This window comes from Macaca fascicularis, chromosome 2 (genome assembly GCF_037993035.2).
Source record: "Macaca fascicularis isolate 582-1 chromosome 2, T2T-MFA8v1.1".
NCBI classification, from domain to species: Eukaryota; Metazoa; Chordata; class Mammalia; order Primates; family Cercopithecidae; genus Macaca; species Macaca fascicularis.
In genome coordinates this window covers 32,453,620-32,697,412 of record NC_088376.1, presented here as the reverse complement: position 1 = coordinate 32,697,412, position 243,793 = coordinate 32,453,620, and the positions used below count along the sequence as shown (strand labels likewise).

Genomic DNA, 243,793 nt, shown 5'->3' with positions numbered 1-243,793 from the left:
GTCAGTCGGGTCAGCTCAGATTGTTTGGTCCAACCCCAGCCCATGGGGGAGGGACACAGAGGTAGGGATTGTATTAAGGATATAGAAACCGCTGGTGTCCTTTGTTCTTTGTGCTCTTGCAATCTTGATTGACTTGAGTGGCACCCTTCTGCAGAAGTAAATTGCCTTGCTGAGAAAACTTTTGCCTGAGTGCTGGTTTTACTTTGCAGCACTGAGCATTTATTCCTAGTGCATTTGTATATCCAACATAGAATATTTTATAAGACAAAAACAAAGACTCAATTTGTAATATGAATTCTCTCCCTCCAGGTCGGAGGCTATCCACTCCCTCCCAACTCATTCATTTGTTTAATGTGTTCAGATTTTCTTAGTCAGTGTTGTGATTATCTATTGCTAAGTACATAAGTCTCACTTCATTTAATTAAGTTCCACTAGCTTAAGTTTCACTAAGTTCCACTTAGTTTAAGTTTCAACTATGAAACTTAATGGCTTGAACATCCATTTTATTTTGCTCATGAATTTGGGAAGGACTCAATTATGCAGCCCACCTCTTTCTGGCTGGAGGGGTAGGGGATGGAGAACCCACTTCCAGGGTAGTTTCTCCACTCAGATCCCTGGCACATTGACAGGGCAGCTGGAAGGCTCCTCTGGGCCTCTCCATGTGGTCTTTCAGCATACTTGTCTGAGGATAGTCAGACTTCTAACGAGCCATCTCAGGTTTCCCAGAGAGGGTATTATAAAAGACAGGAAGAGGAAGCTGCCAATTTCTTAAAGCTGTGGCCAGAAACAGGCACAGTGGCACTTCTGCCATATTCTATCAGTAAAGTTGCTACAGAACCCTCCGAGATTCAAGGAGAGGAAACACAGAGCCCACTCATCAGTGGGAGGAGTGTAAAAGAATTTGTGACTATTTAAAATCTACCTCAAAGTAGGCTGCTGTACTGATGTCAGTTTTTATTTATTGAGTGCTTAGCAGGCATAGTAGCTCCTTTAATCTTTCCAATAACTCTGTAAGATAGATATCTTTATTAACCCTATTTTACAGATGACGAAACTGAGACACAGAGAAGCTGATCAAGCGGCCCAATCCCCCCAGAACGGTATGTGAGCTAGGTTTTGAACATAGGCAGTTTGCACATGGGAAATTAATGAGCTAATTAGGTTATTTATTGTCATAACATCATGTAATTATTACAGCAATGATAAGGCACATTACAAGCACTATGCAAGTAAGTAGCCTTTCCATGTTCCAGGTAAGTACCCTTCTTGGTTGGGGATGGTCCCAGCTGCTTTTTTGCTGTGGGTTCAGAAGATTGTGCCTGTGGGTGAGTAATGGACTGTTCAAGAGCACCTTCCACAGGAATCTTTGTCAGTTTCTCTAGGCATGAATCTTGCAAACAATATAAAAGTCTTCAAGCAACACACACACACACACACACACACACACACACACACACAGAGTACCAGAAACCCAAGATCAACAGGTTGACAAAACAGCTGGAGGGGGCCAGGCGTGGTAGCTCATGCCTGTAATCCCAGCACTTTGGGAGGCTGAGGTGGGCAGATCACCTGAGGTCATGAGTTGGAGACCAGCCTGGCCAACATGACGAAAACCTGTTTCCACTAAAAATACAAAAGTTAGCTGGGCGTGGTGGTGCGCACCTGTAATCCCAGCTCCTCGAGAGGCTGAGGCAGGAGAATCGCTTGAACCGGGGAGGTGGAGATTGCATTGAGCCAAGATTGTGCCACTGCACTCCAGCCTGAGGTGACAGAGTGAGACTCCATCTAAAAAAAAAAAAAAAAAGAAAAAGAAAATGGAGGGAATTTCAGAGAGAGAATACAAGTTACACTGGTGCTCCTGTCCACAGCGTCCTATGAACACGTTACAGATGGCACAGCTAACAAAGCCCTCTTCTGCGTGGAACATGTGTTTCAGCCCCCTGAGGGCTATTACCTGGTTAGTGAGAGGATATCACTTTCCAGCATCTGTTAATTGAGTGACGCCATACTGCACCACAGGAACAATGGAATGTTTGGGTGCCATGGAAATTAGTACCAAGGCAATCTTGCCAGGCACTTGGGTATAGCCTTTGTACATGTAGCCCACTTTTATCTTGCCCAAACTTCAGACTGATTTATTTTTTAAACCAGATATTCAGAGTGAGTCAAACCCCTTTAATCCAAGATCCCCTAACAATACAGAGAGGAAGCTGCCCTGCCCAATAGCAAGGCTGCTTGACACTTTGAGGAACTGAGCTCAGTCCTCCCAGGAAAGGCACACCTTCAATGCTACCTTATCCCTTTAGTTTGCCCTGACTCTTCTGGGAAAATGAACTGCTCTCCAATCTGTATTCAACGCATTCCTCTAGAATAGCTTATTGAGTACTTCCTATGTTACTCTCTTTCTGCAGAATACTTTTGGGAATCAACTCATTTAATTTATACCAGAACCACGGAGTCTTCCCATCCACATCTGACAGAGTTGATGAAAACTCAAGAGGTTATGTAACTTGCCAAAAATCACACAGGTTGTCCTGTCTGCCTCAAAAGTCCACAAATTTGACCACACAGCCCTGCTGCCTCCCACTGAACACAGGGGCCTATATGTATCTGTCCCCATGTCCAGTTCCCCATCAGGTTGTAAACTCCATTAGGGCTGGGGCTGGTGCTGAGTAACGCTCCCAGGACCTAGTACATTCTCAGTAAATGCTTGAATCAAGTTTGCAAAGGTTGAGCATCTCCAGGGTTCCATGGGCCCAAGAATCCTAACTCAAAATTGGTGTATCTCACACACCTTCTACTCTAGGAAGCATAATGACCTAGGGTTTCTGGTGTAGTTTGAAATCCATTGCTGTGCTTGTAATGAAGGTCATGCTTTCACACATGACTTCTCATCCATGACTGAGTGGTTGGGGGGATAACAAGGCAGACCCATGCCTGGGAAGGGGGGTACTCTAGGTCAGTGGCTCACTTTGGTTCAAAGACTCCCAAGTCTTTTGCCAAATGTTCATTAGACACACCTGGCAGGTAGGATGTTCCCACTCAACCTTTGATCTTGATCTCCTTCACTGGGGTTAGACTTGCATTGTTGTTTGACAGCTTCCCAGCCAACCCTGGCTCCATCATCTCTATTTCCTTTTACACAGGCACTTTCTCCAGTAAAATTCTTGCATGTTTAAAACTATCTTGACATCTGCTTTTTGGAGGACCCAGACTAACAGAGTTGATATTTCAATTTTTTATTCATTTCCTTATCATTAACTTTACTTCTATTCACTCTAAGATGACCATGTAGATTAGGGAACCCAATGTCACAGCAGCAAATCCCTCTTTTCTAAGATGCCTTTCAGGAGTGTGTCCCACATACTAGGCAGTGTGCCAGGTCCTTCATATGCAGTCTTCCCTTCACTCTCCAACAGTCCTGTGAGATCAGTAGGATGACTTTCCTATTATCCTATGATAGGTCATCCTACTGATGACTGTCCTATCATTTCATGGATAGGACATCTGAGGCTCAGGGAGGTTAAATTATTTGCCCAAAGGTCACACAGCCAAAAAATGACAGTGTTCAGATTCTAGACTGTTTATTATTTCATTTAATTCTTCCCATAAACCCAGTGGAAAATATAAGCAAGAATAAGAAAAGCTAACACTTACTGGACGCTTAGGTGTCAGGCACTTCCCATATATTTCTTCATTTAATTCCCACCACAACCCCATGAGGGAGGTACTATTGTCCTCATTTCACAGACAAGAAAACTGTGGTGGGGAGAAATTAGGAGATTTGGCCAGGGTCCCCCAGCCAGGAAGTGGCAGAGCCAGAATTCCTGCTGGGACCAACTGGCTCCAAGAGCCCATGTACTCCCTCCTTCTTGCCTCCCACTCATGGCAATACTATCCCAGCCATACGGAAAGGTGCTTTACCTTAGCTGCTGTTCATGTGGTTTTGTCTGCATCCATTGCTACTCATGAAGGGAATTACAACTCAGGAAAACTGACCTTTTCCACGTCGGATTCGACTCCAGACGCAGGTCTAGCCTTGTTTCGGAACCCTCTGCTTTTCATTTCATTTGAATCCATATTAAAACATAATAGCCTGCATATTCAATATCTTACGATTGAACACTAAGAAGCCACCAAGGATCATATTTATTGTGTTTATATTTATACACAATGTGTTGACATAGAAATTTACAGCAAGTAAAAAAGTTACAAACTGGACATATGACTCCATTTAAAAATGACATATTCATAGTTGTAGATTTGGAAAATATAAAACCAACTTCTGTGTTTACGATCTCTTAGTGGTACGTTTACAGGTGGTTTTGTTTAAAGTATCATACAGAGTAACTTTGCTCTTCTAAAAATCCTCTGTTCTTTGCCTATTCCTTTCCTCCCTCATATCCCCTGGCAACCACTGATCTTTTCACTGTCCCCATAGTTTTGCCTTTTCCAGCATGCCGTATTAAATTCCCAGGAGTAGGATTGCTGGATCATATGGTTTAAGTGTGTTTAGTTTTGTAAGAAACTACCAAAATGTTTTCCAAAGTGGCTGAGCCATTTTGCATTCCCACCAGTAATGAATGAGTTCCTCCAAGCGGGCATGGTGGGTCATGTCTGTAATCCCAGCACTTTGGAAGGCTGAGGGGGACAGATCACTTGAGGTCAGGAATTTGAGACCAGCCTGGCCAACATGGTGAAACCCTGTCTCTACTAAAAATACAAAAATTAGCCAGGCGTGGTGGCACACACCTGTAATCCCAGCTACTCAGGAGGCTGAGGCGGGAGAATTGCTTAAACCCAGGAGGTGGAGACTGCAGTGGGATGAGATCATGCCACTGCACTTCAGACTGGGCAACAGAGCCAGACTCTGTCTCAAATAAAAAAAAAAAAAAAGAAAGAAAAAGAAAAAGAAGAGCTCCTCCACATCCACACTAGCATTTGTGTTGTCAGTGTTCTGAATTTCCACCATTCTAATTAGTGTGTTGTGGTATCTCATTTTGTTTCCCTGATGAGATATGTGGAACATTTTTTCATATGCTTGTTTGCCATCTGTATCTTCTTTGGTGAGATGCCTGTTAAGGTTTTTGGTCCAATTTTAAAAGTTGGTTGTGTTCTTATTTGTGAGTTTTAAGGGTTCTTTGTATATTTTGGATAATATTTCTTTTTCCGTCTTTTACAATTTTTTCCTCCCAGTCTATGGCTTGCCTTTTCATTCTGTGACAGTGTCTCACAGAGCAGAAATTTTAAAATTGTAATGAAGTCTAGCTTATCATTTTTTTTTTCCATGGGTGGTGCCTTTGGTGTTATATCTAAAAAGTCATTGCCAAACCCAAGGTCAGGTAGATTTTCTCCTAAGAGTTTTATAGTTTTGCATTTTACATTTAGGTCTGTGATCCATTTTGTTAATTCTTGGGAAGGATGTAAGATCTGTGTCTAGTTTCACTTTTTGCTTGTAGTTGTCTTGTTCCAGCACCATTTGTTGAAAATACTGTCTTCACTCCGTCACATTGCCTTTGCTCCTTTGTCAAAGATCAGTTAACTATATTCATGTGGATCTATTTCTGGGTTCTCTATCTGTTCCACTGATCTGTCCATTCTTTGACCAATACCACACTGTCTTGATTACTGTAGTTTTATAGTATGGGTAGTGTACATTGTGTAGTGTAAGTCCTCCGATTTTATTTGTCTCCTTCAATATCATGTTGGCTATTCTTGGCTTTTGCCTCTCCATTTAAACTTTAAAATCAGTTTGTTGATACCTATAGAATAACTTGCTGGGATTTTAACTGAGATTGCACTGAATCTATAAAGTTGGCAAGAACTGACATCTTAATAATAGAGTCTTTTTATTCATGAATGTACTATCTCTGCATTTATTTTTTCTTTGATTTCTTCCAATAGAGTTTTGGAGTTTTCTTCCTATAGACCTTATACATTTTTACAAGTTTTATACCTATGTAGTTTGTATGTTGGGTACAAATATAAACAGTATTGTGTTTTAAATGTCATTCTCTGTTCACTGCTGGCATATGAGAAAGTAATTGATTTTTGTATATGAACCTTGTATCTTGCAATACTGGTATAATTACTTATTAGTTCCAGCTTTTAAAATTCATTCTGATTTTCTACATAAATGGTCGTGTCATTTGTGAAAACGTTTTACTTCTTCCCTTCTAACCTGCATACTTTTTATTTCCTTTTCTTGTCTTACTGCATTAGCTAAAACTTCCAGTATGATGCTGAAAAGCAGTGGTGAAGGGGGCCATCCATGTTTTGCTCCTTAGAGTGCAGTGGCATGATCATGGCTCATTGTAGCTTGACTGCCTGTGCTCAAGCAATCCTTCCACCTCACCCACCTGAGCAGCTGGAACTACAGTTGTGTGCCACCATGCCTGACTAATTTTTGTATTTTTTGTAGAGACAGGGTTTCATCATATTGCCCAGGTTGGAGCTTTTTTATTATTATTATTATTTTTTTTTTATAGATGCTCTTTATCCAGTTGAGGAAGTTCCCATGTTTTCCTAGTTTACTGAGAATTATTTTCATGATTGTGTTGTATCTTGTTAGTATTTTGATTTGCTGAGAATTACTGCATCTATGTTCATGAGAAATATTGGCTTACAGTTTTTTGTTTTTGTTTTTTTTTTTTTTTGAGACGGAGTTTCACTCTTGTTGTCCACGCTGGAGTGCAATGGTGTGATCTTGGCTCACTGAAACCTCCACCTCCCAGGTTCAAGTGATTCTCATGCCTCAGCCTCCCAAGTAGCTGGATTACAGGCATGCACCGCCATGCCCAGCTAATTTTTATTAGTAGTAAAAACAGGGTTTCTCCATGTTGGTCATGGCCGGTCTCGAACTCCTGACCTCAGGTGATCCGCCTGCCTTGGCTTCCCAAAGTGCTGCAATTACAGGCGTGAGCCACTGCGCCTGGCCTACAGTCTTTTTATAATCTTTGGTTTTGAAATTGAAGTAATGCTGGCCTCCTTGACTGAGTTAGGATATATTCTTTCTGCTTCTATCTCTGGAAAACACTGTAGAGAATTGGTATAATTTCACCCTGCGTGTTCAGTAGAATTCACCAGTGAATCCATCTGGGTCTGGTGCTTTCTGTTTTGGAAGGTTATTATTGATTCAGTTTCCCTAATAGATATAGGTCCATTCAGATATAGGCCTATTTCTTCTTGTGTACGTTTTGGCAAATTGTCTTTTAAGGTCCATCTAGGTTATCAAATTTGTTGGCATGAAGTTGTTCATGATATTCCTTTATTATCCTTTAAACGTCTATGGGCTCTTTATTGAAGTCGCTTCTCATTTCTGATATTAGTTGTGTCCTTTTTTTTCCCCCCTTAGCTTGGCTAGAGTTTTACTGATGTTATTAATCTTAAAAAAAACAAAAAAAAAAAAACAAAAAAAAAAACTTTTGGTTTTGTTGAGTTTCTCTACTGAAATACTTCTTCTTCAATATCATTGATTTCTACTCTTAATTCTTGTCTTCTGCTTGCTTTGGATTTGCTTTTCTTTCTCTAGTTTCCTAAAGTGAACACATACATGATTGATTTTAGAACTTTTTTTTTTTGAGACAGAGTATCACTCTTGTTGCCCAGGCTAGAGTGCAATGGTGCGATCTCAGTTCACTGAAACCTCCGCCTCCCAGGTTCAAGTGATTCTCCTGCTTCAGCCTCCCAAGTAGCTGGGATTACAGGCGCCCGCCACCACACCTGGCTAAGTTTTGTATTTTTAGTAGAGAGGGGGTTTTGCCATGTTGGCCAGGCTGGTCTCAATGTTCACTAGATCCAGCTGGTTGATGGTGTTAAGTACAACAATGTCCTTGTTGATTTTCTGCCTGCTAGTTCTGTCCATTAGTGATAAAGGGGGTGTTGAAGTCTCCAACTATGAGAGTGGATTCATCTATTTCTCATTGCAGTTCTACCGGTTTTTGCCTCACATACTTTGATACTCTGTTGTTAAGTGCATTGGTCAAATAATTGAGAATGAGGTTTTGAAAGAGCTCTAGCTTTGTTTTGTTCCTTCTGGTGGCTGCTAGGCTGCAACAGGAATGTGGGCTGTTAGTTTTCAGGGCTTCTACAGCTGGACAGCGAAAAAGGTGACGAATCCAAGTTAAAACATGACCAAGACTGTTGTCCTTAGGTAGATTTAGTAGTTTTTCTTAAATTAAATGCTCTTGAGGTTGCTGACAGCCTTTGATTTTCAGACTTCTGTAACAGTCAATTCTGAGAAATTTTGCCAGTTTTATCACGGCTCTTATGAAGAAGCTAATTTTCGGAGCTCATTACTCTTGCCATTTTCACTGACATCATTTAGCAAAAGCTTTTCGACCATTTGGGCTTTAAAGATGAAAATTTATGTTGGCTTCCATGAAGGGATTAAAAAAAAAGATGAAAATTTAGTTTTCCTTAAAGAAGGGTAAAGAGATAGAAATATAAGATTAAATTACTATTTTTTTTCAATGAAAACACATGGACACAAAGAGGGGAACAGACACTAGGGCCTACTTGAGGGTGAAAGGTGGCAAGAGTAAGATGTTCAAAAAACTACCTATTACCTGGGTGATGAAATTATCTGTACACTAACCCCCTGCGGCATGCAGTTAACTTATATAACAAACCTGCATGTTCCCTTGATCCTAAAATGTTTTAAAAAATTAGTTTCAAATTACAGAAATATTTCAACCTGTATTTCAATTCTAATTAAGAGAGTAGACAGATAAGAGTCATACGGGAAAGGGGAATGAGACAACCACAAGGAAATGAAAAGTAACACAAAAAGAGGAATGAAGCAGAGAGATGGAGACATTTTTTAAGTGCTGGAGATGGAGAGATGATAGAGAACTGATCTAGAATGGAGAGCACTAGATATCAGCATTTTTTGTCTTAAAAGTAGTCACTAGCCAAACTTTCCTATCTTGTTTCAGATTAGGTTGTACTTTGAAAGGGATGAACACAGCAACACACCAGAGAGGGGCCCGGTGCTACATTCTTCTGGAGACTGAGGTAGGGAAGAGGTCGGTTTTCTACCTTTGGAAAAGAGCAGATCCAACAACCAACCAATCAGCAGCACTGCCAAGCAAGAACTTTCCAACTCAAAACACATGTTTGCTGCCCAGTTTTATATCTGGACTACTCACACTCTAAGGGTACCACAAAAAGGGAAGGAACAGGAATAAAGGAAAGGCTACCAAGCATACCCATGGAAAAGCTGAAAACAGCACAAATCGGTTGACATCATTTTGGCCTGACTGTGGAAATGGAACCCAAACTATCCTCCCCAAAATGGCAGAGAATACTGCCCCATCCCACTGAGGTAGGGGCTGGCCACATGATTTGTTATGGCCAGTGGAGTGCTGGCAGATGTGATGCACGCAGAAGGCACAAACCATACTTGTGTGGTTGGGCTTGCCTTCTTATGCTTCTACCATCAGTGTGGAAACTTCTGTATAACTTTTGTATTTTAGCCCAGGCCCAAGGATGAACATAGATGGAGCAGGTGGAAACACAACTCATAGCAGGTGGTAAAGCCCAGCCAGAGACCCAGCTTGAAGCAGTCACCCACACAAGCTGATGTCAGCCAATCTGCAGAGGCATGAATAAGAATGATTATTTTAAGCAACTGAGATTTGGGGTGGTTAGGTGGCAACAGCATCTGAAATATTAAGTAGACATCATTCTTTTAGGATCCACTCCTGAGGTCAAACTATGTTACCTCCCCCTTTACTGCTGTATGCCAAGAGCCTAGCACAGTTCCTGGCACATAGCAGGTGTTCAATAAACACCTGTTGCAGTCAGATTTACGTGTTTCTTCTAAAAATAGCAATCTAGGAGAATAAAACTGAGAACTTACATAATTAAGTGTTCAGTGTGTGTCGCAACTTCAAAATCAACAATTTCAACAAAGACCAGATTGCATGTCAGCAGTCATTAGGGGGTTAAGAGCACTGACTATAGACATGACTGCCTGGATTTGAATCTAGGCTTCACAAATTACCAGCCAGGTGACCTTGGGCCAACACTACTTCATCTCCCTCTCTTTCCTCATCTGTTAAATGGTGCTATAAATAGTATCTACCACATGGAACAGTTGTGTGGATTAAGAGATAATTTATTTCAAGTACTTACAACCTTGCCCAGTACATGATAAATGCTGCATAGGCATTTTCTATTATTACCTGCATAAAGACCATTTTAAGAAAGGTTATTAAAGCCCTCTTCACCTGTTCCTCTCATCACCTATTTATATCCATTTGTTCTCACTTCTATTATCTAATCTTGTACATGTTTCCAATTAGCTCTTTTGTACATTTTCATCATCTTTCTATGCTCAGGATTGCTAAGTGCCAATATCTACTCTATCCCAAAGCGCCCCTCCGCCAACTCCACCAACTATTTAAAGAACTGCTGATTTTGTTATTTTCACACAGGGTATCATTTGCCCCCTTCTCCATCTGTTCAAATCTGATTCTCAATGTCCGGACCTAGTCTTCCATGATGCCTGTTCTGATCTTCCCTCCCAATGTGATCTTAATCTGTACCTTTTATCAATTCATCTCTACCTCAATTACACTTTTATTACTTTCTACTTATACCTTTCCACAATGAAATTAATTGTAAGCTCCTAAAGGACAAGATCACAATTTCTTGGTTTTCTGCCCATTCCTACTGCCAAGTATACAGCTGGCAAGCAATATTTGTTGAATAAATATATTTGAAAATCCCATATAGATAGGTTCATGTAAAGTCTAAATCAGCTTTGCTAAAAAGTCACTTTTTTTTTTTCTTAAAAAAAGAAAAAAAATTGTCAATTCAATGCTAGACAGTTTAAGGGAAAAGAAGTTTGCCTGTAAAAGAGACAGACACTTGATTTATTGCATTAAAAAACTTTATTTCTTTTAAAAGGTCCAATATAAGCCAAATTAACCCCAAAATTTACAGCTACACTTTGAGATCTCCTGAACTAAATGGCACTGTTTGAGATGAGTGTCTTGTTAAAGGAGGTCATTTGCTATTACCACCATTTCACCCAAAGTAGTTCTAGAGCAGAAGCTGGTATTATAATACACATCAGATATTTCAGGTGTCATCTTTTATGCATAAGTTAAAGAAAGCAAACAGGCTTTTCTACTCTGTGTGAGGATAAGAAACACTACAGAACAGGGCCTGAATGCTTTAGATATACAAGGTGTAACCATAAAGGAAATTTCTACGGCACTGTGTTCATTCATTCAAGTAGTTCATGTACTTATTCCAACAATACCAGTGTAGTTCAAATACCATTTGAGACAGTACTTTGGGGTTTCCCTTCATTGGGTGCAGACCAAAGGAAGTGGTTAAGCTGGGGGGCAGACTCTCACAGATGGATTACAAAAGTAATGAAATAGTTTTCTTAGTGGGGTGGCATTCGCAAGAACTACCTTAATGTTTTTGGTAACAGCATCATTTACATATAAGTGATGCACGATAGAAGTTCTGGTATATGTGATAAATTAAAAACAGCTTGTCACTTTATAGCCACACCTTGGATTTCATTAGATGTGGTAAATCTAATAGTGTGTCAAATGAGTCCTTCTGGAAATCACTTCAGCAGAGAAATCAAACAGCCTGTAAAAGAGAAGACATGGCAGAATGTGCGAGATTCATCCTTCCAACATTCTCAGGGTTCTCTTGGAGGACAGACCCGGGCCCAAAGACAGAAGTTACCGGGAGGGAGGCTTCAACTCCATCTAAGGAAGACCTTTCTAACAGTTAGAGCTGCTCAACAACTGAATGGACTGCTTGGTGAGGTAGAGTCACTTGGAAGTGTTCAAGGTGGAAAGATCACCCTTGTAGAAGGGACTCCTGCATTTGTTAAGAGGTTAGAGAGTGGATGAACCTCAGGTCTCTTTCAATTCTGAGATTCTAGAAAATTCCCTCAGGGAATTCAGAAGAGAATTCCTAAAAGGAAAGAGAAAGCACACATATGTATACTTTTAGAATCTGCTTGAATTTTCTTTTTTCTTTTTTTTTTCAAAAGGTACAATAGAAAATGTAGTCCACTGCCATTAAAATGCATATTCACCTTCCTACTACTAATAATTAGGAAGGGTTCATTATGACTTCTTTATATTATAAAGAAAAGATGGGGGATTAGACTTATAATTTCTGTAAATATTTTAGAAAAAATGCTTAAAATCTAGTAGTCAATGCCCTAGAAACTTTATAGATTTGTAGATAATATGCACAGATACAAATACATTATTCATTAAATACAACTCACATCTGTGTTTTATTATACTCTAAAATATACAGGAATCTTGATGTACTGAAAGAGTGCAAGTAAATACAGTATTCAAGCAGTCACTATTTCTATGTACATGCTCATTAATTCTTCAAAAAACCCACAAAATTATCAAATAGATCAAAATACTGTTCTGTGTTTTCACACTTTATATTCAGAAAAACCAGCTGATAATTTACAATGTCATAAAGTTTCCAGTTTCACAATACAAAAAGGATAAAATGAAATTGGGTATCATTTTGTTGCAATTTATAGAACTTTACCCATACCTGTAAGACCCTCAATGTTTATGAAATCATTTTCACTGGGAAAGTGACAGTTACAGTAAAAGCAGAACCACACAAATATTTATTTAAAGCTGAAATATCAGCCTTCTCTCTCTCTTTTGCTATTTGAAAGTAGTCTTCAATTTGGCAGGCAACTGCTTCTCTCTCCAAATAGTAACAGGTTACAAACATGCTACTTTAAATATGAATAGGACCTAAGGCTTTAGTATTTTAAATCTTGCCCAATACAGAAATGCCTTCCAAGAGACTTAGTGATGTTTAATTTATGAACAACAAGGAAGTATTTTCCTTTTGATTATTTACTTTTTCAAAACTCATAGATCAGAATAAACATAAAAAATCCCCCAACCCAAGGTGGGGACACAAAAGTAACCTAAGCGACTAAGGTGTGCCATTCAAAGTAGAGAGGTTGAAGACTCCATACCCCAGAACCACTTAGCTGCAATAGGGTGAAATAATCTACTTTTCGATTTCATGAATTTTTTTTTTTTGGAAATTCTTTACATTTTTAAACAAAAATAGTACTATTTTAAACCCAAACCATTCAAAACAGGGCAACAGCCTGACCCCAATCCATCTCAATGTCTATGTCACAAGTATTTTCACCCGTATTGCACCCAGTCAGCTGGTTTTAAATTCTAATAGTATAAAAATTGGAAATTTGAAATATTTATGTAAAAGAAAAAAATGTAAAAATACATCTGCTTTCTCTCATGGTTTAATACAGCATTGGAAGGCTTTCAGATATTTTCTTAAAAAAAAAAAAAAAAACTCAACATTTAAAACCAAATCTCAGCTTCATTTCCAGAAATATTGCAGTTTGGTTTAGGTAATGTTTCATTTCATCTACTCCAGTTCCCACAAAATGGCATTTTATTAAAAAAACCTTTCAGTTATTTGGTCCTTTTGCAATTTGCTGTGCACATAATGCCTACTACCAAACTTTTATTGCCTTTAAATTTAGTTGTAATTTTATTGATAAAATTTAAATCTAGTGTCTTTATGTCTTCTGTTACAATAGTGTTGCTTGTGTAAGCAGGTTAGAGTGCACAGTGTCCCCAATTATTCCTGGCACTGCAAAACCAAATTAAACAATTCCACAAAGAACTCTGACATCAACGTGTTTTCCTCAGTCAAGTCTATTTCAAGATTCTAGAAGTTCCTTTTGTAAAACTTGCCTTTAAAACTCTTCCTCCTAATGTCATCACATCTCTTAACACTGGCTCACTGTGCGATCTTTCCTCTTAGGTTGAATTTCTACGTGAATATCAAAGTGCCTTTTTCCTGAAAAAGCACAGTTTGAAGCTTTACTGTGAGAACTCCCTCCTCCTCAGCCTCTCAGTAGGTCTCAGAATCGGAGTCGTTGAGCTCATCCACGTCAGTGTATAAGTACTCCTGTTCCCCGCCAATGTTATTGAAACTGCAATAGGAGCTAGGTTCATTCCTCATGATGGGCAAAGCTTCAAAGCTGACTGTTTTTGAGGTGTTGGTATAACGGTTAATGGCATTGAATGTCAAGGATGATAAAGGACTACTTGATGAGACAGGCATCATGGTGGCCAAAATGAGAGCCAGGCAATCAGCCACATCCTTATTGGGAGCACAGGCCAAAGCTGGGGTATAGCCTAGAATTAAAGATAAAATTTAAAAATTAAGCATCCTGAGACATATTTCAGCAAAGATAAGGAAATAAGCCTAAAGTACTTCAACTTTAGACATATTTTACATTACGTAGCTTATAAGAAATTGCTGTAACCAGCATGATTTACAAGTTTCTATTAAGTAGAAAAAGAATAGCCATAGAAACCTAGGGTGGAAGGAGACGTTAGACTAGACAACAGAATAGGAAACAGGCCCTGAGAAGAACGACTTCCCCAAGATCTCACAACTTATCCGTATCCATCTGAATTCACAGAAGAAACTGGGCTAGAATAAGAAAACCACCACAGATCAGTGAATCTTCTTTCAGGATGGTAAGCAGAGATTTAATGTTAATTTGTAGTTTTATCAGTGTCAAGATAAGAAAAAATAAAAAAATTTAATTTGTAGTTATGTAAGGAAGCTTTTTGACGCTAAGAAATCTAAATGTGTATAACTTCATGGATCCGCCACAGGGCAGGTGCTCAGAAGATAGGTGTTGAACGAATGACACTTGGTTGTCAATTTAACTTTTCTCTTGGGGTCATAGTCTCTTGAAGACAAACTAAACAGATGAACTTTAAAAACTACTAAATCAAAACAAATATTTCCTTTGTAAATATTCTTTTTTAAGCAGAAGACAACTGACCTTAGTCATAAGTTACCACAAAGTGTCAACACAGCAAACCAAGGAGGAAACATTTGGTACCTCAGTTGGTACAACACTCAGTCTTGAGGATGGAGTGGGAGAAAAGTGAGAATAGTGTGATGCCAGGCTTCAATTATACCACATGGAACTTTAATAGTTTATCACAAAACATACATTTGTATAACCACCACACAGGTTAAGAAAGAGAACACTACCAGCATACCAGAGGCCTCCATATATCCTCTACCCAATCATTATACCTTTCTTCTTCCACAATGGTAACTACTATCCTGGCTTATGGGGTAGTAATTTCCTTGCTTTCAACTTGGAGTCATCAACACTATAGCTTTTTTTTTTTGTTTTTTGAGACAGAATCTTACTCGGTCACCCAGGCTGGAGTGCAGTGGTACAAACTTGGCTCACTGCAACCTCTACCTCCCAGGTTCAAGTGATTCACCTGCCTCAGCCTCCAGAGTAGCTGGGATTACAGGTGTGTGCTACCACACCCAGCTAATTTTTTATATTTTTAGTAGAGATGGGGTTTCACTATGTCGGCCAGGCTGGTCTCAAACTTCTGGCCTCAAGTGATCTGCCTGTCTCAGCCTCCCAAATGCTGGGATTACAGATGTGAGCCACCTTACCCAGCCTACAGTTTAGTTTTGAGTTTTTAAAAAACTTAATATAAATGGAATCATATAGTATGTATTATTTCATATCTGGCTTTTTTGTGTTGCATTATGTGAGATTTATCAATATTATATGTAACTGTAGTTGGTTCATTTTCATTGTTATACAGTATTTCACTGTGCGATTATACTATGGTTTAGTTACACATTTCAACTATTGGGCATCTGGTTGCTTCCAGTCTCCCACATATTTTCATCTATGCTATATTAGCCTTGATAAAGAAAGGATTTATTTATTTATTTTTTTTGAGACAGGGTCTTGGTTCTGTCACCCAGGCTGGAGTGCAGTGTGATGATCATGCTCACTGCACCCTCAACCTCTGGGCTCAAGTGATCCTCCCACCTCAGCCTCCTGAGTAGCTGGGACTATAGGCACATGCCATGCCTGGCTAATTTTTAAAATTTTTTTGTAGATACAGGGTCTCGCTTTGTTGCCCAGGCTGGTCTCAAACTGCTGGCTTTAACCGATCTTCCTGCCTCTGCCTCCCAAAATGCTGTGATTACAGTAGTAAGCCACTGTGCCCAGTCACAAAAAGTAATTTTTTCCCCCTTTGTAAAGTTCCCATTTTGTCAAGGGTCAAAGAGAACAACTGATGTCCTTCCAAGTTTGGCAGCAGTGGCTGAAGGCTGTCTGTACTTTTAATTAAATTTTATTTGTCCAAAGTAGCTAGAGGAGTGCTTCACTGCCCACGTTTCCTTCAAGGGTTCTTCTAAAGGTGCCTGCTGCTATTGTTCCTGCTGCTGGCAGGCAGAACAACCCATTACATGGGCCAGGATGCCTTGGATGATAGTGGGGGTGGGGAAAGAAGCATGTTTCATGTGTGTTTTCTAGTCAGAATATGACTAAAAATAGGCTCCTCTCCTCTGCATGGGAGTTATTTTTTGAAACGAAGTCTCGCTCTGTCACCCAGGCTAGAGTACAGTGGCGTGATCTCGGCACACTGCAACCTCTGCCTCCTGGGTTCAAGCGATTCTCCTGCCTCAGCCTCCCAAGTAGCTGGGATTACAGGTACGTGCCACCACACCTGGTTAATTTTTGTAGTTTTAGTAGAGACGGGGTTTCGCCATGTTGGCGGGGCTGGTCTCAAACTCCTGACCTCAGCTGATCCACCCGCCTTGGCCTCCCAAAGTGCTGGGATCACAGGCATGGGCCACTGTGCCCGGCCAGTTATATCTCTTAACATGCCACTTTCTTTGCTTAGAAAGTTCCTTCCCCACTTTCTCCTTATCCTTTGGATTTTGGCTTAGCAGTCACATTTTTTTGGGATGCCTTCTCTGATCCTGCAAGAAAGGATTTGAAGACCCTCTTAAGTACTCTCATAGCATTCTATGCTTATTCCAATTAAACTATTTTAAGTGCATCATTAATAGCCTGTTTACACTCTTATCTCCAAGGGAGTAGACTATGTCTTATTTTACACTGTATCCTCAGAAGTTAGTACGGTGCTTGGCATAATCACTCAGGCAGCAAATATTCACTCATGCAGCAAATATTCACTGAGCCTCCACTTGCTCAGGCACTATTCAGAACACTAAGAATATATCAGTGAATGCAACTGATAAAGATTTCACTGTTCTTGTGGAGCTTACATTCACTTTAGTGGGGAAGACACACAATCAACATAATAAACAATATGTTAAAAGCTTTATGTAAAAAAAGAGGAAAGAGTGAAGCAGGTTAACAAGGACTGAGAATGCCGTGGTAGGAGTATCTAGCAAGTTGTAGTACAGAGTAGTTAGAATATGCTTCATTGAGAAGATGAAAGTGGAGCTAAGATTTGAAACAGGTGACGGATTTAGTCATGGGATGTTTGGGGACAGAGTGTTCAGGCAGAGTAAACAGTCAGAATGAAGATCACAATGCATGTATAACCCTGCTGTGGAGGGGCTGGCATTGCAGAATCAAGTAGAGAAAGGAGAAGACTAGGAAACAGTATCAGAAAGGTGACGAGGTGGAGGACACATCATATAGGGCCTAGTAAAGTCATTTTAAGAACTATGAATGGGGCCAGGTGGAGCACTCTGGGAGGCCGAGGTGGGGGGATTGCTTGAGGCCAGGAGTTCAAGACCAGCCTGGACAATATAGTGAGAGTCTATCACCACAAAAAATAAATTAGCTGGGCATGGTGGTGCATACTTGTAGTGCTAGCTACTTGGGAGGCTGAGGTGAGAGGTTCTCTTGAGCCCAGGAGTTCAAGGTTACAATCAGCTATGATCTACCACTGTACTCCAGTCTGGGCAACAGAGTGAGACCCTGTCTCTTTACAAAACAAAACAATACAAAACCAAACCGAACCGAAATTCAAGAGTAACATGTTCTCATATACTTTAAAAGGATCCAGGACAGGCTGGTAGCAATAAATAAAAAAGTGGGCATATTTTAAATCTACTTTAGAGGTGGAGTCAAGAGTGTATGCTGATGGACTATACACTGGGTATGAGTGAGAGGAATCAAGGATGACTCTAGGGGTTTTGCCCTGAGCAATTGTAAGAATAAGAATTGTCTTCAATGGAGATCATGATGTTGTGGGGAGAGTAGGTCTGGCAAGGGGAGTGGAAAAGGATCAACCATTCAGTTCTGGACTTTCTAGGTTTAAGTTGTTTATCAGATATCCACATGGATATGTCAGTTAGGCACGTGGATATACAGAGACTATGAGAAGTCTGGGTTGGAGATACAAATCTGGGAATTCTCAGCATATAGGTAGTATTTAAAACCAAAGGAATTGATGAGAGCACTAGGGAGTCAATGTAGATAGAGAAAGCAAAAAGAATGAAGGACTGAGTCCCAGAAGGAAAGGAGGGAGAAATTTTGTAAAAGAAATTAAGAAAGAATAACTAGTAATGTGGAAGGAAATCCAAGGAAGTGTGGGGTTCAAAAACCAGAGTAAACAAAATTTATCAAAGGAAACAAGTAATCAGTTATGTCAAAAGCTGATTTATCAAGTAAAATGAGAGCTAAGTAGTAGTAAACATAGTAGAAGTCATAGGTGGTTTTGATGAGAATAGTTTTGTTATGTGTAGGGGTGAGGGGAGAAGGCCTGACTACAGGGAAATTAAAAGAGAATGGAAGAATGAGGCCAGACACTGTGGCTCACACCTGCAATCCCAGCACTTTGGGAAGCTGAGGTGGGCGGATCACCTGAGGTCAGGAGTGTGAGACCAGCCTGGCCAACATGGTGAAACCCCGTCTCTACTAAAAATACAAAATTTAGCCAGGCATAGTGGCAGGTGCCTGTAATCCCAGCTACCTGGGGAGGCTGAGGCTTGAGAATTGCTTGAAACCAGGAGGCAGAGGTTGCAGTAAGCTGAGATCACGCCACCGCACTTCAGCCTGGGCAACAGAGGTAGACTCCATCTCAAAAACAAAAAACAACACAACAACAACAACAACAACAAAAGAATGGAAGAATGAGAGGTGAATACTGGGGACAGCAAGATAATAGTTTCGCTGCAAAGGGGAACACAGAAATATGGCAGCAGCTGGCAAGAGTAGTGAGATTTATAAATTGTTTTTTAAAGATGAGGGAACTAGTGTTTATATACTGAAGAATAATACAGGAAGAGAGTGAAAAATTGTTACCGCAGGACATAAAAGAGAACTGTCAAAGTGACATTATGAAGTAGGCAAAAGGGGACAGGATCTCGTGCATGAGTAGAAGCACTGACTTTAAATAAGAATATAGCACTTAATTAGGATCTTAATAATATTTGCTGAAAGAACAAAATCTTTGGCTACTAAAACAACAGAAAGTGGCAAGTATAAACAGTAAATACTAACTTTGCTATAACAGATGATACAGGAATTCAGAAGTACATCTGTTAGAAAACTTTTCCTATTTCTTTTGCCCTTATTCCTTTGCTGCAAACTACTATTCATTATTCACTTTAGCTCTCCTCTTTGACTAATAAAAAATATCCAAGTTTATTTCTCTTCAAATATGGATCATCAAAAGATAAAAGCTCTAGGTTAAGGGAAGACAATATAGAACCAACTTACCATTTTCATCTACTGCAAGCACACTTGCTCCTTTTCCCAAAAGTTCCTGAACCACCATTGTTAGCCCATTTCGGGCAGCAACATGCAGAGGTCTAGGGGAAAAAACATGATACATGTACACACACACACCTGGCTGCCAAAGAGCATTTTTGTCAACTTGTGAAGACCAAGAGGTACAAACTTGAGGCACCTAGTCCTAATAACAAAGATGGGGGTAGGGAGAGCAGAACCTCTGTGCAATGCACTGTCACACCTTGTCAACGTGTAGCTCAACATCAAGCTCAGCCATAGGTCCCATCGACAGTCCCTACCTTCACCCAATCCTTTTGTTACTTTTCTTCTCAGACTCAATGTTTAAAATAATTTTACCATTGAAATTGCATTCCTCCATTGTTAAGGAATGAGGCTGGTAAAGACATAGACTATATATTAAAAACTGTAAACTGCAGTAGCATAAATTCTAATAGGTTTTGAAAACAGCTTACAAGCATCATGACTAATTTTTGGACTTTCAAGGGATCTGACTAATCCCAGAATGGGCAACAATATTCTAAGATTTTTATCTTTACTAAACCTCAAAATGGAATAGTAAAGGACAATGAGAGACACTGATGTAAGATTTCTGTCAGTCAATCTGGAGGTTGGCTGCTCACATTATTAAAAAGTCTGATTCTTTCAGAAACTTTATTTGCTTACAGACACACATAAAGCTTCTTACCTCATTTATTGTTAGTTTCAAGTAACATATTATTAGTTCATTTCCATAAAATATACAAAATAGTACTACTTTCCTTCAGAAAATTAGGTAGGTGGATTAAGAACAAAATACATTATTGTCAATGTTGTAATGAAGTTTCAGTTCAAAAGCATTTTAAATAATATGCCTTTTAGTTGTGATCATTTTAGAAATGAGTTTTGACAGTTGTAAACTATTAAAATTGCTTCTATGACTAATGAAACCTATTCCAACAGTCATGTTTAAAAAAATCCATTTATCATTTTTATAATTATAGGTCACAAAGTTTATACTAGATACTGACAGTACTCACGTTTGCAAGGCTGCGTTGGTTGCATTGATGAGGTTTCTATCTGTTATCTTTTCCAGTATTAACAAGGCACTAGTTTCATGACCCTACAAAAATTGTGGCAGATAAGTTATAAAAACTTGGGTACCATTCAAGGTACATTTATATACCCAACAATCTGCAACCCTAGTTCATATAATATGTACAACACCATTCATATGCCATGAATTTTCCTGGCTAATATCTTAATATTTGCCCAAACACATCTTGGGAGTGAGGGTAGGAGAAGAGGACAAAATTAAGATTAAGGAAAGAGGATAATTATACTTAGGCTTGTGTTCCAAAACTTATTTGGCTTACTGGACACTTTGATACGCCATGGTGCCTTATAAGTCAATAATTTTGTTCAAGAAATCTAATACCAGTGATCATTAGAGAGGTTTGGTCCTGAGTTCTGTTCATTTTAGTGAAGTCAAAAAACTTTTAATGCCACTGTTAACAATGAAAACATGTTCTTAAAATGTATACATACCTTGCTACAAGCCAAATGGAGGGCAGTATTTTTACTGTTATCTTGTAAAGTCAGTTCTGCACTAGCACTGCTAACCAGCATCTCTGGGAGGAAAAAGTGCATCAATTCTTATGTTTATGAACATGTTTCTTAGATTACCAATAACTCACTGTAGAGAAACGAAGATACAAAGCAAAACAGTCCCTCTCACAAAAACTTAAGTACAAGAAAAATATTGTAATATATAACATATATACTGTATCTTCACATAATTGTATGAGACAATTATATTGTTGTATAAGTCACACACTCTAACAATGGCAATTAACATTTATTTTGTGACTGTGCACTAAATTTTAAATACTGTTTTATATGCTCTGGATTTATAGTAATTTATTTAAACCTCACAACAACCCACCAAGTAGATACTGTTATTTTTCTCATTTTGTAAATGAGAAAACTGAGGGAGGCATCAGGTCATTTAGCTGGAAGATCTAGGACTCATATTGAGGCAATCCAACTCCAGAGTCAGTGTTCTTCACCACTATGTTATAGGGCCATCGTAAAGTAGACTCCTCAATCAGTAAGTGCAAACTAAAACATTGTATCCCTAAATGAAAATGTGGATTGCAAACAGGTAAAAGGTTTTAAGTCTTAGGAGTGGTAAGATAACTAGCTGAAGTCAGAAGTCTTGGGATCTAAGTTATAAATAAGTGATACACATACTTAGGAAAATACAATTTTAAAGTTTATTTACCAACTGTATTTGTTTGTCCATTTTCTGCAGCCATCATAAGAGGTGTTTTCCCTGTAGAGTCCACAGAATTGACTTGAGCATTATGGCTCAGCAGCAGCTGTAAACACTCTACATGGTCTGTGAAGGCAGCTGCATGGAGAGGAGTTCTGTGATAAAGAAAAATGGAAACGTATGACTAAATTTGAATGTTATATATGCTGGAAAAATATTCTTTAATTTGTCACATGCAGTTTTTAAGGGTTTACATATTAGGCTATAAAAGCACTGCCTGTATACAAACAAATAGGCTCAATGGAGCTCACTAATTTCTCCCATAGAAATTTGTACTTTCAATAATATAGAAGGCCTTAATTAAACTAGAACTAGTATGAAGTAAAGATTAATTACAAAATTGCTAAAATAACATTACATCATTAAAGGAAATTTTGAAAGAAATAAATCCTGACCTGAATACCACCACTTCTTACAACTGCTGGACTTTCTTCTAGCCTTTATTCCTATTTAGAAAACTTTTAACTTTGTTAACAATTATCTTTGGGAAACAAACAACTTCTAAAGAAAGGGGAAAAATTTACATTTTAAAATAGTTTAAAGGAGGAAAATTTCCTAAAATCTATAAATAGAAAAACCGTTTATAATGTAAAAATAATTGAGATCTTATAACAATTTATACTTGCAAATAAAAAAATCAACTTTTAAATAATAATGGGTTTTCTGTAAATTCTCTCACACCAGGCCAGTAGTTAAAATTTATTTCTTATTGAAAATAAAACTTTTTTGGGGGCTAGGGCAGAGACAGGATCTCACTCTGTCATCCAGGCTGGAATGCAATAGTGCAATCACAGCTCACTGCTGCCTCAAACTCCTGGGCTCAAGTGATCCTCCTGCCTCAGCCTCCTGAATAGCTGGGATCACAGGCATGCATCATCATGTCTTTTTTTTTTTTTTTTTGGGTGGAGATGCAGGTCTTAGTATGTTGACCAGGCTGGTCTTAAACTCCTGGCTTCAAGTTATCCTCCCACCTCGGCCTCCCAGATTGTTAGGATTATAGGCATGAGCCACTGTGCCTGGCTAAAACTATTTAATACATAGTTGAATTCCTACCTTCCTTTTGAATCTGTGGCGTTCACAATGCTGGCACCTAATGTGTCAATTAACATCTCAGCAGCACCTTCGTTGTCATTTATCCTGTGTAAGGTAACATGGTGATCATTCTCACAGCAATGGTATATTTCTTAAAACACTCAAACCAAGTCTGATTCATTCTGGCTTTACTTACACAGCACAATGCAATGGACTAAAAGCATTTCCTTCCGTTTTCTGGAAAACTTCCTGTTCTAAAAGCAGTTCTACACATGTCTCGTGACCTAAATAGGTGTAAAGAACCAGATATTAAAATTCAAAGGAGATACTGGCAAAAATCAGATACACATAAATGTTTAAAGGAAAAATGTAAAAGTCTCTCCCCCATCCCATCTCCCAGTTCCCCTCTCTGGAATATAACCACTGGTAGCTGTTAAACCACCAGTAGTTCCAGAAAATTTCTAGGCATATACAACTGCATGCGCATACATACATACAGTTGGCTCTCTGTATCCATGGGTTCTGCATCCATCAATTCAACCAAACCCAAATTAAAAATACTTGGGGGGAAAAAAAAACAGAGCAGACTTTTTTTCTTGTCATATACCCTAAATATAGCATAGCAATTATTTACACACCATTTACATTACATTGGCTATTATAAGTAATCCAGAGATGACTTAAAGTATAGCAGAGAATGTGCACAGGTTATATGCAAATACTATCCCATTTTCTATAAGGGACTTGAGCACCTGTTGGTTTTGGTATTCATAAGGGGTCCTGGAAACCAATCCTCAACAGCAAATGAGAGATGACTGTGCTATTTATTTTTTTAATGGCAATGGGATGTTTAATTCCGCAACTTGCTTTTTACTTAGTATTAACTACACATATCCTTCCATAATAGCATATATAGAAGTATTATTATTATTTTAGACGGAGTCTCGCTCTTTCATCCAGTCTGGAGCGCAGGGGCGCGATCTCGGCTCACTGCAACCTCTGCCTCCCAGCTTCAAGTGATTCTCCTGTCACAGCCTCCTGAGTAGCTGGGACTACAGGCGCCCACCACCATGCCCAGCTAACGTTTTTCGTATTTTTAGTAGAGACGGGGTTTCACCATGTTGGTCAGGCTGATCTCGAACTCCTGACCTCAGGTGATCCACCCGCCTCCATCTCCCAAAGTGCCTGGATTACAGGCGTGAGCCACCGTGCCCGGCTAAAATCTTATTCTTTAGTGTTCTGAAGAGCTTCACAGTATCCAAGTGTATGATAAATTATTTAATCTAATTATGGATTTTAAAGTGATTGTTAGTTTAAAAAAATTCTTCATGATATTATCAACAATGCTGTAATGAAACATTCTGGCATTTTTAAATTTTACTAAAACAATTTTTTGAGACAGGGTCCTGCTCTGTTGCCCAAGTTGAAGTGCGGTGGCATGATCATGGCTCACTGCAGCCTCAACCTCCTGGGCTCAAGTGATCCTCCCACCTCAGCCTCCTGAGTGGCTAAGACAACAGGTGCAAGGCTACCACATCTGGCTAATTTTTTGATATTTTGTAGAGATGAAGTTTTGCCATGCTACTTAGGCTGGTCTTGAATCCCTGAGCTCAAGTGATTTGCCTGCCTCAGCCTCCTAAAATGCTGGGATTACAGGCATGAGCCACCATGCCCAACATTTTGTTTTTATTTTAGGAAGTATTTTTGTAGGACAATTTCCTACCAAAGTGATATTGCTGTGGTAAAGGACAAGTATCCAGTCCTTGGTATTCTTGGAGGATGGGGTCCAGGACTCCTCACTGACAGCAAAAATCCATAGTCCCTTATACAGTTCCCTTGTACAAAATGGTTTATTTGTGTATAACCTATGCACATCTTCTCATATACTTGAAGTCATCTCTAGATTACTTACAACTTAATTCCATGTAAATGCTATACAAATAGTTGTTATACTGTATTGTTTAGGGAATAATGACAAAAAAATCTGTACATGTTCAGCCTAACTATATTTCTGATCGACATTCAGCTGAATTCACGGATGGCGAACCCATGGATATGGAGGGCTGACTGTACTGATTATTGATCAATATCTGCTCCATAGTTTTTAACAGTAACTTGAAAAACAGAAAAATCCAAACTTCAAATTTTCTAACCCTAATTCCAGAGCCAGGGTTTTAATTTAATACCTTAATTGCTACAACTAAAATGTTGCTTACTTCATGAGTTATTTGGGATCTACTTTAGGAATAAATTAGATTCTTATGTGGCCTCTTTATATATTTTCATGGTTTAATATTTACCTACCAAAGTCTTGTTATATTTTCCTTTCTTTTTAAATTACTCAAACTTAATCAGCTTAAACTTTATCCTATAATTGTGGAAAAGTAATTTTCAGAAAAACCTGTAATTGTGTTCCATCTTTCGTCAGTTCTTTTCTCTAATCTAGTAGTTTTCAAGTGGATTTTGCCCATCAGGAGATATTGTGCATGGCAATGCCTACAGACAGTTTTGTTTATCACAACTGAAGGTGGGACAGTGCAACTGGCATTTAGTGGCTAAAAACCAATGATGCTGCTAAACATCTTGCAATGCACTGGAGAGTCCCTTGCAACAATCATCTGGCCCAAAACGTCACAGTGCTGAGGTTGAGAAACTGCTTTAATTCCATTGTGCTGAATGTTAACTCATTACTAAGATATAGCAATGGAAAGTTGTCCATTGTTGACTTAAGAGCCTCCCATTCTCCAGGTATATGGGTGCTGAAGGTGTGGCCTGGGGAAAACCCTGGGGTGATGCAAAAAAGATGTGAATAAAAACACAGATGAGAACCCAACTATTCTCTTAAATTAGCTATAAAGAGATGTACTACTCTTCTCACTAAAAAGAAAATACTTTTGGAAAATAGTTTTCATAAAAAAGATTACGTTAACATGTAATAGACATTATTTTTAAATAAATCAATAAGTATTTAAAATTTCCCAGTTCCAATTTCTAATACAGTCAGTATCAATCCATAGTTGCTGAGACCAAAGGGTTTGAGAACCACTCACTCTCTGAGTACAGACTGAGAAAAGGGAACAGTGGGTCCCCTTGGTCACCTCCAGAAATCATTACTGGGTGATATTAAGCAGACAATCTCATAACTTTCTATCACCATTTATGAAAGACAGATAGGATGGTAAACTGGGTCCTCCTGAGTTTCAGAGGCTATTCTGAGGATGTTCAGAGCTTCATAAAAATGAACACATTTTTTAAAGGAATAAATAAGTATTCTTAAGTTCTGTGACTGAATGACTATACAAACTGAAATTGTGAACTTTTAGTATCTACAGCTAGTTTTTTCTAAAACTTGGCCATCATTTCAATTTTGAGAGAAAGGTTGTTTTCTGTTCTGTTGGAGTGCTTCCAATTTTCTTTACAGCTGTACAATAATTACTAAAGTAAAACCATTTTACATATTCTACTTTCAGGATGCCAAATTATAAAATGGGATTTTGGCTATAAATATGGTATTAATTTTAGACTGTCTATATAGTCGCTTACTGCATATAGCCAACACACATTTAATTCCTTCCAGCTCAAATTCAGCATCACCACAATTTTGTTACAGGCTGAAAATCAGACACATTTGTTATGATCTTTAAATGGCAACCACGCATGCAGTTCTTGCAAAATTCTGTCTCTTGTACAAAACGTGCTTAGAGTCTAAATTTAGTAGTGATAGAGTAGGAACTCACTTTAGGGAAACTGTTATACATATAGATCTGATAAGAAACATTGTAATAGAAAGCAACTCTCCAAAGGACAGTTACAGCCATACATTTACAACTAAATGCTCTTCCTGAGGAAAAATACCTCACTGTGATTTTTCCAATGGTTCATCTTCAGGGATATATTTTTTAAAAAACCAAGAAATAAGTCTTTGCTTCTAAACAGTTTTATCTCACTGACTTTTTTACAGAAACACAACTCACATTTGTATATATTTTCCCACTATATTAGTTATTTTGGGTTTTCCTTATACTTGTAAAATGTCAAGTCACATTACAGAAACAAATCAAGTATCAATGCAAAATACTTCTTTGTACTAGTATGAGTACTAGTCTCTGGCCACTTCACTACACTCATTTCTACCTGCCTTAGCAAGTAGAAATGGGAAAAAGAGAAGTTAAACCCCAAAGGTTTTATAGTTTCAAAACTGTTTTGTTCAAGGATTTAAGGTAGTAAAAAACAAAGAGACTAAACTAAGCTTGTTGAATGAGCAATATATTTAACTATTCAAGTTTTTATGATACTATCAGTACTCAGCTGAAGGATAACCAACAGTAATCATAGGACAAACCTCAAGAACCCAACATGTTCTCACAGCAAAAGAATGCAACTCCCAACTATGGCATAAGGACTAATATGAAAATCAAAATATTGTATCTCAGAAATACTTGTGAAAACATTTAATGAAGTTATAATTTTACAAGATTCAGCTTTTTCCTCTTTTGCTTTAACTTGATAACTTTGTCAAAACAGCTCCCAGTGAAAGAACTATGGAACAGCGTATTACAGAAAGATAGCAAATCTCAACTTCCTGGTAAGGCAGTCTGATTTTACAACAGACATTATACTTATTTATTTTAGTAAGTGGATATTTATATAAAGAGGCAATTTATATTTTCTCTTCACTTTGAGGGAAGGTTATCAGAATTGTGAACTACAGCTTTGTAGATCTGCTGTCATAATTAACATTAATCTTGAAGCTACATTGAAATTGAAAACAAAATTTAAAAACCTCTAATTTCTCTGCTAAAGCCTGAAGCTTGAACTTTGACAACACTGATGCTTGCACTATATATAATGTACCTGAGTTTTCTAAGATGATCAAATCTATTGCCCTGCACAAGGAAAAAATATCTCAACATACTTCATTACATAAATTATTTTAATTAGTGGCATTTCATAAGCCAAACTGCATTTTTAACATCTATACCTTCAAAGTAGCTTTATGCTTCCCTAAGTGACCTTTTGTGAGTCTACCTATAAATGCAATGACTATGACTGTGAGCCTGTAGGAGGCCAAAGAAAATCTTTTCTAACCATGTAGCAGAGTTTCTAATTCTCAGACCTGCTAGGGATTTATTCCTTTAAAACACTGAGCATGGATATTAGTGGTAATATATGAATGTTATCTTGCAGTGTGCTCAGAAAACATACATAGATTTCAGTTTAGAATGTGATACATTTCACTGTTTCTCCTACTTTTGGTCATTTTTCCCCTAATACGATTTTATTTAGAAAGTAAAAGAACATGGCTAGGTGCGATGGCTCATGCCTGTAATCCTAGCACTTGGGGAGTCCGATGTGGGAGGATTGCTTAAGCCCAGTTGTTTGAGACCAGCCTGGGCAACATAGTGGGACTCTAAAAAGAAAAAAAGTAAAAGAACACAATCAAAATACAAGCACACTATATAAAAGCAATGGAAACATTGTAAAAACCTCCTAAAAATGTTAAATATTTGTTGAAATAAAGATCTAAGAAAAACTTCAGGCTACATGGTGGCTCATGCCTGTAATCCCAACACTTTGGGAGGCTGAGGTGAGAGGATTACTTGAGGCCAGGAGTTCAGAACCAGCCTGGGCAACACAGCAAGACCCTACCAAAACGGAAAAAAAAAAAAAAAAAAGAAAAAAAACCTCAAAAATACTTCATGGCTTATCTCAGAACATCTTTGACAACTAGTGTCTTGGCTTTAGCATGACAAAGGACAGGAGTGAGCCTACACGGTAATTATTATTAGTAAGTGAGCCTACATAGATTATTCCCAAGGTTTTTGCTAATTTTAAACTTAAAATTTGCCTTATAAATATGTCATTTTCATTAATATCTGAATATATTATACTTATCTCTGTTCAGCACAGAATGATATGCATTTGTGTTTGTATACTTAACCATTGTAGCAAGCCCAGTGAAGTGCCGTATATCCATGATTGTCTGCTATGGCTGGATTTGCATCCATAGATGCTGCTGACTGCAAAAGGGCTCCGAGAACACCAATGTGTCCACAGGCAGCAGACAGGTGTATAGGCGTCCGGCCCCTGCTATCCCGAAGTAAGCACTTAGCACCATGTTGAAGTAATGCATCTACACATTCTTCATGGCCTGTAACTGCCTGAAAGAAAATAATTTACAGGTAGTCAAACATATTATGCTAAACATTACATGCCAATTTCAGCTAATTAAAAACTTTAAAGACCATACTCCAATATCCTTCCATTAATTAAAGCCACTTACCATTTTAGGAGTAATTCTGTATTTTTATTGGAAGTGGTTTAAAAATTCAGTTAAAGCAACAACTCTGTTAAAATGCAAATAGTATGAAAACAGGAAGAGAGAAACTTGGTATTCAGTGAAAATAACGATATTTCAAAGATGAAAAAAGATTAAGGTGTATAAGAAAATAAGTGAGATAATGGAAAGTCAAATTGACATTAATTCTACTCAAAGTTTTAGAGTTTTAAAATTTTGTTCTAATATTGTTCTCTAGATTAAATTGTACTTTGTAATTGTTCAAAATTAGCATTTAAAAACTAAGATACTGAAAGAAATGGTAAAGACTATTTGACGAACATTTAATGAAGAGAAAATAAACATAACCTAGTTCAGTTCTAGGTAATATGAAGTTATAAAGGCTTTTTGAAAGGAAAGAGCATATTTCTGCTTACCCCTCTATGCAACGCTGTCCTTCCCCACTTATCTTTGGCATCTACATTTGCTCCTTTGTTCAGCAGTGAGTAAACACAGTCTGTGTGCCCGTTGAGAACAGATAGCATCAGAGGCGTCCTGAGCAACAACAGGAATAGGTTCAGTGCTATCACTTAAGACTGTACTCTGGTTTTCGAAATACGCCCTTCTGCGATGCAACAATTATTTATCGAAACTTACTGTCCATTTCCATCTTGAATATCTACTGCATTCTGTGGCTCTGCATTTCCTATTAATAGCCGTAAGCATTCTGAATGACCATTTGTTGCTGTAAAGTGAAATTTAAACATTTCAGTAATTACATACAATGATAAAATAGAAAATGTCCATCTTAGAGCACATCTTCCAGAATTTAATTTTGGGATAGTTTCACTGAATTTAATATGCAAGAATGAAAACTATAGGTACAAAGAAGGTTTCTATGGCCTTTGATTGTTAAAGCTGAACAAACATGAATTCCTCACTGTAAAACATGACAGGCAGACTGCCCACCCAGCACCCATCCCCTATCATCTGCCTTTAAAAGAATGCTCATTTTATTTAGCTGTCTGGCAGTGTGGTCAGGAAGAGTGCCCTGCCTCCAGCAAAGGGATGATACCATGATACCAGCAAAGGGATGATACCAAGTTAATCACAACCCCATTCTCCTCTGACAGCGATCAGTTTTAAGGTGAGCAGCACAGGGACCAGGTCTGACTACTGAGATGCTGATAAGTCTAGAGGCTGCTGGGAAACACTTTTATCTCTGATAATGAAAAGCCCCCATTCCTTTCTGATTTTAGATGCAATCCTTAAAAGTAGCAGCAATGATTCCTGCAACATGAATGCAAATGTAAGAGAATAACAGAATTTAATCCAGAGCTCTGACAACCAATCCTGGAACTGAATCTGTCTTTGGATATTGCCTTTTTTTTTTTTTTTTTTTTTTGAGACAGAATCTCGCTCTGTCGCCCAGGCTGGAGTGCAGTGGTGCGATCTTGGCTCACTGCAACCTCTGCCTCCTGAGTTCAAGCAATTGTCTGCCTCAGCCTCCTGAGTAGCTGGGATTACAGGTGCCCGCCACCACACCTGGCGAATTTTTTTGTATTTTTAGGAAAGATGACGTTTCACCATCTTGGCCAGGCTGGTCTTGAACTCCTGACCTCATGATCCACTCGCCTCGGCCTCCCAATGTGCTGGAATTACAGGTGTGAGCCACCATGCCCAGCTTGCCTTTGGACATTGTATGTGAGAGACTAAACCCCTTAAGCTATTTTCAGTAGGGTACTCTGTTATTTCCGGCTGAAATAATTTCAAATGATATATATATAGTACAAGAAAAATTATACATCTAAAGAATGCATGTGTTAAGTCCAAATGCATAAAATGGGCAAGGGTACAACAAGTAGAAGTAGTCCAAAGAAAAGAGCTTTTGAAGTAAGTTAAATCCTCTGCAAAATTCAGGTCCTGTTCATATATATAAAGTCTGAAGTTTAAATAAATACATTAGAAAAATGTATCATGCATATGATACAGAAAAGAACATCTATCGCTATTTCTTCTAATTAAAAGATGACAAAACTAGCAAAAACAAGTTAGGTGCCGAATATTCTACAGTACGCTCCGACAGTTATATTAAATACTAATAGTTATTAAACTTGTGGCTTAAACCACCTCTCCCACCCTAGTCCAATTTGTATGCTGCACTCTGCCAGCAGCTCTCACAGCTTAGCAACAAAAAACAGTGTCATAACACCTGGGGATGTTCAAGAAGATCTTGTTTGGCCCATCATTTTTCAAATCAGTTCTTTCACACCCAGTGCACAGTAGCTATTGATGAATGTTTGTGTCATCTAAATTCAATACCCAAACACCAAGCACAGCATCACTGTGGGAAAGAACTGGTAAACCTCCAGAAAAAAACCCTCAGTGTTCTTTTCATGGCTTATAGACGCTCTCTAAAGATCTCCAAATTTGAAAGGCATCTACAGATACAAGGCTTGCATTTATTGAATAGGTAGGCACTAACAGTAACCTGTGGTTCTTTTTGTGGGTAGGATTTATGCTGAACTGTATGGCATTGGTTAACTACTTCTAAGGGACTGGCTAATGTCTCAGTTCAGTATTTACCTATTAAGAGTGCAACCACTCCATGCAAGCTTTCAATTAGTTCTGCATATGATCTGCAATTATGATATAATTTTTCTAGTGGTAGATTAATATTTTAAAAATGTACTTATTTTTCACAGATCTCATCCAGTGTACCAAATTTATTTTTATTTTATATATTTTTTATTATACTTTAAGTTCTAGGGTACATGTGCACAATATGCAGGTTTGTTACATATGTATACATGTGCCATGTTGGTGTGCTGCACCCATTAACTCGTCATTTACATTAGGTATATCTCCTAATGCTATCCCTCCCCCTACCCCCTCCCCACAATAGGACCCGGTGTGTGATGCTCCCCTTCCTGCGTCCAAGTGATCTCATTGTTCAGTTCCCCCCATGAGTGAGAACACGCGGTATTTGGTTTTCTGTTCTTGTGATAGTTTGCTGAGAATGATGGTTTCCAGCTGCATCCATGTCCCTACAAAGGACGCGAACTCATCCTTTTTTATGGCTGCATAGTATTCCATGGTGTATATGTGCCAAATTTTCTTTATTTTATATTTTAGGAACAGGGTTTCATCATGTTGCCTACAGTGCAATCAAACTGAGCTCAAGTGACCCTCTTGCCTCAGCCTCCCAAGTTAGGTGGGGAATACAGGCATGCGCCACCAAGTTTTGCAAACTGATATATAACTTCACTCTTTTTCAGAATAAGATAACAGCAAGTAATGCATTTTAACCTCTTGTTCAAACCATATAGTAGTGTATATACATTTATTAGCGGTTCTAATCTATTATTAAAATATTTTTCTCAGCCCCACTTGAACATCTGATAGCTTTGAAAGGCGGCTCTGGGAGCAACAGTGGGTGTTATCAACCATCTTCTAAAATGTAAGCTTCCCAAAGGACTAGAAAAAAAAATTCAAATGCATTCTTAAGGATCACGCTATAAAAATAGAGAGTTGTGAATCTGCATCTGCCAGTGATACACAGTGGGTAACAAGTCATTTCACTGACTTGGTTATAGACTTTCATATTTTAACCTATCTGCTACATCATAATATCACAATATGGAATAGTTCTTGCATAAAGTAATTGCTCTGTAAAGCCTGTCTGCATAAATGTTTAATGCAGTACACTGGTAAAGTCAGTCAAAATGTGTATCACTTGTTAAATGAAAGATTATACCAATCCAAAATAACTTCTACCAGAAAGAAATACTGCATTGTTTTGTTGATAAAGTGTTTCAGAAGTTAGATTATTACATAAACCCAACTTCCAAGGCAGAAAATTTTTTAAGTGATGATAATCTTGTTGTTGATATTCCCTGAGAATACAATCATTTTATCACTTAAAGTCAAAATTTCCCCAGACAGTTGTAGTTCCTGGTAATCTCCTTGGGTCTGAAAACTTTTGAAGAGCCAAGTTGACATTTTTCAGCTCTTCACGCCACTGGATTTTAGAGGGAGAAGTCCAGGCTACAGCACAGCCTTCAAAACAACACAGGGGCATCTCTGATCCTGCCCTACCTAAGCTTTGGCGGTAGTGGGGCTTCTGTCTGGAGAAATGCCCTCAAAGGGTAACCAGTAGGTGTGACATAGAATTGGCCAATGTTAGCATCTGCAGCCATCATCAAAAGATGAATCCACTGCCACTGCCCCGTGAGGGGCCCCTAAAATTGCAGAAGGTATCAGCAAGGAGGCTGCCCAGGTTGTTTTCCAAGAGAGGCCACAGGAGGAAGGGAGCTACTTGGGGGCACTTAAATCTTTTGTGCAGAGGAGCTTCTTTTCATGAGAGCAAGGGAGTTTTAATGACTTCTTAAACACTTGTGTGGGACAGGCTTGAGCATGAAGGAGGTTTTAAGCCAGGCACAAAGTTAGTTTCAAATACTAGTTAATAAATCTATTTTTATTTCCTTTTTTCACAGAAGCTGGTAATCTAGGACCTACATGTAAACAACTTTATATGAATATTTTTTGTACTTGGTTTACTTGGATTGGTATAATACATTATATTTAAGTTCCTTGAATACTGTGGATACTCCTAATGTTTATGAATGACTGAGGCTTTGTAAATTAAGGGACATTTGTGTGAATAAAGTTATTTGGTGGGGTCAAAGAATCCATATGATTTGGGGGAAAAAAAAAAGGTCAAAAATTTTAAAGACAATTAACCAGAAATATTATATACCAGAAATTGAAAGAGATTAGACAGGAAGTAATAAATAAATCAAGCATAATATCCGGCATACCTGCTGCATGTATAGGTGTCCTCTTCAAAATGTAATCTTTTACTAAGATTGAGGCTCCCTGATTAATGAGTACATCCACACATTCAACATGGCCCTTAAATGCTGCAAGATCTAGCGGTGTTCTTCCACTACTATTTCTGACATCAAGATCTAACAAAGACTGTACCAACACTTCCAGTGCTTGATGGTGACCATGGTAGGCCTAGAAATAAATAAAAATGTAAATTTTAAAAATATATATTTAGACTGACTTCCTAAATACTTTAAAAAATGTAAATAAGCAAACTTGTCTTCATATTATCATCCTATTTAAGATAATCCAAACTTCTACAGTGAGAATTCAGGAAGTTAACTACAGATTTTTCTAATATTCAACATAGTAGGTTGGCTACTGTGGTAGGGAATAGGCATTCTAAAAATAATAAAAGTTTAAATGACAGGTGATCTTTTCATAAGAGTATACAATGCTTGGCTCATGGCAGACATTCAATGGATGTGTGACAGGGATTTATTCAAACCTTGATTTCAAGTCTGATTCCAAAAAGCCTGTTTTTGTTTTGTTTTGAGGCAAGGTCTTGCTCTGTTGCCGCAGCTGGAGTGCAGTGGTGTGATCATAGCTCACTGCAGCCTTGACCTTCTGGGCTTAAGTGATCCTCCCACCTCAGTCTCCTGAGTAGCAGGGACCAGAGGTACACGTTACCACGCCCAGCTAATTTTTCTTTTAATTTTTGTAGTGATGAGGGTCTTGCTATGCTATCCAGGCTGGTCTCAAAATTCCTGGCCTCAAGTGATCCTCTTACCTTGGTCTCTCAAAGTGCTAGGATTACAGGCAAGAGCCACTGTGCCCAGCCAAGTCTGTGTTCTTAATCACAGTTCAGTGCTCCACGTCAACTCCAAAGACAGCTAGCAACTTGAGTTGAGTCAGTGCTTGAATATTCTGATTTCTTAAATTAAACTGACTATACCTACCCCATAATGTGCCATAGCTAAAAAAAGTAGTAATTCTTTTAGCAAAGAAATATGTAACTGAGCCCTGCTTGAATATCACCACATACCAGGCACTGTCCTAGCTGTACAAGAGTAAGACTGAAGATTTGTCAGACTGAAGTTGCCTTATTTTTGTTTTTGAGACGGAGTCTCGCTCTGTCACCAGGCTGGAGTGCAGTGGCATGATCTCAGCTCACTGTAACCTCTGCCTTCCTGGGTTCAAGCGATTCTCCTGTCTCAGCCTCCCAAGTAGCTGGGATTACAGGCGCACACCACCGCGCCCCAGCTAATTTTTGTATTTTTAGTAGAGACAGGGTTTCATCATGTTGGCCAGGATGGTCTCGATCTCTTGACCTTGTGATCCATCCACCTCAACCTCCCAAAGTGCTGGGATTACAGGCGTGAGACACTGCACCTGGCCCGAAGTTGCCTTCTTCATACAGTCTAATAAAAGGGCTTTCCAGAAAAGTCATTTCAAAATCCAACATGGCAACTGAACATATATTATTTACACTGGACTAAATGCTGAGCAGGACATAAAGAAATAAGTAAACTTCAAAGGACTACAATGCCATTTCTTGTAGAAAATGTCAGAAAGTAGCAGCAAGAGATAACGTCGCTCTGGGCCTTACTGATCTCTTTATAATGAATCTGTGTAGAAACTTGATTACTTAAGCTTGACTATCTCAAAGATTAAAGTGACTATAGGTAGCAGAATTCTGTTTTAGGATATCTAACTTTGTTCCTCAATACCAGGTCAATGAAAATCATGCCACTGAAAGAATGAACTCTGAGGAACCATACGTTATATAGAAGACAGTATACAAAGAAGAGGTTAGCCAGTTGCGGTAGCTAACACCTATAATCCCAGGACTTTGGGGAGGCTGAGGTGGAGGGATCATTTGAACAGGAGTTTGGGACCAGCCTGAGCAACAGAGTGAGATCTCATCTCTGCCAAAAAAAAAAAAAAAATAATAATAATAATAATAATCAGCTGGGCCTGGTGGCATGTGGTCGTAGCTACGCAGGAGGCTGAGGTGGAAGGATCACTTGAGTTTGGGAGGTACAGGCTGCAGTGAGCTGGGAATGTACCACTGCACCCCAGCCTGTGTGACAGAATGAGATTATGTCTCTAAATAAATAAAAATAATAATAAATGAAGTTGGGCATGGTCACTCACACCTATAATCTCAGCACTCTGGCAGGCCAACACAGGAGGATTACTTGAGGCCAGGAGTTTGAGACTAGCCTGGGCAACAGTGAGACCTTATCTCTACAAAAAAATAAAGAATTAGCCAGGAATGGTGGTGTGCGCTTATAGTCCTAGCTACTCAGAAGGCTGAGGGAGGGAGGCTCACTTGAGCTCAGGAGTTCAAGACTGCAGTGAGCCGTGATTGTGCCACTACACTCCAGCCTGGATGACAGAGTGAGACACTGTCTGAAAAACAATAGAATAAATAAAAAATAAAAATGAAAAGACAAGAGAATGAATAGGAGCCATGATGATTTGCCACAGAGCCTCCCCCCATGATATCCTCGTATGGGACTGAGAGAAGCAGCCCAAATGTCCAGTATGAGCAAAATTAGGAATCAAGACCAGTTTCCCTGAGCCTCAGATCAGTATGTTTTTACTGTACCAAGTTGTCCTGAATGGGAGAGTTTCGAATAAGAAATTAAAGTAACTTCTCAAAACCTCCTAGAGATAGATATGAAAAGGAAAAGTGGTGGTATAATCATATTTCATTGCATCTAATTACTAAATTATTTCAATTTTTAGCTTAAAAACACTATTTAGTATACCCATGTCATAGCAGCGCTTATTCATAATAGCTAAGAGATGGAAGCAACCTAGCATCTATTGTCAGATGAACAGATAAAGAAAAATGTGCCATATACATAATAGATTATTATTCAGCTTAAAAATGAAGGAAATTCAGCCACATGCTACAACATGGATAAACTCTGCTAGATGAAATAAGCCAGTCACATAACACAAAAAAATACTGTTATGATTCCACTTAAATGAGGTATTTAGATTAGTCAAATTCATAGGAACAGAAGGTAGGCTGGTATTACCAGGGACTGGGGAAAAGAGAAATAGGGAGATGTTTAATGGGTACAGAGTTTTAGTTTTAATCTTTACAAGATAAATTGATTCTGGAGATTGGTTATATAGTAATGTAAATATACTTAACACTGCTGAACTGTACACTTAGAAATGGTTAAGAAGGTACGTCTTACGTTATGTTTTCTTTTTTCTTCCATTACTACCATCTACACATACAAAATCTCTGACAAAAAAATAGTAATCGTGAGAGGGAGAGAGAGAGAGAGAGAAAGACCAACCCACTGATCAATGTATAGCACATTGTTAATTTGCAAGCACAAAAAGAGAAACTTGCCAAATTGAAGGGTGGTGAGAATACAAATGAGAAATTTCTAAGGAAACAACATCATTAAACTGGTAACTAAGTCCTAAAGACTGCAGAGCTTTTGGGAGTCTTTAACATGCTACTTGTTGAACCTCCGCAAGGGGGAAATAGTCTGGGACCTAGAAAGTGCTCAAGAAATGACAGTGAAATTATTATAATGAGAATGATGCTGCTGCTGCTGATGCTGCTCAGTCTTCATTTCTTTTCATCAATAGTAAAATGGCTATTTTTTCCATGCTGGCTTTGCCTTGTCAGACTTATTTACTATGCATGTCTGGGAGAGGTCATGGTGTTTCCAAGGACTCAAAGGGCAAAGAAGTAGAAAGCTTTAAGAATGCTTTCTTAGTTATTGAGAACATGATAGGAAGTATCATGGGGAGAAACGGCAGAAAATTTAATGTATATATGTCAGTGTTAAAACACACGCAAGGAGAGTATTAAGAGAAAAAATAATAGTACATATGAAAAGAAACATTCAAATGAATCACTGAACTTGTAGTGCTCCACACTGAATTAAGGATACATCCTTATAAGCATTTTACTAAAAATCAGGGATCTCACAAACAGCTGGTGACAGTACCCTGGTCTCCTGATTCTCAAAGTACCCCCCCCTTCCCTACAACTCTAACATGCTTTGTCTCAAAAATAAATTCTTTCAGTACAGAAAGCTAGATTAGGATCTACTTGAAATTTAAGGTAATAAGTTCTCATTTGACTTAAAAAATTGTCACATTCTTCCCTAACCTTCTTCATTTAGTGATTGACACTGGAAAAAAATTTAGAGGAGTCTTAAAGTGGAAGAGACATAACAGACAATGTAGCCAAATCCTATAGTGTGAGCAACTGAAGGACCAGTGAACACACAACCAGTTAGCACCCCAAGATCACAAAGTAAGCAAAACATTGTAGAAATACTACAGAATGTGTGTGTATACCATCTGCTTAGCCAACTTATAAGGCATTCCACTAGGGCAGCACATTTTAAAATTCACCATCACAGGCATATTTTCTGTATTTTCTCCCTTTCTCTCCCCAGAAGGCCCTGGGAAAGATCATTGTCCTTTTTTTTTTTCCCCCAAAGCAAGAAACAGAAAAAACAAAAACCCAGCACATTAAATAATTCTCTGAATTAAAGAAAGTTCTCAAAGTTTTAACTCCATGATAACTATTACATGGACCAAAAGTTTATGGTACTAGTTTGAGTCAACACAAATAGGTATTAGATATTTTCAGTAAATCAGCCATCAAGTTGGCTATGAAGGCAGTACTCACAGCCAAGTGTAAAGGGCTTATTGTTGCTCTATTATCTGAATCACTCAGCATGTCTGTTCCTGAGGTTTCCATTAACTGAAAAAGAAGAGGCATTTTAAATGTCAGAAAGACACACTACAGCAATTATTCTCTCCCACTCCCCCAGTTCAAATCCACTTTAGAGTATTACTTGGCAACTCAGCAAACTTATAAAACATGATTATTATGAAAGTGTAGTAAGGATAAGGAGCACAGACTAAGAGCTTTGAAGACAGGCTACAAACTAAGAGTTTGGGGGAAATGCTACTTAATTGCCACGAAGTAAACATCTTCCTTCCCTCTGTACACAAGATTTCTGTCACTATCTTTGCGCCTAATATGTAAAAACACTTTCAGCTTTAATGACAGCAAATAGATAAACATAACTGGTAGGAGGGAATTGAGTAATACTAATTGGTGGGAGGTAATTGACTAATACTTACAACATCTAGAGGAGTTTCACTTGCAATCTGAAATAAAGGTCAAAACAAAAATATTTAGCTTGGGAAGTATTCATCTATAGTAAGTCTTAACTTACACAGGGCTTTGCTAACTTTTACTCTAAACCTGTGCTTCATTTGGCTCCAAAAAATTAGATGTTTTGAATAAACAATTTCATATCACAATAGACATCAAATCTATATACATAGGTCTAAAATTTTGGTGTGAAGATCCATAATAACGTAGGAAGACAGTTATTTTTGTAGCAGGGCTCTAAGTGCTATAATTGTCAACCTCCCTTTTCTTTTGTATCTACTCTCCTTGAATTTTATTTCCCCTTGAAGGGAAGCAAAGTTTAACGTAATTTAATAAGGTAAGTCTAAATAAGAGAATCTTTAACCTAAAGTATCTGTTACAAACATGAGTATCTTTTCTTTGACTTTCCTTCTGGTTTGGTAAATCTGGGTGAATGGTGGTATTATATTCCAGAATCAGACCACAGTAGAAATAAAAACTTTCTTTGTAGAAGTGGAGTCTCCCTTATTAGGAGGGGTTGTGAAATAAATGCACCTTTTGGAATTCCCTAAATATATGGGGGATATATTCCTTTCACAGGGACTTTTATTTCTCATGTAAGACACAGTTATAGTCTTTTAGAAACTTATGAAAAATATTTATTTAAAGGGGCAGGAGAATACTGTAGACATGAACATGGGGTAATCGGTAGCCCTCTTCAGAGATCTAATTTTCTCCTTTTTTAAAAAGAAAAGAGAATGAGATATATCTTACTAAAACAAGTATGAACTTAAGATGTAAATAAATTCTGAAAATGTTAGAAAACAAAATGGAATTTGTTTCTTGATCCATTTATTCTCATTTTTGTTATATTATTAGACTATAAACTCACATTAGGTCTTTCACAAGCATTCAGGAATCTTACCAGCTGAAGACATAGACGGTGACCATAAGCAGCTGAATAATGAACTGCATTGTATCCTTGCTTATCACGGATCCCTGGATTTGCATCGTTTCTTAATAAGTATTCCAGGCACCTATATATAACAATAACATACTGAAAATTCTAAATCCTGCATATTAACCAATGATAAAAAAGAGTCTGAAATTAAAAACTGACAATTTTTCTTATACTTGAGTAATATAAAAATCGTAAATGTATTACACTATAAAAATCTGTCATTTAAATAACATTGACTAAAGTATCATAAAAATGCAAATGAAACATTCATGAAAATCTTCTTGATTCAAAGTGGATACCTCAAAAGTCTGTCAGACGGCTTTTTTAATACATGAAGGCTCTTTTTTACACAGTCTGTATCTATACCACCACCTAAACAACGTTGGATAGGATTAAACTTTTGGTGGTGGTGAGTACATAATATTGGCAATATTACTATTTATCTATCTAGAACACAGAATGAGTAAATTTTTCATCATGAAGCTCAAGAAAGGATGTTAAACAAAACAAAACCCCAAGAAACCAAGGTCAGAACTCAATGAACCTGAATTAGAGGACTAAGAAGAGGTATATAAACAGAGTAAAATGGTAAGAAGGTATCCATAAGAGATACTTCATTTCATTTCTGTGATATTAAAATAAGAAGAAAATAATTTTAAAAAACACTGTATATAAAACCACTATGGAAAACCGTCCAGAGATTCCTTAACGAATGAAAAGTAACACTACCATTTGATCCAGCAATCCCATTACTGGGTATCTACCCAGAAGAAAAGAAGTCATTATTTGAAAAAGGCACTTGCACATGTATGTTTATAGCATACAATTCGCAATTGCAAAAATATGAAACCAGTCAATTTAGGCTATCTATCAATCAATGAGTGTGTAAAGAAAAATGTGGTATATATACACCATGGAATACTATTCAGACATAGAAAGGAACAAAGTAATAGCATTCAGAGCAATCTGGAGTTGGAGATCATTATTCTAAGTGAAGTAATTCAGGGATGGAAAATGAGTATCGTATGTTCTCATCCATAAGTGGGAGCTATGAGGAGATGCAAAGGCACAAAAATGACAGAATGGACTTTGGGGACTCAGGCGGAAGAGTCCCCAAATTGTACCCAATATGTAGTCTTTTATCCCTCATATTTTACTCCATGTGAGGGATAAAAGACTACACATTGGATACAATGTACATTACTCAGGTGACCGGTGCACCAAAATCTCAGAAATCATCAATAAAGAACTTATCTATGTAACCAAAAACCACCTGTTCCCCAATAACTATCGAAATAAAATAAAAATAAATTTAATCATGTGTTTTTTTGGTCATTCGTTCTGTTTATGTGATGGATTACGTTTATTGATTTGTGTATGCTGAACCAGGTTTGCATCCCAGGTATGAAGCTGACTTGATCGTGGTGGATAAGCTTTTTGATATGCTGCTGGATTCACTTTGCCAGTATTTTATTGAGGATTTTCGCATCGATGTTCATCAGGGATATTGGCCTAAAATTCTCTTTTTTTGTTGTATCTCTGCCAGGCTTTGGTATCAGGATGATGCTGGCCTTATAAAATGAGTTAGGGAGGATTCCCTCTTTTTCTATTGTAGGGAATAGTTTCAGAAGGAATGCTCCAGCTCCTCTTTGTACCTCTGGTAGAATTCGGCTGTGAGTCCATCTGGTCCTGGACTTTTTTTTTGGTTGGTAGGCTATTAATTATTGCCTCAATTTCAGAGCCTGTTATTGGTCTATGCAGAGATTCAACTTCTTCCTGATTTAGTCTTGGGAGGGTGTATGTGTCCAGGAATTTATCCATTTCTTCTAGATTTTCTAGTTTATTTGCGTAGAGGTGTTTATATATTCTCTGATGGTGGTTTGTATTTCTGTGAGATTGGTGGTGATATCCCCTTTATGTGTCTATTGGTGGTTCGTATTTCTGTGAGATCGGTGGTGATATTCCCTTTATGTATCTATTTGAATCTTCTCTCTTTTCTTCTTCATTGGTCTTGCTAGTGGTCTATCTGATTATCTCAATAGATGCAGAAAACGCCTTCGACAAAATTCAACAGCCCTTCATGCTAGAAACTATCAATAAACTAGGTACCAATGGAAAGTATCTCAAAATAGTAAGAGCTATTTATGACAAACTCACAGCCAATATCATACTGAATGGGCAAAAACTGGAAGCATTCCCGGATGCCCTCTCTCACCACTCCTATCCAACATACTGTTGGAAGTTTTGGCCAGGGCAATCAGGCAAGAGAAAGAAAGAAAGGATATTCAATTAGGAAAAGAGGAAGTCAAATTGTCTCTTTTTGCAGATGTCATGATGTATATTTAGAAAATCCCATCGTCTCAGCCCAATATCTCCTTAAGCTGATAAGCAACTTCAGCAAAGTCTCAGGATACAAAATCAATGTGCAAAAATCACAAGCATTCCTATACACAAATAATAGGCAGAGAGCCAAATCATGAGTGAACTCCCATTCACTATTACTACAAAGAGAATAAAACACCTAGGAATCCAACTAACAAGGGAAGTGAAGGACCTCTTCAGGCAGAACTACAAATCACTGCTCAACGAAATAAAAGAGGACATAAATGGAAGAACATTCCAAGATCATGGAGAGGAAGAATCAATATCATGAAAATGGTCATACTGCCCAAGGTAATTTATAGATTCAGTGCTATCCCCATCAAGTTACCACTGATTTTCTTCACAGAATTGGAAAAAACTACTTTAAAATTCATATGGAACCAAAAAAGGGCCTGCATTGCCAAGACAATCCTAAGCCAAAAGAACAAAGCTGGAGGCATCATGCTACCTGACTTCAAACTATACTACAAGGCTACAGTAACCAAAACAGCATGGTACTGGTATCAAAACAGATTATAGAGCAATGGAACAGAACAGAGGCCTCAGAAATAACACCACTACAAGCATCTGATCTTTGACAAACCTGACAAAAACTAGCAATGGGGAAAGGATTCCTTATTTAATAAATGGTGCTGGGAAAACTGGCTAGCCCTTCCTTAGAAAGCTGAAAGAAAGCTGAAACTGGATCCCTTCCTTACACTGTATACAAAAATTAACTCAAGATGGATTAAAGACTTAAATGTAAGACCTAACACCATAAAAACCCTATTAGAAAACCTAGGGAATACCATTCAGGACACAGGCATGGGCAAAGACTTCATGACTACAACACCAAAAGCAATGGCAACAAAAGCCAAAATAGACAAATGGGATCTAATTAAACTAAAGAGCTTCCGCACAGCAAAAGAAACTATCATCAGAGTGAACAGGCAATCTACAGAATGGGAGAAAAGGTTTGCCATCTACCCATGTGACAACGGGTTAATATCCAGATCTACAAAGAACTTAAATTCACAAGAAAAAAATAACCCCATCAAAAAGTGGGCAAAGGATATGAACAGACACTTCTCAAAAGATGACATTTATGCAGTCAAGAGACATACGAAAAAATAGTTATCATCACTGGTCATCAGATAAATGCAAATCAAAACCACAATGAGATACCATCTCACGCCAGTTAGAATGGCAATCATTAAAAAGTCAGGAAACAACAGATGCTGGTGAGGATGTGGAGAAATAGGAACTCTTTTACACTGTCGGTGGGAGTGTAAATTAGTTCAACCATTGTGGAAGACAGTGTGGCGATTCCTCAAGGATCTAGAACTAGAAATACCATTTGACCCAGCAATCCCATTTCTGGGTATATGCCCAAAGGATTATAAAGTATCATGCTACTATAAAGACACATGCACACGTATGGTTACTGCGGCACTATTTGCAATAGCAAAGACTTGGAACCAACCCAAATGTCCATCAATGACAGACTGGATTAAGAAAATGTGGCACATGTACACCATGGAATACTATGCAGCCTTAAAAAAGGATGAGTGCATGTCCTTTGCAGGGACATGGATGAAACTGGAAAGCATTACTTTCAGCAAACTATCACAAGATCAGAAAACCAAACACTGCATGTTCTCATCATACATGGGAGTTGAACAATGAGAACACATGGACACACGGAGGGGAACATCACACACCGGGGCCTGTCAGGGGCTGGGGGAGGGATAGCATTAGGAGAAATACCTAATGCAAATGATGAGTTGATGGGTACAGCAAACCACCATAGCACATGTATACCTATGTAACAAACCTGCACGTTGAGCACATGAAAGTATAATGGCACACAAAAAAATTAATTAAAAAACATTATATAGGGCCGGGCTCAGGGGCTCATGCCTGTAATCCCAGCAGTTTGATAGGCTGAGGTGGGCAGATCACAAGGTCAAGAGATCGAGACCATCCTGGCCAACATGGTGAAATGCTGTCTCTACTGAAAATACAAAAATTAGCTGGACATGGTGGTGTGTGCCTGTAGTCCCGGCTACTCGGGAGGCTGAGGCAGGAGAACTGCTTGAACTTGCGAGGTGGAGGTTGCAGTGAGCCGAGATCACACCACTGCACTCCAGCCTGGTGACAGAGCGAGACTGCATCTCAAAAACAAACAAACAAACAAACAAAAAACAAACCCACCCCTGACCCCCACCCACACACAAAGAAACACAACAGTATATAGGCCATAATTTATAACTTTAATAAATTTTATTACGGCAAGAAAAAAAAAAAGGCACTGAAAGAGAAATGAAAAAATTCTCCCTTAGTTTGGTACCAGTGATCTTGGGCCATAAAGGTGAAATAGCCTCTGTTTATTCATTTGATATATGGAGAAGCCAGCTAAATAATCTAAAGTCTATTCATGTTCAAATTCCAAGTCTATAATTATTCAGTGATAATTTGTTTGCTATTCAAATATGTCTACCCAAATATTAAACTACCTGGGGAAAAAAATTCTTTAAACAAATACTCCTTGTTAAAAGTTTCCAAAATCACACTGAAGTCACATAAAAACAAATGAAAAGAAATTCTAAAGCAATGTAACTAATCTTTCAGTAACTCTAGCTCACAAATATATGAGAGCCATTATTTCAAGGCTAACACTTATTTCCTTAAATGCTGAATTTCTTAAAAAGGTTTAGATCTCTTAGAAATTACTTTCAGAATCTTTATTGTAATATCTTCAGTGGCAGCAAATATTTATCATTAAGTGCAATTTTGACATTTATGTTCAGCTAAAATTCTTTGGAATCAAGCATAATAAAAAAATAAGATTAAGCTGGGTGCAGTGGCTCATGCCTGTAATCCCAGCACTTTGGGAGGCGGAGACAGGCAGATCACCTGAGGTCAGGAGTTCAAGACCAGCCTGACCAACAGGGAGAAACCTGTCTCTACTAAAAATACAAAATTAGCCAGGCGTGATGGCGCATGCCTGTAATCCCAGTTGCTCGGGAGGCTGAGGCAGGAGAATCACTTGAACCCAGGAGGCGGAGGTTGCAGTGAGCCAAGTCTGCACCATTGCACTCCAGCCTGGGCAATAAGATCGAAACTCTGTCTCAAAAAAAAAAGGTTAAAGTGGGTATCACTATGATAAAAACAAAACAAAACAAAACCCAAGTCTGGCTCTAAAGTAACAAGACTGGTGTTTTGTTTTGTTTTGTTTTGTTTTACAAACTAGCTCTGAGGACATGTCAGGAAAAGGAAGCGTTTTAGTCAGTGTGTGAACTCTGTTTGTACATAGCCTTCATTGGTGCCCAATTCAGAGGACAGTGCTCACTGGGATGTAGAAAAAGCCTGCAAGTCTGTAGGAATACTTTACAGGCAAAAACATTTTACCCAAGGGCATTAAAAAAAATTTAATCAAGTTCTCTAGATGTTGGTGATAAAACAGAAATGGTTCTCCCTTACTAAGACCTGAATACAAGACTTATTCTAATATAATTTCTTCTACTGGCATACCTTTCAGATTTTGCTAAACAATATAAATTTTCACAATTACTCTGGGTAAGCATTATCTCTAACAAATGAAAAAGATTACTGACATTAAGTTAAATTTTGACTTTTCCCAAATCCTTTTGGCTAGAATATGGCAAACCAAGGACTAAACCACCTCAGGTCTTCTCTTTATCCATTGTTCTACGTTCCCACAAAGTTTTGGAACAGCGGTTAATCAGTTACTATTATAAGTTAACTAGATGCTTATAAAATACTGAATCACAAAATTACTTGATCTTGAAAATGTGGACTTCATTAGAGGATGGGGGCAGGAGAGTCTGTCTACTCTTTTTTCTGCTTGTACATTAACACATGCTCATTTTATAAAACCCAGACAATTAAGAAATGAAGATTCTCTATAATCTGTCCTCTGAAATAAAATATATACACAAAATCTGAAAAAATACTTAAGGCTAAACAATATTCTGTTATAATTTTTCCTCATTGTTAGGCAAATTAAGTATCTTCATCCCCACTAACCACAAAGGTTAAAATCAGAATGCATTTCAAATTATTTAAATTTATCCTACTCTTACCCTACCACTAATGAACTCTACCACTTTTCTAATGCAAGTTCAGACTGATTCAAGTTCATGTGTCCCATGGCTGGTCAGAGCCCTGGGTAAGGACCACTCAGCCAGGAAAACAGATGTGGTATTGTCACTCCCAGAGGCCCTCCTTCCTCTCTACTCTTCCCATGGCATACAATAGTTCTTACCACCACCCACAACCCCACCCCGGCCCAAAAAATCAGTTTTAAAAAATACAACTAACCTTTATAGGAAGATTAGGATGTGTCAGAACTGCTCCAAGCAATTAATGTATACTAAACCACTTTAAACTCTACATAGTCGTGACTGAGTTTAGACTATTATCTCCATTTCACAGATGAAATAGGCACAGAGAGGTTAAGTAATTTGCGAAGGTACCATAGCAAAAGGCAGAGCTAGTATCAAACATTGCTCTTACATACATATACAAAATAAGCTTAACAAAGTTGTTGAATGTAAGTCACATACAAAAGGCAAATATATCTTCTATATATCAACACAAAAAAAAATTAAAGATTGATTTTGGTAATAAAAAATATCAGAAATATAGGAATAAATCTCAGCATTACAAAACCTCTACACACAAAAAAATGCATGATCCCATTTTTATGAAGTTTGAAAACAGACAAAAATTAATTGCCATTAGAAGTAAAAATATAGCCCCATTTCCTAAGAGTGTTACTGTGGTCTAAATGTTTGTGTCTCCCCACACCCACTCACACCGTGAAATTCCAACCTCAAGGTGATGTTATTAGGAGGTGGGGCCTTTAGGGGGTGATTAGGTCAAGAGGGCAGAGCCTTCCCTCATGAATGGGATTAGTGTCCTTACAAATAAGGCCCAAAAGAGCTCTTTCACTCCTACCATGTGAGGATATGGCAAGAATATGCCCTCAAAGAGGAAGTGGGTCTTCTCCAGACACTGAATCTGCCAGTGCCTTGATATTCTTGACTTCTCAGCTTCCATAACTGCGAGAAATAAAATTTCTGTTGTTTACAAGCCACCCAGTTTTTGGTATTTTGTTATAGCAGTCCAAACAGACTACGAGAATTGTTACTGCGAAGTTACGATGTTGCTGAAACAAATATCTAAAATGTGGAAGAGGTTTTAGAACTGGGTAATGGATAGAGGATGGAAGAGTTACAAGGTGCAGGCTAGAGATAACCCATAAAATATTTTTTAAAACTATATATGATATAGAAAAGACTTTATAACATATACCAGGGCTTCGACTTTGATTAAGGCTGTGAGGAACAAAAAATGATCTACATACACATACAGCAATACAACTGTTGACGGTGATTATCTCAGGAGAGCTGGTATGAGGGGAATTTCTTCCTTATAATCAGGAAAAACAGCCCTCCAGCTTCCCTTCTCTTATATACCTACTACACACAGGTGTGGAGAAGACCCACATGGCATCCTGCTCAAAGACAACCCTATATGTCTTTGCAACAGGCAAATACATTTATTAATATTTCACATATTTAATATGTTTATTGTGATAGTAGCCATGTATTTGTTTGCTGGATTCTTACATGATGTAAAATAAAGACACTTCAGAGGACTTGCTGAATGACTATCTACCAAGAACGCAGGCATCAGGACAATCGGGGTGACTAGCAGAATGACTAGAATGAGTCAGGGAAGATTTCATGTATTTTTCCAATTATTTACTCAAAGTGAGGATGAAGGGATATAAGGCAGAGCAGAATTGTAATTACTGTATGTTGGTCCTAAACAGCAGAAAACCAATGTCAGATTGTTAAAAATTCCAAAGTATAAACAACAACTTTTCCTGGGGAGCTTTAAATTAGAAACTGTGATGCTGACAGGGGATTAGCTAAAAAAAAAAAAAAAACCAAGCATTTAAAAAAACAAGTAAGAAAACGTACATTACTGAACAATAGCAATTAGAAGCTCTGAGAAATCTGTCTCTTCTTTTAGAAAATATTTCATTCTTGCTTTGGCAAAATGAATGAATTATGGCTGATACTCTTATTACTCAAGCTATTCCTGGGAATACAATTACAACTAGGTAAAATTGTACCCAATTTAAGAAAAATATTTCTTACAATTTAAGAAAAAATAAATCCTTTAATGCCACTGTTTAAGCCTCCAAAACAATCACTTATTAAAAGGATGTCTCTGGTATCCCAGAAAAATTACTGTGGCTTATATTTTCCACAAGGCTCCCACAGAACAAATCATTGAATCAATAAATGACGACATTCGACAGGCTCTCTGGGATTTTGATAGTTAATAAACATAGGAAACAGAGGCTCCCATTAACAGTGTTAGATTATGCAGTCTCTTTTAGTTTTCCCAGCAACTCTAACAGGGAGGTTTCATTTTCCTTTTACAAATAAAGAATATTTTGGCTTAGCAATTACTTGCTCATGCTCAAATGGGTACACAGCACGGAGACTCCAAGATTTAAATTGGGTCTTTCTGATCCCAAGGCTCACGTTCTTTCCAGTGTATCACGCTGTTTAGTGTACATACTGAGGATTAAATATTTAAATAATAAAAGTCACTGCCTACTTGCTCAAAACAGTTTATATTCAGTGAGAAAACTAGTGATTTTAGTACTAGTACCCTTCTATAGGAAAAGTAGATTGGCTTACAATGAAACCACAAATCTCCAACACTACGGGTTGAATTATATGTTATTCCTTTGTGGTTTTGTGTGTGTGTGTATCCAGGTTTAGTGCATTTGTCTAAGGGCAGAAGGGTCAAAGTGTAATCTTTTTTTGGGGGAAGGAATGTGGGACACAATCTCTCAGTGGAATCTTGATCATAATGAGCTGCACCCAATATCCAGTCTGTGAAAGTAGTGGTAAAGGACTACAGATGGTGATAAAAGGTATAACTTAATTTAAGCAAATCTATACATCAAACCATGAAATTATAAAACTGATAAATTAGGGATAATCTACTTATCCAAGTTTACCAAAGAATTTTCTAATTTATAGTCTTTATCATAGATTTTATTTAAATAGTTCCTATCTAAAAACATACTTTATATTCTTGCAAATAAAGTACACATTACCATTGCCTTTAAGATTAGAATTTTAGGCTGGGCACAGTGGCTCACTCCTGTAATCCCAGCTTTTTGGAAGGCCAAGGTGGGTGGATCACTTGAGGTCAGAAGTCTGACACCAGCCTGGCCAACATGGTGAATCAGTCTCTACTAAAAATACAAAAATTAGCCAGGCATAGTGGTGGGCACCTGTAGTCCCAGCTAGTTGGGAGGCTGAGGCAGGAGACTTGCTTGAACCTGGAAGGTGGAAGTTGCACTGAGCTGTGATTGCACCACTGCATTCCAGCCCAGGTGACAAAGCGAGATTCCATCTCAACAAACAAACAAACAAAAAACAAACCAAGCAAAAAACAACAAAAAACCCCACAAAAACAAAAAAAATCCCTAGAATTTTAGCCACAATCCAACACAAAAAAAGTTACTTATAAAAACTGTTTTGAAATTAAAGAGTTTATACTAAATTAACATTTGTGAAGAATCGAATTATGCTTCTTATTTTGAGGGTAAAAAGTAAACGTTAAAAACTGAATAATTCTATGTTATATGAACTACATTTTATAACATCTTTCCCCAGAAACCATTACTTATTTTTACTTTTCACTGACCCACACCATGGGGAATTACCAGACACTGAAAATCTTTTCTGTTTTCAACGAGTTTATTTTCTTCCACAAAAAAAAAAAAAAAAATGTATCAAGATATTACAAATAGGTCTGGTAACTTCAGGTGAATATTATACTTATGGAACAGTTTATGCATCTTTTATTCTTGTTTTCACTTATTCATTCTTGGCCAACATTTACTTATTCTGTCATCTAATTTACTTATTTAAGCAACATGTAGTACCTACTACGTGCCAGATTCTGCCAGTTCAATTACTACCTTTTGGACACCAATTTACAAGGGTTCCTTGCAAACCTGAACTGTCTACCTCTGAAGGATACCTGTATTCCAATGTCTACCCAATCTTCTGATGACATTACTCATATACCTCCTCTCTCCCTTTCCCCATGATATATTCATGGCTGTAGCCTCTGAGAAGTCAGGTGGAAAAAAACATAAAAGTGATATTAAGATGCTCTTTTGGCAGGCAGGACAAAAAGGGACCTTTGTCTTTCTTCCACCAGATCAGCTAGTAAGGCTGGTGCTGAGAATAGGTAGTAATAACTATGATTTAGCAATAACTATGAAACCAATTTATTTCCCAAAATAGACTTAGGGCAAAGATAATCAACAAAAAATACAAAGAGGAAATACAAATTTGCAACAAAAACATCCCTGCGGAAGATGCCAGTTTATAGAAATAACTGATCCTCCACTCTCACTCATATGGTACTTACTTGCCATCTGTGTCTGATGTAGCTGCATAGTGCAGGGGTGTGCAGCCTCTTTCATCAAGGTCATTCACACTTGCTCCTGATCCCACAAGAGCAAACAGGCACTGGTAATTACAGTTGGCAGCAGCGTAGTGCAGTGGAGATCTTTTGTGCCCAAGTTAATACAAGGAAGATAAAAGCAAGAGACATAACTAGTAAACAAGAGCATAGCTGACTCTTACTACTCCCAGTTACAAATACTGTATTTACAGTGAGACTTAGACTGCCATATACTAAGTCTTGTGGAGGGCTGGACATAAAGCTAGAAGAAGAAAGCAAGGTGGCAGAGAACCTTTAAGTATATGAAATAAGATGAAAATGCAGTTATTTCATTGCCTCCAGGCAGTAGCAGCAATCCCACCCCCAGTCCTTTGAGTGACTTTCAAATAACCTTCGTATTCTGCTCAGAAATGTGAAAACTTTCATTTTAAGAAAGTTTCCCCTACATTAATAAAAATTTCCCCTCCACAGTACAGAGGTAGCAATTTCTATTCATGTCTAGAAGAGGAACAAAGGGAAAGAGAAAAAATAGAAGAAACATCCCAAAAAACACAATTAACCCTGAATTACTTTCAACCCTCTAAACTCAAAATATTTTTCAGAAGCCTTCTCTGTTATTTGTAGTATAGAATGCCTGAAGTATTAAACATTAATATAAACTGGATTAAAGTATAATTATAAAAGCAAATTAGCTATAAAAATATTGCATTCCAAAGCCAAACAAAGTGATTTTTTAATTTTTGTGGGTCATTAATTCTTTCCATTAGGAGGCTTATGAGAGCAGTCTGTTCTTCAAAGTAATTATGGTGTCAAATAGTTTTTATTTTCTTCTATTCATTTCTGATTTCCTACCATGCATAGTTCTTTTTACTTCTCTTCTGCACTGGTTCTATCACATGCATTGACATACATTCACACATTTTCTTCTGACATACACCCTTCCCTCTCATACACCTTGCTATGTATAATTCTCAAACTGTTGACCCACATAGTTTTGCTTATACTGTCATCTCTTTCAAACCAATTCCAGCTGCCTTCAATTCTTTCCTGTACGGATCTAATGAACTCTGTGTCAATTCCTACTCTAAGTAACTTAACAGTAGTTTGAAATACTGCTACCACAAATTCTTAACAATGAGGCCTGCTGAATGACTACAAAGACTGTCATTTCACAGCTGCCTTCCTGTTGTGAAATACTTAGTGGGATGTGTGGATATACGTGTGTGTGAGATTTATATAGAAAAGGAGAAAGAAAAATTACACGTATATATTTATAACCTATTTCCTCCCTCTTACTACTGCTCTGGAACAAGATATGGGCAGTAGAATCCCTCACAAAGAAACGACTTGAAGAAAGGAGAACTGTATCATTTTCTAGGTATTGTGAGTTTCTTGAAAAAACAAGTTCTATGGGGCTTTACATTTCCATAGCCATAATTATTGGATGGAGAGGAGTGATATCAAGTATAGAGGCATTTATAAGGCCAAGGCTGTGGTTGGTAGGCTAGGTCTGTGGTAGGGACTCAAGAAGAAAACTGTGGGTGAAAACGAGTATTTGGAAGTTATTGACTTTAGCTGGGACTCTCAATGAATCATGATCACAATGTACAAGATGCTAAATTGTTCAGTTTATTTTCAGAAGCCAGTTAGAAGGTCAATCAAGTTATTAAGTAAAAATAGGCTCCATAAAGAAACTATTATCATACCCTACCTCCCAAATTTGTCCTTTTTATTAAAGTCTGCACCAGTATTCAGCAGAAGGTTTAGGCACTCCAAATTCCTATTGAGAGAAAACACAGTTAGAAAACTTAATTGACAGTGATTTTATAATGAAATTGTTAGGTTTAAAGAAGCATGAAAGTATGTTTTTATATGAAGATAAATGTGACAAAAATGTCATGATTTACATTCTATGAAGAATAAAACATTAAAATTCATCTTATCTAGAATTTAGAAAGCTATATACTTACATACTGGCACACTGAGGAAATAACACATGATTCATGTTGTCACTGTTTAAAAGGAAGATCACATTTGCAAAAGAGACTCTGAGGAGGCTTTAGGAAACAATATGCTTATAGGCTTTTTTTTTTTTTTTTTTCCCTTGAGACAGAGCCTCACTCTATAGTTCAGGCTAGAGTCCAGAGGTGCAATCATAGCTAACAGCAGCCTTCAACTCCTGGACATAAGCGATCCTCCAAGCCTCAGCCTCCTGAGTAGTTAAGCTTACAGCTGTGAGCCACTGCATGAGTCCGGTAGGCTTTCCCTGATCTTTTCCTATACTATGACTGCTTACCTATATATATCTTTAGTTAATATTGGAGGAAAAGATATAACTTAAGTATTTCTATAATTTAATTGTATAAACCTCAACATCAAATTACTATGTTACAATGAAAACTGTAACTGCCAAGCAATCAGACACTGAAGTCTGTTGTCCCTCTCTCTCCAGGCAAGTTACAAGGAAGATAGGTTTTAACTGGAAGGTTCTCTGGTGACCTTGGAAGAACAAGGAAACCAGTCACATGCTCACAATCCATCTCTACAACTTAGACTGCGCTGGTGTACTCTCGGTTCAACGTACTTGTCCTCTGAAATCACTGAAAAATTTTAAGGAATTATCACTGAAAATAAAGTTTTTGCAAAATGTCCTTTTGAGAAATCATGAATTAAATGGCTTATCACAGATCTAAATTATCAGAAGCATTAGATAAGAAGAATGTTCCGGAGACCATGAGTTTTAGCTGAAGTTTGTTGCTCATTTGAACCAACTGCCTAATTTTCCCTGGTGGTACTATTTAAAAACTTAGTCCAAAATCTTCCAATCTCAAACTTTCCTCTTCCTAGTAGAGGTAAGACACAGCACAAAATGAACATTTTTTTCCGGAAAAAAAAAAAATTTAAAACAAATCTACTTAAAGAGTACTTGTTTATTCAGAATATTCCCAGTATTTTGATGTTCTCATTTGAGAATATACTTTTTAAAGAAACAATTTTATTAGATTTTTTCACTTATCCAGGAATTATGTTCTTTTATAGAAGGCAGTATTTCTTTTTGTAGGTTTATTCTCTCTCTCACTCATAACCTACAACTTGGCTGGAATAAGATGAAAAAAAGTATTCTGCCACCCTGGACCTTTTTTCACAAACAACTCCTGTTTTGTTTTCTATTTTCTGGTAGCCCAGAATTAATACAAGAGGAACCAAAGATAAGAGAAAACCTGCCAAGATCAGCTATCTTTTTCTTAAAGAAATAAAAATACTATTAACATACCCTCCAGCTGCAGCTGCATGTAGACAAGTCCTGCCAAAATCATCTGGGGTATCTATATCAAATCCTACAAGAATGAATACATCTTATTTATAACAGACATATTATTTTACACTAAAGAATTATGTCATGAAATGTCAAGAATCACATCCTCCCCTCCAATCCCAAACAAAACTATGGGTTCTGAAGTGCTAGGGTGCCTGTTTAAAAGCAATAGGATACAATGGAGTATTATTTAGCAATAAAAAGAAATAAAGTACTGATACTGATACATGAATAACCCTTGAGAACATTATATTAAGTGAAACAAGCCAGTCACAGATCACATGTCAGGTGAGTCAATTTATAGGAACTGTTCAGAACAGGCAAATTTTATAGAGATGGAAAGTAGATTAGTGGTTGCCTAGGGCTGAGGGAAAAAAGAAATGGAGATTAACTGCTAATGGTCTTTCTTTAACAGGGGATGAAGAGGTTTTTTTGTATTTTTTTTGAGACAGAGTCTCACTCTGTCTCGTAGGCTGGTGTGCAGTGGCGCAATCTTGGCTTACTGCAACCTCTGCCTCCTGGGTTCAAGCGACTCCTGCCTCAGCCTCCCAAGTATCTGGGATTACAGGTGCTCGCCACCATGCCCAGCTAATTTTCGTATTTTTTTTTTTTTTAGTAGAGATGGGCTTTCACCATGTTGGCCAGGCTGGTCTTGAACTCCTGACCTCAAGTGATCTACCTGCCTCGGCCTCCCAAAGTGCTGGGATTACAGGCATGAGCCACCACGCCAGGCCTGAACCCAACATCTTCTAAAAGGGGTTATTAAATTATCCATACTGGACCCATCTGCATGTAATTTTTAAAAAGAAGGATAAAGAGACCGTCTTAGAATATTGAGGGGTTTGAGGAGACATACAAAAGTCTGCAAAGGTTGCCCTTACCTGAAGAAAGAAGTTTTCTGCAGCAATCTGAAAAGCCGCTTAAGGCTGCCAAATGGAGGGGGAACATTCCATGTATGCCACGCCTAAAGTTAATAGAACAGGACAGTATCTTCATTTTAATACAAGAAAAATACAAACAGTTAAATACATTACGAAAAGACCACTTAAGTGAAAGGTAACTAAGAGTCAAAATGTCTAACACTATGGAGAGTAATTTGGCTAAAGGCTGACGGTAGGCATAACTTATTACCCAGCTATTTCTCTCCAAAAGTCGGGTTTTCCACCTTCAGCACTACTGTCATTATGGACTTTGCTGCGGAAACGTGAGAAGTCATTCTGTGCATGCAGGCTTATAGGCTGTTCAGCAGCATCCCTGGGCTCTACCCAATGGATGTCATTAACACTAACACCTTCCTCCCCAAATTGTGACAACCAAAAATGTATCTAGACATTTGCTTAGAGAGTAAAATTCACTACCCTGTCACCCCACCATTGAAACATTTCCATAATGCAATATGTTCAAGAATATTTATTGCAGTAATTCTGTAATAGTGAAAAACTGTAAGCAACTTGTATCTACAAATAAAGAGAATGAATATACTGTGAAATCTTTATCTGATAATTCTATTAAAAAAATGAACTAGAGCAACTCGTACAGATGTGGAAAAAGGCCCTAATTTGTATTTAGATGGCTAAATCAACAAGCTCACGTAATTTTTTTGGAAAAAGTTACAAAACAGATAGGTGCAGTACCACACCATTACAGAAAGTAAAAAAGATTTACAATTTGTTAATGAACACATGTAAATGTGATACAAAGAATGATAAACATAAATTTAAGTATGGTGTTTCTTGCAGAGCATTAACAGGAGGACTCATCTTTCAAACAAATTATTACAATGGGTACTTTAATATATAAAATAAATACAAGTAAACTGTTCTGACCAAAATGGGGGTGGAGGTAAGAAATCCTTTGTAGGATTCCAAGGAATCCCTGAACTTGGCACAGCACAGCCTGAAAACTATTATCCACAGATAGTATTTGGATGAAAAAAAAGCATTTGGCACATACAGCTTTCCGGGACTTTTAAGTACGTCTAGCTTAAAAATAAAGAGATCACAAAAATTAACAGCTCTGATCAAAACTGCATTATTACTCAAAGTGAGAAAGAACTGGAGTAAGATACATAAAAATACACTGGCTTACCAAATAAAATTGTATTTAAACATTTTAACCTACCACTTTGTCAATACAAAAGAAAGTTCAAGAAATTAATATAATATTGAGGATAAAATCCACATTTCCACCTAAAATATCCAGAAAACTGCAGTTCACTTCCCTTTATGCTTGCCTGTGTCAGTTATCAACACCTCAGTAAGTACTTACTTTGCCGTGTCAGCACCACTTGTAATAAGAGTGTTGATCAGCAGCTCATGGCCATACCGTGCAGCTATGTGCAGAGGAGTATTTCCATTCTTATCCTCACAGTCGATTACAGCTCCTGCAATACAGGACTTACTGTCAGATACTGGACCATATAAAGATCAAATCAAATCTACTACATGAAAAGTAATAAAAAATGCTGTTCACATACAAACTAATAGACATAGCAATTTTAAATAGATTTCATTCATAGCTCATTTATCGGGCCAGGCAATGGATTTACAGCTTTTATACTTAAAGCAATTGTGTGAATTAAGCGTAAGATTTCAGTAGATTTTTAAATTGACAAGAGGGTTCTAAGGTCCAGTAAGTCTGGAAACTGCTGTATTAAAACAAAATTAAACACGTTTCTTTAGAGCAATACTTCAGAGCTTTAATGTGCATACTCTTTGTCATCAAGACTACATGCAATGCTTCAAAAAGTATTGGATCATGAACCTATTTCAACTTTTCCCCTGCAAAACCATAGCACCTACTATCTTGAGGATAAGTTTCTTGGAATATGCCTTGGAAAACACTGATTTAAAGTAATATAACTAAAAGTTCTTTTGATTTAAAAGTTTAGCTTGCCTGATATTAACTTAAACACAAAAGAATACAACCTCAGGAAATTAAAATCCTGAAAACAGTCACAGATACTGAACAGGGGAAAATGATAAATGTATAATGTATATACAGAGTACACACATTAATATATAATACAAATTACGGTAGAAAGTAATTTTCTATTTAGCAATACTGAAAAAAGCTAATACTAACTGCTGAAGAAATAAAATAATTCAGGGAACCAAAACAAAAAACCAAAAGTACGAAAGATACAGCTACATGGTATTTTATACTCTTTAATATTTTATTTTCATGAGCTCTGAAATCATATATTAAAAATACACAAACTGTGATGACAATTTCTCAATACCATTCATTTGGTGGATGTTTTTACTACATTTAAGAAAAAAAACAAAAAACAAAAAACAAAACAAAACAAAAACCAGAAATACTTTTTACCACTCTGGATAATGGTTTGTGATCGGGAGAATCTACCGTGGAGAGCAGTCATGTGTAGTGGGGTTTTCCCATCTTTACTCTGGGGGAAAAAAAAAAATTACTCACTCTACTATATCCATAATATGTAATCCTTAGTTTTACTTTGCATACTCTCTTGCATCTTTATTTTATAACTATTATACAAGAATTAAGTTTAACTGAGGCCTATGGAGGTAAAACAGCTGTTTAAAATTAGGAATTAATTTTTTTAGCATGTGTATCATAAAACACAAATATACAAAAATTCCATGCTTACAGCTTATAAAAATTGGGAGTGGGACAGTAAGGATGTGTCTCCCAAGTTTCAGATTCAATATTTCACATTGCTCCAACATTTCCATTCTAAGAAATTCTGAATCCCTCCTTGACCAAGTAAAAGTGAGTATCAGAATTAACTTTGTGAATTTTGTGTGGATACATTAAAAAAAATAAATACAAATAATTTCAGCCACTATAATTAAAAAACTTCATATATTTGTTTATAGTTATATGTACTAGATATTTTCTCAAATCACTTAAAATAATAACTCAGACTGACTGCACACATATATATTTCATGTAGAAGTTCTAAAGGAGTTCCAAATATGAAGAAAAACAATCCCTGAGTTAGGTTATCTTTTCTTCTGATTAGGTGGTGTCTTTTCTTTTCTAAAATATTTTAGTTAACCAAAACGTACATGTTACCAATGCAAAAGAAAAACTACTTAGCAGCTTCCTAAACTCACAGCAACATTCAGTATGCCTTCTGTGTAGGTACTAAAATGGAAATGTCACAAGTATCCTAAGTTTATGCTAACACAGTACAATGCAGATATTCTTTAAAAATCCTCATGTCATTATAATAATAATTAGAACATCCTAAGTATCTACTTAAGTGTTTGATTCCATAATATGAATTTTTCAAGTAAACAAGCCATCCGATTGGCAAGCAATTTTAGAGAAGTTCTAATCTTTTGGAGGCAGTATGAGAAAGGAAGGAAAAGAGGAGAGAGGATGCATGCATGCACAGGTTCTGGAGTCAGAATAACCTAAGCGTGAATCCCAGATCTCCTACTTACCACAAGCAAGATTTTGGACAAGTTGCCTAACTTCTTTGTGCCTTCACTTCCTCAACTGAAAATGAGGATAATACCATATACATCTCATTGGTCTACTGTACAGAGTAAATACAATAATCTTTGAAAAACACTCAGAAGCACATCAGTGCTTCTCGGGATATATTTGTTTTATCATTATTTTTTAATGTACTAGTTGTTATTCATTCAACCAGAAAAAAAAAGGGGGGGGCAAAAAAGCATCTTGGCAAAAAGGATTCTGTCTTTCCAAAATGTTCCAGATAGGATATATCCTAATTTTTATTGTTAATATTTTAGCTACAGCCCTTTTTTCTTTTCTTTTCTTTTTTTTTTTTTGAGACTTGCTCTGTTGCCCAGGCTGGAGTGCAGTGGGATGTCAGCTCACTGCAAACTCTGCCTCCTGGGTTCAAGTGATTCTCCTGCCTCAGCCTCCCGAGTAGCTGGGATCACAGGCGTGTGCCACCATGCCCAGCTTATTTCTGTATTTTAGTAGAGATGGGGTTTCACCATGTTGGGCAGGCTTGTCTTGAACTCAAGATCTCAAGTAATCCACCTGCCTTGGCCTCCCAAAGCGCTGGGATTACAGGCGTGAGCCACCGCGCCTGGCCTTTTTTTTTTTTTTCCTTAAAGAGATGGGGGTGTTGGTCTGTCAGCCAGGCTAGAATGCAGTTGTGTAATCATAGTTCACTGCAACCTCGAACTCTAGGGTTCAAGTGATCTTCTAGCAACAGCCTCTGGAGTAGCTGGGACTACTGGCACGTAACATTACACCTGACTAATTTATTTTTTGTAGAGATGGTGTCTAAGTTGCCCCGGCTGGTTTTGAACTCTTGGGCTCATGTGATTCTCTGGCTTTGGCTTCCCAAAGTGCTGGGTTTACAGGTGTGAGCCACCATGCCTGGCCAGCTATAGCCAATTTTTACAGACATAAGAAAAAACATAGATTCCATTGATTAGAAGGATAACAAAAATAAGGGGAAAACAAAACAAAACAGAAACCCCCACGACTCAAAACAAAACAAAAACTTGTAATAAAAATTTGATTAACAAAATGATGAAATCTGGAAGATAAAATTATAATTAACATTTATATATATAGCACGTTTCAGGCACAGTTTTAAGACACTTCACATGGTCAGGTACGGTGGCTCATATCTATAATTCCAGCACTTGGGGAGGCCAAAGCGGGAGGACTGCTTGAACTCGGGAGTTTGACGCTGCAATGAGCTCTGACGGTGCCACTGCACTCTAGGCTGGTCAAGAGTGAGATTGTCTCCCCACCTCCCTTCCTCCTAAAACATCAAAACCAAATCCACTTCATATATGTCATTTAATCCTCACAACCCTATGAGATTGATACCATTAATCTTGTTTTACAGATGAGGAAATACAGGCCCCAGGGTTAAGTGATTTTACTAGGTCTCATAGCTAATAAGTGATGAGTCCTTTATTTATTTTTTTGTTTTAGAGACAAGGCTTGCTATATTGCCCAGACTAGACTTGAACACCTGGCTCAAGCGATTCCCTCACCTCAGCCTTCTGAGGGTAGCTGGGACTAAAGGCACACATAATTGGGCCTGGTTAGAATCCTTTATTATAAGCCTATAGGTGACACTGGATCAACATTTTTACTTTCTACATTCTGTTCATAAAACCTATTCTAAGTATACAAAGGAAAAAGATTCGGATTACCAACTAAAAAGTTTGCCATAAGACATGTTAGGAGGGGAGAAGGCACAGTTATTTCTCTCTGAATTGGAGAAACATCGTAGAGTTTTCTTTTTTTTAATCACCTCAAATCATTTTAGCAGAAAGCTAGGAGTATTAAGAAAAAGAAAGACAGAAAGAAAGAAAAATAACAAAAACCAAAAATTAGATCTACAAAAATCCTAATGATTAATCTCACAGGCATCCAAAAACAGTAACTACAAGCCAAATATTTCACAGTATGTTTTTAGGTTTAAACTTCAAAACAAGCATTTGGTGCATTTTGCTCAGCTGACCAAAATCTATTCTTAAAGAACAACAGTGTGGGTGGGAAAACATGTGCATATAAATAAAACAATCAGTGCAGTAAGGCTCATGTCAAGCAGTTCTAAAAAACACACCTATGCTGCTTTATAAACCTGATTCATTTTACCTCTACTACTTTGTAGGAAAATGAATTTAAAACCTTAGAAACTGAGTTACTACAAACTTAAAGTCACATTCCAATTTCTAGTCATCTATAACTGGATCAAAGTCAGAAACAACAAAATAGAGAATGTAGTGGGAGGAAAAGATTAAGCAGGAAAAAAGAGAGAATGTGGTTAAGAATATGAGGGTTAGCAAATCAAATTTTTATAATAAAGGGCAAGTGTCAAGTGTCCCCACAGTCAATCAATAACTTAGTAACACTGATTTTACAAATATAAAAAATACAGGTGTCAGGAATGAAATATATTCTTGCTGGTTGAAAACTCACAGCTACCAACATATTGTGTGTAAAGGCGGGAAGGGACCTGAGAAATCAACATTGGAAACGTGTTTCAACAGATTGTGGCAATAAAACAATTGGACAATTGCATATAAATGAGATGTCATACACCCTTAGGTGAAGTTAAGACAACTTTTGTGACATCTGTTTTGAAACCAACATCACAGGCTGTTGTTGCCTTCCAATCTACTTAAATATATCTTAATCCCTTTGTTAAAAAATTCACTTGTCATATATGAAATTCACCACTGAGTTTTCTAAATTATTAAGGAGGTAACTTCAAATAGGACCACTGGTTTCAGCATTTTACTCTAAGTGGGCCTGTTACAGGACTGATTCTCAATTCTACATTTCAAAAGAAAATACAGACTTAAAAACAATCACAGGTACTATAGTCACCTATGTAGACACTAACAGAATCAAGTGATTCATTATCATCAAATTCTAATAAATATTCATGCCAAAATGGCAGTGCATAAAGACCAATCTCTACCCTTTAAAGACAGCATCATGTGAACCAAAATATGCATAGTAGCTGATGACACCGGTAAAGTTCCATAATTTCCATAATACTAACATACAAAGATGATTTTACCTACATTCACTATCATAAACAGGTCTCACAGAGACTGAGAAAACTTGGTTGTGACGTTTGCTTTTGAAAATGTTAACATAGGCCGGGCGCGGTGGCTCAAGCCTGTAATCCCAGCACTTTGGGAGGCTGAGACGGGCGGATCACGAGGTCAGAAGATCGAGACCATCCTGGCTAACATGGTGAAACCCCGTCTCTACTAAAAAAATACAAAAAACTAGCCGGGCGAGGTGGTGGGCGCCTGTAGTCCCAACTACTCAGGAGGCTGAGGCAGGAGAATGGCGTGAACCTGGGAGGCGGAGCTTGCAGTGAGCTGAGATCCATCCAGCCACTGCACTCCAGCCTGGGCGACAGAGCGAGACTCCGTCTCAAAAAAAAAAAAAAAAAAAAAAAAGAAAAAGAAAATGTTAACATAATTCCAAATTTTTTATTTTTGAAATAGCCTTTCATTAAAGAAACATTACTGCCCCTTTGAGGAAAAAACTAATTTTTCTCCTCACAAGGGTTTAGATATTTTTCTGGGCCCTAATTATCCAAAGTGCTGGAATTCTTCAAATTAAAATAAGCAGTTCAAACTTGTAATAAATAAACTTTCTAGTAATTACCTAAACTATAAAAAATGTTACTAGGTGATTCAACCGAGACCGAAAAACTTTTAAAAAGATGGTTTCGCTCTAATCATACTGGGGCACTTTATGACATCTCATGCCTTTTCTTACTTGGGTGTAGTATGTAAACATTTTGTCCTGTAGTTGAGAGAGGGCAATTTAAAGCAATGACCTAATTACAGATGGATTTGTTGCTGTTACAGCTGTCAGAATTGACCCGTGGCATCATTAAAGGCTTCACTGAAGTTAGGTAAGAAAATCTGATGTAATTAAAATGCTCTGAAAATCATATAAAATGCTCTGAAAATCTGATGTAATTAAAATGCTCTGAGAAGTATTTTTACTAATCCTAAATGGTTCAATTTTGTGTCTGGTTTTCTTCGTACCACCAGATACAGTTTGGCAAGTGCTCAAAGGATGAATTGATAAAATTAATACAGAAACAACTAAAGAATTCTAGAAAATCTAAGTAAGATGATTATATATTATAAAATAGCAATGCTCAAAATCTGGATTGCATGTGCTCTCTTATAAAATTATACAGTGAAAGCATATTTATTGTGGCTCTAGAATTTTCATTCATTTGAGGCAAGATCTCACCTGTCGCCCAGGCTAGAGTACAGTGGTGTGATCACAGCTCACTGTAACTTTGAACTTCTGGGCTCAAGAGATCCTCCAGCCTCAGCCTCCTGAGTACCTAGGACTACGGGATAATTTTTAATTTTTTTTTGGTAGAGATGGAGGTCTTGCTATGTTGCCCAGGCTGGCCTTGCTCAAGTGATCTTCTCGCCTTGGCCTCCTAAAACACTGGGATTACAAGCGTGAACCAGATTGTATCCGGCCAAAATTTTCATTCATTCCTTTATTTATTTTTTGAAACAGAGTCTCACTCTGTAATCCAGGCTGGAGGGCAGTAGCATGATCTCAGCTCACTGTAGACTTGACCTCCAAGGCTCAAGAGATCCTCCCACTTCAACCTCCCAAGTAGCTGAGACTACAAGCATGAGCCACCATGCCTGGCTCATTTTCTATTTTTTTGTGGAGCCAGGTTATGCTGTCCACGCTAGTCCTGAACTCCTAGGCTCAAGTGATCCTCCTACCCCAGCCTCCCAAAGTGGTGGGATTACAGGGAGGAGCCACTATGCCAGTCCAGATTTTTCACATATTTCTAAAATCTAAATGCCTACTCTTGAAAGTAATTATAACAAAAAAAACAAAAAGCAACTATTCCTTATGTGCAAAACACTGATATTTCTTTTCCCCCTAACACTGTATAAAATTTGAAAAGACCTGTAGAGTGAACACCCAAATACATACCATCTAAATTGTGCCACTAGTATTTTACTCTATGCCTTTTATTGTAGATTCTTCTGCCCTTCCATCCACCCAATTATTTGATGCTTTTTAAAATTATATAGACATCATACATGTCACCTCTAAACACAACATTAATAGCGTCAAACATCTGTTTAGAATTTTCCTTCTAAAAGAAAATTTATATGCTATGAAAGCATACAAATGAACCTTATGAGTTTTGACAAATCTATACAATATAAACCCCTGCCAAAATACAAAACATTACCACCATCACATACAGTCCCTTCATACCCCTTTCCCAGTTGATCCCTCCTCACAATGGCAATAATTGTTCTGATTTTTTTCAATTATAGATTCTGGAACCCCATATAAATGGAATTTTATTGGTTCTAGAACCTTACATAAATGGAAAGAATGTATATACTCTTGAGTAAGCCTTTTACTCAGCATAATATTTTAAAGATTTAGCCATGTTCTTGAGTTTATCAATAGTTCCTTTTTATTGCTGAATGGTATTCACCACTGATGTTGTTTTAACATTGACATATGAAATACTTAAAGTATAGATTATGATTTTGTTCCTTACCTTCATATTGACATCAGCCCCATTGCCAACTAGAAGCTCTAAACACAATGCTCCATGTGTTGATGCAGCAGCAAAGTGCAAAGGAGTAAATCCTTTTTCATTCTTTTGATTTACAATAGCACCACAGTCTATAAGTTCATTCACTACAACATCTTGTCCATTATAGCAGGCTACATGAAGAGGTGTATTTCCATAGGCATTTGGTTCATTCATCTATCAGAAAGATAAAAAATGTGAATGTTAAAGTAGTTTTGCTAATTATTAATGTTGTGAGTTATTTTAGCAACCTGTGGTTGCAATCAAATTACTAAAGTGAGAAACGGAGACAGGATAAATACAGAGATGAGGCTTATAATTCTAAAGTTGGTGTAAAATAATAAACCTTTGACAAGCATTTTGGTATTACATTGATTTTATACATTCAGGGAATGTAATTCACATATACAATGTCTACTTCATGACAAAACTGAATAATACAAAAGAGGCATTTTAGGAAAATGTAAACTAATGTATTTTGAAAGGCGTTCTAGGTAAAGGATTTACTATAGAATTAATTATAATCATAAAAAATGAACACAAACTGAAGATTCTGAGGTATATTCAGTAACATGCATATTTTCAACTTTTTCATTTTGCAGTGACAAAGGCTAACCCTAGTAATAAAGTATAGATCAAGATTTTTAAACAATGAATCGCATGTTCTATTTATTTAATTCACTTTTTGCCACAAACTTGGGCTCTTAATATTTTCCAGTGTCATATACAGGTATTTTATCACAAGTCAAAAGAGTATGCTCAAAAATGAGAAACAATTCATGTAATTAAGGGTTTTGCTTTTCTCTTTTTTTTTTCTGAGACAGGGTCTCTCACTCTGTCGCCCAGATTGGAGTTGAGTGGCACGATCTCAGCTCACCGAAACCTCTGCTTCCCAGGCTCAAGCGATTCTCCTGCCTCAGCCTACTGAGTAGCTGGGATTACAGGCACGCACCATTACCAACCAGCTAATTTTTGTATTTTAGTAGAGACCGGGTGTCATTATGTTGGCCAGGCTGGTCTTGAACTCCTGACCTCAAATGATCACCCACCTTGGCCTCCCAAAGTGCTGGCATAGGCGTGAGCCACCGTGCCCAGCCTTGTTTTTCCATTTCTAATAAATAAGGGAATACTTTACATGATTACTGTGTAGTCAAGAATCTGACCTCTCCCAGAGAGGTCTGTCCTTTGCCCTTGGCTTTAGGGAGGTAATCTATAACATATCTGATAAAAAAGTCTCTATTTAGAGTAGGAGCTTTGGGTCACCAGGTATTATGTATTTGGAGACTGAAATCAACCACATGGACAACCAATCAAGCCATGTAATGGAGCCCCAATAAAAACCAAAAATGAAGCTCAAGTGAGCATTCTTTGTTGGAAATACTTCATTCATATTGCCACACACTGATGCCAGGGAAGGAGAGTAATGGGACCTGACTCTGTGAGGAGGGGCTAAGGGAAACTTTGCCTTTACAATAATCCTGCACTCTACCCTATGTGTCTCTTCCTTTGGCTGATCTCAGTTTGTATCTTGTCCCTGTAGTAACCACAACTGTGAATATAAAGCTTTAATGAATTTTGTGAGACTTTCTGGTGAATTATCAAACCCGAAAGTGGTTTTGAAAGCTCTCTGAACTTATAGCTGGTCGTTAAGTAAAGGGTGGCCTTGTGTGGAGACTCTGGACCCTAATCTTGTAGTTGGCCCCGGTATAATGCAGCTTTAATTAACATTTTCTTTTCTGGGATCACTGGTAATAGAGGAAGAAAAAAAGTTTGAACACTTAATTTTAATCAAAGTATCTAGATTTTTTCACAAGAACACAGACAAGGAAAAGATTCTCCCTCAGAGCCTCCATAAGGAACCAACCTTGCTGACACCTTGATTTAGAACTTCTATACTCTAAAACTTTGAGAAGTTAAATTTCTATTAGCCCTCCAGTTTGTGGTAATCCCCCAGGAAACTAAAAACAAAAACAAAAAAACCCAAAAAACACACAACTGGGGGCCACATGTTACTAAAAGGCTGTAAGTCTGGCCACTTATTTTGATGAACAAATAGTCACCAGAGTTTACAAATGTAACTGACTGTCAATAAAGTCAGTTTTAAAAATTGCACCAGAATGGACTTGAAACAGTAATCAGAAACAAAGTTGCCTCATTTATCCAGGTCAAGGATCTTTTAAGGTATTATTTCACTCTGCGGAAACGGAGATACAGGAATTGAGTTGAGATTTTTGCAAAGTCTTCTTGTGATCCTCACACTTTCAGTATTTATTAGCTTGTTTCAGGCAAAGTGTTTCACATGGTCCATAAGTTAAGAGCGTATCTAGCCCTACAGTTCTGTCATGTATTCTTTGTCCAACCAGGCTATCACCTGCTTTTCTTAGTTTTTTGTAGCTGATCTAAACTGTATGCCTTTAGCAGATCCTTATGCTACACCTTCCAATTTGCTGTTTTAAAGAATCAATGAGTTCTTCAAAATGTGTGTTTTCAAGAATCAGGACATTGTCATAACTCTACCTGAAGTAAGAATAAATACGCTGAGTGGGCTGGGCGCGGTGGCTCACGCCTGTAATCCAAGCACTTTGGGAGACCAAGGCGGGAAGGTCACTTGAGGTCAAGAGTCAGACACCAGCCTGGGTAACAGTGAGACCTCATCTCTACAAAATAAAAAAATTAGCCTGTAGTTCTAGCTATTCAGGAGGCTTAGGTGGGAGGATCACTTGAGCCCAGAGTTCAAGGTTGCAGTGAGCTGTGACTGTGCCATTATACTACAGCCTAGGAGACAGAGACCCTGTTTCAAATAAATAAATAAATACATAAACAAATGAGGGAGTAAAGTACTTATGTTTAAAGGATGGCTTGTGAAAAGCTGTACAGGTATTCTAAGTTACCTCAATTCAGCAATCAAATATATCCAAATAAAGCAGCATCCCCTTTTAACCAAACGGAATTATATAGTAAGGAATACTTATACTTGGTGGGCAAAAAGCCTCTTGTTTTCCTGCCCAGCTCTTGCCAATATTCTGTAATGTAAACTGCTATAATCATTTTAAGAGAATATCAGACTAGGCAAAGAAGACTAACAATAACCCAGCTATCTAATAATACAAGTGTGTCTGATCTGCTGGTTCCCATAAGTGAAATGGAACTATAGGGCCTGGAATGCGATATAGAAGAAAAACTGGCAATAAACCACACACCTTTGAAGTGTATTTTACCTCTTAACATGCTTTGACTATTTACATGCCTTGATCATAAATCAGTGCATTAGGTATTACGTAAAGGACTATAAATACCCAATTAAAACATGAAAACATTGTATAAAATAATTTCTTAAACCTGAAATAACTTCTATCAATACTGTAGTAAGTATAAAATGGGCTCCATAATTTCGTACTGTTCAATTAATATACCTACATCAACTCCAAGATCTAGAAGGTACTTGACTACGCTGATCATTCCACTAGAGGCTGCTGCATGAAGAGGTGTGTAAGACTTTTTATCCTTGCATGTCACTTCAGCTCCATGCGACACAAGTAATTTCACTACTTCAATGTGACCTAAAAATATGTTTTTGAAGAAAAAATAGAGATGAGCATATGAAAACTATTAAATATAATCCCAAATATCTTTAAGCAAATTTAAAAAATGAAAATAGAAGATGCATAAGTCATCAATGAATCATGTTAACTTGAGAAAGAATAGAAGGAAAATTTTAAGACTTCAGGGGTGGGCATAATGGCTCATGCCGATAATCTCAGCACTTTGGGAGGCTGAAGTGGGAGGATCACTTGAGTCTAGGAATTTGAGACCAGCCTAGGCAACACAGTGAGACTCTGTCTCCACCAAAAATAAAAAAAATTAGCCGGGTATGGTGGCATGCACCTATAGTCTCAGTTACTTGGGAGGCTGAGGTAGAAGAATTACTTGGGCCTGGGAGGTTAAGGCTGCAGTGAGCTGTGATCATGCCATTGCACTCCAGGGTGGGCAACAGAGCGAGGCCTTATCTCGAAACAAGACCAAAAAACAATAGAATTCAGGATAATTCTGATAAATGTTGGCAGAGATAATTAGTAATTAAAAAGAATGTTGGCCCTCTGTATACACTGGTTCCATATCTGCAGATTCAACCAACTGCAGATTGAAAATATTTGAAAACATAAAAACAGTAAAAAAAATAATAATTAAAAAAATAAAAATGCAGTGTAACAACTATTCACATTGTATTAGGTATTATAAGAAATCTAGAGATGAATTACAGAACAGGTTATACGTACACACTATGGCATTTTATATAAGGAACTTGAGTATCTTCTGATTTTTGTATGCAAAGGAGTCTGAAACTAATTCTCTAAGGATAACAAGGGACAACTGTAATTAATTTGATTATTTTATTCGGTGATAACCCTGCAGTCTATAATTTTCCTTTTGCCTAGATCTTGTTTTTGGTCTAAGGTTACTTTAATACATTCATAAATTCTACAGTAAGCTTTTCATTTCTAATGCTGGCATACCATATCATATGTACTTTGCTTTATTGGGCTTTGCAAATATTGCACCTTGTTTCTTAAAAATTGAAAGTTTGTGGCAATCCCGTGTCAAGCAAGTCTATTGGCATCATTTTTTCCATCAGCATGTGCTCATTTCATGTGTCTGTGTCACGTTTTGGTTATTCTTGCCAATATTTCAAACTTTTTCAGTATTATTTTATCTGTTATGGTGATCTGTGATCATTGATCTTTGGCATTCCTACTGTAATTGTTTTGGGGCATCACAAACTGAACTCATATAAAGTGGTGAACTGATCAGGCATGGTGGCTCACGCCTGTACTCCCAACACTTTGTGAGGCTGAGGCGGGTAGATCACCTGAGGTCAGGAGTCGAGACCAGCCTGGCCAAAATAGTGAGACCCTGTCTCTACTAAAAATACAAAAATTAGCTGGGCATGCTGGCACACACCTGTATTTCCAGCTACTCGGGAGGCTGAGGCCCGAGAATCGCTTGATCCCCGGAAGTGGAGGTTGCAGTAAGCCGAGATCACGTCACTGCACTCTAGCCTGGATGACAGAGTGAGACTCTGTCTCCAATAAAAGTGGTTAACTTAATAAATGTGTATTCCAACTACTCCATTCCCTCATCTATCTCCTTTTCAGACCTTCCTCTTCACTCAGACACAATAGTATTAAAATTAGGTCAAATAATAACCCTACAGCAGCCACTAAGTGTTCAAGTGAAAGACAGTTGCACATCTCTCACTTTAAATCAAAAGCTAGAAATGATTAAGCTTAGTGAGAAAGGCATGTTGAAAGGTGAGACAGAATGAAATCTAGGCCTCCTGTGACAAAGTTACCAAGTAGTGAATGCAAAAGAAAAATTCTTCAAGAAAATTAAACATGCTACCAGTGAATGGACTAACGAAAAGAAAGCTAAGTAGCCTTACTGCTGATACAGAGAAAGTACTAGTGGTCCGGATAGAAGACCAAACAGCTACAACATTCGCTTAAGCCAAAGCCTAATCCAGAGCAAGGCCTTAACTGTCTTCAATTCTATGAAGGCTGAGAGAGGTGAGGAAGCTACAGAGGAAAACTTTGATGGAGCAAAGGTTGGTTCATGAGGTTTAATGAAAAAAGATGTCCCTATAACATAAAAGTGCAACGTGAAGCAGCAAGTGCTGATGTATTAATAGAAGCTGTAACAAGTTATCTAAAAGATCTAAGATTATTAATGAAGGTGGCTACATTAAACAACAGATTTTCAATGTAGATGAAACAGCCTTCTATTGGAAGATGCCATCAAGGACTTTCATTGCTAGAGAGAAATCTATGCCTGCCATCAAAACTTCAAAGGACAGGCTGACTCTCTTGTTAGAGGCTAACGCAGCTAGTGACTTTAAGTTAAGTCAGTGCTCATTTACCATTCTGAAAATTCCACAGCCCACATGAATTATGCTAAATCCACTTTGCCTATGCTCTAAAATGGAACAAAGCCTGGATGACAACATCTCTGTTTATAACACGGTTTACTGAATATTTTAAGCCCACTGTTGAGACATACTGCTCAGAAAAAAGAAGATGCCTTTCAAAATATTACTGCTTATTCACAATGTACTTGGCCACCCAAGAGCTCTTATAGACAAGGAGATTACTGTTGTTTTTGTGCCTGCTAACACAACAGTCACTCTGTTGTCCCTGAACCAAGAGTAATGTCAACTTGCAAAGTCTTTTTATTTAAGAAATAACATTTGACATGGATATAGCTGCCATAGTGATTCCTCTGATGCATCTGGGCAAAGTAAATTGAAAACCTTCTGGAAAGGATTCATCATTCTAGATGCCATTAAGAACATTCTTGGCCAGGTGTGGTGGCTCACGCCTGTAATCCCAGCACTTTGGGAAGTCAATCACCTGAGGTCAACAGTTCGAGACCAGCCTGGCCAACATGGTGAAACTCTGTCTCTACTAAAAACACAAAAAGTAGCCAGGCGTGGTGGCAGGCACCTGTAATCCCAGCTACTTGGGAGGCTGAGGCAGGAGAATCACTTGAACACAGGAGGTAGAGGCTGCAGTGAGCCAATATCACACCACTGCACTCCAGCCTGGGCAACAAAGCGAAACTCTGTCAAAAAAACCCACAAAAAACAAAAAACAAAAAACATTTCTGATTCATGGGAGGTGGTCAAAGTATTAATATCAACAGGAGTTTGAAAGAAGGTGATTGCAACCCTCATGGATGACTTTGAGGGATTCAAGACTTCAGTGAAGGAAATAACTGCAGATGTGGTAGAAATAGCGAGAGAACTAGAATAAGACGTGGAGCCTGAAGATGTGCCTGAATTGCTATAATCTCATGATAAAATGTGAACAGATAAGGGGTTGCTTCTTATGGATGAGTAAAGACAGTGGTTTTGTGAGATGGAATCTACTTCCGAAGATACTGTGAATGTTGCTGAAATGACAACAAGGTTTTTAGAGAAGTGACTCCAATTTTGAAGGAAATTCTACTGTGGGTAAAATGCTATCAAACAGCTTGCCATGCTACAGAGAAACCTTTTGTGAAAGGAAGAGTCCATCAATGCAGCACATCTTTGTCTCATTTCAAGGAATTGCCACAGCCATCCAAACCTTCAGCAACCATTCACATTGAGGCAAAACTCTCCATTAGCAGAGATTATGACTTGCTAAAGGTTCATATGATAGCTTTTTTTTTTTAAGCAATAACGTATTTTTTAAGACAAGAACACTGAAAATGAATAAAAACGACATGTACATTGTTTTAGATGTACTGCTACTGCACACTTAATATACTATAGTATAGCATAAACATATTTTGTAATGAATTGATTATTTTTAGAAACGGGGTCTTGCTCTGTCACCCCGGCTGAAGTGCAGTGGTGTGATCACATCTCACTGCAACCTAAAACTCCTGGATTCAGGTGATCCTCCCACCTCAGCCTTCTGAGTAGGTAGGACTACAGATGCATGCCACCACACTGGGCTAATTTTTAAATTTTTTTGTAGAGAGAGGGTCTTGCTATGTTGCCCAGGTTGGTCTTGAACTCCTGGCCTGAAGCAGTCCTCCCACGTTGGGCTCCCAAGATGTTAGGATTACAGGTGTGAGCCACTGCAGGCAGACTAAACATATCTTTTATATGCACTGGGAAACCAAAAAATTTTTGTGATTTCCTTATTGAGATACTTGCTTTGTTGTGGTAGTTTAGCACCAACCCCACAATCTCTCTGATCTCTGCCTTACTGGAATTGTTTCAATCTGGGAGTTTCTTGGGCTTGTTTCTTCAGAATGTTAGGTCTTTAGAACATGCACCCAAAAACCTCTTTTTCCTTATAATTTCCACCAGATCTCCTTAACCAATTTAGTTTACTACTCACCAGTGTAACCATGAGGAACCGGTTGGTTATACTGTGTGATGGTTAACAATCAACTCCCAAATCTCAGTGGCTTAAATAATGTTTTTATTTCTCTCTCAACCATAACAGGTTGGCAAGAGGGCTCTGCTCAGTTACTCAAGGACCCAGGCTCATGTAACTGACATCATCTTGAATGTGGCTGGTCACTGTGCCAGAAGGGGAAACAGACTGCAGCGTTTCCTATCAGTAATTAAATGCTCCAGCCCAGACCACTGTTGCTTTCATTCATTAGCCAGAACTAGTCCTAGGCCCCACCCAACCACACAAAAAGGCCAGGAAGGGGGCCATGTATCTGGAAGGTGAGAGAACCACTATTCTCCTTTTGTAACTTGTCACTTATTTGTCAGATTAGATTACACAGTGCTTTCTCCTCCTCCCACAATCCTTCCCACCTCTGTGTCTTTGTTCATGAAACACCTTCTTTATGTGGAACATTCTGCTTGGATGTCTCCTCCCAATCATTGCTATTATACTAATCCTTGAAGAAACATGTCAGACCCAACCTTTCCTGACCAACCCAATCAACTCTCTTCCCTAGAAGCCCTATAAGCCTTGTGATGTTTCTTAAACAGAATCATTACTAACTCTTTAATTACTTTTTGTGCATGAATCCCCAAATATATACTTTCAGAAGACTGTTCTACTTCTTGATATGTTCCATAAGGCCAAGAGCAGCATACAAAACAAGCGCCCAATATATGTTAGTTACATTAAAGAAATTGCTTGTGATGTCATTTTTAAAATCCCCTCATAGAGAATGACTCTATAAAAAGTTAACAAATTATAAAATGAGGCTTTCAAACAGAGGCACCCCTCCCTCAAAAAAATTAACCCAGGATACTGCAAGATACATAAAGAATCAGGCAGATTCAGTTGTTTATATACAAATTATCAATTAAAGTAGATATTTTCAGCCTCTTTCCACCCATTTTAATATGAAAAAGAAATATCTACTATTATGTTTCTAGAAAAGAAATAATGCAATGAGTTGTTAATTTTAAAAAATCAATTAAAAATTTTTTGAGACAGGGTTTTGGCTCTGTCACCTTGGCTGAAATGCAGTGGTACAATCACAGCTCACTGCAGCCTCGACCTCCTGGGCTCAAGTGAGGTGTGTGCCACCACACCCAGCTAATATTAATTTTTTTTTTTTTTTGGTAGAGAGAGGGTCTCGCTATGTTGCCCAGGCTGATCTTCAACTCCTGGCTCAAGGATCTTCCCACCTTGGCCTCCCAAAGTGTTGGGATTACAGGCATAAGCAATTATGCCCAGCCCAAGGTAAAAAATATTTATTCAGTACCTTCTGTGTCAAAGTCATCATAATAAGGTAATCTGAGGCTAAACTTGGTAACTGAGGCTAAACTTCTAAAAGTACTGAAAGCAACAGTAAAAATGAACATGTAAAGGGACCTTGAAAAGTTTGATGGCAGGAGCAAGCACAAGGTGGGAAGAAGAAAATGATCAGTTCATTTGGAGATGAGGTGGGGTGCTACAGAACAATGACAAATAATTCAATAGCATTAAGTATAAGAGGTAGGGCCTAAAAGGAAATTAACGGAGCCTCAACCAGGAAATAGAAGGCCAGGGCTAATAAGGAAAACTGGGATAAATAAATTACAAGACTACACATAATCCCCAATGTCTCTTACACTAACATTGATGAATTCTCTGAATATAACCTAGAGGTGACAATGCTTGTACTTTAGGTTTGTCTGTAACAGCAGTGACCAGCCAATAGCTTCTTACTTTCACATATTTAACTCTTTAATCCTGTATTCCTAAAATGGCTGAACAGTTTTAGAAGCTATATGTCGGTATTCATCTTATTCTGTGCTTAAGGGAAGGAAGAGACACAAAAAGGGTAATTATAAATCTCTGCCTGGTTATGCTCACAAATTAAATGGGCAGTGCTATATGGTACTATGGTTTAAATGTGTCCTCCGAATTTCATATGTTGGAAGTGTAATCCCCAAGGCAACAGTGTTAAGAGGTAGGAACTTTAAGAGGTGATTAGGCAATAAGGGCTCTGTCCTCATGAACAAACAATACTATTTTGGGAGTGAGCGACTTAGAAAAGATGAGTTTGACTCCCCACAATGTGATGCTTCAAGAGGGCCCTCACTAGATGCTAATGCCTTGATCTTGGACTTCCCAGCCTACAGAACTGTGAGGAAATAAATTTCTGTTATTTATAAATTACCCAGTCTAGGACATTTAATTTTAGTAGCATAAAATAAACTAAAACTTGTGGTGAGGTCCAAGAAACACAGAATTTCCTTTTCAACCTCAACTGAGAGGCCTAAAGTGACACTTAGCGGGTGAGAAACAACAAAGCCATTCTGGCCCCCCTGAAATACACACATTCAACTATTCTGGGAGCTCAACTAGAGGTAACCTGCAAAATCCCCCTGACCTTCAGTTGTATGAAAACAGTTGTTTAGCCAAGCTTAATTCTTAGTAGGTAAAAGGCGTGATGCACTCTGCTTAACATGTAAGCCTCTTAACGTAAGATGTACAGTTTTACATCACATAACCTAGTTGTTCCTGTCTTGAAGAGTAAGCCACACCAGAATATTCAGAAAGACCGAGATGAAAATCTACAGGCTGTGAGAAAGGGACCTTAGGATGCAATAGGGAACTTGCTTTTGGCTATATTACCTTCAATTAACACAAGAAAATGGCCCAGTACATAACTAGCAGCGCATATCTTTAGTGTAAACCACCATGCACCAAGCTTTCAGCTTTAAAAATAGGGACATTTGCAGAAGTTCAAGACCAGCCTGGTCAACATGGTGAAACCTCATCTCTACTAAATATACAAAAATTAGCCGGGTGTGATGGCAGGTGCCTGTAGTCCCAGCTACTCAGGAGGCTGAGGCAGGAGAATTGCTTGAACCTGGGAGGCAGAGTTGCAGTGAGCTGAGATCGCGCCATTGCACTCCAGCACTCCAGCCTGGGCAACAAGGGTGAAATTTTGTCTCAAAAAAAAAAAAAAAAAAAGAAAAAGAAAAAAAAAAGGTGGGGTGGACATTTGAAAAGGATGTTCCTTTTTTAATCTTCCTTTACACTCACACTAAAGGTCAGAACTGCAATGCAATATGGATTCTCGGGCTTCTGCCCAGTGCATGGCTACATGGTGTCTACAGTTTCCTAGTCATGCAAATGTGATGGAAGAAAGGCTGTACCTTAGCTGCGCTCAGTTCTCAGTGCTACTCCCGCAGAAAGCGGGACCCCTGTTTAGGGTGATGATCCCACAGTGGGTAGAAAATTCTGAAGTACAGAGGGACTGGGGATGTTGCCCGCTTAGAAAGGAGAGTTTGCCCCAGTGGAGGTCAAAAGCATCACTCCATGGTCTGAAAGGGGAGGGGGAGAATGCACTGTCTTCTAATACCCAGGGAATTAAAATAAATTCACTGCAGAAAACAGTTGGGATGTGTTCACTGAAAGCAGAGGCATACATACACAGGGTGGCAGAACTGCTGCTGGCCAAGGTGAAGACACCAGAGCTCTATGTGGAGAGGTGGAAGATGCTTCATGAGCTAAATCCCAATCCCAGGGGAGCTGGTAAGACCACAGTCAATGACAGACATACTTAACCTTATCTCCTATTTGGTCAGAGCAGGACAAGCAAAAGTCCTGCTTTTGGGGAGAACATATGGTATTGGTCCCTGCAGTCACGGCAGTTAACAGATCCCTCAGCAAAGGGATACCAACTACTAGTACCTCATACTATGCCACAGTAACCCTAGATCAAGTTCGGCACATACTTCATTCTGAAACAGACGTTTCCTCTCATGCCTTTGACAGAAGAGTGGCATTGGATTCTTGATGAATCCAGGAATATTCTGTTGAAAACGTCTGGAGGCACATTTTTTTCACATTTGAGGGGAAAAAAGTTTCTTTTTACAAACAAGCCCAAATCCTTGTAGCAGATATGTGGAAAGTATTAGAAGAAAAAGGAGATGGCTGCTTTAAGACATCTCCAGACCAGGCACAGTGGCTCACACCTGTAATCCCAGCACTTTGGGAGGCAGAGGCAGGCCGATCACCTGAGGTCAGGAGTTTGAGGACCAGCCTGGAGAACATGGTGAAATCGCGTCTCTACTAAAAATACAAAAAAATTAGCCAGGTGTGGTGGCGGGTGCCTATAATTCCAGCTACTTGGGAGGCTGAGGCACAAGAATTGCTTGAACCTGGGAGGTGGACTTTGGAGTGAGCTGAGATCGTGTCACTGCACTCCAGTCTGGGCGACAGAACAAGACTCTTGTCTCAAAAACAAAAACAAAAAAGCAAAAACACATCTGCAGTATTACTTGTTTGCTAACTACAGATTACTTCAGCTTCTTGCTCACCTTGGACCTCTGAAATACTCTTACGAACTACTGAAGAACCTTTCCAAAGGAGAAATACTGTCATATGGGGATAAGCAAGAGTGGGAAATCACCATGCTCACTTTGGTTGTGTTGAGCTGATCTGCGATTGCCCTCTGGGGCTGATTGGAAAAGGAACGAAAAACGACATATCACCGTGTATTCCCAACTTCATCATTTATCTGCTTAATTTTGACTATATTTTTCTTTTCTGTGGACACACTGTTAGAAATAGTGAAGGCATTTTGTTTTAAGTATCATTTCTTAAAATTAATCATGCCTTATGTGACTAATCTTCAGTTATAATATTTCATGTATTCAATTGATATCATTTCTCAAAATGTAATTTTGATACAAAGGAGAGAGATAAGCTACAGTATCTGATGCATGAGTGCTGTTGCTTTTGTAAAAAATCAGTGTTGACACCTTATTTTAAATGTTTTATTGGTAATGAAAGTGGGTTTTGTATATCATGATCTTCAATTTAGCATACCTATGTAGAATTTTTTTTCAGAGTAACTATACTGAAATTGAATAATGATTTTCAAAACTTTTCTTAAAAAAGAAAAAAAAAGAATTCTACTGCTTTTGGTTGTTTTCATTATAGGTATAGGACTTCCTGGGGTCCTGTGGGTATCTATAACTGGTTTGATATATACAGACATATAGGTATAGACTTACCTATCTAGAAAGAATGTATTATAACTGGTTTGTATCTATTTTACATATTATACAGTTGACCCTGGAATAACAAAGGTTTGAACTGTATGGGTCCACTTATACATGGATTTTTTAATACCACATGTGGTTCAAAATACAGTATTCAGGGGATGTGAAATGCTCATACCTGGAAAGCCAACTTTTTGTACACATGAGTTCCCCATGGCTGACTGTGGGACTTCAGTATGCAAGGATTTGGGTATAAGCAGGTGGTCCTGGAACCAATCCTCCACATATATGAGGGATGGACTATATAGCTCTTGAGTTAAAATTCCTCTATTCAATCTTCTGTTAATCTTTTATTTTTTAAATGAGAGTCAAGAAAAGACAAAACTAAGAACAGAAAGTAATGAGGATAAGCTATGGCTCTAAGAAAAGTGGTTAGCTAGATGTCTGTGTAATCAGGTAATGTGACTGGTGAATCAGGGAATGATACAAGTATTACACAGAAAACATGTCAGTTCATATGCGCTTTTTCCCACCCAGGAGTTAAAAGAGCAGAAGCACAGAATTATAACCTCTGGCAGGAAGAAAAAAAGCCCTGAGCTCTATGGCTGCAAAGTGAGTTCTTTCAGCTGTTTTAAGAACCTTGAAAAATGAATGTCTACATCTATGGCTTCTTCCCAGAGGCACAACCCCAGCCTTATATGACTTAAAGGATTTATGGCAAGGTGTACTTCCGCTACACTTAGAGATCTACCTTCCTCTGCAGTTTTAGCAACCAGAAGCGAGCATTTCCATTCTGCTGTTTTTGGGTGCATTTTAAAATATCCTGTGATAGGCTGATTTGCCTCCCGGGCTCTGCAAGAACCAGTTAATGTTTCTGTTAATGCTGTGGTCACAGTTGCATAGGTTTTGGGTGGTCTACCCCAGGCCTATTATTCCCATGTGCTCTATTAGTTTTAGAGTACAATTTTGCAGACTGTAAGATTTTTCAAGAACATATATATTAGGTTACAGCAGAAAAGTCTGTATTCCAAGCCCCAGTTTCTTTCTATAAAGTTACTATTATAGAAATCAAACATGATAACACATATTTAATTCACTGGTTGGCCCAAAATAATAGGCTTCTTAATGTATCTTTGTTACTTTTACCTTAATATTCTCATACAAACAAAAATGGGTATGAGAATGGGCTTTAGTAAACATCAGTCCTAAATTATGTACTCTAGCCTGTGTCTGGGACGTCTCTTCCTTTAAAGGTAAATGGATTTAATTTCAAACAGCTTTTAGATGAACTGGACCCAGTGCACTCCAAACCTCCCCCGTTACCAGGGTTGTTCTACCTGGGCATCAAACTCAGATACTGTGTAGCTTTTCAGTACCCTTAAAGACAAATGTTATATCAACAGCAAGAACTTGAAATGTACAACTTTTCTAAATCTATAATACCAAAAACTAAATTTAAAAAGTACATACCCATATATGCTGCCCAATGGATAGCACGCCTATCTTTCTTGTCAAAAGCATTAATATTGGCACCTCTAGACAAGAGTAGTTTGACCATCTGGAATAAAAGTAAACACGGTGTCATAAAAATTGTGAAGCACAACTGTCTATGAGTGTACATTTGTGACAGTTACTTATCTTAATTTCTCTGGCACTAAATTTCTGCAGTTGCTGAACAGAAGGAGCCAGACTAAATACTGAAGGTCATTTAACATAACAGGACAATATATGAAAAAACGGTTAACTGTGGGTACTACTGAAGTCAGGCATCAGTACGTTCTTAGGATGCCACTTTGCGCCTTGGTATTTTATGAACTAAATACAAATCTGGAAAGTCTAAGGTTGAATATTTAATAAGAGGTTTTGTTCCTATTCATAGTCCAAAATGTTAAAAGTGCATTCTCATTCTAGAAATGTCTTAAACTTAATTCAAACACAAACATAGTGCCTATCATATAATTAGACCTGAAGGTCACTGCATAGTCTGTGTGTACCAAAAATAGTAACTGCAACTAACCATATTTACGATAATTTCTCCACTGGAAGGCTACTGCAGATTTCAAATAGGGATACATCTAAAACCTTAACTGCAGTTAAGGATTCTTTATATTGCAAAATCAGAGAAGTACAGTAGTCTCCCCTTATCTGCAGTTCCGCTTTCTGCATTCAATTACTTGCCATCAACCATAGTCTGAAAATAGGTGACTACACTGCAGTTAGTGGGATATTTTGAGAGACAGACTACATTCATGTAACTTGTATTAAAATTGTTCCACTTTATTATTATTATCTCTTACTGTGCCTAAATTATAAATTAAATTTTATCATTGGTATGTATAGAAAAAAAACATAGTATCTATAGGGTTTGGTACCATCCAATGTTTCAGGGATCCATAGGGGGTCCACGAATATATCCTCTGTAGAGAAGTGGGAACTACTTTGAAAAAGACATGACAGCCACTAGCTCCCAGCCACAGAATCTTGGGAATGTTACTTTACCTATGAGTTCCTATCCCTGCAACAAAAATGAAAGACTAGACAAGTTGGCTTCAAAGGTTCTTCTGTTACCTTCTACAAATCTTCAGCATACACATAAACTCCAACCTTTGCTATGACAACACCTGCCACAGACAACATTTGTTGTGTAAGATAACTAAATAGCAATTTTCTTAAATTGTTTTGATGGTTCTGTCACTAAAGAATTCTCTTGATTAAATGTTAATAAACTACTAAAAAGCATGTTTTCTAAATTCTGCCTTCCTTTGCTATTTACTCTACTTCTGGTACTTCTGGAAGAACAATAACATATCTCTGTCTTCACATATTTTTTCCTCTCACAATAATAGAACATACTTTTCCTGTTGTGTTAGAAGAGTTGGCAGTGTTCTCCTTGGTCACCCCAGGTTGACTGTGCACAAGTAGTATCTACTAAATACATTTCTAAACTTAAGAAAGTTATAAAAGGAGGCAAAATTAGACAAAAATGAGAAAGAAAAATAGTTTTGTATGCTTTTACTATGCAAAAATGCAAGTTCTTTAATAACTGGGGGGTGGGGGGAGGTGGACAGAAGGAGAGAAAAATCACTGAATGCCACCTACCTCACCATGTCCACTGAAAGCTGCATGATGTAAAGCAGTCCTCCCTGCTCGATCAGATACGTTTACATTACTCAGAAGAGGTACCAAAGCTTCAGCACACTTTACAGCTTTATTAGCAGCAGCTATATGTAAAGGGGTTTGCCAATTTTTGTCTCGAGCATTAACATCTGCAGAATGCTTCAAAAGTACCTGAACTGCTTCCTAAAACATATGAAGATAAAAGTTATAAAAGACAAATGAGTAAGAGTTTCAGAAGTTATTTCTATATATAGTGTGCATGTGTTTGTGTATAAATATATATGTGCATAAATCTACATTTTTTGTGTATTGTGTATAAATCTACATATGAAGAAAATAAAAAAGCTCTCATAGAACTCACTATAAACAAGTAGGAATTTACCCAAGGAAACAAAACATTTTGAATGTAAAGGCGATACTCAGAGTACTCAGAGCCATATAAGATGCATCAAGATCAAATATTCCCTTTCCCTACCCTACCATTAAATGCATAAACATTCCTATCAAAATATGCAAGAAGAAATACTAACAACTATTATTCAAAAAAATTCATTTCTTATATCTTATTCTTATAGGTAACAAGATACAATTTATACTTTGAATAAATAGTTTTTTGGTTTTAAGAGACAGGATCTCACTCTGTTGCCCAGGCTGGAGTGCAGTAGAGCAATCATAGCTCACTGTAACTTCAAATTCCTTGGCTTAAGTGATCCTCCCACCTTAGCTTCCTGAGTAGCTAGGACTACAGGTACATGCCACCACGCCTGGCTAATTTTTTATTTTTTTTGTAGAGACAAGGTCTTGCTATGTTGCCCAGGCTGGTCTCAAACTCCTCAAGTGATCCTCCTGCCTGGGCCTCCCGAAATGTTGGGATTACAAACGTGAGCCAGTTGTAGAGCCACGCCTGGCTCTTTGAACAATTTTAAGTAATATATTTATTACTTTACATTGCATATATAAAAATTAAAAACATACTCAATGTATTATACAGGCTATATTTTACAAAATGAAAAATCACTAGGATTGATTTCATGGAGGAAAAAAAAAAAAAGACACAACATATACGAAGTTGTTTTTGCAGTGCTGCTGAGAGAGAAAGTTAAGGCAATTTAAGAGTCTACTGTCCAAAGGATTTATCTCCCAGAAGCGCATGGAAAACCTCACAACACTACCTCTCTAAATTGGACTCATGGCAGAATTCCAAGGAATTCAGTAGGCCTTAACATTAACCAATATAATCAGAACTAAACTCAGCAAAATTTTTCTCCTTTCAGTGATAATCCTACTTTTTGGTAAATGAATGCCAAACTACATATGAAAATGAAAACGACCAAAACCAAAACAGAATATGGGTTCTCATGTCAATTCTATTATTTACAAGGCATACTATTCAAGTCCTATAAAACTAACCCTAAATGTTCTTATCTGCAAAGAAGATGGGGGTGGGGGAAATAACATCTGCTACCACTCTTTTCAAGTATGCTATAAAGCACAATAAACTAATGTACATGAAAAGTGTTAGAAAGTGAAAATAGCTATAAATATACAGAGCATCCAGGAAGACTGAACAAAATACTATTAGCCATGAATCACCCATACCATTTTAGGCCTCTGAAATAAAAAGTAGTCGGAACTGTTTGAAACATGGGAAATCGCACCAGTACTTAATAGGGTTGGCAAAAGACTGAAGAGATGCCCAGTTATCTATCAAATTGCGAAGGAAGTCAGCCAGCTAATCAAAGATATATGGAGGCCTATCACTCTACAATTCCACAACAGTGATTTATCCAAAAGAAAATTTTAAAAAGTCCATCCAAGGATGCTCATAGCAGTTTTATTCCTAACCACCAAAAACCAGATATGCAAATGTTCATGAATAGAAAAATGGATAAACAAATAGTATATCTGTACTATAATATTCCTCAGCAATGAAAATGAACCAATAATGCATGAAACATGGATAAATCTCAAAAACGTTGAACAAGAGAAGTCGTGACACAAGAATACATATTGTATGATTCCATTTTTATAAAGTTCTAGAATTACGGAAATTATGCTGAGAGAAATCAGAACACCAGTTGCCTCTGGGGACAGGGAAGACTGAATGAAAAGGGACATGAGGGGACTTGCCAGGTAACAGAAATCTTCTATATCTTGACTGGGATAAAGGTTACACAAGTGTATACATTTGGCAAAACTTAAGGGTGCATTTTAATTGTAAGTTATATTTCAATTTAAAAAGGAATATGGAAAGAAGAATAGATACAGAACACTCACAAAATTATGGAAAACAAGGTATAAACACTATCAAGATTCCTGATCCTCACCTCTGAGAAGAGTACACTGTGACTTGGGGGATCTAAAACTAACACTATATTGGGAAATGTTAGTAGGCATGTTAGTGGATATAACAAATAATTTAAAATAAAATGAACAATTTGTAATTGGATAAACTGGGCAAACACAGAATACTAGAGATGTCAGCCTTGCCTTATTCACTCCCATTCTGGAATTCACAATACAAACATTAAAGCTTCTGGAAAGTTTGGGAATACTTATGTTCCATTAGTAAAAACAGGAAAATCAATTCTACATTTTTGTTTCATTAAAAAGCAGTAACAAATCTGGTTCATAGTAGGTGAGTGGAGGTAAGTGGGCACCTAAATAAGGCAATAAACATAGCAATTAAGACACTACAGTATCAAGACAGATCAAGGTGTGAACCCTGAGCCCATTATTTCCTACTCAGAGTAATACATGTCAGATCACAATAGCAGTGGTCTTTGAAAAATCAGAGAAAACTGAAGAAAATCCCTAAAGGCTAAAGACATTAAAAAAGAAGAGGTGAATTTCTAGAACTACAAATCAAAGAGCCTGATTTCACACCCTAGGATAATTCTACATCATATTATCAGTGTATCATCATAAGCACATAGAAAATAATATTGGGATAACCAAAGGCACAGATGATTTTATTAACAAAAAATATTATCATAGTAATCTAAATTCTAAATTTTCACAGTATGTGTAAGAAATGCTGCTTGTGTGTCTCGATTTTTTTAAAAGTAAACATTCCATGACATTAATTCAAACGAATTATGAAATACAGGATAATGACTGAAGGTTAAACAACTGTACTCAGAGAGTATTTATTATTACCTTGGGGTCAGTATAAAAGAGGCTTCACAGTACCAGTTTTCCCCTTTGGTTTTATCTTTTTTAGCATTTCTTACCATTGATTTGAAGGAAAGTACAGGAAAAACAAGCGCTTAACATATTTGCAAATAAACACAAAGCTTGGAGAGACCACACAATATCTCATGTGATAATAGAATTTAAACTCAGTTATCTTGATAGACCTAAAATGTAATTCCTGATTAGGTTAAAATGTAAGTTGTATGCTCTCCAGTAGTGTGATTTGGCTTTTTTAACACACACACACGCACACACACACACACACACACCCCCACCCAAAAACAAACAAAAACCCAACTCCTAATACTCGGATATCCATTTATTCAGAAAAATCCGCAGCATTTACACAGAGCTGAACTACATGCTACTCTTAAAGAATGACAGTCAGAAATCATAGTAGTAGAGACACACTGAGACAGCCAGCTAGTAGGAGGTAGTGTGGAAACTATGTCACTGAAGGAGAGTTGGGGTGTCTGGGATATTTAACCTGAAGCAGTCTCTCTTAACATAGGTTCAGTGAGATAATTAAGCCCTTAAGGTAGTACTGTATGTGCTAAATTAAGTTCTCTCCTATGCATCTACCACTGTGCTAGCTATTCTGTCCTTACGAGAATTTAGAAAACAGTCACTCCAATCAGCTTGCACAGGATTTAGTTCTCCCATGGTATCTCAAAAATATAAACCAAAGCCATCAGTGAAAAACCCATCTCTCTGTGGCCATAGCTATATTTTCTGTTAAATGTAATAAACATAGCTACTTTTGCTCTCAGGACTTAAATGAAAATAAGTAACGATAGTGAAAGTGATACTCTTGACACTATTGAATAGGTTTTCTGACAGTTTCACTAGTTAGGAGACTTTATTTTCAAAAGAAAAATGATACTCAGTGTTTAGAGAAGTTGTATCTTTTCGGAATGGCCACATTTTATAGCTGTTTCTCATAATCCTGCAAAAGAGTATCAATACTACATAGCCTTGTAATTTTTAGTTCTCTTTCTTTTTTTTAGATGGAGTTTCACGTTTGTCACCCAGGCTGGAGCACAATGGCGCGATCCTGGCTCACCTCCACGTCTGCCTCCCAGGTTCAAGCGATCCTCCTCAGCCTCCAGAGTAGCTGGAACTACAGGCACGCACCACCAGACCTGGCTTTTTTTTTTTTTTTTTAACCTGTATTTTTCATAGAGATGGGGTTTCACCATGTCGGCCAGGATGGTCTTGAACTCCTGACCTCAGGTGATCTGCCCACCTCAGCCTCCCTAACTGCTGGGATTCCAGGCGTGAGCCATCGTGCCTGGCCAATACCATATTTTCTTTATCAGGTCGTTGATTGATGCGTATTTGGGTTGGTTCCGTATTTTTACAATTGCAAATTGTGCTGCTATAAACATGTGTGTACCAGTATCTTTTTCTTTTTTTTCTTTTTTTTTTTTTTGAGACGGAGTCTCGCTTTGTCGCCCAGGCTGGAGTGCAGTGGCCGGATCTCAGCTCACTGCAAGCTCCGCCTCCCGGGTTTACGCCATTCTCCTGCCTCAGCCTCCCGAGTAGCTGGGACTACAGGCGCCCACCACCTCGCCCGGCTAGTTTTTTGTATTTTTAGTAGAGACGGGGTTTCACCACATTAGCCAGGATGGTCTCGATCTCCTGACCTTGTGATCCGCCCGTCTCGGCCTCCCAAAGTGCTGGGATTACAGGCTTGAGCCACCGCGCCCGGCCTACCAGTATCTTTTTCTTATAATGACTTCTTTTTCTCTGGATAGACACCTAAGTAGTGGGACTGCTGGATCAAATGGTAGATTTAGTTCTTTAAAGAATTTCCACACTGTTTTCCATAGTGGTTGTACTAGTTTACATTTCCACTGACAGTGAAAAAGTGTTCCCTTTTCACTGCATCCACACCAACATCTATTATTTTTTGATTTTTTTTGACTATGGCCATTCTTACAGGAGTAAGGTGGTATCGCTTTGTGGTTTTGATTTACATTTCCCTGATAATTAGTGATGTTATTTTTCCATGTTTGTTGGCACTCTGTACATCTTCTTTTGACAATTGTCTATTCATGTCCTTAGCCCACTTTTTGATGGGATTCTTTATTTTCTTGCTGATTTGTTTGAGTTCCTTGTAGATTCTGGATATTACTCCTTTGTTAGGTGTATAGATTGCAAGGATTTTCTCCTACTCTGTGAGTTGTTAATGCTGCTGATTGTTTTCTTTCTTTTTTATTTTATTTTATTTATTTATTTTTTTGAGATGGAGTCTTGCTCTATCGCCCAGGCTGGAGTGCAGTGGCACAATCTCGGCTCACCACAATCTCCACCTCCCGGATTCAAGTCATTCTCCTGCCTCAGCCTCCCAAGTAGCTGGGATTACAGGCGCGTGCAACCACGCCTGGCTAATTTTTGTATTTTGAGTAGAGATGGGGTTTCACCATGTTGGCCAGGCTGGTCTTGAACTCCTGACTTTAAGTGAAATCTGCCCACCTCCCAAAGTGCTGGGATTACAGGCATGAACCACCACGCCCAGCTTTTGCTGACTGTTTTCTTTTGCTGTGCAGAAGCTTTTCAGTTTAATTAAGTCCCATCTATTTATCTTTGTTCTTGTTGCATTTGCTTTTGAATTCTTGGTCACGAAGTCTTTGCCTAAGCCAATTGTCTAGAAGGGTTTTTCTGATGTTATTTTCTAGAATCTCTATGGTTTCAGATCTTAGACTTAAGTCTTTGATCCTCCTTGAGTTGATTTTTGTATAAGGTGAGAAATGACGATACAGTGTCATTCTTCTACATGTGGCTTGCCAATTATCCCAGCACCATTTGTTGAACAGGGTGTCCTTTCCCCATTGTTTTTGTCTGCTTTGTCAAAGATCAGTTGGTTTTAAGTATCTGGCCTTATTTCTGGGTTCTATTTCTGTTCCATTGCTTTATATGCCTATTTTTATACCAGTACTATGCTGTTTTGGTGACTATGGCCTTGTAGTATAGTTTGAAGTCAGGTAATGTGATGTCTCCAGAATTTTTCTTTTTGCTTAGTCTTGCTTTGGCTCTGCAGGTTCCTTTTTGGTTCCATATAAATTTCAGAATTTTTTTTCTAATTCTGTTAAGAATGATGGCAGTATTTTGATGAGAATTGCACTGAATTTGTAGATTGCTTTTGGCAGTATGGTCATTTTTGCACCATTGATTCTACCCATCCATGAGCATGGGATGTGTTTCTAATTATGTCGTCTATGACTTCTTTCATCTGTGTTTTGTAGCTTTCCTTGTAGAGGTCTTTCACCTCCTTGGTTAGGTACACTCCTAGCTATTTTACTGTTCTTCTGCAGCTATTGTGAAAGGGAATGAGTTCTTGATTTGATGCTCAACTTGGTCGCTGTTAGTGTATAGCAGAACTACTGATTTGTGTACATTAATTTTGTATCCTGAAACTTTGCTAAATCCATTTACCAGTTCTAGGAGCTTTTTGAATGAGTCTTTAGGGTTTTCTAAGCGTGCGATCATATCATCAGCAAACAGTGACAGTCTGACTTCCTCTTTACTGATTTGGATGCCCTTTAATTCTTTCTCATGTCTGATGTCTCAGGCTAGGACTTCCAGTACTATTTTGAATAGAAGTGGTGAAAGTGGGCATCCTTGTCTTGTTCTAGTTCTCAGGGGGAATGCTTTCAAGTTTTCCCATTCAGTAAAATGTTGGATGTGGGTTTGTCATATATAGCTTCTATTACCTTAAGGTATATCCCTTCTATGCTGATGTTGCTGAGAGTTTTAATCATAAAAGGATGCTGGATTTTGTCAAATACTTTTTCTGCATCTATTGAGGTGATCATGTGATATTTGTTTTTAATTCTGTTTATGTGGTGTATTACATTTACTGACTTAGGTATGTTAATAACACCATCCATGCACCCCTGGTATGAAACCCAACTGATCATGGTGGATCATCTCTTTGATATGCTGTTGGATTTGGTTTGCTCATATTTTGTTGAGGACTTTTGCACCTATGCTCATCAGGGATATTGGTCTGTAGTTTTCGTTGTTACGTCCTTCCCTGGTTTTGGTATGAGGGTGACACTGGCTTCAGAAAACGATTTAAGTAGGATTGCCTCTTTTGGAATAGCATTAATAGGACTGGTACCAATTCGTCCTTGAATGTTTGATAGAATTCAGCTGTAAATCTATCATGGACTTTTTATTTGTTGGCAATTTAAAAATTATCATTTTAATCTTGCTGCTTGTTATTGGTCTGTTCAAAGATTCTATATCTTCCTACTTTAATCTAGGCAGGTTGGATATTTCCAGGAACTTATCCATCTCCTCTAGGTTTTCTAGTTTATGCGTGTAAAGGTGTTCGTATTAGCTTTGGATAATCTTTTGTATTTTTGTACTATCATTTGTAATATCTCCCATTTCATTTCTAATTGAGCATATATGGTCTCTTCTTGATGAATCTTGTTAATGGTCTATCAATGTTATTTATTTTTTCAAAGAACCAGTTTTTTGTTTCATTTATCTTTCTAGTTTTTTTTTTTTAATTTTGGTTTCAATTTCATTTAGTTCTGCTCTGATGTTTATGATTTCTTTTCTTCTGCTGGGTTTGGGTTTGGATGGTTCTTGTTTCTCCAGTTCCGTGAGGTATGGCCTTAGATTGTCTATTTGTGCTCTTTCAGACTTTCTGATGTAGACATTTAATGCTATGAACTTTCCTCTTAGCACTACTTTTGCTGTATCTCAGAGGTTTTGATAGGTTGTGCCACTATTATCATTCAGTTCAAAGAATTTTTCAATTTCTATCTTGATTTCCTTGTTGACCCAATGATCATTCAGGAGCAGGTTATTTAATTTCCATGTCTGCATGGTTTTGTGGCTTCCTTTTGGAGTTCATTTCCAATTTTATTCCACTGTGGTCTGAGAGAGTACTTGATATATGTTAGGTTTTATTAAATTTACTGAGACTTGTTGAGCAGCCTATCATATGGTCTATATTGGAGAACATTTCATGTGCTGATGAATAGAATGCATATTCTGCAGTTGTTCGGTAGACTATTCTGTAAATATCTGTCAAGTCCATTTGTTATAGGGTATAGTTTAGGTCCATTGTTTCTTTGTTGACTGTCTGTTTTGATGATCGGTCTAGTGATGTCAGTGGAGTATTAAAGTCCCCCACTATTATTGTGTTGCTATCTCATTTCTTAGGTCTAGTAGTCACTGTTTTACAAATTTGGGAGCTCCAGTGTTAGGAGCATATATATTTAGAACTGTGATATTTTCCTGTTGGACTAGTCCTTTTATCATTATATAATGGCCCTCTTTGTTTTTTCTAACTGCTATTGCTTTAAGGTTTGTTTTGTCTGATATAAAAATAGTGATCCCTGCTCACTTTTGGTGTCCATTTGCATAGAATATCTTTTTCTACTCCTTTACCTAAAGTTTCTGTGAGTCCTTACGTGTTAGGTGAGTCTACTGAAGACAGCAGAAACTTGGTTGGTGAATTCTTATCCATTCTTCCATTCTGTATCCTTTAAGTGGAGCATTTAGGCCATTTACATTTAATGTTAGTATTGAGATGTGAGGCACTATTTTATTCCTCATGCTATTTGTTGCCTGAATACCTTTTTTTTTTTCTTTTTAAACTGTATTATTGTTACACAGGTCTTGTAAGATTTGTGGTTTAAGGAGGTTATATTTTGGAGTATTTCAAGAATTTCTTTCAAGATTTAGAGCTCCTTTTAGCAGTTCTTGTAGTGCTGGCTTGGTGGTGGTGAATTCTCTCAGAATTTATATGTCTGGAAAATACTGTATATCCTCCTTCATTTATGAAGCTTAGTTTCACTGGATACAAAATTCTTGGCTGATAATTGCTTTAAGGAGGCTAAAAATAGAACCCCAATCCCTTCTAGCTTTGTAGGGTTTCACTAAGAAATCTGCTGTTAATCTGATATGTGTTTCCTTTATAGGCTACCTAATGCTTTTGCCTCATAGCTCTGAAGATTCTTTCCTTCATCTTGACTTTAGATAACGTGATGATTATGTGCCTAGGTGATAATCTTTTTGTGATGTGCCAGGTGTTCTTTAAGCTTCTTGTATTTGTATGTCCAGATCTCTTGCAAGGCTGGGAAAGTTTTCCTCAATTATTCCCTCAAATATAGTTTCTAAACTTTAAGATTTCTCTTCTTCCTCAGGAACACCAACTATTCTCAGGTTTGGAAATTTAACACAGTCCCAAACTTCTTGGAGGCTTTGTTCATTTAAAAAGAATTTTTTTTCTTTGTCTTTGATGGATTGGGTTAATTTCAAAAGCCTTGTCTTCAAGCGCTAAAGTTCTTCTGTTTGTTTGATTCTATTGCTGAGACTTTCCAGTGCATTTTGCATTTCTCTAAGTGTGTCCTTGATTTCTAGAAGTTGTGATTGTTTTTACCTATTTCACTAAAGAATTTTCCTTTCATATTCTATCTCACGTTTTTAATTTAAGTTGGACTTCACCTTTCTCTGCTGCCTCCTTAATTAGCTTAACAATCAACCTTCTGACTTCTTTTTCTGGCAATTCATAGATTTCGTCTTGGTTTGCCATCCATTGCTGGTAAGCTGGTATATTTTGGGGGTGTTAAATAACCTTGTTTTGTCATATTACCAGAATTGTTTTTCTGGTTCTTTCTCACTTGGGTGGACTATGTCAGAGGGAAGATCTGGGATTCAAGGACTACTGTTTAAATTACTTTGTCCCACAGGGTGTTCCCTTGATGTGGTGTTAGCCCACTTCCCGTAGGAATGGGGACTGCTGAGAGCCAAACTGTAGTGATTGTTTTTGCTCTTCTGGGTCTAGTCACCCACTGGAGCTACTAGGCTTCGGGCTGGTACTGGGGAATGTCTGTAAAGAGTCCTGTGATGTGATCTGTCTTCAGGTCCCACAGCTGTGGATACTAGCGCCTGCTCCAGTGGAGGTAGCAGGGGAATGAAGTAGACTCTGAGGGTTCTTGGTTGTGTTTCTGTTTAGTGATTTGTCTTGTAATTTTTTGATTGAAGAGTAGAATTAAGAAACTTACTAGGATTATTTGCTTTCTAATCTACAACTTGCCCTTAAATTCAGGCTGAGCACATAGTTTTTAAAAATTAGGAATTAAGTCTCTGGCAGAATTTGCTGTCTTCCTCTAATGTTAATTTTTCTTTAGTAATTTTTGGTCTGTTTTACAATTTCTGCAAATATATAAATTGTATCTTCTTACGACTTAATCTCTTAAAAATCCATTATTTTAATAGCCACAATCCCAAGAGTCTTAATACAAAATGTGTAGGTATGGCTAACATTAATCTTTTCCGATAACAGTAATGTTTATCTTAACTGCTTTTATTTAAAGAAACATCTTTATGGAGGTTTAACCACAAAATTAATAACATTACAATGGAATTTCAGAATTCAAAGTATTTTGGCTAATATATCTTAGTTTTTATAATTCCTAGACTTGTCCAACATCGCGCAGCTGAAAAGTTTCACGTAATAACTGAAGCCAGTGTCTCCAAATCTAAGTTCCATAAGTTCATAAGCTATAGCACATCAAGGACCCAGTTCAGAGTTAGGTTGTGTGTTCAGTTGCACCCACTGTCCCCTCCCTTCTTCTCCTAACTAGGAGGCTACAGCTAATAGATTGTCTCTGTTAACTACAGGGTTTGTAATCCTTCCCATTCACATTTCACCTTTATGTCTCCTCACTTGCCCAGCTCTTGCTCTGGGTTCAAGATGTAGCTCACAATGAGGAATACAGAAAAGGACAAAGAGACAGAAGCTCTGTAGTTTGTCCTCAGGCGCTAGTTACAGTTCCCTTTCCTCCTCCCAAACTACATAGTCCCCAGTAGCTACACTTAGGAGTTCCTTTCTTAACCTCACAATTTGAATAACTAAAGAAATACTAGATGAACATAAACTTATACTATCACATACTTTTGTATTTTAAATTATTTTTTAAGCTTTGCAACAAGCTACAACTACTGTAAAGTATGTAAAAGAGGTGCTTTGGACACAATGCATTTTAGAAAAGCACTGAATACACATTATAAAGTAAAATAACAGAAAAAAAACAAAAACAAAAACAAAGAAGATCTAGGTTTTGTCCCATCTTAACAGCTGAGTAGTTTTTCATGAATCATTAACTATATAGTTTCCTCAAGACATCTATCTCACAAAGATGTCCTCAGGACTAAAAGATATGAAAAATATAAAAATATCTTGCAAATAGTGAACATTTTCTAAAAATGTCAGTTATCTTGACAAGCAAACAATATACAGGGCTGTAAACAAGAAGGAACTGTTCTTCCTTGTAATCCCTCTCAAACATTTTAAAGTTATATATTTATACCTGGTAAAATATGCAATCAAGTAATGGTTTTGAAGTTAATTTCAGTGTTTAGCTAAGTAACATTTCAATTAATTATTATACATTGATGAGATTATTTCTTGATCACAATCAGTGTAACTTTTGTAACAGACTATTGTAAACAGGTAGAGAAAAACCCTGAGGAAGATTATGTAGGACAGAAAAATGATCTCTCTTGTAGAAGAGACAGAGATAGGGTTTTCTATTCTCTGCTATTTCAGACTGCAAGAGGCCCTATCAACAAAAGAAATGAAACAATTAACTTGTTTTGTACAAATTCTAAAGTAAAATGACCAGTTGAGGTATCTCAGTAGCTTTTCTTTCTTTTGAAAACATAGAATTTGCATATGGATTCACAGGTATGCCTATTTAATGTTTTCATATACAATATATTTACTAAGAGAAATTTCATACCTCACTACAAGATGCAACTGCTCTGTGTAAAGGTGTCAACCATTTGCTGTCTTTGGCATTAACTCTAGCTCCTGCAACAAGAAGAAAAAAATAAATTGAAATATTGTACATAAAATATTTTTAATAAATCTCCTGAAATAGTAGTTATATATAATCCAAATTGGATAAATGACAATTGAAAAATAACTTTTTTATACTTTCTGCTGATAAAATTACCCTTAGAATATAAAACAAAATTAGCCTTTTAAATTGATATAATTATCCAATAAAGTCTTAGTTTTTTTGTTTAAAACAAAATAAACATCATTTTATATATACGTTAGAAAAGCCACCTTTATACAGAGCGTATTCAAGGTAAAAATCAGACCCGATTTTAGAATGCATGTTAAAAAAACCAAATAAATAAATGAATATACGAATATACTTAGAGATAAAATGTAGACTATTTTAAAGTATTCATTACATTTCTTTACTAATGAATACACCATGCCATAAGGTAAGATAGTTCAAAATAGTTCTCCAGCCATGATTAAAAACACATTAGTACTGTAAAGTTATTGTATAAGATAGAAACAATGGTTATAGACTTAGAAAAATAATTGAGAAAGAAATGAACCAACTCATGTCTTTCTAGGTTATACCTAAAGTTTAAGAAAGAAATTTTCTTAAACAAATCCATTTTGTACAGTTGTTTAAAAATCATTAAGTCAGTGGACAAAAATTAACCTTAATAGAATGCAAACACATTTTAAGAAAAAAAAAATTTACATTATTTGAGGACAGAATAATTTATCTCCCATATTAAATCCACTGATTTAGTATTCAAATCCTAATCAAATAAAAGCAGCACATGCATGTAGGATAATTCTACTAATATATCTAAGTAGAGAAGAAACAGCCCTGGTTCTTGGAAGTATAGAACTGGCTGATAGATCCTATCCTATAAGCAATCCTAGATTTATATCCCAAATCCTAAATCACTCATTTCTAAATGATGAAATACAGGTACAGAAAACAGCCCAACATCAGAGTCAACTATAACAGAAACAAAGCTTCACACTTCCTAATGCTTACATTATTTCTAGGTTTTGAGTGTGAGGAGTCAGGGAATAATCAAGTGCAGTGACTTCAAGTAACGTCTTCAATTTACTAGCTCCGGGTCCCTAAGTAGTTGTGTGATCCCTCTGAACCCAAGTTTCTTCATCTATATAACAGATTTAATAGTACTTTGTTATAAAAATTAACATATAATAAATGTACCTAGTACATAATAGCAAATATGTTAGAGGTAGACGTTAAAGCTTTGAAAATGAGAGAAAATAAAATGAAAGAGAGGTGTTAAGAAACATCCACAAATGTAGTAGTTGAGATGCTGAGAGTAGCTGAGTTCTTTGTGGGCAGTGACAGTGAGGACACAAAGAATCAAGGGCCAATTAGAGAGCTTTGAACAATGCTCAGAGTTAGGCTATGGGAGAAGGAAAGGAAGACAGTAAATAAAGAACCAGCCAGACAGCATGACATACCCATGTAATAAACATTTGGGTAACTATCTGCCAGATACTGTGGAACCCAAGATGGTTACAACACAAACTGCCTAATCCCAGTAATGCCAACGTTTGTTTTGGGTATAAGACGGAATGTAGAAAGTACACACATTTGAAATGTTTGCCAGCTGGAAGCTGGACCCCTAGAGACAGTGAAGGAGTGACACAGAAGCTAGTGTCCTTGGTTTTCCCACTTATCTGCTTAGGACTTCAACGGTTCTCTTTAAGCACTGTGCCTCTTTCTACAGGTTTATATTTATGTGCATATGCTATCTATACACAGTAGAACGGAAAGCTCTGGCAGTAAGGCCCAGATGGTATCAACCCAGACACCCAGTACAGACGGTATCCTGAATTAACAAAGGCAAAGAAGAAACGAGGTCTCACGAAGGATGTTGAGAAGTCTGATTCAAAGTATTAATTAGCAGGAGATAGAAGAGCATGGGGCTCATGACTGTAATCCTAGCACTTTTGGGAGGCTGAGGTGGGCAGATTCCTTAAAGTCAGGAGTTCAAGACCAGCCTGGCCAACATGGTGAAACCCTGTCTCTATTAAAAATACAAAAATTAGCCAGATGTGGTGGCCCATGCACACCCGTAATCCTAGCTACTTGGGAAGCTGAGGTAGGAATCACTTGAACTTGGGAGGAAGAGGTTGCAGTGAGCTGAGAATGAGCCACGTACTCTAGCGGGCAAGACAGTGAGACACCGTCTCAAAAAACGGAAGGTGGCTGGCACAAAAAACTGAGGAGACTCTATTTGCTAACAAAGCTCTGAAAACAAAAAGTAAAAAAGCAGTAATTGTATGACTAATACACTTTACTTTTATGTAGAAAAAGGAAGAGATAATTATTTTTATCTTATCACACAATGGCCCCCCCTTGTTTCACTTTTCACAGCTTGTTACCCAATCAACCATGGCCTGAAAATATTAAATGGAAAATTCCAGAAATAAATAATTCATAAATTTTAAATTTCTCACTGTTCCGAGTAACATGATGAAATATGGCACCATCCTGCTCCATCCACCCAAGATATGAATCATCCCTTTGTCCATCGTATCTTGCATATGCTATCCACCCATTCCTTATGGGATCCTCTCGATTATCAGATTGACTATCATGGTATCACAATGCTTGGGTTCAAGTAACACTTACATTACTTAATAATGGCCCCAAGGTGCAAGAGTAGTGATGCTGGAAATTTGAGTATGCCAAAAGAAACAGGAAAATACTTCCTTTTTATGAAAAGGTGTAAGTTCTCAATAAAAAACAAATCATGCTGAGGTTGCTAAGATCTACAGTAAGAACAAATCTTCTACCTGAAATTCTGAAGAGGGAAAAAGAAACCTGTGCATAGTATATAGGGTTCAGTACTATCTGAGGTTTCAGGCATCTACTTGGGGGTCTTGGAACATACCTCTTCAAAAGGGGGAATTACTGCATTTACTTAATATGCACAAAGAAACCGTACAGGAATGCTAAGATATTAATAAGAGGGGGTGCTTATATGTTTGTGTTGGTGATGGGGGGCACATTGAAAACTGGGCAAATGGCAGGTACTAGGGTAGTAATGCAACTTTACTCTATATTGTATCTTTAAATATGTATATATTGGCCGGGTACAGTGGCTCATGCCTGTAATCCCAGTACTTTGGGAGGTCGAGGTGGGTGAATCTCTGACCTGAGGTCAGGAGTTCAAGACCAGTCTGGCCAACAGGGTGAAACCCTGTCTCTACTAAAATTACCAAAAAAAATTAGCTCGGCATGGTGGCGGGCAACTGTAATCCAAGCTACTTGGGAGGGTGAGGCAGGAGAATCGTTTGAACCCAGGAGGTGGAGGTTGCAGTGAGCCTAGACGGTGCCATTGCACTCCAGCTTGGTCAAAAAGAGGGAAACTATGTCTCCAAAAAAAAAAAAAAAAAAAAAAAAGAGCATATATTTACTAATTTTTAAGCAAAAAAAGAGCATATATTTACTAATTTTTAAGCAAAAAGAGCATATATTTACTAATTTTTACTAATATTTTACTAATATTACCTATTCAAAAAATTAGATATATTTAAGAGAGAAGAAAAGGAATCATCACAGAAAACATTCCAAGAATTTGGTCGGTTTCAGGTGCAAAGAAAAAAAATAGAAAAGTAATTAGGAATAGGGTGAAGATAGATTTTTCTTTCTTTTGGATATGGGTTATTAAATATACAACTGCATGAAGATTTAATGGTGTATTTGGGAGACTAAAGTAAAAAATGCTGCTGGTCTTATTGTGTCATTTTAAGTTACAATAATTAGTCTTTCTCTTTATTTGTAATAAAATTCATTTATCAAAACACATAATTACAAAAAAGAATCTCCAATGGCTAACTGAGGATTTATCATACTGCTACCTGTTACTGATTAAAAATGTGGCTTCTTTTGATTCCAAAGATATGTTTATCTTCAGAAATACCAGCACAGTGGGATCATACTTTTTCTCAGAAGACAGTTATCTAATCGTTTATTAAATCATGAGGCCGGGTGCAGTGGCTCATGCCTGTAATCCCAGCACTCTGGGAGGCCAAGACGGGAGGATCACCTGAGGTTGGGAGTTCCAGACCAGCCTAACCAACATGGAGAAACCCCGTCTCTACTAAAAATACAAAATTAGCCGGGTGTGGTGATGCACATCTGTAATCCCAACTACTCGGGAGGCTGAGACGAGAATTGCTTGAACCCAGGAGGCAGAGACTGCAGTGAGCCAAGATCGTGCCATTGCACTCCAGCCTGGGCAACAAGAGCAAAACTCCGTCTCAAAAAGAAAAAAACAAAAAAAAATCATGCATTTCTTCTAAGAGCCTAATCAAATGTTTTTAATTCCTTGGAAAATAAAGGTCAACTATGAGAAATCAGGGCCATATCTGAGGGCACCAATGAAACAATATTTCCCCAGCCACATTAGTTAACTAATATGTGGTTTATAATATAAACAGATAAATATGACACAGTAATGCACACTACAAGAGCAGCAGTTGGCTGTGTTCCTGTAAAATGAAAAATAGTATAAAAGCAACAAACATAGCAGCACACTTCAGATAGTTCAGATTCCCAGAGCTCATGTCAGTGGGCTGTATAAAGGTAAACAGTTCTGTTCCACACAGAACACTCCAAAGTTATCTATATATTAATATATACATTAAACGACAAATTCATTATAGAAACGGAAAAGATGTTTTCAGAATATAGTTAACTAGTTCAATAGCTAGTTGGAGTATTAAACACCAGCCACAACAGCTAACGATGTGGATGGAGAGGCAGGGGAAGTAGGGAGAAATCACACCCACTTAAAACAAAAAACAGTCTTTGTAGAGAGAAATAAAACCAAATGTTGTTAACAGCCTCTGGTGGCATAATCACATGCCCTCTACATGGCAGAAGATAGTATTTGTGGTTTATGAGGATGACCTTAGGTAACCAAGAGAAGATTAATTTCTTATTTCCTACTCATTAAGACAAAAAAGAATATAAAATAGCAGTCCCATGTCATTTGTTGAAGTTAGGTTACTGGCAGAGCCTGTGGTGCGAAAAAGCACTGCTAAGAAACAAAAGACAATACACATAGCAATTTAAGAAAGATATCATCAGTGAGTACTATAAACCAGTATTTAGAGAAAACCTGCGTGCCAGAAACACATCTCATTAAATTCAAAATGGTTATGTCCAACTGTATAATCAATATTTTCTTTACAAGTCTTTCCTTGTCCCCCACAAATCCACGTATACCAACTGAACTTTCCCTTAAGATAAATAAGCAGCCAGAGCCTATACTCACACGTATATCTGAATTCAGATTCACCTTTCTAGAGTAGAGATGTGATTGAGTTTCTGATATTATATATGCAATAAATAACACAAACAACTAAAAATCAACTGCAGGATCATACCAGTTACATTATGTGGAAAAACCCAGCTAATCAGTTTCCTCTCACCCAATCTTTTCACGTAATATTTCGCCCATATAAAAGTGCACTCTGAAACAATAGTTTTGTAAAAGAAAAGGTTACCTAAGATAAAACAAATTCAAAAACAAAAACCTGATTTACTTACTTACATTAGTCTAGGGCTCTAGACAGCAATGCAGTTGAAGAGAGGTCTGACCTTGTGAAGACACAGTCAAGGGTTAGTGGAAGGAACACTGGAGCCGGAGAGAGATGTGATCTCATAATGGCTGTGTAAGTTGGCTATGTGACCTGGAACTATTTCTTGGGGCCTGGGTCTTCATTTTGCAAATCATAATCCCTGCCTCCTACGCTGTGTGTCTGGTGAGGTGAGGGGAAGGTGGATATGAATATGTATGGATGGGAGCGGGTGAGGATGGGTCCCAGATTTAAACAACAAAGGGCACTCTTTCTGCAGAGTTCTACAGTCAGCAACTCCATTAGGAGTATCCCATTTGACTCTAAATTTCATCCTGCAAGATAACTGATTGACTTATTTTCTCCTAATCTAACTGGTCACTAAGTTCTTCCAATTCTTTGATTTTTGAACCTCAATTACAGCTGACCCTTAAACAACACTGGTTCGAACTGCATGAGTCCACTTATATGTAGATTTTCTTCAATCTCTGCAACCCAAGACAGCAAACCCTCCACTTCCTCCTCACCTTATTCAATGTGAAGATGACCAGGATGAAGATGTTTATGATGATCTGCTTCCATTCAATACATAGTATGTATTCTCTTTATGATTTCCTTAGTATTTTCATTTTATTGCTTATTTTATTGTAAGAATACAGTATATAACACATATAACATATAAAATATGTGTTAACTGTTTATGTTATTAGTAAGGCTTTTGGTCAACATTAGGCTATTAGTAGTTTTTAGGGAGCCAAAGGTTATATTCAAAGTTCCTATTGTGTTGGGGTTGGGGGAATTAGTGCCCCTAACTTCCACATTGTTCAAGGGTCAACTGTACCTATAAAATAAAGAATTGTGCTAAATCATCCTTATGATCCATTTCCAGTTATAACATTCTATCCTATTTTGGAATATTCAGAATAAATTATTTCTTACTTATTAAACCTTGTCAAATGGTCTGAATGTTTGCATTCCCCTCAAATTTATGTTAAAATCCCAACCCCAATGTCATGGCGTTAGGAGGCGAGGTCCTTTGTGAGGTAATTAAGTCATGAGGGCAGTGGATGGGATTAATGCTCTTATAAAAGCGGCCCAAGAGCGCTCCCTCACCCTTTCCGCCATATGAGGTTATACTAAAAAGACTGCTGGCTATGAATAAGAAGTGGGTCCTCACCAGATACCAAATCTTCTGCCATCACAATCTTCTCCGGCCTCAGAACGGAGAAAAATTTGTAAGTCACTCAGTCTGTGATGTTCTGTTATGGTAGCCCGAAAGGACTAAGACACCTCATTCTACTTTAACATTAACTAGATGAGGTAGTATCTTTATAATCTATGTTAGAGGTCTTCAAACTACCACCCACCGGCTGCAAGCCACCTAATTTGTAAAGTTTTACTGGAACAGAGCCACATCTGTTCAATTCACAGTTGAATAGTTGCGAGAGTCTGTATGGCCTGTAAATAGTATCTCACCCTTTACAGAAAACGTTAGCCAACCTCTGATCTAGGCTAAGAACTTGATAGTAGGTACTATTAAAGTTACTGCTAACTTCATACATGTTTGTAATAATTATAAATAGTCTCACAAATCATTTTCCAAAACTTCTATTTGCAGAGAATTGTTTTCTTCTCTGCTCCTAAACCACAGAGGAGATAGTCCATAACCAGTGAGCTGGGCCAGAAGCCAAGTACTTTTATCCCTCCTCTTCCCAAAGTGGAAATAATGCTTTTCTTTGGCTGCCTAACAGTGCAGTGGCAAAAGGTTCAGATTCTGTTTTCAGGCTCAGAGTAGAATGAGCAAAAACCAATGACATTTCCACTTTTCCAACTATAATGCTGAAAAAGATAGCTGCTACACTGTATTTTTTAAGAGTGTTGTGGATACCAGCTATTGTGGGTTTGTTCAACTCCTAACCCCTGGCAACTCAGAATATGACTTTAATTGGAGACAGAATCTTTACAGAGGTAATTAAAATGAGATCATTAGGGTGGGCCCTAATACAGTATGACTGGAGTCCTTACAAGAAGAAATCTGGAAACAGACATGGACAGAGGGAAAATAAAGGGAGAAAACAGCCATTTTACAAGCCAGAGAGAGATACCCTGAAGAGATCCTTCCCTCATAGCCTTCCAAAGGAACCAATCCTGACAGCACCTTGATCTCAGACTTGTAGCCTCCAGAACTTTGAGTGAATAAATTTCTGCTGTTTAAGCCACCCAGTTTGGAGTACTTTATTACAGCAGCCTCAGCAAACTAATGCACCAGCACTGAAGTAAAAAGAAGAGACACATACTTCAGGTTTCATTCTTAATGCCAGAAACATCAGAATGGTGTTTTCCATTAAGGAGAGTATTTTTTATAAAAGGCCAATCGAATGAATTTTTGACAAATGCCTTCCACAATGCAGTCATTTAAGGACTTAACACGTACTGCAGGCAGTCTGAGGTCTGAGGTACTGCTAACCATATAGTGTTGAATGCAGGCATTAAGTGAATAAGCTCCCAAACAAAATATCTATACCTCAGTGGCCAGAAAACAGTCTTTAAAAGTTCTTCAATAAAAGTGACTTCACATGCAAATTTACTAAAAGCTAAATAGGTGGTCGGGGGAGGAGGGTGGGCATTATGGTGGGAGGAAAAGAGGAAGATTCTGATTATGGCAGGATTAAGAACACGGATTCTGTAGTCAAACTGCCTGGATCTGAATTCTGGCTCTAGCTTTTACTAGCACAAAACTTTGAAAGTTTAAAAGCTAAATTGCCTTAGTTTCCTTATAATAATACCTTCACAAATTTAGGATAAAATGAGATTAATGAAATGGCTAAAGTTAACAGTATTTAAAACGTAATAAGCACTCACTGTTTGCTATTACTTCACCCTATTCCATAATAACTATAACATTAATTCCAGTGGACTCTAGTATTACCATAGATTCTATGGATGTATTCACTTGCTTGATTACAGGTACCATGCCAAAAATTATACCTCATCCACAAATCTTAAGAGTTGTATCACGCACAAATATTTGGTTTCCAAAGAATTTAATTCTGGACTGCAAGTTAAAGAGAGTGAGTAGTTTTACTCTAAAGCAAGTCACCAAAATATAAAAGAGAAGGGGAAGAGATACCATGTTCAATACAGTAAGGAAACAGTTACAACCACAAATCAAACTATGAATTATTTCTATCAATAACAGTGAAATATGTATCAAACGGTAGGACACTGAGTTAAGTGAAGCTTCTTCAGATCTTGGGAAGGTTACCAAGTCCTCTAAAAAGTCATGTTTGCATGTGTGTCTCATTTGTTCCTTTCTCTCTGCTGTGTCCTAAAATCCCTAAAAATCTTTCAGACGATCTAGAGCTGTTTGGGTAATTCACAGGAAAATCCCCTATAGAACTCTTAACCTCATGCTGCATAAGAACAAAGTGGGGCAGTGCTAAACAAGAGACCAAGAAGGCATCTTCAATAATTTTTCACCCAGCTGGAGATGAGGGAGAGTAACAGCCAATCACCAGCAGATTACTACCTAAGAAACCACTGATCTAAGAAGCTGCTGAGCCAGCCCAACTACCTGTGGTACATCAACAAAAAAAGGAAACTAAATGATGAGAACATATGGACACACAGAGGAACACAACACACACCGGGGCCTATCAGAGGGTGGACGATGAGAGGAAAGAGGGTTCAGGAAAAAAATCACTGACGGGAACTAGGCTTAATATATGGATGATGAAATCATCTGTACAACAACCCCACATAAGTTTACCTATATAACACACCTGCGCATGTACTCCTGAACTTAAAATTTGGTTTGAGAGTTATTTGAAGAAACAAACCTAACAGATGCTCACTTTTTGCCCCTTCCTTTCTGTTCTGCAAAGAGGCATATTCCTCGAAGATATGTGAGAATCTGAAAGTATCCAGCACAGGACTAGTACAAAAATATATAGAGTAGAGTAAACTAGGAGAAATACAGTTGGAAAAAACCATCCCAGAAAATAAGAGGATGAATTCATGAGCTACTCTATATACTCAACTTCACTGAATTTAAGTTCTGAAGAGGAGACCTCAAAGAAAAGTTACAAGAAAAAAGAGATAAGACAATGTAAAGAGATGAGAGCTAGCTGAGTTTGGGGGAAAAAAAGGAGAACTATTAAAAACAAAAACCTAGAAATAACAAAAAGTAGGATAAACATGACTTAAAATGGTCAAGACTTTGAAGCCAAAGCCAGAGAATGAATCTTTAAAAACAGAAGTCAGAGCATGTTATTCTACTCCAAACAGAACTCTTCATTGGTTTTCCACATCACTTAGAGGGCCAAGGCAACACAAAAGAGTGAAACAAACTGGAGAAAATATAAATGTCCTTATTTTCTAATTTTTTATCACAAGTCAGACATAATAAAAACCTGAAATATGAACACAGAAGGAAATGACTCTGTAAAATAATCTCAATCTTTGTATTTTTTTTACGTTAGAGAAATATATTTAGAGAATATAGAACTCTTGTTATGGATATCAAAGTAGTTTTTAAAATGACTCTATTGTATGTTCTTATGAACATACAATAAGACTGTATTGTATGTTAACTGACTCTATTGTATGTTCTTATGAAAGCATATGACTTTTATATAAGGCAATCTTACATGAATTTTATACAAAGAAGCATTATTTCATATTGCTTAATTTACTTCTTTAAGATTATACCTACCTGCTATTACAATGTGGTGTTGGTAATTAACACGAAGGGTAAACACCTACACTAAATTTTCATTACTATGAACAAATTAGCCTATATTTCTCTTCATGTATTTTTTCCTCATCTTTACCTAAAGAATTGATCAGATCAAATATCTATTTCAATTCTAATTTATAACTCAACGTATCATAATTCATTAAAAGGCTGTTTGATGAATCTAGAATTTAAAATTAGGGTTATGGATATCAGTCAGTTTAACTTGCGCCTCAGCAACCATGGCATTCAAACCAAATTTACCCAGAACTCCTGAAGCATCTATACAGAACCTTTTAAGTCTATAAACTATATATTGTCTGAAGACTATTCTTCTGATACTTATTCTGAACTAAAATTTGGATACAATTAGTCTTTTACTACCCTGCTATTCTGGAAATCTATTTCCAATATAAAACTAAGAATTCATTGGTTAGCTTATACTTGACTTCTAAAATGTGTAGTATATCTTCTATAAAACTGTCCTAATCAACTTTTAATTTAAAGAGTTAATAGAAATTTAAAATGGATATAACATGAACGAACTGAAGAAATATCCACCAACCAAAATTTCTTCCTGATCAGGTTTCTGGTTCAGATTTCAAAATCTCTCCTGGGCTGGGTGCAGTGGCTCATGCCTGTAATCCCAGCACTTTGGGAGGCCGAGGTGGGTGGATCACCTGAGGTCATGAGTTCGACACCAGTCTGGCCAACATGGTGAAATCCCATCTCTACTAAAAATACAAAAATTAGTTGGGCCTGGGGGTGAATGTCTGTAATCCCAGCTACTTGGGAGGCTGAGGCAGGAAAATCATTTGAACCTGGTAGGTGGAGGTTGCAGTGAGCCCAGATGGCGCCACTGCCCTCCAGCCTGGGCAACAGAGCAAGACTCCGTCTCAAAAAAAAAAGAGAATTTCTCCTGGTTCCTTCCTCATTTATGTAAAAGGATATTTTTTATAAAAGGCTATGGCAGTTATCCTCTATAGTGTCAACTTTTATAAGTTAAATACACATCCCGATTAACACTTATCTTCTTGTTAGAGCTCTGTTATCCATAAATTACAGGAGCCCTTACTATTTGCTCAGGGGAGCAAATACCTACCCTGTTCAGGAAGGTACTTACATCATATAAAGCTTTAATAGCTGTTTCTTGATTGTAGAATTTAAAACATATAAATACACTTCTCCAGAGTACATAGAGTCTATTTTTTTTTTCAACCTTTGTCTTTCTAGATTGTGGAAATAAATTCTTTATCATTTCAGAATGTAATAATGGACTTCAAAACTGATAGGGGAGAATTTTTAAGAAATCATATCTAAAAGTCACAGAGAAGATAATTCCTGATACCAACGAATTTATTTACTTGGCAGAACCAAAAAAATGAAGGAAAAAATAGAAATGCTGCTTAAAAAAGTAACAGCCATAATTTTGAATACTATATGCCAGGGACTTCCTAGGTATCTTAATGACATAATTTCATTTGCTTCTTCAAACCTATAAAATTTATAGTATTCCCATTTTTTTAGATGAGGAAGTTGAGGCTCAGAGAGCAAATAAACTTCAAAAGATCATGGAGGTGGTAAGAGGTAAGGCCAGGACTGCATCCAAATCTGTCTGGCAAAAGAGCTTGTGCCATTCACACTACCTGTAGTGTCTCTCATGGCAACACAAAGCCTGATTTATTTCTTTATTCTTTTTTTTGTTTATAAGTAGAAAGCTGAGGTTCTAGTTCAATGGAAATCTAGCCTTGGATTTTACTCCAGCTAATTTTACTCCAAACCCAAGTAAGTTTTTGTTTTAGTTTTCCTAAATTAGAGCCTAACTGATAAGTCTAAACAGAAAAAAGTCTAAGATCTTGAGTTGCACTCATAGACAAATCATTCGCCTTCTTTCCCTTTCCACTTACCTAACACCCTTCAACCCTTAACTTGTACCCATCCCCATCTCTCCCATTCTCATTTCCATTAAAGACTTGAGAAACAGGGCAAAATGTAAACAAATTTCTGAAAAAGAGACACAGTCTAAACTTATATTGCTATAATCACCATCCCAGGCACTTTAAATAAATATGCCAGGAAGGCAAAGTAGACTAACTGCCTGCCTTCTTGGAGTTTACATTCTGGAGGAGATAAAATGACAGTAAACAAGTAATTTAAAAAGGATGTCAGATAACAATAAGCACAAGGAAACAAGATAACAGGAGAGGGGGATTAGGTGGTAGTGGCAGTGACCAAGGAAAATCTTGTTGATGAGGTGATATCTGAGCAAGGACATGAAAAGGTTCAGGGTGTTAAGTGGCTGAGGAAGGTTTAAGGCTAAGGAAACAGCAGCACAAAGAACCAGAGGTAGAAGGCGGCCAGTGGGGTTAGAGCAGAGCAAATAAAAAGAGAGTAGTAGAAATTCAAGTCAGAAGAAATCTGAGGTGGGGAGATAATGTACAGCTCTAAGGCCAATGTAAAAACTTAACTTTTTTATTGAGAACTGAGAACAATTAAATTCATCTAAAATTGTATTTTTCCTTTGAAAAATAGCTACATGAGCTATATTACCTCTTTAAACTGATAAAACATTTAAAGTATTTTCACTTTTTATGTGAAGAGTGCCTCACACTTATAATCTCAGCACTTTGGGAGGCTGAGGCAGGCAAATCACCTGAGACCAAGAGTTCAAGACCAGCCTAGCCAACATGGTGAAACCCCATCTCTACTAAAAATACAAAAATTAGCCGGGCCTGGTGGCGCACACCTGTAGTCCCAGCTACTCAGGAGGCTGAGGCAGGAGAATCCCTTGAACCTGGGAGGTTGTAGTGAGCTGAGATCATGCCACTGCACTCCAGCCTGGGCAACTCAGCGAGACTCTGTCTCAAAGAAAAATTTAAAAAGTATTCTTTCAAAGGTAAGTTCAAATAGCTTTTTATACAAGTACCATGGTTAATTTCACACATGATTTGTACTTGGATTATTCAGAAGAAACTAAGCATTCTTTCAAATGCTTATTTCAAAGCTGACATCTATATACTATCATGCTCATGATAAGACTCATTTGACTATCATACTTACAGAAACCAGGAAGTCAACCTTCTACAAGTAACTAAAAATACTTTTTGCAAACATTTACTTTTAAAAGGAAGGGATTAAGTCAACTTTGAGCATTTGAAAAGTTTCTCCTAGGTGTAAAAATAAAAAATGGAAAAAAAAAAAAAAAAAAACCAAACCCTTCATGTGGAATCATATAAAATAATCTTTATGACAAAACAAAAATTATCAGAATTCTGTTGTTAAAATAAAAAATGCAGCAGTAGACTTCTTATGCAAAGTCCTAAACTGTTTCTTAGATGATATTTGTGTAGAAAATTCCATAAACTTGTGTTCCATTAATTTATATTATTAAAAGAAGTAATTTTTTTCAACCTCCTCAGTTCTTTCCTTGAGTAAATTTTAGCTGAAAATTAATAAGGAACAGGCATCTTCAGGGAAGTACGTCAGCAGTGAAATTATTCATAAACTAACAAAATATTAGCCAGGTCCACGTTTAACCATATTTAATTTTATATGATCATGAAATCTGTTATAGAAATAAGGTATTTTTAAAAAATCAGATGGATTCTTAAATTTTTATGAATTTGTAATGGCAAAACTCTGGGTTATTATTTAATGAAATCTTCACACAAAATTTCACCCTCTGAGCCCTCCTTTCCACAAACTATCAAAGGAATACTACTACTTATCCAATTTCATTATGCATGTATGTACGTAATTTGGCAACACAAGCTCAAATTAATGACACATATCCTTTGCCAATAAATATCATTACAATCATCTGGCTATAACAAGAGTATTTCTAAACTCTGTCTGCTTGCCTTTTTTGGAACTGTAGGTAGTCTGACCACAATAGGAGCTATTCTATCATAGACAGTTCTAGTATTACTTCATATTGTAAAGACTTAAATGGTTTAGAAAAAATAATAAAGGAGTGTAATTGACTAAAAGTATTTTACAGGCCCTCAAGTAGGGTTAGATAAAAGCTATTTAAACACAGAAATCTTGCTGGCATTGCCTTCAAAATATACCTCCTATCAGACTATTTCTTACTGTCTCCACCGTTGTATTTGGTATAAACCACCATTACCTCCACCTAGGAGAACTGCAACCATCTCCTATAATTCTGTGCGCAATGAGGCCTACTATAACTGCTCCATATAATACCCTATGTAGGCCGGGCATGGTGGCTCACTGCTGTAATCCCAGCACTTTGGGAGGCCGAGGCGGGCAGATCACGAGGTCAGGAGATAGAGACCATCCTAGCCAACAAGGTGAAACCCCGTCTCTACTAAAAAAACAAAAATTAGCTGGGTATGGAGGCACGTGCCTGTAATCCCAGCTACTTGGGAGGCTGAGGCAGGATAATCACTTGAACCAGGGAGTTGGAGGTTGCAGTGAGCTGAGATCATGCCACTACACTCCAGCCTGGCAACAGAGCGAGACTCCATCTCAAAAAACAAAAATAAACAAACAAACAAACAAACAAACAAAAACAACCAAAAAAACCCTTACATACAATGCTTATCCCACCTTGATTATCCTGATCTACTTTTTCATTTTTTCAAAGCACTTATCATTTAAAATACTATAAAATTCACTTGTATTTATTGCTTGTTTTCCTTATCAGAGTATAAGCTACAAGAGGGCAGCAATCTTTGTTTTGTTCTTTAATGTACTCTAAGCACCCAGAAGAAGATATGTGATCAGTATTTATAGAATGAATACAAAAATAAGTTTCAGCTGATAAAACAAATATGAACAACCAGGTCATGCAGTAAATAGTCAATTATGACTGAGAAACATTAAGAATAACAAAAATATACATAATGTGTTCTTATTACTCAGAGGTTACCATACCAGATAAAATAAGAAGTTCAATGATTTCTGCATCTCCAAGGTAGGCTGCAGCATGCAATGGGGTTCGCTTTTCATTGTCCTGTGATAATAAGGAAAGGTAGGAAATACGTTTTAAAATAAGGTTAATTTTAATAATAGTTTAAATAACCACAGCAATCCCCTCCCCAAGCCATTATTAACTATCAGCTTATTACTTTTATAACTCTAGCCTAATCTGCAAGTCCCAATAAAAAAAAAAAAAAAAAAAAAGGATGTGACCAGCCTGGGCAACACAGCAAGACCTTGTCTCTACAAAATTTTTTTAACAATTAGCCAGGCATGCAAGTGAATGAGGCTGCAGTGAGCCATGACCGCACCACTGCACTCCAGCCTGGGTAACAGAGCAGGACCTTGTCTCTACTAAAAATAAAAATAAAAAAAAAAAACAAAAACACAGGGAATTTCCTTGCTAAGGCAAAAGCCTGAAAAAAAAATTTTTGACTGTAAAATAGTGGTATAAAGTGCAGCAAAGAATAAAAATAAAAACCTAAAATGACAATGAAATAGCTTCTTAGATTTTCTTTGAATAAAGATGCTTGTGCTGCTGATATATATGGGAAAATTTTACTTCATACTAATCTTTTCATCAGTGTATTTCCGCAGTTTTACAGTTTAGAACTGTTAACCTAATTGAATAAAATAAACCTTAACAAACTAAAAGATTTGCTTATCAAAATGTTTCCACAAGAGTACCCTCAGGGGCAAAAAGAGAAAATATTTCTGGGGATTTGACATTATACTTTAAAGCAATTTTAAGTTTTTTCTTAACATTCCTGCCAGTTTTACTTTCATTTCCAAAATATATTCATGTCTGTTTCAATATAAAAAATACATACTCATCCAAATCTTCCTCTAGGAAAAGAAGCTACCTCTAATGCATGTTTCATGGACCTCCTACCAGAAAACAACAGTGCTCTCCAGTTCAAGATACAAGGCTTTAAAGTAATGTCACATTCAGGGATTTTTAATTCATAGATACCCTATTTAAAGTTACAACAGAGTATTACTGACTTGGCTGCATCTTTAAAAAACTATTCAGAAATACTTATATTGAAACTTACATCCTTAATTTTTGATAAAGGCTTTTGTGACAGATTGTTAGTTGTTTTCTACTACGTTCTTCCTTTTGTCCACAGGAATAAAATTTTAGCTGGTCACTTAGCCACCCAGTGAGAGAATACATTCCGAGCCTCCCTTGAAGTTGTTGCTTAGTGTGGACCAATGGTATGTGAGTGGAAATTAATAACAGGCACAACTTCCAGGTCATCTTCAACTTAAAAGACAACTACTCTTGGCCAGGCGTGGTGGCTCACGCCTGTAGTCCCAGCACTTTGGGAGGCCAAGGCGGGTGGATCATGAGGTCAGGAGATCGAGACCATCCTGGCTAACATGGTGAAATCCCGTCTCTACTACAAAAAAAAAAAAAAAAAAAAAAAAAAAAAATTAGCCTGGCGTGGTGGCGGGCGCCTGTAGTCCCAACTTCTCAGGAGGCTGAGGCAGGAGAATGGCGTGAACCTGGAAGGCGGAGCTTGCAGTGAGCTGAGATCGCGCCACTGCACTCCAGCCTGGGCGACGGAGCGAGACTCTGTCTCAAGAGATAAAAAAGGACAACTACTCTAGAACAGGGCTACTTGCTTCCTGCTTCCCACAGGCTAGAAGGCACATGTGAAACTGAGCCCTTTTGACCATGCAAATGTAGGCCAATATACTAGCATTCTGTCAAGCAACAAGATCTGGAATAAATAATCCTACAGAAAAGAGTTGCCTTACCAGCTTGGACGACTGACTTTCAGGCTATTAAGAGAAATAAACTTATTTAAAGTAGGTACTGTATTTGAGGGGCCTCTTACCATATTAGAATACTACTACAGTTTTCAAGATTTAAACAAATGAAAAATTATACTTCACTTTGTAATAACTTTCTTGTTTAGGAATCCCTTAATTACTTTAAGAAAAAATAGTCGGGCCATTGAGAATTAAAGTAAAAACCTGCTTGCTAGGCAAAAGAGGGATTAAATATCAACAGGCAATCCAAAAAAGGCTTAGCTGTAGTATATGACATTATTATAAAGAGATATCTTAACATTTGGGAGGCTGTGGTGGGAGGATCACTTGAGGCCAGGAGTTCTACACCAGCCTAGGCAACACAGTGAGACCTCATATCTATAAAAAATAAATAAGTAAATAAATTAGCTGGGTTGGTGGCATGCACCTGTAGTCCTAGCTACTCAGCAGGCTGAGGTAGGAGGATGGCTTGAGTCCAGGAGCTTGAGGCTGCTGTGAGCTATGACCATGCCACTGCACTCCAGCCTGGGCAACAGAGCAAGATCTTCTCTGGTGGGGGGCGGGGGGGGGGAATGTGTGTAACATATAATTACCACTGGTCTCATTAAACATTTCTTCTTATAATTTTAATATTGCTTTTGTCCTTGTAACAGGTGTTCCAGCAAAGGGAGGTTGATATAGTGCCAATGTTAAATTGTTCAATAAGCTAAGAGTTCTTTCTCTCACCACAATTACCACAAGATCTTGTTTTTTATTCCAATATATACCACCCCAGGAAACAGAATGCTCTGCACAGAAATTATTCAACAAACAATTGTTGAAAGAGCTAAGGCAGAACCACTATAGTAACAGAATACATGCAAAGATGAGTCCTAATTTAGTCATTTTTTAAAGAAAGGACACTTTGCCTAGGCTTTTCAATGTTACTCATTAACACAGCAATCTTCCTGGAGTGTTTAAATATGATCAGATTTAGTGAAATTGAGAAACATCTATTGCACCAGATACACCACACACATAGCACAACAACACAGAAAGTGAGTCATCCGTGTGTGAGAGATGTCTGGAATTCCACGACTCAATGCCTCTCAAATCCCATTAATGTGTTTTATGATTCATATGAACACAGTTTTTCCTCTCTGCAGATCAATTTGAAGAAAAGGGAGAAATAAAACTGGCTAATTTTGAAAGAAAGAATTTATATATCATATTTTACTACAGTTAAACATTGAAAATTAGGTAATAAAATATTTCAGATTTCTTTCAGCAAAATGTATCAAAATTAAAAAGTGACGATCCCCTTAGACACAGTAATTCCATTTTAAGACTTTTTTTTTTAAAAGGCCTACATGTGTCCAGATAAATGATTAAGTATATTTATTGAATCACCATAGGAAGCAAAATGCTAGAAACAACTTAAATGTCTGCTAAATGGTTACCTAAAATTATAAAACACAAACAAACTCTTAATCTTTATTTAACTGACTCACATGATTAACCAATATCCTTGGCTTCCTGAGTAAAATTAATAGATGACTATGGCACATTAAATATTCTGACTGGCAGTTTACCACTAACAAACCCATACAGTTCTGCCCCCATGATGGGGTATGTTTATCAAGGGTAAGCTGTGTTTGTTACCACAACTGAAGAATCAATAAAAGCAAACTACTGAAAAAAGGCAAGTACTATTGAATTGGGTATGGCTGAGATAATTGGAAACACTAAGGCAAACAGTAAACAGTAAAAACAGGGGTTTTGCCCTAAGCTTATTTCTTACGGGTCTAATTTCTCACATCAGCTACAGAAAGTCTAAACGGAAGTTACAGATAATGCACTCTTGAGTATGGTCTGAGCAAGGAAAAGAACACTGAACACCTACCTGTCAGTGGACTCCACATCCAATGAAAAAGCCTTGGCCTAACTTAAAAAAAAAAAAAGGCTGGAAATACAGTCACACTGAAATGCTCAGAGATCACATTTTAGAATTCCCAACTACCATATATCAGATGAGAGGTCTTCTAGTTGTACATCCACACAATGAAATACTGTGCTTCCAGTGTAAAATAAGAAGCAGACCTCAGTGTTCCTTATCAATGGAACAATCTCTAAAGCACAGCATTAAACGAAAAATGCAGGTTCAGAACCATTGTAGTTAAAAGGTTCTACATACACTTAGGCTTGAATATGTATGAAATATCTCTGGAAGAATACTCAAAAAATGAACACAGTAATCTTACCCCTGGGGAAATAAGTTTGTTGACTAGGGTCTGAGTGTGTAAGAGAGTTATTTTTCATTATTTGTAGTCTTCTACAGGTACATGTTTTACAAAGAAAAACAAAACAGAAAAAATTAAAAATAACTTATTCAATCAACTGAGAAGCATCGTAATAAAAATTCTAAAAATAATTTCCCATAACCAGGCATTTTGTAAGTACTAGGTGCTCATTAAAATTTTTTTTCTTAAGTCAGTTTAGTTTAGAAGCCATTACATCTCAATGTATTATTCCAAAATAATCCCAAATAGAATTATTAAATACACACCAGACTGAAGTTTTTGAACTCATTCAATCATATACTTTATATACTTTTTTAAAGTTTTACTTTAAGTTCTGGGATGCATGTGCAGAACGTGCAGGTTTGTTACAAAGGTATACATGTGCCATGGTGGTTTGCTGCACCTATCAACCCATCATCTAGGTTTTAAGCCCTGCACGCATTAAGTATTTGTCCTAAAGCTCTCCCTTCCCTTGCTCCCCCACCCTGTGACAGGCTCTGGTGTGTGATATTCCCCTCCCGGTGTCCATGTGTTCTCATTGTTCATCTCCCACTTATGAGTGAGAACATGCAGTGTTCAGTTTTCTGTTCCTGTGTTAGTTTGCTGAGAATGATGGCTTCCAACTTCAGCCATGTCCCTGCAAAGGACATGAACTCATTCTTTTTTATGGCTGCACAGTATTCCATGGTGTATACATGCCACATTTTCTTTATCCAGTCTGTCATTGTTTCCAAGTCTTTGCTATTGTGAATAGTGCTACAATAAACATACGTGTGCATGTGTCCTTATAGTGGACTGTCAATCATATACCTTTAAGGAAATACATTTTTCTTACAGCTCTTACATAAGTGCTATGAAAGGTATTTTATACATATGATTAGGACTACAAAAAGTGATTGCTTACTCTCCCCAAATAAAAACAAAAAACAGTTTTAGCTCTTACAGCAATTATCTTGAGAGACAGAAGGTGAAATACATTAAAAGTTCTGGCCTAAATAAGACCAATGATTGTTAATTACTCTGGGGTTGGGTCACAGGCATGAGCTGAGACAGTGCATTACTGAAGTGCTACACAGGTAGTCGAAACATGAGAGAATTTCTCTGTGGTGACGGAATGGTTCTGTATCTTGAATGTGCTAGTGGTTACACATGTGCCAAAATGCCGATTCATGCACAAAGCCATCACCACAATTACCACACACCACACACAACCCCTCTCCCCCAAATGAGTGCTTGCAACAACTGCTGAAATCAAATTAAGGTCTGTAGTCTAGTTAGTTGTATTGTGCCAATATCAATTTCCTGGTTTTGACAATGCACTAAAAGTTATCACCACTGAAGGAATCTCACGATGGAAACATCGCGCTGTGCTGTACCATCTGCAATTTCTGGTGTGTCTATAATTTCTTCAAAATAAGTGTTTAAAAAGTATTCAGAAGCACCCTGAATTATTCTTTAGTTTATATATTATGTTACAATGAACCTTAGAAGCAAGCTAAAAAAAAAAAAAAAAAAAACACTAGGAAAGCTTAGATAACAGGAATAAAGGAGGCTGTGAGAAAAAGAATCTATGGTGGGATGCCAAGCTCAGGACAGGCAAAGGGTTAGATCCATGAGGTGACTTAAATTAAATCTGGAACTAAGACTGCATTTGTACATTTTCAGTGGAAGTTTTACCTTAATGCAGATTTCAAGATCAAGCTCTAAGAGGAAACATATAAAGTAGAATAATAGGGAAGTAAAAAGAAAAAAATGACAAAAAGACAAATATTTGTTCAAGGCAAAATACTTAAAAGTGACTCAGAATTCATCCACTTTGGTTGGATTCAGTCACAACCTTTAGAGCAATGATACAGGTCTGTAATTCTGCCCTTGTCCAGGTCTTGAAAATGTTCATGTACACTAGCAATAACTCCTTAGGAAGACTAGTAGTAACAGCAAACAAAACAATTAACACTTACCTAGTGCTTACTTTCTGCTAGGACTGTTTTAAGCACTTACCAAATAGGGTTAAGTATGCAACTGTATCTCCTTATTTTACAGATAAGGAAATCAAAACAGAAAAGTTTAAGAAACTCATTCAAGATCATAGGAAGTGGCAGAATCAGACTCAAGCACAGATAGCTGGACTCTGAGGTGCATGCTGTTAATGTATTATGCTGCCTCTATTTATAATATTCCTCTACCAGCTTGATCACAGTCCACTTAAAACTAATCATTCTCCCTCAAAGCATTCTGTAGTCTGACTTCACTTTTTTCTCGTCAACAGCACAGTTTTCTTTGTATTCTTCTATCCTTTCTCTATTTTTCCCATTTACACCTAATAGTCGCTCTCTTTCTTGCCCCTATCATGATGCTTTTTGCTTCCATTCCTATTGCTATCAGACTAAAACTTCCCTGATAAATATTTACATATCATCAATGCTCAGGTTATGGTCCCCAGAACTCAGGTGGACCTGGCTAGGACTTATCAGATCCACTCTTCTCTTGCGCCTTTATAAAATAAGTTTTGATTATCCTGCTGTCCTCGAGATCTGCACTCAGGGAAGCCTCATGGTGAACCTCAGTCTTAAGCTCTGTAAGATATTGGTGAATACCTACAGCTACTTCAAGCAAGATAATTCTGGCTTACTCTGGTACAGAAGTCATGCTTAGTACTCTTACAGCTATTTGGGAGAATATTCACATTGTGTTTTTAGTTAACGTCATTTTAAAATTTACTATCACCCTTCCAGGATCTTATTCTCAGACCACATCGGAGATCCAACAGGCTTACCTGCCAGCAGATAAGACTTGGAAGCAATTTCACTTTCACTATCTCACTTGCAACTCTGCTCAATCACCTTTACTGGCTGTTGTCACCATCACCAATCACCTCCATTCTGCCTCCTTAACCTCATATTCAAAAACTACTAACCAATAGCTGGAACCATAACAGACACAGAATACATGGCACATTTTCATCTGTACACATTCCCTCTGGCCAGAATGTCTTTCCACTACCCGAATTCCCTCTACTCTTCAAGGCCCAGTTCAGTTTCTATTTCTTTCACAAAGTCTTCAGGACCATGTCAGTCCACTGAGATTTATCCATCCTATTACAACATTATTATCTGTACCATATAAGGTGGCATTCTTGTTAATACTCAGTTTTGGGTTTATGTCATGGCTTCAAAATTTGGTAAAAAGTATCTAGAGAAAACAAACTGTCTATGTCCACATAATACCTGGCTTAAAGTTATGTACCTTATAGGCACTAGAAAGGATTTAACAAATTATGTTAGTGGACAACACTTGCCATGATTCAATGATATGCTAATGTGTTATAGGTTGTAGAAGACTTCCATAGTGATTTTGGGTATGAGAATGAAGCACATTTTAGAACTACCTCTAACAGACAACTGTAAAATAACTGTTAAAACCAGTTCCAAGATGTATGCTATGGTCCTTTTCCTCCAAGGCATACTTTGAAAACCTCTGTGGAACCTTAAAGTTTCAGATTATATGAAAAATCACTAGCATTTATCAGAGCAATGTAACTTTAAGGAAAAATTATAAATAGTACACATTTCTATTATCATCCTCAATAATTACTATTATTGAATACATATATATATTAGAAAGCATTACTAGGTACAGAAATCTAACTTAAACCAGTTTAGGCAAAATTGATTTACAGGAAGGACACTGAAGCAGCTACTGGAATTGAGCACTGAACAACCAAAATTGAGGAAAGGCAGGCATGTGGCTAAGTCATAAGAACAAATGAAATATAACACTTGAAATACTCAGGACTCTGTCTTTTGTCTCTGTTTCTTCTTTGCACATGAGCAGATTTTTCTGCCTTCACAGAACACTTTTTTTCATGGTAGGGAATAAGCCATCACAACACCTGACATTTACTCTTAGAACTTCAGCAGCCCAAGGAGAAGTCTCTTAATTCAATCTCCCAGAAGAATATCTGACTGGCTTAATTTGGTGCTCACCAAATTTGCTCATAAATTTAATGCTTACTTCTATATTAACTGAAAGTAGGGGATGATTAACATGGCAGTTCCTGTAGTAACTATGTATAATGCGGACAGCGTCTTAGAAAAGGAGAGTAAACCTGAAGATTTTTATTATGTGCAACCATTGCATAAAGCACTTAAAACATCTTATTTACTTTGTAAAATTATTGTACAGTTTATAGCATGCAACAAAATGATGAACATTGGATCAGTCTGCTTTGCATTGCTACAAAGGAATATCTGAGGGTGGGTGAATCTACAAAGAAAAGAGGTTTATTTGGCTTATGGTTCTACAGGCTGTGTAAGAAGCATGGTACCAGGCCAGGCACAGCGGCTTGTGCCTGTAATCCCAGCACTGTGGGAAACCCAGGCGGGCGGATCACCTGAGGACAGGAGTTGGAGACCAGCCTGGCCAACATGGTGAAACAACATCTCTACTAAAAATACAAAAATCAGCCAGGCATGGTGGTGGGCACCTGTAATCCCAGCTACTCAGGAGGCTGAGGCAGCAGAATCGCTTGAACCCGGGAGGTGGAGGTTGCAGTGAGCCAAGATCCCGCCACTGCACTCCAGCCTGGGTGACAGATCGAAACTCTCTCTCAAAAAAAAAAAAAAAAAAAAAAAAAGGGATGGCACCAGCATCTGCTTCTGGTGAGGGCCTCAGGAAGCTTACAATGGTGGCAGAAGGCGAAAGGAAAGCAGGGGTGTCACAAGGTGAAAAGAGGTATCGAGAGAGAAGAGTGGGTGCCAAGCTCTTTAAACAACCAGCTGTTGCATGAAGTAGGAGAGCTAGAACTCACATTTACTGCTGGGAAGGCACCAACCCATTTATAAAGGATCTGCCCCCATGATCCAAACACTTCCCATTAGACTCCACCTCCAAGATTGAAGATCACATTTCAACAAGAGATTTGGAGGGGACAAACATCCAAACGATATCATTTATTTTCAAAAGCACTTGAAACATTAAGATAAACCATATTCTGAGCCAAAACCAAACCTTAACACATTAAAATAAATCAAAATCATACAAAGTATGTTCTTTGGCCATAACAAAATTAAATTGGAAATAAATAACAGAAAGATAACCTGACAATTTGAAAAGTGCCAAGTATTTGGGATTCAAAGAATATTTCAGTAGTAAAGTAGAATAAATGTAGAAAACGAATTCTAAATAACTCATGTAAAGAGGAAGGCTCCAAGAACACTAGAAAAATATTTTGAATGGAATGAAAATGAATACAACACATTAAAATTTTGGGGATAAAGTTAAAGCAATAGAGAGCAATTTATGTATTAAATGTTTGTATCAGAAAAGGTGTCACTAATTTAAGCTTTCACTTAAACTAGAAAAAAAAGGGCAAAATAACCGGCAAAAAAAAAAAAAGCAGGATGAAAATGACAAAGATGAAAACAAAACAAAAACAGAATATTAGTGAACTCAAAAGCTGATTCTTTGAAAAGATAAATATAATTAGTAATCTTCTAGTCAGAATGATCAAAGGAAAAAATAATCTGTATCAAAACTAAGAGGGGATTATCAATAAAATCCCCAAAACATAAAAAGATATTGAAGCCAACATTATTATCCTGATACCAAAACCAGACAAAGATATTACGAAAACACAAACAAAAACCAAAACAGAGATGAATATCCCCCATCAACACAGATGTAAATATCTTCAACTAAATATCAGCAAACTACATTCAGCAATATATGAAAAGGGTACTACATCACGACCAACTGGGGTTTATTCTGGGATCACAAGTCTTATTCAACTAGAACCAAATGGAGTAAATTCAACATATTAGCAGACTAATAAAAAGAAAGGTCATATAATCATCACATTTACCAAAACCCAATATCTACTCATGATCTTTATTTATTTATTTTTTTTTTTGAGACAGAGTCTCCCTCGGTTGCCCAGGCTAGAGTGCAGTGGCGCGATCTCGGCTCACTGCAACCTCCACCTTCCAGGTCCAAGCGATTCTCCTGTCTCAGCATCCTGAGTAGCTGGGATTACAGGCGCACACCACCACACACGGCTAGCTTATAATTTTTAAAACTCTTCAGCAAACTTGGGAATTTTCTTAACCCAATAAAGCGTATTTACAAAAATCTACAGCTGACAGGTAATTTAATGGTGAGAGTGAATGCTTTTTTTCTGAGATAGGAATGAGGCCAAAATGTCTACTCTCACCGCTCCTACTCAAGTACTTGTCAGTAAAATAAGGAAAAGCAAAAAAACTTATCAATTGAGAAAAAAGAAAGAAAAGTATATTTAGTCATAGATGGCATATTATTTATAAAGAAAATCCCAAGGAATCTTTAAAAAAAAAAAAAAATCCTAGACTAAGTTTAGAAAAGTTGTTGAATGCAAGGTCAATATACAAAACCAACTATATTTCTTACTAGCAATTAATAAGTGAAAGTTATACTAAAAAAAGGTATCCTTTACAATAGTATCAAAAGATAAAAAGAGAAGGAAAATAAATGCTTAAGTATAAATCTAATAAAAATTTGTAAGATTTGGGCCAGATGCAGTGGCTCACTCCTATAAACCCAGTACTATGGGAGGCTAAGGTGGGCAGATCACCTGAGGTTAAGAATTCAAGACCAGCCTGGCCAACATGGCGAAACCCTGCCTCTACTAAAAATACAAAAATTAGCTGCATGTGGTGGTGTGCACCTGTAATCCCAGCTACTTGAGAGGCTGAGGCAGGAGAATTGCTTGAACCCAGGAGATGGAGGTTGCAGTGAGCCAAGACTGCACTCCTGCCTGGGTAACAGAGTAAGACTCCATGTCAAAAAAGAAAAAAAAATTGCAAGATTTGTATGCTGAAAACTACAAAACACCCCCCAAAAAATCAAACAACACCTAAGTAAATGATGAGAGATGCCATGTACATGAATTGGAAGACTCACTATTGCTAAAATGCCCGTTTTCCTCAATTTGATTTATAGATTCAATGCAATCACAATAAAAATCCTCACGGGATTTCTTGTAGATATTAAAAAGCTAAAATTTATGTCTAGAAATAAACCCACACAAATATGATTGATTTTTGACAAAGGCAAGTCAATGTATAATATTTTCAACAAACGGTCCTGGATAACCACATGACAAAAAACTAACCTCCATCTATACCTAACACCTAAAGCAAATGTTAACTTAAAAGGAATCATAGACCTATTTCCCAAATCTAAAATTATTATACTTAGGAGAAAACCGTGGGTTGCATAAAGAGCTCTTAGATGCAATACCAAAAGCAAAATCCATGAAGTTAATGAATTAAACTTCATCAAAATGAGACTTTACTTGTACTGAGAAAGACACAGTTAAGAGGATAAAAAGACAAAGCATGCATTGGGAGAAAATGCTTGCAAATCACAGATCTGACAGAGAACTTGAATTCAGAATATATAAAGAACTCTTAAAACTCAAAAATAAGAAAACCACCCAACAAAATATGGGCATTTAAATTATGCTGGGACAATGTGGTACCTATTTGGAAAAGAACGAAAACAAAAACCAAACCCAAACCACTACCTCACATTATATGTAAAATTTAACTGCAAATATATTATAAAACTAAATGTAAACAGCAAAATGTTAAAAGCACTCATATATAAATATGGAATATTATCTTTACAACTCAAGTTAGGAAAAGACTTCTGAAACAAGACATCAAAAGCATTAACTATTTTTTAAAAACTGAAAAACAAGGCATAAAAAATTAAGACCTCATGTTTAATGACACGATAAAGAATTTTGAAAAGACAAATTGGAATGGGAGAAGATATCTGTAACACATGGAGGTCAAAAAGGGCTCATATCCAGAATATAAAAAGACTTGCTGCAAATTAGGTAAGAAACAACTCAAAAATAGGCAGGAGATTTATTTATGTATTTATTTATTCTTCAGACAAAGTCTTACTCTGTCACCTAGGCTGGAGTGCAGTGGCATAATCTCAGCTCACTGTAACCTCCACCTCCAGGGTTCAAGCGATTCTCCTGCCTCAGCCTCCCGACTAGCTGGGACTACAGATGCCCACCACCATGTCTGGCTAATTTTTGTATTTTTAGTAGAGATAGTGTTTCACCATGTTGACCAGGCTGGTCTTGAACTCCTGACCTCAAATGACCCACACACCTTGGCCTCCCAAAGTGTTGGGATTACAGGCGTGAACCACCGTGCCCGGCCCAGGAGATTTAACAGGTACTTCATAAAAGAGACTGGCTATATGCATGTCTAATTAACATATAAAATGTGCCTGAAACTGTCATAAAAAAGCAAGCTAAAATAACATACAACTATGTAGGAGGAAAAATCAGTTTTTCCCTTCAACTCACACATCACTCTATACAAAACCAGTACTTGATGTGTGGAGGCTGTTTCCTCATGCAACAAAGCAATTCCCCGGAGGACACCAGCTGGGTGTACTCTAATTCCATTCAATCCTGACACTAACTACCTGAAGACAGCATCAGATCTCAAAGAGAGTGCTCAGTCCCAAAAGACTGCCCCTTACTTCAGATGCCAGTCCCTACTAGTAGATTTTCACCTATACTTCTCACCAACTGGCTACAAATTGAGGTGCCCACTATCTCCTTCTCAGGTTTGATTAGTTTGCTAGAGGACCTCGAATAACTCTGGGAACACTTTATTTATATTTACTGATTTATTAATAACACAAAAAAGGGTACAGACGAACAGCCAGATGAAAGAGACGTATAAGGCACGCCATCTTCCATGGAAGCACGTGCAACTTCCATTCCCTCTCTGGGTGCACCACCCTCCAGAACTGCCACATGTTCAGCTACTGGAAAATCCCTGAACCCCGTCCTTTTGGGCTTCTATAGAGGATTCATTACATAAGCATGATCAAACAAATGGCTACTGGTAGCCAACTCAACATGCAGTCCCTCTTCTTTCTCCAGAGATTGTGGGATGGGGGGTTTGAAAAGTTAAAGCCCTCTAATCATGCGTTGGTCTTTCAGGTGACAAACCCTCATCTTGAAGCTGAGAGGCCTCATAACCATAAAAAAGACACTTATCACCCCAGACATTCCAAGGGTTTTTTAGAAGCTATATGCTAGGAAACTGGACCATGTCCAAATAAACACTTTACCATATCGTACACTACATACTTCGAAAACCAAGAATGTGGTCCAAAGATGTGGACCAGTAAGAATTCTCACACAGTGCTCATGGAAGTTTAAGTTGTTTAATATCACATTATCAAGTAAAGCTGAATATATGTATAGCCAAGTATTTATATTATAGAAATGCATGCTTATGTGTATCAGAAGACATGTTTACAAATAGTTGCATCGTTCAAAATAGAAACAAAATGTGAAACAACCCAATTACACATCAATAGCAGAATGGATAAACTGTGTTGGATGCCTTCAGTGGAATCAGGTAAATTTTTAAAACAAAATAGCGTTGCACAAAAGAACACAGACTCGAAGAATATATACTGTATATCTATTTGATTCAAAATATGCAAAACTAAATTGTATTGCTTAGGGAAGAATAAGTAGGTGGCAAAATTATAAAGAAAACCAAAAGAGACTATTATAGAAATTTACTGGTTACACTGAGGGGTGGGGTGGAAAGTTTTGATCATAAAGTGGTCACCAACAAGAGCACTTCTGAGGTGCTAACGATGTTTTCTGATCCGGGGCGTGGTTACATTTACATATTCATTAAATTGTACATTTGTTTTATATAATTTAAGTTTATTATATTTCCTAATTTTAAAAAGGTTAAAAGGAGGAGGAAAGAGTTGGTTATGAAAGTGTACCCATTCTTCCAACGTATCAATTAAAACACATCTGAATTAAGAGGTAAAATATATCAAAGAATTGACAGAAGAAAGGCTCTGAAATATTTCCAGCCTAAGAACAGTAGTTTCTCTTGTTGATTTAGGAAGTTTTGTTCTCCTGAACTAATGCTCAAAATGAAAAAAAGTCACCTAAAACTGAAAAAACTACTTTATCCTTTATATACTCATGTCCCCTCCCTAAGCACCAATTTGGTTCCACATGGAATCAGGAATAAAAGTAGAAATTTTATTACCAGAGATCTGTGCAACGCAATCTTGGGGTGGGGCGGGGGGGAAGTAATCTAGTTTCTGTGCAAATAAAACCCCAAACCCTCACTGTACATATTTATCTTCCAAACCAATGATGAAACTTTGACCTACAGTATTTGTAACTGTTATTTCTCATATACAGAGACACATGTGTTCTAAATGATGAGTTTATTATTTTTTGAGCTAGTCAAGTGTCAGCTGCCCAAGTACAATTAAGCTAAACAGGCTTCTTTCAATAAACTTGAAACAGAAAGAGTGAAACAAAACACATGTGTACCCGAAATATGGAGAATGGCAGTATTCTCTTATGAAATAATAAGTTTGTTATCATTTGCAGTTTTCTGTTTATGGTCTGTCAGAGCATTGACTTCAGAGGGGCAACCTGGACAGCTGACTACTCCCATCACCAAAACCAAAGTATAAACACACACACACACCCCCTCTCCGCCCTACCCCTCTCAATACCCATACATAATATAATCAAATACCTTTAGATTATAAACTTGCTAAAGTCAGGGGCTATGTCTTGTTTATATTCATTCGCTTTTAACACTTATTAAATAGCTACTATTTATCATACTCTGAGTATAAAAACAGGGAATAAGTCAAACAAGATTCCTATCTCCAGAGTTAGAGCCATTGAACGTGAAACAAGTCAATTAATATGATGACTGTTACAAGGGAGAAGTTCAGAGTGCTATGGACACCTATTAGGCTGATATAATACCAGCTGGGAGACCAGCAAAGCAGTTCCAGAAAAATATACTTATGTATGATATTAATTTTCTATTGCTGCATAACAAATTACTAAAAGTCCAACAGCTTAAAACAAATCATCTTTTAGTTCACAGTTTTAAGGGCAGTAATTCAGGCATGGTGTGACTGGGTTCTCTGCTGAGGGTTACACAAAGCTGAAATCAAGGTGTTGATGGGCTGTGTTCTCACCTGGAGGTCTGACTAAAAGGAAAAAAAAATCTGTTTTTTGGCTCATTCAGGCAATAGTCAGTTCTTTGTCCTTGTAAGACCTCCATTTTCCTTTCCCGGTTGTCAGCCAGAGGTCACCCTCCAGTAGCAGAGAATGTCTGAGTTCTTACCATATGGCTCCCTCCATCTTCAAAGTCAGTAACAGAGAATATCCTTCACATCAAATCCCTCTCATATTTCTAATCTCCTACTCCCTTTGTTCTTAACTCTAGACCCAGATTTAGAGTTCATGTGATTAGGGCAGACCCATCTAGATAACCTCACTTACCTAGAGTGAGCTTTATGCTCTGCCAGATGACATAAACTAATCAGGAATGAGACCTGATATGCTTTGGCTCTGTGTCCCCGCCCAAATCTCATCTTAAATTGTAATAATCCCTACGTGTCAAGGATGGGACTATGTGGAGGTAACTGAATCATGGGGGGCAGTCTCCCCCATGCTATTCTCATGATAATGAGTGAGTCTCAGGAGATCTGATGGTTTTATAAGTATATGGCATTTGCCCTGCTGGCAATCATTCTCTCTCCTGCCGCCCTGTGAAGAGGTGCCTTCTGTCATGATTGCCATGACTGTAAGTTTCCTGAGGCCCCCGCAGCCAAGCAGAACCGTGGGTCAATTAAGCCTCTTTTTTAATAAATTACCCAGTCTTGGGTATTTCTTCATAGCAGTGGGAGAACAAACTAATACAATACCCTATCATGCTTACGATACCAGAAATCATACAGGGGACCATCTTAAAAGTCTGCCTACCATAAACTGCAGCCTGAAGAATAAACATAAGCTTAAGATGAGGCAAAGGAAGAGGAAGAGAATGCAGGTACAACTGATAATCTGATATAAGGAAATAACATTAAAAAGCAGGGAGAAGAAATTATGCATGATTGGACTTGCCTTCACAGGACTCAGCATAGTAACTGGCATATATTACTAGTCAAGTGAATAAACCAACATACCAAGGTTTATCAAATTAAACAAGCAAGTATTTACTAAGCTTACATGCTTATAGCTAGAAGAGAAAAGGTAAGAAATTACTAATGCTAAGCCACTAGATAGAATTGAGAGGTGACACGCCAGGGGAGACAATATGGACAAAAAACTAAAATTGACATAAAGAAAACTGGGTTCTTAAGTGTCTTTGAGATCTTGGAAAGTGACCAAACGGAAGCGACCAAATCAAATAATTCCAAGGGTCTTAGTTTTGCCTCATCTGTAACAGAGCTGATTAACTACTTAATCTTTAAGATCCCTTTCCAGTGCTGACTATCTACAATATGGAAGGCACAGTTCTTGCCCCAGGACAAATTCCCTGCAGGTATTTTACAATCTAGTTATTAATTCATGTTGTAATCTAGACATTGCTCTATAATAATACATAAAAACAGACAGCATCCTACTCTAAGTACTGAACGTATTCCATTCTACAAATTTAGCAGTAATCAGATACTTATAAGGCTTACTTGCTTTTTATAGCATAGTAAAACCCTAAAATTACACATCAATAACAGGTCCTGTAAAGGCCAAAAATGGCAGGCCCACAGCTAACATCACAGTTGACAGTACAAAGTTGAAAGCTTTCTTCTAAGATGAGGGACAAGAATGCTGCCCACCCTCACCACTCCTATCCACCAGAGTGCTGCAAGTCCTAGCCAGAACAATTAGGCAAGAGAAAGAAGTAAAAGGCATCCTAATAAGAAAGAAGGAAATGAAATTGTATTTGCAGACAAGATCTTACACAGAGAAATCCCTAAAGCCACACCAAAAAACGACTGAAACTGACAAATGAATTAAGTTGCAAGATACAAAATCTACATCAAAAAAAAATCACTAGCCTTTGTATATACTAACAACAAACTATCTAAATAGGAAATGAAGAAAACAATCCTATTTATAATAGCAACAACCAAAAAAAGTAAAATATTTAGGTGAAAATTTAACCAAACAGGCAAAAGATCTGTATACTAAAAACTATAAAACATTAATGAAAAAAATTGAAGAAAACACAAATAAATGAGAAGATATACTGCGTTCATGAACTAAAAAATTAGTATTGTTAAAATGTCCATATTACCCAAAGCAATACACAAATTCAGTGCAATCCTTATCAAAATTCCAATGTAATTTTTCACAGAAAATAGAAAAAACAACCCTTAAATTCATATGAAAAAATAAAAGACCACGAATGGCTAAAAACAATAACCAGTGAAAAGAACAAAGCTGGAGGCATCACATCACTGATTTCAAAATATATTATAAAGCTACTGTAATAAAGACAGCACAGTATTGGCATAAAAACAGACAGAGTGACCAATGGAACAGGATAGAAAGCCCAGAAATAAATCCACTCATTTATGGTCACTTGATTTTTGACAAAGGTGCCAAGAACACACAATGTAGAAAGAACAGCCTCTTCAATAAAAGATGTTAGGAAAACTGGATATCCACATGCAGAAGAATGAAACTGCATTCTTATCTCATACCATATACAAAAATCAGCTAAATATACATTAAAGACTTAAATATAAGACCTGAAATTATAAAACTACAAACAAGGGGGGAAGCACCACAACAATGGTCTGGGCAATATTTTTTTGGATATGACTTGAAAGCACAAGCAACAAAAACAAAAACTGGCAAATCGGACTGCATTAAATGAAAAAACTTTTGCACAGAAAAAAAAATCACATATATATATTAGCGAACCATATATTTGAGAAAGAATTTATATTCAAAGTATATAATAAACTCAACTCAAAAGCAAGAAAACAACCTGATTAAAAGAGATAAAGGACCTGTCATGATTAATTTTAGGTGTCCATTTGACTGAATTAAAGGATACTTAGATAGCTGGTATGGCATTATTTCTGTAGAAATCCATGAGGATGTTTCTGGAGGAGACTGGCATGTGAGTCAGTGGACTCAGTGGGGAAGATCTGCCCTCACTGTGGGCAGGCCTGGATGGAACAAAAAGGTGAAGGAAAAAAAATATCACAAACAATAAGTGAGGTGATGGATATATTAGCTTGATTTAATCATCCCACATTGTATACATACACCAAAATATTACATTGTACTCTACAAATATACACAATTATCATTTGTCAATTAAAACTAATATTAATAATAAAAAGTAGAGGTGATGCCATCTATGACTGGACAATTTTAATCATCAAATGCAATCCAACTGTTTGGTAGGCTAATGTTTACAGTTTCTATTCCAAAAATACTGCTGGAATACAAAAGAAAATTACCATTCCACAAAATATGTAATGTGTAAGTCTGAAAACATTCAGTGGAATGTCAGTTGCTTCAATCAATAAAATTCTTAATGCTGTATACAAAGTTTTGTTGTTGTTGTTGTTGCTGTTTTTAATTCCCTGTGAGTTTAGGAGACAGTCTGGAGTGAACAAAGGGGCTGGAATTCTCAGGATAGAGCAAGAGAGGAGAAAGAATTACATGGATATGCTGCTATAAAGACACATGCACACATATGTTTATTGCAGCACTATTCACAATAGCAAAGACTTGGAATCAACCCAAATGTCCATCAGTGACAGATTGGATTAAGAAAATGTGGCACATATACACCATGGAATACTATGCAGCCATCAAAAAGGATGAGTTTGCGTCCTTTGTAGGGACATGGATGCAGCTGGAAACCATCATTCTTAGCAAACTATCACAAGAACAGAAAACCAAACACCGCATGTTCTCACTCATAGGTGGGAACTGAACAATGAGATCACTTGGACTCAGGAAGGGGAACATCACACACAGGGGCCTATCATGGGGAGGGGGGAGGGGGGAGGGATTGCATTGGGAGTTAAACCTGATGTAAATAATGAGTTGATGGGTGCAGCACACCAACATGGCACAAGTATACATATGTAACAAACCTGCACGTTATGCACATGTACCCTACAACTTAAAGTATAATAATAATAAATAAATTAAAAAAAAAAAAAAGAATTACATGGAGAGACTCCCAAGGATCTGCAAAATCTCCCTTTCAGTACTCAACTGAGCACTGAGTGAGAAAGGAGTGTAAGAATACTACCTGAAGCTGGTGAAAGAAACAGCAGTGTTTTTCAACCTTTTTTCCCTTACTACCCTTTTCTGACAGTTTTTCCTAATCGTTTCCCACGAAATTTCAATACCACTGTATTTCTAAGTTATGCACTTTGGCCCTTTAGAGGACCACAAATCATCGGAATATGTAAGATTTTTCATATACATACATACCCACAAAGAATCTATTTTCTCTCAATTAGGAGTGATATCACCTCCAATGAGAACGACGGATCGCAGAGAACAGAGTGTTCTGTTCCAACTAGCCAGTTAGGGAAAACTAGTAATTCCTGCAGCATGGAGTAGAGTACTCAGGAGAAATTTGTTTCAGTAGTAGAGAATAATTAGGCTATTTTAAAATTAAATAAAACACCATTTACATTAGGATAAAAAATTATAAAATACAGATAAATCTTGACAAAAGACATTTATAATGAAATTACAAAATAATGGTGAGAGAAATTAATAAACTTTGTCATATACTTTGCAACATACACAAATATTAAGTCAAAACAGACAGCACATTTAAATGTGCAAACTCTGAAAGAGCCAATCCTTCAAGATGAATCCTGAGTGGCTAAGTGGAACTAAATTTCAAACAAAGTCAAGCAACCATTTGGTAATTAGAGGTTACACACATACTGAGTGTTCAGGGGAAAATGTCATACTCACTAAACTTTGGGACTTTCATAGTTGTCTGTTCCTGTGTATGATACCCGAATCAATCAACAGATCAATCAACAGACTGATCTGCGCCGAACCATCAGAACTCAACAAGTTTCAAACAATCAGAACTAAGTAAGTTTGCATCCCTCATTTGCACAAGCAGATCAGAGTGGGAACCTGGGCGAGAACTTTTGCCATCAAAGACAAACGTTCTCTTGGTTCTCTTAGAACACACCTTTGTTTTGTACAGAAGGCTGCATTTTCCTGGTGTACAAACTGTTAGCTGGCATAAAGCCTCTTTCCTTTTTGAAAGAAAATCCTTTTCAGTGAATTTGTTGATAAATGTGAAACTTAAAACTATAAAACTTCTGGAAGATATGAGCAAAAACAAAATAACAATAGGACAGTTTTTTTTTTTTTAAGATACAACACCAAAACCAAGGTCCATAATATAATAAATTGATAAATGTGGATGTCATCAAAATAAAACTTGAGCTTTTGAAAAACACTCTTAAGAGAATGAAAACACAGCCAAAGATCGCGGACTTGTTTCCAGAACATATAAAAGAACTCTGAAAACTCAAGAGTAAGAAAACAATCCAATTAAAAAACTTGCAAGAACATTTGAAAAGACATTTCACTAAAGATATATGGACTGACAAGATCATGAAAAGATGCTCAACATCATTCATTATTATAGAAATACAAATTTAGACCAAATTGAGATATTACTATTACTAAAATGTTTAAGATTTTAAAAGACCAAATATTTGTGAGAATGTGGAAAATTTAGGATTCTCATATCCTGCTGGTGAGAACGTAAAATAATACAAACAGTTTGGTAAACAGTTGGTCAGTTTCTTAAAAAATTAAGCATGTATATTCAACCATTCCACCACTAGACATTTACACAAGAGAAAAAAAAAGCACCCTCTGTCCTAAAACCATAGGTATGTACATGGTCTTTTCTTATAGCTATTCACAGTAACTAGTGTTGGAGCCCACAACCCTCGATCCCCATCTCAGGTGTATCTACCCAGCTTTCAGCTGGCTTGTATGGAACATGGAGTGAAGGTGGGGGCAGGCATGAGAGAAGAACCAACTCAGCTTTCTCCCAGGAGAGAAATGACACCTCCCTCCAGCTCTGTGTAGCCAGTGCCTCTAGATTCCAGTTTCAAATTTGTAAATTTTCTTCATCAATCTTGAGGTTTCTCCCAAGATCCATAACCAAGTATATGTCCTATGTCACTATGACTAAATGATTACTACGGTGGTCCTGAAACAAAGAAGGTATTATCCACTGGAACCAGCAGTTTCAAAATACAGGTTCAAAATACAGAAATTTGTATTCCACTCAGGTATTTATTTTTAGTAAGCATGTTATATGTGAGTTCTGATTTTCCTTTTTCATTCCCAATGTATTTTAGGAGTCAGTCCATATTAGTCTATAGAGACTTTCTTCATTCTTTATAACTGTATTTCATAGCATAATTTATTTAACTAGCAGAACTTTCCCTCTTAGAGGGCATTTGGGTTATTATTAATCCTGTTCATTGGTAACAAATGGGATCTTTTCATCAAGTTAACAAAAATTCTACTTCAATGGACAAGCAAAAAATTTTAAATTTATTATCTGTTATTAAATATATTATTAACTTCACAGACTACCTTTCCTCTAGGTTCAGTGTTTAAAGCAATTTTAGTGCATATGTTTATATGAATTGGTGGAAGGTAAATACTGGCATTTTCTATAAAGCTCAAGTATCAATACTTGCATACTCAGAAATATGCTGATGATTATTTATACTTACACAGATATTGATAGTTATATGGTATGGCAAAAATATGATAAATTATGTCCTAAATTTCAAACTGAAATAAAGTAACTTTGGTCTGAAAGGTCTCAGCTAGTGCCTCAGCCTATTTTTTAAACACTTTTATTGAGATACAATTGATGTGTACTTCTCTCTCAACAATATGCTTTATTTCTCCAGTTACTATTAAGTTGGACACGGGTTCAAATTCCCATTCTGCTATACTGATTTTGCAGAAGGTTAATTTTTGTGAATTTTAGTAGAAACATTAACCTGTCAACTTTACAAAACTGTTGTACAAGTTAAATTGAGTAGTATAAAATGGCTTATGCCTATGTCTGTCTCAAAAGTAAAGTTCTACAATTAACACCAATTTTAACACTCTTAATAAAAAAATTGTATGTATAGAAAATAATTTTCTTATAAAGAATCAAAGTTTTCCTCTAAAATGTGGTATCATTAATATTTCAGATTAACTTATTTGGGTTCCACTACATGGCATTAAGTTCTAGTAAATCTTAGGGAAAGGCATTTATTATTTTGGTCACAAAATTCTAAAAACACAAATGAAAGCTTCTGGGCAAAAGCAAGAGGTCACTGAAAGTCACTTAGAATTTTTAGAATATCCTGAATTTGGAGTGGGGAAAGACTGTGAAGATCATTAATGTAACCCTACACATTTACAAAAAAAAGAAAAGAGAAAAAAAAAAAGGAAAAGTGAGGGTTGAAGTTAACAGGATTCACTCAACTTGTATAGCCAATAAGGGTAAGAAGATACGAAAATCTAGGTCTTTCAACTGCTTTGCTGGTGATTAGTTTAGAGTAGTCTTGTAACCAATGGAACTTTAGGAAGGAATTTTGTGGGGACTCTGGAAGAGATGTTTTAAGATAGCCGGGCGAGGTGGCGGGCGCCTGTAGTCCCAGCTACTCGGGAGGCTGAGGCAGGAGAATGGCGTAAACCCGGGAGGCAGAGCTTGCAGTGAGCTGAGATCTGGCCACTGCACTCCAGCCTGGGCGACAGAGCGAGACTCCTTCTCAAAAAAAAAAAAAAAAAAAAGTACAGAAGAGTCCCTATTCCACTCTCTTTGGTTGTTTCTCATAAGTACACGATGCAGCAGTCATCTCTTTATTATAAGAAAGCCAAGAGTTTCACAGAGAAGCTCACCCAGAGCTCTGACATTGCTGTTTTAACCCCAAATTACCATGCTCTAGATTAAATTATTACAACAAGCAAAACACCTCTATTTATTCAGGTAGTCAAAAGTATCTGTGGCCAAAAGCCGCCAAATATAAAACTCTAGTATTTGCTAGTGAAACTATGTTACATGACTTCTACCATAGAAGACTTTATGTCATACCAAATAATATGAATCTATAATTTTTTTAAATTAAAGTTTTGTTAAAAATCTATTAGGGGAAAAAAAAAGTTGACTTAAAAAAATAAAATTGACAAACCTTTAGCCAGACTAAGATAAAAAGAGAAGATCTGAATAAAATCAGAAATGAAAAAGGAAACATTACGACTTATTTGCAGAATTCCAAAGGCTTGTTAGTGGTTACTGTAAGCAACAACTATATATGCTGATAAACTGGAAAATGTAGAAGAAATGGACAAATTCCTAGACACACACAACCTACCAAGACTGAAACAAGAGGAAATCCAAAACCAGAACAGACCAATAACAAATAATGAGATCAAAGCTGTAATAAAAAGTCTTCTAGTAAAGAAAAGGCCAGGACACAATGGCTTTACTGCTGAATTCTAACAAACATTTAAAAAAGAAAGTAATACCAATCCTACTCAAAATATTCTAAAAATTAGAGGAGGGAATACTTCCAAATTCATTCAAGGCCAGTATTACCCTGATACCAAAACCAGACAAAGACACATTAAAAAAAGAAAACTACAGGCCAGTATCTCTGATGAATATTGATGCAAAAATCCTCAACAAAATCCCAGCAAACTGAATTCAACAATGTATTAGAAAGATCATTCATCATGACCAAGCGGGATTTATCTCTGGGATGCAAGGATGGTTCAAAACACACAATTAACAAGATACATCATATCAAAAAAAAAAAAAATAACCATATGATCATTTCAATTGATGCAGAAAAAACATTTGATTAAAAAATTCAACATTCCTTCATGATAAAAACCCTCAAAAAACTGGATATGGAAGGAATATACCTCAACATAATAAAAGCCACATATGACAGACCCACAGCTAGTATCATACTGAATGGGGAAAAACTGAAAGTCTTTCCTCTAAGACCTGCAACACAACAACGATGCCCACTGTCACCACTGTTATTCAACATAGTACTGGAAGTCCTATCTAGCGCAATCAGACAAGAGAAAGACATAAAGGGCACACAAATTGGGAAGGAAGAAGTCAAATTATACCTGTTTGTTGGTGATATAATCTTATATTTGGAAAAACCTAAACATTCCACAAGAAAACTAGAACTGATAAATTCAGTAAAGTTCCAGAACACAAAATCAATGTACAAACATCACTAGCATTTCTATATGCCAACAGTGAACAATGTGAAAAAGAAGTTAAAAAGTAAACCTGTTTACAATAGCCACACATAAAATTAAATACTTTGGAATCAACCAAAGAAGTAAAAGATCTCTATAATGGAAAAAATAAAACACGAATGAAGAAAATTGAAGAGGATACCAAAAAATGGAAAAATATTCCATGTTCACGGACTGGATGAATCAATACTGTTAAAATGTCCACACTACCCAAAGCGATCTACAGATTCAATGCAATCCCAATCAAAATACCAATGACATTCTTCACAGGAATAGAAAAAATACTAAAATTTATATGGAACCACAAAAGACCCAGAATAGCCAAAGCTATTCCAAGCAAAAAGAACAAAACTGGTGGATTCCCATTATCTAACTTCAAATTATGCTACAGAGCTATCGTAACCAAAACAGTATGGTACTGTCATAAAAACAGACACATGTACCAATAGAACAGAATAGAGAACCCAAAACCAAATCCAAACACCTACAGCGAACTCATTTTTGACAAAGGTGCCAAGAACATACACTGGGAAAAGATAGTCTCTTTAATAAATGGTGCTGGGAAACTGGATAATCACATGCAAAATCATGAAACTAGACCCCTATCTCTTGCCATACACAAAAATCAAATCAAAATGCATTAAACACCTCAAACTGAATCTAATACAAGAAAACAGTGGGGAAAATCTCCAGGACATTAGTCTGGGCAAAGATTTCCTGAGCAACAGACCACAGGCACAGGCAACCAAAGCAAAAATGGACAAATGGGATCACATCAAGTTAAAAACCTTCTGCACAGCAAAGGAAGTAATCAACAAAGTGAAGAGACAACCCACAGAATGGGAGAAAATATTTGCAAACTACCCCTCTGACAAGGGATTCATAACCAGAATATAAGGAGCTCAAACAACTCTACAGGAAAAAACCCAATAATCTGATAAAAAATGGGCAAAAGATCTGAATAGACATTTCTCAAAAGAAGACACACAAATAGCAAAAAGGTTCTTAACATCACTATCATCAGCGAAATGCAAAACTCAAAGAGATATCATCTTGTCCCAGTTCAAATGGCTTTTATCCAAGAGTCAGGCAGTGTGAGGATGTGAAGAAAAGGGAACCTTTTACACCATTTGTGGGAATGTACAACCACCAAGGAGAACGGTTTGGAGGTCCCCCAAAACACTAAACACAGAGCTACCATATGATCCAGCAATCCCACTGCTGTGTATATATCCAAAATAAAGGATATCAGAATATCAAAGAGATATCTGCACTCCTGTTGCAGCACTGTTTACAATAGCTAACATTTGGAGGCAATCTAAGTGTCCATTAACAGATGAATGGATAATGAAAATGTGGTACATACACAATGGAGTACTGGTCAGCCATAAAGAAAGAGACCTAGTCATTTGCAACAACATGGATAGAATTGGAGATCATTATGTTAACCGAAATAAGGCAGGCACAGAAAAACAAACATCACATGTTCTCACTTATTTGTGGGATCTGAACATCAAATCAATTGAACTCACGGATATAGCATAAGGATGGTTACCAGAGGCTGGGAAGAGTAGTGGGGGGTTAAGTGGGAGGTGGGGATGGTTAATGGGTACAAAAAAAACAGAATGAATAAGACCTACTATTTGATAGCACAATAGGGTGACTAGAGTCAATAACAACTTAATTGTATATTTTAAAATAACTTAATGTAATTGGAATGTTTGTAAATCAAAGGATAAATGCTTGAGGGGATGAATACCTCATTCTTCATGATACGATTATTTCACATTATATGCCTGTACCAAAACATCCCATGTACCCCATAAATATAGACTTCTACTATGTAACCACAAATTTTTTTTAAAACCCACTAAAATAAAAAGAAAAATCTATTTGGTGTGTTACTAAGAAAGGTGCTGTTTAGTGGTCTACAAAATTCAAAATTTCAGAGTGTGACTAAAGAAACTAATCTAAAATTATACAATGACTATTTAATGGTAGAAAAATAAATCTGAACTTATATCCATTCTAAAAATGTATAAAAACAACTTCAAAAAACTTAAGAGAAACTTGAGTTTCAAAAAGTCCAGTGTTATTCTCCAAATACTTATTTAAATAAATTTACTTTGGAAAAATACCACAGTCACACTGACATAAAGCTTAAAAATATTTTATTACCAATTAAAAGGGCATTTAACACCCACTGCCTTTTAAAACCCCATATGATTCCTTATCAAACAAAATCATAAGATATTTACCATCTTAAATTCAAATAACGGCCAAAAAGTTAATAAATCTTGACTTTAAGGCAACACTCTCAACTACTAAGAAATGGTCATGAGAGAAAAGGCCTAAAGGCAATCATAAAAGTTGTTGTCAAAAACCTCTGTATCACTGAAGACAATGTTAGAGTCACTCTCAAGAAAGGACTACTGATGAATGAGCTGATGCTCTCAACGACTCTGAATATTTTTTAAATTTAGGATAAATTAATTAAATATAACATAAAAGTAATGTTAGCTGTAATAAACTTTGTTATGATGGAGAAATTGGCCCTGGTAAATGGAATTACAGTTCAAACTTTCTAATCAAGGTAGTATTTGTCAGTACTATTAAAATAAAACCAAAACAACAAGAAAACCTTAGGAGTTAAATGGAACAGAAAACATGTTTTCCACCTTTTCGTGCATCTATATACCCTTTTAGCTATTTTCTTAGAAATGCACACTCTTCAGTATACCCTGGGTAAAGTGACCAGACACTCCATTTAAAACAAACCATGGCCAGGCGCAGTGCCTCACGCCTATAATCCCAGCACTTTGGGAGGCCAAGGCGGGCGGATCACCTGAGATCAGGAGTTTGAGACCAGCCTGGCCAACATGGTGAATGAAACTCTGTCTCTACTCAAAACACAAAAATTAGTTGGGCGTGGTGGCAGGTGCCTGTAGTCCCAGCCACTCGGGAGGCCGAGGCAGGAGAATCGCTTGAACCTGGGAGGTAGAGGTTGCAGTGAGCTATCATGCCACTGCACTCCAGCTGGGCAACAGAGCCAGACTCTGTCTCTAAATACACACATACATACATATGTCCTGAATTAGGTGCATGTTTCCAACTAAATATAAACTTGAAGTCAATTCACTTAGAAAAAGCTTTAAAAAATATATAATGACAGCATTCTGTTCATTACCCAATGTTAAAATTAACAACAGTTTTAGCCAATGCCTCAAATCTATTCAGATAATCCATTGTTTTAAAAATAAGCTAAAACCTTTTTGTATCTACCTAAGTGGTCACAGCAGTATTGTATCAAGAAAAAAAAAAAAGGAGGAAAGATGAGAGTTAAAAATGAGCTTGCAACGGGTGCTTTCTTAAAACCCCAATCATTTCTAGGTCATCTGTTTTGGTGTTGCCACAGCGACTTTGTGAATCATATGACTTTTCACTCCCTCTATAACTCAGGGGTACATTTGTTTCTGGTAAAAATATATACATTAGTGGATGTAATTTTGTTAGAGTACATAATGTACTTTCAGCTACAATTTAGTAAACTACATACTGGCCACTGAAAAAACATACAGAGAGAAAATTATCCGTATATCCACTCTTTCTAAAACTGTCCATCATGTCAGCAGTGAATATACTACTGTATCTTTAAGTCTGAAAACTTTTCGAACAATGACTTTACCGAAAACCTAATCTGACAAAAATTAATCAACCATCATCATAAAACACTCACCATGATTATTTACAAAAAGCAAATCTGATCTTATATTTAGATATACACTTAAAAGAATCCTCATTTGAAATGCACAGTTAAGTATTTAATGGTGAAGTATCATGATTTCTGCAACTTACTACATATACATGTAAAAGATGTATATCAATAAAGCAAATATGGCAAAATGTTATCAATGCCAAACATAAGTGAAAGGTATATGGGTAGTCAGAGTGTTTTTTTTAACTTTCCTGTGTTTAAAAAATTTCAAAGTAAAAAGCTGGGAGAACAAAAGACCCCTACTGGCTATTACTGCCCTGAGTGTATGTCCAGTGTTTTCCCTTTTGCCTCAATACCTTCCTGCCCTCATTTAAAACAAGTGTTACAGAGTTATATTATGTCTTATAAACAAAAATCACAATTCTAGGAAATAATTTTAATAAGTAGTTTAAAGGCTGGCATCAGTGAATTAACTGTTTTACCTGAAAGTTAACATCTTCTTTCTTAAATATTAGTGCTCGAACTTCATCAGGATCTCCGTTAAATATAGCTTGCACCAGTGATGGCTAAAATATAAGAGAGTAATAAAAACATTAGAATCATCCATGTGGGGTGACTAAGGATATTACATAGTTTCTGAATCTACAAGTTTTCTTCCCTGTAGCAATAATCACTTTCGACATTAGCCAGAAGTTTCATAAAACCAAATCATGTCAAAGTACAGGATTTCTACTTGGAAAAAAAAAGCCTAATTAAAAAAAAAAAAAAAATGAATTCAGTTTGACCCAATTTAGGTAGTATAATAAACACAATCAGATTTTATTTCATTTCTTATAAGTAGAAGCCTTTGTTTCTGTATATGACAAAAAGAAAGACTCTTCCAAATACAAATGTGTGATCTCAACACCTACTTGTGGGACAGAACTTGTTAAGCAATTTCCAGCCCATGAAGGAAGGCTCTTTTGAAAAGGTCTGTTTGGGGCATCAAATTATCTTACATGGATTAGCACTACAGGTACAAAGATACAAATCCCAAGAAAGCAAACCTGGCAGTTGATGAAAATAGCCACTAATCAAAGACCAAAAAATACTGGATACTTAAATAACTTGAAAAGACAAACACATGCATAACTAAGTATAATGATTTCTTAACGACACAGACTCTTGATAAGGTATACTATACTAGTCAAGGAGCCGGCTGACAGTAGCACTAAAACCAAGGTTAAAGATGAAGACTGAATCTCATACAAAGTCTTGCATGTAAATACATAAAATTCATTACAGAAAAAGCCATGCTTTGGTATTGCTAGGGGTAGTCAACCTTTCCTAAAATATGTAGAGTTCCTGATTCTTGTTACGTCAGTTTCTGAAACCACAAAATGAAAACAGAAATGTGGTTGCCATAACTACTAATTCTTAAATTATTTTTAAACAGTCTTTTTAAGAGATTAAGACATAGTAAAGACTGAAATGTTATTCGAAAAAGTAAAAATGAAATGTGCATTTTATACAAAAATATTATTGCATCATATTTACACATATATTGCTTTAATTTGGGTTTGTAAAGAAACTATTGGAAATCTACATCTACTCTTAAAAAACAAGATTTATACTACTAGTTCAGTAGAATATAGTAAACATATAAACTTACATATCTTACCAATACATTTCCAGAAGGTGGAGAATGTAGGGATTTATTTTCCTGTGGCAATTTAGAAATGAATGCAGGAGACTCATCTTCTACCTCCTCCAAAACAACAATACACACTCGACTCATTCGATCTTTTAAAACACTAAATTCCAAGCTATGTGATAAAAGTCACAGTTGGAAGAGCACAAGTAGTTTTTCCTCCTCTTCTGTACAACACTTACAAACATTCTCCGAACAGCACAACTGTTTTTTTTTTTTTTAAGTTAATAAGTACTACTGGAAAAACAAGTTTAAAATTATGACTACATAATTTGTAACTTCCTAAATATAACAAAATTCTATTATTTCTGTTGGGTTACTGCAATACTTAAGAAGAAATTTCACACCAACATATCAATAACTAAAACTGAGTCCAAGCTCATTTAAAAATATTTTTCCTCTACCAAAAGAGTCTTATTGCTCTATCTCTGAAATTTACTTCCACAAAACAATCATTGTTTTTGGTGACACACCACCACACAATATAGAATGAAATGAGAAACAACTGCTATGACAGCGATGATCACAGCAATACCCACTGTTTCCTGCAAGGTCATAGAGTTACCAGTAGCTGTTTTGCTTATAATTGAAAATAAAAAATAAAATCTCACTATTCTGTTTCCACTTCTAATTTGTCTTCATTTCTTCATCACTGGTTTAATGCAGATACTATTCACAGAAAAAAAAGATCTAGAGCTCAGCACAAATCCTGAAAATGAAGCTCAGAGGTTAACAATTCTTTCAGTGTTTGGGAAAGGGGCGAAAAAAAGAAAAAACAAAACCACTCTGCATTAATAGCAAAGCTGCAGTACATTTACATGTGATGAGTCAGATCACAAGAGACAATACGACTCTTGGTACTAGAATACAGCTTGATTAATCCAGATTTCCCATATAATAGAAGAAACACAGTTAGCTTTATTTCCATCGATAGTATAAGCAAGGCAGAGCATTCATTCTTTCTCCATCAGGCAGTTGTCTGTGGCTGCTCCAGCAAAAGGGCACAGGCACCAGGCAGAAATGGTGTTAGTGGAGAATCCTAATAGAACAAGCAGGCTGTGAAGGAATTAGAAGGCATTTGAGCTCAAATTACTGCTGCAGGCTTTTTGTTTTCTTAAAAAAAAAAAAAAAAAGAGGGAGAAAAAAAAAACATAGTAGTTTATCATTCCAGTGTTTCCTTTGATCTCCACATGAATACAGCTTCCATTAAACAGTCTTCATTCAGAGGAAAAAACAGCAGACTGTGCATCTTCTTTGAGCCAACTACTTTATTCAATCATCTGTCTCTTTGCCAATATAGTTTCCTTCCACTGTGAAAACCGCTACAGTTATCCTTTTCAGATTTCAAATGCTTTCTTGTTCCTCAGATGATCTTGCAAAACACCGCTGACATCCCCAAATGAGTAGGTCCTTAAAAAATATCTATAGAACCTCAGTATCAGTCCCACAGAAGCATTCCAATGGAGCAACAGTCTGAAGAGCAAAGACTGCAGACCCGCAGGATGAAATGCCTAGTAATGCTCACATGTTACACTTACCAGAGATCTGAGCTACTGCTCGGGATGTAGCTTCCTCTAGCAGGAGAAAAAAATAGTGCATTTGGACAGCCTTCACAATTAGAAGGTTCATGCCAGTTCTGTGACTAATCCAGATCAAACTAAAAAATTCTATAACTGAAAAATGAGTGCGCTTTTAACATTTTCCACTAAAAGCCACAAGGAAATCTGGTGTACTGCCTCTGCTGACTAACAGTGGTTTTAGCAAGTAAACAATTCCTAACGGCTTAACTGCTTTCGTGTGTTACAATAAAGCAAATGTTTAACCCTATGATGACAGTTGCAGTAAGAATATGCCTGCAATGGACTCATAAAAGTTTAAAGATGGAGAAATATTTTATAAGATTATAAAAACCATGAAATAGTTTTATTCATATTTTTACCAAGATCAGTTTTAATCTGCCAGATGTATTTTATTTTCTAGAATGCAAAGTTTAAACAAATGAAATTTAAGATTGTCTAACAATTTCTAAATTGGTGAATTTAATCATTGATTCATATTTTAAAGGGAAAAGCAAACATTTCATAATGTAGAAATCCTAACCTAAAATGATATAAATCATTTGATTTTTCACTGAAGAAATAAAATAATCCTACCTTCCCATTTGGATAGGGAATAAAGCCTTAAAAATCTGTTAAAGAGGTACATTAAGAAAAAAAAAAAAAAGGCCTTCGTCCTGAATCACCTATGTCAAAAGGATACAGGGTAATGCAAATAATCTCCCTCCCTATAAATTTCCCAAAGTCACAAATGTCAAAACCAATCATTTGTTTGTTTGTTTTTTTCTTCTTTCTCTGTTTACCCAACATGGGGGATATCTCTCAAGAGAAAACTTACAAAGAAAATACCATGGTCCCCCTTCAATCTGTGTTTTTCATATTAACTAGTATTTTTATTAATAAACATACTTTTGAACATCTGTGATATGCTATGTGCTGCACATTCTCATTTAATACAATAATCTTGCTATATTCCCATTATAGAGGGAAAAATGGACTCAGAAATGATGTATTTTACCCAAAGTTGTGTAAATTAATAAAGCTGTATATAATTTCAAACACATACTCTTTCTAATCTATTCTGCTATGCTATCACTGAGTACACACACATACAGACACACTCTCACCACTCATCTCCAGAACTTTGCAACCTATAATACTAGCTTATAAAAGTGATCTTAACAAACAGGTAACCTATAAAGGTTGTGAAAAGTTTAGATAACAAAGGAATATAATATTTATTGCTATATTCTAAAACAAGTTATTTCCAAATGAGTACTTCAAAGCAAGTCTTATAACCATAAAAAACCCAGCATGATACAGATAATATAAGAATGTCAGAAATTAAAACAAGAACCATTGAAAGCTATAAAATATATCAATCTACGAAAGAAGCAATAACTAACATATTTGTACCAATTAAAACATGCTAACAATTCATTATATTTTAAAATATATAAAATACTTTTAAGCCAAATTAAAGGTATGTAAATATTAAACATAAATTATGTTATTCATCTCCACATAGCTGAATCAAAAATACCTTAATATTTGAAATACCTGAAAGCGAAACAACTATAGTAATAATATCCTATATTTCATCTTCAGGGTTCTCAGGCCCCCAAAGCAAAATCTCTTTTTATCTTAACAATCTTAACTTGTTCCAAAGTATCTAGTACCTCAGTTCACCTACTTAGACTTAAGCAGGTATATCCTGTTTCTTGTTTTACGTCAACCTCCATACTTAGGTCTTTTCCAACCAGAAAGCAAACTCCTTGAAGGTAGGGACTGTGTTACACACATATTGTTTCCTTCCACCTATAAATAATTCCACTGAAATGAATTCTAACATCACAAGACTCTGGAAGGGTGGGAGATTTATAAACAAGAATAGTGGGAGTGTGTTGGTATACATATATTTTAACCAGAAAATATAGGAGGCATTAAGGTGCAACAAAGTGAGTTTCATATCTTTAATAAGTGAACAATTAAAATTTCAGAAGCTGATGGGATACAACACAAAGGTACGGGGTGATGGTTAAAACTAAGGGCTCAGGAGTCATTCCACCTGAAGTTCAATTCTGATTCCATCATTTCCTAGCTGTGTCCTTGGGCAAACTACTTAAATTCCCTGAGCCTAAATTTCTTGACACTTACATAAGAAAAATAATAACCTGTAGAGATTTTTATCTAGGAGAAATAGAGTAATAGTATGGTGCTTGAGAATGTAGGCTATTTTGTAGTCAAATTGTCTGAAGTTCTAATCCAGGCTTCCCGCTAACCTAATTCTGGGATCCTGGGCTACTCATTTAGTAACCTCTCTGTGTTCATTTTAACATCTATTAAATGACATTAACAGAATTTACTTCATAGTGTTGTGAAATCTAAACAAGATAACCTTATTGTTATGGATATTTGGGATAGCTGAATGATATCTCTTGTGAAGCCAGTGAGTGGATCAAAGGCTATTAAACTCCTCCTCCCCTCGACCCAGTACAAATGAGGTAATTCAGACTAAAGTCTAGAGATCCCATTCAGTTGCTAGGTCCCCAAACATTTCAGTGGTCTCTTGAGAGTCTGCTGAAAGGTCGTTTGAGACGCTAGTAACTAGACAAGCACATACTAAGTGTTAACTGGGGAGAGGGAGCAGTAAACTTAGGCGAGAAAGACTACCAGGTTCTTCCATTCTTCTACCTTCACTAGATTTTACAGTTTAGGGACTGTAAAATTCCTTTGGGAAAAAGGATAGGAAGTACTAGCCCAGGTATATTATAAAATCAAAAGCAAATAAAAAATACACAGAGAAATATGTCAGTTTTTAAATTATTTAAATTAGCAGTAGTTTTGTGTCTTCTATTGAATAAGACAGGCTCCTACCCTCAAGGAACTCACATCTTACAGGAAAAGGAGACAAGTGAATATTTAAGAAATTCAAAACAGAGAAGTACTTCTGATAAAAAAAAAAATGACTGATAAAGATTGTGCAAACTAAGTTCAACTTTTTCCACTTAGAGAAATATCAAGGGGATGTGGTTGTTTTCTTTGGTACTTATTTTTTAGGCCTTAAATTAAGTTTTTAATAAGCTAACAAGTTCAACTCTGACAGCTTTATAATCCTTCTATTCTTTATACTAAAATGTATCCTATCAAGAGCTTACTCCTACTATTAATAGAATCACATAATGGTAAAGCTGGCTTAAACCTTTTTACTGATTATAAAAACATTAAATCACTGGAAGATAATTTTTGGATTCCTAATTGTTATGCCAGAATTTCTTTTTTTTTTTTTCTGACACAAATGATTTTTCCTTTCTGCATCAAGATCCAACCTAAACCTCACCTTTTATCTTACACATCTGTGAACTCCATATTATCACAGAATAGAATACCAGGGTATATTAACTGACTACTCTGTGCCAAGTAACAACCTGGTCTGGAAGTGGGTTCAAACAATGTTTCAGAAAACATTTCTGGCAGATCAAGAATCCTCACCAATCTTCTTGAGCTATGCCTCATCTATCCATATACTTTAGGAAAAAAAAGTCTTATCAATAGAGTTAAAAGAAAATGAGGTAGAGGGTGAGGGGTGAGAAATCAAGGAATAGCTGCTTTCCAGGCTATACAGGCCAGAATCTATGCAATTATCTATATGATTATTAGAGCCACTGTAAGAAAGTCACTAAATATTTAAAACACAACTCAAAATCCTCATAATAGATCAGATTTAACTCTCTGCAGGTAACATATTTATAATCCAGGCCACTTATTTAATTTTTATGTAGTCATAATGCCAAAATGGCTAATAACCAATATTATTTGACGATCTCAAGTGGTTTGATCCCACTGGTATGTTACACTGCTAATAAGTAATAAATTGTTAACCCTTCCAATATTAGTAGTACTGTACACTGCAGATTGTTAGCACATATTAATATTACATGTGTTTTCTGAAAAGATCTGTATTTTGTGTCCATTCCTCCAGGCTTCCATTCCAGCTTTAGGTAAGTACAGAGCCTCACATAATAAAGACCACATTTCTCAGTTCTCTTGTAGCTAGGAGTCACATGAAAAAGTCTGACAAAAATTTTAAGTACAGGTGTTGTGTGCCTTCCAGAAAACTTTCTTAAAGATCAACTAGCACATTCAGCTTGCTTCCTGGAACAAAGATGATTGGCCACTATCTTAAACCAAACAAGGACCATAGTCTAGGGTAGTGAAACAACAACGCTAGAAGGGAGCTGGATCTTTGAGGACTTTGCCAAACACAACTGCCATACAAGCCTTGGACTGTCTAGTTTCTGACTTTTATGTTAGACAGAAATAAAAAGTCTTGCCTTGTTTAAGAAACTGTAATTTTGCATCTCTGGTACTTGGAGCTGAGCCTAACTCTAAATGATAATCTTACTCTTCCTTTAATTATCTATGAGTGGGCATATATCCTTCCAGCCCTGTTCTTCCAACATCCATACTCCAGTACAATGTAGCTGCTTAAATTTTCAATAAATGAGTTAGAAACTTGAGCTGTAACATATTGTACTAGAAACAATAACCAGAAATCTGCTGGAAAATAATTCATATTTTCCTGGATAAGCTAAGGACAATTAGAGGAGAAAGAGGTGGAAACAGTTACCACAAATATTCTCAACGATCTTCAGCCACCATTTTGATGGGGTACTGTTATCAAATCTCTAAATGGGAAACAGAGGCTCAGAAACATTTAGTCAGCCAATCACTCATCTGCCCCATCCATTCACCTAGTATGTATTCATCTACTATGTGCCAGTCTTTGTGCCAAGCTGAGAAAACAAAATTATGAATAGTCAATCCTTGTTCTAATGAACCATACACACAAATAAATACCATATGATTCCAACTGTGATAAATTCTCGAATTAAAAAAATGTCTGAAAGACAAGGAACTAACGGGTGGCCCATGTGGCTGGGCAAGCAATCATGAGGGACAATATCATACGCAGTTGGAGAAGTGGGTATGGTCATGTGATAGAGAGGCCTTGTAAACTAAGTTATAAAGTTTGTATTTTTTATTAATTGAGAACTCATTAAAATTTTTATTAAGGAAGTCATGATTTGCTTTTGCTTTTGCTTTAAAAACATTATGTGGCTTTGATATGAAGAATGGATTAAAGGGGCAGAAGAATGGAAGCCAAAGGACTAGTTAGGAGACTACTGCAGTAATCCAACAGAGTGGATGATCTGAATTAGGACATGACCATATAGATGGAGAGATAGAAATATATTTTAGAGGCTGGGCACAGTGGTTCATGCCTGTAATCCCAGCACTTTGGGAGGCCAAGGTGGGCAGATCACGAGGTCGGGAGTTTGAGACCAGCCTGATTAACATGGTGAAACCCCATCTCTATTAAAAATACAAAAATTAGCCAGGCGTGGTGGTGTGTGCCTGTAATCCCAGCTACTCAGGAGGCTGAGGCAGGAGAATCACTTGAACCTGGGAGGCGGAGGCTGTAGTGAGCTGAGATCGCACCACTGCACTCCAGCCTGGCGACAGAGTGAGACTCCATCTTAAAAAAAAGAAAGAAATATATTTTAGAAATAGGATTTATAAGACATGTTAACAGACTGGATATAAGGGTGATGGAAAAGATGATAACCACAAACCTCCCAGGTTTTGGACTTAAGCAACCACTGCTTATGGAGTTTGAGCAATTTGGGACTTTTTTAGTTTCCAAATTTATACAATGAAGAATGCGACTTGTTACATCAATATCTAAGGTCCATTTCATGTTGTCAAAGTCTGTTTTAAACTTAATACAGAGCCCATATCTTAGCATCTACCCTCATGACTTCGAAATGAAATGTTGCCTACAACTAGGTGAATATAAAAAAATTCATAAAGAATAGTGAGATCTGGCTCAATTCTACTCAGTCCAGTACACTGAAATTATCTAAAAATCTTTTGGCAAGAATACCTTTTTAAAACACTCACCAAAAAGACCACAGCACTGATTCAACAAATATTAAACATTCATATCTCTACTATACATACTATGCCAAAGGAATTATAAGGTATCATATACCACCTTCAAACTCCTTATGCAACTTAAATAGGGTATTATGTCATACATGTAAAAATCTAACCAGTACAAGATAAGGACACAAAAGACAGTAAAAGACAGTATACACTGAAGGCTGAGATATAGACTATACCCTGCCACCAAGTCCATCACAGGAAAAAGCGTAGCATATGAAGTTATTAATTATAATTGACATATACAGATACCTTCTAACTGTCCATTCTCTAAAAAAAGGGATATTTTAATAAAACTCTCCACAAACCTCATTATTTTGCTCCTCCTTTAATTTATAGGAAGGGTGTTTTCTCAAAGAAATCAATGGTCTGTTAGTTAGAACATTCCATATAAAAACTCTATCACATTTTTCAGAAAATGGCTGAAGATTTTAAACTATCATTTATAATATCTAGTTGTTAAAACTGAGTATGAGTGAGTGTTGAGCAGTTAAAAGCAATGGCTCCTGGCTCATGGTGTCTAGGACAGATAAGAACAAACATACAGAAGCAAAGGTAATTACAGCAGATGAGACAAATTGTAGGATGTGGTCATTGTAGTGGTTAGAGCCAAGTGGAGGTGGTTACAGCCAAGTACAGATGACTGCTGGTGTGGAGGTTGTTAAATAGTTAAGTATGTTCAAAATGTCATCTACAAAGAAATGAAATTACCTAGATGACAGACAAACATGATACAGATGTAGAACTGGGGAATGAGATTTCACAGATGATAGCAACAAGAAACAGAAGGATCACCTAGCCAAATGGTAGGTGTCTCAAAGAAAGGAAGGTTTTTAGAGATAGGCAGAGAAGTAACATTTTAACACTATAATGGGGGACTAGAAGAATGCTGATTTTGCTCTTTCCTCCTCCCAACACACATGTACTTACGTACCACGTACTTATGAAAACAGAGTTTCACTGACTTTTCTAAGTGTAGATTCAAGAGTTACACATATGAACTTAAGGTTTAAATCAATATTTAGATGACTATTTTTAGATTTCAGCCTTAAGAGAATTACTTGCTTCCAAAAGAATGTAAGTAAAACATTTAACAGGCCAAATGAACACAGGTTAGTTTTCTAGAATACACCTAATATGCCAAAACTAAGGAAGAAAGGGAGTAAAACTACTCTGTTAGCAAGTATGTAGTACTGCATTTAAGTAATGTTTTTACAAGTTAGGTTATTTTCTTCATAATTTTGATTACCTTGAGAAGCAGTCAGAAATTAAGGAAAAGGACTCATCATTTTAGAGGTCTTTTTTCAAAGTTGTGATATAAAATATCCCTGTCAATCTGATTAGTAAAATTTTTAGCTAAGATATGTGATGAGTAGTATCTCTGACATATGACTTATGTTCTATCAGGCCAAGGATAAACACATTCTCTGAAATCTAACTACATTATTATTTGGAAAGTTAATTATTGTTCAGCAGCTGTATCAAAGACAACTTAGCCCTCATATTAAAATCAGTTGAGTGTAAAATTTTTATTTTAAACAGGCTGAATTTTGCCCTTCTTTAAAAAAGACTGAGGAAAGATTATGTGCAATTCATTCTGGTTTTTACAATGTGGTGACACCAGAGTAAATGTAGTATGAAGTTACTGCACTTTAAAAGCTGAAGGGAGAAAATTTTCAGTTTAAAAATAAGTTGCTATGGTTACACAATGTTTACCTTTATAAGCAATAACTATGTGAGATGTCCAAAGAATTCCCAAAAGTACAGTAAGATCAGTATCTGAAGTGTACATTCGTTATTTCACAAACAAACTGAACCCAACTATATACATCACTTCCGTTTCAAAGTGGCTATGATTTGAGAAATACTAAAAAAAAAAAGATTCATGTCTTTCTGAACCATATTGGAGTGGAGACAAAAATACTGACCATAGCTATTTTTAAATTCAAGTTATGACTCAAATAGTTTTAGTTCCTTTTATCAAAGAGTGCTGTAATATTACAAAGCAACTTCTATTGTTGAAAGAAGGAAGGTATGTTTCTAATGTGTTTCAGGTGTGGAGTTTCTTTTATACATAAATTTTCGTGCTTTTGATAAACTTTTAAAAAGCCATGCTTGTAACAATGTTAATTCAGAGTAAAACAATGTCAATTCCTTTAGCTGTAGACAATTCTGAACTTCTTAAATGGGAAGATAATTAGCCCATTCCTAACTAGGTTGTTAAATCTGCTATCAGTTATTCTATCGTAGAATTTTTGTGTGTGTGTCTGTGTTTTATATTTAGAACATTGTTTTGTAAGACTACTTATAAAACTTTCAACCCAATATAGTTGATCTTAAAATTAGACACTCATCATCACCTCTTAGAAGGCAGCTATGCTCACGACAATACCACCACTACTGCCATCATCACATCTTTTTTTTTTTTTTTTTTGAGTCAGAGCCTCACACTCTCAACCAGGCTGGAGTGCAGTGGCACGATCTTGGCTCACTGCAACCTCCACCTCCCAGGTTCAAGTGATTCTCCTGCCTCAGCCTCCCAATTAGCTGGGATTACAGGCGCACACCACCACACCCAGCTAATTTTTGTATTTTTAGTCAAGACATGGTTTCACCATTTTGGCCAGACTGCTCTTGAACTGCTGACCTCAGGTGATCCGTCCACCTCAGACTCCCAAAGTGTTAGGATTACAGGCATGATCCACCACGTCCAGCTCATTATGACATCTTTTTTTTTTTTGAGACGGAGTCTCATTTCGTTGCCCAGGCTGGAGTGCGGTGGTGCAATCTTGGCTCACTGCAAGCTCCTCCCTCCGGGCTATGCCATTCTCCTGCCTCAGCCTCCCCAGTAGCTGGGACTACAGGCGCCCACCACAACGCCCAGCCAATTTTTTGTATTTTTAGTAGAGATGGGGTTTCACCGTGTTAGCCAGGATGGTCTCGATCTCCTGACCTCGTGATCCACCCACTTCAGCCTCCCAAAGTGCCGGGACCACAGGCGTGAGCCACCGCACCCAGCCTCATCATGACATCTTAATGGGCCTTCCACCAGTGTCTATGTTCTATGTAATAGAATATTAAATACATTTGTTAATATTAGGGCTATCCTAAACCAAAAATAATTTATAAAATAACATATTACTCTCAACTGGCTTAAACAAAGGGATTATCATCACAAACATCAAGAATTAAAATAAGGTGGCTTTAGGGTGATTGATTCAGTTATCCAGTGCCATCACATATGACTTAGGTTCCTTTCAGCTTTTCCTTCTGTCACACTCAGCAAGAACCTTAGGATAACTCCCTTCATAGTCACATGTTAATTGTTATACTTCATGGGATCCTATTAACACATATTGTCATGCAGTAGAAGTGGGAATATCCTTCTGTGTCTCCCTTTTCAGGTATGAGGAAGACTCCTAGAAGCCCCACAAGCTGACTTTCCCTGAAATGCAAAGGACCAGGCTTTGATCACATGTCCCTTCCCAAACGAATCACTACTAGGCAAATAGGATTACCCTGATTAGCTTACAATATTCAGGATTTCCCCAAGTGATGTGGGATAGACGTGGACATACAAACAAAACTGGGTTGGTAAGCACGCCAGAAGAAAGAGGGTAATTGCCAGTCAGTAGACAACCAACAGTATGCTATGTATTACATAGAAAAATTCAACCTTGACGTTTTCTTACAGTAGTTTAATTTTCCCACCATTATGAATTAATCACAACACACTTGTACAGGAAGACATTTTGCAGGCTCTAAAGATATTTTTAAATGGAAAAAAATCATCAGTAGTTCACCTTAAAACACTGAAGGAAATCATTTTATAAACGCCATGGACATACAAGAAAAATGTCAAACATAAGAAAACAGAATACTTGAGAATGAAATAGTAAAATACACCTTAATTTTGACCTGTTAAAATGACAGTTTTATCTCCAAAACGTTTCCTATTAACCTCATCTTCCTTCTCTATGAAAAGCAAGGCTAATCACTAGACACTGGGCAGACTACCACTAGAGTAATGAAACTAGAATACATTCAAGAAGGGCAGCCAGTATAATGCATAATCTAGAAACCATGTCATAAAGGGTTGATAAAGCTGAAGATATGTTTGAAAAGGAATCAGGGAGAACATGAAAACTTTAAAATATTTGAAGTACTGTCACTGTGAAGACAATTACACAGTTTTAGAGATAAAAAGCTAAATGGATGAATAATAACCAACAGGAAGATGAAATGTTTCAATATAAGATAATACTTTTATCTGGCATTTTTTAGTCTGAAGGCATAACAAGGTTGGCTACTCACATGGGGCAGGGATGAACATCCCAGGTAACTTGAATAGCTACTATGTGTACATTCACTTAATTCTAACAACATGCTTGCAAACTAGTTTTTAATCCCAATTTCACAGATAAAAATCTGAGTTGGAGAAATTAAATACTGGAAATCACAAGGCTAAGCAGTAGGGAAAACTGGATTCTAACCCAGACCCATCTGTCTCCAAAGGTTAGCTCTTCCCACACATCACACATCTAAATGAAGTTAAATTAGCAGTTGTTAAGGAAACAAATAGGGTTTTTGAGCTGGTGAGAACCAAATATCAACTGATTTGAAGTCCTATTCAAAATTAAGATGCCAGAAATGAAGTATTACTTCCTTCCATTTGACTGATACCTTCCAGTTTAAGAATGTTTCACATCGATCCTCCCATTGGTTCCTCACAGCAATGCTTTAAGGTTAAGTTGGAGAGGCCTTATACCCTGGCTTTCTACCTCAGAGAGGAAAAAAGAAAACAAAGATGAATCCTATCAACTTCCCTCTGCTTTATCTCCAAACATATTTGTATTTTCAACTTTTCCTCTATGATCTTTCATTTATTCAAGTCATCTTTCATTTATTAAGTACTTCTTACACTTCAGGTGTCAAATATTCATGACTTTGCAGTCTAATGGGAAGACCTTGCAGTTGTAGAGGAAAAGGTTCATTCAAGACTCTATCTTCTAATAGACCTTACTTTTTCAATTCTGATTCCTTTCTTACATAGCTTTGGTTTAACCTTCTGTTCCTTTATTTTGGCCTATAGAAAGATAGGCCTTCCTGACTCCTTACGAAGCTACCACTCCTTTTTCTGTTTATTTTTAATTGTTTCAACCCACTGCAATCTAGCTTTCCACCAATCAAATGTAATTGCTCCAAGGTCACCAATGATAATTTATTACAAAATCATCATTATTCTCAACTACTCTACAATACTGGGCAGCAATGACCTTTAATAACCTCTCTTCTTGTTGCTTCCATAATATTTCCAGCTTTTCTGGTCCCTTTCACTTGGTTTTTCTTCTACCCATAGTTTAAAATACTGTTTTTTTTGTTGTTGTTGTTTTTCCCTCAGCTCCTTTTAATCTCTTTTTGGACAATCTCATGTCAAAATTCTACTTATCATCTGTAGTCCACTTCCCCAAAGTGTTCTTTTTCTGAATTCCCACGTTGATTAATAGTAACGGCATCACCATGTACAAAGTAGCCCAACCCACACAGTAGCCTTCCCTTACTTCATCTCCCACTTTGTCAGTCACCAAGTTCTATGCATTTTACATAAAGTCTTCCTAAACTCTTTCTTCAGAGTGACCTAATTCAAACTCACTTCAGTCCTCACCTAAGCTATCATAACTACCTCCTAACTAGTCTCTCAAATGTTGACTCTCCTTCTAGTTCTATACATCCTTGTAGCAGACACAGGTACTTCACACAAATCCTTTCCTTTAAGGAGAGCCTCTGGTCCTCAGACATACAAGAAACCCAAGCCTGACCAGAGTACTACTCACCCCTACCAACATGTCTAGTCCAGGAAAGAGCACATGACTGAAACTAGACAATGTCTTCCTCAGGACTTCACTTTCCTGCCAAGGCTATCAGGGAAAAATACTCTCTTTTCTTTTGGGATTATGAGGACACAATCCCAGTAAGCAAAAACTGCTCATAGGAGGAATGAAAGAATGGGGGAGGATGGGAAACCCACTGTCACCAAATCTTGGATAGCTCTGCTTGCCTGGCCAGTAGAAATACTTTTGCATTTAAGCCAATTTGAGTTGGATTTCTGTCATTTGTAACCAAAAGTCCTGATTAACAATTCTCTATACCGCCAGTTAACGTTTCTAAATCATAGATAAAATGTTGTCTACTTTTATTTAGTCAACTAAATTTTGTTTGAGTATGCTATACTAAAGACTTCTACCACCCTGCCTTTAACTTTCACATATACCAATGTGCTTGTTGCGATTCAAATATAGCATGCCACTTTATGCAGCTATGCCCTTGCATATGCTGCTTCCTCTGCCTAGCACATCCCCCTCCCACCTCCTCATCCACAAAATGTATAGTAGGTTTGCATAAAATAAGGTGGAAAATTAGACAGCAGCAAGATCATGAAGGGTGTTGAATGACACAAAGTAAATACACTTTAACCTATAAAATTTCAAGCCAAAAAATTATAAAATAAGACTTGTATCTTAAAGAACTCACTGTGGATACAGTGTCAGGATTATCTAAAAATAAGGTGATACTAAAGGCAGAGAAAACAGTTAGTAGGCTATCACAATTAGTTTAAACCAGAGGCCATGTAGGATGGTTAAACAGTAAACTGGGACAACTTCTCTGGGAGAAAAGAAAAACCTGCCAACAGCCATCAATATCATCGATAAGTCTTTCAAACTTTAAGCTAGCATTTCTGCTTGCAGGAATTGAGACATAAGAAAATAATATGAGGCCTATAAAAATTTACATATCAAGATTTCAGTGAAGCATTATTTGCAACAAAAGATTGAAAATTTAAATGTTGAACAACAAAATGATTTAAAATATATATATCACACAGTGAAACTATCTAATATTTAAAAATAAAATCTTTAAAGAATTTCTAAAACATGGGATATACTAAAAAATGTTATATGGAATACAACACTGCAGTATATACAAAATAATCTTAATTATGTTAAATTGAAGAGGTTTTTTTCTTTTTCATTTTTAGCATCAACACTAGATGAGTTAGGTCAGTGGCAGAATTATGAGTAATTTGTTCTCTCCTTTTTTCTTTTTTTTTTCCCTAAGTAACATTGTCCTTAGCCATGATCCTTATTTGCTAAAGAAAATCACGACTTTATAGGTAAGAAAAATAAGGCCTAGAGCGGTCACATGACAAAGTTCACATTCTAAGAGTTAAGACCAAAACTTGAACACTACCTATGTGAAGACTCACTGCCAAGAAGCAAACCTGCACAGCCAAAGTCATTTACCCCATAACTCCCGTGAGCCTGAGCCTCAAAGGCAAACCAAACCTACTGAGTGACTTTAAACTTGCTGAGCTACAATCCCCTCTAAATTCATAACTCGAAAGCTATAAAATAGCAAATGAGCAGACTACAGAAAAAGGTAGTTTAAGATGCTTGTTTTTATGACTTTATTTTTACCTAAATAGCCCTACAAAGAACAGAAAAGGAAATAATAGCACACCAGACTGGAGAAACAAGGTCTCAGAGTAAGTTGTTAAGGGACACTGTTATTCTAGAGTCTGTTTTATTTTGATCTTTAAAAGAATAAGAGAATGCTTTATTAGATGAGATTATTTCCTTGAATTAAGACCTCCATAATCTGTTACAATCACAAATAAACTCTATAGACTTAAGTACTCAACTCATTTAAGTAGGGTCCCTAACAAAAAGTCATTTGGTAGCTTAAAAAGTAGAATTTGAAAGTAGTATTTGTGAAATAAAAGGGCTTCAGTGAAAGGAGTTTGAGCAGCTACTAGATAGGAGAAAAGACAAAATAATTACCAGGGACAATTTTTCTTTATTTTGAGATAGTCTTGCTCTGTTGCCCAGGTTGGAATGCAGTGGCACAATCTCAGCTCACTGCCACCTTCGCCTCCCGGGTTCAAGCGACTCTCCTGCCTCAGCCTCCCAAGTAGCTGAGACTATAGGCGCACGCGACCACGCCCAGCTAATTTCTGTATTTTTGGTAGAGACGGGGTTTCACCACGTTGGCCAGGATGGTCTTGATCTCTTGACCTCATGATCCGCCCACCTCAGCCTACCAAAGTGCTGGGATTACAGGCGTGAGCCACTGCGCCTGGCCAGGGACAATTTTTTTAAAATCTCTATTTCAACCTTATAAATTAAGAAACTGTGGTTTTCTATAGATGCCATGTAAATGATAGTACCACCTAAAAAATTAATACATTTAAAATGTTTCTAAGCCAGGTACAGTGGCTCATGCCTGTAATCCCAGCACTTTGGGAGGTCGAGGTGGGTGGATAACTTCAGGTCAGGAGTTCAAGACCAGTCTGGCCAACACAGCAAAACCCCATCTTTACTAAAAATAGAAAAATTAGCCAGGCGTGGTTGTGAGCACCTACAGTCCCAGCTGCTCAGGAGGCTGAGGTGGGAGAATCGCTTGAACCCAGGAGGCTGAGGTTGCAGTGAGCTGAGATTGTGCCACTGCACTCCAGCCTGGGCAACAAAGTGAGACTCTGGCAAAACAAAAACAAAAACAAAACAACAATAAAATGTTTCTAAGTTGATAAGTAAAGATGGCATCATAGAGCTGGGCACAGTGGTGTACACCTGTAGTCCCAGCTACTCAGGAGGCTGATATGGGAAACTATACCACTATCTTAATTTCACTGTTTTTTTTTTTTTTTTTTTTTTTTTTTTTTTTGAGATGGAGTCTCGCTCTGTCACCCAGGCTGGAGTGCAGTGGCGCAATCTCGGCTCACTGCAAGCTCCGCCTCCCGGGTTCACGCCATTCTCCTGCCTCAGCCTCCCGAGTAGCTGGGACTACAGGCGCCCGCCCCTGCGCCCGGCTAATTTTTTCTATTTTTAGTAGAGACGGGGTTTCACCATGGTCTCGATCTCCTGACCTTGTGATCCGCCCACCTCGGCCTCCCAAAGTGCTGGGATTACAGGCGTGAGCCACCACGCCCGGCCAATTTCACTGTTTTTTAAATGAATTTTCAAATGGTGCCCTTATGTAGATTTAGAAAGGGTTTGCAGTAACCAATGCAAAAGCACCATCCAGTGGTAAAAGATGATAATTACAATTTATACAGTTATTAAAAGCCATATTAGCTAAATGATTTGTGACTCTGCCTTTTCTCCCACACACATTCCAGGAAAGAAAAGGTAAACTGGCTATATAATATTGAGGGTATCTCCTATTTGTTGCCATTTTCTTAATCAAACCTTACTATATTAAGTTGGCATTTTGTTGTTGTTTTTCTGTCTTGCCTACCAATTATCCAAATGCTTGGTTGGGAACAGAATTAGGAGAGGGGCATTGTTAAAATTCATCGAAAGCCTTTATTAAGTCACAGGCTAGAAAATGGTTTATAAAAGTGTGTGAGGGGGTGAATTTCCAGTGGAACTCTAGCTACCAACAACCATTCCACAGAACAACAAATAAGTCATTCTATGTACTTTTTAAAAAGGTGATCATTGGTAGGTAATCTAGACCTTCCTGAAAAGGGCCAGGTAAAGATTCACAATCAGATATTTCATAAAGAATTCAGAATTTCTAAAGGGAACATGAATCTTGAACGTGACCATATTTACCTCCAATTTGAAGGAAAAACATCAGGTAAACAGTGTGTTCCCAATAAATCTACTCCTATCCTATCAGAAAACAGATGAATAAAATCTTCAGTTTCCAACATAACAGCTTTTTAATCACCTTTTTTTTTTTTTTTTAAATTACAAAGTTTAATATAATTTTGGGAGGCTGAGGTGAGCAGTTCACTTTTGAGCCCAGGGGTTCAAGACCAGTCTGGGCAACATACTGAAACCCCATCTCTACTAAAACTACAAAATTAATCGGGCATGGTGGCATGCACCTGTAGTCCCAGCTACTCAAGAGGCTGAGGTGAGAGGATCCCTTGAGCCCAGCAGGTTGAGCCTGCAGTCAGCCCTTATCACATGCCACTGCACTCCAGTCTGGGCAACAGTGAGACCTCGTTGCAAAGGAAAAAACAAAAAACAAAACCCCAAAACTTTAATAAAACTAAAAACAAATTATTACAGAAACCCAGTAAGGGTGATTCTTTGTTCTGAAACAACTTTACATCAAGTCTACTTGATATCAAATGGTATTACTGCTTGGGATCATAAGATATTTAACAAAAAGTACAGCATGTTGCACCTTGGTAATGGCAAAAAAATCAATTACTGGGCCATAATTTTCTCCTTTTATACTCTAAAAAATACTTCAATATGTTTGAATCTGAAATAAGAAGCCTAACAAATACCACCAATGATATCAAACAAGCTTATCCTACCTTCACTAGTGCCTGCAGTCCAACACACCTGGAGGTTATGAGATTTTTTAAAAACTACTTTCATGAAAACATAGGAGTCACTCAAATAATTGAGGTTCCCCAGTGATTACTGAATGGCTGTTAATGTTTAAAGTGTGCACCACAATCATTTAACATGTAACAGAATGAGCTATGAGCAAAAGGATGCATACATCTAAACCAAAGGTAATTCAGTAATAAATTACTAAAGGTTTCAAACCTTTGGTTTGAATTTTAGTAATAAACTGTATTTACTGATACATTTATTAATATTTAGTAATATATTACTAAATTAAATTTTAGTAATTTATTATTATTTCAGGACAAAATAAAACTAGTTGCAATACCATCATATTCAGCTGTTTAATATAATATTTTCTTCTCCATGACAGAGATCTTAGATTTATAAGCCCCCTCCACTGAAAATTCATTTGAATTATAAAACTGCTATACTAAGTCTTCCACTAACACAAGGCCCACTACTATAAATGTTTCTACAACAACGGACTTTACTCATATACAGTTATGTATGAACGCTAAGTTACAAGGAGGCTTAAACAGCAACAAACTAAAAAATTACAAGAGCTGCCTATATTACTGCAAGAGACTACTAGAAAATAACCTACCATAATAGGAATTCCCATACTATTTTCCTCTGGTGGAGGCAGTTGTACTGTTTCAATTCCAATCACAGGCCTGTAGCAGAAAACAGATATCAAAAGAAAGAATATGCTGATCCTAGAAATTAAGGGCTATGTTATAAATAAGTAGTACCTTAACAAAACATTGAATTATTGGATATTCAAAAACTTACTTTGGATTTTATTAATTCAGAATTTACTTTTATCCTTCTATCAAGAAAAAAATACTAATCTGTGTAACAAAACATTTTTTAAAGGCTTTCTTTATATATTAAACAGAATTGGCTTCCCAGAAGAGACTTAAAAAGTGGTGTTTGATTCTTAGAATTGCTAGCAGCAACAAGTCATCCTCATAAGTCTTAAACACACACACACACACACACACAAACACACACATAAACTTTTCAAATATATTCACTAATAATATATTCAGTTGCTTACTAATCAGTAATTATGTACCCATGGGGATGTCTTGATTTAAGAAACTGCCTATGAAAAGTTTAAAGTATTCAATCTATACACTTTCTGAATATGTAGAACATACTCATTTTAGTAATACATAAATTTAAGAAATCACTGTAATATCTCTCAAAGAAAACTGGTAATTATATATATATAATATATAAAAAGTATATATATATATATATATACTTTTTTAAAGGTTAGAATAATATATACATATTATTTAGTAACTGGCTTCTCTCCATCACTCTTCACTTACCAATGTGGACCTTAAATATTCTGCAACACCGTGAATACGACATTCCATTCAAAAATACTATATTTAATTTCCTAAGAGTAAATATTTGGGTTGCTTCTATTTTTAAATTCTTACATAATAATTTTTCTCAGAATATTACATATTCTTATATAATACTTTTCCCAAGATAAAAAATAAAATTCCACAAGTTAATTTTAGTGAAATGGCTTGTCTTTACATAAATAAAATTAGGCTTAAAAAATTATGGAGTCATAATTCTCATGTGCAATGACCTAGAAAGAAGAAATGTCAGAATTACATTCCCTACATAAAAGTGTGGGGCCAACCACATTTCTTTTGTTTTGTTTTCTTTTCTTTTGAGACAAAATCTTGCCCTGTCACCCAGGCTGGAGTGCAGTGGCACAAAATGTAGTTTCAATCTCCTGGGTTCAAGTGATCCTCCCACCTCAGCCTCCCGAGTAGCTGTGACCACAGGCGTGCATCACCTTGCCCAGTTCATTTTTAAATTTTTTTTGTAGAGATGGGGTCTCATTATGTTGCCCATGCTGGTTCCAAACTCCTCGGCTCAAGCGATCCTCCTGCCTTGGCCTCCCAAAGTGCTGAGCCACTGCACCCACCCACACATTTCTTATTGTTCTGAAAGAATCGTCATCAATGCTATGACAAAGAATCATCTTTGCTATAGTAATTACAGTTGTAGTAATTAACACCTTCTAAAATGTTAGAAGACATAAACTATCCTTGGATAGCTGGAGGAAGGTCAGCTATAATTCTAAACATAAAAATCTGTTATTTCTTCTCTTGTCAAAATTACTTAAGAACAAATCAACCTCATCAGAAAATATTAAAGGTACATTATTTTAGGTTCTACAGTATGTAACAGATAAGGTAATAGAATTAGTTTGCCATATGGTGGCAGTAAATATAAAAGAAAATTAATGTCTTGAGTACGTTCATTTACAAAGTTAATGTCTTCCCTGAGTCATGTATTTTAAATAAAGATTTCAAAAAGAGGAGGCTTTACAGGTTTTCATAATTATGTTTTAATCTTGTTATATTAATAGTCAAGCTCAAAACAATATCAAGAGTGTATTTCTGACTGACTGAAAATAGCCTTCTGTTACTAATAGCATTTACCAAAACAAACTGCCTCAAAAACTATATGGCTCTTGATGCTTATAAGGCAACATGTAATTGCAACGATTTTCATTGTATTAACTAAAATTCACGTATCTTATAAAAAAATAAATTTTCTTACTTTAACCAAATCCACCTAGCCTAGCCTCCTACCTCCACAAATATTTACTCAATAATTGTTTGTTAATGACTACTTATATGCTAAATGCAAGGAATACAGCAGTAAACACAAGAATAGTTTCTGGTTTCATGAAACTTACACAAAATCTCTCATGTATTTCCTTTTCCCTGATTTGTAATATGGGATCATTAAGACCAGCTTAAGTTAACAGCCTAAGGATAAAAAATACTACAGTGTCTCTTCACCTATAATTTACAATTTAAAAAAACACTACACAGAAAAATTCAAGTAAGAAAGTTTTTCCTGCTATGACTATGACTGCTTTAAAGTCGTTCTGTTCTATAGAAATAAAGTTATTTCAAAGGGAAAAATGTTTGATGCCCTTTATTTACTATACTAACCCACTAGATGCTAAGTAACAAATGTTTAAGTTACATGAAACAACTGAAAAATGTATAAGAGCATCTTTTCATACAAAATTATCAAAGTATGTCAATCTTCTCAATTTGTTTATAGACGTTATTGCCAAAGTTGTCTTATAATCCAAGACACTGAGAGATAAGAAGCTACAATGATGAGTAGATCCAAACTGAGAGTAAATATGTGCACAGATTGTACATAGTTTAATCATAGAGTTAAAACACATCTGAAAACCCTTCTCTCTATTAAGAAAGAGGAGGGAAGTGGGCACAGTGGCTCATGCCTGTAATCCTAGCACTCTGGGAGGCCGAAGTGAGAGGATCACTTGAGCTCCGGAGTTCGAGACCAGCCTGGGCAACAGAGCAAAACTCTGTCTCTATAAGAAAACAAAACTAAAACCAAACAAAACCAAAACAAAAGCACACATCTGAATATTGTAAAGGCCCAGTCTTCCACAGAGTGAGCATCCTTTAAGGTAGGGGCTGTGTCTCACTCATTTCATCAGTATGTCCACCTCTATGGTTTTCCTTAATATATAACAGTGATGAACAATTTCTCATGCACAAGCATTTCACATACTGATGATTTTATCTTGTCAGCAGAAGTACTATGGGTTTTTTTTTTTCCTTTTTTGTTTTGGTCAAGTAGATACAAAATTTCATAGGTTATAAACCAACATCAGCAATTTCATATGGTCCAACCTAGTATCAATTGCTCACAACATTAAGTTCGCAGAGCTATCGGTAGGTACCATTTCTTATTGCTCTAAGGACTCACCTTCTAATAAGGGAGAAAGAGAAATAAAAAGTAAACTACAAAGCAGTGCAATAAGTGCTCTCCTAAAAGTCTGCTGTGTGTATCTGTGAGAGAGGGAAACAGACATACATACATACAGTGCATTAGGAATCACAAGATATACCAGTTGATGAATCCTATGAGGAAAATTGGAGTGCAACCTAGAATATAAAATTAAATTAGATTCCTTTGCTCAGTGATCACTGTACTGAGATTTATACATTTAAATAAATATAAAATTACCAGGAAACCACTAATTTCTTCCTAAGATAAGATACAAGCAAGAATGTCTGCTCTTATCACTCTTATTTAATATCATATTGAAGAAAAGCACTGCAATAAGGGTATAAGGAATAAGAGACATATAGTTTGGAAGGGAAGAAATAAAAGTGCTTGTATTCACAGACAACATGATTGCCTTCCATGGAATCTATTAAAAAGTGCCTAGAATTAATAAGCTTAGCAAAGTCACAGAGTATGATCGCTACTTCTACATACTACCAATCAACAACTGGAAATCAAAACAAAAGGCAGTACCATTTATACTACCCCAATACTCAAAAATACTAAGGTATAAATTCAACAAAATAGACACAGACTCTGTATGCTGAAAATTACAAAATACTGATGAAAGACATCAAAGACAACATAAAGAAAAGAGATACAGGAGCTCCCCTCTTATCCACAGAGGATATATGCCACCCCTCCCTCACTCCATGGAAGCCCCAAAATAGTGCTGAACCCTATATATACTACGTTTTGTCCGGCACAGGTTGAACATCCTTAATCTGGCAATTCAAAATCTGAAATGCTCTGAAACTTTTTGAGTACTCATATGATGCCACAGGTGGAAAATTCCACACATAAGTACTTAACAGAAACTTTGGTTCATGCACAAATTTAAAATATTTTACAAAATTACCTTTGGGTTTACATGTATAAGATTATGAAACAAATGAATTTCGTGTTTAGACTTGGGTCCCATCCCCAGGCTCTCTCACTACATATACGCTAATATTCTAAAATCACAAACACATCTAGTCCCAAGCATTTCAGACAAGGATTACTCAACCTGTACATACATACCCTATGATAAAGTTTAATTGATAAATTAGGCAAAATAAGAGATTAGCAACAACTAATATAGAACAACTTTAACAACAAACTGTAAAATAAAAGTGAGATGAATGTGGTCTCTCTCAAGATACTTTAATATTTTTGGACCATAATTGACTGCAGGTGTTTCAAGCTAAACAGTAGATAATGGGAAACTACTGTACCATGCTCATGGTTGGGAAGACTCATTATTCTTATAATGTCAATTTTTCCTCATTTAATTTATAGGTGAAAAGTAATCACAGTCAAAATTTCAGTGGGCTTTTTTGCAGAAATCAATAAGCTGATGTGAAATTCATATGGAAAGGAAAAGAAATTAGAAAAACCAAAGCAATTTTGAAAATGATTTAAAATTGAGGGATTCATACTACTAGAGAGCTACAGTAAGGCCAGGCACATTGGCCCACGCCTATAATCCCAGCGCTTTGGGAGGACAAGGTGGGAGGACTGCTTGAGCCCAAGAGTTCAAGATCAGCCTAGGCAACATGGCAAGATCCTGTCTCTACAAAAAAATTAAAAATTAAGCAGGCATGATGGTGCCCACCTGTAGTCCCAGCTATTTGGGAGGCTGAGGTGGGAGGATTGCTTGAGCCTGGGAGGTTAAAGCTGTAGTGAACTGAGAACATGTCACCGTACTCTAGCCTGGGCAACTGAGCAAGATCCCGTCTCAAAAAAAAAAAAAAAAAAAGAAAGAAAGCAAGAATAGTGATATTGGAGTAAGAATAAACACATAGATTCAATGGAATGGAACAGAAGATTCCATAAATAGATCTACACACATATAGTCAACTGATTTCTGACAAAAGTACAAAGGCAGTTCAACACAGTAAAGTATTATCTTTCCAACAAATCATCCTGAAACAACTGGATAATTCATTTGGAAAATGAGGATAACTGATATTTGCTTATATAGTCATAAAATCTCTAGGTATAAACAAAATAATATTGGTTGGCTACAGTACAGGAAACCAGATGACTTGAGATTGATGTGAATAGAGATGGAAGAGACAATTTTTACATTATACAGTTTGTATTCCTTGTAAATCATGAACTACAATTGCCTGTTACAAGTGACACAGATGAATCAGATGCATACCAATGTACTAAATACTAAGAATTACAAAAAACAATGCTTTCCTCAATAAATTACTAAAATGTATGAAACAGATACATTTTACTCTGCCAGTCTGTTTTCTTCCAGCACAAAGGCTGTTAAACCAGTCAGAAATCATTAGGAGTGGAGCCTGGGAATTCAGAATTTTAAAGAAGTGATTCTAATTCAGAGCTAAGGTTTAGAACCAATGACAGGGCATGGTTATCACATGCAATGCACTGTACTGGCCAAGCTGAGTTAATAAAATATTCCCTTCCCTCAAAGGCAAAAGCAAATGACCAAGATACAATGATTGTACATAGAATATTAATTTGGTCACATGATACTACAGATGAAATAATTTAAGAAAAATAATTTTTGCCAAACCCCAATGAAAACATTAGGTTAAAAAGTTGGTAGGAAACATGATGAATCAAGTTGACAACATTTGCACAGACTGGTATTATCACTAGGAATAGAGCAACTTGTTACGTGCCCACTTGTGCAGTAATGTACATATGTTTATCTACATGTATGTATGTGTGTATATATGCATATATATCAACCTATAATAGACATGACATACAGAATAAAGTGATAGGTGGCTATATGCATATTGACAATTGCTTTATTACACCTGACAGTCTTAAAAACAAACAACAGTGGAATCTAAACAAATCTTTAAAGCTACTGATTCACCAAGAAAAGAGAGGAATACGTTAAACGACACTGTGAAGATACAATCAGCTAAACTAGAATGTGGGAAATCCTACAGAACAAATGACACAGGTTCTTCAATAAATACATTCATTTTTTAAAAGAGAAGGGGAACCTAGTATAGAAAGAGACTTAGGAAACTAATCATATGCAATGTTCAAATCCTGTTTAGATCTATTCTAACAAACTAACCTTCAAGACATCTGACACACACACAAAATGAAATGCAAATTAATTTTGCTTCAAAATACTCTAAAGACATTGAGGAATGGTAAAATGCTGGTAATTGGTCTTAATTCACAGGGGCTCATTAATGTCTTTTCTGCATGACAAAACTGAACAATTATTAAAATTAAAGAAATTCAATTATATCATGCTATCACAAAAAAAGAAAATAATGCAGTTTTAGATTGACATCTCCCTATTATTCTATTCACAAATGATACTGTTTTCCTTTTTTGACACTTCATTCTGAAAAAGTTAAAGTGGTTAGGTCCAAATTTAGTCACTAAACTTTATAGCAATACATATATCAACCAATTTAAGGAAATCTAGATCTGGTAAATCCACATCAGGGTTTCTCAATGTTGGCACTACCAACATTTTAGGACATATAATTCTCTGTCATGGGGTCTACTCCTATCCATTGCAGGATATTTAGCAGCATCTCTGGTCTCTACCCACTAGATGCCAGTAGCATAACCCGTCCCCCTAAATTGTGATGACCAGAAATATTTCCAGATATTGCCAAATGTCCCCTGGAGAACAATAATAGTCCCCATTTGAGAAAGACTGATCCAAATTAATGATTTCTTAGAATGGTGAGCTTACTACAAAAAGTAAAAGGAACTTAGTAGTACGTTCCTTAAAATATGGCAGAAACAACTTGAATAAAATGACTAGTTAGCAACAGACAAATGGTATTTTTCTCTATGTTAACAGGAATACTCAAGTATCTGAAGACTTAATCTTTTAGAAAATGTAAATATGTACAATCCTTACTTTTAAACACAATATATTAAACAAATTAGGCTTTTTAATGGCTCAAGATAATGAACGTTATATCTACTTAAAATCAGCTCACTCAAAAAAGTAGGAATAACATCACAACATATAGCAGAATAAGAACTCCAAAACTCCATCCCTTCACAAAGCAATGAACAGGTGGCAAAACAGCCAGAATCAACATTTTCATAATTCTAGAATTCAATTAAAACCTTTTAACAACCAGAGGAACACATAATGAAGAAAGATGCTGCTAGATTTTCATAGGAAAATGCTGTGGAATTTTAATTTACTGCATATCACTCCCAATTCCCCCTACATGGCAGCATCCATGATACCAGCCCACATTTGGTTCCTGATGTGGGTACCAGGTAAACTAATATGGACCTTATTCTCAAAAAATTGTGGTTATATGTTTTGAACTATGTAGTGGCTCCCTGAAGGACTGGTTCAAGGGCTTGTCTTTTTTCCACCAGTCTTGGAGATTCCCAGTACTGAAGCATCTTTCCCAGTGGTGTCTGTCAAAAGCATTTCTCTCTCTCTCATCTGTGTGTAAGAGGTAACAACTGGGGCAAACAATAAACATCTAAAAACCCAGGAAGGAAGAAGCTGGAGAAGCAGATACATATGAAAATAAAGGCTTTGAAACCTCCCATATACACTAGGAAACCTAGAGGCCACATGCATGTCCAGGACTGGCCATATGTTCAGAGAAGACTCATGAAGACCCTAAACTTTCACCTCTGGCTGATCTTTCAGTTCTGCACAAGCAAGAAGTGAAGACTAGGACAGAACTATAAGCAGCTTGGCTGAGCATTATGTACCCCAACACAGAAGCAATTTCTAAAATCTAGGAGAGTCTGTTTTTGTTTGGGCTTTTGGGGGGAGTTGTTGGGGGGAGATGGAGGCATTTAGGAAAACCTCTGCCAAATCAGAGCCGATCACCAAGAGAATGAACAGAGAATTCAGTGGACATACACAATGAAAAACACAGACTTTACAAAAATAGTTTTAAAAGACTCATTAAACAACCACAAGAACAAGCAGCAATAACAATCCCCAGGGAGGGGGAAAAATTGGATCTCCAGCTACAATATTCAAAATATCCAATTTCCAACAAAAACATTTGAGGCACGCAAATAAAGATCAAACTATATCCTAGTCACAAGAGAAAAAGAAATTAATAGAAATTGTCCCAAAGGAAGGCCAGACACTGGATTTACTAGACAAAGACTTTAAATCAACTGCCTAAAATATGCTCACAGAAAAACAAAACAAAACAAAACAAAAAAAACCCTGAACAAAGAACTAAAGGGAACCAGAATGTCATCTCACCAATGAATACTGATGTAGAGAATATTGATGTTAAAAAATGGAAATCACAGAAAGGAAATAAACAGAAATTCTGGAGCTAAATAATAAAATAATTAAAATAGAAAATAGCTAGTTCTTTGAAAAGATCAACAAAACTGATAAGTCTTTTTAGCTAGACTGACAAAAAGAAGACCCACATTACTAAAATCAAAAACAAAAGTAGGCACATTACTACTGACCTTATAAAAGGTTACTACTGTTAAGGTTATAATTGTAAGCCAACAAATTAGACTATTTATACAAAATGGACAAATTCCTAGAAACATAAACTATCAAAACTGACCCAAGAAATAGAAAACTGAATAGTCCTCTAACACAGTGGTCCCCCACCTTGTTTTGCACCAGGGCCTGGTGTTGTGAAAGACAATTTTTCCATGGGGTAGGGGTTTGGGCTGAAACCGTTCCACCTCAAATCATCAGGCATTAGATTCTCATAAGTAGTGCACAACCTAGATCTCTTGCATGCACAGTTTACAATAGGGTTCCTATGAGAATCTAATGCTGCCACTGATCTGACAGGAGGCAGAGCTCAGGCAGTAATGCTCGCCTGAAGGTCGCTCACCTCTTGCTGTGCAGCCGGTTCCTAATGGGCGGCGGACCATATGTGGCCTGGCAGTTGGGGACCCCTGCTATAACAAATAAAGAGACTGAATCAAGAATTAAAACCTCCCAACAAAGAAATGCCTAGAATTACATGGCTTTGCTGATGAAGTCTACCAAAAATTTAAAGAACATAAAATCTTCTCAAAATAAAAAAAGAGGGAGCACTTGAATACTCTTCAACAAATAGTGCTAGGACAACTGAATATCCACATTTCTTGGGACCAAAACTAGATACTTCATACAAAACTAGAAAAAGACATCATGAGGAAACAAACAACAGACTAACATCCCTTATGATTACATAAAAATTTTCAACAAAATACTAGCAAACCAAATTCAGCAGCATATTGAAAGAATTATAGACCATGCCCAAGTGGGACTTATACCAGGAATGCAAGGGTGGTTGTACACTTTAAAATATTTAATATACACATTAATAAAATGAAAGGAATAAACACATGATAATCTCAACTGATGTAGAGAAAAAGCATTTACAAAATCCAGTATGTTTTCATGATAAAAACACTCAAATCACAGAAGGGAACTTCTTTACCATGATAAAGAACATTTATTTAAAAACCCACAACTAATATCATAGATAAGCGTGAGAAACTCAATGCTTTCTTCCTAAGATCACGAGCGAGATAAAGATGCCACTTTCACCACTTTTATTCAACACTGTTCTACAAGTTCTAACTAGATCAACTAGGTAAGAAATAAAAGCCATTCAAATTGGAAAGTCGTAAAACAAACCAAAAAATCATCTCTATTTGCAGATATGATGTTATACATAGAAAATCCTAAAGAATGTTTTGTTTTGTTTTCTTTGAGATGGGGTCTAACTCTGTCACACAGGCTGGAATGCAGTGGCGCTATCTCAGCTCACTGCAACCCTCTGCCTCCTGGGCTCAAGCGATCCTCCTACTTCAGCCTCCTGAGTAGCTAGGACCATAGGCATGTGCCACCACAGTCAGCTAGTTTTTTGTATTTTTGGTAGTGACAGGGATTCACTATGTTGCCCAGGCTGGTCTTGAACTCCTGAGCTTAAGCGATCTGCCCACCGCGGCCTCCCAAAGTGCTGGGATTATAGGTGTGAGTTACCATGCAAGGTCAAGAATTAAAAAAAAAAAAAAAAAAAACCTATCAGAGTTAATGTACAAATTCAGCAAAGTTGCAGAATATAAGATAAAGCCACAAAATCTGTTGCTTTTCTATATACTAGCAATGAACAATCCAAAAGTAAGAAATTAAGAAAGCAATTCTATTTAGCATCAGAAAGAATAAAACTTAGGAAAAAAAATAGCTCTGATAGTTTGATGACTCAGAAAGCCCAGGCCTAAAAATGAACACAAGGAAAATATTTACAAATAATAAAACACATTATTGGTGTGCTGAGTGTGTGCATGTGCACACTTGCTATCAGGTATCACTATGTCAAAAGACTTACTCTTACAGAACAAGGAGTTGCTTTAAACTCACTGGTAAAAGGCATTCCTAATAAAGAGGGCAGGATGCAAAGTTGACCAGGATGCAGGAGGACAGACTGGTAGAAATATACACCGATACAGCCTCTCTGCAACTGGCAATCACTAGCAAAATTTTCAATGCACATCCCACTGAAAAAGATCTCCAAGATATATCGGAGGTGAGGAGTAGTACAAAACAATCAAATAACCCAACTTGTCTGTTAAAAGGAGGAGAAAAATCAAGAACAGATTTGATATGCTTGGTTTATCTGTTGTAAAATTTGCATTACCAATACTCTCTGCATCACAGGGCAGAAACCTTAAACTACATTTCCCAGAATCTCTTTTTATTGACTGATTTAAGGATAGCGTCTGCCAACAAGGGGCACACATGCAAGATTAAATGAAGAGAAAGAAAAGCAGTTTTTGTCTGATGGCAACTGGTTTACATGAGAAGATGATAGGCATGAGGCTGGAAGCAGCTGTTGCATTAAGAAACATCTGCCTTTTCTGGACTCAATACTGTACAATGCTAATTTTTCTAATTAAATCCATAATCTCAATGGAATATCAGTTATGCTCAACAGTTTTCATCGCACTTCAAAATATTTTAAAAATTTATATGGAAGACCAAAGGGTAAAGAGCCAATCTGGGGGGGTGGGGGTGGGAAAGGTTGAACTACACATCATATACAAGAATAAAATTCTAGGTCATTCAGAAAAGTAAATGGAAAAAAAATTGCAAATTTTTCGAACAGAATATTTTTTAAGACCTTGTTTCTTACACAACACTAAAAAGGGTGAAAAACCCAAAAAAGATTGATAAGAATGATTATACTAAAAATTTTAAAGTTCTAAATGAGTGACTCCTAAAACAAAGTAAAGACTAGCCACAGATTGAGCGGTATAACAAAACCAATAAAAGATTAATAGCCTACATACAGATAGATTAAATAGACATATACTTATCAGTACAAAGAAAAAATAAGCAATTCACAAAAAACATTTAACTTGTCAAAAATACACAGAAATATACTCAATTTCTTTAGAAATCTGGGAAATGCAAATTAAAACAAAGTATCACTCATATACATCAGAATGCCAAAATTAAAGTCAAACTAAAATAATTATCGGCGAGTTTGAGAGTAAAGAATGACTCTTACTCAATTGCTTGTGGCAATATAATCAGTACAGTCCCTTTGAAGAAAATAATAATTACATAATAAAGGTGAACATGCCTATATCCTATGACCCAGCAATTCTACCCCTACATATCAATCTCAGAGAAACTGTACAAAAAAAGACACACATTGTACTAGAATTTCTACAACATTATTTGTAATAGCTAAAACTAGAAGATACCTAACTACAGAATGTTAATAGATAAACAGCAGTTTATTTGTATCAGATATACAGCAACTATTATTTTTATTTGTATAGATTTATCAGGTGCAAGTGCAATTTTGTTACACGCACAGATTGTGTAGTGGTCAAATCAGGGCTTTTGGGGTATCCCCCGAGATACAGATATATAGCAATTACAACAAATGTATCATCATGGATAAATTTTTAAAGCAGTGATAAAATAACAACAACAAACGTATCATCATGGATAAATTTTTAAAGCAGCGATAAAAAGATACATAAAGCATACCGTTAATTTAAAATCTTAGAAAAAATAAATGTAACAGTAATATTATACTGTTTATGGATATGTAAATACAGTATAAGTGAAAACAACCTAGATGATAAAAGCTAACTTTCAAAGTGGTTACCTTGGAAAAAGGGGGGGCAGAGCTCTAGTTATATATGTAAACATTTCATTCTTTAAGAGACACGAAGCAAATATGGCAAAGTATTGACAGCTGCTTATTCCTAGCGATAGGTAGTTAGGTTTATATTTTATTTTATCCTGTGTGTCTCAACATTTCAATTTAATTAAAACCATTTTTCAAGAAAGATCACTCTGATTGGTCCGAGTGTAGAAGATGAACTGAAATGGGGGCAAAATTGGAGAAGGGTAGACTGGTCAGAGAACTACTGCATTAGTCCAATAAGAAATGACAGCCGCATGAACTAAAGCCATGAAAGTACAAGGGAGAGATCAATATTACATATATATATGAATTAGAACTACTGAGTTCTTCATACAGTTATGTAAGCAGGGTACGCCTGTGGGTCATTTTCCTTTCTTTAAAATCTCCTATATTAGACATTTCTCAAAAGAAGACACAAATAGCCAAGTATATATTTTTTTAAAAGTTCACTCTCTCATCACCAGGGAAAGGCAAATTAAAACCATGAGATATCACCTCACAACTGTTAGAATAGCTCCTATCAAAAAGATGAAAGGTAAGTGCTGGCAAGGATGTGGAGAAAAGAGAACCCCTGCCCATTGTTGGGGAGGAATGTAAATTAGTACAGCCATTATGGAAAATTGTACGAAGGTTCCTCAAAAAATCAAAAATAAAATTGCCACATGATCCAGTAATCCCACTACAGGGTACATAACCAAAAGAAATGAAAGCAGTATGTCAAAGAGGTATCTGCACTCACACATTCATTACAGCATTATTCAAAATAGCCAAAACATAGAATCAAGCTAAGTGTCTATCAATAAATGAAGAAAAAGTGGTATATGTACGCACTGGGATACTATTCGGTCTTAAAGGAGCAGGAAATCCTGTCACTGCAACAACATAGGTGAACCTAGAGTTATGTTGGCGAAATAAGCCAGGCACAAAAGTCAAAGATCACATGATCTCACTTATTTGTGGAATCTAAAAAAGTCAAAAGCGTAGATGCAGAGAGGAGAATGGTGGTTACTAGGGGCTGGGGAATAGTAAGGAAGGCAGGCTAAATGATTAAAAGTTTATTTCTAGTATATCATCTTTTTAAAATGACTTCATACTTTATACAGCTGTAATACCAGTTATAAACTTCTCTTATACAAATACTTTTAACAATAAAAACTCCAAAGTTAAATGCTAACAATTACCTTTAAAAGCAAAGGAAAACACAAAAGGCATGCATGGTGTCAAGGACTACAAGAAAATTGCATCTATGATTCTGAGAAAAGAAAAGAAACAAAAGACAGAATCCTGTTACAAATCCAGAAGTCGTAAGATAAATATTCATTACAATGTAGACCATCTTTATCACTTTGTAATTAAAAACCCCACAGCTTTCCAGAGAGTAACATGAAAAAGTTTCAAGATACATTTTCCATAGTAAATCTTCAGATAAACAAATTTTAAAGTTAAAACCATTTAACAGTATCTCTTATTTCTCCACGAATTAAAACTAATAGGCAAGGAAAAAAAAGTAACTAAATTTGAAAAGAAGTAAAACTATTTGTTTGCAGACAGCATGTTCATCTATGTAGAAAATCCTAAGGATTCCACAAAAAGGCTGGGCACGGTGGCTCACTCCCGTAATTCCAGCATTTTGGGAGGCAGAGGCAGGAGGGTTCTTGAGGCCAGGAGTTGAAGACTAGCTGGGCAATGTAGGCAGACCTTGTCTCTACAAAAAAAATTTAAAATTAGCTGGGCCTGGTGGTACATGCCTGTAGTCCCAGCTACTGGGAAGGCTGAAGTGAAATCACCTGAGCCTGGGAGGTCACGGCTGCAGTGAGCCATGATCATGCCACTGCACTCCAACCTGGGTGACACAGAGAGAGAGACCCTGCATCAGAATTAATAAACAAATTCAGCCAAGCTACAGGATACAAAAGTAAACACAGAAAAATCAGCTGCATTTCCATACACTTAATTTCCAACAGAAAATTAAACAAGTCCATTTACAATAGTATCGAAAAGAAAATATGTGAGAATAAACTTAACCATAGAGGCAAAAGATTTGTACATGAAAATTACAAAATGTTGCTGAAAGACAGACACAAATAAATGGCAATACATCCCATGTTCATGGATTGGAACACCTAATATTGTTAAGAGGTCAATACTGTCCCAAGCCACCTACAGATTCAATACAACTCCTATCACAATCCCAATGATGCTTTTTACAGAAATAGAAAAATCTAACATAAAATTAATATGAAATTTCAAAGGACTCTGAATAGCCACAATTCTGAAAAAGAAGAACAAACTTGGAGGTCTCATACTTCCAGATTTCAAAACTTATTACAAAGCTATGACAATCAAACGAGTGAAACTGGCATCAAGATGGACATGGGACCAATGGCATGAAAGAGAGAGCGCAGAAATAATCCCTTACATATATTAGACAAGAGTCCCAGGACAATTCAATGAGAGCAAAACACAGTCTTTTCAACAAATGATGTTAGGGAAACTAGATATCCCCACGTGCAAAAGAATGAATTTGATCCCTTACTTTATACCATATACAAAAATTAATTCAAAATGCATCAAAGTAAAGGCTAAAATTAATGGACCTTGAAGTAAGAGCTAAAACTATAAAACTCTTAGAAGAAAACACAGGGGAAAAGCTTCATGACACTGGATTTGGCAGTGATTCCTTGGGTATGGCACCAGAACCACAGACAACAAAAGAAAAAAGATAAACTAGACTTTGTCAAATTTTATAACTTTTATGCATAGAAGGATACTATCAAGAGAGTGAAAAGGCAATGCAGAGAATAGGAGAAAATATTAGGAAATTATAGATCTGATAAGGCATCAATATCCAGAATATATAAACAAATCCTACAATTAAACAACAAGAAAGTTTTAAATGGACAAGGGACTTGAATAGATATTTATCTAAAGGTATACAAATGGCCAATCAACAACATGGAAAGATGTTCAACATCACAAATCATTAGGGATATGCAAACCAAAGTCATGAAATACCACGTCACACACGAGAATGGTTACTATTAAAAAAAAAAAATTTAAAGCACCCACAATATAACAGATGTTGGCAAGGATATACAGAGATTGGAACACCTGTACATTTCTGGTGGGAATGTGAAATGGTACAATCATTATTGCACACATTACAGTATAGTGATTCCTCAAAAAATTAAACAGAATTACTGTATGATCCAGCAACTCCACTCTGGGTATATACCCCAAAGAACTGAAATCAGAGACTTAAATAGATATTTATACACTCATGTTCATAGAATTATTCATAATAGCCAAAAAGATACTTGGGAAGCAACCCAAGTGTCCATCAATGAATGAACGGATAAACAAAATGTGGTTTATACATATAGTGCAGTATCATTCAGCCTTAAAAAGGAAAGAACTCTTATATATGCTGTAATACAAGGATGGGCCTCGAAGACATTTTGCTCAGTGAAATGAGCCACTTACAAAGGATCAAATATTGTATGACTCCACTCATACGAGGTTGAATGGTGGTTGCCAGGGGTTGGGAAAGGAGACAGGGAAAGTTATTGTTTAATGGGTATGGATTTTCATTTGGAGAAGACAAAGTTCTGGAGATGGTTGGTGATAATGTTTGCACAACAATGTGGATGTGCTTAATGCCACTAAACTATATACTTAAGATAGTTAAAATAGGCCAGGCACGGTGGTTCACACCTGTAATCCCAATACTTTGGAAGGCTGAGGCGGGCAGATCACTTGAGGTCAGGAGTTTGAGACTAGCCTGGCCAACACAGCGAAACCCCATTTCTATTAAAAATACAAAAATTAGCCAGGTATGGTGGTGTGCACCTGTAATCCCAGCTACTCAGGAGGCTGAATCAAGGGAATCACTGGAACCTGGGAGGCGAAGATTGCAGTGAGCCGAGATCACTCCACTGCACTCCAGCCTGGGCAACAGAGCCAAAGCTCCATCTCAAAAAAAAAGATGGTTAAAATAAATTTAATGTTATATATGTTTTGCCACAATAAAAAAAACTAATAGCAAAATATTTTCCTATTACATAAATGAATAATTCAGAGTTTAGAATATTTTTAATTTTAGACTGAGAATTTTTTTGGTCACTGAAGCAAAATAGTATTCTGATGGATTCTATTATATGCACACACAAAAACATTTATGAAGACCTATGCCCCTAAAAATGAAATGTCACTGTTTGGATAGAATAGGAATGTAGGTAGAAATTATTTGATCTCAAAGAGTGTAGAAGGTAAAAGAAAAAAAAAACACACGAAACTTAAACTGATACATGTATCTACTTAAATGTTTCAAAAAGTACATAGGTGATTTGAAAAAAATCTCCAAGGCAAGCTTTTAAAGATAGACCTTCCTCATATTTAACTAGTGAAAAACATTCAAATATACAAATATCAATGCTAAGCATTATTTGCACTAGTGCTTGAAAAAAAACAACAAATTATGTTATTTTTCTAACATTTTAGTTCTTAACACTCACTATGAAGTGACTATAAGTTATAAGCCTTTCCTGGATTAAAGTACTGCATATAAAAAATTCTATCTACAACATCAGCTTAACAAAAATATTAGTATCTGGGGGGGTGGGGATCATTGCCTTCACATTTTTAACATAATATCTGACAGATTTTCCTGATTTCCTCTGTATCCTCCACAGATTTGCATCACACTGCACTTGTTCACTGACTTCACAGATGTTTCTTGAAACCTTACCAAAGCACAAACCAAATTTACCCTTTATAAATGTGTAATCAAGGCCAAGACTCTAAATCAAGGTAACCCTGCTTAATTTTATATAGATAAGAAAACATCTGCCGGGAGGCTGAGGTAGGAGAATGGCGTGAACCCGGGAGGCGGAGCTTGCAGTGAGCTGAGATCCGGCCACTGCACTCCAGCCTGGGTGACAGAGCGAGACTCCGTCTCAAAAAAAAAAAAAAAAAAAAAAAAAAAAAAAAAAAAAAAAAGAAAACATCTGCAGAAAGTCTCTTTAAATAACTTTCAGGATCACTTCCATAGTACCTACTAACAATTCATTCAAGCCCACAGTTTATCTTCATGGTTTAGAGAAACAGAAAACATATTTAGAATAAAGCTGTAGTGCATTGACTACTAAAATACTCCTATCATATTATGTCATCTTTTTATGGGTATGCAATCTCTTACATGTAAGGTGTTTGTTAACTGCATGTTTCCTTTTTTTTTTTTTTTTGAGACGGAGTCTCACTCTGTGTCACCCAAGCTGCAGTACAGTGGTGCTATCTCAGCTCACTGTGACCTCCATCTCCTGGACTCAAGGGATTATCCTGCCTCAACCTCCCAAGTAGCTGGGATTACAGAGGCTCACCACAACTGGCTAATTTTTGTATTTTCAGTAGAGATGGGGGTTTCACCAAGTTGGCCAGGCTGGTCTTGAACTCCTGACCTCAAGTGATCTGCCCACCTCCCAAAGTGCTGGGATTACAGGCATGAGCCACCGCGTCCAGTCCTAACTTCATGTTTCTCTGAGACTTTCGTAAGGTAATAATTTTCCCAAAATCATTCGCCTATTTTGACCTCTAGAAAATAACTTATTTACCATTCCCTGCAATTCTTTGTCAGGCTTTCAGATCTAATTCTCCATTTATCAGATCTATAAGTGATGCTTTTTTAGCCATATTAAGTCAAAATTTAACCATATTAAATTCTGCCATATATTTTATACATTAAAAGTGCATGTCTGAAATATAAAGCCAGAACTTTCCAACAAAGCCCAATGAATTTAAATCTCCTAGCCTGTAGTAACCATACCCAGCAAGAGAGACAAATTTAGGTTCAACAATATCAGCGGGACCAATACTAGAAGGCTGTTTTCAAAATTTTTGGTCTTAAGACCTCTTCACATTTTTAATTTATTGAAGAGCCCAAAAAGTTTTGCTTATGAGGATTATTTCTACTGATGTCTACTGTATTCAAAATTAAACTAGCAAATTGCTTAAATGTATTTAGTTTTCATTTACTTACTAATATATACACTACATGTCAATATAAATAACTTTATTAAAATAATTATTTTTTTAAAAAATTAAGTAGCACTGTTCATGTCTGGCTTAACAGAAAATAGGTGGATTCTCACAGCTGCTTCTGCATTCAATTTGCTGCAATAAGTTATCACAGTTCAAGTATATGAAGAAAATCTATACTCATGGTAGCATATTTTTAGATACTTGTGGATAATCTTTAATATTACATCAAAGCTTGACAAGTGATATCTTTTAGAAGTTAACTATAATGTTAATTATGAAGCCATATCAATGAGCTTTTAATATTTTTTTCACATTAAAATCCATTGGTCTAACTGCACTTTGAAAGGATCTTTTTACAAAACCATGTGTGATTCTACAACATCATGCATCAGCCATTTGGAAAATGCTGGTTCACTGGTTTATGAAGGTCTTCAATTACTGACACATTTCATGATATACAATATAAAAAGTCATATTTATTAATATTACTACCAATGCCACCAGAAAACATCTTTAAGTTCTGTAAAGCTAGCAAGCTCAAGGTGGCCAGCACAGATTTACTCAAACTATAATTTTTGCTTGGAAGCTCAAATTTCATCATCTGTAACAAATATTGACAGGTTCTTTCCTTGAAGTAACAAGTTCACTTTGGTTCTTTTCAAGGAATATTTTCAATAAAAGGTTTGCCAAAGAGCCAAATCTGAATAACCACAATGTTAGTTGTTTTTTCAATTAAAAGGTATTCTATTAAAAACAACAACAACAAAAAAAGTCTAGTCCAGCTAGCAACTCAATCACATAAGCATTTTTCCTGTGCAGCATATACTCATTTTATCATACAGATACCTCAGGGTGAAGTGTAATATAAGTAATTTATACTTAAAAACAATCTTAGGGGGAAATAGGCTTTTCCCTTCCCTTAACTGTAAGCAAGGCAGTGAAAAACACAGTCTGGTGCCACTAACTTGATTCCTAATACATCAGTAGTAAGTACTATTACTTTTGTACCATTAGCGCAAATGTCAAAGTAAAAAAGGCATATAACATTTTATTATGATGATAACAGTTTTGACTTTAGGGACTCCCAGGGTCATGCATCACACTTTGAAAAGTCTCTTAGACCGGGGTCCCTAACCCCTGGGCTGAGGGCTACTAGCCATTCATGGTCTGTCAGAAACTGGGCTGGACAGCAGGAGGTGAGCAGCAAGCAAGCAAGCATTACCCCCTGAACTCCGACTACAGTCATAGCAGTGCAACATTAGATTCTCATAGGACTGCCAATCTTATTTTGAATTGCACATCTGAGGGATCTAGGTTGTGTGCTTTTTACAAGACTAACTAATGCTTGATGATGTGAGGTGGAACAGTTTCACCTCAAAACCATCCCACCCCCAACCCAACCCCCATCCATGGAAAAATTGTCTTCCACGAAACTGGTCCCTGGTGCCAAAAACGTTGGGGACTGCTGCAGTAATGGATTAATTTTGGCCAAAGAAAGGTTTGGCCCTTGCTCAGCTCCTAGGAGGTAACCGCTAACCCCTTGGAATGTCCTGCTTGATAAAAAGTTGTTTACCTGGGGGCTTTGGTCCATGCCAGATAGTCTAACAATATGATTTTTGGTGGGATCTTTAAGTCACAGAGTATCAGCTTGACCTCTGGAGGGGATGGAGACTAACATCAGCCACAGGTGTGGTCAACCATACCGATGTGACTGACTTCTCAATAAAAACTCTGGACAGCAAACCTCATGTGGGTGGCCCTGGTTGACAATATTCCTTGCGTGTCACCATATATTGTTGCTGGGAAAAGCAAGCACTGTCTGCACAACTCCATTAGGAGAGAACACCTGGAAGTTCGTGCCTGAAACTCTCCTGGATCTTTGTCCTATGCACCTTTACCCATTACTGGTTTTAATCTGTATTCCTTTGATGTAATAAACCATATCATGAATTTAACTTCTTTGCTGAGTTCTGTGAGTCCTTCTAAGCAAATTATCAAATCTGAGAGTGCACAGTCTCCCATGAACTAAACAAGGATGGTCAAGATCAAACTCCTGAGTATATGTAACAAAAGTCAATCCCCACCTACATGTTTCTCTAAACAAGACACTGTTTTGCCCAGGACCAAAAACTATTGTGCATATGTGCACAGATCCAAATTGCACTGCCAAACTCCACATAACTACCAGCCCCTTCTGCAAGCAGCTTGTTTTAGGCAGGGATTCTCACCAGATGATTCTTTGTTGTGGAGGAATGTCCTGTCCATTGTAGGATGTTTAGCAGCATCCCTGGCCTCTGTCCAATAGGTGCCGATAGTATCCTTCACTCCTCCCAAGTGGCAACAAAAAAAATGTCCCCAGACATTGTCAAATTCCCCTGACGAGAAAAATCGCCCTCCCCTCCATATTGAAAATCACTGTTTCAAGAAACTCGCGTAGGTAGTCTGACCTTGTCTTTTCTTTTACAAAAAAAGGGAATAAATTCACTTTTAGCTCTATCTTCCTGCCTTTCCAAATGTTAATTATTTGATGATGGAAAGCAATTGCACATTTTGAGTTCTACCTTCAAAAAATATTTGGATAAAAGTGGTTAACTAAAAGCTCTTCCTTCTGGGGAACTCAGTCAGATTACCAATTTAAAGAGAAGGAGAAGCCTCCAACAATGATCTTTAAATAAGGATACATATATATTTTCTGTATCTTATGCACACCACAGAGGGAAAGTAGACTAGTTTTCTTCAATCTTGGGAGTATACATCAAAATAACCTCAAGCAGTTTTTAAAAACATAGGTGCCAGGGTCCCATCTCAGACACTTAATCAGAATTCATTATTTATCCAGCAATTAGTGGAGTGTCCACTATATGCCAAAAAATTGTTACAGGTGCTGAAGACACAGGAGGAAATAAAAGACATCGTATTTGCCCTTGAAGAACTCACATTCCAGTAGAGGGAGACATTTCATAAACATATAAACAAACATGATCACTTCGGATAGTGCTACAGGGAAATAAACAGAATAATGGAAGCAATTTCTCTGCATTCTCAACAACATCTGCAGAAATATACTCAAAGTTAAATGTGGTGACTGGAAATATTATTTTGCATTTTATTATTTAGAAAGCCTGTGACATAATTATATGCCTAAATTTAAAATTTCTTATGTGTAGCGGTGCTGAGCAAAAGTGTCTCTCTCTATTCTTTGGGAATCCTCAAGATTAAGTAGGTAAATTCCCTCACAGTTTCAATTCTAATTTCCATGAGTTCAATGAAAACATTACGCTAAATCTTAAAAATATAATTAGGGGATACACCACAGATTTCTCAAATGCACTTACTGCACTGTGGTGAAGTGTGCTTTTAGTGTACAGATCACCTAAGTAGTGAACACTGTATCCAACAGGTGATTTTTTAACCCTTGCCCACCTCCCACCTTTTGTAGTTTCTAATATCTGTTATTCTACTCGGTATGTCCCATATACCCTTGTTTAGCTCCCACTTAGAAGCGAAAACATGCAGTATTTGACTATGTTTCCAAGTTATTTCACTGAGGATAAAGGGCTCCAATTCCACCCATGTTTGCTGCAAAAGACATGATTTCATTCTTTATACATATACACCACATCTTCTTTATCCAATCTTCTGTTGACGGATATTTAGGCTGATTCCATGTATATGCTACTGTGAATAGCGCTGCAATAAACATACCAGTGTAGATACTTTTTTGACATAATGATTTCTTTCCCTTAGGGTATATTCACAGTAGTGGGATTGCAGAATCAAAGGGTATCACTATTTTTAGTTCTTTGAGAAATCTCCATACCATTTTCCATAAGGATTTTACTAATTTACATTCCCACCAATAGGGTAAAGTGTATAAGTGTTCCCTTTTCTCCACATCTGTGATGGTTAAAACTGAGTGTCAACTTGATTGGATTGAAGGATGCAAAGTACTGATTTAGGGTGTGTCTGTGAGGGTGGTGCCAAAGGAGATTGACATTTAAGTCAGTGGGCTGGGAAAGGCAGATCCACCCTTAATCTGAGTAGGCACCATCTAATCAGCTGCCAGCACAACTGGAACATAAAGTAGGCAGAAAAACATGAAAAGACTAGACTGGCATAGCCTCCCATCCTATCTTTCTCCTGTGCTGGATACTTCCTGCCCTCAAACATCAGACTCCAAGTTCTTCAGTTTGGGGACTCGGACTGGCTCTCCTTGCTCCTCAGCTGGCAGACAGCCTATTGCAGGACCTTGTGATCATGTGAGTTAATACTTAATAAAATCCCCTTCATATATATATAAAATATATAAAAATATACTGCTATATATAAAAAATATACATTATACATAAATTAAACATTATATATATACACACACACATATATATATCTCCTACTAGTTCTGTACCTCTAGAGAACCCTAATACAGCACCGTTGGCAACATCTATTGCTTTTTGACCTTTTAATAGTAACTAACCATTCTGACTCATATAAGATGGTTTTAACCCATTTATGCTGGAGGCTGCAATTATGAATGAAAAATCAGACCTTGGCAATCACCTCGAGCAGAATATAAATAACTCCCACCTGCTTAGTGTTCCAATAATGGAACACTAGGCATAAGTGGGCTAATTTGTATTTCTTTTATGACTAATGATGTTGAGGAGTTTTTCATGTTTGTTGGTCACTTGTACGTCATCTTTCGGAAAATGTCTGTTTGTGTTGTCTATTTTTTAATGTTTGTTTTTTTCTTGAGTTCCTTGTAGATTCTGGATATTAGCCTTTCGTCAGATGCAGTTTTCATATTTTGCACATATTTTTTCCCCTTTATGTAGGTTGTATGTTTACTCTGTTGTTTCTTTTACTGTGCGAAAGCTTTTTTTAAATTGTCTCATTTGTCTATTTTCGTTTTTGAGGACTTGGTTTTAAATTATTTGCCTAGACCGATGTCCAGAATTTTTCTCAGGTTTTCTTCAGTATTTTTATAGTTTCAGGTCTTATGTTTAGGTCTTTAATCCATCTTGAGTTAATCTTTGTATGTGGTGAGAAGCATGGGTCCAGTTTCATTCTTCTACATATAGCTATCCAATTTTCCCTGACCCATTTATTGAATAGCGTGTCCTTTCCCCAGTGTATATTTCTGTTGGCTGTAGGTATGTGGCTTTATTTCTGGGTACTCTATTTTGTTCCAATAATACATGTACCATGCTGTATTGGTTACTATAGTCTTGCAGTAAATTTTGAAGTCAGATAATGTGATGCCTCCACATGCTCTTGAACATGGGAGAGTTTAATGATTTTATTAATAAGAATAAAAAGAGCTCCTGAAGAAGTCATTCAAACGGAAAAAAATCCACTGACAAGCTAATCATCATAAGGATTGTTTGCAACAGAATCTGGCAAGACTGGAGGAGGGCACATTTTTCTCCTTTCATTTCATACTTCTATGAAAAACTGGTAGCAAAACCTAGGAATATAAAAATTTTCTGCTCTTCAGTTTTTTCTAAGAAGCAAAAACAAAGCTATTTATATATTTGTAGAAAGGATATTTCTATGGTTAAAAATAATAAAGTTGTAGGTACCAAATATACATATAAAAAGTAAAGATCAAACACTCCCCTGTTATGTCACAGATACTAAAAAGAACTGCCGATAATACCCAACCTTCCTTTAAGAATTAAAAACAGAGGCGGGCAAATCACTTGAGGCCAGAAGTCCAAGACCAGCCTGGCCAACATGGCAAAACCCGATCTCTACTAAAAATATAAAAGTTAGCCGTGCGTGTTGGTGCACACCTGTAATTCCAGCTACTCATGAGGCCAAGGCATGAGAATCTCTAACTCGGGAGACAGAGGTTGCAGTGAGCTGAGAACGCACCACTGCACTCCAGCCTGGACGAAAGAGCAAGACTCTGTATCATAAAAAAGAAAAAAGAAAAAGAAAGAGAGAGAGAATTAAAAACAAAGGTCAGATGCCAGAGGATGCTTTATCTAATTTTTCAATACACACTTGATTCCATATACACAAACAGTAAGCAATCTGTTCATCCTACAATAGTGGCTTTGCAAATCGCTATCATGGTTCCCATTCTACAAACTATATCGCATTCTGTCACAAATATGCAAATATTTCATGCCTACAAGAAAATAGCTATTTGGATATAAACAGCTTTTAACTGCCCGAAACAATAGAGAAGGAGGAATCAGCAACAACAACAAAAAGCAGATTCACCTTCCTCTTAGAGCCTGTGGCTTGTCGCTGCCATCTCTAAACAAGCATTTAGAACCCACCTTTGAAAAGTCCTTTCCTCAAATCTGAGGAGAGAACTCTGTATAAAAGTTTCCAATGGTTGCCCCTACAGCTGTAAGAATAAGGTGCAAGTCTCATAGCTTAGAAGGTAAGATACTAAGGAACTAACCTCTACATGCTTCTCTCCCAGCCTCATCTTGTGCCATCCCCTTCACATTCCTTAGTTAACTAATACCACACTTAAGATCACAAGGAATATGATCCCCAATTGAGAAGATGAGAGTGAACTAGCTAACTCTAAAATGTATTCTTCAGGGATTATACATGAAAGATAGATACTAAAGGAAGTTCTTCAGGACAAAAGTGACACCAGACAGTAATGAATCCACATGAAGAAATAAAGAGCACTAGTAATGGTAATTATAGGTAAGGGAAAAATGACAGTATAAAAGGTGGTATAAATATAACTCCTACTTTTTTCTTCTCTCAATTTAAGAGGTAATTGCATAAAACAATTATAAAATTGTATTGTCAGGTTGATCCCATATAAAGATATAATATATATCAAAATGAAGCACAAAAACGGGAGGGAATGAATTATACTGAAAAAAAGAGACGACGCTAGATGGTGACTCAAATCCACAAGAGATAAAAAAGAATACTGAAAGTGGTAAATACATACATTAATATACAATACTATAAATGTTTTTCTCTTTCTTCTCTTCTTTAAAAGATAATCTCTGTACAAAGCAATAATTAAAATATCATTGGTGGGTTTATTACATAAATGAACATAATATATATGACAATAGCAAAAGAGAGGAGAGAAAATAAGAGTTATACTGGAGGACTATTAGTATGTAACAATCACTATTAATCTGAGGTAGGTTGTGATGGAACAAACACTAAAAATATAATTTTTAAAAAATCAAATAAATAAAAATAGCAAATATAAAAGGTGATAGAAGAGGAACATAAAAAACATGAGATGTATAGAAAACAAATAGCCATTGAGATACAAATCCAACCATTTCAAAAGCAATATTAAATATAAAAGGATTAAACATCCCATTAAAAACAGAGATTGTTGGATTGGATTTAAAAAACAATACCCAATTTTATGCTGTCTACATAGCACTTTAGATTCAAAGACACAAGCAAGTTGAAACGATGGAAAAACACATATCATGCAAAGAATACTCATAAGAAAGCTGAAGTAGTTATATCTGCATCTGACAAAATAGACTTTAAGTCAAAAACAAGTTATTGGAGACAAAGAGGAACATTTTATAATATTAATAGTATTAATTCAACAGTAAGATAAAACAAACATAAACATATGGAGCTAACAGGCCAGGTGCGGTGGCTCATGCCTGTAATAACACCTGTAATAACAGGCCGAGGTAGGAAGATCAAGGTCAGGAGATCGAGATCATCCTGGCTAACATGGTGAAACCCCGTCTCTACTAAAAATACAAAAAATTAGCCGGGTGTAGTGGCAGGCGCCTGTAGTCCCGGCTAATGGGAGGCTGAGGCAGAATAACCTGAACCCAGGAGGTGGAGCTTGCAGTGAGCCGAGATGGTGCCACTGCACTCCAGCCTGGGCAACAGAGCGAGACTCCGTCTCAAAAAAAACAAAACAAAACAAAAAAACCACATGGAGCTAACAAAACAGTACCAAAATAGGGAAATCAAAAAAATGACAGAAATGAAGGAGCAATAGGCAATTTAACAATAATGGTTAGAGACTTCGATGTTCCACCCTAACAATAAATAAACAAGAAAGCAGGGAATTAGCAATGAAGATCTGAACACCACTATAAATCTGACCTAACTGACATCTATAGAAGACTCTACCCAACAGCAGTATAACTTATTCTCAATCACATATAAAACAATCTCCAAAATAGATCACATGCTAGGTCATAAAACAAGTCTCAAATTTAAAAGAACTGAACTGATACAAAAAATGTTTTTCAATCACAGCGTAAGTAAATTAGAAATCAATGATAAAAAGAAATTTCAGAAATCCAAACATGTTTGAAAATTAAACAAGACACCTGTAAATAACCAATGGACTAGAGAGAAAAATCACAAAGGAAATATATTCAGAGCAGAATGAAAATGTAAACAAAACACATCAAAACTTACAGGATACAGATAATGCAGTGTTTAGAGGGAAAATTATAGCTGGGCACAGCAATGTTAAAAAAAAAATTCTCAAGTGAGCTTCAACCTTAAGAAATTAGAAAAAGAGGAGAAAACCAAACCCAACACAAGTAGCAGGGGAAAAACTGATCAATATTAGAGGGAGAATCAATAAAACAGAAAAAAGAAAAAGTAAAGAAAGTGAAAACCAAAATTTGGTTCTTTAAAAAGACAAATAAAACTGACAAACCTTTAATTAAGGTAACCAGAAAAAAAAAAAAAAAAAATGAAGACACTAATTACCAAAATCAGGAATGAAAGGGTATCACTACTGAACTCAGAGGAATTAAAAGAATTTTAAGGGAACATTATGAACAACTGTATACAAACAAATGTAAACAACTTAGAAAAAAATAAATTCTAAGACACAAATTACTGACTCTGAAGAGGATATAGAAAATATAAATAGAACTCTATCGGCTAAAGAAATTAGTAATTAAAATCTTCCCACAAAGAAAAGCCTTGGCCCACAGAGTTTCATTGGTGAATTTTACCAAACACTAAAGAAATAATACTAATCCTTCACAAACTCATCTAGATACTTCAATAGAAAACACTTTCTAATTCCCTCTATGAGGCTAACATTACCTTAATACCAAAGTCAGACGAAGATATCACATGAGTAGAGATTTTTTTTAATCCTAACAAAGTATCAGCATACCAAATCCAGCAGCAAACAATAGGAATCATACAAATTGGCTATTCTTAAAACATTAAACATAAGCTTACCATATGACTTAGCAATTCTACTCAAGAATCTTTGTGGCCAGGCGTGGTGGCTCACACCTATCATCCCAGCACTTTGGGAGGCCGAGGTGGGCAGACCACCTGAGTTCAGGAGTTCGAGACCAGCCTGGCCAACACGGTGAAAGCCCACCTCTACTAAAAATACAAAAAAATTACTCAGGCGTGGTGGCACATGCCTGTAAACCCAGCTACTTGGGAGGCTGAGGCAGGAGAACTACTTAAACCCGGGAGGTAGAGGTTGCAGTGCGCCGGGACTGCACCACTGCACTCTAGCCTGGACAACAAGAACAAAACTCTGTCTCAGAAAAAAAAAAAAAAAAAAAAAAAAAACAGAAAAAAACAATCTTTGCAAGAGAAGTTAAAACATGTCTATACACAGACACATATGTGAATATTCATAGCAGTATTATTCATAGTTGCCAAAAATGGGAAACAATTCAAATTTCCATTAACTTATGAATGGATAAACAATATGTGATATATCCATACAATGGAGTACTATTCAGCAATGAAGAACCAATTAATACATGTTACAACATGAATGAACCTCAACAACATTTATACCTAATTTTTAAAAGACAAAAAAGATTACATATGATATGACTCCACTTATATAAAATGTTCATAAAAGTTTATAAAATAAAACTATTACTCAGTGGTGGCCTGGAGCCGGAGGTGGGACTAGGAGTAACTGCAAAGTAGGTACAACGTATCTTTCTGGGGTGATGAAAATACTCTAAAACTGATTTGTAATGATGGGTGCAAAATTCTTTAAATTTTCTAAAAACAAATTGCACTCTTAAGACATTTTATTAATTTTACTGTATATAAATTATACCTCAATAAACTGTTAAAAAAAAAAAAACACTGATCTAACCAATCACCAGCTCTTTTAATACAACTTGAAAGGTTGATCAGCTGTTCAAGATCTTAGCTGTAGAAAACATAACAGAAAACAACTAAATTGCAGCTGGAGAGAACTAAAGTGGGTAAAAGGGAAGATTTTCTGACTTGTTGATTCAGCACACAAGAACACCAAACCAATGAAAACTATAAACAAATCACATTTCAGAATCAATGTGGCTCAGACAGAAGGTTACCTGAAGAGGGGGTCAAATTTCCATCTGCAGGGTAAATAATAAAATGATACGTGAACCAGACAAAGACATATTTAAAAAACAAAAGGAAAACAATAGGCCATTATCACTGAGTAATATTGACTCAAAAATCTTCAACAAAATACTAGCAAACAGAATTCAACAACATACTAAAAAAAAAAATCATTCATCATGACCAAGCGGGATTTATCCCCCGAGGGATGCGAGGATGGTTCAACACATGCAGTCAATAAATATGATACATCGCATCAGCAAAATGAAGGCAAAAACCATATAATCATGTCAACTGATGCTGACAAAGCATTCGACAAAATTCAACATCTCTTCATAATAAAAAAAATCTCACGAAACCAGATACAGAAGAAACACACCTCAACATAATGAAAGCCATATACCAGAGACCCATAGATAGTATCACAGTCAATGGTGAAAAACGGAAAGTCTGCCCTCAAAGATCTGGACCACAACTAGGATGTCCACTGTCACTATGTTATTCAACATAGTACTGGAAGTCCCAGAGAAATCAGACAAGAGAAAGAAATAAAAAGCATCCAAACTGGAAAGGAAGAAGTCAAATTATTCTTGTTTGCAGACGATATGATCTTTTATTTGAAAAAATCTAAAGACTCCACACACACAAAAAAAACTACTAGAACTGATAAATTCAGTAAAGTTGCAAGATACAAAAATCAACATACAATATTCAGTAGCACTTCTATATGCTAACAGCAAAAAATCTGAAAAAGAAATCAAGAAAGTAATTCCACTTATAAGAGCTATAAATAAAATACCTAAGAATTAACCAAAGAAGTGAAAGACCTCTACGATGAAAATTATAAAACACTGATGCAAAAAATTGATGAAGACACACAAAAAAATGGAAAGATACTCCATGTTCATGGATTGGAAGAATCAATATCATTAAAATGTTCACACTGCCAACAGCAATCTACAGATTTAATGCAGTGCCAATGACAAAATAGCAATGACATTCTTCACAGAAATAGAAAAAAACAATCCTAACATTTATATGGAACCACAAAAGACTCAGAATAGCCAAATCTATCCTAAGCAAAAAGAACAAACTGGAGGAATCACACCACCTGACTTCAAATTATGCTACAGAACTATCCTAACCAAAACAGCATGGTATTAGCATAAAAAGACACACAGATCAGTGGAACACAATAGAGAACCCAGGGATAAATCCACATACCTACGATGAACTCATTTTTGACAAATCTGCCAAGAACACACATTAGGGAAAGGGTAGTCTCTTCAAAAAATGGTGCTGGGAAAACTGGATATCTACATGCAAAAGAATGAAGACTCCTGGCCTGGTGTGGTGGCTCACGCCTGTAATCCCGGCACTTTGGGAGGCCGAGGCAGGTGGATCATTTGACATCAGGAGTTCGAGATAAGCCTGGGCAAAATTGGCAAAACACCGTCTCTACTACAAATACAAAAATTAGCCAGGCGTGGTGGTGCGCACCTGTAATCCCAGCTACTCAGGAGGCTGAGAAAGAATTGCTTGAACCTGGGAGGCAGAGGTTGCAGTAAGCCGAGATCGCGCCACTGCACTCCAGTCTGGGCAACAGAGCAAGACTGGGTCTCAAAAAAAGAAAAAAAAAAAAAAAAAGAATGAAGACCCTTACCTCCTGCTATATGCAAAAATCAAATCAAAATGGCTTAAAGACTTAAATCTAAGACCTCAAACCGTGAAACTACTGAAAGAAAACATCTGGGACACTCTTCAGGACACTGACTGGACAAAGATTTCTTGGCTAATATCCCACATGCACAGGCAATCAAAGCAAATACGGACAAATGGGGTCACATCAAGTTAAAAAGCTTCTGCACAGCAAAGGAAATAATCAACAAAGTGAAAAGACAACCCACAGAATAGGAGAAAATATTTGCAAACTACCTCTCTGACAAGGGATTAATAACCAGAGAATATAAGGAGCTCAAACAAATGTACAGAAAAAAACCAAATAACCCAATAAAAAAAAATGAGTAAAAGATCTGAATAGGCATTTCTCAAAAGAAAACATGTAAATGGCAAACAGGTATATGAAAAGGAGCTCATTATCACTGAGCATCAGAGAAATGCAAATCAAAACTACAATCATTTCACCCCGGTTAAAACGGCTTTTAGCCAAACGTCAGACAATAATAAATGCTGGAGAGGATGTGGAGAAAAGGGAACCCTTGTACACTGTTGGTGGGAATGCAAACTAGTACAACCACTAGGGAGAACAGTTCGGTGACTCCTCAAAAAACTAAAAATAGCGCTGCCGTATGATCCAGCAATCCCACTGCTTGGTATAACCCAAAGAAAGGAAATCAGTGTATCGAAGAGTATCTGCACTCCCATGTTATTATATAGACATAATTTATATGCATGTTATATATTGTGTATAATTTTTATATCTAACATATAATTTATATATTTAATAATTTTTATATTTTTTATAATTTATAATTTATAGATAATATGCATATTATATATAAAAACTTCGGTTATTATTCACAATAATCAAGATTTGGAAGCAACTTAAATGTCCATTAACAGACAAATAAAGAATATATGGTCCATACACACATACTATTCAGCTATAAAAAAGAATCACAGTCTGTCATTTGCAACAACGTGGAACTGAAGGTAATTATGTTCAGTGAAACAAGCCAGGCACAAAAAGACAAAGTTTGCATGTTCTCACTTACTTGTGGAAGCTAAAAATTAAAACAATTGAACTCATGGAGACAGACAGTAGAAGGATGGTTATCAGAGGCTGGGAAGGGTAGCTGGGGGATGGTGGGGGAGGGTTAATGGGTACAAAAAAATAGAATATGACCTAGCACTTGGCAGCACATCAGGGTGACTATAGTCAAAAATAATTTAAATGAACATTTTTAAGTAACTAAAAGAGCATAATTGGGTCATCTGTAACACAAAGCACAAATGCTTGAGGTGATGGATACCCCATTTACACTGATGTGGTCAGTATATGCACCGCATGCCTGTATCAAAATAGCTTCTGTAACCCATAAATATATACACCTACTGTGTACCCACAAAATTTCAAAACAAAAATTTTTCAAAAGATAAATACTTTTTTTGGAATATTACACATATTAATATTTAAACTTGACATATGCTGATGGGAATAAATATTTTCACAAACCAAAGAAATTCAACTCAAACAACTTTGATTTACTGCTTTATACTGAAGAAAACAAGATTTTTAAAAATTATACTGTTATATATAGCACACCCGGACAGAAACAAGCCTTGTTAAGGCTAAATTATGTAATGAGTGTTGCTTATCTGGTATATTAGACTGTTCTTGCCTTGCTATAAAGAAATACCCAAGACTGGGTAATTTATAAGAAAAGAGGTTTAATTGGCTCACACTTTTGCAGGCTATACAGGAATCATAGTGGCATCTGCTTTCTGGGAGGCCTCAAGAAGCTTTCAATCACCGTGGAAGGCAAAGAGGTAGCAGGCACATCACATGGTGAAAGTAGGAGCAAGAGAGATCAAGCAGGGAGGTGCCACACACTTTTAAACAACTACATCTCACGAGAACTCACTATCACAGGGATATCATCAAGGGGATGGTGCTGAACCATTCATGAGAAATCTGCCCCCATGATCCAATCACCTCTCACAGACCCCAACCCCAACACTAAAGATTACATGTCAACATGAAATATGGGCAAGAACACACATCCAAACTCTATCATCTGGTTTTGCCCCATCTGAGCATCAGAATCTTAATAGCATCCATCCAGACACCAATATATAACAATATGTAGTGGCAGGGGGAGAAGTGCCAAAAAAAAAAAAAAAAAGAAAAATAAGAGATAAACAATACACCTCAATTTTGAATAGTACAGAAGAATAGTTTTAGCCAAAAATAAGAAAAAAAAAAAAAATAAAGAGAGAGAGGCAGAAATTTAAGTGTAGAAATAAAACAATTTACAATAAGGAAAGGTATCAATAAGAAAGCAATGGGTAAAAAATGAATACAAATAAGAGATAAACAATACATCTAAATTTCAGATAAAGATAGAATTAAGAGTACAGTAAGATAGTTTGAGCCAAAAATGAGAAAGAAAAAAAAAAGAGGCAGAAATCAAAGTGTAGAAATAAAACAATTTATAATAAGCAAGGGTATCAATACAAAAGCAATGTTGGCAAGTTGCAAGAGGCAGAAGATGGAGATGAAAAGGAGAAGACTGAAAGTGTGTGTAAATTAGGAGTTAAGGATTAAAAAGTTGGGCCAAAAGGGCTAAAGGAAGGGAGGTTGAGGTGGAAATGCAGAAATGAAAGCTGGGTAGGGTAGGTGATAGTTGAAGAAAAAGGGGATGGGTGTTGAAGAGAACAAAATGAAGAATAAAACTCCATAACAGTTGATATGAAGTGAGCTGGGAGACCCTCAAATAGCCCAGAATAATGCAGGCATGGGATAATCACGCCTACAACACCCGGTCTGGACTGATTCTGGACTGTAAGCAAAGAAGTATCAATCAATATCTAGTAATTAAAGTAGACTGGTCACCCAAACAAAATCTCAAAAAATACACCGGTAGTAAAAACTGTACCTACTTCAGAAAACACTATTATAAATAATACTGCTCAAATCACAAGGTCAAGACTTCTCAAGAGGTCAGTTTGTGGCCAAAGGGAACCAAACAGATTAGATGAAGTAGGTTCCAATACAGCAGAGTTCAGATGCACTGTAGGTAAAGAAGTGGGAGAAACGACAATGAAAGAAGTTGTGGTCAGAGGAAAAAAAAAAAAATCTCAATTTCAAAACTAAGGCTCCAAGGAGGTAAGGAAACAAGAAAGTGAGCAGGTAAAGGGTTCATGTGATTTTATAATGGATCTGGAAGGCTTATAAGGTAGAATATTGTTATTAAGGAGACAAAAATACGAACAGGTTGATTAGTGACATTAAAAGCAATATTTTATTAGTTAAAACATAGGAGGTTCTAAAACCAATACACTGAGACATGGAAAATAATCTCTGTATTGATAATCTGTAATAGTTAAACAGTCACTGCACTTAAATATAAGTGAAGATGATATACAGAAATTCAGTTTTATAATAAAAGATTAACTGAATGAGAATTTGTTTTATTAAGGGACTCTATTTGTATTAGTCGGTTCTCAGACTGCTATAAAGAAATACGTAAAACCGGGTAATTTATAAAGAAAAGAGGTTTAATTGGCTCATAGTTTTGCAGGTTGTACAGGAAGCATAGCGAAGCCTCAGGAAACTTCTGAGTTAATGCTGGAACGAGTTAAGATTTTGGGGGACTATTGGAAAGGTATGATTGGTTTTGAAATGTGAAAAGGACACGCGATTTGGGAGTGGTGAGGTGTGGAATGATATGGTTTGGCTCTGTGTCCCCACCCAAATCTCATCTCAAATTGTAATCTCCACATGTCAGAGGAGGGGACTAGTGAGAGGCTATTGGATTGTTGGGGCGGATTTCCCCCTTGCTGTTCCCTTGATAGTGAGCGAGTTTTCACGAGATGCGATGGTTTAAAGTGTGTGGCACATCCCCCCACCTCCTGCTCCGCCATATTAAGATGTGCTTGCTTCCCCTTCGCCCTCCACTGTGATTCTAAGTTTCTTGAGTCATACTTCTTACTAAGCCTGTGGAACTGTGAGTCAATTAAACCTCTTTTCTTTGTAAATTACCCAGTCTCAGGTAGTTATTTATAGCAGTGTGAGAGTGGACTAATACATGAAGGTTAACAACTGCTGGCTTTTAAGGGATGTATAAGCAGACTTCAGCATCCGGGTGAGCAGTTGAGCTGAAACCAGATAGAAGAGCAAGTGTGGTATTAGTCAAGTAGATCTAATAAGCAGCCTAATCCAAGGTATAGGCAGGTAGTTAGAAACTAGCATGTCTGTAAGAACCTGAATGATTCAAATAGAGATGTCTGGAATCAAGAAACATCAACAGACAAAGCCAAGGAGCTGGAACTTTTAGACATTCTCATTTGATGCTGTAGTAGGGGCAAAGAGGGAACCTAGTTGGAGTATTTCCCAATTGAGAAGTCAGTCAAGAGGGATAAATGTAATATGGAATGTATGTACCTTAGAAATGTTCTGGAAGATTGTGTATATGTTACGTAACAGTTAATCTACTCATTTAATAATAGGTGATTTGCTATTTCGAAGAAATGCATTGTAAGTTATTTTTTAAATAGTGATATGATTTTGATTTGTGTCCCTGTCTAAATCTCATGTCTAGTTATAATCCCTAGTGTTGGAGGTGGGACCTGGTGGGAGGTGACTGGATCATGGGGGATTGCAAACTTAGGTGAAAACTCAAAACCAGAGCCACAAATTTGAGAATCACCATTAAAGAAACAGTATTTGGAAGTCTTAAGAATGAAGAAGCTCTGACAATAATGTGATCTTGGTTAAAACCAGGGGATTTTTCTTTCCTAAACTTTCATTATACCCAAATAGCTACATTGCCCAAGACAGGGGCTAGTACTTATACCATGTTTAAGAAGCTAACAATGGCTGAACGCAGTGGCTCATGCCTGTAATCCCAGTGCTTTGGGAAGCCAAGGTAGGAGGACCACTTGAGCCCAAAAGCTGAAGACTGGGCAACAGGGGGAGACCCATCTCTACAAAAAAATTTAAAAATTAGCCAGGCATAGTGGCGCATGCCTGTGGTCCCACCTACTCAGGAGGCTGAGGTGGCAGAATCGCTTGAGCCCAGGAGGTCGAGGCTGCAAGTAAGCCATGTCACACCACTGCACTACAGCCTGCGTGACAAAGTGAGACCTTATATATTAAAAAAAAAAAAAAAAAACAGCAGCAGCTAACAATCAACTAGAAATAGGAAGGAACTTCCTCAACCTAATAAAAACCGTCTATGAAAAACCAACAGCTACATCATACTTAATGATGAAAGATCACGAACAAGACAAGGATGTCTATTCTCACCACTTCTACTGAACATTGTACTGGAGGTTCTAGTCTAGGCAAGTAAGCAAGAAATAAAAAGCATCCAGACTGGAAAGAAAAAAGTAAAATTATCTCTAGTCACAGGAAATTATCTCTAGCCACTAAAAAATATTAGTGCTAATAAGAAAGTTCAACAAAGTTGTAGGATTCAAGAGCAATATATAAAATCACTTGTATTTCTATACATTACCAATAAACAATCTAAAAATAAGAAAATTCCATACACAACAGCATTTAAAAACCTTAGAAATTTAACAAAATCTAAAACTCGTACTCTTGAAACTGTAAGATATGACAAGATTAAAGAACCTTAATAATGGAAAGCGTCCCATGTTCACGGAAAGACTTATTATCAAGATGGCAATATTTCCCAAATTGATCTATTGATTCAATGCAGTATCTATTGAAATTGCAACTGTCTTTTTGGTAGACATTGACCCATGGATGCTAAAATATGGGAAGGCAAGTGACTCATAAAAGCCAAAATCTTGAAAAAGAAAAAGAAACTTGGAAGACTTGCACTTCCCAACTTCAAGCTTACTACTGAAGGAGTGAAGGGTTTGTCATCCCAAGATATAAGTCAGACTGGTACAGTGATTATTTTGAGTTGAAAACATTGGAGAAATTGTAGTTTCCTACAAAGACAGGGGAGCTAACCTGTCTCTTCCTGCACATGGCAAGACATAAAGATTCCTCTAGAAGGGGTACCCTCACCATACCAGGGAGAGAAAAATAACACTTACTTCCAGAGACTTGGAATTGGAAGCTACAATGGACCTGAACAAATATTCTTAAGGGAGCCATCCTTATCTTCTACCTGTTTCACACCCCTCCCCAATATATCTCCTAGTTACTCCCCTAGAAAATTGCCTGCCCCAGCCAGATTTTCTTTGTTCTATCCTTTTTTTCTCAAATTTATCATTCTTTGTCTAAAAAGTATAAAAGCATCTTGCTTTGGTCACTTTTTCAGAATTCAATCGCTTGTGAAGATCACCATGTATATGGAAAACGTGCTAAATTTGTATGTTTTTCTCTTGTTAATCTGCCTGGTGTCAATGTGGTTTCCAGACTCAGCTGAAAAGTCCAGTAAGAGGTTAAAGCGGGGTTGAAAGAGATCTCTGACTCTGTACACTACAAAGCTATAGTTATCAAGACAGCATGGGACTGGCATAGGGACAGGCATATAGACCAATGGAATAGAACTGAGAGCCCAGAAATAAACTCTCGCATTTACAGTCAACTGATTCATGATACAGATGCCAAGACAATTCAATGGGGGAAAGATTAGTTTTTTCAACAAATGGCACTGGGACAACTGGGTATCTACATGCAATTAAAAAAAAAAAAAAAAAATATATATATATATATATATAGAAGTTGAAATCCTACCTCATAGCATATACAAAACAAATCAAAATGGATAACAGCCCTAAATGTAAGAGCTAAAACTTTTGCTTGTATTAGTTCCCTAGGGCTAACAAATGACCATAAATTTGGTAGCTTAAAAAACATAAATGTATTCTCTCACAGTTGTGGTGAGTACTAGTCTGAAATCAAGGTGACCTTCTGAACACTAAGGGAAAGTCCTTCCTTGCCTTTTCCAGCATCTATGCTCCTGGAGTTCACTGGCACAGAACTGCATGACTCCAACCTTTGCCTCCATCTTTACATGGCCTTTTCCCCTACTGTCTCTGTCTTCTCTTCTGTTGGGTTCAGGGGGCTTCTGGGCTGAACACACAGAGATTCCTGGACAATGGCATCCCCAGAGAGGGCATGGAAGCTTCTACTCTTTCTGCCATACTTCACCCTATGTATTTCTTCCACCTGTATCCTTTTGTAACATCCTTTAGAATAAATAAGCAAAAATAAGATTTTCCCTGAGTTCTGTGAACTGCTCCACCAAATTAATCAAACCCAAGGAGGGGGTCATCGGAACTCCAATTTATAGCCAGTCATCAGAAGCCCAAGTAAAACAACTTGGGGTTTGCAACTGGCATCTGAAGTGGAGGCAGTCTTGTGGGACTGCACTTGTGGATTTGACAATATCTACAGGTAGACAGTGTCAGAACTGAACTGAATGAGAGGACCATCTAGCTGGTGTACACTGGAGAATTTGCTGAAGAACTGGTTGCTTCCTTGGTATGTAGGGGAAAACTGAAATGTGACACATTTGCTCACAACAGCATTCTTAGTAGTCAGATTACGGTAAGAGAAACTGGGTTTGTTTTTTTCCTATATCCTTATCACAAATAACTACTTCTCCAAAAAGGACACACAAATGGCCAATATGCACATGAAAAGATGCTCAACATCATTAGCCATCAAGACTACAGTAAGATACTACTTCATGGCTAGGTGCAGTGGCTCACACTGCAATCCTAGCACTTTGGGAGGCTGGGGAGGTGGAGGGCCGCACCTCACTTAAGCTCATAAGTTCAAGGCCAGCCTGGGCAACATGGCAAAAACCCATCTCTGCCAAAATAAAAAAATTAGCTGTGCATAGTGGCATGTACCTGTAGCCCCAGCTACTTGGGGGGCTGAGGCAGGAGGATAACTTGAGCCCAGGAGGTTGAAGCTGCACTGAGCCATGATCACGCCACTGCACTCCAACCTGAGTGACAAAGTGAGACCCTGTGTCAAAAAAAAAAAATAAAATAAAAAGAGATACAACTTCAGACACACTAGGATGGCTATAATTTAAGACAGACAATAATGAGTAGTATTGAGGATGTGGAGAAACTGGAATGCTCATACACTGCTGGGAATGTAAAATGGTGCAGTCACTCTAGAAAACAGAACAGCAGTTCCTCAAAAGGCTAAATACAGTTACCATATTACCCAATGATTCCATTCCTATATCCCAGAGAAATGACAACTTATGTCTACATAAAATCTTGTACACAAATGTTTGTATCAGCATTATTCATAATAACCAAAAAATGTAAACACAAATGTCCATTAACTGATGAGTAGATAAAGAAAATGTGGTATATCCATACAATGGAATATTATTCAGGAATTAAAAATAAATGCCAATACTTGCTACAAAGTAGATGAACCCTGAAAACACACTAAGTAAAAGAGGAAAAGTCTACAGAGGCAGAATAGTTGTTGTCAAGAAGCTGGCAAGAATGAGGTTTGGGGGTTGATACTTTAGGGGTAAGGGGTTTGTTTTTGTCATAAAATGTTCTAAAATTGATTTTGGTGGTACTTGCACAGCTTTGCGAATATATTAAAAAACACTGAATTGTACAATTTAAGTTTGCGTGTGAATTACATCTCAATAATGCTGGTTAAAATATAAAAAAGATCAAACTTTTTAACACGGAAATTGTTAAAGAGAAAAGGCTGCCTCTCTATACTGATTTATGCTTATTATAAAACCTGTATTTCTTTAGTATTTTTGGTAACAGGAAATAAATGTAATGCTTCTCTGTACCCACTCTTATTCTAAGCTTCTGAAACAAGTATTTCTCTACTCAATTGCCTTTTTAAAGTATTTTAACTGTCTTGTGCTAGATGTTTTAATATTATCTTTGGCCTTAAATCCTGAGGAATAGAAAATACATACCTTTAAATTTATAAATAGATAAATCCAGATGAGTAAACCCTTACCAATAAGAATGTCAACTTAAATTAACTAGGCAAAAGTAGGCTTTTCACAAAAGTTAATAGGCGTAATAGTTCTATCCAGACTCTACTATGTAAGCCAATCAGCATACACATAGAAGAATACTGGTAACTTTTTTTAAAATCGGTATCGCATAAGGAGGGTGGATGAATCATTTAATAGTGTAACTAAGAATTGGGGATGAGGGATGGGAATGGAAATTAAACCTAAGATATTTAAAATATTAAACCATTTCAACTTTACATTGTATACAATATCCCAGTAACAGTTTAAAACATTACTGTTTTAAGTTAACTAGTAATTTCATTAATTTTGGCTTTAAATTTAAGGTATAACTTTGTGACTGATTTGATATGATGTGAACTGCCCATAGGATGCATTATTCAAAACAAAAGACCTAAGCCTGAACCTCCAGGTACCGGGTATTTTCCATGGGCATCTCACTCCAGCCCAGAATGGGTACATTCACTGAATATAAATTTTACATTAGACCAGAAAATTAAAAATGAAATAAGACAAAATGCTGAAAAACTTAATGCATCCCAAATCTAACTATTTGGGTTATCTGCTCTTTAACCACCATAATCAATGTTTTTGTTTCTTTTTTTCTTTTTTTTTTTCGAGATGGAGTCTCGCTTTGTCGCCCAGGCTGGAGCCCAGTGGTGCGATCTAGGCTCACTGCATGCTCCGCCTCCCAGGTTCATGCCATTCTCCTGCCTCAGCCTCCCAAGTAGCTGGGACTACAGGCGCCCGCCATCACGCCTGGCTAATTTTTTGTGTTTTTAATAGAGATGGGGGTTTCATGGTGTTAGCCAGGATGGTCTCGATCTCCTGACATTGTGATCTGCCCACCTCGGCCTCCCAAAGTGCCGGGATTATAGGCGTGAGCCACCACGACCGGCCCCATAATCAATGTTTAATTGCATTTTCATAAGTTGAATTTACCCTAGTGGAACTATGTAACCAAAAAATTACCAATTATCATACAAATCCAAGACACTCTCAATTGTAGATACAAACAGGTCATTAATATAGCTATGAGAAATATTTTAAGATATACTCACTCTCATTCAAACTTTTGCTTAGTACTTAATGTTCTTGATCTGTACTAAAATATTTTATATATGTTCTGATTTACAGCAGTAGCTACCTAACTGGTCTTGTGTGTCCCTGTTTGTCTGCCTTTTGTAATCTATTCTTCCAAAACTTGTGATGGTTATCTAACTTTCAGTGATCACGGACCTCTCTGAGGATCTAATAAAGTTATGAATCCTTTTGAGTAAAATACATACCTGCACATTCTTGCCAAAACCTTCACACGCCCTATTTTAAGGCGGCCCAGCTCAAACGACCCATCACTTACCAATGAAGTCCAAACTTCTCAGCCTGGGATTCAAAGTACTTAATGTAGTCACTGTTAACTTAGCTAATTTATCTTCTATCTTTTCCAACTACACACCCCAGTCAAGACTATCTCCTCATTATCCCAACCATCCTTCCTAGCTTGCCTTCACAGTTCCCTCTTGTTGCTTCCACTGACAACTGCTTACTTTCAACAAATACTTCTGGTGAACCTAAAATACCTCCCCTGCCATGAGGGTTTCCCTCTACTTACAATCAGATTATCTGATCCTTTTGAATTCTGAAACATGTTATCTGTACCTCTTATGGAGCTCACCAGGTTCTATTTTGTATCGCAAAAGGTATCCAAAAAGTGAGGAAACACAGAACTTGTTTTTGAACTGTATGTTACACTTTCAAATAGTATGCTCTATATGTTTTCCTTCAGCCTCTATAAGCCTCTTCATGTGATGTACCTCACTTACCCTACATCTATGTGTGTTTTTTTTCTCTCTCTTCTAAGATCTGTAAGAGTAGAGACAGTACCTTCTTCACCTTTGTGTCCCGTCATCTCCAGCACAAAACAGGAAGACACGCCAGGCGTGGTGGCTCATGCCTGTAATCCCAGCATTTTGGGAGGCCGAGGCAGGCGGATCATGAGGTCACGAGACTGAGACCATCCTGGCCAACACAGTGAAACCCGTATCTACCAAAAATACAAAAATTAGCTGGGTGTGGTGATGGGCGCCTGTAGTCCCAGCTACTAGGGAGGCTGAGGCAGAACTGCTTGAACCAGGGAGGCGGAGGTTGCAGTGAGCCAAGATTGCACCACTGCACTCCAGCCTGGTGACAGAGCGAGACTCTGTTTCAAAAACAACAACAACAACAAAAAAAAAAACAAAACAAGAAGACACCTGCTACATACAGTACCTGAATATCTGGGCATCAGTGTTCTTCTTCAGGTATTTCACGCATTCTGTATACCCTATAATAAGATTTCCCAAGAACCATCATTTTTTTGTGGTTTTTTTCCCTCAAAGATCAAACAATGCTCCACTCTTAGTGTGTACTTCATCAAATAAGAACTTATTAACTATCCAAAATAGTGGTTAAGTTACTCACATCCATCCAACACCTTTCTCACTGATATATGTCAACCCTGTTTAAAAAAACAAACAACAAAACCCCAACATCTTAAACATATCAATCCTCACCATAAACCCGTAAGGGAGCACACAAAGATGGCTCCTACACACAAATGATCCACATGTAAAAGCTATTACCCTTTAGTACTGCTGCAAACAAAGTTCATAAAACAAATTCCAAAAACAGAAATAAATACTATCCCAGATTACACATATGCATACTACGGAAGGCAGTGAGATAACCTGCATACAGGAACTTTTTTTAGGCTTCCTAAACATGATACAGAAGTTTATGACTAACAGATTCATGCTACAACATGGACGAACCTTAAAAATATGCTAAGTGAATGAGACACAAAAGGCCACATACTGTATGATTCCATTTATCTGAGATATCCAGAATAGGCACATTCAGAGACAGAAAGTAGATTAGTGGCTGCCAGGGCTGGGAGAAGGGGAAAATGGAGAGTAACAGCTAATGGGTATGGGTTTTCTTTTTGGCAATGATAAAAATATTCTGGAATTGGATGGCGATAATGGTCGCACCGTTTGGTGAATATACTAAAAACCACTCAACTGTACCCTTGATTAAGAGGGTGAACTTTATGACATGTAAGCTTTATTTCTATTTTTAAGGCGTGTTTTGAGCACGCTGGCTGTTTTATCTAGAAGAAAACTGTATTTAATGGGAATCTTATTTTGTAGTGTTGTTTTTTCAAACCGATCTAAACCAGCAGTTATAAACTGGCTCCTTACTAGTCCCTTTTTAAAACCAAAGCATTAATTGTTGTCAATAGTAGCTATCGACTTGTCAACGTTTACAAATACCTGTGGAGAGAGGTTTTGTCTAGCAATCTGGATTTCTGGCTTCCCCCCCCAAAAAAAAAAAAAAAAAAAAAATGGAGTTATAAAAATGCTAGGCACACCAGCACTGCAACAATGGCTTGGAGCTAGGCAGCACTAACATACTTGTTCCTATTTGCCATGATGTCCACTACTCCCTATTGTCTTCTAAACACTGAAGCCCAATGTCAATTACCGTTTAGCTTACTGGCTGTGAGTCTGTGATCCCTAAACAATGACCTTCTACCCTTCTTATTAGGCTGTACTGATGGTAAATTAAAATGTAATAATGGATGGTTACATTTTAACAAACCAACTGCAAGAATAAAAACTGTAACACTGATATCTGTCAGAAAAAAACCCTGCAGGCCGGGCGCGGTGGCTCAAGCCTGTAATCCCAGCACTTTGGGAGGCCGAGACGGGCGGATCACGAGGTCAGGAGATCGAGACCATCCTGGCTAACACGGTGAAACCCCGTCTCTACTAAAAAATACAAAAAACTAGCCGGGCGAGGTGGCGGGCGCCTGTAGTCCCAGCTACTCGGGAGGCTGAGACAGGAGAATGGCGTAAACCCGGGAGGCGGAGCTTGCAGTGAGCCGAGATCGCGCCACTGCACTCCAGCCTGGGTGACAGAGCCAGACTCCGTCTCAAAAAAAAAAAAGAAAAAAACCCTGCAATTGTCACAAATTTATTCGAACTAAAGTGAAATTCAAGGAAAAAATGTGTCCATTCCTATAAACAGAAAACAAATTATTTTCGGTTTACAATTAAAAATCATTTTCATCTACTCATAGTCAGAAAAGTAATGCAGTAATAACTTCCTATCCCCATAATTAGGTGGTGGCACAAAATGAGAGAAAATTATCTTATTCAAATTGATCGGCTTTATAAGAACAAATTGTTTTACTTACTGATTTTATGTTTTAACCATCTAGAACCCTCCTGATGCTTAAATGCACAAAGAAAAACAACCCTTTTGCATTTGTAGCTTATATGTATTAAACTGTATTTTACAAAGCCAGAAGAAAATAAAATACGAGGTGAATAGCGAAATAGACCTAGAAAAGCACATTCTACTACTTCCTATGTCAAGTGTATATAAGGCTTTTGCGCTAAAAGCTATGGCAAGTACCATCCAGCTTTAGAAGTCTGTATGTCCTTATCTGTATCTTCTCCATTACTCCAAACAAAATAATCTAGCTGACCTGCTTTTCCTGTAGATGGGAAAGTATAAGAGTATTTGCTTTCCATTTCATTTTTACCATCATTTCCAATGGCTAATAAAACATCAACATATAAGATGACCTCTAAAAACAGCTATTCCCTTTAAATTAGGCAAAACCAAACTTATTTCTCAAAGTCTTCCAAAAGAGCGACCAGATGAGCCAATTACTTAGTAGTTTAGAGGTAAACCTCAATGTTCTTTCTCCCCAAACCATTAAGCTTACAGGTAACTTTTTTTATTTTTTGGGGGGACGGAGTCTCGCTCTGTCACCCAGGCTGGAGTGCAGTGGCACAACCTCTGCTCACTGCAACCTCCGTCTCCTGGGTTCAATCGATTTTCCTGCTGCAGCCTCCAGAGTAGCTGGGATTACAGGTGTGCGCCACTACACCCGACTAATTTTTGTATTTTCAAGAGAAACGAGGTTTCACCATGTTGGCCAGGCTGGTCTTGAACTCCTGACCTCAAGTGATCCGCCCGCCTCGGCTTCCCAAAGTGTTGGGATTACAGGTGTGAGCCACCATGTCTGTCCACAAGTGGCATTTTAAAGCTCAATATTACCACTGAATATTAATGGATATACATAAGACTGGAATGGCATCACAATTTTCTTACAATTGCAATTCCAAAATAAAATCCAGTTGCACCTTTGCTTAACACAATCCTGTTTCTGTTAAAACCCGATGGTGAATCAAATATGAGGCTCTCCTAAAAGTTCACCAAATTTCTAATGCACACAGTAATCTAAATCACAACAACAACTTTTTCAAAAATGCAGGACTAGAAACAAAGGAAAACATCGATCAGTCATTACTTCAACCACTAACAATGGATGCACAAAGTGCGGTACTGGAAAACCCAGACCTCGAGTTTCACACTGTTAACAGTGTAAGATGCACGGCCTGTACTGGAATTAGCAGAAATGGTTTCTGCTGTAACTGTGCTTTACCTGCTATTCTCTTAACACTGCTGTCCAGTAGAACTATCTGAAATGAGATAAATGTTCTATGTCTGTCCTATTCAATACAATAGCCAATAGCTACATGTGGCTACTGAGCACTTAAAATGTGGCTAGCAAAACTAAGGAACTTGGTTTAATTTTAATTAAATTGCTACATGTGGCTAGTGGCTGTCTTATAGGACAGAACAGTTGTATAATTTGAAATACAAGGTATAAACTGCATTGACTAAACTGTAGAGTTTTTCAAAGTATCGTACCCTGATGTTAACACCAGGCAAGACCATTCCGATACCAAATAATACATAAGGTCAGCGATCAGCCTAAACATAAAATAAAATTCACTTACGAAATGAGAATTCTTGATATTACTTAGATTCAGAATGGAAGGTGCAATATTTACTAAGTAATATAAAAAATACGTCTCAGGTTCTTCCCCAGGGTTTTTGCAAACGGGGTGCTCACTTTCAAAATAGTTTCCCAAAACATGCAAGTTATTTTCCCTTCAAATCTGTTCAACATCTTCCGTTCAGAAAAACAAATGGCAAAAATAAGTTCTCAACACTAGTAAGTGTGCTGTGACAAATCAATGTGTAAATGTCACACATTAATTTTCCTTTTCCTTAAAAGAGGGTAAAAATGTTTGGCAGCGTCCGGATCTTTCAAAAGCCTTATTACCCATCTTTCCAAACGTTTAGGTGTACCAATCATTCAGATACAGTTGCGATTTCGTTACTGGATACAAAGTAGTTTTTTAGTTCCAGAGAGTTACAAGTCTTTTTGGCACAGGTATTCTTTGACCAGCTCTTCCTAAGTCAAGAAAAGTAACAAGATGGTGCACAAAATGTCAAACGAAAACAAGTCTGGAAACTTGAATTGAGTAACTAGTGGCTAAGCGGAATCAATTGCCTTTAACCCGGAGAGAGAGTCCCTCGCACTACTCAGCCAAGCAAACAGAACAAGGTCGTGACCCTGGGTCACGGCCGCCAGCACCGCTCCCGCCCGGCAGCGGGAAGCCACCTGTTAGGCCCGAGCCTCACCTGGCAGGAAAGAGGAAGCGCTTGCCCAGCAGCTCGCCCGACGCGAGGGCGCTGAGCGTGGAACCCGCCCCTCTTGCTGCAGCGGCTAGACCCCCGGCGGCACGTGGGCTTCACCCCGGCCCCGGCGGCTCTGACAGGCGGGTCGCCCGCGGACCCCGGCCCGCCGCCTCGCGCCGGTCCCCGGGGCAGGACCCCCGTTTCCCTCGCAACCACCCCGCCGAGCGGGCGCCCAGGCGGCCCACCCCGCCGGTCCGCCCTGCTTCCTTTCCTTCCCGGACGGCGCGATCCCGCCCTGCAGCCCCTCACCTACCTGGTCGCGGAGTTTGAGGAACGCCATGGCGGTCGCCTCCGCGCCCACTCCAGCCTCCGCCGCCGCCTCCGCCGCCGCCGCCCGGCCCACCGCTCCCGCCCTAGTAGCCTTGGCCGCTGCCCGGGACCAGCGGGTCGGCGGCCGACTGCGCTGAGAAGACCGCGGGCAGGGGGCGGCACCGCCTCCCCGGCCGCCCGCCGCCGCCGCCGCCGCCGCCGCCGCCGAGAGGTGAGAAGCTCGGCCGGTCCCGCCTCCTCCTCTGAGGACTCCCCGCCCTCTTCCTTCCTTTCTTTCTCCTTCCCTCTGCTGCCTCCCCGAGCAGCCCTACCCGCCGCTGCCGCCGCCGCCTCCTCACGCCCCCTTCCCGAAATACCCTGGCAGCCCCCGCGGCCGCGCCGTTCCAGCCCGCGGCAGCGGCGGCATCCAAACTCCACAATATTACCACCACCGCCCGCCGCGATTGGCGGCCGCGCGGGGGAGAGGCCAGAGTAAGCCGAGCGCCCATTGGCCACGCCGCCGCGCTTGCTGGTGCCCCCCGCCTCCTGAGGAGGGAGGGGCGGGCGGAGGAAGCCGCAAGGGTGGGCGCGGAGCCGCGGCGCGGGCGGGGCGGGGGAGTCTGCAGGGGCGCGGGACGGGGGAGGGCGGCCAGGTGTCCCGGCTCCCAGGCGCGCGCCTCAGGCGTGGTGGGCGGAGCCCGGGGCGGAGGTGGCGGCGGGAGGTGGGGAACGGCCCCGGACTCGCACGTGGAGGTGGAGCGCGGACGCCTCCCTCTGCCAGGGCAAGACTAAGGAGCTGGGTGAGGGACCGGAAGGGCTGGAAGGGGTGGGCACCTGGGGGCTGCGGCGAGTGGCGATGGGTGAGCTGGACTTGCACGTGGAGGAAGCGTGAGAATGCGCCCCTGGGTTTGGAGAGGGTGGGGAGCCAAGGAATGGGATGAGAGGTGGTCACGGAATGGGGGGCGCTGCTGTACTCCACGGGGGCTACAGACCGAGACCGGGTGAGGGGCGGGGGTGATGCTGGCACTCTGGACGGAAGGGCGTCGTCTTCGCAGCCGAACAGGTTGTGGACGCCCAATCCTTTTTCTACCCGCAGTCCCAATCTGAAGCTAAGCTATGTGGTTTTCCCTTGAAAGCTCCCCAGCCAGGCTTGCTGCCTCCACCCCCTTCTTTCGCATCTGAAGGATTTTGCCTCCCACTCGACAGAAATCAATTTTCTTAAACATAAAAAAAAAAAAAAAAAATGTGCAGGATTTCTAATAAATAGCATCCTTGGATGGAGGAGAAGAGGAATGACTCCCTCACCCTGCCACACACACCCCCACGCCACCCCGCAGCTCTGAAACGGCTTTTCTTTCTTAGGCAGCCGCACGCTGTTGCCATTCCAGGCTCGTGTGGGAGAAGATTGTTGTGCGCCTGGGTCTGTCCTCCCGGGCGGCTCCAGCCTCTGGTTTATACAAGGTGCAGATGGTTAAAACACAAACGTGTGACGTCAGGCTCGGTTTTTAAAAGTCCCTTCTACCCCCTACATCAGTTGTGTCTCTTGGGATGGACTTTATTTAGAAAATCGATTCGAGCCTAATGGCAGCCTAGAGAAATGGAGATCTTCATCAGGACTATCAGATTATTGTAATGCTGCACTTACAACAAAAAACTTAGCTTTAGCCACGCAAAAAAAAAAAAAAAAAAAAAAAAAAATGAAAATAGAGTGCAAGATCAAAAACACACCTGGTTAACTGATAGTACGACTCTTCCAATTTTCTTTGACATATCCATGCCATGGTTCCATTGAAACAATTTCTTGCCTAAAATTGTGTCCCTCGTCGTGATATTTTCTACTTAAAATGGAGGAATTCTTATAACTGTGATCTAACCATCATAATGAGGCTAAAAAGGAAATCAAACTGCTCTTGCTTTGCATTCTCTTCAGTAGCTCCTTTCCCCTTTATTTCAACTCCAGCAGATAAAATAGAGATACCATTTGTCACCCAACCCCTCCTTATCAGTTCATTGAGGATGAATGAGTTAATGTCGTGAAAGCATTTGAGTTCTCCAAAACAAAGGTGTTGTGATAATATTACTAGAGTACTTTGTGACTACAAATTAGCTTTGTGAATAATTACCCATGTGCCATATCCAATCGAGTTCTATCTTAGTCTAGGAGTGTTAGGATTTACCCTCATTTATGAGTAAGCCTGTTAAGCACTATGGATGTTGAGCCAGGAATTAATATATCCCTCCTCTTTCCCCCAAATAATCTCTTCTCTAGGTTAAAGTTCTAGAATTTAAAAACACAATGAGAACCTGATTAGGAACATGGCAAAGATGATTTTTTGGGAGAATGTAAGTGTTTGAGAGTATGAATTTATGGACTGAATATGCATTTTAATAGATTTTGTGATTGAAGCTAATGAAACTTAGAAGGGCTCTTTTGAAATTTTCTAATTAACAGTAATCAATGAAAATGTTTTATGATGCACCATCTGCGTTATAGTAGGTATGGAGCTCTCCTTATAGATGATGCTTCACACGTCGCTGGGTTCTCACCCTTCTGCACCATGAACACCGTTTAACTTCTCTTGTGTCTCAGTTTCAACATTCGTAAAAAACTAAGCTTAACATTTCCTGGTGTACTCATCTTACACCGTCAGATAAGATAATGATATTAAAGGCTGTGGAAAACTCTGAAGGACCATTACACTATATTATTATGACAGCAACTACAGGGTACTTCAAAAAGTTTGTGGGAAAAAGAAGGGTTAAAATTAAAATGTAAACTTTATTTCTCAACATAAGATTTGTCAAGTTCAAGATGATAAGCAATGATACCAACCATTTAGTTCATCCTTAAAGAACTGAGGGTCCTGGGAATTTAATCATGTCAATGCAGTCTTTTTTATATTAATAATGTAATATTAATAACAGAAGAAAAATGCATGCCTTTTAAAGAATTGTTAAGATTAGGAAACAAAAATAAGTCAGAAGGAGCCAAATTAGGAGTATGAGGTGGATGCCTAACGGTTTTCCATCAAAATCCCAACAAAATTGCCCTTATTTGATGAGAGGAATGAGCAGGAGCAGCATTATGTTGGAGAAGGACTCTTTAGTGAAGCTTTGTCGAGCATTTTCCTGCTAAAGCTTTGTCTAACTTTCTCAAAAACACTTTCATAATAAGCAGATGTTATTGTTCATTGTCCTGCTATAAAGTCAAGCAAAATGTGTTGAACATCCCAAAAGACTGTTGCCATGACCTTTGTTCTTGACTGATCTGCTTTTGCTTTGGCTGGACCCTTCCACCTCTTGGTAGCCATTGCTTTGATTGTGCTTTGTCTTCAGGATCATAATGGTAGGGCCATGTTTCATCTGTTAAAATTATTTGAAGGAGTGTAGGAGTGTTTTAGGGTCTCGACCCTCCCTACTCATTTAAAATTTCTGTTGAAAGCCTTTCTCTTGCCTGAAACTGATTGGGGCCCAATGGTTTGGGTACCCATTTAGTTGAAAGTTTGGTGAACTTTAATTTTTCAGTCAGAATTATGTAAGCTGAACCAATTGAGATGTCTGTGGTGTTGGCTCTTCTTCAATTAGGGTACAAACAAGATATTTTCCTCACAAATTGATGTGGTCTGCCACTGTGGGCTTTATGTTTGACATTGTCTTGTCCCTTCTTCAAATTAGTTATCCATTTGTAAACTGCTTATTTTTTTGGGGGGGTGGGCATTGTCCCCAAAAACTATTCATAAAGCATCAGTGATTTCCCCATTCTTCCACCCAAGCTTCACCATTAATTTGATGTTCGTTCTTGCCTCAATTTGTTAACAGATTCATGTTGTTCTGATAGGGGCTCTTTTCAAACTGATGTCTTATCCTTCTTAGTGCTGCAAACTGTATCCTGTTCAGATACATTATAACAAGTTAATATTAAGTTTATGTTGGTGGAAAAAAATTGAAATCCAGCAAGACGCAGTGACTCATGGCTGTAATCCCAGCACTTTGGAAGGCCAAGACAGGTGGATCACTTGAGCCTGGGAGTTTGAGAACAGCCTGGCCAATGTGGCCAAAGCCTGTTTCTACTAAAAATACAAAAATTAGCCAGGTGTGGTGGCACGTGCCTGTAATACCAATAATTTGGGTGGCTGAGGCACAAGAATCACTTGAGCCTGGAGGCAGAAGTTGCAGTGAGCCAAGATGGCATCACTGCACTCCAATCTGGGCAATGGAGCAAGACTCTGTCTCAAAAAGGGGGAAAAAAAAAAAAAGGAATAATTAAAATCCATGCATATTTTTTCATAATACGCATTTTCCATGAACTTTTTGAACACCCCTTGTACATTTTCATAGCTGCTGAAAAAAATAGGAAAAAAAGTCTATACAACCAGGTGCAGTAGCTCATGCCTGTGATTCCAGCACTTTGGGAGGCCAAGGTGGGCAGATAACTTGAGGCCAGGAGTTTTGAGACCAACCTGGCCAACATGGTGAAACCCTATCTCTACTAAAAATACAAAAATGAACTGGGTGTGGTGGCACATGCCTGTAATCCCAGCTACTCAGGAGCCTGAGGCACGAGAATTGCTTGAACCTGGGAGGCGGAGGCTGCAGTGAGCTGAGATCGTGCCACTGCACTCCAGCCTGTGTGACATATGAGACTCTGTCTCAAAAAACAAAAAACAAAACAAAACAAAAAAAACTGCAGTTGAGCCAAAACAAGGTTCATGTTCAAATTCTAATTTTTAAAAAATCTTCATTATAAGGCTATTCCTGCTTACAATGAACTATTTACATATTAGGGAAATTCTTAGCACCAAAAAAATAAAAACCATATCATTGAAGCCAATGGGGCCAGGAACTTAATTTGTTGCCAGTAATCAATCAAATTTTCTCTCTTGTTTTCCACACGTCTCTTTCTTTATTATTACAGCCAGTAGCTCCACTGACACACTTTAAGTACTCTGCAGTGATAAAAAGAAAAGAGTCAATATTCCTGATACATCTGAAGAAATGACTAATTGGTTGGACTAGACTCAGGTACTCATGCCTCAGCCAATCACTACTGCAAGGTCTTGGAGCTGATGACAGTCTCCATTCAAAATGCACGTCCAAAATGATAGAAGGAAAGATTATACAGATGTGACCACCAGGGTATTTGCTGTGAGCTAGGCTGCCACACCAAATTTTATTTACTGTTCTACTACTGTTTTTACTGTTGGGCACTTGCACAGCACCTTATATGCTTACTTCATTTAAATATTTTATTAACCTTTTTATGTTGGGAACTGGAGCCCAAAGAAATTGTGTGTTCCCAAAGTTACCCAGCTAATCAATGGCAGAGCCTGGATGCATAAGGACCTTGAAAGCCAGAAGAGCAGCTTATGTGGTAGGAAATAGATATATATTTAAGGCTTTTTAGGCAGATAATCCCATCTTATGAAAATGCATGTAATAGACTAACAAAGCAGCAAAAGGGCGAAGCACAGTGGCTCACACCTGTAATCCCAGCACTTTGGGAGGCCAAGGAAGGAGGACTGCTTAAAGCCAGGAGTTCAAGACCATCCTGAGCAGCGTAGCAAGACCTCATCTCTACTAAGAATAAAAGTTATCTGGGCATGGTGGCACATATCCATAATCCTAGCTGCTTGGGAGGCTGAAGTGGGAGGATCCCTTGAGCCCAGAACTTCAAGGCTGAGCAATGAGCTGTGAATATCCCAGTGCATTCTAGCCAGGATGACAGAGCAAGACTGCATCAGAAAAGGAAAGGAAAGGAAAGGAAAGGAAGGGGAAGGGGAAGGGGAAGGGGAAGAGGAAGGGAGGGGAAGGGGAGGGGAAGGGAGGGGAAGGGAGGGGAGGGGAGGGGGAGGGGAGGGGAGGGGAAGGGGAAGGAGAAGGGAAGGGGAAGGGGAAGGAGAAGGGAAGGGGGAGGGGAGGGGGAGGGGAGGGGGAAGGGGAGGGAAGGGAAGGGGAAGGGAAGGGAAGGGAGGGGAGGGGAGGGGGAAGGGAAGGGGAAGGAAAGGGAAGGGAAGGGGAAGGAAAGGGGAAGGAAGGAAGGAAGCAAAGGTAAGTTCAGAGACCCAGAGGCTGGAAGTAGAAGGTCCAACATATATCTAAAAGAGTTTCAGGAGGAGAGAAGGAAGGAGAGGTCATCTCCAGAGATGATGTCTGAGAAATTTTCAGACTTGAAAAATGTGAGTTGTCAGATCAAAGGAGTACACTGTCTCAAGCAGAATAAATTTTAGAAATTGAGACCTGTCCACAGTGAAACCCCGTCTCTACTAAAAATACAAAAAATTAGCCGGGCGCGGTGGCGGGCGCCTGTAGTCCCAGCTACTCAGGAGGCTGAGGCAGGAGAATGGCGGGAACCCGGGAGGCGGAGCTTGCAGTGAGCCGAGATCGCGCCACTGCACTCCAGCCTGGGCAACAGCGTGAGACTCCGTCTCAAAAAAAAAAAAAAAAAAAAAAAAAAAAAAAGAAATTGAGACCTGTACATAGTAGTGAAATTAAAGAATACCAAACATAACAAAATTATGTTAAAAGTTTCCACTGAGAAAAGTCAAATTACCCTAACAGAAATGACTTACCATCCTGTCAGCAGATTTGTCAGCAACAGTTGGTGACAGAAGATGATGGAACACATTTTCAAAGTGTTAACAGACCAAAACTGAGAAACTAGAATTCTATACCTAGCTAAACCATCTTTCAAGAGAAAGGACAAAATAAACACATTTTCAAAATTTAGGATGCACACGTACTCATTGAAAGAAGTCCTAGGGAATATACTCCAACAACAAAAAAGCTGAACCCTGAAGAAAAAAATAAACAATTTAGCAAATATCTTGGTAGTGTGTTTTTACGTGCTAGTATTTTGGAATTTTAAAACCAGGTGAAATTAAAATATCTATTAAAATATGGTAGATGATGGTAGGAGGGAGTTCTGAGCTAAAATATTCTAGAGTTATTTTATTCAAAGGCAATGAAATATTCCTTCACTTTAGACTTTAACAAGTTATTATATTGGTTAAGGTTCTTTGTTGTAAACAACAGAGTCCATGCAGGAATTTTAAAAATTTGTAACAAAATTATTGAGAGAGCTGGAAAAACAATCCTGAGCTAAACTTTTAGAAAAATGCGTGAAACCACGCCAGAACTAACTGGCATGCTGTTCCCATCAAGCTCCAAATATGAGGAGCTCAACTTTTCTTCATTTGCTCCTGCTCCCAGGATCAGTGTCAATTCTGTGTCTGGCACTTGATCTTGTAGTCAGGAGAGTAGTAACTGTCTGAAGAGCTTGTATCCTCACATTCCTTACATTTCCATGGGTACATCTAGTAAGTAGAGCCTATGTCACAGGCCTGCATTCCAACTTAATGAGAGGCAGGAAATTTGAGTTCTCAATTCTATCCTGGGTAGGTAGAACCTATAATCAGAAAAGTATCCCAAATATAGGAAGGTTAAACATTTAAAGGTATTCACCAGAATAAGAGAAATAGAATGTGGAACTTTCAAACCTATAGAGAAAAAACTTAGTTAATGGAATAGTAGGCAAAAGAGATAAAGAGAGGCAAATTAACAGCATGATAAATAGGCAATTCAAATGAGATTGTACAAGGAAGTCTAACGATTTTGTTAATCACAATAAATATAAATGGATCGACCTATCAATAAAAAAATAACAAACACAATCAGACTGGGTTTCTTAAAAAACCAGCTATTTGCAAGATATATGGTTAAAACATATCGCAAAAGTTTAAGGAAAGGATTTTAAAAGAACTGTATGCCAAGAAAATATTAATCAAAAAATTATTCATCTAATAACAATATCAGACATAAGAATTTAAGGCAAGAAGGATTTATAGGAATTAACAAGTAATATGTAGTCATAAAAGGAACTATCCACCAAAAAGATAAACAGCCACCATGTAGTCATGAACTTGTGTGCATTTAACCACTTTAAGCAAAATTTGCTGAAACTGTGTAGAGTAATTGGCAAATGCCCGATTAAAAACAGGCCAGGTGTGGTGGCTCATGCCTGTAATCCTAGCACTTTGGGAGGCCGAGGCTGGCAGAGCACTTGAGGTCAGGAGTTCAAGACCAGCCTGGCTGACAAGGCAAAACCCCCTCTCTACTAAAAGTACAAAAATTAGTTGGGTGTGGTGGCACATGCCTGCCTGTAATCCCAACTGAAGGCTGAGGAAGAAGAATCACTTGAACCCAGGAGGTGGAGGTTGCAGTGAGCCGAGAGAAACAGACGAAAGGGTTGAATGCCATAAAATCAATAAGCTTGACATTATGTGAGAATATATGCACACACACATATGTAATCAGTAGTTCACACCACTCCCCCAAGACACTAAGTCCAGCCATCTTAGAGGTGAATTTTATCAAACGTGACCTTTTCTTTGTTTTGTTTCACAAATAGAAGCTAATATCAACTATGTTAACACCAAGATTCCTGATGCAGCAAATGCTTCTCAGATACCTTTTATTTCAGCCCAACCCTCTGACATCCAGGTACAGTTATTTTAAAAATAGGGCCATTCAGAACCATTTCATTTATTCAAAAGCTTTTTCAAGAGGATCTCTGCTTAAGTACTACAAGTATCTCTCTGCTGCTGACATCTTTTCTGTGGTTGAAGTCAATGAAAAATATAAATAATAGACTACATAAGAATAATATGCAACAATTGTATACATAGTATAATATAAACTCTAAAAAATAAACAAAAATAAGCAAACATCTATGAATAGGAAAAAATTAAAGACCAGAAGACAGTATACCGTAATATTAAATGAAATTATTTTTGACAGAAGTATGAGTCATTTATTCATTTATCTTTATTTTGCACGTTTAGTGAGAAATCATTAGTTTCCAAATATGTTGACATTTTATATAAACTTAAATTTTAATAATTATATTGCCACATTGGAATAAAAAAAGACATGACACACAATGAAAATAACCATCAGAATGGTGAAAGAAATTCTCACTGTATCAATAAGTACATTGGTTATAAATGAACTAGACATCTCCACTAAAAGGCAGATATTATCAGACTGAATACAACAAGATATACACCTGATATTCAAGGACATAAGTAGGTTGAAAGTGAAAGATGGAAAAGATACATTATGCAAACAGTAACCATAAGAGTTCTGGAGTGGCTACATTAATATCAAAATAGTAAACTAAACTCAAGAAATATTACTGGAGACATTTTGATAAGGAGTCAATACATCTAGAATAATAAATGTTATATAAGAACTGACCTCCAAAATAAACGGATGAAACAAATTCACCGATAGTAGAGATTTCATTTAAAAAACCCCATTTATAATATCAAACAAAAATACTTAGGAATAAATTTAACCAAAGAGGTGAAAGACTTATATGCTGAAAACTATAAAACATCATGAAAGAAATTGAAGAAGACACAAATAAATGGAAAGATATATTGTGCATGTGAATCAGAAGAATGAATATTGTTAAAATGTTCATACTATTCAAAGCAATATACATATGTAATGCAATCTCTGTCAAAATCCTGATGACATTCTTCATAGAAATAGAAAACAATCCTAAAATTTGTAAAGAAAAAGAGAAAAACAAAACTGGAGGCATCACACTTCCTGATTTAAAATTACATTACAAAGCTATAGTAATGAAAATATTATGGTACTGGCATAAAGACAGACACATAGACGAGTGGAACAGAATACTCCAGAAATAAATCCAAACATACATGATTAATTCTCAACAAGGGCACCAAGAGGACATAATGGGGAAGGGATGATCTCTTCAGTAAATGGTGCTGGGGAAACTGGATTTTCACATGCAAAAAAATGAAATTGGACCCTTTTACCATGCACAGAAATCAGCTTAAAATGGGTAAATGATCTGAACATAAGACCTGAAACCATAAAAGTCCTAAAAGAAAACCTAAGGAAAAAGCTGCTTGATACGGCCTTGGCAATAATTTTTTGGACATCACACCAAAAGCTTGGGCTACAAAAGCAAAAATAAATAAATGGAGCTATATCAAACTAAAATGCTTCTGTACAGCAAAGGAAACAAACAAGAAAATGAAAAGGCAACCTACAGATGGAGAAAAAAATATTTACAAACCATATCTCTGCTGAAGGGCTAATATCTAAACTTCAGAACTTACACAACTCAATAGCAAGAAAACATATAAGCTGATATAAAAGGGCAAAGGACCTGTTTCTCCAAAGATGACACAAACATGGCTAATAGGTATATGAAAAGATGTTGAACACCACTAATTATCAGGGAAATCAAAGCTACTACGAGTTACCACCTCACATCAATTAGGATAGCTGTTATCAAAAAGACAGGAGGTAAGTATTGGCAAGTGTGTGGAGAAAAGGGAACCCTTGTACACTTTTGGTGGGAATGTAGATTGTTGCAGCCATTATGGAAAACAGTATAGAAGTTCATAAACAGAAATAGAAGTACCACATGACCCGGAAATCCCCTTTCTGGTTATATACTCAAATCCCTGCAAAGATATCTGCACTCCCATGTTCTTTGTGGCATTATTCAGAACAGCCAAGATTTGACAACAACCTAAGTGTCTGTCAGTGGATGAATGAATAAAGAAAATGTGTTATATATACTCACACAGTGGAATATTATTCAGTCTTATAAAAGGAGGGATCCTGGCCAGGCACAGTGGCTCACGCCTGTAATCTCAGCACTTTGGGAGGTCGAGGTGGGCAGATCACAAGATCAGGAGTTCAAGACCAGCCTGGCCAACATAGTGAAACCCCCCGTCTCTACTAAAAATGTAAAAAGAAATTAGCCGGGCATGGTGCTGGGCACCTGTAGACCCAGCTACTTGGGAGGCTGAGGCAGGAGAATTTCTTGAACCTGAGAGGCAGAGGTTGCAGTGAGTCAAGATCGTGCCACTGCACTCCAGCCTGGACAACACAGCGAGACTGTCTTAAAAAAAAAAAAAAAAAAAAAAGAGGGATCCTGCTGTTTGCCACAGTATGGATGAACCTGGAAGATATTAGGCTAAGAGAAATAAACCAGACACAGAAAGAAAAATATTGTATGATCTCATTAATATACAGAATCTTTTAAAAATTTCAAGTATACAGAGATACAGACTAAACAGTGGTTATTAGGAGAAAGGTGGGAAGAGAGAAAATGGAAGATATAGTTCAAATGATATAACGCTGTAGGATGAATAAGTCTAGAGATCTAATGTACAAAATGAGGACTATAGCTGATAGTTGTGTATTGCATTGGAGATGTTTGCTAAATGAGTAGACCATAGCTGCTCTTGCCACACAAAATGTGAGTGCCACACACTACGTGAGATGATGGATATGTTAATTTGCTTCACTATAGGAACTATTTTATTATCTATATGTATTTTGCAAAATCATATTATATACTTTAAATATACACAATAAGAATTATTTTAAAAATATTTCAGTGCCCCACTTTCAATAATTGATAAAAACAAAGACTTTAACAACACTATCAATTAACTGATATTTATAAAACACTCCACTGAATGACTTCAGAGTACCCATTCTTTTCAAGTGCACATGTAACATTCTCCAGGATAGACTATGTAATAGAGCCCAAAACAAGTCTCAATAAAATTTGTAAAAAGGTTGTAATTGTACAAAGCACGTGCTCTGACCACGATGGAATTTAGAGATCTGTAAGAGAAAGAAACCTGAGAAAACATCAAATATTTGGAAATTAAACAACACACTTCTAAATAACCCATGAGTCAAAGAAATCACAAGGGAAATTAAGTTTTACTGAATGAAAACAAACACACAACATCAAAATCTATGGGATATATCTAAAGTAGTACTTAGAAATAAATATAACTTCGATACCTATATCAGAAAAGAAGAAAAGACAAATGAAAAACATAAGCTTCCATCTTAAGAAACTAGAAAACAAAGAGCAAGCTAAGCCCAAGACAAGCAGAAGGAATAAAATAATAAATATTAGAGCAGAAAAACAATAGATAAAAAATTTTAATCCCTAAAAGATTTTTATTTCAAAAGATCAACAAAATTGACAAACCCTTAACTAGACTGACCAAGAAAACATTACTAATTACCAAAATCAAGAATGAAAGAGGAGTAAAGCACCAAAAAACTCCACGTGATCTTCTCAATAAAGTAGGAAGAGCCAGCAAAGGAGACTGGGATAAGAGAAACCAGAAACCAAGAGAGAATGTATTTCAATGAGAGAGTGGTCAACTGGTTGAGTGTTGCTAATTCCTTTAAAAGAAAAGGAGAATTGACCTTTGGATTAGGCCATGTGAAGTTTGTTGACAACCTTAGGAAGTATTTTGAGAAAATAGCATAAATAAAAATCTAATTGGAATGACTTGGAACAGAACTCATTGTAAGAAGTGAAGAAGTGGAAAAAATGAATACAGACAACTCTTCCAAGAGGTTTTGTTTAAATTAAGGACAGCAGAGATTTGGAGTGGTAGGGAGAGAGATGAGATGCCTAAGGGAAGTTATTTTTGTCTTTTAAGATGGGAGATATTGTATGTATAGACTGAGGAGTAATTGAAAGTTAAAAGGGTGAAAAGTTGGTGATGCAAGAGAGAGTAGATACCTGCAGGCACAAAGTCCTTAAGAAGGCAGGAGGAAATGAGATGTAGTTCAAAAGTAAAACATGTCAGGAACTCTGAAGGGTCTGAGATTTTATTGTATTTGTAAGCCAACAAGTTAGCCTGCCACTATTTCATGGATGCTCAGCAAACGGGAAACTCCCGGGTCAAAAACAGAGGCTTTGATTTCTCACACCACCAGTTCCCTGCACCCCAATTCCTCAGATCAATGTGAAGAGGGCCAGGTGACACCTGCATATGCAATGAGTTGCACTACAAGTGAGGAAGTCTGAACTTAGGGAACCTGAATCTTTTATATTGGGCAATAAAGGTGTGTACCCTTTGCTCCAGACACATTGTTTTTATTATATTGAACAGTAAACATTCTTGCTGTTTGTTCCAGAGGCAGACACTATCTCTATCTTCCAGGGCTATGAAACATTCAATCCTTGATTACATAGTCTGGAACAAGGAAATGTGAGAGACTCTTAGAGAATTGTCTCTCAACGGAGTTTAGCCTTTAGTAAGAGCTAAATACTAAATTTAGCACCATTTTAAATGGTGGAGGTTGAGGGATGGGGAAGATAGATTATTGGAAAATATTCTAGTACCTCTTTTCTGCTTACTTTTATTTTTTTTCCCTAGCAAATCAATAGATGAAGGTATCAGGTAAAATTGAGGAGTGGGCATCAAGAGTATATGGTTTAAAGAGAGAGAAAGCTGTCTAGAAAAGGAGAGGGTTGGCCAAGGAAATGTAGAATTATTGGGCACTGCCGAAGACACTCCTATAGTTTGTGATCATAAATTTAACCAGTCAGCACAATTGCAACTGTTTTATCAGGGTTCATATCATGCTTTAGTGCAGTGAAAGATCAAGCAGAGAGTTGGCTTTAACCAAGATTGGAATTTTTTTTTTTAGGACAGTATGATGGAGAAAGAATGTGGTAAGGGCCTTAGGGGTATACACTGACAAACCCTTAACTAGGATGATTACAGTAATGGACCATGGAATCTAGGCTGGATAAAGAGGAGAGTGAGGAAAGGAAGGCCCATGAAAAATTGATGAGGCCAAAGGATCAGAGTTCCTGATGGGATTAAAGAAGAGTTAGAGTGGGTGTATTAGAATAAGTGAACTAGGAAGACAGAAGGAGGTAGTCAAATAATGGAATGCCTAAAATCAAGGTTTTAGAGTAATAGTACGTGAGCATGGAAGTGGGTAGCTAAGGTGGAGTGGAGAAAAAGATCATGAGAAGTGAGGAGTCAAGAAACTGAGTGACCAGAGTGTCAGATGTATCGTTTAGTGCTTGTTGAAGTCACCAAGAGTAACAAGTCACAGTGGAAAGACAGGGACCTGTATGCTAAAATTTTGAATGAATGAGAGGAAATGACTGAAAGGTCAGCAGATGATTGCAACATAGAGAGGGTGGCAGGTGCCATGGACTGATGGCAAACCATTCCTTTATTTAATAAATATTTATTTACATGTGGCCAACTAATTACTGTGGGAAGAACAGCTTATCACATCCTCAAGGATTACATACTAATTGGAAGATAATACACTCCTCCATCAAAAGCGAAACACTAAGGCAAACATTGCAGTATAGTGAGGCAGAAAGCCCACTTGCCTAAGGGTCAGAAAATCCGATTTCTATTATAAGTTCCAGGTTTGTCAATAATTAGCTATGAGCCTGGGTAAATCAATTAACCTCATCAGGCCTCAGTCTCCACATTTGGATACAGATGAGATGATTCTCAAGCTTCCGCAGAGCCTAACATTTCATAATTCTGTGAAATAAAATAATAGCTATTTCACACGGAAATTGGGGAGAATAAATAAGCACAAGTGTCCAGATTTTACAGACAGAAGAACGTGAACCATGAAGGACTACATAATTTGTCCAGCATCAGAATATAAAGTCAGGTTCATTGTTGTTTGTGTTAGATCATATAATGCAGAGCAGATGGCCTAATCTGTGTTTGCTTTTGTCCACTTTCCTAAATTTTTGTTTGTCTTTCCATTATCTCTACTTGGTTCTAGCTAGGTCACAATTGCTTATGTCAAAGGAACAAAGAAAATACCACAAGAATCCGTAACTATAACAATATTGTTTAACACAGCTTTGAATACATTTTTACAGGAAGCAAAGAAGTGTGTTGCCCTCCAGGAAATGTGTGTTGCTCTGATGTAATTAGGCTGACATACATTTCCCTGGTAGCCAATATAAGGAATGGGTCCGCTAACCCTTGACATCGGAAAATTTTGGGGTTGGATTAGATGTCAAGGTTGGGAAGGATATTATTTGGGTAAAGGGGTTCATTAACAGTTTTTCCACTATAATGAGTTTTTCCTTTATAGCTGTGATGTTACTCCCGTATTTTTGAACATGTAAAAGCATATTCAGTGATACTTTGAGATCCAACTATATGCTAGGTACTTACTGTAAGGCCTAGTGGCATTGTGGAGCGCAGGATAGCTAAGGTATCTGTCCTATCTCCTTTTGTTAATATATACTGAATGGCCAAGATAGACATGAACAAGAAAATGAATACATAAGATATTTTTTCAGAACATGATCAACGTTTGAAGAGTATAAAACAGAGTAACAAGATGTCTCTTACCATGTTTTGCATTTCCCCCATTTGGAAAATAAGTGCCACGAGCGTTAGGACCTTGTCTGTTATATTTATCAACGTACCCACTGTGCCTTGGTTAGTGAGTTTTGGTTGTGGGCTTCTTTAGATAGGATAGTCAGGAAAGGTATCTGTAAGGTACCCTGAATGCTGAGAACTAGAAAATAAGGAGTTTTCAGCCAAAGATCTGGAGAAGCAGCATTCTGGGGAAGAGCAATGTAAAATTCCCAAGGAAGCAACAAGTTCAGCATGTTTAAGAAACATAAGAAAGGTCCGTGTGGCTGGAAAATTGTAAGGGTAGAAGTTTGAATTTTAATTTAATTACTATGATAAGTCATTATAGATTTTTTTTTTCTTCTTTTCTTTTCTTTTCTGGCCATGTTTTCTTCCTCTAATTTTATTTCCTTTTTTTTCTAAAGAGTTTTAGTCAGGGATTTTAAGTGACCGTATATTTAAAAGTTTCCCCAGACAGTTTTGTAGGGAATAGAGTGAGAATAGCATGAGAGGAAGCAAGAGATCAGTTAGGAGATGAGTGTTGATGGTGGGCTGGTGCAGGGGAAGAAGTATTGAGCAGTAATTGAGTTTGAGATATATTCTAGTAGGCTGGGTGTGGTGGTGCTTTGGGAGGCCCAGGTGGAAGGATAGCTTGAGGCTAGGAGTTTGACAGTTTGAGAGATATATTCAAAGGATAGAACAACAGGATTGTTCAGCTGCTGTTCTTCAACTGTTGTTCAACAGCTGATTGGATATGGAGTGAGAGAAAAAACAAGCAAGACTCCATTGCTTTGGTCTGAGTAATTTGGTGGTAGTAGTGCCACTAACAAGGAAACTGGGAGAGGAGCAGAGTTTTTCTACGGAGAATCAAGCAGTTGGTTTTATCCACGTGAAGCTTACAGTGCCTGTTAGATCTCCAAATGGAAGTGTAGATAAAATGGTTGATATGAGTATGGCAAGATGTCAGAACTGAAGATATTACCCTTCTGTGAGTCACTGGCATTTAGATGCTATGTAAAGCCACAAGACTGAGTGAGCTCATCAAGGGAGAGCATGTCGATATGAGCAGCAAGGACTAACCCTTGAACATTTTTGCCTTTGAAAAATACAATATTTTATAGACTAGAAGTACATTATTTACCAGGTAAATCAGCCAGTTTTAAAAACCCACTTTGTCTTCCTCTCTCAGCAAGTAGTGGGAGGCCATCTTAGAAGGAAGCTATCCTGGTGAGAAGCTCTAATCACACCAGCCCCTGGGACTTGCCAGTATGTCATCAGATACACAACGAAAGGCTCTGGTTCCCCTATGCCTCTCTCTCTCATCATAAGTCTTCCCTGACTCCCCCAGGCCACAGTGATCCCTCCTTCTCCTAACTCTTCTTCCTCGTTACTTTCTGGACCTTTACAGACATTCCTCCTGGTGGTGTAGCTACTTATGCAGAACAGATGCTCTAATATGTGTGTGTTTACCTCTCTTTATACAAAGTTTGTATTTGTCTTCTTGTTATCTCTAACTAGGCAATGATTGCCTTTTACCCCCACTTTCAACAACATTATAATTTCCTCAAGGGCAGGATATTCTTATATATCTTTCTATCCCTTACCATGGTCTGTATTTCCCCATTTGGAATGTAAATACCACAAGAGCTAGGATTTGTCTGTTATGTTCATCACTGTACTCTTTGAGTCTGAAACAGTATTCTTGAATAAACACAAATAGAATAAAGGAATATAAAAGCTGCTGATAGTTGTCTAGATAGATGATTAAGTGCCCTGCCTAAAAGCAAGACCTTCACCCTTTTCCTTGGTAGACATAACCTCCACTTTTGGTCCCTTTTTTAACACCACCCTATGCAGAAGTGTTTCACTTCATATCACCTTTATGGACTCTTTCCACAGTTTCTGCTGATACTCAAGTAGATAAGAATAGGACATATATTTATGGCCTATATAATGCATATATGTAGTTGGGATCTGTGGTAGATTATCTGCAAAGATGACCATTAACAATTTCTTTCATCTTTGTATGTGTACATTGCTCTTCCCAACAAGAGATGGAGTCTGTTTCCTCTCCCCTTAAATATAGATGGCCATGTGAATAGCTTTGGCTAATAGAATTCAGTAGAAGGGATGTTACCTAACTTTGGGGCTTGGGCCTTAAGAGGCCTTTCAACTTCCAGTTTTGCTGTCTTGAGATCTGGACACCATGTTTAAGAAGCTTGGCCTTCTGGATGATGTAAGACCACATGGAGAGAGAGAAGTGTACCTAGCACCCAACTATTCCAGCCACTGCAAGTGAGGTACAAAACAGGTGAATAAAGCCATCTTGTATTCTCTAGGTCTAGCCAAACTATCCCAGCTTCCTCTGGAGTCATGAAGCAGCCACCCCATGAAGCACAGACAAGCCATTCTTGATGAGTCCCAACCTAGTTGCACAATCATGACAAATAATAAATGGTAGTTGTTGTTTTAAGCCATACTTTTGGGGATGATTTGTTATATAGCAGTAGATAACTGAAATAGGATCTGTTTCAGGATTTCTTTTATGACAAAATTTCCAGAAATACATTGCATTTAAAAGAAGCACTTCTGCAATTTGTAGCAAAATTATGATGCAATTATCTTTTGTCCCAGCAGTCTTCCTTCTAGGATTCTATCCCAAAGATACTCTGGCAAAAATACAAAGAGACATACTGGCTATTCATTGCAATACTACCTAAAATAGCAACAAACTTTAAACAATTCAAATGTCTATCAGCAGGGGACTCGTTGAATATGTTATGTAATGTCTACATGATGAAGTAATATGCAGCTATAAAAAAGGAATGAGGAGCACCTCTGTAAACTGCCATAGAGTAATCACCAAGGTATAAAGTTGAATGAAAAAAGCATGGCACAGAAAATTATGTATGGTATGATATGCCATTGTTTAACTTTCTTTTTTTTTTTTTTTTTTAGACTGAGTCTCACTCTGTCACCGGGCTGGAGTGCAGTGGTGCGATCTCCACTCACTGCAATCTCCACCTTGTGGGTTCAAGCGACTCCCCTGGCTCAGCCTCCCAAGTAGCTGGGACTACAGGCACACACCACCACTCCTAGCTAATTTTTTGTATTTTTAGTAGAAACAGGGTTTCACCTTGTCGGCCAGGATGGTCTTGATGTCCTGATCTCGTGATCCACCCACCTTGGCCTCCCAAAGTGCTGTGATTACAGACGTGAGCTACTGTGCCCAGCCATTTAGCTTATTTTTTAAAGAAAAGATAGAATATAAAAACTTTAGGCTGGGCGTGGTGGCTCACACCTGTAATCCCAGCACTTTGGGAGGCTGAGGCGGGTGGATCACCTGAGGTCAGGAGTTTGAGAACAGCCTAGCCAACATGGTGAAACCCCATCTCCACTAAAAATACAAAAATTAGCCAGGCATGGTGGCAGATGCCTGTAATCCTAGCTACTTGGGAGGCTGAGGTAGGAGAATCGCTTGAACCCGGGAGGCAGAAGTTGCAGTGAGCCGAGATTGTGCCATTGCACTCCAGACTGGGTGACAGTGAGAGACTCTGTCTCAAAAAAAAAAAAAAAAAAAAAAACCTTTAAAAGAAGTTATTACCTTAAGAAGAGAGAGGGGATTGCGTAAATGATAACACAGAAATGTAATCGTAAAACTAGACTGCCCACGCCCCCGGCCCGCCCAGCCTGCAGCAGCAGCAACAGCAGCACGGGCGGCCGCGCAGGTGTTTATGTCGGGTCTCGGGGTCTGGCAGCAGCATTCAGACTACCTGATCAGCGGCAGCACCAGCTGTGTGCCCAAGGATGGGCTCACTGTGCAGCAGCTCTTTGCCAGCACCAACAGCCTCACCTACAAGGGCTTCCTGATTCTCCCAGGATTCACAGACTTTATAGCTGATGAGGTGGACCTGACTTCAGCCCTGACCCGGAAGGTCACGCTGAAGACGCAGCTGATCTCCTCCCCCATGGACATTGTGACAGAGGCTGACATAGCCATCGCGATGGCTCTGATGGGAGGTATTGGTTTCATTCACCACAAGTGCACCCCAGAGTTTCAGGCCAAGGAGGTGCAGAAGATCAAGAAGTTTGAACAGGCAGGCCATGGTGCTGAGCCCCTCGCACACTGTGGGTGATGTGCTGGAGGCCAAGATGTCGCATGGCTTCTCTGGCATCATCACCGAGATGGGCACCATGGGCAGCAAGTTGGTGGGCATCGTCACTTCTCGAGACATTGACTTTCTTGCTGAGAAGGACCACACCACCCTCCTCAGTGAGGTGATGACGCCAAGGATTGAGCTGCTGGTGGCTCCAGCAGGCGTGACATTGAAAGAGGCAAAAGAGATACTGAAATGTAGCAAGAAAGGGAAGCTGCGTATTGTCAATGATTGAGATGAGCTGGTGTTCATCATCGCCTGCACTGACCTGAAGAAGAACCGAGACTACTTTCTGGCCTCCAAAGATTCCCCCAAGCAGCTGCTGTGCGGGGCAGCTGTGGGCACCTGTGATGATGACAAACACCACCTGGACCTGCTCACCCAGGTATCCCCACCTCCAGGTGATTGGGGGGAACGTGGTGACAGCAGCCCAGGCCAAGAACTGACGCTGGTGTGGATGGGCTGCATGTGGGCATGGGCTGCGGCTCCATCTACATCACCCAGGAAGTGATGGCCTGTGGTTGGCCCCAGGGCACTGCTGTGTACAAGGTGGCCGAGTATGCCCAGCACTTTGGTGTGCCCATCAGAGCCAATGATGGCATCCAGACCATGGGGCCTGCGGTCAAGGCCCTGGCCCTTGGAGCCTCCATAGTGGTGATGGGCTCCCTGCTGGCCGCCACCACAGAGGCCCCTGGCATGTGCTTCTTCTCAGATGGGCTGCGGCTCAAGAAGTACCGTGGCATGGGCTCACTGGATGCCACGGGGAAGAGCAGCAGCAGCCAGAAACGATACTTCAGTGAGGGGGATAAGATGAAGATCGCGCAGGGTGTCTCAGACTCCATCCAGGACAAAGGGTCCATTCAGCAGTTTGTGCCCTACCTCATAGCGGGCATCCAGCATGGCTGCCAGGATAGCGGAGCCCACAGCCTGTCTGCCCTTCGGTCCATGATGTACTCAGGAGAGCTCAAGTTTGAGAAGTGGACCATGTGGGCCCAGATCGAGGGTGGCATCCACGGCCTGCAGTCTTACGAGAAGCAGCTGTACTGAGGACAGCAGTGGCGGCCGAGGTGATGGAGGGGGCGCACCCCAGTGTCCACCTTCAGGCACAACCTCCCTCCATAACTGAGTGGTCCACAGGTTTGCCCTACAGGTTCCCCAACTGCTTTCCAGGGAGAGAGGAGGGGAAGTCCTGAGGGGTCTGCGGCCCCTTGCTCAGTATCCCCTACAGAGTCAGGACTTTTCCCTGGGCCGGGCTGCCCTGGGAGCCCCCTGAGCCCAGCCAGCCGGGGTCTCAGGCCCTGTGCCTGCCTCAGGTCTTTCAGCCTGCTCCAGCCCAGCCCCCACCCTAGGGGCAGGCAGCCCCTCCTGGCTTTTTCCGTAGAGCACCTCCCAGCCCCCATCCCCCCAGGAAATGGTGCTCTCCTGGCCCCACCTCTGGCCCTTCCTGGGCCGCTGCTCCCTCAGCCATGTGGCACTTCTGAGCTCTTGACCTAGGCCAAGGGGAGGTCTCTGCCCCCTTCCCCGGCCCTGGGCTACCCTTGCATCCTGCTCCTTAGGTAGTTCCCCTGGCCCTGGCCCTGGGGAGGAGGCTGCCCTGGTCATGGCCGCCTGCTTGTCATTCCTGACTCACCACCGTCCCCAGGTATACCATTTCTGCCTTCTCCTCAGCTTCAGTTGAAGGCTTTAACTTTGCACACTTTGGGATCACAGTTGCATCATTGTGTATTAAATAATTGGAATAAATCAAGCAGGTCTCAACACCTCCACCAAAAACAAAACAAAAACCAAAACAGAAACTCTAGACTGTGGGAAACTATAGCACAAATAACCTAGTTTCTTCTACAAGTAAAATTTAAAGAAAACAAAAAGGGATGGAATGGGAACCTTGTGATTAAAAAAAGGAACTTAAGGGGCATTCCAACCAATTGCAATTTATGAACCAATTTGTATTCCAATTTCAATAAATAAACTGAAAAAGTTTATGAGATGGTGGGGAAATTTAAACACTGGTTGGATATACAGTGCTACTAAGGAATTATTATTTAGGTATGATAATGATGGTATGGTTATATTTTTAAAAGAAGGTTTATATATTAGATATACACTGAGGTTTTTATGGATGAAATGATATTACACCAGGACCTGAAGAAGAACCGAGACTACTTTCTGGCCTCCAAAGATTCCCCCAAGCAGCAGCTGTGCGGGGCAGTTATGGATAAAACAGGATTGGCCATGAGTTGGTAATTAATGAATCTGGATGACTGGTTCATAAAAGTTCATTCTATTGTCTTCTTTACTTTTGTATATAGAGTCGTCCCCTGGTATCCATGGGGGAGTGGTTCCAGGACCCCCTGCTAATACCATAATTTGTGGACGCTCAAGTCCCTTGTATAAAATAGTATTATTTAACCTATGCACATCCTCTGGTATACTCAATTATCTCTAGATTACTTATAATACCTAAAACAATGTCAATGCTATATAAGTAGTTGTTATACTGCATTGTTTTTTAATTTGTATTATTTTTGTTGTTGTATTATTTTTATTGTTTTTTGAATATTTTAAAAAGTTTCCATTTCTTTTTTGTCTTTATTATTTTAACTGACACATAAGAATCACACATATTTACGGGATACGGTGTGATATTTTGATACATGTATAGAATGTATAATGATCAAATCAGGATAATTAACATATCCATCACCTCAAACATTTGTTATTTCTTTGTATTACGATCAGATATTTTCCGTTGATGGTTGGTTGAATCTACACAAGGGCAGAACCCATGGATACAGAAAGTCGACTGTATTTGAAATTTTTCAAAATAAAAAGTTAAAGTAAAAAGGAAGCCTCTGAGACCCAGCATTTTAAGGGCACTGAATTCATTTTCTTCATCATATCACACCTTAGGTCTATTACTGCAAGTAAACCCCATCTATACAAAATGGAAGTTATATCTGTAAAACCATGATGAGTATTTAGAACTGTCTGTGATTGACATCATGTCAGTGATTTTGAAGTTATAATGAGTTCTCAGACGACCAGGTGTTTTTGTTATTTTGCTTTGTTTTGGGTTTTAAAAAAAAATTTCCAGTATCACTTTTGTCTCTTAGTGAAAGTTTTAATTAACATGAATAGTCTTTTTCTCCTCTTCCAAACATGTATCATCATTCATTCACTCAATTAACATATTCTTATTCTTATTTATTTATTTATTTGAGACAGGGTCTCATTCTGTCACCCAGGTTGGAGTGCAATGGTACAGTCACAGCTCACTGCAGCCCTGACCTTCCAGCTTCTGGGCTCAAGCAGTCCTTGCACCTCAGCCTTCCAAGTAGCTAGAACTATGGATGTGTGCCACCATGTCCAGCTAATTTTATTATGTTTTTGTAGAGACAAGGTCTCACTATGTTACCCAGGCTGGTCTCAAACTCCTAGGCTCAGACCATCCTCCTGTTTTGGCCTCCAAAGTGCTAGAATTATAGGCGTGAGACACCATGCCCAGCCTTAAGACTTATTTTTTGAGTGACTACTTTTAGAGCTGCTGGTATTAGGGAAATAGTGCTGCAAGCTAACAGGAGTCTACAGCCCTACCGCACACAACTGTCAACATGCATGCCCAGATGCTTATAATACCATGGAATAACAGGGCCATAATTGAGGTCTTTGAAAGGACATAGAAAAGGCCTGGTTGCTCTTCCCCTAGCAGGAGATGAGAGGACAAATCTTGAAAGGGGATGTTAGAGGCTGTCAAGATGCTGGTTCTGGGGAAAGAATACCAGCAGACTGGGTATAGCTTATTTTGGAGGGAAGATGTAATCTGATGCTTTTTAGGTTACAAACATCTTTCATTTTCAAATACCTGTTACCTCTTCTCTGAACCAAAATGAATGACCTATATCAGTGGTTCTCAAAATGTGATCCCTGGATCAGCAGCATCACCATTCCCAGGAAACTGGCTCATGCAACTGCTTGAGCTCCACTCCAGACCTATGAGTCTGTGACTCTGGAGCTGGACCAGTGACCTATGTTTTAATAAGCTTTCCAGGTGATGTTAATGCTTGTTCATGTTAGAAAATCACTGGTTTAGAGAAAACTAGTAATTGTTCCATAAATTTAGTTTAAAGAAGGAGAAAGAAGCCTGTCCTTTAGCCAAGTTTAAAAAAAAAAAAAAAAAAAGGGGCTGTTTACAAGGGACATTTTGAGAGCATCTAAGGTTAAGAAAAAAAAAGTTTAACTTGGCTGGAGGCCTTGCAGAACAGTAGTTGTGGAGAAACCAGTGCTCCACATAGATAACCGCAAACACTAAACTGGAAAGCAGCTGTCTGCCACTCAGGAGTAAGTGCAGACTAGAGACTTATGGAGACCAGGTTTCCAGTATCTTTCTCTGAGATACCAATCCTTAACCCAAGAAACCCAAGGCCAATAGCTAAGTATAAAAGTTATTCTCTGAGAGTGAGGATACCTAGATTAGGGATAATGGATAATAAAGACGTATGAGGCCAGGCATGGTGACGGGCACAGTGGCTCATGCCTGTAATCTTAGCACTTTGGGAGGCCAAGGTGGGCAGATAACCTGAGGTCTGGAGTTTAAGACCAGCCTGGCTAACATGGTGAAACCGTCCCTACTCAAAATACAGAAATTAGCCAGGCATGGTGGTGCATGCCTGTAGTCCCAGCTACTCAGGCTGCTGAGACAGGAGAGTCCCTTGAACTGGGGAGGCTGAGGTTGCAGTGAGCCGAGTGAGCCGAGATCGCCCTACTGCACTCCAGCCTGGGAGACAGAGCCAGACTCCGTCTCAAAAAAAAAAAAAAACAAACAAAAAAACTGTATGATACAATATTTGCAAAAACTTGTGTCTATTTCTTTTCACTTTTTAAAATGTGGCTACTAGAAAATATAACCTATGTAGCTCACATTTATGATCTGTATTATATTTCTTTTCACACTGGTCCATAATGCACATATAAAATGGAGGGCACATATAAAAAAACTAACTGTTTTTCCTCCAGGTCTGAGCAGTGGGTGTTCAGAACCACAAACCATCATTTCTTATTCCTGTGTCATTTGTATTTATATTGCAAAGATAACTCAGTAATGTGAGCCGTAAAAATTATACAGCAAACATCTTTTATATCCAAGTTCACAAAGCAGTTTTTCAATCCTAGAAATTAAACTTTCCATCAGGAGAGCATGAATTGATTGGTAAAAACTAGAACATATACTAATACATACCAACAATAGCCACTCCCATTTCTCCTACCTTCACTAGTTCAGACATAGTTAATTAATCAGGACATATTTTATTTTTATTTTTTAATTTTGTGAGTATATAGAAGGTGTATATATTTATGAAGTATATGAGATGCTTTGATACTGGCATGCAATGTGTAATAATCACATGGTAAATGGGGTATCCATAATCAGGCCTTTTTTCCTACTTATCTCAGACATAGCATCAATGTCCTTATCATCTCTGCTCTAAGAAGCTATGTAGCTATTGAGGGATGCAGTCATCATACAAAACTAGGTCTGTTTCACTCCAAAGACTGCATTTCTTGCCTACACCATGTAGATTTCCACTTGATAACAGGTGTACATTTATAGTTTTATCTGTAATTCAGATAGATAAACTGATCTTCTGATTTATAAGCCAGTATCTTATTAATTTGGTTGACAGATTTTATCCCTGAGAGATCAAATGCCTTTTGATATGCTGGCAAACTTGAATATCTGACCCTAACAACTGAGAGCGGGACTCTAGTCCAGGAATAGCTTGTGCAGAGCACACATGCGCACTCTCTTCTCCCTTAACTACAGTAGACATTGAAAATCAATTTCTATTGCTCTTTTGTGTTGAGCCTAGACATAGCCTTAAAATGCTTTTTAACACAGTGCTCTAGAAAGCTACTGCCAGTTGACCTGTGAGACCCTATTGATTTGCTGGTGTGGATGATAGTGACCTAACAAACTGCTCTTCTCAGCATCAAGCTGGCTTTCCTCTGTCCTTATTCCCCTCTTGCTACTTCCCAGAAGGATAGATAGGTTCTAAGACCAATCCAGAAGGTTTGTGTACCTCAGGAAGGTTTGGGAACCTGAGGAAGAAAAATGGCATTTTAGGAAGTCTAGACTCAATAGGATGGGAAAATTCCTATAACATGTTTTCTGGATTTTCCAGAAGCAAGCTCCAAAAAGGTTTCTACATAGGTCTCTTTAAATTCTATATGATCTGTGATTTAGAACTCACCAGAAGTATGGAATTTACCACAATAACAGTAATAATCCTGTATCAGTTAGGATTATTTTGGCTGCAAATAATAGAAATTGCCCCCCAAACAGTAGCTTAAACAAGATAGTTTATTTTTCTTACATGTAAGTAACTCCAGAGGAAGGTAAACCCAGACTTGTATGGTGACTCTTAGGCCATTGAGAACACAGATCCCTTCTATCATTTTGTCATTTCGAAGTATGTAGAATGGCCAGCCTTCCATTCGTACGTCACTTCATGAGCAAATGTGGCTGCTGAAGTACATTTGCTCTGAGAAGGAAGAAGGAGGAAGGACAAGAGGATTTATCCAGTTCTGTCCTCTGTTTAAGAAGCTGTGGTAGGCAGAATAATGGCTACCCCAAATATGTCCACTCTAATTCCCAGAACCTTTAACTATGTTACCTTATGTGACTTATTAGTCCTTTTTCACACTGCCGATAAAGACATACCCAAGGCTGGGAAGAAAAAGAGGTTTAATGGACTCACAGTTCTGTGTGGCTGGGGAGGCCTCACAATCATTGTAGAAGGTGAAAGGCACTTCTTACATGGTGGCGGCAAGAGAGAATGAGAAAGATGCAAAGGGAAACCCCTTATAAAACCATCCGTTCTCATAAGACTTACTACCACAAGAACAGTATGGGGGGAACCAACCCCATGATTCAATTATCTCCCATCGTGGAGAATTATGGGAGTATAATTTAAGATGATATTTGGGTGGAGACACAGAGCCAAACCATATCAGTGACAAAAGGGGCTTTGCAGGTTTGATTAAGTTAGAGATCCTGAGATGGGGAGATTATCCTGCATTATTTGGGTGGGTCCGATATAATCATAAAGGTCCTTATCAGAGAGGGGCATGAAAGAGTCAGAGAAGATGTAAAGACAGAAGCAGAAGTTGGAGTGATGTGGGGCCACAGCTGAGAAATGCAGGCAGCCTTTAGAAGCTGAAAAGACAAGAAAACAAATTCTCCCTAAAGCGTACAGAAGGAATATAGCCCTAATATGTTAGACTTCTCTGATGGTTAACTGTAGGTGTCAACTTTGTCAACTTGACTGGGTTAAGGGATACCCAGTTAGTCGGCAAAGCATTATTTCTACGTATGTCTGCGAGGGTAGTTCTGGAAAAGATTTGCATTGGAATCAATAGACTAATTAAGGAAGATCTGCCCTTACCCAATTTGAGTGGACACTATCCAATCTGTTGAGAACTCCAATAGAACAAAAAGGCAGAAGAAGGGTGAATTCACTCTCTTTTCTGGAGCTGGTACACTCATCTTCTCCTGCCCTTGGATATCAGAACTCCAGATTCCCTGGCCTTCAGACTCCAGGAATTGTACCAGTGGTTCCTCAGTTTCTCAGGTGTTCTGCCTCAAACTGAGAGTTAGACCATTGGCTTCCCCGGTTCTAGGCCTTCTGACTTGGATTGAACTACACCACCAGTTTCCCTGGGTATCCAGCTTGCAGATGACATATTATGGGACATCTCAACCTCCATAATCACATGAGCCAATTCCCATAATAAGTCTCATCTATCTATCTATCTATCTATCTATCTATCTATCTATCTATCTATCTATCTCAATCTCCATAATAATAGGAGCCAGTTCCCATAATAAATCTCCTCATCTATCTATCTATCCATCCATCCATCCATCCATCCATCCATCCATCCATTATCCTATTGGCTTTGTTTCTCTGCAGAACCCTGACTAATACTGATTTTGGTGCCAGGAGTGAGGTGTTGCTATAGCAAATACCTACAACTGTGGAGTGGCTTTGGAAATGGGCAATAGGTAGAGGCTGGAAGAGTTTTGAAGAGCATGCTAGAGAAAGCCTATATAGCCATAAATAAGCTGAAAAGGTGATTCTTGTGGGGGCTCAGAAGATGAGGAGAGCTGTAGAGAAAGCCTCAGTTTTCTCAGAGGCTACCTGAGTGCTCATGATCAGACTGTTGGTAGAAATATGGCTGATAAAGGCCATTCTGGTGAGGGCTCAGACAGAAATGAGGAATATATAATTGGAAACTTCAGGAAAGGCAATCCTTATTATGAAGTGATAGATAACTTGGCTGAATTGTTTGTGTCCTAATGTTTTGTAGAAAGTAGAACTTCTGAATGATGAAATAAGGTATTTAGTAGAGGAAATATCTAAGCAAAGTACTGAGGGTGCAGCATGGGTTCTCTTGACTGCTTATAGTAAATGCAAGAAGACAGAAACAATATTAAGATGGAATTTGCTATCAAAAAAGGAAGCAAAAATTAAAGACTTGGAAAATTCTCATTCTGTAAAAAAATGAGAAAATGTATTCAGGAGAAAACACCAAGGGTGTAGCCAAACAAACATTTGATAAGGAGATTGGTATGGATAGAAGGAAGACAGATAATATTCATCAAGACAATGATGACTAATCCTGAAAACACTTCAGAGATCTTTGGGGCTGCCCTACCCATCATAAGCCCAGAATACCAGGTCCTTGAGGGCAGCACAATTTCAAGGCTATGCTTCTTACGTTCTAGTGCAGTGCTCCTTTGCCAACCCAGCTGTGTCTCAAGTGGTCCTAGATGTGGCTTGGGCTGCCTCTCCCGAAGGCACATGTGGTAAACCTTGACATGTGTCCAGGTGGTGCTAACTCTGCAGGCATACAGTGCAAGAGCTGTGGGGCCTTGGCTGCTTCCACCTATATGTCACAGGGTTCCAGAGAGCCTCAGAGCCCAGCTAGAAAATTGCCACAGGGGTGGTGACACTGAAAAGAGCCTTCTCTGGGGACTGCCTAGCAGAGCTGTGAGAGCAGGACTGCCCCCAAGACCCTAGAATTGTAGAGCCACCAATGTGCATCTCCAGCCTGGAAGACCCGCATACATCAGACTCCAACCCATGAGAGCTGTCTGTCACTTGAACAGCAAAGACATGAGAACAGGGCCACTTGGAGCCTTGGGGACCCATCTCCCACTCCCATGTCTCTAAAAGGCAAGACATCAAGTCAAAGAAGACTATTTTTCAAGCCTTAAGATTTATTATTTGCCATGTTGGATTTTGGACTAACTTGGGACTAGTTATCCCTTTCCTCCTCCCTATTAGAATGGGAATGTCTATCCTGTGCCTGTCCCACCATTGTATTTTGGAAGCACATAACTTGTTTGGTTTCACAGACTCACAGCTGGAGGGAAATTTGCCTCAGGATAAATTGTACCTTGCATCTCACTCATTTCTGATTTACATATTTAGATGAGACTCTGGACTAGACTTTTGAGTTGATGCTGGAATGACTTACAACTTTTGGGGCTATTAGAATGAAAAAATGTATTTTGTGTTTGAGAGAACATGAATCAGGTGGGGAGGCAGGGGTGGAATGCTATAGTCTGAATGTTTGTGTTTCCCTAAAATGCATATGTTGAAACTTAATCCCCAATGTGATAGTAATAAGAGGTGGGGACTTTTGCAGGTGATTAGGTCATGAGAGCTTAGCCCTCATGAATGGGATTAGTGCCCTTAGAAGTCAAGGGGGCTTGCTCACCCCCTCTACCATATGAGAACACAGTGAAAAGATACTATCAATGGAGAATGGAACCTCACCAAATACTGAATCACCTGGGGCATTGATCTTGGACTTCTTAGCCTCCAGAACTATCAGCAATGAATTTCTGTTGTTTATAAATTTCCTAGCCTAAAGTATTTTGTTATAGTAGCCCAAATGGGCTAAGACAACTTCTGATGTCCAGAACCGTAAAATAATAAATTTGTGTTTTAGTAAGCCAATAAATTTGGCAATTCATTACAGCAGCAATAAGAAACGAATACAGGATTCTTTCCAGAAGTCCCTCTCAATAATTCCCATTGAGAATTGACTAGAATTTATCTCATTGGCTAGAATTAAGTCAAATGACCACAAATGGCTGCAAAAGACCCTAGAAAGTATAATATTTACCTCGGCATATTGACAACTCCAATATGACAGTAAGTTAGTGAGAAGGAAGGGAATAATTCATGGTCAGTGGACAACTAGAAACTTCCACCAGTTATTGCTTAGGGAACATTTAATATGACCCCAGTACTTTGCTAAGCATTTTGCATACACATTCTATTATTTATTCTTCATCACCCTAGATGGATAGATGTTTTCTTTATTTTACTAATGACTGTGCCTGTCCCACCATTGTAAAGAAAATGTCTCTAAAAAAGACATTTAGAGGGAATTAAATAGTGAGCTCACTAGATTATTTACTGTTGGAGAACAATGTGTTACTGTTTTATTTTTTAAGACCAGTAACCATTTTATAGTAGGGACACAATGAATGTTGATTGGATATGAAATTCTAAATGCCAATATTTTATCCCAGATGTGACTCCAAACCTGTGTACATACACATGCTCTCTTCTTTCTCTCTCTCTCTTGCTCTTTCTCTCATTCTCTCTCTTGCTGTTTCACTTTCTCACACTCTCTCTGCTGTGTGTGTGTGTGTGTGTGTGTGTGTGTGTGTATGTGTGGTGTATGTGTTTCTATAGTGGACATGCTATTGACACTGCTGCCGTTCAAGAAACTTTAAAGTGTGCAGTTAGAAGGCAAATTTATCAACATAAATGAGTGGTTGTGACAAAAAAGATGATGTCCAAGAGGAAGTAACACTGGCAAAAGCATCACATTAAAGGAACTCTCAAGGATACTTCATGTTATTGAAAGTGCAAAGGATAAAAGGTTGGAAGCTAGTACAAATTTAGAAAGGATATGACAATTTGCCAAGGCATAGAAAAGATGCTCTGAAGGTAGGCACTATTCAAACTACTCTTGACAAGATTTTTATAAACAAAGCACTTTATCAATGTTTCTAATGTTTTACATCATAATCTATTAAATAAATGTTAGTTTTGCTATTTTAGAAATATCCCTATACAATTACAGCTGAAAGTAAGACAATTTTTAATGTTTGGGCCAAGAATTTTTTGGACTAGGTATAATTTTTCCTATGATTATTAAAATCACTTTGCACAGTGTCTGTTTGCATGGTCATCTGTATGACTCTGCAGTATCATGCAAAGTGAGGACTGCCTGCTTATGGGTAAAACAAGAAATTCAAAATGATGGAACTTATGGTTTAGCGATGTAAGTGTATTTAAAGTGTAACAGGAGTTTGGAAAAATTATAAAAGGTACAATAATATTGTAGATACACCTGCCAATGCATACCAGTAACCCACATAGCTATTCAGTGGTATTGACACATTTGAGACAGAGATTATCTGGGTATTCATTTGTCTGGAGAGAGAGGACAGGTGTGAATGACCATATTATGTCTCATCCTTGGAAAACATGGAAGCTAATGTCAACCTCTCTTAAACATTTGCTCCCTTGAGTAATGTGTCTATACCAATTAGAAGGCCATTGGGTGCAGGTACCTTAGGACTCCAGCTCCTCTTGCTGTTCATTTCTCTTGGCCCTACCATCTACTTGCATATTGGCTCAATTTCTGGCTGGCAGCTCATTATGACAGCTGTACCAGGTATTACATCCCAATGCTGTTAGGGACTGTCTTTTTTCCAGAGTCTCTTCAGGAGTAAGGAGAAGCCTGCTATGGTTTTGATATTTGTCCACTTCAAACCTCATGTTGAAAATTGACCCCCAGTGTTGGAGGTGGGGCCTGATGGGAGGTGCCTGAGTCATGGGAGCAGATCTCTCATGAATAGATTCATGCTCTCCTTTAGGGGTGAGTGAGTTCTCTCTTAGTTCCCATGAGAGCTGGTTGTTAGCTGGGTGTTGTGGTGTACCTGTAGTCCGAACTACTCAGAAGGCTGAGGCAAGAAGATCACTTGAGCCAAGGAGTTGGAGGCTATAGTGCACTATGTTTGCACCTGTGAATAGCACTGCATCCTGGTCAACACAGTGAGATCCCATCTCTAAAACAAAGAGCCTGGCACCCCCCTCAACACACACCAGTTTTGCTTACTGTCTTGCCTTGTGATCTCTGCACACACTGATTCCCCTTTGCCTTCTGCTGTGAGTGGAAGCAGCTTGAAGTCCTCAACAGATGCAGATGCCCAATCTTGAACTTTTCAGCTGTCAGAATCATGAGCCAAATAAACCTTTTTTTCTTAGTTGGGCTTGGGTATTCCTTTGTATCAATGCAAAATGGACTAAGACAAAGCCCTCTAGCCAATTACCATTCCACACATGGCCCCTGTAGCAGTCAGAGTGCAGGATAAAAAACTAAAACCACCCTGTGCATTCTGGATGTAAAAGGCCCCCTAATTCTCTATATAGAATTAATGGCATATACTACTGCTCAGAGAATGGGAATATGGGGATAAGGTTCAAAAGCTCTATTCTTGAAAGTCAGAGGAGCTGACCCTCAAAGATCTTAGCCTGGAACACCTAGGTGCATATTAATATTTCCTGAAGTTTGTACCAGGAAGCTACTAGGAATTTCTCATTTGCCCTGCTATACAGCTATAATCATATCCAGAGGAATAATGTCCTTCTCTTTCCAAATCTTGCCTCTGTTCTCATGAGTAATAACCTGGAACGAGACAGAGATGGTGATTCGAGGACACATGGTGGTAGTACTTTGCTGGCAGCAGAAAAATTCAGTATACTCACCTCTAAACCAGCCCCAGCAAGGGGAACAGGCCACTGGGATTACCTTAGGCCTGTCACGATTTACCTTTGATCCTGAAGGCAGAGTGTGGCACTCTCACCTGTGTCAAACAGGGAAGGGTTGAAACCCACCCAATTCAGGGTTTGACTAGTAAGGAAAACAAAGAAAAAGCTGTTGGTTAAACAAGCAGCAGTGCCTACTACATACTAGATAACAATATAATCATGATTTTATTTGCAAATAAATACATATATTACCAAAGTAGCTAGCTATATAGTTTAAAGAAATATGCTGTATATGGCTGGGCGTGGTGGCTCATGCCTGTAATCCCAGCACTTTGGGAGGCCAAGGCGGGTGGATCACAAGGTCAATAGATCGAGACCATCCTGGCCAATGCCCGTCTCTACTAAAATTACAAAAATTAGCTGGGTGTGGTGGCATGTGCCTGTAATCTCAGCTACTAGGGGAGGCTGAGGCAGGAGAATTGCTTAAACTTGGGAGGTAGAGGTTGCAGTGAACCAAGATCATGCTATTGTACTCCGCCTGGCAACAGAACAAGACTCCATCCCTCCCACCAAAAAAAAGGAAATATGCTGTATAACATTGACCATGCGTGCCTGTTATTATCCACAAGGTACAAACTCCTATAGGTTGTTCAGGTTTCAGGCTAAACTGTAAAACTAAAGTCAGCTGATTGATAATTTATAGTATTATTGTATGCTGTAAAAAGGCCTCTTTTAGAAAATTGCTCCATTAGCTCTTCTTCGGATAACAGGACAGATTTATTGGTCTGTTGTTTTATGTATGCCTTGCCAGCACCCCAGCAGATCCTAGATTTAATGAGTTTATTTGCATGACTCGAGTTTACAAGATCAGCCATCCCTTCTCTCTGCTGCTGATCTTCCTGATCTCATTTGGCTGCCACTTTACATCCCAGTTAATTCCATTGCAGTTTCCTCAGAGACTGCAGAACCAGTTTTTCCCCGGGAAAAGGAAAGCTGACGACTGTGAGTCCATTTGGGGGCCCAGAAAAAGAATGCAAATGTCAAAGGTGCTAATTTCTGATTTTCTCACCAGGACTGAATAGACTAAATACTTTATACAAGAAAACCACAAGGACAAGCCTTTTTGGAGGGTATCAGGATAGTTATGTATGTGCAGGTGCCAGGGAGTGGCTTCTGTTCTAGAAGGGCCCCACAGCTCAGCATTTCCTCCCACATGCTTTCTTGAATATGCAAGCTGCATATATATTTATAACTGCAGGAAAAATGTGAACTTTATTAGCAGACATAACTGTCATAATTCAAGCAGTTGCACTCTACAGAGCAACCAGAGACTACAGGCATCAGGATTACATATGTTCAGTCAAATTATATGCAAGTGTAGGGGAATTATGAGATACTAACTAGGGATGAATGAGGAAGAAGGAAGGGCTAGAGTTGACCATGCCTGTGGGGGACTGTAGGAGTCTAGAGAACATGTCTGAATGCTCTTCCAGGGAATGTGTGTCCTTGAGGGCAGTAACTTCATCATGCATTTTTGCATTCTCTCATCCTAGCTGCAACCTTCAAATAAATATTTGTTAAGTGAAGGAGTGAATGAAATGTTGACCTTGGCAATGCACAATAACTTCTGAATTGGTCTATGTGTATGCACATTTCCTCCCCTTCCTATTTAAACATTTATTCTAAATCAGTGGAGCCACAGCTGTCTAAGTTAAGAGTCACACTTACAGTCACTATTAACCAAATGAGACTCCAAGCCAGTGGTTCTCAACATTGGCTATATGTTAAAATGACTTGGGGGACATTTCAAAATTCCAGTGCTCAGGCTTCATCTCAGACTAGAAAAACTATCTCTGAGCAGAGTCCCAGGCATCAGAATTACAAGGCTGAGTACCACTAGTCTAAGCTAGCATGGAAACTACCCTATCTGTGGAATTAGGAGACCTAGAAGAAATCCCGCAGCACAGAAAAGTGCTAGTGCCACTTTCACTGATGTTCAAAGTGCAGATAAGTTGGGGGAAAAAATTCTGATGGGAGTTAAAAATGTGTTTTATTTATTTGTTGTATTTTATTTCATTTTTTTGAGATGGAGTCTTGCCTTGTCACCCAGGCTGGAGTATAGTGGAGCAATCTTGGCTCTCTGCAGCCTCTGCTCCCTGGATTCAAGCAATTCTTCTGACTCAGACTCCTGAGTAGCTGGGATTAGAGGCATGCACCACCACACCTGGCTAATTTTTGTATTTTTAGTAGAGATGGGGTTTCACCATGTTGGCCAGGCTGGTCTCGAACTCCTGACCTCGGGTAATCTGCCAGCCCTGGCCTCCCAAAGTGCTGGGATTACAGGCATGAGCCACCACACTTGGCCAGGAATGTGTTTTTTGTGCTCATCTGGAAGGTGTGTCACATGTCTAGGAATACATAACACTTCAAACAACAAAATGATGCCACGCTGTGAAAAGAGCTGGGAAGCTATTGAATATCCCTGTCCTGCCCTGGCTAGTGACCCCTCCCCAGCATTCAGGCTGCAGGGACACCTGAGCTCTGGGGCTCTCTGCCTGATACCCAGTGGTGGCCTTATTTATTCCACTGCCGAGTTTTCTCTGGCAACCTTGTACCATTCTTAGGAAAGGTTGGGGAAGCAGTAGGTAAAAGTTGTTTTGGTTTGTAGACATCTTTTGGTGGGGATGGGGGAGCAGCTGTTCTGGAACTGGGGGAAGGGGAGCTGTGACTCAGGGGAAATTCTAAGTTGCTACAAGCTGCAGCAAGTGTGTGTCAGTGGGAGGTGAGAAAGGCAAACAGAGGGCTGAAAACTGAGCCAGGAACCTGCCTAGTGGATAATCAAAACTCGACTATAAATAACTAATGGAACAACGAACGTGTTTAGTGAAGTTATTTTCTAAAGCAGCGTACAGGCAAAATGAGTGTTTTCCTGGAGCGAATCCTCAAGCTGTTCCAGAAGGGTGAATAAAAATACAGGAACACCTGTCTGGCAGTGGTGACTTTATATAAATAATTTTTCCAGATAACCGAAAGCTACCTTGTAAATGCCAAAACCCTGAACATTTTAGTTGTGTAAGGGAAATTTTTCTAAAATGGGTTATATTTTCTCCAGAGGTGGCGAACAGAGTACATTTCATTTACTGGCTTTTGGTGGTTCAGGATTTGGTAGCAGAACTTAGATTTCCTTCTTCACCACCCTTTTCCCACACCCTCAGTTTCAGCTCCAGGCATGGAGTGTGAGACATAGGCTTAAAGCCATCAATGTCTCGTTTTGCTTGGTTACAAGTGATGGGCTCTAATGCATGGGCTTTGTGACAACTATTTCCCCGTGTTTTGAGCCCTTTTCTGGCTCCCCTGCACTCAGACATGTTTTGGATAGATATAGTCACTGTAAGTCTGACCTCTGTTTAGGAGAGTTACTGAAGTGAATGTATTTTATTTTATCTTATTTTTTAGTGCTCTTAAAATTCACTTTGGTTTTTGAATATTTTTAAAAGACTCATGAGGCTGTTCATATTTCATGACCTGTGACTATACTAAGGAGAAACAGCTCAGAAAAGTAATTTAAGATAATTCATACCTAATTTCAGTCTCATTTCTGAAAATATTTTGCGCACAATCCTACCCTGCCCTGGTACCCTGGACATCACAATATTAACATAACCAGAGTGGCACAAAATAACATAAGGTACCATACCACGTATCCAGCAATCAGCTTTTATGACACTTGCATCATTATAAACCTGTAAGAAAAAAGCCTGTGCATTATGGAAAAATTTGCACAAAACTCTGTACCTGACTCATTGTGAACACCCAATCCCCTAGGCCTGATGGTTTGAAATAGTGGGTGAAGCGAAGGTCAATAATGGGTCAAATTCCTGTACTTGTTTCATTGCTGAGGTAGTGAAGGGAGCAGGAATGCTGTCAGAAGCTACCACATCAAGATGTGAGAGAGAAGCAGTAGCCAAATCACACGCCAGCTGTAGAGATGCCAGTATGGGTAAGATCGCCCCATGAGCCCCACCAGGTCCTGTTTTAAGGGCATCATTATTGTAACCCAGAATGACAAATAAGGTTCACAAATGCAACCTTGTGCCATTAAGAGAAGTCTACAATGATGCCCACGTGGCTTTTTTCTAAGGAGGAGAAGTGTATGATATCTTCTAGAAAACTTTACATTCTTTAATGATTAAGTATGGACATTTATTATTTATTTATTTACTTATTTTATTTTTATTTTAGAGATATGGTCGTGCTCTGTCACCCAGGCTGGAGTGCAGTGGCATGATCATAGCTCACTGCAGCCTCTACTTCCAGGACTTAAACAATCCTCCCACCTCAGCCTCCTAAGTAGTTGGGATTACAGGTGTGCACCACCGAGCCTGGCTATTTTAAAAAATTGTTTATAGATGGGGTCTCACTATGTTGCCCAGGTTGGTCTCAAACTGCTGACCTCAAGTGATCTTCCTGCCTTTGTCTCCTAAAGTGTTGGGATTACAGCCATGAGCCACTGTATCTAGCCAGGTATGGACATTTAAAGTGGCAAATTTGGCCAGGCACGATGGCTTACGCTTGTAATCTCAGCACTTTGAGAGGCCGAGGTGGGCAGATCACGAGGTCAGGAGTTTGAGACCAGCCTGGCCAACACAATGAAACCCCATCTCTACTGAAAATAAAAAATAAAAAAAATTAGCTGGGTGTGATGGCAGGTGCCTGTAATCCCAACTGCTCAGGAGGCTGAGGCAAGAGAATTGCTTGAACCCAGAAGGCGGAGGTTGCAGTAAGCTGAGATCATGCCACTGCACTCCAGCCTGGGCGACAGAGCTAGACTCTGTCTCAAAACATAAACATAAAAATAAATAAATAAAGTGGCAAATTTGAAATATCTGGGAAAATCACTTATGCAGATTTCTTCAATTTGAATTAGTAGAATGGAAAATGAAAAAGAGAGAGGAGACAAAGCTTTTAGTTGCGGTTGTGTTATTGACTAGCTATGCAGTTTAGGAGCTCTGTTTTCTTATTTTTAAACTGGAAAGGCCTTGATTTATACTGTCTGCTGTGGTAGTTACTTGCAACATATGGCTATTTAAATTAATTTCAAATAAATGAAAATTATGATCAAACACAGATATAGAAAAACTAAGGCAGGAAATTAACTGAAACAAAGGTTATCAGCTTGGGACCAGAGGCAACAGCTATAAGAATACTGAGGTAGGGCAAGATTACATAATTAGCCAGAGAGAGCCCAGCCTGAACCAGTGGTTAGGAGACAACTGAGAAGGTGTCAAAATTCACACGATATGACAAGTCAGAAAGCAAGGCAATAGATCAAACGTGTTCAGTGTAGGCACAGGAAAGACCTTGCTTGCTTAAGACCAGCATGGTATGAATGAAAGAATTAGGAGGCCACAGTGTCTCCTGTTAAAAGTCCTCCCTCCATAATCATAGTGGTAGACAGACTAGACCCTAGTGTGGTTTCATTTTCATGACTCTATAATCCCTTCTTTTGAGTGTGGGTGGGACCAAGAACTTGCCTCTAACCAATATAAAATGTGGTGGGAAAGTGATGGAAAGTCACTTTTGTCATTACATTATTATATTGATATATAGCTCTGTGTTGCTAGCATGCATTAGAAAGACTCTTTCCATTGCTGCCTTGAAGAAGTAAGTTGCCACGTCATGAGTGGGCCTATGGAAGGGGCCAATGGCAAGGAACTGCAGGTAGCCTGTATCTGCTGAGAGAAGCCCCCAGCTGACATCCAGCAACAAAACAGGACCTCAGTCCTACAAACACAAGGAGATGAATTCTGCCAATGACATGAAGAAGCTTGGAAGTTCTTTCCCCAGTCTAGCCTCTGATGAGCCCTCAGCCTTGACCAACATCTGGATTGCAGCCTTTTGAGACCCAGAGCAGAGGGCACAGCTAAGCTGAATCTGGACTTTTGACCTACAGAAACTGTGAGATAATGAGTATTGTTTTGAGCTTCTAAGTTTTTGGTAATTTGTTATGCAGCAATAAAAAACTAATATGTCCATTTACTATGGTCAATGGCAGTAGTTTTCAAGCCTTTCTTTAGTTATGGAGACCTGTTTTTAAGCAAAAGCACACATGGAAGCCCAATATGTAAAACAAAGAAAGGTAGAATGTCTCTACAGCTAGGTAGAAGGAATGGATCCCTTCCCACCTGGGTTCTCCTGGACTTATAGGGCCCCAAGAGGAAACTCTGTGAACAGTCTGAAAACTATTAAATAAATTGAAGAAGGACTAGAACATGCTGACCCAGACACACACTTCAGGCTGCAGGGGAGAGACACGCTCAGGTGTCCTTCCATGATGGAGCCCAGTGGATAAAGTTGATGCATTTTGAGAATTCTCAAATCTCTTTACAGTTTCTGGTTACTCCTCCCCAGTTGCAGTGTGCTTTTTTGCCTTCAAGAGTTACAGGTCTGCACCATGTAGCTATTGCCATGTAGCCAACTACACCAAAACTTAGTAGCCCAAGGTACAGGTCTGTACCTGTAACTCTTCTTCTGAGAACTCTCCTTGGATTACTGGAACTGTTTTACCTACTATAGGTAACTACTATAGTTACAGTAACTGTTCTACGACCTCCCTCACCTTGAGCTGGGACTACCTCTGGTGTGTAACTTATACTCCCTTCTAACCATATCAGGTGGAAGCTACCCCAGCCTCTCTCTGTAGGACTGCCTGAAATCACACCATACTTGGTATTCTCCCTTCCCTGTCCTCCTTCCCCCACTTCCAACCCAGCTTCTGGGAACACTTCTTTAATTGCTTTGAATGTTATTCCTCATTTCAGTGCCTGTTTCAAAGAACCCAACCTGAAGCATAGAGATTTCCTGGGAAGATACATGGACACCTGAGACATCTCAGCATTTCTGGTGCCCAGTGTTTCCAAGTCTCTCATTGGTCACATTCAGCTTCGGCTCCTGTGCCCTACCTGCCCTTGTGGTTCTGACATTTATCCTTTCCAAAGGATAATCTGATCGGCCTGATGCCACCATGCACCACAAAAATCCTCTAATGGGTAGAGCTTTACTGCAGGCCACCTCAAAGGCAGTTGACCCATTTCTACTTGTCTTTAGCTCAGCCACTGACCCCCATTCCTATCAAAGTGGAGTCAGGATATCCATGTGGGGTCATTCAAATCACATGGCAGGAGCCACAGGAATGTTTTGCCAAAAGAACACCTTGGGGACATTTTCCTCAGAAGAGAGTGGTGGGTGAGGCAGGTATTTTCTTATCGACTCCCTGGAGAGTCCTCTTCAGCGCACACAGCTTTCATAAATCCAAAGAGGTGTGACAGTCAGTTATCATTCAGGGTGGCTTGTGGAAGCAGAGAAAGAGTGAACAAGGCAAGGACGCAGTGCAACAAGCCTCAACCTTGTTCCTGCAAGATTGAGGATATGGTAAATAGAAGTGGTTGGTATAAAACTGGATCTGTTCTGAGGACACAGAAATAATTTCAAATATTGTACAAAAATAAATGGGCTAGCTAACATGCTGAAAAGAAGCTTATCAAAGATGATATAAATTCAAGAGCATGCGTCAATTAGTCCATTAGGTTTTTAGGTGTTTTTTTTTTCTTTTTTTTTTTTTTTTGAGAAAAAGTCTTGTTCTGCCACCCAGGTTGGAGTGCAGTGGTGCAATCTCAGTTCACTGCAACCTTGCCTCCCATGTTCAAGCAATTCTTCTGCCTCAGCCTCCCAAGTAGCTGGAATTACAGGTGTGCACCACCACACCTGGCTAATTTTTGTATTTTTAGTGGAGACGAGGTTTCGTCATGTTGGCCAAGTGGGTCTCGAACTCTGGCCTCAAGTGATCTGCCCACTTCAGCCTCCCAAACTGCCGGGATTATAGGCATGAGCTACCGTGCCCGGCAGTCCGTTGGGTTTTAAAAGGATGGGCAAAAGTCTTCAGAAATGTATATAGAAATTTGCCCTCAGAACCCTAATGTTTCAGTTAATCTATTGCCATGTAGCCAACTACACCAAAACTTAGTGGCCCAAGGTAACAGCTATTCTCTTTCCCATTTGTGGTTCTGTAACTTAGGCAGGACTCAGTGGGGGAGGTTCATCTTTGCTCCATGCAGTGTCAGATGCGGTAGCTTGACTGAGGCTGGAGGATCCACTTCTAAGACAGCCTCAATCATATGCCTGGCAGTTTGGTGCTGGCTATTGCGTGAGAACTCAGTGGGGGCTGACGGCCAGGAACATTAATTCCAGATTCTTACATGGTGATTGGCTTAACACAAAAGCAGAAGCTGCCAGGCCTTCTTAATCATCTGACTCAGCATCACTTCAATTGGTTGAAGTAGGTCACATGACCAGCTCAGCTTCATGGTGAACAGATTACAAGGGTGTGAATGTGTAGGGAGGCATGAGTTGGGGGCTACCAACATAATAGTCTATCACATTTGACAATACTGCAAAGACATTGATTTTGTTTATTCAGTCTAACCACTAACTGAAGAGAAATAGCTAAAAAGTTAAATGCAGATAAAGACTCATCTAAATTTAGATAAAGTATTAGGCCTTAATGACTTAGTGGCTGGGGAATCTTAAGGCCCTCAACACTTTTTGTGTGTTTTTTGTAGAGATGGGGTTTCACCACGTTGCCCAGGCTGTTCTCAAACTCCTGGGCTCAAGTGATCCACCTCCCTTGGCCTCCCAAAGTGCTGGGATGATAGGCGTGAGCCACTGCGCCCATCCTAGGCTGAAGTTTTTGACAAGTGTTGTTAATAGAAATATTGACTGGGTGCAGTGGCTCACTCCTGTAATCCCAACACTTTGGGAGACTGAGGCGGGTGGATCACCTAAGGTCAGGAGATCAAGACCAGCCTGGCCGACATGGTGAAACCTCATCTCTACTAAAAATACAAAAAGTTAGCCAGGCGTGGTGGTGCGTGCCTATAGTCCCAGCTACTCAGGAGGCTGCAGCAGGAGAATCACTTGAGCCTGGGAGGCAGAGGTTGCAGTTAGCCAAGAGCATGCCATTGCACTCCAGACTGGGTGACAGAGGGAGACTTTGTCTCAAAAAAACAAACAAAAAAAAGAAATGTGAGCCACATATATAATTTAAAATTTTCTGGTAGCCATATTTTTAAAAATAATTTTTTAAAGTTATTAAATTAATTTTTTATTTTAATTTTAGCTTTTTCTGAGATAAGATCTTGCTCTGTTGCTCAAGCTGGAGTGCAGTGGCACGATCACAGGTCACTGCAGCCTTAACCTCCTGGGCTCAAGCGATCCTCCCAACTCACCCTCTGAAGTAGCTGGGAGCA

The 243,793-nt window shown here is 37.8% G+C and overlaps 1 protein-coding gene, 1 long non-coding RNA gene and 1 pseudogene across 26 annotated transcripts; 2 read left to right on the top strand and 1 right to left on the bottom strand.

The window, feature by feature from the left end:
* The first annotated feature begins 1,043 nt into the window (after positions 1–1,043).
* On the top strand, positions 1,044–10,733 carry LOC123571672 (uncharacterized). The gene is made up of 2 exons (XR_006695885.3): positions 1,044–1,100; positions 8,937–10,733. It is a non-coding gene; the product is annotated as an uncharacterized lncRNA (long non-coding RNA).
* Positions 10,734–10,879: 146 nt separating this feature from the next.
* ANKRD28 (ankyrin repeat domain 28) lies at positions 10,880–202,682 on the bottom strand. Of its 24 annotated transcripts, none has more exons than XR_012430663.1 (29): positions 156,000–156,069; positions 136,253–136,336; positions 107,765–107,843; positions 92,474–92,544; positions 80,490–80,690; positions 78,861–78,948; positions 67,844–67,986; positions 64,391–64,603; positions 57,697–57,775; positions 56,635–56,749; positions 55,248–55,330; positions 54,325–54,388; positions 52,762–52,830; positions 51,015–51,155; positions 40,116–40,227; positions 39,178–39,204; positions 38,717–38,791; positions 34,026–34,227; positions 29,863–29,950; positions 29,643–29,760; positions 28,870–29,089; positions 23,125–23,212; positions 22,950–23,033; positions 21,846–21,991; positions 21,110–21,257; positions 20,602–20,684; positions 19,553–19,644; positions 13,758–14,204; positions 10,880–11,949 (listed from the first exon to the last, which is right to left on the bottom strand). XR_012430663.1 is itself a non-coding variant. In XM_045385170.2 (29 exons), the coding sequence occupies exons 2-29, from the start codon at positions 156,015–156,017 to the stop codon at positions 13,918–13,920; spliced, it is 3,153 nt and encodes a 1,050-aa protein (XP_045241105.1). In that variant the 5' UTR covers positions 156,018–156,069; positions 202,249–202,682; the 3' UTR covers positions 10,880–13,917. The 24 variants fall into 24 exon arrangements, 21 of the variants coding, with proteins under 21 accessions (XP_045241105.1, XP_065395430.1, XP_045241106.1 ...); XR_010584705.2 differs by having other exon boundaries at positions 21,110–21,192; XR_010584706.1 differs by lacking the exon at positions 156,000–156,069 and adding an exon at positions 137,431–139,019 and having other exon boundaries at positions 21,110–21,192.
* A 5,549-nt stretch (positions 202,683–208,231) lies between these two features.
* LOC135969622 (inosine-5'-monophosphate dehydrogenase 1 pseudogene) lies at positions 208,232–224,444 on the top strand (annotated as a pseudogene). Its single transcript, XR_010584924.2, has one exon. The product of XR_010584924.2 is annotated as an inosine-5'-monophosphate dehydrogenase 1 pseudogene (transcript).
* The last annotated feature ends 19,349 nt before the right edge of the window (positions 224,445–243,793 follow it).

Excerpts from the sequence above, each read along its gene's own strand:
- ANKRD28 (XM_065539356.1), bottom strand. The coding sequence starts at position 137,547 with ATGAGTCGAGTGTGTATTGTTGTTTTGGAGGAGGTAGAAGATGAGTCT. Across the intron at positions 67,987-78,860 it reads CCATTGGGCAGCATATATGG|GTCACATTGAAGTAGTGAAA; the intron begins GTATGTACTTTT and ends ACATATTTTTAG. Across the intron at positions 34,228-38,716 it reads TAAGCCCTTTACACTTGGCT|GCCTACCATGGTCACCATCA; the intron begins GTGAGTACTGCC and ends ATTTATTTCTAG.